The sequence below is a fragment of the Phocoena sinus genome, chromosome 7 (genome assembly GCF_008692025.1).
Source record: "Phocoena sinus isolate mPhoSin1 chromosome 7, mPhoSin1.pri, whole genome shotgun sequence".
NCBI lineage: Eukaryota > Metazoa > Chordata > Mammalia > Artiodactyla > Phocoenidae > Phocoena > Phocoena sinus.
In genome coordinates this window covers 82,775,863-83,059,986 of record NC_045769.1, presented here as the reverse complement: position 1 = coordinate 83,059,986, position 284,124 = coordinate 82,775,863, and the positions used below count along the sequence as shown (strand labels likewise).

Sequence of the window (284,124 nt, the reverse complement as noted above, 5' to 3'; positions counted from 1 at the left end):
AATAAATCTTTTCCTGTTTGCCTGCTCAGCTTCGGGGTCAATTCTTGGGCTGTTTTATAATGTTGGAAGGGAGGAGAATTGAAAGAAGCTGAGAAAGCTTGATTGATTTACACTAGGAAGTTAGAAGGAGAAAATAATCAATCCAGAAGACTGGAGGAGGGTATATATTGGAGGAAAATGTCATATTGGGTGGAGCTTGGAGAGATAGTTTGAGGAATATCTGCGGGTATGAGATGAGATTCTGGGGCAGCCGCGCTGCTCTGGACAAAAGAGAATTTTAAGATCTTTTACTATGCATTAGCAATGAAATCCTACATTAGTGGTTGTTCATGAGAGTTCAGTAAAGATTTAAAATCTCTTTCCGCTTTTCAGTGCTTTTTGGATATAGGCTGCTGTTTTGTTTGTTTTTATCTGAACATGGCATTATGAGTCTGGCCAAAAGGTAGGTTGGCTTTATATAGGTTACTTCTAATTTCTCTCCCAGAACTCCAGCAGCTTCACAATTTCTACTGAACATCTTACATGACAGTTTTAGAAGTACATACTTTTCCATTGTATAGATGTATCATAATTTATTCAAAAATCACATACCTTTGAACACTTAGGTTGTTTACAGTTTTTTAATCATAAACAACGCTTTAATAAATGTTTTTCATTAGATTCGATTACTTTAGGAAAAATGCTAGAAATACACTTACTTGGTCAAAAGGTATCACATTTTAAAGACTTCCGGTTGTTATCTTCAAATTACTTTTCAGAAAAATTATCTCAATGTACGCATATAAATGTGTGTTCATTTTTCCCCAAAGTCCCAATATGGATATTTCAAGCTTTTTGTCTTTGCTAATCTGATTGATGAAAAGTAGGATTTTTTTTTTCAGTTTAACATATTTTTGAGCCCCTGCTGTATAGATTTGACACAGGCCTAATTTCTGGGAAGAAACAAGTTCCTTATTCTTGTGGAGGTTACATTTTAGAGCGTGTGTGAGGTGGTAGGCTGAGGGTAAGAAAAATGGTTTGGGAAAGAGAAAAAATAAATACTTAAATATATTTGACAAAAAGGGAGGATTAGAGGATAATCCAGTTGGTGGCTTGGACTAGGGTGTAGGAGGAAAGAAGGGTTTCAAGAAAAGCGAGAAAGCTTTTCTCTTTGATTTTAATATCAGAATCAGGCAAAGACAAATCGGAAAAGTTATAAACCAGTCTCACATGAATACTATGATGCAAAAATCCTAAATAAAATATTGGTAAACTGAGGTGAGTAATGTTTTATGTGAGCGTTAGTATCTCTGGACCATTAGGCTTTATGGGAGAAATTCAAGAATGGCTCAGTTTTTTTAAAAAAATCTATCAGTGTAATCTATTACATCGAACAAATTAAAGCAGAAAATTATATGATCATCGCAACAGATGTGTAAAAAGCATTCAATAAAATTCAACAATAATTGTAAGAAAAACTTAGCAAATTAGGAATAGAAGGAAAATTCCTTAACCTGATAAATGTTATCTACAGAAATTAAATAAGTAAAACCAAAAACAGCAAGCATGCCATTTGAAAGTCTGAATAAAAGAAAATGTTGCCTATTATTCCAACTTCTCAACATATTAGAAGTTCTACCCAATAAAAAAAGGAAAGAGAGATATACGGATCAGCTAGCAAAACACAATGTCATTATTTGCAGATGGTACTGTTATCTATGTTGAATTAAAAGAACATAGCAGCAAGTTTGCTGGATAAAAAATAAACTCACAAAAATCAGTAACTCTCTTATCTACTAATAATCAGTCTTTTAAAAGAATCCTGATGTCACTTAGCTGTCTTTGGAGCTTGTTATATATTATGTGTGATGAATAAATAACCTTAATATTGAAACAAAAAAAAAGATTAAAAGGGTATCAGTAATAACAAAAATTATACCAAGAATAAACATAAAAGGAATGTCCTGAACAGTTTATCTGAAGAAACTTATAAAATTATAAAGCTTTGTTGAGACATTTAAAAACATATTAACAAATAGATATATGTTGGTTTGACTAAATACAAAAAAGGTGCGATTTTCCTCCACATTAGTCTGTAAATATAATGTGAATCTAGTTTGTCAGGGTGGGTTTTTTGTTTTTTTTTTTTAGGGAAAATGAATGAATTTACTGAACAGATGATTATTCAGGGACTACCCTGTATCAAAATCTGTGGACGCTATTGGGATACAGGAAAAAACAAAACAGGGAAATCCCTGTATTCGTGGAGCTGACATAAATAGTTCCAAGCTTCACAGCTCTTCTAACATTTACTTTGAATGCTGTGAGGAACAGTAAAGGAAGTACAAGGCTAATGCTGATTTGAGAGAGGAGGAAGGGTTGTGAAGAGAGGGAGGAGTAATGCAGGCTAGGCTGTCTGTGTATTTTCAACTTGATTATAAAATTCTTTTTTAATTGAGGTGTAATTGATATAACACATTATGTTAGTTTCAGGTATACAACATAATGATTTGATATTTGTGTGTATTACAGAATGATCACCACAGAAGTCTAGTTAACATCTGTCACCATACACAGTTACAGAATTTTTTTCTTCTTGTGATGAGAACTTTTAAGATTTACTCTCTTAACAACTTTGAAATATGCAATACAGTATTAACTTTAGTCACCATGCTTTACATTACATCCCCATGACATTTATTTTATAACTGGAAGTTTGTACCTTTTGACTCCTTTACCAGTTTTGCCCATCTCCACACCCCCTGCCTCTGGCAAACACCTATGCATTCTCTGTATCTATAAGCTTGGGGGTTTTTTGTTTTTTGTGTTTTCTTTTGTTTTTTAGATTCCATGTATAAGTGAGACCATATGGTATTTGTCTTTGTCTAATTTATTTCACTTAGCATTATGCCCTTGAGGTCCATCATGTTGTCACAAATGGCAAGATCTCATTCTTTTTTATGGCTGGATAATAGTCCATTATATATTCTTTATCCATTCATTTGTCAGTGGACACTTAGGTTGTTTCAATATCTTGGCTTTTTAAAGTAATGCTGAAATGAACATAAAGGTTTTAATAACTAAAATGCAATTCTACTGAATAGCAGAATAGACAAATAAAAAAGAAAGACAGAAATAGGCCCAAGTGTAAAAAATTTACAACATGATACAGGTGGCATTTCAAATTAAAATGGGAAAATTATGGATTATTCAATAAATAGTGTTGTGGCAATTTGGAATGAAATTAATACACTAGCCTCATAACTTACACCAAAATAAAGATCAGATGGGTTAAAAATGTTGCAATTTTTCTCACCTTATTTTTTGCTATGAAATATTTCAAATATACTGAAAACTACAGGATAATTAAGTAACTCAAATCAAATTACATTTAATTCTGATTTCTCTCTCACTTAAAAAAAAAAATAATAGTATGTTACTGACAAAGCTAAAGCCCACTTTCCATCCCTTCTCCAGTCCTCCCTTTACAGAGGTAACCACTATTCTGAAATTAATATATTCAAATGCATGGATGTTTTTATGTACTTTTAAAATATATGTTGATAAACAATAGTATTCATTAATTTTTTTAAATCTTATGTTTAAGTCTGCAGTTCATGTGTAGGGCTTAAATCCACCTGGAATTTGCCTTACATATGATTTAAGGTAGGGATCTAATTTTTTGTGTGTGTGTGTGTGTGTGTGGTACGCGAGCCTCTCACTGTTGTGGCCTCTCCCATTGCGGAGCACAGGCTCCGGACACGCGGGCTCAGCGGCCATGGCTCACGGGCCCAGCCACTCCGCGGTATGTGGGATCTTCCCGGACCGGGGCACGAACCCATGTCCCTTGCATCGGCAGGCGGGCTCTCAACCACTGCGCCACCGGGGAAGCCCGGGATCTAATTTTTCAATATAAATAACCTATTGTCCAGAAGAGCCCATCCTATTCCTACTGATTTTAATAGTATAGTTTCTATGAGGTTTATTACCATTACCAAGTGTGTATGCTTTTTTGTTTCTATTGTATTCTTCCTTGATACTCATCTTTCCTTCAGTCTCTCCATTTTTTTCCATTTGCTAGAGTATATTTTAGTCTGACACTTAAACATCTGAGTGTCTAATCAACTCTCCTGAGTGGGATCTGCCATTTCTTACACTCCCTAGTTTTCCTCTTTCTTGATTCCCTCCCTATTGCTAGATGCTCAAGCTCAAATAATCATCCAAGAAAGGATAATAGGAAATTCTTCTATGCCTGATAGTCTTTTTATTCGACTTTTCATATTTGAAAACTGAGTTTGTGGTCCAGTGGTTGGGAATCTCACTTCCAATGCTGGGAGCCTGGGTTCAGTCCCCAGTCGGGGAACTAATATCCTATAAGCTATGTGGCACAGCCAAAAAGAAAAAAAGAAGAGATCGAAAACTGCGTTTGTTAGATATCTGATTTCAAAATCATCTTCTCACAAATTTAAGATATTGCTCCATTTCTTTCAGTGTTGCTGATCAGATGATTGATCCGTGACTTGTTTCTTCCTTCTGGAAGCCTGTAAGAGCTCTTTATCTGGTGGTCCAAATTTTCATAAAGATATGTCTAATTATAGGTACTTTTTAAATCTATTGAACTTGACATACAGGTCTCCTTAAATCTGAGGTCTTATATCCTTTTTGTCTGTGGCATTCTACCTTCTGTTATTTCTATGATTATTTTTTTCATTTCTATGTCTTTATTTTTTCTCATTCTGGGACTTAGTTGAATGTTAACCCTTTAGAATCAGTCCTCTATAACTCTTAACTTACTATATCCTTCCTTGTGCTTGTAATTGTACTTTTTAAAGATTTTTCTCAACTTTACTTTCTAAGCTCTGCTTTATCACTTACCACTCCTTCTACTTTCATTCTTCCCAAAGTTATTAAACTCTCTTTTCTACAGATAGATGGCCCTTCATTTTTTTTTCCTTATTGTATGCTTTTCCCTTTAAAAAAGTATTTCATTACTAGTATATTAATGAGATCTCAAGAGAGAGGAAATTGAAATATGTGTTCAACGTATAATCTCACAGCAGAAACACATCTTAAGAGCTTTTAACTGCCTTTACTGTTCTTTTTAAAGCATAGAATATGCAATTTATGTTTTTATTTCCTCTTTGGAGAATGATTTTTAGTCTCTAGATAGTATTATTTATACTCTTTATCTTTAGTCAGTAGTTTCCAGTTTTATTGCCCTGTGATTAGTGGCTGCCCTATAGATTTTTTTTCTATTTTTTTTTTTTACATCTTTATTGGAGTATAATTACTTTACAATGGTATGTTAGTTTCTGCTTTATAACAAAGTGAATCAGCTATACATATACATATGTTCCCATATCTCTCCCCTCTTGCATCTCCCTCCCTCCCACCCTCCCTATCCCACCCCTCCAGGAGGTCACAAAGCACCAAGCTGATCTCCCTGTGCTATGCGGCTGCTTCCCACTAGCTATCTACCTTACGTTTGGTAGTGTATATATGTCCTTGCCCCTCTCTCGCTTTGTCACAGCTTACCCTTCCCCCTCCCCATATCCTCAAGTCCATTCTCTAGTAGGTCTGTGTCTTTATTCCTGTCTTACCCCTAGGTTCTTCATGACATTTTTTTTTCTTAAATTCCATATATATGTGTTAGCATACGGTATTTGTCTTTCTCCTTCTGACTTACTTCACTCTGTATGACAGACTCTAGATCTATCCACCTCATTACAAGTAGCTCAATTTTGTTTCTTTTTATGGCTAATATTCCATTGTATATATGTGCCACATCTTTATCCATTCATCTGATGATGGACACTTAGGTTGCTTCCATGTCCTGGCTATTGTAAATAGAGCTGCAATGAACATTGTGGTACATGACTCTTTTTGAATTATGGTTTTCTCAGGGTATATGCCCAGTAGTGGGATTGCTGTGTCATATGGTAGTTCTATTTGTAGTTTTTTAAGGAACCTCCATACTGTTCTCCACAGTGGCTGTATCAATTTACATTCCCACCAACAGTGCAAGAGGGTTCCCTATTTTTGGAGTTCAGTGAAGTTTTCTATGTAGTACAGAATATAATCAGTTTTGATAAACATTACATGGACGTTTGAAGAAAATGTGTTTCTGTTACATACAAAGTTATGTGCATCCATTCTGTTGGTTAATCCTTTAATTTACTTCTAAATGCTTGATTTGTAAATGACTGTGCTAGAGAAGCTGTTATCCCAAAACAATTATTTCCATCTTTTCATGTTTTCCTTGAATTTCAAATAGCTTTCTTTTGTTTCCTTTTTAAGTGCTATGTTATTTGTAGTATAAAACTTCATAAAATATATATATATATCCTTATTGTAGATCTACACTTCTGATCAGTTTTTTTAAATTCACTTTGTCGGTGAATGTGCATTTGCTTTGATTTCCCCAAATGTGCTGTTAACGTTGCCACTCTTCCTTTTTTTGTTTGTATTTGCTTGATATATCTTTATCTTTTCCATTAATTTTAACCTTTGCTTAGAAATTTTTAACATGTGAATCTTACAGCATATAATTTCTTATATAGCATAGAATTGCTTTCTTATAGCATAGAAAGGAGCATAGAAATCAATTTTGTTGTTTAGACTAGCCTAAGAGTCTTATTTTTCTAGACAAAGAACTGAATGATCTCACTGTTACTATGAGAAGAAATATGTTTGTTTCCATGTTCTCTATTTTTTACACTTATTTTTAGAAAACATCTCTCTTTTTTTCTTTTGTTATGTCTCATATATAACACTCTGGGAAGTGACAGTGCTTGTATTCGCCTGTGTCCCTTACGAATATAAGCAGTTCACTGTCATCACATATACTTATCAGTGTTGGACTGTTTTTTTCTTCCAGTTTTATTTAGATATAATTGACATACAACCCTGAATAAGTTTAATCTGTATAGCATAATGGTTTGACTTACATACATCATGAAATGATTATCACACTAAGTTAAGTGAACATCTGTCATCTCATATAGATACAAAATTAAAGAAATAGAAGAAAAAAATATTTTTCTTTGTGATGAGAACTCTTAGGATTTACTCTCTTAACAACTTTCATATATAACGTATAGCAGTGTTAATTATATGTTTATCATGTTGTACATTACAGCCCTGGTACTTAACAGGGAGGTTGTACCTTTTGGCTGCCTTCATCCAATTCACCCTACCCCTACCCCCGCCTCTAGTAAACACAAATCTGATTTCTTTTTCTATGAGTTTTTTTTTTTTTGATTTTTGAAGTGTCATTGACCTACAACACTGTTAGTTCCAGTTATGCAACATAGTGATTTGATACTCTATACATTACAAAATGATCACAATAAGTGTAAGTTACCATATGTCACCATACAAAGATATTTCATAGTTGTTGATTATATTTCCCACACTGTACACTTCATATCCATGACTGATTTATTTTGCAACTGGACGTTTGCTTAATCTCCCTCACCTATTTCTTCTGCACCACCCCCACCTCCCCTCTGGCAACCACCTGATTGTTCTCTGTATCTATAACTGTTTCTCTTTTGTTATGTTTGCTCATTTGTTTTTCAGATTTCACATATAAGTGTGCCCATCCATGTGGTTGCAAATGGCAAGATTTCATTCCTTTTATGGCTAAATAGTAGTCTATTATATATTCTTTATCCATTCATCTGTCAGTGGACACTTAGGTTGTTCCCATATCTTGGCTTTTGTAAATAATGCTGCAGGGAACATTGGGATGCATGTACTTTTTGGATTAGTGTTTTTGTTTTCTTTGCATATATAACCAAAAGTGGAATTGCTAGATCAATATGGTAGTTCCATTTTTAGTTTTTTTTGAGGAACCTCCATACTATTTTTCATAGTGGCTGCACCAATTTACATTCCCACCAACAGAACATGAGAGTTCCCTTGTCTCCACATTCTCGACGATTCTTATTTGCTGTCTTTTTGAAAATAGCCATTCTAACAGGTGTGAGATGATGTCTCATTGTGCTTTTGATTTTCATTTCCCTAATGATTAGTGATGGTGAGCATCTTTTCCTGTGCCTGTTGGCCATCTGTATGTCTTCTTTGGAAAGATGTCTATTCAGGTCCTCTGCCCATTTTATAATTGGGTGGTTTGTTTTTCTGATGTTGACTGGTATGAGTTTTTTGTATATTTTGGATAGTAACTCTTCATCAGATACATTGTTTGCAAATATATTCTTCTATTTACTAGGTGGCCTTTTCATTTTGTAGATAGTTTCCTTCACTGTGCAAAAGCATTTTAGTTTGATGTATTCCTGCTTGTTTATTTTTGCTTTTATTTCCCTTGCCTGAGAAGACATATCCAAAAAATATTACTAAGACTGATGTCAAAGAGCTCACTGCCTATAATTTTTTAGAGAGGCTGTCTTTTCCCTAATGTATATTCTTGCTCCCTCTGGCATAGATTCATTGACCATAAGTGTGTGGGTTTATTTCTGGGCTCTCTATTCTGTTCCATTTATCTCTGTGTCTGTTTTTGTGACAGTACCATACTGTTTTGATGTCTGTAGCTTTGTAGTGTAGTTGAAATCAGGGAACATGATACATGCAGCTTTGTTCTTCTTTCTGAAGATTCTTTTGGCTATTCGGGGTCTTTTGTGTTTTCATACAAAGTTTAAAATTATTTCTTCTGTGAAAAATGCCATTGGTATTTTTAAAGAAATTGCATTGAATCTGTAGATTGCCTTGGGTAGTTATGGACACTTTAACAATATTAATTCTTCCAATCTATGAACACAGTATATCTTCCCATCTGTTTTTGTCATCTTCAATTTCTTTCATCAGTGTCTTACAGTTTTCCAAGTACAGGTCTTCTACCTCTTTGGTCAGATTTATCCCTAGGTATTTTATTCTTTTTGATGCAATTGTAAATGGAATTTTTCCCTTAATTTCTCTTTCCAATAGTTCATCGTTAGTGTATAGAAATGCAACAGGTTTCTGCATATTAATTTTGTATTCTGCAACTTTACCAAATCCATTGATTAGCTCTAGTAGATTTTTGGTAGTATCTTTAGGATTTTCTATGTATAGTATCATGTCATCTGCAAACAGTGACAGTTTTACTTCTTCCTTTCCATTTTGGATTATTTCTATTTCTTATCTGATTGCTGTGACTAGGACTTCCAATACTATTGGGATGTTGAATAACGTGTCTAGGGTGAGTATCCTTGTCTTGTTCCTGCTTTTGGAGGAAATACTTTCAGCTTTTGACCATTGAGTATGGAGTTAGCTGTGGGCTGTCATATATGACCTTTACTATGTTGAGGTAGATTTCCCTCAACACCCACTTAGTTTTTATCATAAACGGATATTGAATTTTGTCAGAAGTTTTTTCTACATCTATTGAGATGATCATATGATTTTTATTCTTCAGCTTGTTATTGTGGTGTATCACATTGATTGACTTGGGGATATTGAACCATCCTTGCATTCCTAGGATAAATTCCACTTGATCATGGTATATTACCCTTTTAATGTATTATTGAATTTGGTTTGCTGATATTTTGTTGAGGATTTTTGCATCTCTTTTTGGATTTTTTTTTTTTTTAGTTTGCTCTTTTCTTTTTCTCTTCCTATATTTTGCTATATCTGCTGCATTTTTCTTGATCTTTCTTTATTCTAGTTCCCACTTGGAAGTTTTACATTATATTTTTACTCTACTAGTGCTTTATTCTTCTTTCAAGGTCATGAATAAAATTATGTAATAGTTCCCCTCATGTACAATGAGAGATTTAACATTTTACTTCCTCCCATTCTTATCCTTGCCACAAACACACACACAAGTGCATGTGCGCATGCACGCATACCACTTTTTTGTCATGATAATCTTGACTTTTAGCTTTAGATCAACGTTATCTTTTTTACATTACTTAAATTTTGTTAAATGATTATTTTAACATGTTCTTTGGCTTAGACCCATGTTAACTTGGGCATATAATCCAAAGCTTTAATAGTTTTTTGGTGATACTTCTTCATTATTATTTTGCATTTCTTAAATTCATTTGTTTTTTGTTTTTGTTTTTTTGTTTGTTTTTGTTTTTTTGCGATACGCGGGCCTCTCACTGTTGTGGCCTCTCCTGCTGTGGAGCACAGGCTCCAGACACACAGGCTCAGCGGCCATGGCCCACGGGCCCAGCCACTCCGTGGCGTGTGAGATCCTCCTGGACCAAGGCACGAGCCCATGTCCCCTGCGTCAGCAGGCAGACTCTCAACCACTGCGCCACCAGAGAAGCCCCAAATTCATTTGTTTTTATGATGGATGGTAAGTTTCTGAGTCCTTGCATGACTGTGAAATACTTTTGTGTCTTTGAAAGTGAACAATAGAGCTAGGCTAGTTTTAGATTCTTGGGCAGAAATCTTTTACTTTTAAAAATTAATTGATTATGGTCCACTGCCTTCATACATATGGTATGAGAGAAGTCTAGTGTCAATCTGATGTATTTCATTTTAGATGACATGTTTTTTCTCCTTGAAACCCATATAGGGTTTTGTCTTTCCTTTACTATTTAAATTCTTTAGATTTAAATGTATCACCAGGGTTTTTTATGAGTAAGACTTCTTTGTGTAAGTTTGAGTAAGCCCTTTTATTGTGAAAATTCATATTTCCTTTATCTCAGGAAAATTTCTAGTATTATTTATTTGATTGCTCCCCTCCCATCTACTATCTTTTCTCCCACTCAAATTCTTATTATATTGGACCTCCTGGATTTGTCCTCTGTATGTGGGTTCTCCAGAGAACCAATGGGATATATGTATGTGTATACATACCATATGTATGAATGTATACATATTTGTATATATAAAGAGATTATTTTATGTATATAAAGAGATTTATTTTAAGGAATTGGTTTGTGCAGTTGTGGCAGCTGGCAGGGAAGTCTGAAATCTGTAGGCAGATTTCAGTCTGAAAATTCCAGCAGGAGTTGATGTTGCAGTTTTGCATCCCAAGGCAGTCTGTAGACAGAATTCATTTCTACTTGGAGGACCTCAGTCTTTCCTCTAAATGCCTTCAAGTGATTCGATGAGACCCACCCACATTACCAGTTAACTGCTTTACTCAACATCTATTGATTTTTTTCATTAATTAGTTAACTAATTTGGCTATGTCGGGTCTTAGTTGTGGCACATGGGATCCTTCATTGCGGCACATGGGCTTCTCTTTAGTTGTGGCGCATGGGGTCCAGAGTGTGCAGGCTCAGTAGTTGCAGCACAGGGGCTCTCTAGTTGTGGCATGCAGGCTCTAGAGTGCGTGAGCCCTGTAGTTGTGATGCATGGGTTAGTTGCCCCATGGCATGTGGGATCTTAGTTCCCCCACCAGAGGCCAAACACATGTCCCCAGCATTAGAAGGCGGATTCTTAACCACTGGACCACCAGGGAAGTCCAGCATCTATTGATTTTACATGTTGATTACATCCAAAAATTACCTTCACAGGAATATCTAGACTGGTGTTTGATCAGACCATTGTGCACTAGAGTGCAAGTTGACATAAAATTAACCATCATATCCTCGGAATCACTTTCTCTTTGCTTTTTATTTCTTTTGCCTTTTAGTTTGAATTCTAGGAGAATAGTCTTCTAAAACAGTCTTCTAAATTCACCCATTTGCTGCTTGCAGCATTTATTGCTTTTTATAAATTTGGTGATCATGTTTTTATTTAAAAGCAATATTTACTGATTTCATATTTTTCATAGTTATAAACTTTCTATTTTAATTTGAAATATTTTTTGGATAATTATATATTTGTTTTTAAACAAATTTAATTTTTTTTAATTTTTAAAAAATTGTTATTTTTTAACTATTTGAGGATTTTTTTAAATTTTATTTTGAAAAATCTCAAAGCTACAGAAAATTTGGAAGAATAGTTTAATTAATATCATTATACTCTTCACCTAGATCAATGTTTTTCACATTTGCCATATTTGGTTTATGTCTTGTCATATCCATGAATCACTTATCAATATTTGGCTAAACCATTTGAGATTAAATTACAGACCTTGACTGCTGTCTAAATAGTTAATTCAGTAATATCTCCTGAAGTAGGGACATTCTTTTACGTGACTTAAAATAGTTATTGAAATCAGAAAATTTAAATTTAACATTGATGCAGTACTGTTATCTAAATATACAGTCTATATTCAAATTTTGCCAGTTATTTCAATACTGTCTTATTATAGTAATTTTTTTCTCCAGTCCAGTTTCCAGTCAAGAATTATGCATTGACTTTAGTTACCATCTAGGAGATTTTTTTTGAAATGATATGCTCTTTCTTGACATAAATCTGTTTTATAGGGAAATATTTAGTGTGCCTCTTCAGAACAAACACCTTCTTTTCATATATTTGATGTTTTTTGTTTGTTTTCTTATCATAAAGAGCAGTTGTATATGTATCCAGTATCAGGAGTTCAGAATTTGATAAGTTTGTATTAGTCCTTTCAAAAACTTCAAACCCAGGGAAGAGGAAAGGGAAAGTTTGTCTTTTTCTAGTTTTAATATACTCAGTTGATTTACTCTTGACTCTATAACTTCAGAAAACAATTGTGTCTTCCTTTCTTCAACATCATTCTTCAGGAACAATTTTCAGTTGTTATTCACAGTATTTAGAGAACATTTTGTTAAGCCCATCTGAGAATACAAAGTAAGTGTAAAGTCTGGTTGAATGGGCAGTAATCATGTAGAGAAGGCAATTAGAGAGCAGCTATGAGAAATGGGAAGAACTTATGGAAAGTTCAGAGCTTTGGGACTGAAAAGATGCATAAGATTTGCGTAATAGGGTAAAGATTCCTAGTGAGACCTCAGGAGGAATAGATCGTTAAAGTTTGATTTTAGTATGCCACTATGAAGCGTTTTGTAAAACCTACCCCTTTACTTGAATTCTATCAGATTACAAAAACAGGCAAACAGGCATAAATTGTTCAATTCCTCCACACTAGCAAATATGTCCTCAAGTTTTTAATATTTTATTATTTTTCTACCTTATCTGTGATAGTGTCCCCTTCTCATTCATAATGTCTTTTGTTTGCTCTATTCATCAGTCTGGCTAGAGATTGGTTTACATTGTTATCTTTATCATTTCCCTCCTTCTTTCCTTTTTTTTTTAAGGCCGCACCATGCGGCATGCAGAACCTTAGTTCCCTGACCATGGATCAAACCCGTGCCCCCTACATTGGAAGCGCAGAGTCTTAACCACTGGACATCCAGGGAAGTCCCCTTCTTACTTATATTTACTCTTTTTTTCACACTTCTTTGATTGAAACATTTTATTGATTTTTAAGCCTTTTCTAATTTAATAAATGCATCTGAAGTGATACCTTTATTACTGTTTTAATTAATTAAGCAGGGTTTCAAAATCAGGTTAATTAGGGTATAAGTTGTACAAAGTAAAATTACCTTTTTACTGTACAGTTCTGAGCTTTGGTAAATGTACATATTCATTTACCCACCACCATAGTGAGGTTATAGAACCTCCATCACCCACAAGAATTTCTTTGTGCCCTTTTGTCGTCTGTGCCTCTCCTCAACTCCAGTCCTTGGAAATCAATGGTTTGTTTTATGTCCCTATAGTTGTGTCTCTTCCAGATTGTCATATAAATATAATCATACCATGTGTAGCCTTTTGATTTTGTCTTCTTTCATTTAATGTAATACACTTGAAATTTATCTGTATTTTTACATGGCTCAGTAGTTCATTATGATCAGACTACTGGCCTGTATTATTCTGAATCTTTTATACTTATTGAGGCTTATTTTGAAGTTTCTTATGTCCTCATTTTTCATCAATGGTCTCATATGTACTGGAAAGGAATTCTCTATTTTTTGGTGCTGTGTTCTATATACAGCTGCTAGAAAAACTTATTAATTCTGTTGTTCAAATCTTCTACATTCTTACCTCTTAGCCAAAAGAAGTACTAGTACTGCTTGGAATATCTTTTCCATTTTTCTTTGTTTTTATACCACTGAATCATTTGGTTCTAGGTGTGTCTCATCTGAGCATCATAAAGCTGGATTCATTTCCCTAATTCCATTCTCATATTTTTTAAGAAGTTAGTTTAACGCATTTGTATTTATTGTAGACATAGACACATTTGATTCATTTTTACCATTTTATTTTGGTTTTGTTTAATTTTTCTTTCCTTTTTTCCTCCTTTCATACTATCTGTTAAACTTATATTCTTTTCTGCTTTTGTTTTCTCCTCTGCTGGTTTGGAAGCTGTAACTTTATATTCTGATCATTTTAATCATTAGCCATAAATTTTAATATACATAAGTACTATCATATTTTCTCATAAATTTTAAAATCATTTATTCTATCCTCTACCTAAGCAATCTTTGCATGGTTTATCTCCACCTTTCTTTTTTTTTTTTCCCACCTTTCTTAATAATTTTTTCTAGAATTGTAATAACATCTTTGTGTTTTGTTGGTTTGATTTTTAAAAAGATTAATTTGATTTCTGTGCTCAGAGTTATGTCTTATGTCCCATGCTTTCCCTCAATGTTCAGTTTTTTCCTTGCTTTAAGAAGTAGCTATTTCAACAAACATGTCTAGCAGGTAAACTAGATCTTATAGGCCTAAAAATACCTTTATTTTGGCCTTACTACTTAATGGTAGGTAGTTTTAAATGTTTAGATTGCAGTTGTTTTTCCCTCAGTACTTTGAAGATATTCCTCTATATGTTCCAGCATCTTTGGATACAATAAGAAGTCTGCTATTTAATTATTATTTCTTTACAGCTAATCTTTTTTTCTCTCTAACAGTATTAAGATTTTCTTATCCACTTTGATTTTTACATTTGCTCTACGTGGGGGTTGAGGTGTGGATTTATTTTCATGTGTCTTTCTGTAGATTTAATGGTGATGATGCTTTCGATCTTAGACATCACATTGATCTTTAGTACCAGAAATATCTCAGGCACATGTCTAAACATTGCTTATCTGCCATACCTTTTATATTCTATTTCTGAAATATCTGTTTTGATAGATGTTAGAGCCTGTTTCCTCCATGACTGTTAGTAGCTGTTTCACAATTTTCACCTCTCTGTATCTCACTCTTTGTGAATTCCTTAATCCTGTTTTCTAGTTTACTGTCTTTTCTACTATATCCAGTCTAGAATTTCTACTGTATGCTACGATTTTCTTTTTCAACTAACATATTTTCATCTCCAAGAATTTTTGTTGTATTTTTACGTATACATCTACTCTTGTCTTTTCTTTTGATTTTGTTTTGTATTTTCTTTTTATTTTTATAGGTGTTTATTCAGTATTTCTTTGTGAATTTTAAACTCTTATTTTTAAGATGTTTTCTGATTCTTCCAAGTATATATTTGTTCTTACATACTTTTTTCTTTTTTTAACTTTACATACTCTTTTTAAATTTTTATTTTGTATTGGACCATAGTTGATTTACACTGTTGTGTTAGTTTCAGGTGTACAGCAAAGTGATTCAGTTATACATATACATATATTATTCTTTTTCAAATTCTTTTCCCATTTAGGTTATTCCAAAATATTAAGTAGAGTTCCCTGTGCTATACAGTAGGTCCTTGTTGGTTATCTATTTTACATATAGCAGTGTGTATATGTCAATCCCAAACTCCCAATTTATCCCTCCCCACCCCACCTTTCCCCTTTTGTAACCATAAGTTTGTCTTCGAAGTCTCTGAGTCTGTTTCTGTTTTCTAAATAAGTTCATTTGTATCATTTTTTTAGACTCCACATATAAACGATATCATATGATATTTGTCTTTCTCTGTCTGACTTAATTCACTTAGTATGATAATCTCCAGGTCCGTCCATGTTGCTGCAAATGGCATTATTTCATTCTTTTTAATGGGTGAGTAATATTCCATTGTGTATATGTAACATCTTCTTTATCCATTCATCTGTCAATGGACATTTTGGTTGCTTCTGTGTCTTGGCTGTTGTAAACAGCTCTGCAATGAACACTGAGGTGCATGTGTTTTGTCCAGATATATGCCCAGGAGTGGGATTGCTGGATCATATGGTAGCTCTATTTTGTTATTTAAGGAATCTCCATACTGTTCTCCATAGTGGCTGTACCAATTTACATTCCCACCAACAGTGTAGGATGGTTCCCTTTTCTACACACCCTCTCCAGCATTTATTGTTTGTAGACTTTTTGATGATGGCCATTCTGACTGGTGTGAGGTGATATTTCATTGTAGTTTTGATTTGCATTTCTCTAATAATTAACAGTGTTGAGCATCTTTTCATGTGCCTGTCAGCCATCTGTGTCTTCTTTGGAGAAATATCTATGGAGCTGGAGGAATCGAGCTCCCTGACTTAAGACTGTACTACAAAACTACAGTAATCAAAACAGTGTGATACTGGCACAAAAACAGAAATATAGAACAATGGAACAGAATAGAAAGCCCAGAAATAAACCCACACACCTATGGTCAATTAATATATGACAAAGGAAACACATACAATGGAGAAAAGATGGTCTCTTGAGTAAGTGGTGCTGGGAAAACTGGACAGCTACATGTAAAAGAATGAAATTAGGTGGTCCAGTGGTAAGGAATCTGCCTTCCAAGGCCAGGGACACGGGTTCAATCCCTGGTTGGGGAACTAAGGTCCCACATGCTGCAGGGTAACTAAGCCCACGCACCACAACCATTGAGCTCACGCACCTCAACAAGAGAGCTCACATGCTGCAAACTATAGAACCCATGCACTCTAGAGCCTGCACGCCACAACTACAGAGCCCACATACCCTGGAGCCCTGTGTGCCACAACTCGAGAGAGAAAACACACACACCACAACTTGAGAGAAGCCCAAGCACTACACCTAGAGAGAAACCCAAGCAGACCACACACCGTAATGAAAAGATCTCCCGTGCCTCAACAAAGATCCTGTGTGCCGCAACTAAGACCCAGTGTAGCCAAAAAAAAAAAAAAAAAAAATTAAAAAAATAAGGAAAATAAAGGAATAAAATAATTTTTTTTAAAAAAAGAATGAAATTAGAACACGCCCTAACACCATACACAAAAATAAACTCAAAATGGGTTAAAGACCTAAATGTAAGGCCAGACACTATAAAACTCTTAGAGGAAAACATAGGCAGAACACTCTTTGACATAAATCACAGCAAGATCTTTTTTGATCCACCTCCTAGAGTAATGAAAATAAAAACAAAAATAAACAAATGGGACCTAATTAAACTCAAAAGCTTTTGCACAGCAAAGGAAACCATAAACAAAGCAAAAAGACAATCCACAGAATGGGAGAAAATATTTGCAAATGATGCGACTGACAAGGGATTAATCTCCAAAATTTACAAACAGCTCATTCAGCTCAATATGAAAAATACAAGCAACCCAATCAAAAAATGGGCAGAAGACCTAAACAGACATTCTTCTTCTTCCAAAGAAGACATACATACTCTCCTAATTGTTGCAGTTGTTGACTTTTTTTCTTGGCTTTAATTTGCCTCATGTACTTGGGAAATTATTTTGCAGGTTCATATTGAAGGGAAACTTTTTTCTCTATCTCTGTCTTTTTCTGCTTTATCACTGAGTCAGTATGTGACTTGGCCTGTGTTTTAGGAGGTAGACTTAGTGTCCTCTGGACTCCTGCGTTTTTATAACCTTTAATTCTAAGAACTTTTTTCAGCCTCTTTTCATAGTTTGGGGAGTCATTCCTCAGTATAGGTATCATGCACTGAGACTGACTCAAGTCTTTTGCCGGGTAGCTATTTTTATCCCCACCCCCACGCAGTATCCAACCCCTGGTGCCTCTGACTGCTACCAAACCTGGAACCAAACAAGTCTATGCTGTCATCCTTGCTTACTACTTTGTGTTCTGTTGCATGTCAATTTTTATTTTTATACAATTATATTTTTTACTATTTTCTCTTATCTGTTATTACTAAGTATCTGAAACAGAGAAGTCTCTAAAGTGTGTACTCCCACTGCCATCTTGACCAGAAGAAGTCCTATCAATATAGTTTTTATGTAAGAATTTGGAAGTTAGGATATGAATCTTTGTCAAACCCTTCATCTTTGATATATATATAAGATTCATTCTGCCACCTTATTTAATGCCATAGATTTGGTGCACCAGAACAAGAAAATGAACACCAATTCATATTCTACGGGCATAATTTCTAGACTCAAAGTGAATAGGTTCAAATCATGGCAATTGGTATTCGCTCTCTGTGTGACTCAACCTTTCGAAGACATTTGTTTCTTCATCTGTATTTATGAGTTTGTATCTACCTCATAGACATGTAAAGGATTAAATATGGTAATATATAAAACATTAGTATAATATATAATTATACTAATTAGTATAATATAGTAGTAAGCCCTCAATGAATGTTAGCTATTATTTTTACGGTGAAGTTCATGATATGCACATTAAATTGTATAAATTCACCTAGAGCCATTCTCTTTTGTGAAATATATGTAAATAACACATGTATAAAATTATATTTAGGTATATACCCTAGTAAATGTGATATATTGATTTGTACTTTGAAATTAAGTATTACCAAGATTGTTAACCCCCCATATTATGTTTATACCTTATGGGTGATTTAAATTATCTTCAAAGGCAATTTTGACTACTGGATATTTTTCCCTTACAGACCGACTTTAAGACTTAATCGTCTCATCAGGTATAACTATCACTAGTTATATCTAAACTAATCAGGTGTGTATTAATGACAGGCATTGATAATCATATATAACTGTGCGATAATAGACAATCATTTGAGCTCAGAATCAGAAGATCTGGGTACACATCTGGACTCTGCCAGTCCCTGGAGGTGGGATTTTATCCAACAACATCACCTCTCTGAACCTCAGTTTCTTAATTTCTTAAACAGAGATAATAATACTCACATACCAGTGTGTTTGTAAAGGTTAAATAAATTATGAGAATGCAATCTGTAAACTGTAAATCACTGTAGAAATATAAGCTGTGATTGCTTGCCTTCATTACAGTGGCTTTATGGAGCTCATATGGAAAGCAGGTTACCCTGAGCCTGTAAAGTTTGTTTCATTTGCAGTCCATCCTGTACTTTTGTAATAAGGATAAACTCTCAGAGAGTAGTCTATGAAGAATGATTGTTAGGGAATGGCAGTGATATACATTATCTAGTGTTTATGTTTGACAGTTTAACTGCTGAGACCAAAGTTTTAGAATCCTTTGCTCTTTCAAACACAGCATACAATATTTAGTTCTTAGTAATTTGGAAAAGCAATAAAGGAATCCTAATTTTAGTTCTGGAGTCAGCTGAGCAGGCATTTCCTTCCCTATTCAAATAAAATTACTGCATACCTTTAGTGGACTATGCCGAGCTCTAAGATGTGAGCTGTTTATCCGTAGTTGATGTCTCTCTCTTTTTTTTTTTTTTTTGGCTGCATTGGGTCTTCGTTGTTGTGTGTGGGCTTCCTCTAGTTGAGGTGAGCAGGGGCTACTCTTCGTTGCAGTGCATGGGCTTCTCATTGCGGTGGCTTCTCTTGTTGCAGAACACGGGCTCTAGGCGCGTGGGCTTCAGTAGTTGTGGCACACGGGCTCAGTAGTTGTGACTCATGGGCTCTAGAGTGCAGGCTCAGTAGCTGTGGTGCACAGGCTTAGTTGCTCTGCAGCACATGGGATCTTCCCAGACCAGGGCTCGAACCCGTGTCCCCTGCATTGGCAGGCAGATTCTTAACCACTGCACCACCAGGGATGTCCCAGTGGCTCTATTTTAAGTCACAAGAAATGTGTTCCCCACCTAAGTCTCCAATACAGTTTTTCCCTTCTTTCTCCAGACTCAAATGTAACAGAAACTACTCTAAGTGGAATGCTTTGTCGTTACCAGAGCAGGATAAACATTAAACTAAAATTTTAGTTCCTGGAAGCCCAGTAAAAGGTTAGCACGTAAACTTGTAATTCCACTCAGCTCCTTTTAACCCCTTCCTTAACTGTCTTCTTAACTTTCCACGTATGGTTCAAAAAACAAAGCAGTATGAAAAAGTATTCACTGAGCATCTTACTTTCAATCCTGTTCCCATCTGCTGCCACCATCACCCCCTTCTGGTCAAAGCTATTACTGGTTTCTTATGTATCCTTCTGGTATCTGTTTATACACACAAACACAACAAGATAGACAGAAAGATTCAATCCAAAGTAGGATTTACGGGGTGAAAGAATAAGTGCATTCTTTTAAAAATAAGTTTATTGTTTCAACCACCGCAAAACAACAGATAGTAGAGGCATCGGGGATGGAGCCTGTTGGAGTTGTGCCGACAGCCTGGATTTGGTCCAGGCTGCTTTATTCCCTGGCCACGTGGGTTTGGGCAAGTCATTTCCCCTCTCACTGAGCCTTGGTGTACTCCTCTGCAAAAATTGGAGACCAGGCTCTGTCTTAATTGGTTGATTATGAAATTAGATGAGATAACGGATGAGAATTGTCAGCATTGCCCACCTTTAAGGTACTATGATTATCAACCTGAAAATGTCTACAACCCTGTGCCCACGTGCTACACTCACTTGCTTTGTTTTCTTATTATCATACAGTGAAACTGACTTTTTTCTTTTTGATGTCCCGTACTATAAATTTTAACACATATGTAGATTTGTGTCACAACCACCATAATCAGGATACAAAATAGTAAGTACATTTTTATTTTAATAAATAAAATAAAATGGCTAGTTGCTCTCCACGATGAAGCTTTTACACCTTCACTGGACTCCCCCCAACAATATATGAATGAGTTTTTCTCATAGCTTTGACAAAAGATAGAATTGATTGTTTGCTCTGATTGTTTGTTGTTATAGCATTCTCCGGGCAGAGACACAAGCAGTGGACTAAGGCTGCAGCAGCTGTCTGGTCCTTCTTCTCTTGATTAAAGTTGCTTAAGCCTAAAATCTGAAGCTTAAACAGAAAAATAAATACTAAATGGAGGCCTCACATTTTAATCACATTTGAGAGTAGCTAATTTTCCCATCTGCTCTTGAAACAAATAGACAGCTCAGTTTTCAGCACTCTGTCTTTCTGAATAACTAAGAGAAACCTAAAGGAGAGCAGAAAAAGTAGTCTCGATTGCAGTTGTGTATCTTTGACATAATAACGGTTCTTCACTAAATATTGCCAAGTTCAGATGCACATATATTTTCTCTTCTGTCTCCTACACAGTGTCAAAACATTTAGAAATGGATAAAACGATATTACAATTTTATATTTTCATTTGTAAATTTACTTTAAAAAAAGAATGGTATTAATAGGATTGACATGAGAAAATTGGACTAAAGTGTTTGAAACATTTTCTTTCTGCACTAAAAATGTAAATCAGCCATAGATAACCAAAATAGCATTCCTTTGTACTTGGTTTGCAAACGACTGTCCTACAGGCCGGATTCAGCGAGCAGGCTTGTATCATCTGTATCACATAATCTTTCAAAATGGGGAGATTTTGCATTGAAATCGAAATCTCTGGTTTGTCTTGAATAATCAGACTATCTGGCCACAGTTACACATATTATTGCACTGCCACTGTTGATTGGGGCATGGACTCTAATTCACTACATTTCTGTATATGACTACTTCCCTTATTTTTTTCCTACATCCTCTTCAGAATACTACATAATTTAGTTAAAGTTTTAACAAGTTTTAATATCAGCAAACACTTGTTTTTATTACCAGTATTTTTAGGTTTCCATAGAGTATTTAGCAGTAATATTTCAGCAAAAAAATATAGTTATCATTATTAAACTATTTGTTTTTACAAACATGAAATCTGGCATTTGATTTAATGGTTGGACTACTTACCATAGAAATTTCTTTCCTTCCTAATAAATGAACATATTTTCTTAGAATCTTGGAAAACTTTCATTGATTTTTATCACTTTGCAAATGAATCTTGCCTTTTTTCCACCTGATACATTATTCCATATCCATGTCATTTGACTTCTAAAGATACATATTGTATCTTTAAAATACTTTAGTTGCTGAGAAATGATACAGCAAAGTTACGATCAGAATTACAATCGTATTTCTTCTGCATTTTGATCCCTGAGCTGATGAGCTGACTTACTGTATAACTTCTCATTGATTTTAATCTTCCAGACCCTGCACACTTCTTTTCTATTTCGTTGAGCTTTAATCACTTGCTCACCTAACACCCTACACTCTTATTTTATCTTTTATTTTTTTTACATCTTTATTGGAGTGTAATTGCTTTACAATAGTGTGTTAGTTTCTGCTTTATAAGAAAGTGAATCAGTTATACAATACACATATATCCCCATATCACTTCCTTCTTGTGTCTCCCTCCTCCTACCCTCCATATCCCACCCATCTAGGTGGTCACAAAGCACTGAGCTGATCTCCCTGTGCTATGCGGCTGCTTCCCACTAGCTATCAGTTTTACATTTGGTAGTGTATATATGTCGATGCCACTCTCTCAGTTTGTCCCAGCTTACCCTTACCCCTTCCTGTGTCCTCAAGTCCATTCACTAGTAGGTCTGCATCTTTGTTCCCATCTTGCCCCTAGGTTCTTCATGACCATTTTTTTTTAATATTAGAATCCATATATATATGTTAGCGTACGGTATTTGTTTTTCTCTTTCTGACTTACTTCACTCTGTATGACAGACTCTAGTTCCACCCACCTCACTACAAATAGTTCAATTTTGTTTCTTTCTACGGCTGGGTAATATTCCATTTGTATATATGTGTCACATCTTTATCCATTCATGTTTCGATGGACACTTAGGCTGCTTCCATGTCCTGGCTATTGTAAAAAGAGCTGCAGTGAACATCGTGGTACATGACTCTTTTTGAATTATGGTTTTCTCAGGGTATATGCCCAGTAGTGGGATTGCTGGATCGTATGGCAGTTCTGTTTTTAGCTTTTTCAGGAACCTCCATACTGTTCTCCATAGTGGCTGTATCAATTTACATTCCCACCAACAGTGCAAGAGGGTTCCCTTTTCTCCACACCCTCTCCAGCATTGATTGTTTGTAGATTTTTTGATGCTGGCCATTCTGACAGGTGTGAGATGATATCTTATTGTAGTTTTGATTTGCATTTCTCTAATAATTAGTGGTGTTGAGCCTTTTCATGTGCCTCTAGGCCTTCTGTATGTCTTCTTTGGAGAAATGTCTATTTAGGTCTTTTGTCCATTTTTGCATTGGGTTGTTTGTTTTTTTGATATTGAGCTGCATGAGCTGTTTGTAAATTTTGGAGATTAATCCTTTGTCAGTTGCTTCATTTGCAAATATTTTCTCCCATTCTGAGGGTTGTCTTTTCGTCTTGTTTATGGTTTCCTTTGCTGTGCAGAAGCTTTTAAGTTTCATTAGGTCCTATTTGTTTATTTTTGTTTTTATTTCCATTTCTCTAGGAGGTGGGTCAAAAAGGATCTTGCTGGGATTTATGTCATAGAGTGTTCTGCCTATATTTTCCTAACTATTTTATAGTGTCTGGCCTTACATTTAGGTCATTAACCCATTTTGAGTTTGTTTTTGTGTATGGTGTTAGGGATTGTTCTAATTTCATTCTTTTACATGTAGCTGTCCAGTTTTCCCAGCGCCACTTATTGAAGAGGCTGTCTTTTCTCCACTGTATATTCTTGCTTCCTTTATCAAAGATAAGGTGACCATATGTGCGTGGGTTTATCTCTGGGCTTTCTATCCTATTCCATTGATCTGTATTCCTGTTTTTGTGCCAGTACCATACTGTCTTGATTACTGTAGCTTTGTTGTATAGTCTGAAGTCCAGGAGCCTGATTCCTCAAGCTCTGTTTTTCTTTCTCAAGACTGCTTTGGCTATTTGGAGTCTTTTGTGTTTCCATACAAATTGTGAAATTTTTTGTTCTAGTTCTGTGAAAACTGCCATTGGTAATTTGATAGGGATTGCATTGAATCTGTAGATTGCTTTGGGTAGTATAGTCATTTTCATAGTGTTGATTCTTCCAATCCAAGAACATGGTATATCTCTCCATCTATTTGTATCATTTTTAATTTCTTTCATCAGTATCTTATAATTTACTGCATACAGGTCTTTTGACTCCTTAGTTAAGTTTATTCCTAGGTATTTTATTCTTTTTGTTGCAATGGTAAATGGGAGTGTTTTCTTAATTACACTTTCAGATTTTTCATCATTAGTATATAGGAATGCAAGGGATTTTTGTGCATTAATTTTGTATCCTGCTACTTTAACATATTCATTGTTTAGCTCTAGTTGTTTTCTGGTAGCATCTTTAGGATTCTCTATGTATAGTATCATATCATCTACAAACAGTGACAGCTTTACTTCTTCTTTTCTGATTTGGATTCCTTTTATTTCTTTTTCTTCTCTGATTGCTGTGGCTAAGACTTCCAAAACTATGTTGAATAATAGTGGTGAGAGTGGGCAACCTTGTCTTTTTCCTGCTCTTACTGGAAATGGTATCAGTTTTTCACCGTTGAGGATGATGTTGACCGTGGGTTTATCATATATGGCCTTTATTATGTTGGGGTAAGTTCCCTCTATGCCTACTTTCTGGATGGTTTTTATCATAAATGGTGTTGAATTTTGTTGAAAGCTTTCTCTGCATCTGTTGAGATGATCATATGTTTTTTCTCCTTCAGTTTGTTAATATGGTGTATCACATTGACTGATTTGCTTATACTGAAGAATCCTTGCATTCCTGGGATAAACTCCACTTGATCATGGTGTATGATCCTTTTAATGTGCTGTTGGATTCTGTTTGCTACTGTTCTTTTGTTTTTTTTTTTTTTTTTTTTTTTGCGGTACGCAGGCCTCTCACTGTTGTGGCCTCTCCCATTACAGAGCACAGGCTCTGGACCCACAGGCTCAGCGGCCATGGCTCACGGGCCCAGCCGCTCCGCGGCATGTGGGATCTTCCCGGACCAAGGCACTAACCTGTGTCCCCTGCATCGGCAGGCAGACTCTCAACCACTGCGCCACCAGGGAAGCCCTGTTTGCTACTGTTTTGTTGAGGATTTTTGCATCTGTGTTCATCAGTGTTATTGGCCAGTAGTTTTCTTTCTTTGTGACACCTTTGTCTGGTTTTAGTATCAGGGTGATGGTGGCCTCGTAGAATGAGTTTGGGAGTGTTCCTCCTCTGCTATATTTTGGAAGAGTTTTAGAAGGATAGGTGTTAGCTCTTCACTAAATGTTTGATAGAATTCACCTGTGAAGCCATCTGGTCCTGGGCTTTGTTTAGTGGAAGATTTTTAATCTCAGTTTCAATTTCAGTGCTTGTGATTGGTCTGTTCATATTTTCTGTTTCTTCCTGGTTCAGTCTCAGAATGTTGTGCATTTCTAAGAATTTGTCCATTTCTTCCAGGTTTTCCATTTTATTGGCATATAGTTGCTTATATTAGTCTCTTAGGATGCTTTGTATTTCTGTGGTGTCAGTTGTAACTTCTCATTTTTCATTTCTAATTTTATTGATTTGAGTCCTCTCCCTTTTTTTGCTGATGAGTCTACCGTAAGGGTTATCAATTTTGTTTATCTTCTCAAAGAACCAGCTTTTAGTTTTATTGATCTTTGATTGTTTTCTTAATTTCTTTTTCATTTATTTCTGATCTGATATTTATAATTTCTTTCCTTCTGCTAATTTTGGCTTTTGTTTGTTCTTCTTCCTCTAATTGCTTTAGGTGTAAGGTTAGGTTGTTTATTTGAGATTTTTCTTGTTTCTTAAGGTAGGATTGTATTGCTATAAACTTCCCTTTTAGAACTGCTTTTGCTGCATCCCATAGGTTTTGGGTCGTTGTGTTTTCATTGTCATTTATTTCTAGGTAGTTTTTAGTTTCCTCTTTGATTTCTTCAGTGATCTCTTGGTTATTAAGCAGTGTATTTTTTTTTTTTGTTTTTTTTTACTTGCGGTACACGAGCCTCTCACTGTTGTGGCCTCTCCCATTGCAGAGCACAGGCTCCAGATGCGCAGGGTCAGCGGCTATGGCTCACAGGCCCAGCCGCTCCGCGGCATGTGGGATCTTCCCGGACCAAGGCACTAACCTGTGTCCCCTGCATCGGCAGGTGGACGCTCAACCACTGCGCCACCAGGGAAGCCCTAGAGTATTTTTAATTTCATTTATTGTGTTGTTCATCACTGTTTGCTTGCTCCTTAGTTCTTCTAGGTCCTTGTTGAACATTTCTTGCATTTTCTCCATTCTATTTCCAAGATTTTGGATCATCTTTACTATCATTATTCTGAATTCTTTTTCAGGTAGACTGCCTATTTCCTCTTCATTTTGTAGGTCTGGTGAGTTTTTACCTTGCTTCTTCATCTGCTGTGTGTTTCTCTGTCTTCTCATTTTGCTTAACTTACTGTTTTGGGGGGTCTTTTCGCAGGCCGCAGGTTTGTGGTTCCCGTTGTTTCTGGTGTCTGCCCCCTGTGGCTAAGGTTGGTTTAGTGGGTTGTGTAGGCTTCCTTATGGAGGGGACTAGTGCCTGTGTTCTGGTGGATGGGGCTGGATCTTGTCTTTCTGGTGGCAGGTCCCACGTCTGGTGGTGTGTTTTGGGCTGTCTGTGACCTTATTATGCTTTTAGGCAGCCTCTCTGCTAATGGGTGTGGCTGTGTTCCTGTCTTTCTAGTTGTTTGGCATAGGATGCCCACCACTGTAGCTTGCTGGTCGTTAAGTGGAGCTGGGTCTTGGCGTTGAGATGGAGATCTCTGGGAGGTTTTTGCCGTTTGATATTACGTGGAGTTGGGAGGTCTCTTACGGACCAGTGTCCTGAACTTGGCTCTCCCACCTCAGAGGCATAGCCCTTACACCTGGCTGGAGCACCAAGAGCCTGTCATCCCCACAGCTCAGAATACAAGGGAGAAAAAAAGAAAGAAAGAAGATAAAAGAAAAAAGAAAAGAAGATAAAATAGTTATTAAAGTAAAAAATAATTGTTAAAAAACATTATAAAGTAATAAGTAAAAAGATAGAAAGAAAGAAGAGATCAACCAAACCGAAATACAAATCCACCAATGATAACAAGTGCTAAAAACTGTACTAACAAAAACCAAAAAAACCAAAAACGGACAGACAGACTGTAGGACAAATGGTATAAGCAAAGCTATACAGACAAAATCACACACAGAAGCATATGCATACACACTCACAAAAAGAGAAAAAGGTAAAAATATATGTATATTGTTGCTCCCAAAGTCCACCTCCTCAATTTCAGATGATTCGTTGTCTATTCAGGTATTCCACAGATGCAGGGTACATCAAGTTGATTGTGGACATTTAATCCACTGCTCCTGATGCTGCTGGGAGAGATTTCCCTTTCTCTTCTTTGTTCACACAGCTCCCGGGGTTCAGCTTTGGATTTGGCCCCACCTCTGCGTGTAGGTCACCTGAGGGTGTCTGTTCCCCGCTCAGACAGGACGGGGTTAAAGGAGCAGCTGATTCGGGGGCTCTGGCTCACTCAGGCTGGGGGGAGGGAGGGGTATGGATGTGGGGCGAGCCTGCGGCAGCAGAGGCCAGCATGACGTTGCACCAGCGTGAGGCGCACCATGCGTTCTCCCAGGGAAGTTGTCCCTGGATCCCGGGACCCTGGCAGTGGCGGGCTGCACAGGCTTCCAGGAGGGGAGGTGTGGATAGTGACCTTTGCTTGCACACAGACTTGGTGGCGGCAGCAGCAGCCTTAGCTTCTCATACCTGTTTCTAGGGTCCACACTGATACCTGCGGCTCACGCCCGTCTCTGGAGCTCCTTTAAGCAGTGCTCTTAATCCCCTCTCCTCGGGAAACAAAGAGGCAATAAAAAGTGTCTTGCCTCTTCAGCAGCTCCAGACTTTTTCCTAGACTCCCTCCCAGCTAGCTGTGGTCCACTAGCCCCCTTCAGGCTGTGTTCACACAGTCAACCCCAGTCCTCTCCCTGGGATGTGACCTTCAAAGCCTGAGCCTCAGCTCCCAGCCCACACCCGCCCCGGCGGGTGAGCAGACAAGCCTCTTGGGCTGGTGAGTGCTGGTCGGCACCGATCCTCTGTGCAGGAATCTCTCCGCTTTGCCCTCCACACCCCTGTTGCTGTGCTCTCCTCCGCAGCTCCAAAGCTTTCCCCCTCCGCCACCCGCAGTCTACGCCCGCAAAGGGGCTTCCTAGTGTGTGGGAACCTTTCCTCCTTCACAGCTCCCTCCCACTGGTGCAGGTCCCACCCCTATTCTTTTGTCTCTGTTTATTCTTTTTTCCTTTGCTCTACCCAGGTACGTGGAGAGTTTCTTGCCTCTTGGGAGGTCTGAGGTCTTCTGCCAGCTTTCAGTAGGTGTTCTGTAGGAGTTGTTCCACATGTAGATGTATTTCTGATGTATTTGTGGGGAGGAAGGTGATCTCCATGCCCTACTCTTCTGCCATCTTAAGCTCCTCCTCCCTGCACTCTAAAGATGGCTCATTTTTAAATGGTATAAGCGAAGATTGAAGATGATGGACATTGCTTTCTTTGCACTTTACCAGAACTGTGGAATGCTTTGTTTATGAGCACACTTAATTAAGGTTCACATCTCTGTTAAAAAAAAATTCATTTAAATCTGGTTTTATTCATTTTTAAAAATCAAAATTCTTTTCATGACTTGTCCTGTATTATTATTGTTATCTAAGAATAATTGGTACCAGGATGAGAAATTTAAATGAAATAGGAACTAAAGATTTATGGTAAATAGTAGGGACATAAGAGTGAAGAGGGAAAGTTTAGTAAGACTTTATTATGAAAAGTATTAAACCAAAGGCTATTTAAAGACAGGTTATAATTTTAACTGTGGGAATAACAAAAATCAACAAAGAGTGAATAACATTTTTTTTCTTTTTTCTGATGTCTAACGCAGTTGATAACACAATATGACATTCTGTCCTTAATGTTTAACTTCCTAGCATGCTTTTTAAAAGATTCCTTTCTTACAAAAATATTCAGAGCGTTTTTTCAATTTTCCCAGTGCCCTCTCCAATCCTTTGATATTCAAATTATTCTCCTTTGTAACACCCATTGAATCATCATCCATTTTCTCTATTTCATTTTAACTGGTATAACTGGCTTTATGTATGATTTGAGTAGTATTCAAATATCACTTTCATTAACCTCATGAAATTCTGCATTTTTCCCAGTATTGACTTTGAGTCAATTTGCATTACATTATTTCTAGCCATAAATAGCATCCCAAAAAACATATACATTTACATCATCCAGTGATTAAGGGAAGATTGACCAGCAGAACTTTCATCATGATGGGTAAGGACAGGCTCTTTAGTGTTGAGCTGGGAAGAATATTTGAGTAGGGAACAGTTAGTGAGTGATGCATGCATTAGTCAGTATTTTATGGTGTGAGAACTTTTGCTTGGGTGATGAATATTCAGATAATGGGAACTCTTTTGGGTCTTTAGTCTTCTGGATATGGAACTGTGCCTTTCTGGGTGGCAGATTCTGAAGTTTTTTGAGTTTAATGTGAAAGCTTCCTATCTGACATATAGTCATCAAGTATATATTTCTTTAAGTACCATAAAAATGTGTGTGTGTGTGTGTGTGTGTGTGTGTAACCTTTAGACTTTGAAAAAAGTGAATTGATTTCTTCAAAATAATAAGATGGAAATTCATTTGTAGCATTGGTTAAACGAGGCTGCCAGTGTTGATACTGATATTCATTTAGCATGAATAATATTCTACCAGCCAAGAAAGATATTTTTCTATGTAATAGAGATTAGACAAAAGAGCATAACACCAGGTGACTCACTACTACATTACAGTAGATGCTCCAAGGACAAATCCATACCAAGGAAAAGAAAGCCCTGATGACAGAACTAGATGAACCACACGTGCAGTTTAACCACTCACTGCAAGGATGAATTTAGTTAATCTGTCACAACCTAATTTGTTAGAAGTGAGTCTTAAAGTAGAAATTTAAAAAATGAAAGAACAGTAATCTAGAAATGGGGGATATAATGGCCAAATGTTATAAAACACTAATTAAACAAAACTTTAAAATTCTGACATTTATTGTTCAAAGACTTTTGAATAATGTTAAGACAAAGACTTTTTTAGGTTTCCTATATATGTAGTAAGTTCTTTGATTAGCAAATCTCATTCTAACCTTAAGTGATTTCTCTTTCCTGTGAACTTCTAGAAGTTTCGTTCTCCATATTGCTCCTTTGACAGATAATTTTATGTCAACCATGAACAACTCTTCTGCTATTTTCTGAAACTTACTTAAATCTTACATTGTTACTGAACTACTTTTGTGCTTATACCTTTCCAACCAAACTCTAAGCTTCTTATAATCCATCATACTTTCCAATTTCTATTATTACACCTTATTAATGGTAGACACGGCCAAAATATTTATTTGATTTGGCTGATACAAACCCATTCTTTTCCAGAATAAGAAAAATTAACTTGATTCCTTTTTAATGTATGGGTACAATACTTTCGTGAAACTACAAAAAGCCTTTGTAGCAAATTTTAACCAATACCCCATTACTAAACTTACAATGAATTCTTCTAATATGCATTGTGAGTACAATTGCAGATTCATGCTCTAAAGACTTTCTAAGAGGATAGCATTTATGAGGGTGAGATGATGTATTTGTGAAGGTGTTCAGAAACAAGTATTTTCTGACACTGCTGGTGGATGTAAATTGGTACAACTCTTGGAAAGCAATTAAGATATATATGTCTACCAGAAGCCTAAAGATATTATTATCCTTTGACCCAGTTTCTAAAAATCTATTCTAAAGAAGTATAGAAAAAGCATTATTCTAAGGAAACTGCAATATTATTTATAATAATTAACTTTGGAAAAAACCTAAATAATTAATAAGAGTGAATGGTAATAGGCACATTACAGTACAATAATATGATGTTATTTTAAATAATGTTTGCAAGGAATTTGAAACATTGACTTTTTTGTTAAGAAATGTATAAAATTTAGGTATACTATTATCACTGCTTTACAAAAGAAATACGTAGGGGAAAATGTCTGGAAGAAGCTATGCAAAAAAAACCTAACAATCTAACAGTGATTTGTCTTTGAGTGGTAGAATTGTTTCTTTCTTACACTTATTTGTATTCTCTAATAATCCTATAAAAATCATGTATTATTTTTAGAATGCAAAAACAAGCTGCCGTATTTTTTTTAATCTATGAAGCAAAACTTAAATCATATCTCTTTGGGGAAAGACATACTTTTAAAAAATGAGAACACGGGCTTCCCTGGTGGCGCAGTGGTTGAGAGTCCGCCTGCTGATGCAGGGGACATGGGTTCATGCCCCAGTCCGGGAAGATCCCACATGCCGCAGAGCGGCTAGGCCCGTGAGCCATGGCCACTGAGCCTGCGCGTCCGGAGCCTGTGCTCTGCAACGGGAGAGGCCACAACAGTGAGAGGCCCAAGTATCGCAAAAAAAAAAAAAAAAAAAAAAATGAGAACCTTGCCTTTTAATAGTTTTTAAGGAACTTCAAAATAAAAAAGGAAAACTAGAACTACTTTAAAACACTGAGGACCTGATCAAATTCACAGTCATTCTGCCACGATGCTTCCTCCTTCCAAATGAAAGAGGCCTCAATGCAAATCATCAGACTCCTTTTCTCATCTGGCCTTCTCTCTCATATATATATATATATATACATGCATTTATATATATCTTATATGTATATATATAAATTTTTATTGGAGTATAGTTGATTTACAATGTTGTGTTAGTTTCTGCTGTACAGCAAAGTGAATCATTTATACATATAGATCATTACAGAGTATTGAGTAGAGTTCCCTGTGCTATACAGTGGGTACTTACAGGCCTTCTTTTGACTTACCAGAGACTAAGCCAAATGCCTGCCCATTTCAGTGTGGCAACTTCCAGACTCCTGCCTTTACTACCCATTATTTACTCTTCATTTCCTTCTTATGAAACCAGATAGAATTGCCCCTTGTAGCTTTCACCTAATTATGTGTGCTGAGTCCAACCTCATGTTTTAAGAAACAGACTAGTGAACTGCGGAAGGAAAGCTTTACCTCTATTTGAGATGGACTATTCTTAATCTTTCTCATGTATTGTTTAATGTCACTGACATGGGTGGTTCAAATTGCAGACACAAAACTTCATTTTCTGAAACTCAACTCACAGTTCTAGTTCAGGCATTGTTGTTTATAATTTGCACATACTAGTATAGTTGGGCCATTAACTTTTTAAAATATATGTAACAGCTTTATTGACCTGTAATTCATATATCATACAATCCACCCAATTAAATTATGTAGTTCAGTGTTTCAGTATGTTATAGCTTTATTGACATATAATTCATATCTAATACAATCAACCCAATTAAATTATATAATTCAATGTTTTTTAGTATATTCACACAGTTGTGCAACCTTCACTACAATGAATTTTAGAACATTTTCCTCACTCCAAGAAGAAATCTGTACCCACTAGCAATAACTCCTCATTTCCCCCAAGTTGTGTTCCCCCCTTTGGCCCTCCCTAGGCAACCAGTAATCTGCTTTTTGTCTCCATAGATTTTCCTATTCTGGAATTTCTTAAAAATGGAATCATATAAAATGTGGTCTTTTGTGACTGATTTCTTTCGCTAGGCACAATATTTTTAATGTTCATTTTGTAGCATATATCATTAATTTGTTCCTTTTCATTACTGAGTAATATTCCATTTATGGATATACCCATTTTTATTTATCCAGTTATCAGTTGATGAATATTTAGGTAGTTTCTACTTTTTAGCTATTATGAATAATGCTGCTTTGAGCCTTTATGTACAAGTGTTTGTGTGACCATATGTTCTTATTGCTCTTCAGTATATAACTAGGTGTGGAATTACTAAGTCATATGGTATCTCTATTTTTAACATTTGAGGAACTATGAGGCTGTTTTCCGAAGTGGCTGCACCATTTTTTCGCCTACCAAGGATGTATGAGGGTTTCACTTCCTTCATATCTTTGTCAGTGCTTGCTAGTATCTTTTTTATTTTGTTATTACCATCCTAATGGATGTAAAGTGGTACCTGATTGTGGTGTTGTGTATTTCCCTAATGTCAGATGATGTTGAGAATCTTTTCTTGTGCTTATTGACCATTTGTATATTTCTTAAAGAAATGTCTATTCAGATGCTTTACCTGCTTTCAAGTTGTCTTTATTATTGTTTTAAGAGTTCTTTATATATTCTAAATATAAATTCATTCTTGTGAAGCACAGAAGTTTTAATTTTGATCATGTACAACTTATTCTTTCTTTATCACTTGTGATTTTGGTATCATATCTAAGAAGACTGCCTAACCAAAGATCACAAAAATTTATTCCTATATTTATTTCTAAGAGTTTTAGCTTGTACATTTAGTTCTAAGATCTATTTTGAGTTAATTTTTTTGTGTATGGTATAAGAAACATACCCAACTTCATTTATTTTTTTAATGTGAGTATCCAGTTGTCATAGCACCATTTCTTTTTTTAAATACTATAGTTTTGTGATGTTTGAAATAAGAAAGTAAGAGTCCTCCAACTTTGTTCTTGTTTTTCTTTACTCTAGCTATTCTGGTTCCCTTGAATTTCCATATGAATTTTAACTTCAGCTTGTGAATTTCTTTAAAGAAGCCAGCTGTAATTTTGATAGAGATTAATCTAGAGATCAATTTGGGGAATATTGGCATCCTAAAAATATTAAGGCTCATGTTCATCCATGAACATGAGATGTCTTTCCATTTGTTTGTCTTCTTTAATTTTTTCAACAATGTTTTATACTTTTGAGAATGTAGGTTTACACTTCTTTTAATAAATATATTTCTAAATATTTTATTCTTTTGATATGTAAATGGAAATTTTTCTTCCTTTCATTTCATATTGTTCATGGCTAGTATAGGGAAATATGGCTGATTTTTGTATATTTATCTTGCATCCTGTAACCTTGCTGAACTTGTTTATTAATTTCTATAGTTTCTTGGGGGATTTATTTCGATTTTCTTCATATGAGATCATATCATCTGAAACACAAATAGTTTTACTTTTTACCAATCCAGATGTCTTTTATTACATTTACTTGCCTAGTTTCCTTGGCTAGAACCTCTAGTACAATGTTGAGTAAAAGTAGTGAGAGTGGACATCCTTTGTCTTCTTCTTGATTTAAGGGGAAAACATTCATTCTTACTTCATTAGGTATGATATAAGCTGTGGGTTTTTCATAGATGCCTTTTATTAGTTAAAGAAGTTCCCTTCTTATTCTAATTTATTGGATACTTTTATTATGAAGAGGTGTTAGATTTTTGTCAAATTCTTATTCTGCATCTATTGAGATGATCACTTGATTTTTGTCTTTATTCTATTGATATGATGGATTACACTAATTAATTTTTGGATGTTAAAAGAGCCCTACATTCCTGAGATAAATTCCACATTGTCTTGGTGTATGATCCTTTTCATATGTTGCTGAATTTGGTTTAGTACTATTTAGTTGAGGATGTCTGTGTCTATTCATAAGAGATATTGTTCTATAGTTTTCTTTACTTGTGATGTCTTTGTCTAATTTTTGTATCAGGGTAATAATGGCTTCAGAATTCAGGAGAAGTGTTCTCTTCTCCTGTTTTTTGGAACAATTTGTGAAGAATTGGTATTGATTGTTCTTTAAATGTTTGAAAGAATTCACCAGCGAATCCATCTGGGCCTGGGCTTTTATATATGGGAAGGTTTTTTTTTAAGACTTTTTTAGAGCAGTTTTAGTTTCACAGAAAAATTGAGGGGAAGATACAGTGATTTCCCGTAAAGCCTCCTGTCCCTATACGTGTGTGAATCTTTCATTATCAACATCCCCCACCAGAGTGGTACACTTGTTATATTGATGAATCTACATTAACACATTGTGGGAAATTTTTAAATTACTGATTCAAGCAGTTTACTTGTTACAGGTCTATTCAGATTTTATATTTCTTCTTGAGTCAGTTGTAGTAGTTTGTATCTCAGGAATTTGCCTATTTCACCTAAGTTATCTAATTTTTTGATTTTGTATTCCCTTATATTCTTTTCTTTCTACAAGTCAGTAATATCCTCTCTTTCATTTCTGATATTAGCAATTTGTGCCTTCTCTGTCTTTTTTTTTTTTTCTTGATTTATCTAGCTAAAGGTTTGTCAATTTGGTTGATCTTTCCAAAGAACCAAATTTTGGTTTTATTTGTTCTTCTCTACTTTTTCTACTCTCCATTTTATTTATTTCCACTATAATTTTTATTATTTCCTTCCTTCTACTTTCTTTCAGTTTAATTTCTCTTATTGGTGTCTTAAGGTGGAAAGTTAGGTTACTGATTTGAGATCTTTCTTCTTTTTTTTTTTTTTTACCCCCCGGTACGCAGGCCTCTCACTGCTGTGGCCTCTCCCGTTGCGGAGCACAGGCTCCGGACGCGCATGCCCAGCGGCCATGGCTCACAGGCCCAGCAACTCCGCGGCATGTGGGATCCTCCCGGACCGGGGCACGAACCCGCGTCCCCTACATCGGCAGGCGGACTCCCAACCACTGTGCCACCAGGGAAGCCCCTTTCTTCTTTTTTAATATAGGTGCTTATAATTTTCCTCTAAGCACTGCTTTAGCTTCATCCCATATATTTTGGTATATTATATCTTGTTTTCATTCATCTTAAAATATTTTCTAATATTTCTTTTATTTCTTTCTTGATCCACTGATTATTGAAAAATGTGTTGTTTAATATCTACATATTTTTTAATTTCCCAAATTTCTTTCTGGTACTGATTTTTTATTTCATTCTGTTGTGATTGGAGAACATACTTTGTATGATTCAATCCTTTTAAATTTATTGAGGATTTTTTTTTTTTATTCACAAGATATGATCTAGCCAGGAGAATGTTCTGTGTCCAATTAGAAGAGTGTGTATTCTGATATTCTTGAGTAGAATATTTTATGAATGTCTACTGAATCTAACTGGTTGGTTGATAGTGTTATTCAAGTCTTTTGTTTCCTTGCTGACCTTCTGTCTAGTTGTTCCTTCCATTAATGAAAGTGGAATATTGAAGACTCCAACTATTGTTGAATTGTATATTTCTCCCTTCAGTTCTGTCAGTTTTGCCTCATGTAATTTGAGGCTCTGTTGTTAGATACATATGTGTTTATAATTATTATATCTTCCAATGGTTCTACTTTTTATCATTATAAAATGTCCTTTATCTTTCATAATAATTTTGTTTTAAAACCTATTTTATCCAGCTTCCTTTGGTTGCCATTTGCATGAGCTGTGTTTTTCCATTTTAAAAATTTCAACCTATTTGTGTCTTTGACTCTAAACTGTCTCACCTATAGCATATAGTTAGATTTTGTTTTTTTAATCCAATTTGACAGTCTCTGCTTTTTGATAGATTGTTTAATCCATTTGCATTTAATGTTATTAATACATTTAGATTTATGTCTGAAATTTCATTCTTTGTTTTCAGTATGTCTCATATCTTTTTTTGTTCCTCTATTCCTCCTTTACTGCTTTCTTTTCAATTAAGTGAATATTTTCTCATGTAATATTTTAGTTCCCTTAATGATTTTTCATTATATTTTAAAGTTATTTTCTGACTGATTTCTCCTGGACTTACCATGTACACCTTAACTTATCAGGTTCTACTTCAGATTTTACTAACTTAATTCCAGTGAGATAATTTTATTTCTATATAGCCCATTTCCTCTTCTGCCTTTTTGTGCTGTATAAGTGTTATGCACTTACATGTATATGTGTTACAAACATAACAACACTTTGTATAATTTTATGTCTTTTAAGAAGCTAAGAGAAGAAAGGAAAGCAAGTGTGTATTTATAGTTTTTTACATTAACCTTCTTATTTACCATTTCTGGTTCCCTTTGTTTGTTCTTGTGGATTTGAGTTACAATCTGGTGTCATTTCCTTACTGCAATACAGCTTTGCTCCCTCCCTCCTCCTTACTGAGCTGGTGGGCACAGATGAGTGAGTGAGTGGGTCATGATTCAAGTGCCAATGACTCTCAGTGTTCTTACCAAGAGTTAGTAAATTGTCTTGCTTAATGTTTCTTCATTTACTTTGTACCCTTAGGACAATTTCCAGAAATTTTCAGTGACTTTGTTTTTATAATTTTTACCAGTTATGATTGTTTTACTGGTGAGCTCTTCATCCATTTCACAAGTGGATCTTGGTCATTAACTTTTGGATGGTATCCTATCAACCTCTCTGTTCTTCACAGAGGACCTTTATTACTGTGTGATTTATAATTTATTAATATGTTGGTATAGCTCTAGAAATCAACATCATCATGCCATAATTCACTTTATACATTACATGTCAATGAATTACAGCATCTCCAAATATCAATAATACATGTGTAGACTTATGGCCAACAGTGTGAATATATATTCAACCTAAGATCACCTGTTTATATAGATGACACTTTGTAAGTCATATACAAGGAAAGGAAATAAGCAATTCTGGGTCACAGCCAATCTTAGTTTTTGTCATGTTATTGCCTTCAACCATATGCAATGTAACAAAGCCAAAGGGGAAACTTTCCGCTTTCTCTGAGAGATGATTCCCTAGTTAACCCAGGCTATGCCAGCCAGGATGGGACAGGCCCTCCTTCTTCTCCAGCAGCCATTCTCTTCCCAGAGCCTCCCTGGCAAAAGGTGATCTTGCTCTGTACTCTGTTTAAAGAACTTTGTCTCAAGTTCTTTAGAATTTTAAGAGTTCTGAAGTTAAATTTTAAGAGTTTGACTCTAAGGAGTTAAAGAATTTGAAGAGTTCTCACTTCTCCCCACCCAGTCTGCTTTGGCTACTAATCCTCCACTCTAATTCACCCAAGAAGACCAGAGTAAAAGATCTTCTGGATCTATTGCTTGATTAAGCTTTCGGCACTGCATACAATATGTTAAAAAGGCTCAGTTTTATTCCATTTTCTTGGTAATAATTTTTCTGTTTTGTTTAATCATTGATATCTAGTCATTTCCTATTGTTCACTGAAGTGTTAGTATTTCACCCACATGCAGGTTAACAGGTTTCTCTGTTGTGTTATTCCAATTTTCAAAAATGTCTGGTGGCCTGTAGAATAAACTTAAAACTGCTCAGGAAGTCTTTTATAACGTTTCCTATTTGGCCATAGTTTACTGGTCTTGCCTCATCTCTGATCTTCTGCCTGTGCTTTACTTATACTGGGCCAGCAACTTACTACTTTCTCCGAACGTATCATTTACTTCACATGTTCATGCCTTTCCTTTCAGAGATGCTAAACCAAGTGATTGCAAAAATATCCTGAAGATAATGTGAGGTGGTAGGGCCCCAGTCCACATCTACTGAATCAGATTCTTTACAGATGATGAGTTTTTTAAAAGCTCCTTAGTTGATCATAAAGCTACTTAGGAACCATTGCTGCTCTCATTTCTCTCTTTGCAGCATCTTCCCTTTCACTTGCTTTCACATTTCCTGACAAAATCTTGTTCAACAGAAACAAGAGACAAAGACCCACTAAAATATTACCTTTTCTGAAAAATTTTTGTCAATTCTGTCTCCATTCTTAGTCTAATGGATATATGTTGTTGCTCTTGGCTAATTAGTAGTAGGATCCTCTTTCTGTGCTCAGAGAGTTCCCTACATTCTGAATTAGAGATAGTTCCTACCTAAAAGACTTAAAATGCCAGCTCTTGACTTTCTCAGCCTTCCTTACATATTGAGTGTGACTCCACAAACAAGACTCTTAATCAAGCATACACACATCTTTGAAGCAAAACCTAGAGACATTTAAAGACAGACCACAGACTCCTTTTACAGAGAAGGTAGTACTGGCAGTGGCAGCTACTTCCAGTGTCCAGTATAACAGAAAAGTCATTCTAGTGGCAGCATCCAGCTTGCAGCTCCCAAGCAGGAGCATTGTACACTGCTGCCTCTTTTCTGGCTGGGTCGCCTCCAAAGCTGATTCTACGACTCCCTGGAGATTCTGTGAGATGCTTCCTACCTTTTAATAAATTTTTCTGCTGAAATTACACTGAGTTGGTTTCTATTGCTAGTAACTAAGATACAGGGACACCTAATAGAATAACCACCCCATTACACTTCATTCACAGGCCAATATAATAATGAATTATATTGTCTTATAGTTAATTGCCAGTAGAATATGGGTTAACTATGTTAAGAGGGAAGGAAAGAACATTTTAGGCAGAAGGCATAGCAGGAAGCCATATATGGCTGGAAGGAACATAGAGAATACCAGCCACTGAAGGGACAATGTGTCCAGAAGATAAAGTGAACTAATTGGTGAAAGATGTCAATGGATAGAAAGTTGTTAGAGGAATTAAGTAACTGGATCATAGTAGCTCTACAAGACCATCTGAAGACACTTTTATTTTAAGTTCATGAACAATGTAAAGCTATTGAAGGTTTTTAACTGGCAGATGTTATGCTCAGATTTATATTTTGGAAAAAAATTACTCTATCACATAAAGAATAAATTGGAGGTGGGGAAATGCTGCTTGGAATTCGCTTGGATTTGAGCTTTGCTCATAGTATTATGAGGTTCTACATTGTTCCAAGTTAATCTCTGCTTTCTAGCTATGTCTTGCTACTAACTCTAAAATTTTCCTTTTGGAGTAATCCAGGGTGAAGTCCTCCCTCTCCCGTCAGAGAGCCCTTTAACCTTTAAAGCTAACTAAACATGCAGAGCAGTCTGGGACAATATTTTCTCCAAGTTTCTTGCTGTTTATAAATAGCTATTGCTAATAAAGACACTTAAATTTTTATCAAGTCCATTTAACTTCATATAGATGTATAACTTAGATTGGATTCTTTTGATATCCAGGAATTAAAGCAGTTTTAGTTTGTTTTTTGTTTGTCTGGTTTTTAAGAGCTGGGGTACATTTCATCTTACTCTTTTAAAACTAAAAATGAAAGTATCACACTAAAACATATGCTAATAATGTGTCTTTATATTATTTTATGTATTGTTATGAATACTATGGCTGTATTACAAGAGCTATTCAAAACTAAAATTAAGTCTGAAGATACTATTTATACTTTTAGTTGGTCTCAGAGAATGAAACAATGATTGCACATGGCCAGATTGCAGATGGCCAGCCAAATAATTAGAGCTGCTACTGATTTTAATAAGTATGACCTTCTGAATTTTAGCATATCCCCCAAAACATTACAAAAGGCATTCAGTGGAAAGTCAACAATTTGGTTTTTCATTCATTAGTATAGTCAAAAACCTTTCAGTTTCTGAAGAATAATGTTACCATTCTAGAAAATCTTTCCAAGCAATATCCCATGAGTTTGTTTCTAAGTCTATGAGTCTGTTTCTCTTTTGTATATAGATTCATTTGTATTTTTTTTAGATTCCACATATAAGTGATATCATACCAAAGGGGAAGGGGGGGATAAATTAGGAGCATGGAACTAACAGATACACACTACTCTATGTAAAATAGATAAGCAACAGTGATTTACTGTATAACACAGGGAACTATATTCAATATCTTGTAATGATCTATAATGGAAAATAATCTGAAAAATATGTGTGTGTGTGTATATATATGTATATATATATATATATATATATATATATAACTGAATCACTTTGCTGTACACCTAAAACTAACACAATATTGTAAATCAACTATACTTCAATAATAATTTTTTAAAAAGCAATATTAAGAACAAAGGCAAGGCATTTGGTGACTAATACATGCAAAGTTGGTAGGGAGATATCTCTAAGGCCAGCCTGCTCACAACAGCACTGCAGAAACTAGGGGAGGAATCAGAGGTTAAAGGTCAAGACAGAGGAGTTTTGCAAGTTCCAGACTGGTATCTCACATAAGATTGATTTTGTTCAAATCATTCTGTGTTTTTTTGTTTTGTTTTGTTTTGTTTTTGGCTGTGTTGGGTCTTCATTGCTGCATGTGGGCTTTCTCTAGTTGCTGCAAGGGGGAGCTACTCCTGTTGCGGTGCATGGGCTTCTCATTGCAGTGGCTTCTCTTGTTGCAGAGCACAGGCTCTAGGCGCCTGGACTTCAGTAGTTGTGGCACGCAGGCTTAGTAGTTGTGGCTCGTGGGCTCTAGAGCGCAGGCTTAGTAGTTGTGGCACACGGGCTTAGTTGCTCCGTGGCATGTGGGATCTTCCCAGACCAGGGCTCGAACCCATGGCCCTGCACTGGCAGGCGGATTCTTAACCACTGCACCACCAGGGAAGTCCCATTTCATGCTTATTTTAACAAACAAAGAAAAGTGTAGAATTTGCTTAAGAAAAATAAAAGTATATATTATTTGTCCAAAGTACGTTTAAGGTAATATGAAGCTGAACCATATGAAAATGTCATTTTTGTAAGTCAAAAATGATTAAATATGACAATTTTATGTGGCCCAACCTAATAAAACCTACTAGTGCACTATAACATACCATAACATATAGCAAATCATGGAGTTTGCCCATTCTGAGAAGACAGATATACATTTTTCTCCATTTTTTAGTATCAACAATTATCTTCTATCAAATAAATTTAGTCTTACTAGATGCCAAAAACACTTGCTGTGGACATTTTTAAAATACGTTATCAAATTTATAAGAGAATTTGATGGTAATATTTTTAATGGTAACGAAGGGGCAACAGGGTATAAAATGTACTGATGAACTGGCTCAACCTATAATGTTTTTAAAGCCCTCATTGATCTGTGGGCTGATATTCTAGGACTCAGGGATTTTTCCACAGCCATCACAGAATTAGAGAAGATATACTCACACTGTAGATCTCCCTAGTTCCTTGGAACTTAAAATCTCAGGAAAGATGAGGGTTAATATAGATAGTTTTTTTTTAAAGTAATTGTGGCAGCTAACACTTAAATAGTGTTTACTGTGCCAGGCACTGTTCTAGGTGCTTTACATATATTAACTTATTTAGTCCTCACAGCAATACAGTGAAGTAGGTAGTACTGTCATTAGTCCCATTACACAGATGAGGAAGTAGAGATACAGAACAGTTTGTACAAAACTTATACAGCATGTAAGTGCCTGAGCTGAAATTTAACCCTAAGAATTCTGGCACCAGAGTTGGTACTTAACCAACAGTAAACTGCCTCTCAATATAAAGAAGGTCTAGTATCATTCAGTCAATTCTAATATACTGCAAAGTTGCTATATTAGTTGAAATACTAAGTTCCTTAATAGAGCTTGTCAAGTTTCTTTCCATTCTAATAGCTGCTATTCTGGACTGTTGCAATAGTTCTTTAGCTAGGATACAGATTTCTAATCTTCTCCCCCATTTCTAGGCCAGCCTGCATCCTGCTGCTAGATTAATACAAGTAAATCATCACTTCAGTCCTGTTACTACCTTGCTCAAATTGCTTTAATGACTATATTTCCACTGCCAGGAAAGGATGTAAATGAGAGCACCCACTAGGATCTGGTAGCATAGCTCACCACAAGCTCAGTATTTCTTGGAAGTTTCCTGTTTTATCTGAAAAATTTGCACAAATTTTACATCCCACTCCATAGTACATCTGTTTGTTTTAATATAAAAATAATGTATTAAACTTAAAATAAATGTTTTAAAATAGTGATTTAAATTAAAATTTAAATTACTTAATTCTGCAAATTTTCAAATAAAATTGATGAGCCAGAAAGATGCTTTATATTTATTCTGGGCCTTCTAATGTCACATGAGGTTTGCATTCTCCTATTTGAAGAGCCTGGGTATTCAGGATAGATTTTAGGTGCCTTTGCTTCTTATTTATTTATGGCTGCGTTGGGTCTTTGTTGCTGTGCACGGGCTTTCTCTAGTTGTGGAGAGCGGGGGGCTACTCTTCGTTGTGGTGCGTGGGCTTCTCATTGCGGTGGCTTCTCTTGTTGCGGAGCATGGGCTCTAGGCACACAGGCTTATGTAATTGTGGCTCACGGGCTCTAGAACTCGGGTTCAGTAGTTGTGGCGCACTGGCTTAGTTGCTCCACAGCATGTGGGATCTTCCCAGACCAGGGATGGAACCCATGTCCCCTGCATTGGCAGGCAGATTCTTAACCACTGAGCCATCAGGGAAGCCCTGCTTCATATTTTAGAGTCTAAGTTATCTGGCCATATTCCAACCTTCCCATCTTATAACTTGCTGTTTCCCTGTATTAATCCTCTGATAAATCCATCTACCCATCCATAAGTATTTACCACATACCCTCCTAAAGATGTCATGTACTGTATACCACCTATATATCTTGGCTTTTGTCCTTTCTCCCCGCTTTGTAATATAGGCATACCTCATTTTATTGGACTTTGCTTTATTGCACTTCACAGATATTACATTTTTTACATATTGAACGTTTGTGGCAACCCTGCGTTAAGCAAGTCTTTTAGCGCCATTTTTCCAACAGCATTTGCTCACTTCATGTCTCTGTGTCGAGTTTCGGTAGTAATTCTTGCAATATTTCAAACTTTTTAATTATTATTGTATTTGTTATGGTGATCTGTAATCAGTGATCTTTGATGTTACTGGTGTAATTGTTTTGGGGCACCAGGAACCACACCCATATAAGATATGGAACTCAATCAGTATTGTGTGTGTTCTGACTGCTTCACTAACTGGCTGTTCCCCCATCTCTCTCCCTCTCCTTGGGTCTCCCTGTTCCCTGAGACAAAACAATATTGAAATTAGCCCAACTAATAACCCTACAGTGGCCCCTAAGTGTTCAAGTGAAAGGAAGAGTTGCACATCTCTCCCTTTAAATCAAAAGCTAGAAATTATTAAGCTCAGTGAGCAAGGCATGTAGAAAGTTAAAACAGGTTGAAAGCTAGGCCTCTTGTGCCAGACAGTTAGCCAAGTTGCGAATGCAAAGGAAGAGTTCTTAAAGGAAATTAAAAGTGTGAGTCCAGTGAACATATGAATGACAAGAAAGCAAAACAGCCTTATTGCTGATATGAAGAAAGTTTTAGTGATCTTGGATAGAAGATCAAACCAGCCACAACATTCTCTTAAGCCAAAGCCTAATCCAGAGTAAGGCCTTAATGCTCTTCATTTCTGTGAAGGCTGAGAGAGTTGAGGACGCTGCAAAAAAAAAAAATTTTAAGTTAGCAGAGGTTGGTTCATGAGGTTTAAGAAAAGAAGCCATCTCCATAGCATCAAAGTGCAAGGTAAAGCAGCAAGTGCTGATGTAGAAGCAGCAGCAAGTTACCCAGAAGATCTAGCTAAGATAATGAAGGTTAAGAAAGAGAAGAACAAATACTGTATGCTAACACATATATATGGAATCTAAAAAAAAAAAAATGGTTATGAAAAACCTAGGGGCAGGACAGGAATAAAGATGCAGACGTTGAGAATGGACTTGAGGACACGGGGAGGGGGAATGGTGAGCTGGGATGAAGTGAGAGAGTGGCATGGATTTATATACACTACCAAATGTAAAATAGATAGCTAGTGGGAAGCAGCTGCACAGCACAGGGAGATCAGCTTGGCACTTTGTGACCACCTAGAAGGGTGGGATAGGGAGGATGGGAGGGAGATGCAAGAGGGAGGAGCTATGGGGATATATGTATATGTATATGTATAGCTGATTCACTTTGTTATACAGCAGAAACTAACAGACCATTGTAAAGCAATTATATTCCAATAAAGATGTTAAAAAAAAAAGATATTGAAGATTGGTACACTATACAACAGATTTTCAGTATAGCCCTATGTTGGAAGAAGATGCCGTCTAGGACTTTCATAGGTAGAGAGGAGAATTCAGTGCCTGGCTTCAAAGCATCAAAGGATAGGCTGTCTCTCTTGTTGGGGCTAATGCAGCTGATGAAGTTGAAGCCAGTGATCATTTAGCATTCTGAAAATCCTAGGGCCCTTAAGAATTATGCTAAATCTACTCTGCCTGTGCTCTATAAATGGAACAACAAAGCCTGGGAGACAGCACATCTGTTGACAACATAGTTTACTGAATATTTTAAGCCCACTGATGAGACCTACTGCTCAGAAAAGAGATTCCTTTTGAAATATTACTGCTCATTAACAATGTACCTGTCACCCAAGAGCTTTGATGGAGATGTACAATGAGATTCATGTTGTTTTCATGCCTGCTAACACAACATCCATTCTGCAGTCCATGGATCAAGGAGTAATTTCAACTTTCAAGCCCTATTCTTTAAGAAATACGTTTAATAAGGCTATAGCTGCCATAGACAGTGATTCCTCTGATGGATCTGGGCAAAGTAAATTGCAAACCTTCTGGAAAGGATTCACCATTCCAAATGCCATTAAGAATATTTGTGATTCATGGCAAGAGGTCAAAATATCAACATAAATAGGAGTTTACAAAAAATCGATTGCAACCCTCATGGATGACTTTGAGGGGTTCAAGATTTCAGTGGAGAAAGTAACTGTGGATGTGGTGGAAACAGCAAAAAACTAAAATTAGAAGTGGAGGCTGAAGATGTGGCTGAATTGCTACAATCTCATGATAAAACTTGAATAGGTGAGGAGTTGCTTCTTAAGGATAAGCAAAGAAAGTGGTTTCTTGAGGTGGAATCTACTCTTAATGAAGATGCTGTGAAGGTTGTTGAAATGACAGTAACTTAGCTGATAAAGCAGCAGCAGGGTTTGAGAAGATTGAGTCCAGTTTTGAAAGAAGTCCCGCTGTGGGTATGGGTAAAATGCTATCAAACAACATTGCATGCTACAGAGAAATTGTGAGAGCAAGAGTCAATCAATGCACCAAACGTCACTGTTGTCTTATTTTAAGAAATTCCCACAGCCACCCCAGCCTTCAGCACCCACCACCCTGATCAGTCAGCAGCCATCAACATCGAGGCAGGACCTTCCACCAGGGAAAAGATTATGACTCACTGAAGGCTCAGATGTTTGTTAGCATTTTTTAGCAATAAAGTTTTTAAATTAAGGTATGTACACCGTTTTTTAGACATAATGCTATTGCACAATTAATAGACAACAGTAGAGGGTAAACATAACTTTTATATGCACTGGGAAACCAAAAAATTTGTGTGAGTTGCTTTTTGAGAATAATATTTGCTTTATTGCAGTGGTCTGGAACTGAACCTACAGTATCTCCGAGGTATGCCTGTACCCTCTCTCCTCACTTCTGTTAAAGTGCTAATCTTTCAAGACCTAATTCATTTACTAGCTTTTCCTGACTACTCCAGTCAGGACTTTGAATTCCTGTAATACTTACTCAATGCTTATTATACAACAGGTTGCATTTTTAATATTTTGTTTGACTAAGTCTTACACATAAACTTTTTAAGAGTTCAACATGCAGAGAAGCAAAAAAAAAAGGACATTTCGGGCAGTGGACACGGTGTGTACAAAGGCACAGAATTATGAAGTAGCACAGAGTATCCCAGTAAATGCTAGGTTGTTTACTATAGCTGGAATGTAGAGTATATACTGGGAATGTGAGAAAAGTAGGAATCAAACCATGAAAGAATATATAACTCATGCTACAAAATGTACATCTCACCTGCCCCAGCCCCTACCATAATTAATGGGAATTCATCAAAGAAATCAAATAGGAAAGATTTATTGTATTAGTTTTAATCAACTTTGATGTAATTTCTCTAGGTTTTAATATTCTTCATTTTCTTAGATCTTATTTTTATTTTATATACCAGTAAAATTATTATCATATTTTTATGCAGTCTTTTTTCTTAATCTATATATATCCTCCATATACTCAATGTGTACACACATATATATATATAGACACATATAGAGAGAGGAATTGTTCATTGCTTTAAAGGATGGGATTACACACACACACACACACCTGCACCTTGCATTTCTCACTCTACGGTGCTTTGTAGAAATAGCTCTAATTTAGTTTTTTAATGACTGCAATATTGTGTAGTATGGAGGTACCAAATTTTTTTTAACTATTCCCCTATTTGAAGACATTCATCTTGTTTCCAGTTTCTTTATATTTTTCAAGGAGATATAGCTAAATCAAACCTTATGTTTATCTGACTAAATTTCACTGTAGGCTATGATTAATTCACCATAAACTATTAAATAATCCATGTAGGTTTGGGTATATAAGATGAAGTAAATTTATATTGATAATTTCTTATTATGATACTGTCTCATACCCTCTGTTTGCTACCAAATTGGTGGATATTTAGGAGTTGTTCCCAGTAGTACTATAACATCATAATGCATGAAATAGACCCATTTGATGACTCAAATTTTAAGTTAAAGTATAGTGATACCTTATATATTAAAAATAGGGAAATTACAATAATATTTTCTAAACTGAGATGTTAACAGGAATTTTATGACAGAAATGTTCCATGGTCAAATTATTTGGGAAAATATACTGAATTGAACTGGGTTCTGCAAATGTTCGCATTTCTCTAAGAGTGCATTATTCCATGAAATGCCATTTGGTAAGGAGTGCTCTACATTATTCTAAAATAATATAGACATCTGAATTGTGTTCAGACATAAGAGTAGATTTTCAAAGGCCATTTTTTGTGGCACCATTTTGATAGACGTGTACTGTTGGTCCCCCGGTAGTACAGGTCTGGGAAAGATGACCCACTCAGATTGCTGCTAATTTGTCTAAGTGTTATTCCCAGTACCCCTCCTATAGTTAATACATCTATTAATCAATCACAAAAGCTTGGAATTCCAGTGATACTGGATTATGAATATTGTAAAGCATACCCAGTACCTTCCTTACCTTCATAGTTTTGCAAACTCTTCCTGTTCCATCTGCCCATAATCCTCTCTTGTTATGTTTCTGTATATTAAGATCTCAGTTTTCTTTAAATGCTCCCTTGTTTTTGAAGCTTTCTCCAGTGGGAATTAAAACCATTCCTTTTCTGATTTTCTCATACCGCTTCGCCTTTCTTTCAGTAATTTAACTTCCTGCCTTAGGATTCACACAGTTGTTGTTCATGTACATTACAGTAGATGTTGTGCCATGACCTCTAGTTCATGTGGAGGAGCTCATAGACCAGCTGAGGATAAATAAATTTATACAATGTGATGTGATATGTATTTATAATGGTACACAATGCTAGTGGTAAAAGGAATGACATGAGAAACTATGGACTAAAACGTTTGAATGTAAATTAGCTTATATAACTAAGATTTTAGCTTTATTTAGAATGTTTAAGTCTAGAACTGAAGTAGAATGTTGTACTGGTTATTGTACGTAACTTTCTCTTCCACTTAGCTTATAATTGCTCTGAACACCTGGCCTGTATATTACTTATTTTGCTGTTTTCTATTGTACCTATAGCACTCCTATAGATAAATAGAATACATTCAATAAATGTTTGTTAGATTGAATTAATTTTTAGAAGCTGCAATTTAAAAAAAATTTATGCTTACAATCTGAAATTTGATAGTTTATGTCTGCATATTCAGACTGCTATTTTATTCTTAATTTAAGACATAGTTATAGGGAAGGCAACAACATTTTAAAATCTTTATTGTTTTTTGACTCTCAGAAGCACTTTTGGAAACTGTAGACTTACTCCATGGATACTGCCTTTGCACAAAATATTTATGGAATTGCTTTTGTTCCTTAACATACTATTTTGCATGCACATTACTAGTTTCATCTGAATTCTTAAGCCAACTAAATGTCATGTCAAACTAAGCTTAGTGGGTCAAAAGTTATGTATGCCTTTTGGGGTCAGAAACAACAAGGGATCTTGTGTCATACAAAAGTTAACTGTAGAGGCAATTACAAAAGAGAAATTCCAGAAATATTTTCACAATTCTGGCATTTCTGGGCTTGTTTACAGCCTCCGAAGATAACCATTTTGAAGGACAAAAGTGACTTAAAGTATATTTATTAAAATACCACATTCTTCATAGTCCAGTTTATTAAGAAGAGTTGTTGGTTTTGTTGGACTGGAATTTAAGCATTTTATTATGTTTCCTGACTAATTATCTGTCTAATACTATTTTTAATTGGTATTAAACTTTTACCAGTGACCCTGATATTATAACTTGTTTTTAATTAAAGAATAGCATTCTTATCTCATCATTTTCTTTCTTTAAAAAAATGCCATTACAGCCCAGTTTTTTTATTTTCATTTTGTATTGGATATTTTCCATCATGAAAAAAAATGTATACATTCATGCTCATGATTTTCTCATTATTATATTCATTGTTATCATTAGGTATTGATAATGGAAGATGAGACCAAAGTCATCCTTATTACCTGATTATCTGATCCTTTACCTAAAGGAGCGTAATCTAGAGATAAGACCTCGGAGATATCAGATGAAGCAAATACTGTAAAGCAGCATTTATTTCAATTGCACTTATTTCGTTTCTGAGAAATTAAATAGGAGTTGAGCTAAAGTTAATTTTGCTTTAGCCAGAAAGAAAAGAATTGTCAGTCATATTAATCCTGTAGACATGAAGAGATGGATCTATTTAAGAAAACAAATGCCTTTTTATACCCTTTGAGGTCACTTGGGATATCATTTATTTCTAATTTTTATTCTGAATTCAGAGTATTTTATTTTATACATTTATAAAATCAGCTTTTATAGGGACTAGGTACCATTTTTCAATTTCTCTTTAATTTGTGTTTTACTTATAAATAATAAAATAATTGTACTACTCTAGACTTTACTAATTAAGTCTGATAAGATTCACTTGTAAGTAATTAGTACAGAATACATATTTTCAAAAGGATTCAAACAGGTTTATGGAGCATACAACTTTAAATATCAAAGGGTAAAATAGAGATTTGGGGTGTACTAGCCTAACCTTTTAAATCTGGTAGATAAGGAAGCCGTCTGAGCTGCTGTCACATGCATGACCTGGAATAATTTGGACAATTGGGCATTCTTATATTTTTTATGCAAAATATATATTCACAAATACTATCCATCATGTCCAGATTTTTAATAAGGTACTTTGATTTTTGTGAAAATAAGTTATAACTATTACAAGGATAGTATACTTTGTGAAGAAATTGGGCTTGTGTTATTACAGTTTTTAACAATTAACATTTGCATACTCTTTTACGTTTATCCAAGATTTTTATATTTATTATCCCAGTTCATCTTAGAAACAATAGAGATAATACTTACATGGTTGATAGGAGTTAAGACTCATTTAGCTGAAGAACACTTGCCCTTTCTGCCCTCCCCTCCCCCTCCCCCTCCCCTCCCTCCCTCCCCACTCCACACACACAAGCTTAGGCTAAAAGGAGATATTGTGGTTTATAGGATAGAATGGTCTCCAGAAAGACTAATCTGAGGCTCGCAGTTCTTATCCCCTGAATTGGCTTCATTGTCAGCTCCACACTTGGTGTCACTGACAGTTTTGAGTGTCAGTGGTCCTGATCTGATTAAGTATCCATCCTTGGAAACCTCACTGTGGACAGAGGGATAGGGGGCTATGCAGACTGGCTTTGGCAGTTAGGCCCACCTCTAAAGCTGTCTAACGGGTGAGTTGTCAAAAGGAAAATTGGTATACAGTTAGCAGAAATAGCAGGAAAGCATGGTGGAGAGACAAACTTCAAGTATCCACTCCAGCAGGTATTATCATCTCTTAACAGATGAGAAAATGGATAGTCAGAGAGGCTAAATGATCTGCCCAAACTTAGGTCCTCTGCTTACAAATTCTGCTCCAGGCTGCCTTAAAGGAAAAGGAAAGTAAGAATGGATAAGACAAAAGAGGTGGTTCCAGGTATTTATTTCTAGTTTGTGTTTTGAAGTGAACCAGGCAATATTGATTTTAGGGTGATGATTAGGGTTAGAGTTGTTGAACAAGACATTTGTGGGAAATAAAATGTCGTGAGGTCTGTGCAAGGGAGTAGTAGGAGGTACAGTAGACATGATCCTTAACATCCAGAGTTAGGATTTGGGGATAAAAATTAAAATAGCTAGCATTTATTAACCATTCCTTATGCTTCAGGCACCGTGCTAAACACTCTTCCTATAATATATGTTAACATTCACAACATTCCTATGAAATGAGGATTTTACAGATAAGGAAGCATAAACAAAAAGAGATTTAATATCTTGTCCAAGACTATATAACTAGAAAGGGTTAGAGTCAAGATTTGAGCCCAGGAGGTCTAGAACCCACCACAGTGCCTGTTTTTGTTTTTCATTGTTACCAGTTAAAGTAGCAATGTTTAGTTACCTGCCATGTGCTGGCTGCCATAGCAGATATTTGTCTGGTGTAACACCTGTTTTCTAGAAACTTACCCTTTAAGGTTGGACAGTACAGCAGTTCATACGCAGCCACATTTAAGAATTTAAATTTGAATTGCTAAGTTCCTACAGATCATTGTTAATGTTAATTTTATACTGTTCTATATTTATCAAAGTTACACATGCACATAGTTTAAAAAATCAAGTAGTCCTACAAGACTTATTTTTAAAAGAAATTAGCAGTTTCCTGTTCTACACCTCTTTTCACCATTTTTCCAATTACCAGAAGCAATCACTTTCGGTTCTTTCTAGGTGTTTCTTTTGGTGTTTATGAAGAAGAATATCTAAATAAATGATTATATTTCTACTTCTTGATTTTTTTTCAGCTTCACATTTAATCCATTAATTTCCCACTGCTCATGTTTAAAGAAAGGGGGATATCTGGATAATACATAATTGGGGCTTGATGACTGTGCATTCCATAGATCTGACTATGCTGTTTTGTTCAGGAACTCCCAGTGTCAATTTATTGAGAACTTTAATCCAGTTTTTAATCCAGTTAGATTCTCTTTAATCCAGTTAGATTCTCCAAAGAAGAATCTTTCACTCTCCTACCTAGAGGTTATAAGATGCGCTACTAGCATTTTACAAACTAAGTAGAAGAGGACTTGGGATGTCATATTCAAAGTATAAAATTTCATTCAGTTCTGTTTTCAGTAGAGTACTCTGCTGACCAGAATTCTCCAAATTTCCCAGTTTGGGAACCTTCTGTTTTACCACTCCAAAGAATAAACATTGTCTTTGGCTAGGATGATAGAGGGAGGGGTACTTGTCCAGTTGCAGATGGTAGAGAGGGAATGCAAGAGACTAATTCTTAAACAGACTTCCAACCAGCCTTGCTCTTATTTCTACCTTTAAACTACTTCCATAAGTCTGGGTGCTACCAATTACTAAGTTTCTTGGAAACTGTAATGCAAATAAAACTTTTTCCTGGCTTTATCTCCTACTAGTTTAAGATTTAGTTTGTTTGGATTTGCTAAGTCAGTTAGCTGTAGTCCTTCTGCTGTCTAGTTTCCAAATTTTGGTACTGTCATTCATCCCTCATTCTCTTTTTCTTTCTTGTTTCATGCTTTTTAATGAAATATTTAATATTATATTGTATTTTAATGTGGTTTTGAAAGGGGATGGAATTAAGTATATGTTCAATCTACCATCTTTAACCAGAAATCAACATTATTATCTACTGAGTAGTTTTTCTTTCTAACATGTGTTAGATTTGACATAAATACCTTTTTTTTAAATATCTTTTTCAAAAAGATAATTTCTATTTTAAGAAAATGGGAAATTACCATATCCAATTCCTATACTCAGTCTCAGAGTAAGACTTGAAGAGATTGCTGGTTATGTATCATATATTTTATATTGAATGCTTTTATTATGACACAGGCCTGCTTTCTTCACAGTGTGTGGGGATGTTTAGTACTCCATTGCCCTGGGAACAATAACTAAGAGCCATATATTACAGAGCTCAATATATTAGAGTCAGGACATGGACAAGATTATCAAAATTTCCAAATCAAAAACTGGGCAACATTGTTTAACCTTTAGAGGAAGTAATTGTTTGTTTCATTATCTTACTTAATATATGTATACAGTGATTTTTGGTTATTAAAGACAGTGTCGTGTGTACATTTCATTATTTCACTTAATACAGTATAACATAATTTTTGATTGTCACACTATGTTTTATGAATAAAGATTCAGAGACTCAGAGAAGTTAAGTTACTTCCCCAGATTCTTATAGCTAGTGGGTGACAGAGGTAGAATTTGAACTGAGGATTCACTTACTTCAAAGCTAATACTCTTTGGAAGTGGCCGTGTATAATAAAATTTGGAAATATAGGACCACCGTAAACTTCCCCAGAACTTGGGGGGAAGTCACAGAAAGGTTGCTATCAAAAACTGTAACCAGCAGAAACTAATGCAACATTGTAAAGCAATTATACTCCAATAAAGATATAAAAAAAAATTGTAACCAGAAAATCACACCATTTATTCTTTGTACATTTTCACACAACCATTTCATTGAATCCTTGTAACAGCCTTATGAGCTATGTAGGTGTAAAATACCGTTTGCCTATGTGTGAACAGGATTAACTCACAAACCTCTTCTCCTGGTCCCCCCACCCCATCACTTCCATAGATAAAGGAAAACTTAATCTTACCAGCTGGTAGTAACTTGGTCACTTCTGAGTTAAAATCGAGTCAATTTAGGCTTTAAACTAAGATTCTTCTTATCCTCTCCTTCCCTTCTGCTCTTCCCCAAGTTCCTGGGGAGACTCATATCGTCCTGATATTAGCGGATAAGCATGGGCTTCCACATTCTTCTCTCTGCTTGCTGGTCTCTGCTGAGTTACTCAGGGCCCTTGGCATTTGGGCACCATGTGCCGTCATCCGCTGAGATGTGTTTCCTCTTGCTGGGCCTCTGGACGTCATATACTTAGACTACTGCTGCGGTTCTTGCTGTGGTCTCCAGTTGTGAGGACCAGGTACTCTTCACCCTGTTTCCTCAAACCCCAGTCTCCTTAATATCTGCCAGATCAGTCTTAGCCAATTTTGCACCCCTCTCATGGCAAAGGCTTCAGTAACTTTTCAGATGTTCTGCCACAATGCACTGGTACTCTCTGAATCCAAAGATGTCTTCAGACAAATCCTCCCAGCTACCTTTCTCAGTCGTCATCTTCAGTACTCTACCCTCAGATACCTCGACGCTCTTTTTTGTCTGGTGGACAGTATTTTTTTTCCTTTCCATGGGAAAACACCTGTTGTATCGTCTTGCGTTCTTCTCTACTCTGTAGTTTTTACAGTATAAGCTTTATGAAAATAATATATAATAATGCAGCTCTCTATGTACTGAAGTGATCAATTGACAAAACATATTACATAAAGAAAGGAAGGTATAGAACAGAGTGTATAACCTGCTCCATTTCTGTAAATACATGTATAGATATGGCAATGCATTAAACATTTCTGGAAGAATACATGAGCGGTAGCAGGGATTGCCTCTGGGGAGGGAAAATAGATGTCTGGGGGACAAGACTGGATGGGAAATTTTTCACTGCCTTTTTATATCTCTCAAATTCTATATCATGCAAATAACCTATTCAAAAATAAATAAAAGATAATTATAAAACATTTATAATTTGGCTTCTTCAGTCCTGCCAAGCTCCAGATCATCTGATTCTCATCCACAGACAGAAAGTAGCTCTTTTGGCAAAGCTATCTTTTTTTCCCTTCTCTGCTTCCTGATGTGCCACTCTTTCTTGTAGAACTTTATTGAAGGCTGCATGAAGCAGCAGCCTGCTCCAACATTCTGAATTTTTCCCCTTCATTAGAAGGGAAAACACTTCAGTAGGAAGATGGCCTGAGTCCCAAATATATCAGATGGTGGTTTAGCCACTTTGCTAACTTGCCAGACTAAGATAGAGGGGTCCGCACTACCCTTCACCTGACCTCTTTGGCCAGGCTAAGACTGTATTTTAAGGTCTGTTACTTGTAAGAATTTTTATTATCTGCAGGCCTATCACACTGAATAGATGTTTAATTAATTATGATGCATATAAATGCATGAATGAATAATTTTTATTTACAGGAATAATCCACCTAATTTTAAATGTATTAACTAATAGGGATTTTTAAAGTCTGTTTTTAAAGTCTGTCCCAACTGTTCAGTAATTATAGCTGTCTTTTTTCCCCCTGATTCCAAGATCCAGTCAAGGATCATGCATTGTATTCAGTTGTCATATCCATTTAATCTCCTTTAAACTTAAAAAAAGAAAAATTCCCAGCCTTCCTGTGTCATGTTGTTGACATGTTTTAAAAGTCTGGGCAAATTGTTTGCAAGATGTCCCTTAATTTAGATTTTTCTGATTTTTTTTTTTGATTATTAGATTGAGATTAAACATTCTTGGCAAGAATATTCCACTGGTGATGTTGTGCTTTCTCAAGGTATCATATCAAGTGTAAGAGGAGATTAGTAACACAGTAGAAAAGTACACTATTATGGTTTGATGGAAGATCCAGTTTGAGTTTTTCAATTCTACTTGCTTTAACTTTACACTAAACAGGTAGTTTCTAAGTGGTTTCTACTTAAATAGACCAGGTAGCAGGAAATAGTATTATATCCAGTCCATTTGCTATCATTTTGGAACAACAAAAAGTTGCCTTTTTAAATTTATCAGTTCTTGTGAGTTTGTAACAGTTTGGGGAGCTCTGATAAAAATCTGATTTGCAAAGCGGAGGGCCAGGTGGTAATAATATCCATTCATAGCACTGAAGTGAGAATTACTTGAGATGTTAACAGAAGTAAAATATCACTGAAAGTAATATGCTCTGTGAAGAGTCTCTATTAATATAATCAACCCCACTCAGGTATTTATCTTTAAAAACCACATATATGGCATACACTATTGTTATTGTATCTGACACTGTTGTACTTTATGAATATTAATCTTTATAATAACCCTTCTACTTGGGTACTGTTATTATCCCTATTTACAGATGAGGAAACTAAGGCACAGAGAGGATGAGTAATGTTCCCAAGGTCATATAACAAATAAGTGGTAATGGGGGACTTCCCTGGTGGTCCACTGGTTAAGACTCCACGCTTCCAATGCAGAGGGCGTGGATGCAGTCCCTGGTCGGGGAACTAGATCCCGCATGCATGCCGCAACTAAGAAGCCCACATGGCACAACAAAGGTCCCTCATGCCACAACTAAGACCCAATACAGTCAAAAGTAAATAAACAAAATGGTTAAAATGGTAAATTAAAAAAAAAAATAGGACTTCCCTGGTGGCACAGAGGTTAAGAATCCGCCTGCCAATTCAGGGGACACGGCTTTGATCCCTGGTCCGTGAAGATCCCACATGCTGCAGAGCAGCTAAGCCCATCCTCCACAACTACTGAGCCTGTGCTCTAGAGCCCACGAACCACAACTACTGAGCCCGCTTGCCACAACTACCGAAGCCTACGCGCCTAGAGCCCATGATCTGCAAAAAGAGAAGCCACCACAATGAGAAGCCCACGTACCGCAATGAAGGGTAGCCCCCGTGCACCGCAACTAGAGAAAGCTTGCACACAGCAACAAAGACCCAATGCAGCCAAAAATAAATAAATAAATTTATTTTTTTTAAAAAGTGGTAATATTTCCAACTGTTTTTCTGTGAGACCCCACTTGAAAACAGGCAGCAGCCTATATAGCTCCAGTGTGTACTTAAGGATAATTTACATTCCTTTAAATAAATGTGTGTGTCTATGTTATTTCTGTTACAGAGAGAAGAGGTACTCCTTTATAGGGACTCGTAAAGGCATAGAGCATCTAGAGATTTACTGCCTCCATTACGCTGCTGGGTCTCACAGCACATGTTATGTTTTTATCAGTTTCTCTGCAGAAGGTAGGAGTTGTTTTCTCTGCATGAATTCTTCATATAATTATAGTTTTCTTGTCTGTGAACTTAATATTTATTGAATATGAAAAACATCTGACATCTATAGATTAAAATGCCAATTGGGAGATTGGGATTGACATATATACACTAATATGTATAAAATGGATAACTAATAAGAACCTGCTGTATAAAAAAATAAATAAAATTCTAAAATTCAAAAAATAAATAAAATGCTGGACTTCTCGAAATAGTTGACATACAAACACCTCTAAAGAATATTTCTATTATAAAATTAATACATGTTTATTGTAAAAAAAAGAAAAGACAATATGGAAAAGTAATCTTACCACCTTGAGATAAGTACTTTTTATATGTTGTCATGTCTTTCTGAATTTATTGATATATGTCTATATGATGCATAATAATACATATATAATTATGCATTATGTATTATTATATACATATGTACATATATTATGACTAGAAATAATAGAATATAAATGCTCCTTGGCTAGAATGCTTCTTTTTTAATTTTTTTAAATTTAATTTAATTTTATATTAGAGTGTAGTTGATTTACAAGGTTGTGTTCATTTCAGGTGTACAGCAAAGTGATTCAGTTATACATATACCTATATCCATTCTTTTTCAGATTCTTTTCCCATATAGGTTATCACAGAATATTGAGTAGACTTCCTTGTGCTATACAGTAGATCCTTGTTGATTGTCTGCTTTATTTATAGTACTGTATATATATCAATCCCAGTCTCCCAATTAATTCCTCCCTACCACTTTCCCCCTTGGTAACCGTAAGTTTGTTTTCTACATCTGTAACTCTGTTTCTATTTTGTAAATAAGTTCATTTGTATCATTTTTTTAGATTCCATATATAAGCGATATTATACGATACTTGTCCTTCTCTGTCTGACTTACTTCACTCAGTATGACAATCTCTGGGTCCATCCATGTTGCTGCAAATGGCATTATTTTGTTCTTTTGGCTGAATTATATTCCATTGTATATATGCACCACATCTTCTTTATTCATTCCTCTGTCGATGGACATTTAGGCTGCTTCCATGTCTTGGCTATTGTAAATAGAGCGGCAGTGAACATTGGGGTGCATGTATCTTTTCAAATTATGGTTTTGTCCAGATATATGCCCAGGAGTGGGATTGCTGGATCGCATGGTACTTCTATTTTTAGTTTTTTAAGGAACCTCCATACTGTTCTCCATAGTGGCTGTAGCAATTTACATTCCCACCAACAGTGCAGGAGGGTTCCCTTTTCTCCACACCCTCTCCAGCATTTATTGTTTGTAGACTTTTTGATGATGGCCATTCTGACTGGTGTGAGGTGATAACTCATTGTAGTTTTGATTTGCTTTTCTCTAATAATTAGTGATGTTGAGCATCTTTTCATGTGTTTGTTGGCCATCTGTATGCCTTCTTTGGAGAAATGTCTGTTTAGGTCTTCTGCTCATTTTTTGATTGGGTTGTCTGTTTTGTTGTTATTGAGCTGCATGAACTGTTTATATATATTGGAGATGAATCCCTCCCTGGTCACTTCATTTGCAAATCTTTTCTCCCATTTTGTGGGTTGTCTTTTCATTTTGTTTATGGTTTCCTTTGCTGTGCAAAAGCTTTTAAGTTTCATTAGGTCCCATTTGTTTATTTTTGTTTTTGTTTTCATTACTCTAGGAGGCGGGCCAAAAAAGATCTTCCTGCAATTTATGTCAGAGAATGTTCTGCCTATGTTTTCCTCTAAGAGTTTTATACTTTGCCACCTTACATTTAGGTCTTTAATCCATTTTGAGTTTATTTTGTGTATGATGTTAGGGAGTGTTCTAATTTTATTCTTTTACATGTAACTGTCCAGTTTTCCCCACACTACTTATTGAAGGGACCATCTTTTCTCCATTGTATATTCTTGCCTCCTTTGTCATAGATTAGTTGACAATAGCTGTGTGGGTTTATCTCTGGACTTTCTATCCTGTTTTATTGATCTATATTTCTGTTTTTGTGCCATTACCATATGGTTTTGATTACTGTAGCTTTGTAGAATAGTCTGAAGTCAGGGAGCCTGATTCCTCCAGCTCTGTTTTTCTTTCTCAGGATGCTTTGGCTCTTCAGGGTCTTTTGTGTTGTAAAATTGTAAAAAAAATTTTTCTAGTTCTGTGAAAAATGCCATTGTTAATTTGATAGATTCCATTGAATCTGTAGATTGCCTTGGATAGTATAGTCATTTTGATAATATTGATTCTTCCAATCCAAGAACATGGTATATCTCTCCATTTCTTTGTGTCATCTTTGATTTCTTTCATCAGTATCTTATAGTTTTCAGAGTACAGGTCTTTTGCCTCCTTAAGTAGGTTTATTCCTAGGTATTTTATTCTTTTTGATGCGATGGTAAATGGGATTGTTTCCTTAATTTCTCTTTCTGAACTTCCGTTGTTAGTGTGTAGGAATGTAAGAGATTTCTGTGTATTAATTATGTATCCTGCAACTTTACCAAACTCATTGATGAGCTCTAGTAGTTTTCTGGTAGCATCTTTAGGATTTTCTATGTATAGTATCATGTCATCTGCAAACAGTTTCAGTTTTACTTCTTCTTTTCCAATTTGGATTTCTTTCTTTTTCTTCTCTGATTGCTGTGGCTAGGACTTACAAAACTATGTTGAACCAGAGTGGCTAGAGTGGACATCTTTGTCTTGTTCTTGATCTTTGAGAAAATGCTTTCAGTTTTTCACCATTGAGAATAATGTTTGCTGTGGGTGTGTTGTATATGGCCTTCATTATGTTGAGGTATGTTACCTCCATGTCCACTGTCTGGAGAGTTTTTATCATAAATAGGTGTTGAGTTTTGTGAAAAGCTTTTTCTGCATCTATTGAGATGATCATATGGTTTTTTTCTTCAGTTTGTTAATGTGGTGTATAAATTGATTGGTTTGTGTATGTTGAAGAATCCTTGTGTCCCTGGGATATATTCCACGTGATCATGGTGTGTGATCTTTTTAATGTGTTGTTGGATTCGGTTTGCTAGTCTTTTGTTGAGGATTTTTGTGTCTACGTTCATCAGTAATATTGGCCTGTAATTTTCTTTGTTTATGATATCTTTGTCTGGTTTTGGTATCAGGATGATGGTGGCCTCATAGAATGAGTTTGAGAGTGTTTGTTCCTCTGCAATTTTTTGGAAGAGTTTGAGAAGGATTGGTGTTAACGCTTCTCTAAATATTTGATAGAATTCACCTGTGAAGCCATCTAGTCCTGGACTTTTTGTGTGTTTGAAGTTTTTAATCACAGTTTCAATCTCATTACTTGTAATTGGTCTGTTCATATTGTCTATTTCTTCCTGGTTCAGGCTTGGAAAGTTGTACCTTTCTCAGAGTTTGTCCAGTTCTTCTAAGTTGTCCATGTTATTGGCATATAGTTGCTTATAGTAGTCTCTTTTGATGCTTTGTATTTGTGGTGTCAGTTGTAACTTCTCCTTTTTCATTTCTAATTTTATTGATTTGAGTCCTGTCCCTTTTTTTGCTGATGAGTCTGGCATAAGATTTATCAATTTTGTTTATCTTCTCAAAGAAACAGCTTTTAGTTTTATTGATCTTTGCCATTGTTTTCTTCATCTGTATTTCATTTATTTCTGGTCTGATCTTTATGATTTCTTTCATTCTACTAACTTTGGGTTTTGTTTGTTCTTCTTTCTCTAGTTGCTTTAGTTGTGTTTTTAGGTTGTTTATTTGAGATCTTTCTTGTTTCCTGAGGTAAGATTGCATTGTTATAAACCTCCCTTTCAGAACTGCTTTTGCTGCGTCCCATAGGTTTTGGATCATTGTGTCTTCATTGTTGTTTGCCTCTAGGTATTTTTTTATTTCTTCTTTAATTTCTTCAGTTATCCATTGGTTGTTTAGTAACATTGTTTAGCCTCCATGTGTTTGTGTTTTTTACAGTTTTTTTCCTATAATTGATTTCTAATCTCATTGAGTTGTGGTCAGAAAAGATGCTTGATATGATTTCAATTTTCTTAAATTTACCAAAGCTTGATTTGTGGACCAGGATGTGAACTCTCCTGGAGAATGTTCCATGCGCACTTGAGAAGAAAGTGTATTCTGCTGCTTTTGGATGGAATGTCCTATCAATATCAATTAAGTCTCTCTCGTCTAATGTGTCATTTAAGGCTTGTGTTTCCTTATTGGTCTTCTGTGTGGATGATTTGTCCATTGGGGTAATTGGGGTGTTAAAATCCCCCACTATTATTGTGTTACTGTCAGTTTCTCGTTTTATGGCTGTTAGCATTTGCCTTATATATTGAGGTGCTCCTATGTTGGGTGCATATATATTTACAATTGTTATGTCTTCTTCTTGAATTGGTCCCTTCATCATTATGTAGTGTCCTTCCTTGTGTCTTATAACAGTCTTTATTTTAAAGTTTATTTTTAGTTTATCTGATTAAACTTTATTTAAAGTTTATCTGATTAAAAAGCTGCTACTCCAGCTTTCTTTTGGTTTCTATTTGTATGGAATACCTTTTTCTATCCCCTCATTTTCAGTCTGTATGTGTCCCTAGAGCTGAAGTGGGTCTCTTTTAGACAGCATATACATGGGTCTTGTTTTCGTATCCATTCAGCCAGTCTTTTTCTTTTGGTTGGAGCATTTAATCCATTTACATTTAAGGTAATTATTGATATGTATGTTCCTATTGACGTTTTCTTAATTGTTTTGGATTTGTTTTTGTAGGTCTTTCTTCTTCCCTTTCTCTTTTGTTCTCTTCTCTTGTGATTTGATAACTATCTTTGGTGTTGTGTTTGGGTTGCTTTTTGTATTGTAATTTTTTGTTGCTTTTTGTATTGTAATTTTTTGTATTTTTTGTATTGTAAGCTTTTTGTATTGTAATTTTTTGGTTTGCTGTTCCCATGAGGTTTTGATATAGCAGTCTATATGTATACAAGGTTGTTTTATGTTGCTGGTCTCTTTCCCACCTAGGGAAGTTCCTTTAACATTTGTTGTAAAGCTGGTTGTTTTTTTTTTATGTACTTACTTTTTGCCATATAAAGTTAGCATTTCTATGAGGTTAAATCTATCATCTTCCTCATGGGTTCTGGTTTTGGTGTCTGCTGGTACATTGGCTTTTTTTTTTTTTTTTTTTGAACTATGTATATTACGGACGGTTTTAAACACAGAGTATTTGGCAGAATAGTATAATGAACCTCCATGTACCTCAGTCTGGCTTCAGTAATTAAGAACTCACAGCTAATCTTGTTTCACTTATATCGTCTATATTATTTTGAAGCAAATTCAGATATTAAATCATTAAGTACTTCAGTATGCACACTGACTTTAAAGGTATTTTTAACTAACCTGTATTTTACATCTGCCATAGTTTGTCTTGCTGGAATCACTGACTTTCACTACAAGATACTTATAATGTTAAACCAAACGTCAGCATTAGTTAAGATTATTGTTACATAATTTAGGATTTTAAAATAGCCTCTATGAGAATTTAATTATACTAAATACTTATGTTACTCCTGTCTCATTGATTAAATACACATATCTGTATGATATCCGTATAACTTTTTTGTTACTAAAGTTATATCTTTTTTTTTAACCAAATCCTGTTCTTTTAATCATTTTTTTTTTTTTAGATGTTGAGGGTAGCAGTTTATTAATTATTTATTTTTGCTGTGTTGGGTCTTCATTTCTATGCGAGGGCTTTCTCTAGTTGTGGCAAGCGGGGGCCACTCTTCATCACGGTGCGAGGGCCTCTCACTATCGCGGCCTCTCTTGTTGTGGAGCACAAGCTCCAGACGCGCAGGCTCAGTAGTTGTGGCTCACGGGCCTAGCTGCTGTGCAGCATGTGGGATCCTTCCAGACCAGGGCTTGAACCTGTGTCCCCTGCATTAGCAGGCAGATTCTCAACCACTGCGCCACCAGGGAAGCCCCTAAAGTTATATCTTAATAAAAAGCTTCAGCTTCCTTTTTTACTAAAGTTATGCCTTATTAGAATCTATAACTCTTCTTATACCATGATATGAATTTTATTTTCCTGTCCTCAGAAGGCACTATCCTAAATTGTGAATTATGTTACTATATTAAAAAGACTTTCCAAGCCTTTTGAGTAAAACTTTGTATACGCCTCTCCAGAAACATAACAGGGTTTGTTTTGGGTTTTTTTTAATCCGTGGATTAGATAGAATTTCATTTGTTATATGTGGTTAATATCTGATTAGTTTTTGAGCTATCAGTTCAGAAGAAAGCAATACCATCTTAAGGCCTTCTTTGGGGTTTGATACTGAATGTAAAAGTTCATCATGAGAAGTTAAGAACGGATCTCATGATTACTAATGCCAGAAAGAGTACAGAATATCATTAGACATGATCCTTATTCAAAGAAGAAGGATAAAAAAACCAGAGTTAGTCTCAACTGGAAATAAGATTGTCAATACATATCAAATGCAGAGAAGGAAAATAAATCTGTACCTTCGTCACAGCTAAGTAATATCATGTAAGTTTTTATAGTTAAGAGACTCCTTTAGGTTAATATTGCCAGATTATTTCATTTTATAAATGAGAAAACAGAAGAGCAGAGAGCTTAGCTGAAGCTTATCCAAAGTCACAAGAATGTTTCTTTATCCAGTTTTCTCAGAAGATATTTAAGAAGTATTATAAATAAAAGGTTCTAAAAAGTTATCATTATTAGCAATAATAGCAGTTATTCAGTGCTTACTATGTAGCAGTCAATCTACTAAATACTTTGAATTATTTATTTCATTTAATCCTTACAGTGTGCTTTGAGGTAAAATCTTTTATTATCCCCTTTTACAGAGGTAAGGAATCTGACTCTAACCCAGGCAGCCCGAGACACATAGCCCTCACTCTTAATTGCTGTTATTCAGAGAAGAGACTCCTAAATGTTATAATCAGTAAGAAATTGTATTTCTCTATCAACTAAAGTAGACAGAGTTACTGGAAGAACAGAGAGAGGATTCCAGCAGTCAATCCTAGAGATAAAGCAGGAATGGAAAGTTTTGGCAAGATAGATGGCAAGAAATTACATCCTAAGGAAAAATAATGTGAAAGGTCTAATTAAAGAAATTTGTGGCATGATTTGACTCTAGATTGTTCCCTTATTTTCAGGGAATGCTGCATCCCTCAATTCATTTTTGCATTTATAAATTTTATTTTGGTTTTCAAATAAAGGATGGCTTATCTTTTTCATAAATTAATGAAGAAAGCAACACTCAAAACATGTTGACTGTTGCTCTAGGTTTTAATATTTGCTGCAGTTCGTGTCTAAAGGTGCACATGAATTAAGCAAAAATATGAAATCATGAAAGAAGAAAGAATTTTTTTAATGAATTTGCAAGTTTAGTTCTAAGTAGCAATCACAGTTTTAGCTTGAGGCTTTTCTGGGTGATTGTGAATAGTGATTAGGTGAGATTACAGACCCCAGACAAAGCCCGAGGACATTAATCCTCCTAGACAGTCATTTATCCTCAAAATAAATTGTCCTTAGTTTGTGGAGTATTGTTTGAAATACCAGAAGGAATCGAGACTTGAGTCTGTCATTTTATCCCAAGGGTCATCTCAGGAGTCTGAAGCTTAAATGTTAAGATAAATGTTTACCAAAATGAAAACCGTTGGCAGGCTTTTCATTTACTGTTGCTTTATTTTATTTTTACTGCTTTGGGGGTATGTATTTTTATTTACCCTCAGATGGAATTATGTATTAAAAAATTGTAACCCCAAGAAAGTAATATCACTATTGAAAATTGTGTTCAACTGTGTAGAGCATCTATTCAGGGGAAATGGGTAAGATATTTTTAAGAAGATAATAAATTCCACCTCTCATTTTTATTAGATTTTCATGGAAATTTATGTTTGAGAGAATTCTGATTTACTACTCTTTGCTAAAAACATTCTTCTAGCCCGATCTTATCATGTAAAATTATGAACTGGTTAGTGTAGCTATTTTGAAAGCCCTGAAGTTTTGAATTCGTGGATAATTATGTATTTTCAATTACCAAAATCTCCATTTCCTTCGATCCTTATAGCTCTTTGCTCTAACTTTTCTCTAAAAACTTCGTGACTTAAGTTCTTAAAATGACTCCACCCTCTTTTAAAACATATTTACATAATAGATAGTAAGAGGGAGAAAATTAACAAACTAAAACATTTACTTAACTCACCCAATGTATGGAATAATAATGATGATAATACTAATAAAAAGGGTAGTGTTCTCATAATCATCTAATAACATGAAGAAGGGTAACGAGGCTTTATATAGGGTTTACTATATGCTGGTCACTATTCTAATTCACATTCTAACTCAAAACTCCATTATTATCCCCAATTTTAAATGAGGAAACTGAATCAATAAGAGATTAAATAGTAAGTAGTAAATTTGGGATCAGAAACCTGAACCAGGGCTTGAGGGAGCCACAGTAGAAAATTCTCAGTTCTACATGGCCTCACGTCAATACATATAAGGCTTTGTACTGGGAACATAGTGGTAAATGAGGTAGGCACAGTTTCTGATTTCATTAAACAGAAAATTACACAATTTATTTCATTTCCACATTATAAGGTAATGCAAGAACATATGTAGGGACCTCATATAGTCTAGGAAAATCAGGCAAAGGATCTCCGAAGAAGGGGCTTTTTGGCTGAGATCTGAGGGATGAGTAGGATCCACAAGGTCAGGTGGAAATGGGGAGTAGGATAGGCAGGGGCCACACTGTGACTTTTATAGGCCCTAGACACTTTTGCCTTCATGGGCCCCTTCCTCCATAAGAATATTAAAAATTGTATTTTGTGATTATACTGGTGTGAAGACAAATATGTTAGTATTATATACTAAAACATTTTCTTTCAACGAAAAGTGGGTTTTTTTCCTTATTTTAATAGAAAGTAAAACATTTTCATGGACTCCTAAAAGTATTTTGGGCCTTAGGCACTTGTGCCCGCTGTACCTAATGGATAGGTCAGCCTGGAGGTGAATATTGGGCCAAACATTTCAGATGGAAGGAACAGCATAGGGACTTGCTTGCTCAGGAAACTGAAAGGGGGCCGGTGTGGTCAGAGCAGAGAGTGCAGGTGAGGGAGGCATGAAGTGAGGCTGGTGAGGCAGGCAGGGCCCTGTAGGCAGTGTTATTTATCCTAAGAGCTTGCAAAGGGTGTGTGTGTGTGTGTGTGTGTGTGTGTGTGTGTGTAGGTGGGTGTGCTTAAGTCAAATTAATATATGCACATGGTTAAAATCAATAGTTCTTTGGTTCCCCTTTTCCCACTGACGCCTCACTTCTCTTTCCACGTTTCCTTCTGATATTTATCTTCATTTATCCAGGTAAAAGTAATTTGCTTCCACCTCAAATTTTTTAATTTATCACTTTTAGGCATCATATAGTAACGCGCGCACACATACACACACACACAAATAAAGGAGGCATTATAAATTCACTCACTTAACCCTACCCCACCTCTACCTTTTCTCTATCATTCTTCATTTGGTTTTATCTCTGTTTTGGGTTTCTCTGTTGTAACTGTGGATACAGCAGTATACCTTTATAATACCTTTATTTCTTATCCCATTAACTGTAGGTGCTGCTTTGGGATTGTCCCCTCTAGCAGATGAGGATAAATGTGTCCACATTCTCCATGGTTCTGTTCTCAGTTCTTTCATTTTTGTATTTCCAAAATTGATGCCATTTACATCTATTCTATAACCATAATTAAGCATTTATATATTATTGTGTGAAAAGTGCCTTTGCATTTTCTGTTCCCACCACCTGGAACATCCATTCACCCACAGGACCACATTGACTGTTCCTGCCCTTCCTTAAGTTCTTGACCCAAGTGACAGCTGCTCAGTAGGGCTGTCCCTGACCATCTTATCGGAAATAGCAACTCCCCTACCTAGGCTTCTTGTTTTACTGTCTGTTGTATTTTTCGCTGTCGCACTTATTGTTAATACAAATCGTATATTGTATTTCACTTAATTTTTAAAATTATTGTCACTCTCCCTGTCCTCGACTACAGCTTCAAGGAGACAAGGATTATCTACTTTAATTTCTTTGATTTTTTTGGTTTACTATTTTTCCCCTCACTTTTATAATCTCAGTGGCTAAAATAGTGCCAGATACAGAATCATTTGAATTAATGATTAACTATAGTCCCAAGTAGTTTTCTTTGGTTATATTCCCTTACTTAGGCCATTTTTCAGTTTTCTTAAAATTTCTAATTGCCTATTTTTGTTTTTCTTGCATTGTTTTTCTTTGTCATATTCCCAATTCTTTCCAACTCTTCATTATGTGAAACATTCTGGGCATCTCTTTTCGTTTTTGTTCTTTTCCCTGGGAGCTGCTCTTCTAGATCCTTACATCCTTTGGCTGCACAACTGTCATCCTAAGGCTTCCCTTTCCTCCTCAACCCACAATTTTTCTCTTTATCGTTGTACATCCTCCTTTAATGAAGCATATCCCTTAGCAACTTTCTAAGAAAGAACATATGGATGATAAACTTTTTGAACTTTCACATGTTTGAATGTTCTTTATTTTATTCTCACTAGAAGTGTATCCAGGTTCTAACATCAGAAGGTGCAAGCGTGGGGGCAGGGCCTGACTGGGGGAAAGGGGAGAAGTGGGGTTTGTGCATCAGTATTGGAGAGGGAGAAAAAGCATTAAAAGGTGCCACGTTCGACTACTTGCTCTACATGAGACACAGTCTAAAAACTGACATTTTGTGCCACTTCTACAACTGACTGTTTTTATAATAGTCTTAACAATCATTGTGTTAAAAATTGTAGAAAGAGTACCGCCTTTGAAGAATGTGCTGAGGATAAGCAGTTGCTGCCTATCTAACTGCCTGCCGTCTGAATTGTAGGTTGTCTGGGATTCTAGGGTACAAATCATGTTCCCACTGAACTTGGATGGTGATGCTCCACAATCTTTTAAAATTTATTTACACCAACCTGAGTTGGTCCTTTGTAGCTCACCTGTTCTTTCCTTCTGGTAACTTTTGGGGTCCATTCTTGTTTTTCTTGGTGTTTTCAGTTCCCAGTGATGTGCATTTTATAGGCTTTTTTCTGTTCATGTTGTATTCAGTGAGCACTTTCATCTGAGGAGTTTAATCCCTAGAAAATCATCTTGTACTATTTCTTTAGTAATGTCCTTCCTTTTTTTTCTTCTTGTTCTTTTCTTCTGTAACTGTTGTTATTCTGTGAAGGACCACAAGAGCTGAACATCTAATGTCTCTTCTTTATAATAATATTTTCTATTTCTTTTTAAATCTATTTCCAGGCAATGCTCTCAATTCCTAAAACCAAACCAAAAAAAGAGATTCATAGGAGGGTTGAAATATAAAATTATGTTTTCATTTTCCAAGAGTCTTTCATATTCTCTGGGAGTTTTGTTTGTTTAAAGATGAAGAGGGTAGTGATTAAGAGCACAGATTTTGGAGCCAGACTGAGCTTGAATCCCTATCTCCCACGTAGTAACTCTGTGACCTTGAGCAATTTTAAATTATCTGTCTCTGTCCTAATCTGAAATGGGGATAATAATAGTGTACTTATCTCAGAGTTCTAAGGATTAAATGAGTTTGTAAACATAAAACGTTAAGAATAAAATCTGGAATGTAGTAAGCCTTATATGTATTTGCTATTATCGTTACTATTATAATCATCACTAATATTATTTTGTGTATGATGTCTGCTCACTGTCCCTGAGGATGCTAGCTAGAGTTCTTTTTAAAATTCATCTTTTTTCCCTAAGTTACCCATTGCCTCCAATTCAGCTTCATTTTTCTGTTTGCTTTTTTTTTTTTTCCTCTTTTTTATGCAGGAAGCTTTCTTTAAATATCTGGTAATTCTTGGATACAGGTTCATATATAAGTGAGGAAATAAACAGCTGATTGGGAGCTTTGCATACAAAGGCAGCTTTTCCTGATTTCAGGTGTTTAGGGTGGCTAGGACAGGACCCATTCATTACAATCGAGGGTCCCTAAATGCCAGAGATAAAAGCTATTCATAGGATTGATTTTCCCCAAGAGGAGCCCTTTGATTATTTCTTTAGGAATGCCTTGCTTCAGTGGATGTGGGTGCCAGCTGTTCCTTATACAAACCTTAAATTAATCCCCCCGTTTTCAGCCCAACCTCTCACTGCTGCTCTCATTGCTGCCCTCTCACTGGGCATCCGCGAGCCTTTGAACCTCTCTGTAGTTCTGCAGATTGATGGGTCCGATCTTAGCTTTTGCCACTCCATGTCTACTGTAGGCTGAGGTTTCCTGTGCGCCACCGCAGCATTTTCCTCTCTATATTTTCCTGTTCACATTAATTTTTTGAAATCTCTTATCTATTGATGGTCTATCCCCCATACATCGTGGTGTCACTTATTTTTTATTACTTTACTATCATTTTAGTAGGTCTTAAAAGAAGTAAAGACATGTATGGTCTACCTTCCATCTTTAACTAGAAGTCATTGAATGTTCGTAAGTAGAAAAATGACCAGATCAAATGTCATTTGAAGTATAGCAGCATAAACTAACAGACTTAAGTTTTCCTGGATATAATTATGTGATGCTTATAGCACCTAGCACATGATAAATAAAACTAGTTATTAAAATAATGGCATAAATATATGTTCTTAGACATAAATAGATCAATATTTAATGAAATAAATATTAAGCAAAGTATATTTATTATCATATAACATAAAATATTAATATGTTATATAATATATTATTCCCCAGGCTAAAACAGAAGTAAATTTCTTCAGAAATCATCTAATCTCTACCTACTCTAGCAGTGCTTTCCATCTGTTGCTGAATACCAACCTATCTCTTTTATCATTGAATATAAACGTGATTTTGCATAGAATAGCAGTAAATTAGTCTTAAACCAGCCTTTGACTTCTAGAAGCTTATAATCCCTTATTTGCAGTAAGATGACAGCTATGAGGATCAAAATACTATCTCATAGGGTGGCAATGATGATTAAATGAGATAAAATATATAATTTCATTTTCCCCTTCTTCATACTGTGGACCCATTTTTAAACCACCCCTAGAATATTTCCATAACTAGAGTAAATTCGCTAATCCAAATCCCCTAACCTGTATCTATATGAAAATTTTGGTACTTTAAAGAGGATTGTTGCCAGCTCATGGAATGTTAAATCTAAAAAGTGTTTTTCCTGCTCTCTTGTTGTCTTAAGCAGCTCCGTTGGGTACTTGATTAAAAGATACTTGTAAGCTTTAGCGCTGTTAGAGAAATATACATTGATTATAGCCAAGTCTTTATACTATGAATCATTTCTTTATCAAAGTTCTATCTTTATAAATTCTCTAGTCACTTAAATGCAGTTTTTTAGTATTTCCCATCTAATTTGTTGTGCTGTCATGTGTGATTTCTCTTTAATGTTATTGAATAGATTAAGAAAAATGCACTTAGACAAGTTGCTTTCATTTGAATCTCCCTTAAAAAGAAATATACATACATAAAAATTATAAGTGGTAGCAGAGTTTTATTACAGATTATTAGGGTCTCTCATTTACTTCCTGTCTTTCTCATAACCTGGGGAAGGGGAAAGGAGAAATTTTAAATCCAAAACCTAACAAATTCAGTAGATTTCAAGGAAATAATAAAAATTACAGTAAAGAAGATTCCAGACTCCAGATATCTACAACTATGTGATTGTGGCTTAAAGGAATTAGGAAACCACTATGCATTTTTCATAATTAAAATATACTGTCCGCCCCTTGAGTTTCCTTATATAAATAAAAAGATTGTAATTTCAGATATCATTATTGTCATACCTATTTGCCTTTATTGTAACTGGAAATTTTCAGTATCTTCTTCTTGTCTCTTTCTGACTGTTCAGTGCTCACACACACATACAGTGTGTGCACGTACACACACACACACACATCTGAGGGAGTAGTAAAAACAAAAGGCATTTTATTAAGTAAATAACGCTCCTCAACGGTTTTATTCATTTTAAATAATAGATCAGAAGTTCATTTTTAGGGCACTAGCTTCTATTTTTACATAGGAATTATTTTTAAAACCATACTATGCTATTTTCTTTCATAATTTGAATGTTGTTATGATTTCTTGGTAGCACTACAGAAATCTTCCTGCTTGTTTCTTTTTTCTATTCACAGTATTCAAAGTGAGTCATGTGACCTAGATATTGAAAATTGAGGTAGAGTGTGCTGCATTGCCGATATTTACTGTGAAACCTCAGAAACTGCTTCCACAGGCTAGAATTACAGGGTGCACACCATTTAATATTGCTGCACAATCATTTTTAAATCTGGCATTAAAATATTGTTTTAAAATATTCAATTAATAGAACATAATGCTTTTATATTCCAGTTTAAAATGCACAAATAATGATTGTTCATTTTCAAGTTTTAGATCATGCTAGATAAGACTCATTATGGATTTTTCCCCATTATTTACCTTGTGTTTAGAATTACAGTAATCTACTTATTTTGAAATCTAACCCCAATAAGGTGCAATTAGTCTGTTGCTATTTCCTAATTTGGGGTGAACTCTGTTAAATTATTAAAAATAAAATAGTATCTAGAGTCTGCAGTATAAAATTGTGATCATCAAGAGAAGTTATTTTATCATCTGTCAGATTGGTGTAGAGCATCTCTTACAAGAAGTCAGCTTTCACATTCAGGAAGCCATATTCTCCCAGTATGGAAAGCTCTTTCACCATTTAATACTTTTGTGTAAAAAATAAAACCCAGAAAGGAAAGCACTGAATGAATTAAAGCATCTGAACAGGTGACTGACTTTCAAGTCATGTATGTACTGAAAGAATCTGATTTGTTTTCTCTTTACTCACTGCAAAAATATTATAAAATAGAAGAAATAACAGATTACATAACAACTTTCAGCTAAGAAAATTAAAGCACAAATGTGCTAAGGATCAGCTCTGTAGTTTTGTTTGTCCACTTTTTTTTTTTTTTACGGTACGCGGGCCTCTCACTATTGTGGCCTCTCCCGTTGCGGAGCACAGGCTCCGGACACGCAGGTTCAGTAGCCATGGCTCACGGGCTCAGCCGCTCCGCAGCATGTGGGATCTTCCCGGACCGGGGCACGAACCCATGTCCCCTGCATCGGCAGGCGGACTCTCAACCACTGCACCACCAGGGAAGCCCTGTTTGTCCTCTTGATGACAGAGAGATTAGCTTACCAAACTAATTCATAGGTTTCTTTATATAGCCAGGGAAAACTACAGAGTACCAGGGCAGATGACCAGAATCCGTATTGAGAAGTCTAAGACCATAAGCTGGAAACTCAATGCCTAGAATCCAATCTGAAGTACAAGGAGAGGCAGAAATAAGTAAGGAATACAACCAGGTTTGGCCAAAGCTGGGTAGAATGAGATGCAGTAAGCAAATAAACAATAAGCAAATACAAGAGAGTGGCCCGGAACCAGGACTCTAACAGAAAGTGTGGGTGCAACATATTAATACCTTTTGGGGGAGTGGGAATGGGAGGCATATCAGGACTAGAAACTTATTATAATTGAACAGTACACCGAGCTCTGATTTGTCTCTAGCTCCTGGATGAATTTGCTCGTCCTTTTTCCCAAATCAGTATTTCCCAAACTGGTGTTTCATGAAACGGTCTTCTAAAAGCTGTATCATGAAGGCTGGGAGAAAATATCACTTGTCAAGTAAATCTGGAAAGTGAAAATACACACACACACACACACACACACACACACACACACACACACATATATTCTTCATATTTTTCTTTCTTGAAAATGCATAATGCCCTTATCATATAAAAGTTTCTTAGTAGTCCTGGAAAAAAGAAATCTGTAAACCCAACCATTCCCAAACATGTTTGACCTGGAACACTATTTTGCATCATGTCAAGTTCCATCTTTTAGAGCTGTGTTCTCCAGGACATCAGTTTGGGAAACTAACTGTCTTGTTTTATAAGTATTTCAATAAGCTGTTGCAAAGCCATTTTAAAAAGGTAGGATATATGCTGAATAAATGAATGAATTTGTCCAATATTTACTAATATAGTTGTTTCAACTTCGCACAAGATCCAGTCTTTGATACAAGAAGGGCTCACATTATTATCTGTATAGTCAGAGAAATAGGAAATCACTATAGCAACTTATTTTTAAAGGTCACTTACTGTGTTGAGTTATATAAGCTAGGCTCTACAACACAGAACCACTGATCCCATATTTGGGGCAGCAATCACTATTCATTAATAAGAGCATCAAAGCATGTTTCACAACAATTATATTGTGCTCTTAGTAATTCTTGGTAAAGAGGACTCCAACTAAAAGGGTCCTGAAGTGGTCTTGTGTTAACAAGACACACAGAACTGCCAGTAGCCAGGAGATTTGTACTTTCTGTTCTGGATCTGCCATCAGCTGTCTATGAGACATTATAAAAGATATTTCTCTTCTGAAAAATGAAGAGATTACCACTTCCCAGCTAGATATTAAGAATGAACTTCTAAAAAATTCTAAGTTCTATGCTCATTCTGTACCCAATATTAATGTGAATTTCCAAAAGATGGATGTAGTATTAAAAGTTTCTGTTACCCTATATTTTAAGTGATCTTCCAAACGTAGTTTGGGAAATACAGGACTAAATATATTCCAAAATTCCTTGTAATTCTGAAATGTTATATTCAATTATTCTAAATTATATATTTACATTTTTCTCCTTACAAGAAAGAGGATGGTATAAGTTCTTTATAAGCAAAGAACTTTACCATGTGCTTGTGAGGGACCAGAGCTATTTGAATAATGTCCTAGGTTACAGCATTATCTTATAACAGCTCAACATTTAATTAGATCTTTTTAATTTTTAATTAATTAAAAATAATATATGCATGATTTTAGAGTGTTAAAGATTTTTAAAGTTGTTATATAGTATTGGTCTTTACGATTTCTAGGTAAAATACTCTAAAATCATGAACATATTATTTTTTACTTTAAATAATTGCATGTTACAACTCTAAGGAAATAATAGCTAAAGAAGAAATAGTTTTTCCAAAATAGAAACCGTGTTGGGTTTTGTCACTTAATTTAGTAGTTCATCAGTGTCATGTGTCATCGCATATTCTTCTAAAACATTTTTGAATATGACATAGTAACTTTCTGCTATTAAAAAAAAAAAAATAGGGCTTCCCTGGTGGCGCAGTGGTTGAGAGTCCGCCTGCTGATGCAGGGGACACGGGTTCGTGCCCCGTTCCGGGAAGATCCCATATGCCGTGGAGCGGCTAGGCCTGTGAGCCATGGCCGCTGAGCCTGCGCGTCCGCAGCCTGTGCTCCGCAACGGGAGAAGCCACAACAGTGAGAGGCCCGCGTACCGCAAAAAAAAAAATAAATAAAGGAAAAATATTTTATTTCTTTGGCAGTAGAGTGGAACGTAGAATGGTTGGGATTTTCTTAAGGAAAATTTAGTTGCAAAAAATATTTGGGACAGGAGACCATTTGAAAAGATTCTCACTGGCCAAATTTGAGACAGTTTGAGCATCAAAATAAATAATGATGATAATGAATTATAATACACTGAATAAAATAAGAATCCAACCATTAAATGAATAAATAAATAAATGAGAGAGAAGAGAAAGCTCTTTCTTAAATTAGAATGACAACTAATACAAGAGATGAGATCATGGAGTTAGAAAACCATCAATGGGATGCTAAAATTAGTGGGTAAAATTTTGCATAAAATACTTCCAAAATATTTCCCCACGAATAACTTTTTAACTATAAAGGAAACAATAATTTGACAGTGGAGAAACCGGTGGACATCACATTAACAAACTGATGAAATTTAACACCATCAATATTGTATTAAACTGACATTTCATGTACCTCCTGATATGATGCACTTGAAAAGCACACAGCATTACCTCTGTAGTATTCCCGCCAAAATGCATAACGCAAAGCTAATCATGAGGAAACATCAGACAGACTCAGAATGAGGGACATTTAACAAAATACCTGGCCTGCATTCTTCAAAAATGTCAAAATCAAGAAAGACAAAGAGAGGCCAAGTAAAAGTTCCATTTTAAAGGAAACTAAAGAATCTTTAACAACTAAAGGTAATGTGTGATAATGGAACCTGGCCCAGGGGATTTTTTAAAAAGTATAAAATGCTAAAAGGGCATTATTTAATAGTTATCAAAAATTTAATATGAACTGTGAGTTACATATATTAAATTTCTTGATTTCAAAAATTATATTGTGGTTATATAAGAGAATGCCCATGTTCTAAGGAAATGCTTACTGAAGTTTTCAGAGGTAAATTGGCACATTGCTCCAATTTACTCTCAAAATAAGAAATTAGATAAGATACTTAGATGACAAAACAAATGGGGCAAAATGTAAACAATTGAGGAATCTGGATGATGTTTCTGGAGAGTTCCTCATCCTATTCTTGCAACATTTCTCTAAGTTTGAATTTATACCAAAATAAAAAGTTTTAATGCTTCTTTGAACTCGAGTATGCCACTGAGAGTTAAAGCCAGTTTCATTATCATGGGTCAAATTGTTCCAAGTATTTAAGAAAAAAGTCCAAACCTTAGAAATGTATTCCTTGCTCTTTGTCCAAATTGATAAAATTATAAACCTAAATTAATATGGTGATTAATCCCCCTCCCTCAAGAAAAGGTAATTGATAGTGTATTTGTGAGCCATGTTAAATTCTTTTTTTTTTAAGATTTATTTATTATTTATTTATTTTATTTACTTTTGGCTGCATCGGGTCTCAGTTGTGGCCCGCGGGATCTTCATTGAGGCACGCAGGATCTTTCCTTGCAGAGCGCGGGCTTCTCTCTAGTTGTGGTGGGCGAGTTTTCTCTTCTCTAGTTGTGGCGTGCGGGTTCCAGAGCTCGTGGGCTCTGTAGTTTGTGGCACACAGGCTCTCTAGTTGAGGCACGCGAGCTCAGTAATTGTGGCATGCGGACTTAGTTGCCCTGCGGCATGTGGGATCCTAGTTCCCTGTCCAGGGATCAAACCCATGTCCCCTGCATTGTAAGGTGGGCTCTTTACCCCTGGACCACCAGGGAAGTCCCTCGTGTTAAATTCTTTATGTTAAATGTACCATATGAATTCAGGGTATTAATATTTTAAGTGAATGCACTTGGAGAATGTACAATGGACAGCTATTTCAAGACACACATAAAACTTAGACTACATCCATTCTTCCCAACCTCCACCCCACCTGCCACACTCTTGTTTATTCCTCATCCTCCACTTTATGTGGCTAATTCAAGTGTAACAAGAGCTTTGTCTGGTAATCTTTTTTGCCTTCTATATTTTGTAATCATTGTCACCGCTCTATAAAGGTGATAGTTTATGTATTAAATTAAGAAAGGTTTTTTAAAAAAGACTTTCTACTAAAAAAGTTACCTAGTTTTTGATATTTTCTTTGTGTCATATATTACTATGTTTTATTTTTTAAGTCGGATAATCATTAAATTATCCTTTTAAATATTTTGTGTGCATTGCCATTTTTTAAAACCTGGCACAATATGTATATTTACGTTATGTATGTTATTTACATGTATTATATGTATATTTACATAAAGGAAGTAAAAATATGTTTTACTTCTTTTATCCTTCTCAAAGTATAAATCTTGCCTTCTTTGGACACATAAGCTATATAGTCTTTATACACTAATATTTGTTTTCTTTTCAGAAGTTACATTTGTGAGTTGGTTGACATTGCAAGTTGGCAAGTCAGAGTAAAATCCAGAGGACTAAATTGTTCTGTGGTTTAATTTTTTTAAGATATTTTCCGTTTAATAGATAATCAGGAGACAAAGACTGTAATAGATTCAGATATCAGCTGGTATAATTTTTGAATCCAAGAGTCTAGACCAAAAATAAATGTGTAAGAGGGGTAAACTAAGAGGGACAAAGTATGTGTGAATATGTGAGTATGTTTGAAGCAGGATTTTTAAATTGTTTTGATGTTTCTGTGTAAGAAAGAATATTATTATTATTATTATTATTAGGCCATACCGCACGGCATGTGGGATCTTAGTTCCCTGACCAGGGATTGAACCCGTGCCCCCTGCAGCAGAAGCTCAGAGTCTTAACCACTGGACCACCAGGGAAGTCCCAAAAAGGCATATTCTTATTCTTAACATTATAAATATTGAGAGAGATGAAGGATTGTTTTCTCACAGAACATTTAATGACTTTCTAAGTAAAGGTAAACATATAAGCATTTCAGCAAATGATTTTTTTTCTGTTGAATCTTACTTTTTTTAATTCCACCAAGAATTTTATAGTCTACATTCAAAATGTATTGAATAAAACATGTCAGTAATATTCTTGCCTTTTTAACAACCATATAATTTCTCTGAGAAAATGGTCCTGTGTCATCATGTAAAATTATTTTATAGAATTAAATCTTGGCGCTCTTATCTACATAAGAAAGGATTCAGCATCAATGTTGACCTACTTTTTTTCTCATTCAGATTTTTTTAGCAAGAGAATAACTGTCTCACACCAAGATTTGAAACCAGAATTTTATCGTAACATATTTAAAAAGAGAAACTCATTCTTCTTGTGTTTCTGTAATCTGAATATCAGGTTATACCATATCAACAGCCAGCAGATGGAGAAAAAAAAAAAATGCTCTGGGAAGCTAGGCTATAAATACTAGGTTAATTCCAGAACTTCAAGATTTTCAAAATTTTGCTAAAGCTTCTCTAAACTCTCTGATCTTTTAGTAAGAAATTCATAGTTTAGAGTGGGAAAGAAAGGCACAGAATCTCAAGTTGAGGTCTGTATACTTCAGGTGGTTTCATCATCCTCTTATACTTTCTGTGAAAGCCATTTTTGGTTCTCTAATCTCACTGGTGTCGGTTCAAAAAAATCATTCAATTGGGAATAGAAAAGTGATTTTTTTTCCCCATGATAGCAGCGTTGTGACTCTCTTATACATCTAGTGATCTTCCTATTAAAAAAAATCAATGTATTAAATTTACCCTTAGTAATTGAATGCCCAGTTGGAAAAGCTGCTTTGGCTTTCATTCATTAAGTATAATTCATGCACATGTGTGCCAGGTTCTGTAATTGGATTAATGTTGCAGACATAGAAGATATAGTTCCCATTCTCAAGTTGCTTAAGACAAGCCGACTGAACCATAACAATGCAATATAATAAATATAAGTAAGCACAATGTGCTATGGAGGTATGTAGTCATAGCTCCTAACCCAAAGTGGATAGTTGTAGAAGTCAGTGATTTTGACCACCAAAGATGGGGTTAGTAAAATATGAGGTGAATTTTGTGATCCAAATCAGCTTTTTTCAATACAAACATTAGTCTTATTAACATTACCAATGTATTGAATGTCTATGATATGTTAAATGTTACAACAAATGCAGTCTTATCATCTATATTAGATATCTTAATAATAATGAGAATTTTTTTTCCCTAAAAAATATTTGTCTTATTTCTTCTGATTGTTGGGCTCTTTATGGTTACTGGTATATGCCAGTTCAGGGCACACAACTCTCACGTACTGTTAGCTTTCAGAGATACCTAAGGAAAACTATGGATTCATTAGTAAAAACTCATCCTTTACTACTATAAACCCAACTCAAACTCATGTCATACTAATGATTGTTGGATCATTCCCTTCATCCTTGTGTGTGAAGGACAGTAAATCATGATTACATTGTGAGCCCTCAGTGATAGGAAAAGCATTGTGATCTAGTGTTTCTGGAAAGTAGTAGTAATGAATTTGGAGAAACAGCCTTGAACAGAGAGGGAGATTTCCAAACACAAGAAAAAGGGATACAGAAATTAAGATGAAAGATAAGAAGGTGGGAAAGGTTAGCAAAGAGAACATGAGTTTAAGTGAAGTAAGGTAAGTGGAAGAAAATGTAGTAGGCTCAAGAAGTTTGAGGACATTAATAGTTAAATATCATGCAAAAAACAATGGAAACTCACTTGTACTTGAAGTTGGGATGTTGGGCAGTCTTTGTTATTTTCTACAATTCTGTCTCTGATTTTTACCAACTCTGCTACCACGGTAACTGTGGAAAACTACTTTAGCCTTTGATCAGTTCTAATTAGCTCTCTATAGTGTAGTGAAGACCTGTATCTTATCTTTAGTTGCGTACTGCAGTAAACACATAGTTTAATCGTATATAGTCATCTAATTTTTAAAAGAATTATGTGTTGATATGGCTACAGAATTAATTTTTAACTTTGGTAGGAACAGACTTCAGTGGTAAATGAAAATTTTGTTCTGTAATATCACAGGAAAGCAAGCAGGCCCAATTTTTAAATAAGCTGAACCATTCAACATTTTCAGGAAGCAGAGGGAGAGAATATCTTTGAGAAAGTTTTGTTTACTTATGTTTTATTTCCACTCATGATTTTAGTAGATCTCAGTCAATTGGGGGAATAATACCTCTTGTTTGGTGATACCATTTCATTACAGTGAGAAGTACACAGTGAATAACTGGATAATGACCTAACACAGTAATGATTCTTGTTGATTTATATCTCATATGGGGAAAAATAAAATCATGTTCATCTGTATTTGCTGTTGAAAGGAGAGGTTTTACAAGTACCATTTTTGCTTTCACTTATGCATTACATCAATTATCTTTTCAATAATTGATAAATCATAAGACTTTTTGGACCAAAGTATGTTGGAATCTTTAGGATTTTGAAAATTTCAAACTGATGGTATTCATATGACATAAATGTTGATGATGGCTTAAATTTTAAAATGGACAAGCTTCTGTCTACCTGCAAGTCACCTTTTTAGGAGATTCTGAAACCAGTTACATTTACTGAAAAATCCCCAATTAAAATATGAAGCAAGTAAAATACTCTCAATAGTCATTAGGTGACTATAATCCTTTTCTTTGTATTTACCAATTAGAATTATTCTTAATACTGTAATTGGCTTTCCACACCCTCCTTTTTCAGCACAGTCCTTTTAAGTGTTGAATATAGCCTTACCTGATGACATTACTGGTATATTGAGATACTTCATTGGGTTGGAGTGACTTACTAGATGCCAATTTGCCACACCCAGAATGTTGCAAAGCTTAGAACATGGCGCACAGGCCTATTTACTTGTTCCAGACTAAATAAGTATCTTTGTGTATGTGTGTGTATATACACATATGCCCATGTATTCCTTTATTTCAATGATCTTTATTACAGCGATAGAGGGCAGAACAATTCTGAATGTATACGTAGGTGTTTAACCATCCTCAGTCATCATATTATCTTTTACAGTGTAAAACACCCTTGAGCAACATTAAGCAATATAAGACTATATTCTGTATTTCTTGTTGTGGGTCTAAGATATCCTGTTTTCTTTTTTCTTTTTTAACCTCGATAAATTAGTTAACAGGTGCTTGTTGAACACTTTTTAAGTGTAACCTAAAGTTTAAAGTAATATTAAGGAAAAGAAAGTGAAACCCTGGCCTCTGTTGACCTTCCATTTAAGTGTTTCCCCATAGTAGGAGAATCTGCAGGTGACCAGTCTGCTCCCTTGCACTGGGGTTGAGGTGTGGAGGACAGAGTACATCTTCTCAGGACCCTGGGATACTGAAGAAGATGATCTTTCAGACAGATGTGCAAATTGGTGCTTCAGATACAAAGTAATAATAATACAGATTGTACTGTCCTCCTGAATTGTCATATCTAGTCTCCTTTCTGCCACACATACATATGACTATACTTATATTTTAGAGCATTTCTTTTTTTTACTCCTAAGTGTGCTTTTTTCTTAACATTAGAAAACAATACTATTTTAAATACTCGATCACTATTCCAGTATAATGATTTTATTTTGGATTCAAGTTAACTTCTTCGCTAACATTATTTAATACCTGTTGTATACAAATATTATGTTAAACATTGATCCTGAATGCCACAGCCCTGGACTTTTATTTTAACATCCTTTCCAAAGTATAATACATGTAATTAATGGAAATTCTATAAGCACCAGCTCCAAAACACCATGGTTTAATAGTATATCTTAGGTCTACTGCTGAATCTTTACTTTATTAGTAAAAAGAGAGTTTAGGGAAGAAATATTTTTAAATCATATATTTTTGTATTGGTAAAGATTCTTTATTACAAATAACATAATCCTCTTTGACCAGTTTAACATCGAAGGAAACACATTAAAAGGTATTAAGTAGCTAACAGACTCCAGCAGGACCAGAGAGCTGGCTCTGAAGTTAATAACATTTTCCAAGCATCATTCAGGAGCTCCTCTAGCAAAAAACACTCTTTTCACTGGCACCCAGCACTTATGATGCATCCGTCTGAACATCACTGCTGTCCCAGAAGAATATCCCAAAGAAATACCTGATATTTCTACCAACAAATCAAGTTCTCCAAGAAGAGTTGTATCCTCAGGTTGTTTGCTTCCAATGTCAAATCATGCTCTGTGAATTTGATTCCTGGAACCAAAGGTACTTGCCTAGCTGCAAGACAGTCTCAGAATGCTAGTTTTCTGATCTCTGCCATGAGAAGACTGGTATCGTATTGTAGAAAGTTAACAAAATATAAAGGAAGTGTTCAAAGCGTTGTGGCAGCCAGGGTGACCAATGCCACAGACAACAGTGAACTAGATTAATTTTCATGTTAAATCTTCTTTGCAGCATTTTATATTTTTAGGGGTCAGATATAGGTCATTATCTTTCTCTGGGAAATTTATCCCAATCTTTGCCTTCAGTAAGCATCCAAATTATTTTCTTAGTAAATCACCCACCATATATTAACTTCTCTAACCACCATTCATTGTTGAACTGAACGAGAGGAGCACATCTGTGGTGTAAGGCAAGATTTCTTGCCCTTACCACTATTGACATTTCAGATGGATAATTCTTTGTTGCTGGGGACTATCCTGTGCATTATGGGATGTTTAGCAGCATCTCTAGCCTCTACTCATTAGGTGCCAGTAGCATACACACACACACACACACACACACACACACACACACACAAACACACACACACACAATGATAATTAAAATTGTCTTCAGAAATTGACAAATGTCCCCTGGGGTGCAAAATCACTGCCAGCACTGAGCTCTGCCTACCAGAGCAACAGGCAGCTCTACCCACCACCAATACCACCCATCAGGAAACTTTCACAAGCCTCTTAGATAGCCTCATCAACCAGAAGGCAGACAGCAGAAGCAGGAACTACAATCCTGCAGCCGGTGGAACAAAAACCACATTCACAGAAAGATACACAAGACAAAAAGGCAGAGGACTATATACCAGATGAAAGAACAAGATAAAACCCGGGAAAAACAACTAAATGAAGTGGAGATAGGCAACCTTCCAGAAAAAAAAAGTGTAGAATAATGATAGTCAAGATGATCCAGGACCTCAGAAAAACAATGGAGGCAAAGATTGAGAAGTTGCAAGACATGTTTAACAAAGACCTAGAAGAATTAAAGAACAAACAAACAGAGATGAACAACACAATAACTGAAATGAAAACTGCATTAGAAGGAATCAATAGCAGAATAACTGAGGCAGAAGATAAGTGACCTGGAGGACAGAATGGTGGAATTCACTGCTGCAGAACAGAATAAAGAAAAAAGAATGAAAAGAAATGAGGACAGCCTAAGAGACCTCTGGGACAACATTAAACACAACAACATTCGCATACTAGGGGTCGCCGAAGGAAAAGAAAGAGAGAAAGGACCCGAGAAAATATTTCAAGAGATTATAGTCGAAAACTTCCCTAACATGGGAAAGGAAATAGCCACGCAAGTCCAGGAAGCACAGAGAGTCCCATACAGGATAAACCCAAGGAGAAACACGCCAAGACACATAATCATCAAGTTGGCAGAAATTAAAGACAAAGAAAAATTATTGAAAGCAACAAGGGAAAAACGACAAATAACATACAAGGGAACTCCCATAAGGTTAACAGCTGATTTCTCAGCAGAAACTCTACAAGCCAGAAGGGAGTGGCATGATATACTTAAAGTGATGAAAGGGAAGAACCTACAATCAAGATTACTCTAGCCAGCAACAATCTCATTCAGAGTCAATGGAGAAATCAAAAGCTTTACAGACAAGCAAAAGCTAAGAGAATTCAGCACCACCAAACCAGCTCTACAACAAATGCTAAAGGAACTTCTCTAAGTGGGAAACACAAGAGAAGAAAAGGACGTACAAAAACAAACCCAAAACAATTAAGAAAATGGTCAAAGGAACATACATATCAATAATTACCTTAAATGTGAATGGATTAAATGCTCCAACCAAAATACACAGGCTTGCTGAATGGATACAAAAACAAAACTCATCTATATACAGTCTACAAGAGACCCACTTCAGACCTAGGGACACATACAGACTGAAAGTGAGGGGTTGGAAAAAGATAGTCAATGCAAATGGAAATCAAAAGAATGCTGGAGTAGCAATACTCAGATCAGATAATAGACTTTAAAACAAAGATCAGGGCTTCCCTGGTGGCGCAGTGGTTGAGAGTCTGCCTGCCAATGCAGGGGACACAGGTTCGTGCCCCGGTCTGGGAGGATCCCACATGCCGCGGAGTGGCTGGGCCCATGAGCTATGGCCGCTGAGCCTGCGCCTCCAGAGCCTGTGCTCCGCAGCGGGAGAGGCCACAACAGGGAGAGACCCACGTACCGCAAAAAAAAAAAACAAAAAAAAAAAAAAACAAAGATCATTACAAGAGACAAGGAAGGGCACTACATCATGATCAAGGAATCGATCCAAGAAGAAGATACAATTATAAATATATATGGACCCAACATAGGAGCACCTCAATACATAAGGCAACTGCTAACAGCTATAAAAGCGGAAATTGACAGTAACACAATATTAGTGGGGGACTTTAGCACCTCACTTACACCAAGGGACAGATCATCCAGACAGAAAATTAATAAGGAAACACAGCTTTAAATGGCACAATAGACCACATAGATTTAATAGATATTTATAGGACATTCCATCCAAAAACGGCAGATTACACTTTCTTCTCAAGTGTGCACGGAACATTCTCCAGGATACATCACATCTTGGGTCACAAATCAAGCCTCAGTAAATTTAAGAAAATTGAAATCATATCAAGCATCTTTTCTGACCACAATGCTATGAGATTAGAAATCAGTTACAGGGATAAAAAACACAAACACATGGAGGCTAAACAATACTTTATTAAGTAACTAAGAGATCACTGAAGAAATCAAAGAGGAAATCAAAAAATACCTAGAGACAAATGACAATCAAAACAATGATCCAAAACCTATGGGATGCAGCAAAAGCAGTTCTAAGAGGGAAGTTTATAGCTATACAAGCCTACCTCAAGAAACAAGAAAAGTCTCAAACAATCTAACCTTACACCTAAAGGAATTAGAGAAAGAAGAGCAAACAAAACCCAAAGTAGCAGAAGGAAAGAAATCATAAAGATCAGAGCAGAATTAAATGAAATAGAAACAAGGAAAACAGTAGCAAAGATCAATAAAACTAAAAGCTGGTTCTTTGAGAAGATAAACAAAATTGAATAACCATTAGCCAGACTCATCTAGAAAAAGGGGGGGGGGGGTTCCCTGGTGGCACAGTGGTTAAGGGTCTGCCTGCCAGTGCAGAGGACATGGGTTCAAGCCCTGGTCTGGGAGGATCCCACATGCCGCGGAGCAACTGGGCCCTTGAGCCATAGCTGCTGAGCCTGCGCCTCTGGAGCTTGTGCTCCACAACAAGAGAGGCCACAGCGGTGAGAGGCCCGCAAACCACAACGAGGGGTGACCCCCGCTCGCCGCAGCTGGAGAAAGCCCTCACACAGAAACGAACACCAAACACAGCCAAAAATAGATAAGTAAATAAATTTTAAAAATTAAAAAAAAAGAAAAAGAGGGAGAAGACTCAAATCAATAAAATTAGAAATGAAAAATAAGTTACAGCAGCCAACGCAGAAACACAAAGCATCCAAGAGACTACTACAAACAACTCTATGCCTATAAAATGACAACCTTGAAGAAATGGTATACCTTCTTAGAAAGGTATAACCTTCCAAGACTGAACCAGGAAGAAATAGAAAATATGAACAGACCGGTCACAAGTAATGAAATTGAAACTGTGATTAAAAACTTCCAACAAACAAAAGTCCAGGACCAGAAGGCTTCACAGTGAATCCTATCGAGCATTTAGAGAAGAGCTAACACCCATCCTTTTCAAACTCTTCCAAAAAATTGCAGAGGAAGGAAAACTCCCAAACTCATTCTATGAGGCCACCATCACCCTGATACCAAAACCAGACAAAGATACTACATAAAAAAGAAAATTACAAATATCACTGATGAATGTACATGCAAAAATCCTCAACAAAATACTAGCAAACAGAATCCAACAACACATTAAAAGGATCATACACCATGATCAAGTGGGATTTATCCCAGAGATGCAAGGATTCTTCAATATACACAAATTAATCAATGTGATACACCATATTAACAAACTGAAGAATAAAAACCATATGATCATCTCAACAGATGCAGAAAAAGCTTTTGACAAAACTCAACACTGATTTGTGATCAAAACTCTCCAGAAAGTGGGCATAGAGGAAACCTACCTCAACATAATAAAGGCCATATATGACAAACCCACAGCAAACATCATTCTCAATGGTGAAAAACTGAAAGCGTTTCGTCTAAGATCAGGAAAAAGAGAAGGATATCCACTCTCACCACTATTATTCAACATAGTTTTGGAAGTCCTAGCCGCGGCAATCAGAGAAGAAAAACAAATAAAAGAAAAACAAACTGGAAAAGAAGAAGTAAAACTGTCACTGTTTGCAGATGACATACTATACATAGAGAATCCTAAACATGCCATCAGAAAACTACTAGACCTAATCATGAATTTGGTAAAGTTGCAGGATACAGAATTAATGCACAGAAATCTCTTGCATTCCTATACACTAATGATTAAAAATCGAAAGAGAAATTAAGGAAACACTCCCATTTACCATTGCAACAAAAAGAATAAAATACCTAGGAGTAAACCTACCTAGGGAGACAAAAGACCTGTATGCAGAAAACTATAAGACACTGATGAAAGAAATTAAAGATGATACAGGGGCTTCCCTGGTGGCGCAGTGGTTGAGAGTCTGCCTGCCAATGCAGGGGACGTGGGTTCGTGCCCCGGTCCAGGAGGATCCCACATGCCACAGAGCGGCTGGGCCCGTGAGCCATGGCCACTTGGCCTGTGCGTCCGGAGCCTGTGCTCTGCGACGGGAGAGGCCACAGCAGTGAGAGTCCCGCGTACCGCAAAAAAAAACAAAAAAGATGTTACAAACAGATGAAGAGATATACCATGTTCTTGGATTGGAAGAATCAATATTGTGAAAATGACTATACTACCCAAAGCAATGCAATCTATGCTACCCAGATCCAATGCAATCCCTGTCAAATTACCAATGGCATTTTTTAAAGAACTAGAACAAAAAATCTTAAAATGGGGATACAAAAGACCTTGAATAGCCAAGCAGTCTTGAGGGAAAAAAACGGAGCTGGAGGAATCAGACTCCCTGACTTCAGACTATATTACAGAGCTATAGTAATCAAGATAATATCGTACTGGCACAAAAACAGGAATATAGCTCAATGGAACAAGATAGAAAGCCCATACATAAACCCACGTACCTATGGTCAACTAATCTATGACAAAAGAGGGAAGGATATACAATGGAGGAAAGACAGTGTCTTCAACAAGTGGTGCTGGGAAAACTGGACAGCTACATATAAAAGAATGAAATTAGAACACTCCCTAACACCATACACAAAACTAAACTCAAAATAGATTAAAGACCTAAGTGTAAGTCTAGACACTATAAAACTCTTAGAGGAAAACACAGGCAGAGCACACTATGACATAAATCACAGCAAGATCCCTTTTGACCCACCTACAGAAATGGAAATAAAAACAAAAATAAACAAATGGGACCTAATGAAACTTCAAAGCTTTTGTACAGCAAAGGAAACCATAAACAAGATGAAAAGACAGTCCTCAGAATGGGAGAAAATACTTGCAAATGAAGCAACTGACAAAGGATTAATCTCCAAAATTTACAAGCAGCTCATGCAGCTCAATAGCAAAAAAACAAACAACCCAAACCAAAAGTGGGCAGAAGACCTAAATAGACATTTCTCCAAGGAAGACATACAGATTGCCAAGAAGCACATGAAAAGCTGCTCAACATCACTAATTATTAGAGAAATACAAATCAAAACTACAATGAGGTATCACCTCACAGCAGTTAGAATGGGCATCATCAGAAAATCTACAAACAACAAATGCTGGAGAGGGTGTGGAGAAAAGGCAACCCTCTTGAGCTATTGGTGGGAATGTAAATTGATACAGCTACTATGGAGAACAGTATGGAGGTTCTTTAAAGAACTAAAAATAGAACTACCATACGACCCAGGAATCCCACTACTGGGCATATACCCTGAGAAAACCATAATTCAAAAAGACACATGCACCCCAGTTTTCATTGCAGCACTATTTACAGTAACCAGGTCATGGAAGCAACCTAAATTCCCATCGACAGACGAATGGATAAAGAAGATGTGGTACATGTATACAATGGAATGTTACTCAGCCATAAAAAGGAACGAAACTGGGTCATTTGTAGAGACGTGGATGGATCATACAGAGTGAAGTAAGTCAGAAAGAGAAAAACAAATATCATATATTAACGCATATATGTGGAACCTAGAAAATGGTACAGATGAACCAGTTTGCAGAGCAGAAACTGAGAAACAGAAGTAGAGAAGAAACGTATGGACACCAGAGGGGGAAAGCAGTGGGGGCCTGGGGTGTGATGAATTGGGAGATTGGGATTGACATGTATACACTGATGTGTATAAAATGGATGACTAATAAGAAAAATAATTAATTAAAGAAAGAAAAGACAGGCAAGGCTCCTGATCTCATGTAGCTCATATTCTACAACAGTGGAGGATGGGGAGGAGGCAGACAATATACAAGTAAATAATAAATGAACAGAATATTAAAAAATGAAAAAAATCACTGCCAGTTAGAGCCACTAAGTTACAACTGTGTTTTTGCCTAGTGGACAGCTTACACAAATAAATGGAAGCCACCTTTGACTACTTTATCTGTGTTTCTCACCATTGATGTTGTAGTTATATGTCTCTCACTGCTTCCCCTAAATTCTTTTCATCAAAATATAAGAAATTGTATAAGTCTAAAAAGTAGGTTGAAAAATTATCTCTTCTGTGTAGCTTCCTCCAGTACTTCCCTTTTGCTTTGTCTTCTGTCCCTTTTGCACAGTGTAACTATTCTACATCCTCTCCCTTCTTCAAGGGTAGTCTTGACATTGGATACCTATAAGAAGGAAGGGAGAAGGAAAGTTAGTTCATATTTTCAATTTAAACTTTGTGCCCCAGAAATTTGGTTAATTGAGTAAGTACATATTTCTTAAGCTTATCATTGGAACAAATGAAATACAAGTTTCCATTTTGTCATTACATTAAATTTACTTGAAAAGATGTTCCCAGGATACAGAAATTAGCTGTTATGTAGTCAAGATTTGGGATAGAGCGTGGAAAGCCTCTTTAAAAAATCTTCCGATATTTCCTTTTGTAATTCAGAGCATGCACAGGGAAATATAGATAAGCCACATAAATTGCCTTTTTCTTTTCATGCTTATTACAGTACTGATTAATTTATATATATTTTCACTCCTTAAAAAATAGTTTATATGAGTAAGATGGTTTTATATATTAATACTTAACTATCCTAAGCAAAGATATAATAGTAAAAGGAAAGAAACTCAGTTTAATGACATTTGGTTTCCTGATAAATTTCAAAGTTGACATGAATCATATTGCTACTTTTTCAAATTAACTTCCAAAATTGCTAACCTGTTTTAATAGTTTAGGAGCATGCTTTTCCAAAATTGAAAAGTAACATCTAATTTCCTTATTTTAAGCATTTCTTTTACTGCTTAATAAGTTGTAGCTTTGCAAGTATAAGAACATGATTAAATTTCTTTTTGTATTGCTTTTAAATAGAATGAATAATTCAGCTTTTTAGAAGAATAGTTTCAGTTTTTATACTGTATCATAAATAGCTCATCAGCCGTGTTAAAGAGATTTTTTTCTCCTTGCCAGAAATACTTAAGGTTTTTCTATTATTAAAAAAGAGAGAAAGAGAAATGTTGATGTTATTCTGTCTTGAAATAATTCACTTGAAATAATTCACTAATTCTAAACAATACGTTTTTATTTATTAATTTTGGCTAACTTTATCTTAATGTATCTCCAGAGTGTTTATTATTCTAATTAAACTCATTTAGAATTTGGTATAGCTCAGATATGTTTTAATAGTATATATAGGAAAAATACTTATTTACAAATGTGTGATAGGTAATCACAAACATATAATTTTTTGCTATCCGTTGACCTATTTGGAAAGTAACAAATATTTTGTGGCTTACATCTTCCTATTTTTAATATTAGCGAGGTTAGAATTTTACGTAATGCATCAAATGAAAAGAATTTGGAGAGTCTGAGGTACACTGTAAAATATAATTAAACATAAGAAATTGATATTCATGTTTTATTATTTATGGTTAAAATTAAAGAAAATATTTAATTGGAAAGAGAAGAGTAATACATTCTTGCTCGTCTGAATTATCATTAAATTTTTTAGAAACTATTATTTTTATTATAAAATAATACTATTTTGAAAACAGTGGAATAAGTAGAATGAAGACCTCCATTTCTAGCAGTGTAACAGATTACTCTCAAGGGCTGTCTTAATTGTAAACAACCAAATCTTGCATAAAACTTAATATTTCATTGTTATGTTCCACAGGTTGAAGTAAAACCTCAGCAAGCAAGGAAAAAAAAAACTTGGGCTGAAACTAAAGCATGAGCAGTAAACATACAAGACAGGGGGGGTTGTCTTAATGGCAAATGAAAGTAAAAACACTTAATCCAGAAAGAAACCTATAGGCCAACAACAAGATAAAGAAGCTAGAAGAAATTCTCACTTAAAGCCCCCAGGTGGGGTTTTTTTCCTTTTGTTTTTTTTTTTTTTGTTTGTTTGTTTTTAAAGATGGCTCTTTTTTTTTTTTTTTTTTAATTTTTGGCTGCATTGGGTCTTCGTTGCTGTGCGCAGGCTTTCTCTAGTTATGGTGAGTGGGGGCTACTCTTCGTTGCTGCATGGGCTTCTCATTGCAGTGGCTTCTCTTGTTGAGGAGCATGGGCTCTAGGCGCGTGGGCTTCAGTAGTTGTGGCACATGGGCTCAGTAGTTATGGCTCAAGGGCTCTAGAGCGCAGGCTCAGTAGTTGAGGCACACGGGCTTACCTGCTCCGAGGCATGTGGGATCTTCCCGGACCAGGGCTCGAACCCGTGTCCCCTGTCTTGGCAGGCGAATTCTTAACCACTGCACCACCAGGGAAGCCCTCCTCCTGTTTTATTTACAGATTATGTCAACCATATATGTGTTCATAATCAAAGTCCAGCAAACACATAAGGAAATAACCCATTGTGAGTGAGATTTAGCAGTATTGACCTAAAACAAATAGGCTGCCAGTTATTTCTCCAGGGGAAAAAAAGGAGGTCAATTTGGGATCAGCAGAGAAGTGAAATTTGGAGTCTGCATCCATGGTGAGCCACATGCAAGTCTCCACAAGGCAAGGAAAGGAGAACTGCTTTATAGAAGAGAGAAAGAAGTTGGAAGGGCTATAGTAAAATAAGAGTTTATGATTGGCAGAATTGTTGCCAGGAAAGAAGAGAAGTCTTTCTTCTTCCTCTAGGCTCTGCCGTCATCTCAGAGCATGAGAGCTCCCTCTTCTGGTATCACGACTCTGTTTAATTGAGGTTTCTGTTTATTAATTTTTACAGTAGAAACGACAAATTACAAATTTAGACCCCAAGGACTGTAGATACTGAAATTATCTGATGTAGAATATGTAAAAACAAACCTGAAATACTTTTAAAAATAAGCCAACAGAATTTAACTTACAAGTGGAAAATTTAATTACCAAAATGAAAAAGAAATCCTCAATGGATAGGTGTATTAGTCAGTGTCTAGTCAGAAAAACAAAAACCATTCTAATTATTTTATACAGAGACAATTTAATACAGGGAATTGGTTACCCAGGTTATTAGAAAGGACCAGGAAAGCAAAGAGAGGATGACTGGCAGAGCAAATAAAAAGTAAAAAACGAGTAATAGCCAGAACTCAGAAGCTGCTAACATTTCTTGGTTGGAGCCTGTGATCCTAGACTCACTGAGATGCTGTTGCAGTCACTTTTGGATCCACCAAAGTGGTGTCATCTCAGCCAGAATTACCAAAAAGTCACACTGCCTCTTCTCAAAATGCTGGGTTCCAGAATCACCTCTTTCCTGTTGCCCAAATAGCAACTCTTTCTTTATAATCTGCAACTGGTGTCTTTTATTGGAAGAATTCAATAGGAAACTTGTCAGGGGAACCAGGCATTTTCAAACTCCTCACCTCATACAATACTAAGCAGAGTATAAAACAGTGGAAACAATGAGGACTTTAAGAGTCAACAGACAGATAGTTGGCAGAATGGATTATGTGTCAGTTTGAACACAGCTGAAGGGAGAATTGGTGGGTTAGATGGGATGTTTTAAAATGGCAAAATATATGAGAAAAACAAATACATTGAAAACATGAAACAAAGGTAGAGATTTGTAGCTTAAATGGGAAATTCTGAGACTAATCAAAGCTCCCCACAGAAAAAATAGAGGAAATGAAGGATAGACAGTATTTAAAGAGCTAATAACTGATAATTTTCCAGAAATGGTGAAGAATAGAATCTACAAATAGCAGAAGCACAAGATGTAACAAGCAAGAAAAATAAAAATAAATCCATATCTTGAGCTTGTATGGTAAAACTGTAGGATATCAGGCAAGAAAAGGTTGTAAAAGCAGCCTGAGGGGGTAAAAACACATAAGTTGAAAAGAAACAATGAAATGGACAACAGACCCCTCAAAAGCAACAATGGAAGCTAAAAATCAATGGAATATCTTTAAAATGCAGAGACAAAATACTTGTAAACCTAAAATTGTGTGCCTAGTGAAACTTTTTTTCAAGCCAAAGTTCTAAAAAATGTAGACAACCAAAAACAGAGTTTACCACCAACAGACATAAACTAAAGGAACTTCTAAAAGGAAATGATTAATTAAGAAAAATATCATTAAAATGACAGGAAAAAGGAAATAATTTCAAAGTCAAATATATGAAGGTAGAAGTAATGATGAGTGAAAAAAATTGGCAGATAAAATAAGTCCAATAAAATCTATATAAAATACCATTACTACTAGTAGTAATAATAGATATTATTTAAAGTTTCGGGGGTTGAAGAAAATGGAAAGAATGTAATGTCAGACATCAACAGCATGAAAGCCTGGGGAGGGATGCAGCAGGGATTATCAGTACTCATAGTAAAATTTCCAAGGAAATTAAAAGAGTATAAAAGGAGTGTATGAGGGCAATTCCATGGCAGTCCAGTGGTTAGGACTCAGCTTTTTCACTGCTGGGCCTGGAGTTTGATCCCTGGTTGGGGAATTATGATCCCACAAGCCACACAGTGCAGGAAAAAAAAAAAAAAAAGAGGGTATGATATCCAGTCCAATAGAAGGGAGAAAATGGAATAAGTTCCAAACAAATAAAAACTATGCCAATCAATTTTTAAGGCAAGAAGAGAGTTTTTTTTTTAAGCATAGAAAAATGGGACCAATAGAAAGCAAAAGATGTAAAGTAATTGAAACAAGTCTAAAAACATTAGCAATTACAATCAATGACACTCTGAAAATATAAAGACATGAAAAAGTTAAAAATAAAAGGTAGTAGAAACTTATACTGGGCAAACACCAAACAAACAAAAGCTGGGGCGTCAATCTTTTTTTTTTTTTTTTTTTTTTTTGCGGTACACGGGCCTGTCACTATTGTGGCCTCTCCCATTGCAGAGCACAGGCTCTGGACGTGCAGGCTCAGCGGCCATGGCTCACAGGCCCAGCTGCTCTGTGGCATGTGGGATCTTCCCGGACCGGGGCACAAACCTGTGTTCCCTGCATCGGGAGGCGGACTCTCAACCACTGCACCACCAGGGAAGCCCTGGGGCATCAATCTTAATGTGACAAACATGACTAGAGATAAAAAGAGTCACCACATAATAATGAAAAGTTCAGTTCACTAGAAAGATGTAATATATAACATGCTCCCTGGTTTCAAACTATATTACAAAGCTATAGTAATTAAAACAATATGGTATTAGCATAAAAACAGGCATGTAGATCAATGGAACAGAATAGAGATCCCAGAAATAAACCCATACATGTATGGTCAATTAAGTTACAACAAAGGAGCCAGGAATATGAAATGGATAAAGGATAGTCTCTTCGATAAATGTTGTTTGGAAAATTAGCCAGTCTCATTCATGAAGAAGAATGAAACTGAACTGCTTACATCATACACAAAAATTAAAATAGGTTAAAGAACACAAGACTTGACACTAAAAATTCCTGGAAGAAAACATAGACAGTAAGCTACTTGACATAAGTCTTGGCAATAATTTGTTGAATTTGACACCAAAAACAAACCAACAAAAGCAAAAATAAACAAGGGTGACTACATAAAACTAAAAAGCTTCTGTACAGCAAAAGAAACTATCAACAAAGTGAAAACACAACCTACTGAATGGGAGAAAATAATTGCAAATCTTACATCTGATAAGGGACAAATATCCAAAATGTACAAAAAATAAAATTTAAAAATAAAAATTGGGCAGAAGATCTCAATAGATATTTTTCCCAGGAAGACATACAGATGGCCAACAGGTACATGAAAAGATGCTCAACATCATTAATATATAAGGAAATGCAAATCGGACCACAATGAGATATCACCTTACACCTGTTAGAATGGCTGTCATCAAAGAGTAAAAAAATAAGTGTTGGTGAGCATGGAGAAAATGGAACCCTTGTGCACTGTTGGTAGGAATGTAAATTGATGCAGCCACTATGGAAAACAGTATGGAAGTTCCTCAAAAAAATTAGAAACAGAATTACCATATGATCCAGCAGTTCCACTTCTGAATATTTATCTGAAGAAAGTGAAAACATTAATTTGAAAAGATATATGCAGCCCCATGTTCATTGCAGCATTATTTACAATAGCCAAGAGATGGAAACAACCTAAGTGTTCCTCAGTGGATGAATGGATAAAGAAAATGTGGCGTATATGTACAATGGAATATTATTCAGCCATAAAAAAGAATGAAATCTTGGCATTAGAGACAATTTGGATGGAACTCAAGGGCATAATGCTAAGTGAAATAAGTCAGAGAAAGACAAATACTGTATGATTTCACTTATATATGGAATCAAAAAAAACAAATCAAGCTCATAGATACAGAGAACAGATTGGTGCTTGCAAGAGGTAGGGTTTGGGGGTGAGAGAAATGGGTGAAATTTAAACAAAACAAAAACAAGTGTTAGAGAACTGACATACCTAAACTTCCCAACAATCAAGCCAAACTAAAGAGATAAAAGGATAAAAATATATATAATGATATTAAGCCTCTATACCCATAAAAACATGGCTTCAAAATATATTAAAATTCAATAAAATTAAAGGAAGAAAGTGATAAACTCAATACCATAATAAATTTTAACATACATTTGTCTGATTGAACTATGTACCCAACAATTAGACAGTATGCATTCTTCTCAAGTGATTACTCATTTACAAAAATACACCATATTTTTTAACCACAAAATGTCAATAAATTTCAGAGAATTATCTTACAGACCACATCTTCTGACATATAAATAAAAGTCAATAGCTAAAAGATAAATTTTTAAATGACTATACATTTGGAAATTTAAAGAAAAAAGACTTTTGAATAACTCATGAACCAGAAAGGAAATACTTCTAACTGGACAAAAACTAAACATTTCAAATGTATAGGATACATAACCTTAACTGCTTACATTAGAAAAGGAGGGAGGCTGAAAGTCAATGACCTAGGGTTCCAATTTAATGAGTTAGACCTAGGGTTCCAATTTAATGAGTTAGAAAATGAACAATAGCTTTAAAAACAAAAAGTAAGAAAGAGATAACAAAGAGCAGAAATGAATGAATAGAAAACATTTAGCAGGTGGGATCAACAAAGCCTGAAATTCCTTCTTTTAAAACACCTATGAAATAGATAAACCTCTGGAAGTTTAATCAGTTAAAAAATAAAGGGAAAAAGCAGAAATAAATGATATTATCAGGTTTTTTTTAAAGGTACACACCTACAAATCAAGTAGGGATTAAAGGATAAGAGGATACACTTAACAACTTGATACCAATAAATTTTGAAAACTTAGGTAAAATATACAAACTCCTAAGAATTATCACTTACCAGAAGTGACTCAAGAACCAGATGAAAACCAAAATAACTCTGTAATCATTAAAGAATTAAATACTTTGTTAAAACCTCATTTAAAAAAAAAAACACTTCTGGCAGAGTTACAACTGACCTCTGACATTTCAAATAAAAATTATTTCAAACTTACATACTCTTCCAGAGAAAAGAAAAAGAATAAATATCCCCAAATTCAGCAAATACATCTATATCAAAACCTTAATATCCAAACCAGACAAAGACAGCAAGAGAAAATAAAAGTATCATTCATTCTCACTCACGAATGTTAATATCAAATCCTAAACAAAACATTAGCAAACTGAATACAACAATGAATAAAAGGAGAAAATACATCAGGACTAAGAAGGGCATCAAAAGAATGCAAATGTGTTTTAACATTGGGGGGGAAAATCTGTATGTGTCATTTAGCATATTTACAGGAGAAAAAATGTGGTCATCTCGATAGATTTTTGAATAATTTAGTTGACTCATTCAACTAAATTGAAGGAGGAATAAAACCTCTTAGCAAAAGTGGGAAAAAAGGGAAGATTCCCTAACTTCATAAAGGGTATCTATCAAGAATATGCAGCAAATATTATTCTTACCAATGTAATACAGACATTTTCTTTAAAATTGGGACAAGACAATTTAACATTGTAGTGGAGGTCAGAGTCCCCACAGCAAGAACAGAAAAGAAATATCAAGTATAAGCATTTGAAAGGAAGAAATAAAACTGCCTTCATTTGTAGATGACATGATTGTCTACATGGAAAACTCAAAATAATGAACAGGTAAACTGTTAGAAATAATATGAGAGTTTAGCAAGTTGACTGACTATAAAATCAATAGACAAAGATAAGTTGAATTTCTAATGTTAAAAAAGTTAGAAAACATGCTGTTTACTACAGCCACAAAGACTTAAAGTACATAGAAATAAAATGAACAAAAGTACGCAAGATGTCTATGGAAAAACTATAAACTTTATTGAGCAACGGTAAAGATCTAAATGGAGAGTTGCACTAATATATTAGATTCAGTATACTCGGGTTTTTCCAAATTGATTCATAGATCAATGTGATGCTAGTGAAAAATTGTAACAGGATTTTTAAGGAATTCTACTTCGGAATATCTACTTGATATTAACCTCTCTTGGAATTCCTTTTTATATTTCTATAAGAAAAGCAAGAAAAGGGTCCTGAATAGGAAACAGACATAGTCATAAATCACATAAGTCTGTAAAGTCTGCATTTCAAGCCAGTAAATTGAAACTCCCAGGACTCTTTAAAAACCTAATAATGGAAGAGACCAAAGAAAACATTCTGAGGTTTCCGAATATTTAATCTTAGATAGTTGCAAGTTATATTTCAAGGTATTTTTTATCTTCTATAAATGACTTGGAGAAATGTTGATTATTTTTTAGATGTTTAAGAAAACAATGTTAAAGAACAATACTTACTAGGAAGAACATCTGTATCTAAAAACAGTTTTATCACATGAGTTTATATTTCAGCACACAAACAAAAAAAAATTTACAGGTTTAATTTGCAGCCAGCTATATTTTTGACATATTCTTGCTTTACTAGACTGAATGACTCAATGACTTAATATTTCTCCCTGCACTGAATGCAAGGAATTTTACCAACTACCCAATAATTTAATGTAATTTATACTGTTTAAATCTCTTTTTCCTGCCTGAAAGTAAATTTTGACTCTAGAATGCTTTTCTTTTGACATCACATATTTCACAAGTAATGTACTTTGGGGGTCACCTAAAACAAAAAATGGGTTTCTTACCAGCAGATACCATTCCCATCTAATATGTTCAGTCTGCCTGACTTTTAGTAAGCATGTAAGAATTAATGGAAGTGCCCAGATATTTTTACAATAGGCTTATTTCTTCAATTATTCTGTATTTTTTCAAAGCTTAATAGCCTGAAACCTAATAGATATATTGATAAAGTTGTGGGATAAAAACAAATATTTACAAATCATTATTCTGAAAACAGATGATATTCATTTGTTTCAGGTTTTGCATTTCTTCCTCAAGGGATATAGATATATAACATGTATTCTCTAAGGGAATGTTCCTGTTGCCTTTATATGTATCTGTTTTTTTCAGTTCTCTCTGAAGTATTGAACTGTTGAAAAACAAATAGAACATTTAATAATTTTTTCCTGTAGCATCCCTCAATCTGGTGTACTATGTTATATAAATTTCTGTTTTACTTTTTTCTCACAAAGTAGAAATTACTTCATTGGTTTTTTTTTTCTGAATATAAAAGTGGTGCTACTTATTGCAGATGTCTGTTTTTCTAATAATGTAGACAAAAGTTTATATTAGAACGGGTTTTCTGGAAGATGTGATATCACATTTTATTATTGCCATAGATATTTCTGTAATAAGAGCAATGTAGACAACACACAGTAACATAATTCCAAATTCCAAATCTTTGTCATGGGATTTGATTGGTTTTTATTAACAAAATCAACTGGGGAACTGCCAAATACTCTATTTCTTTTTTATATTTTAGACCAGTGTTCTTCAATATGTGGCATTTAGACTTCCACTTCTACCAAAATTACCTGGAAATGCTTGTTAAAAAGTACAGGTGCCTAAACGCTACCCTGTAGTTTCTCAGTTAGAATACTGTCAGTCTGGCCTGCACATATGCATTTTAACAAGCAGCACTGGTGATTCTTAAGCACTCTACAGTTCCAGAACCACTAATATACCCTATTGCCTGAAAACTGAAGAAACTTTATTCTCTGCCTTTTTTGGTATACTTCATCTTCCAAGTTACTACTTTTTTATTGAGGTATAATTGATATAATATTAGTTTCAGGTATACAACATAATGATTCAATATTTCTATATATTACAAAATGATCATCACAATAAGTCACATTAACTTCTATTACCATACATAGTTACAAAAAAATTTTTTTTCCTTGTGATGAGGATTTTTGAGATCTACTCTTATAGCACCTTTCAAATATGTAACACAGTATTACCAACTGTAGTCAGCATGTTGTACATTACATCCCCACGACTTATTTATCTTATAACTGGAAGATTGTACCTTTTGACTCTCTTCATCCATTTCACCCACTACTGACTCCCCATCTCTGGCAACCAGCAATCTGTTCTCTGTATCTATAAGCTTGATTTTTGTTTTGCTTTGTTTCATTTTGTTTAAATTCCACATGTAGGGAATTCCCTGGCAGTCCAGTGGTTAGGACTCTGCACTCCCACTGCAGGGGGCACGGGTTCGATCCCTGGTGGGGGAACTAAGATCCCACAAGCCGAGTGGCATGGCAAAAAAAAAAAAAAAAAAAACCCACATGTAAGTGAGGTCATATGGTATTAGCCTTTGTCTGACTTATTTCATATAACATAATGCCCTCACATTCCATCCATGTTGCCTCAAATGGCAAGAATTTTTTTTTTTTTTTTACAGCTGAATAATATCCCATTGTATCTGTATACCACATCTTCTTTATCCATTCATTATCCATTGATGGACGCTTGGGTTGTTTCTATCTCTTGTCTATTGTAAATAATGCTGCAATGAACATGAGAGTGCATATGTCTTTTCAAATTAGTGTTTTCACTTTCTTCAGATAAATACTCAGAAGTAGAACTGCTGGATTATATGGTAATTCTATTTTAAAATTTAAATTCTATTTTAAAATTTTTGAGGAACCTGCATGCTGTTTTCCATAGTGTCTGCACCAATTTATATTCCCACCAACAGTGCCCAAGGGTTCCCTTTTCTCCACATCCTTGGCAATACCTGTTTTTTGGTGTGTGTGTGTGTGTGTGTGTGTGTGTGTGTGTAGTTTTGGGGGGTTTTTTTGTCTTTTTGATGATAGCCATTCTGACAGGTGTGAGAAGATATCTCATTGTGCTTTATATTTGCATTTCTTTGATGATAGTGATGTTGAACACCTTTCCAAGTTACTTCTTCTTTTTTTTTCTAACTTCTTTTTTTTTTTCTATGTGCTTTTTTTTTTTTTTAAACATCTTTATTGGGGTATAATTGCTTTACAATGGTGTGTTAGTTTCTGCTTTATAGCAAAGTGAATCAGTTATACATATACATATGTTCCCATATCTCTTCCCTCTTGCGTCTCCCTCCCTCTCACCCTCCCTACCAAGTTACTTCTTAATGCTATTATATCTGCATTACAGCCCTTAAGCAGCAACTCAAACCAAGGCGAAGCAGCCTCAGCTCCCACTCTGAGCTAAATGGTCTTCCGTATACTAGTTTACCTGAGGAACTTCTCTTCATCCTTTACAGCCTATGGTTGCCCAGTGTTTGTCTGTCAGGTCTGGAGTACAGATAGCATTTGTAAAAATCTGTCCCATTCTTTCTTGTTACAAAGAGTTTAGGAATTATTATCTCTTGATTTATTTAAAGAAATATTTTAGTCCAGTATTAACTTAGGGGATAATGTTTACAGTGAAAGGTTTGCTTTCATTCTTTAATTCAGTGTAACTACAAATTCGAGCAGCTTTTAACTAAGTTAAAAAAAAAATTCACTGCCCTTCAGCCTCTTAAATACAGCTTGTAATTCTCTACCAGGGGTTATGATATATTTCTAAATTTTAGCTCTACATTACTAGGATTTAGTTAGTTCCAGAAACCTTATAGGCTACAGGCCTTTTTTGTTATGTAGAGACCAAGGGAGGTAAAGATAAAGACCTTCCAGCAAATTATTCGGCTCTCACTCCTGTAAGAGTTTCTGGATAAAAGAAATAAACTGTCAGCATGTTTTAGAGAATTGAGAAGTTTGACAATCCTGTGGGGAAGTATTCCTGTCTAATCTTTTAAATGTATGTCCATCTATGTTTTCCATAGTTTTCGGAATCTCCTCTTTAATTCCTGTGATACTACAATAAAGAAATAAATCACCTCCAGAGTCAAAAATCTGAAATTAAGGAAAGTAAACAGTACACTACTCAAGCTTTTCTCTTCCCCTACCCAGTTAAAATAACAAAACAGAAAAGCAACATGGTCTGTAATTAACATCTCCCTTTTCCAAAGGCATTGCTAGCCTTATGTCATCCTCACAGGTTAGCAGGGAGTATACGTTGAAGCCATGAGAAACAGATTGTGTACCCCCAGCAGTCAAAACAGCGAACTGCTAATTTCATTGGTTCCTATGCATTATAAACCAGTGCTTCTAAGTTATCCTAACAGGTTAACCAGATATACCAGATTTGGGGGACCAATGATAGACATCTCCTTGTCCAGGACTCCGTTCTCTTCTCACTTTTATCCTGATTTGGGAAGTCTGATTTTCCTAGCCTGAGAAGTTCACCAACTTTGAAAGAAAAAGTTCAGCCTCCTCTGAGATGAACTGGAGATAGAGCAGATGTTCTTAAGTTTATGTTCAACCCTAACACACCTGAGGGATTAGTAGCAGTGACAAAGTACAGTGGCGGAGAAGGGGAGGTTGGCAGATTTGGAGTAAGAAAAGGAGTTGTTGAGACCACTGAGGATTCACGGTAGTTTTGAATTGCAAGGAAAAGGTCATGCTTATAACATTAAGGTAGATATTAAGGCAATATTAACTTATTACTGTCTAGTATATTATTTACACTTTTTACTGCTTTATGTCAGAAATCTTCTGACTTAAGATTTTACAAATAGCAAATGCATTTTTGCATTAACAAACATATGAGGTCATATTTTTGCTTTTCTTCTATACTAAATTCACCATGGAGCTGGTTTGTTTTTTGCAGTGCTATTTCTATCTGACTAGCTAAAATTATATTAGCTTCATAAATAACTCGGGTAGCCTTTATTCTTTTTGTATTTTTCTGGATCAAATTACATGAAATAAGAGTTCTATATGTCGTAAAATTTGTTCAAACCTACCAGCATAGCCATCTGGTCCTGAGGTTTCTTCACAGGTGTGGTCTTTGACTGTTACTTCAATTTCTATATTACTTATTCAAGTTCTTTATTTCTTCTTTTAATAGTTGTGATATTTTACATTTTCCTGGGAATTTATTTATTTATAAATTTATTTATTTCATCTCTATTTTCAAATATTTTAATATATAATTGTTCATAATATCCATTCTCCTTTTTTAATCTTTTGATGTCTATAGTTATTTTCTTTTTTTAATTCTGTATTTTGTTTATTTGCACATTGTCTCGTCTTTTTTCAGTCTTGCCCAAAGTCTACTTATTTTATTAATCTTTTCAGATAATCAGCTTTTGGGTTGCTATTCTTCTTTGTTACTATTGTGGAGGTTGTTGATGTTGTTCTCTACATCACCTGCCCCTATATTTATATTTCCTTCCTTCTTGTTTCTTTGGGCTTGCTCTGTGACTCTTTTCCAACTTCTTTAGCTGGATGCTTAACTTCATTTAGTTTTAATCTTTTTTGTTTTTTGCTTTCTTTTGATAAATGTTTGAGCTATGGACTTCCTTCCAGCTCCTGCATCAACACATGTTCTTTCTTTCTTAGGATCACTGAGTATTAGATTTTCAGTTTTGTTCAAAGCAACCCTTTTCACTTGACTTTTCCTTTCCTGACTCCTCCGCGGCTTTGCTTTTAGTCCTTGTCTTAGTGTTGGAGTTTGGGATTCGAGGAACAGAAACTCATTCACATTAAGAGAAAAGATGAGTTAATGTAAGGATACCAGTGAACCATAACTGGAAAGTTATCAGATACCAAAGCAGTTCTCTGTGTCACTCCTTTAGAGGGACATGGCCTCTCTTGAAGCCTCCACCTCTCCCCCCTGCACATCTCTGTTCTCTTCTGTTTCTCTAAGATCTAACTTCCTTATGCTCTACCTAACAGATGATTCCATCATCCACTCATGGTTTTTATTTTGTCTGACTTCAGCTTTAACATTGCTCATCACTGCTGTGCTGTGCCTTCTTTTTTTTAATCATTACTCTTTCCTCTGAGTTTCCACTGCTAATCAGCCAATTATTTCCATATTTCTTAGTTCATACTCCTAACAAAGAGACTCCATTTGGCTCAATTCATCTTTTCTTAATAGGTCATTAACCAATTTATATGCCTACTATAGTCAATCACCTGTACTGAGGGGTGTGGGCAAGACACTTTCCCTTAGGGAACAGGCTCCAGCCATCTCTAATAGTTCTCTCGTTCTTATTTATTCAGTTTCACTCCATTAGCTCTTTCTCCTCATACTTTAATTTTGTTTTGTCACTCTAAAAAAATACTCTTTTGACCCTGTTTTTGTCTGGCTACCATCAACTCATTCTTTTTTTCACCTCATCCATTGTATTCAAAAGAACAATATTTGAAGTGTTCACATCCTTGTCTCTCATTAACTTCTCATCCCACTGAAATTGGGCTTCCTCTTTTATTATATTCCTGAAACTGGTCTCATCAAGGGCACCAGTAATCTTCTAATTGTCGTTTCCAGTGGAAATTTTTCAGTCCGTATTTCACGGCTGTTCTTCAACATTTGACATTCACGGCAACTTTCTTCTCCAAATATTCTACTCCCTTGGTTTCTGTGAATCTACATTCCATGGTGCTGCTTGTAACCTTCTGACTATTCTTGCTCTTTTTCTTTTTGCAGGTTTTTTCTATGCCCTCCACTTATGATGTTGATATTCCCCAGTATTCATACTTACCCATGACTCTTTTTCTCTGTGTTCTCTCTATTCTTATGTTTTCAACTATCATGTATAAACTGTTGATTCCAAAACTCCCATTTCCAGGCTGGACTTCCCCACTGAACTTCAGATTCATATATCCAGGGATGATCTTTGGGCGTCTCCAAGTCAATATAACCTAAACTGAATTTATCATCCCTGCTCCCTAATATGTTCCTCTTGTATTTTTTGTTTCATTTGTTGGTATAGCTACTTATCATTCAGACAAACTAGAAGTATGAAAGTCTTCATACTCCAGGGTTGGGAAACAGAAGACACACATGCTTATTACAGGCATAGGATTCATGAGCACATGCTAACACTGCCTCACCCCATTCTCATAATAGGTATATGGCTCTCATGGTTGTTTATCCTAATGAGGTTGGATGACATCACAGAATCCTTTTCTACATGGTGTTGTAGGCAACTACTGTCAATCGATTAGGCTTAGTATCCGTCTTATTCTTCACCCACCTCTTTGTGCAGTCACCTTTAGGACTACATCAAGAGCTTTCTTGTCCTGTGTCTTCTGGGTGGGTTTGCTGGGAGGCATCCACAGAAGATCAAAAAGTGGAAGAAGAGTGATATTGAGATATTTATTTTTACAGGTGTCATCACAGTGAAGGACACAACTCCTGTCAATACCCTCTTCAATTCTAGAAACTGCTCTTTTCTGACTTAGGGGTGTAATGGGTCTTTGGTATTGCCAGCCCTGGGGCCATATACTATCCCTTGCCAGTTCCCCTAAATCTACTCCACATCTTTGCAGGTAAAGTTTTTCACAAATTACCCAATTTGAGTGTACTGCTGTCTTATTTTCTGCTGAAATCCATGCTATATCAGATAGCATGTGAATTAAAGCTTATTTGCCATCCCTTTCCTAGACTCCTTACATCATCCTCAGGCCCCACACATCCATATAATAACTAAGATTTGCTTATTTCAGAACCCAAATATTGCTCAATTGTATTCCTTCTCTCTAGTCTCATTCTCAGAATCCTAGTTCAGGCCCTCAGTATCTCTCTATGAGATAAAAATGTATGAAATGGAAAAGGATTGATATTGAGGCGAACTATTTAACAAAGGTTGCCAGTCCCTGGCAAACTGATTACATGGCCTACTTGATTATATTTGGTTTTATTATTCTCTGGTTAATTCACTAGCGTGTATTCTGTGGCCCTTATACTTTTGCCTTCTGCTCCTTATATTTTAAAAGGTCATTGTTTGGGGGTGGGGGGTTGTTTTATTTATAATATAGGAATCTTTGATCTAATGGAATCCTCTTATGTAAAATAAAAGTGGAGCTGGTTCTTGTTAAAGTAAGGTTAGCACTTCAGACACAATAGGAAAATTACTGCTCAGCATCTATTACCAGTGCTTAATAATTATTTTTCTCCTATTGCCTCCAGCTCTAACTCTACTGCCATCCTGGCCCTGTGCCAAATTAGCATGTATAAATATTCTCACCTGACCTTAGCCATGATACATTAATAAATAGGCTGTTCCGTTTTGCTAACAGAGAGTTTGTTCTACCTATATTCACCAGGGTAATCAGAAACTGGTTAAAATGAGATCCTGGCTCTCATTCTATCTGGGGAAGATGATTTTTCAAGAAAGATTCTCATTTCAAAGGCATTTGGAAAGTGTATCATAAGAATTTACTTATTCTCATTTTTCTATGAATTAAAGAAATTTGAAAAAAAAAAAAAAGAAATTTGATGAGTGAAATATGGAAAATTTTACAGTTTGTCAGAATTCCCCATTCTTTTTCTTTATAACCTTTTTTTTTTTTTAATTTTTGGCTGCATTGGGTCTTCGTTGCTGTGTGTGGGCTTTCTCTAGTTGCGGCGAGCGGGGGCTACTCTTTGTTGCGGTGCGTGGGCTTCTCACTGCAATGGCTTCTCCTGCTGCGGAACATGGGCTCTAGGCAAGTTGGCTTCAGTAGTTGTGGCGTGCGGGCCTAGAGCGCAGGCTCAGTAGTTGTGGCGCACGGGCTTAGTTGCTCCGCGGCATGTGGGATCTTCCCGGACCAGAGATCAAACACAAGTCCCCTGCATTGGCAGGAGGATTCTCAACCACTGCACCACCAGGGAAGTCCACAGTATTCCCCATTCTAATGTAGGCTGAATATCACTCTCTGGTAACTATGATCCCGTTGGCCCTTCTACCAACTATATTGTATAGCAAGATTTTATATCATATACTATAAATTATATCTCCTCCATCTTCCACTTGATCTTATTTTTTAAAGTGTTTTTTTTTAAAATCCCTTTAAGGATATTAAGATCCTAATTCTATTCTGCAACCATCAACCATTCTTCCATCTCAGAGTTTCTTCATCCTTGTTAATGGAAAATGGTTATTTGGATAGGATTGCAGAGAAGAAGCCTTTCGATCTGCCAATAGAGAATTCTAATAGATTGAACTTGGACATTGAGTCATAAATCTGTAGTCATTCAGTCAATAATGAATATATACGACTTCTGAAATGTCATCTAGCTCTTATTTTACCATCTGGTCCACAAGCTTTCTAACGACTTTGCCAAATACCTTCTTAAAATCAAATTTACTAGGGCTAGAGTATTTTTCCGATCTGCCAAGCAAGCGATACTTTCAGGAAATGACTGAGGTTAGTCTAACATGACTTCTTCTTGGTAAAGATGAACTAGCTCATAGTTATCACTGTCTTCCTTTCTAAACACATGTAAAGCTATCTGTTCATTAGTTCCTTCCAGAAATCTTGCAGAGCTTAAAAAGCACGATTTAAAGCCTGACTGGTTTATAACTTGAGATCTCCACATTCTTTTCCTTTTCAAAAAAATTAGAGTTTCATTATCTAGTCTCTTATCATCTCTTCTAGTCTCTGTAGTTCTTCAAAGATTACCATCATCCAGGGCTTCTCTCGTAGTGCAGTGGTTAAGAATCTGCCTGCCAATGCAGGGGACACGGGTTCGAGCCCCGGTCCGGGAAGATCCCACATGCCACAGAGCAGCTAAGCCCGTGCCCCGCAACTACTGAAGCCCACACGCCTAGAGCCCGTGCTCTGCAACAAGACAAGCCACCGCAATGAGAAGCCCGCACGCCACAACGAAGACTAGCCCCCAACACGCTGCAACTAGAGAAAGACCGCGTGCAGCAACGAAGACCCAACGCAGCCAAAAATAAAATAAATTAATTTTAACAACGTATTTTTTAAAAAAGGATTACCGTCATCCATCCAGTCATTTCATCTCCAGGTTCTCTCATTCATTTCTTTCAGGCAATCATGTAGGGCAAACCCGTGCCCCCTGCAGTGGAAGCACAGAGCCTTAAGCACTGGACCACCAGGGAAATCCCTGTGATTTATTCTGTAAAAAAATTTTTTTTTGTTTTGAAATAATTTTAGACTAAAAAGAGAGTTATAAAAATTGTGCAGAGCATTTCCATGTAGGCTTTACCCATAGTGTTAACATCTTGCATAGGGCATAATCAAGTGGTCAAAACTAAGAAATTAATATTGATGCATAATAATATTAACTGAACTATAAACTTTATTCTGATTTCACCAGTTTTTCCATTAATGTACTTTTTCTTTTCAAGATACAGTCCAGGATCCCACATTACACTTTATTTTCATGTCTCCTTAGTCTCCTCCAGTCTGTTAGAGTTCCTTAGTCTCCTTACCCTTCATGCCCTTGACCCTTTGAGTACCAACTACTCAGGCATTTTCTTTAATGTCCTTCAGTTTGGGTTCATCTGAAGTTTTGTTTGATTAGATTGCCATTATGCATTTGTGGGACAAATATTTGGAAGTGATGTCCCCTTCTCAGTGCATTCTAGCAGGTGGTGCATGATGTTGATATGTCTTTCTACTGATGGTGTTAACCTTGATCACTTGGCTTAGTGGGTGTCTGTCAGGTTTCTCCACTGTAAAGTTACTATTTTCCCCCTTTGTAATTAATAAATATTTGGCAGGAAATACTTTTATGCTATGCAAATATCCTGTTTCTTCTTATACTGTCGTCTACTATTTTTAGCATTCGTTGATCACACCTGCCACAGTTATTACTGTGGTGTTCAAATAGTGATTTTCTGTCTTCCTAATTTCTTCTGCATTTATTGACTTATTCTGTAAGGAAGAGTTGTTCCTTTTATTTATTTATTTTTATTTTATTTATATTTATTTTATTTATTTTATTTTTATTTATTTATTTATTTTTATTATTTATTTATTTTTATTTATTTTTAATGGTTTTATTGTGATATAGTTGACATACAATAAACATATTTAAGGAGTACAGTTTGATGTTTTAACATGTGAAACCATCCCCACAATTAAGATAACTAACATATCCATGTACACCAAAAGTTTTCTTATATTTCTTTATAATTCCTACCTCCCTTATCTCCGCACCCTCTTGATGTCCTCAAGCAATCACTGATGTGTTTTCTGTCACTGTAGATTAGTTTTCATCTTCTAGAATTTTATATAAATGGGAAAATGTAGTATATACTCTTTTTCATTAGGCACTTTTCGCTCAAGATGATGACTTTGAGTTTTATTCTTGCTGTTACATGAGTCAATAGTTTTTTGTTTGTTTTTCAGAGTTATATTCTACTATATGGATATACCATAGTTAGGTTATCTATCTGTTTACCTGTGATGGATATTTGGGTTTTTTCAGTTTGGGCTATCACAAATGCCCCTTCTACCTTTCTTTTGATTAGTGTTAATAGATTTATCATTGTCATTTCGTTGCTGTCTTTAAAGTATGATTTTTCTAAGCAGCATTACTTTTTATTTTTTACAAAGTCTGACAACCCCTGCCTCTTTTTTTTAACATCTTTATTAGAGTATAATTGCTTTACAATGGTGTGTTAGTTTCTACTTTATAACAAGGTGAATCAGCTATATACATGCATATGTCCCCATATCCACTCCCTCTTGCGTCTCCCTCCCACCCTTCCTATCCCACCCTTCTAGGTAGGCACAAAGCACCAAGCTGATCTCCCTGTGCCATGCAGCTGCTTCCCACTAGCTATCTATTTTACATTTGGTAGGGTATATATGTCTGTGCCACTCTCTCACTTCGTCCCAGCTTACCCTTCCTCCTCCCTGTGTCCTCAAGTCCATTCTTTATGTCTGTGTCTTTATTCCTATCCTGCCCCTAGGTTCTTCAGAACCTTTTTTTTTCTTTTTTAGATTCCATATATATGTGTTAGCTTACGATATTTTTCTCTTTCTGACTTACTTCACTCTGTATGACAGTCTCTAGGTCCATCAACCTCACTTCAAATAACTCAATTTCCTTTCTTTTTATGCCTGAGTAATATTCCACTGTATATATGTGCCACATCTTTATCCATTCATCTGTCAATGGACACTTAGGGTCCTTCCATGTCCTGGCTATTGTAAATAGTGCTGCAATGAACACTGTGGTACATGACTCTTTGAATTATGGTTTTCTCAGGGTATATGCCCAGTAGTGGGATTGCTGTGTCATATGGCAGTTCTAATTTTAGTTTTTTAAGGAACCTCCATACTGTTCTTCATAGTGAATGTATCAATTTACATTCCCACCAACAGTGCAAGAGGGTTCCCTTTTCTCCACACCCTCTACAGCATTTACTGTTTGTAGATTTTTTGATGATGGCCATTCTGACTGATGTGAGGTGATACCTCATTGTAGTTTTGATTTGCATTTCTCTAATGATTAGCGATGTTCAGCATCCTTTCATGTGTTTGTTGGCAATCTGTATATCTTCTTTGGAGAAATGTCTATTTAGGTCTTCTGCCCATTTTTGGATTGGGTTGTTTGTTTTCTTGATATTGAGCTACATGAGCTGCTTGTAAATTTTGGAGATTAATCCTTTGTCAGTTGCTTCATTTGCAAATATTTTCTCCCATTCTGAGGGTTGTCTTTTCATCTTGTTTATGGTTTCCTTAGCTATGCAAAAGCTTTTAAGTTTCATTAGGTCCCATTTGTTTATTTTTGTTTTTATTTCCATTTCTCTAGGAGGTGGGTCAAAAAGGATCTTGCTGTAATTTATGTCATAGTGTGTTCTGCCTATGTTTTCCTCTAAGAGTTTTATAGTGTCTAACCTTACATTTCAGGGCTTTAATCCATTTTGAGTTTATTTTTGTGTATGGTGTTAGGGAATGTTCTAATTTCATTCTTTTACATGTAGCTGTCCAGTTTCCACAGCACCACTTATTAAAGAGGCTGTCTTTTATCCATTGTATATTCTTCCCTCTTTATCAAAGATAGAGTAACTGTATGTGCGTGGATTTATCTCTGGGCTTTCTATCCTGTTCCATTGATCTATATTTCTGTTTTTGTGCTAGTACCATACTGTCTTGATTACTGTAGCTTTGTAATATAGTCTGAAATCAGGGAGCCTGATTCCTCCAGCTCCATTTTTCTTTCTTAAGATTGCTTTGGCTATTGAGAGTCTTATGTGTTTCCATACAAATTGTGAAGTTTTTTGTTCTAGTTCTGTAAAAAATGCCATTGTTAGTTTGATAGGGATTGCATTGAATCTGTAAATTGCTTTGGGTAGTATAGTCATTTTCACAATGTTGATTCTTCCAATCCAAAAGCATGGTATATCTCTCCATCTGTTTGTATCATCTTTTTCTTTTTTTTGAATTTTTGAATTTCATTTTATTTATTCTTTTTATACAGCAGGTGTTTATTAGTTATCCATTTTATACATATTAGTGTATATATGTCAATCTCAATCTCCCAATTCATCACAGCACCACCACCACCCCCTGCTGCTTCTCCCCTTGATGTCTATTTGTTTGTTCTCTACATCTGTGTCTCAAATTCTGCCATGCAAACCGGTTCATCTGGACCATTTTTCTAAGTTGCACATATATGCGTTAATATATCATATTTGCTTTTCTCTTTCTGACTTACTTCACCCTGTATGACAGTCTCTAGATTCATCCACGTCTCTACATATGACCCAGTTTCGTTCCTTTTTATGGCTGAGTAACATTCCATTGTATATATGTACCACATCTTTATCCATTTGTCTGTCGATAGGCATTTACGTTGTTCCCATGACCTGGCTATTGTAAATAGTGCTGAAGTGAACATTGGGGTGCATGTGTCTTTTTGAATTATGGTTTTCTCTGGGTATATGCCCAGTAGTGGGATTGCTAGGTCATATGGTAATTCTGTTTTTAGTTTCTTAAGGAACCTCCATACTGATCTCCATAGTGGCTGTATCAATTTACACTGCCACCAACAGTGCAAGAGGGTTCCCTTTTCTCCACACCCTCTCCAGCATTAGTTGTTTGTAGATTTTCCGATGATGCCCATTCTAACTGGTGTGAGGTGATACTTCATTGTAGTTTTGATTTGCATTCTCTAATAATTAGTGATATTAAGCAGCTTTTCATGTGCTTCTTGACCATCTGTATGTCTTCTTTAGAGAAATGTTTATTTAGGTCTGCCCATTTTTGGAGTGGGTTGTTTGTTTTTTTAATATTGAACTACATTAGCTGTTTATATATTTTGGAGATTAATCCTTTGTCAGTTACTTCATTTGCGAATATTTTCTCCCATTCTGACAGTTGTCTTTTCATCTTGTTTGTAGTTTGCTTTACAAAAGCTTTTAAGTTTCATTAGGTCCCATTTTTTAAAATATTTTTTTTATTTCCCTTGCTCTAGGAGGTGGATCAAAACAGATCTTGCTGTGATTTATGTCAAAGTGTATTCTTCCTATGTTTTCCTCTAAGAGTTTTATAGTGTCTATCCTTACATTTAGGTCTCTAATGCATTTTGAGTTTATTTTTGTGTATGCTGTTAGGGAGTGTTCTAATTTCATTCTTTTACATGTAGCTGGCCAGTTTTCCCCGTACCACTTATTAAAGAGACTGTCTTTTCTGCATTGTATATCCTTGCCTCCTTTGTCATAGATTAGTTGACCATAGGTACGTGGGTTTATCTCCAGGCTTTCTATCATGTTCCATGGATCTATATTTCCGTTTTTGTGCCAGTACCATATTGTCTTAATTACTGTAGCTTTGTAGTATAATCTGAAGTCAGGGAGGCTGATTCCTCCAGCTCCATTTTTTTCCCTGAAGACTGCTTTGGCTATTCTGGGTCTTTTGTGTCTCCATACAAATTTTAAGATTTTTTGTTCTAGTTCCTTAAAAAATGCCATTCATAATTTGATAGGGATTGCATTGGATCTGGGTGGTATACATTGCATTGCCTTGGGTAGTATAGTCATTTTCACAATATTGATTCTTCCAATCCAAGAACATGGTATATCTCTCCGTTTGTATCATCTTTTATTTCTTTCATCAGTGTCTTATAGTCTTCTGCATACAGGTCTTTTGTCTATAGGTAGGTTTATTCCTAGATATTTTATTCTTTTTGTTGCAGTGGTAAATGAGAGTGTTTCCTTCATTTCTCTTTCAGATTTTTCATCATTAGTGTATAGGAATGCAAGAGATTTCTGTGCATTAATTTTGTATCCTGTAACTTTACCAAATTCATTGATTAGGTCCAGTAGTATTCTGCTGGCATCTTTAGGATTCTCTATGTATAGTATCATGTCATCTGCCAACAGTGAGAGTTATACTTCTTCTTTTCCAGTTTGTATTTTATTTGTTATTCTTCTCTGATTGCCATGGCTAGGACTTCCAAAACTATGCTGAATAATAGTGGTAAGAGTGGACACCCTTGTCTTTTCCTGATCTTAGAGGAAATGCTTTCAGTTTTTCAACACTGAGAATGATGTTTGCTGTGGGTTTGTCGTATATGGCCTTTATTATGTTGAGGTAGGTTCCCTCTATGCCCGCTTTCTAGAGAGTTTTTATCATTAATGGTGTTGAATTTTGTCAAAAGATTTTTCTGCATCTATTGAGGTGATCATATGGTTTTTATTCTTCAATTTGTTAATATGGTGTATCACATTGATTGATTTGCGTATATTGAAGAATCCTTGCATCCCTGGGATAAATCCCACTTGATCATCGTGTATGATCCTTTTAATGTGTTGTTGGATTCTGTTTGCTAGTATTTTGTTGAGGATTTTTGCATCTACATTCATCAATGATATTGGTCTGTAATTTTTTTTTTGTAGTATCTTTGTCTGGTTTTGGTATCAGGGTGATGGTGGCCTCATAGAATGAGTTTGGGAATGTTCCTTCCTCTGCAATTTTTCGGAGGAGTTTGGAAGGATGGGTGTTAGCTCTTCTCTAAATGTTTGATAGAATTCACCTGTGAAGCCATCTGGTCCTGGACTTTTGTTTGTTGGAAGATTTTTAATCACAGTTTCAATTTCATTACTTGTGATTGGTCTGTTCATATTTTCTATTTCTTCCTGGTTCAGTCTTGGAAGCTTATACCTTTCTAAGAATTTGACCATTTCTTACAGGTTGTCCATTTTATTGGCATAGAGTTGCTTATAGTAGTCTCTAAGGATGCTTTGTATTTCTGCGGTGTCTGTTGTAACTTCTCCTTTCCCATTTCTAATTTTATTGATCTCAGTCCTCTCCCTCTTTTTTCTGATGAGTCTGGCTAATGGTTTATCAATTTTGTTTATCTTCTCAAAGAACCAGCTTTTAGTTTTATTGTTCTTTGCTATTGTTTTCTTTGTTTCTGTTTTACTTATTTCTGCTCTGATCTTTATGATTTCTTTCCTTGTGCTAACTATGGGTTTTGTTTGTTCTTCTTTCTTGAGGCATAAGGTTAAATTGTCTATTTGAGACTTTTTTTGTATCTTTAGGTAGCCTTGTAGTGCTATAAGCTTCCATCTTAGAACTACTTTTGCTGCATCTCATAGGTTTTGGATCATCGTGTTTTCATGTCATTTGTCTCTAGGTATTTTTTGATTTCCTTTTTGATTTCTTCAGTGATCTCTTGGTTATTTAGTAACATAGTTTTGAGCCTCCATGTGTTTGTGTTTTTTACATTTTTTTCCGTGTAATTCATTTCTAATCTCAAAGTGTTGTGGTCAGAAAAGATGATATGATTTCAATTTTCTTAACTTTACTGAGGCTTGATTTGTGACCCAAGATGTGATCTATCCTGGAGAATGTTCTGTGCGCACTTGAGAAGAAAGTGTAATCTACTGGTTTTGGATGGAATGTCCTATAAATTTCAATTAAATCTGTCTGGTCTATTGTGTCATTTAAAGCTTCTGTTTCCTTATTTATTTTCATTTTAGGTGATCTGTCCATTGGTGTAAGTGAGGTGTTAAAGTCCCCCACTATTATTTTGTTACTGTTGATTTCCTCTTTTACAGCTGTTAGCAGTTGCCTTATATATTGAAGTGCTCCTATGTTGCGTGCATATATATTTATAATTGTTATATCTTCTTCTTGGATTGATCCTGTGATCATTATGTAGTGTCCTTTCTTGTCTCTTGTAACATTCTGTATTTTAAAGTCTATTTTATCTGATATGAGTGTAGCTACTCCAGCTTTCTTGTGATTTCCATTTGCATGGAATATCTTTTTCCATCCCCTCACTCTCAGTCTGTATGTGTCCCTAGGTCTGAAGTGGGTCTCTTGTAGACAGCATATATATGGGTCTTGTTTTTGTATCCATTCAGCAAGCCTGTGTCTTTTGGTTGGAGCATTTAATCCATTCACATTTAAGGTAATTATATGTATGTTCCTATGACCATTTTCTTAATTGTTTTGGGTTTGTTTTTGTGGGTCTTTCTCTTCTCTTGTGTTTCCCACTTAGAGAAGTTCCTTTAGCATTTGTCTGGTTTGGTGGTGCAGATTTCTCTTAGCTTTTGCTTGTCTGTAAAGCTTTTGCTTTCTCCCTGTAATCTGAATGAGATCCTTGCCAGTAGAGTAATCTTGATTGTAGGTTCTTCCCTTTCATCACTTTAAGTATATCATGCCACTCCCTTCTGGCTGGCAGAGTTTCTGCTGAGAAATCAGCTGTTAAGTTTATGGGAGTTCCCTTGTATGGTATTTGTCATTTTTCCCTTGCTGCTTTCAGTAATTTTTCTTTGTCTTTAATTTTTGCCAATTTGATTACTATGTGTCTCAGCGTGTTTCTCCTCGGGTTTATCCTGTATGGGAGTCTCTGCGCTTCCTGGACTTGGGTGACTATTTCCTTTCCCATGTTAGGGAAGTTTTCTACTATAATCTCTTGAAATATTTTCTCAGGTCCTTTCTCTCTCTCTTCTCCTTCTGGGACCCCTATAATGCGAATGTTGTTGTGTTTAATGTTGTCCCAGATGTCTCTTAGGCTGTCTTCGTTTCTTTTCATTCTTTTTTCTTTATTCTGTTCCAAAGCAGTGAATTCCACCATTCTGTCTTCCAAGTCACTTATCTGTTCTTCTGCTGCAGTTATTCTGCTATTGATTCATTCTAGTGTAGTTTTCATTTCAGTTATTGTGTTTTTCATTTCTGTTTGTTTGTTCTTTAATTCTTCTAGGTCTTTCTTAAACATTTCTTGCATCTTCTCAATCTTTGCTTCCATTCTTTTTCTGAGGCCCTAGATCATCCTCACTCTCTTTATTCTGAATTCTTTTTCTGGAAGGTTGCCTATCTCCACTTCATTTCGTTGTTTTTCTGGGGTTTTATCTTGTTCCTTCTTCTGGTGCATAGCTATCTGCTTTTTCATCTTGTGTATCTTTTTGTGAATGTGGTTTTTGTTCCACAGGCTGCAGGATTGTAGTTCTTCTTGCTTCTGCTGTCTGCCCTCTGGTGGATGAGGCTATGTAAGAGGCTTGTGGAAGTTTCCTGATAGGAGGAACTGGTGGTAGGTAGAGCTGGCTGTTGCTCTGGTAGGCAGAGCCCAGTGAAACTTTAATCTGCTTGTCTTCTGGTGGGTGGGGCTAGGTTCCCTCCCTGTTGGTTGTTTAGCCTGAGGCCACCCAGCACTGGAACCTACACAGGCTCTTTGGTGGGGCTGTTGGCATACTCTGGGAGGGCTCATGCCAAGGAATACTTTCCAGAACTTCTGCTGCCAGTGTCCTTGTCCTCATGGTGAGACACAGCCACACCCTGCCTCTGAAGGAGACCCTCCAACACTAGAAGGTAGGTCTGGTTCAGTCTCCTGTGGGGTCACTGCTCCTTCCGTTGTGTCCCGATACGCACACTACTTTGTGTGTGCCCTCCAAGAGTGGAGTCTGTTTCCCCCAGTCCTGTTGAAGTCCTGCAATCAAATCCCGCTAGCTTTCAAAGTCTGATTCTCTACGAATTCCTCATCCCATTGCCGGACCCCCAAGTTTGGAAGCCTGATATGGGCTTCCAAAGCTCAGAACCTTCACTCCAGTGGGTGGACTTCTGTGGTATCAGTGTTCTCCAGTTTGTGAGTCACCCACCCAGCCATTATGGGATTTGGTTTGATTTTATTGTGATTACGCCCCTCCTACCATCTCACTGTGGCTTCTCCTTTGTCTTTGGATGTGCAGTATCTTTTTTGGTGAGTTCCAGTGTCTTCCTGTCGATGATTGTTCAGCAGTTATTTGTGATTCCAGTGCTGTCACAAGAGGGAGTCTCCATCTGTTTGTATCATCTTTAATTTCTTTCATAAGTGTCTTGTAGTTTTCTGCATACAGGTCTTTTGTCTCCTTGGGTAGGTTTATTCCTAGATATTTTATTCTTTTTGTTGCAATGGTAAAGGGAGTGTTTCCTTCATTTCTCTTTCAGATTTTTTATTATTAGTATAGAAATGCAAGAGATTTTTGTGCATTAATTTTGTATCCTGCTACTTTACCAGATGCATTGATTAGCTCTAGTAGTTTTCTGGTGGCATCTTTAGGATCTTCTATGTATAGTATCATGTTCTCTGCGAAAACAGTGACCGTTTTACTTCTTCTTTTCCAATGTGGATTCCTTTTATTTCTTTTTCTTCTCTGATTGCTGTGGCTAAAACTTCCAAAACTATGTCTAATAATAGTGGTGAGAGTGCAACCTCTGCCTTTTAATTGGGGTATTTAGGCCATTTATGTTTGATACAGTAATTGATTTGGTTAGGTTTGTCTATCATTTTGCTGTTTGTCCCATGTTTTTATTTTGTATTTGTCCCATTTGATCTTTGTTCTTTTCCCCTTCTCCATCTATTTTCCTTTTTTGTGTAGTATAAACCTCATGTTACATTTTTTAAAAGTTAAATTGTTAATTATCTTTAAAGATATTTAAATGCAAGAAAAAGATTTGATATGTTTAGCCAAATAATTTCTATTTCTGGTGCTCTACTTCCCTTTGTCTTAGATCCAGATTTCAATCTGGTATTATTTTGCTTCTTCCTGACGATCTTTCTTTATCATTACTTAAATTCTTTCAGCTTTGTATATCTGAAAAAGTCTTTATATCATCCTCATTATTTTTTTTTTTTTTTTTTTTGCCGTATGCGGGCCTCTCACTGTTGTGGCCTCTCCCATTGCGGAGCACAGGCTCCAGACGCACAGGCTCAGCGGCCTTGGCTCATGGGCCTAGCCGCTCCGCGGCATGTGGGATCTTCCCGGACCGGGGCATGAACCCGCATCTCCTGCTTCCGCAGGCGGACTCCCAACCACTGTGCCACCAGGGAAGCCCTCACCTTCATTTTTGAAAGATACTTTTGCTGTCTGTAGAACTCTAGGTTGACAGATTTGGGGGTATTTTTTAGTACTTTAAAGATGAGAGCTCACAGTCTTCTCACATGCATTCTTTTTAGTGAGGAATCTGCTGTCATCCTTAACTTTGGTCTTCTGTACATAACACATTCCCCCATCCCTCAGCTGCTTTTCAGACTCTTATTTCAATCAATTTGATTATGATGTGCCTTAGGGTAGTTTTCTTCATACTTTTTTTGTTTGGGATTTATTTTGTTTCTTAGGTCTCTGGGCTTATAATTATCACTAAATCCAAGAAAATTTTAGTCATTGTTTCTTTAAATTTTTTTGTTCCTGCTTTCTTCTTTCCTTCAGGAATTCCAGTTACACACTTGTATTACACTTGAATCATCCCACACGTCACTGACACTGTCCGTTTTTTTTCAGTTTCTTTTCTTTCTCCATTTCATTTTGGATAGTTTCTATTCTTATGCCTTCACATTTACTAATCTTTTCTGCAGTGTCTAATCCACTGTTAATCCCATTCAGTGTATTTTTCACCTCATAGTTTTTGCCTCTAGAAGTTCAATTTGGGTTGTTTTTTTGTTTTGTTTTACTATCTTGCATATTTTTTTATATTTTACTATCTTGCATATCTCTTTTATAGTTACAGGAACGCTGCCAATGTTACAGTTACAGTAACTCTGCCAATGTTCTTATCTGCTAATTCTAAAATCTGTGAGTCTGGATAAGTTTCAATTGATTGATCTTTTTAATTGAAATTTTTATTCATTTAATTGTAGGTTCACATGCAATTATAATAAATAATACAGAGAAATCCCATGTACTCTTTACCCATTTTCTGCCAATGGTAACATCTTGTAAAACCAGTGTAATATCATAACCAGAATACACTGATACAAAGCACTGATCTTGTTCACATTTCCTTGATTTTACTGGTACTCATTCATGTGCATGTATGTGTATTTAGTTCTGTACAGTTCTATCCCATGTGTACAATTCTGTCCCATGTGTAAGTTCTGTTTTCTGTTTCTAAAATTTTGTCACTTCAAAAATGTTAAATAATGGAATTATATAGTATATAACCTTTGGGGATTGGCTTTTTTCACTCAGCATAATTCCCTGGAATTTCATTCAAGATTGACTGGTTTTATGCCTCACCACATGTTTTATTTTCCTGCTTTTTCCATGTCTGATCATTTTTACTTCATGTTATACACTGTGAATTTTTCCTTCTTGAGTCCTGGGTATTTTTGTATGCCTTTAAATATTCTTCAGCTTTGCTCTGGAGTGCACTTAAGCTACTTGGAAATAACAATTTGATCCTTTTAAGTCTTGCTTTTAAAACTCATTAGGTGGGACCAGAACAATGTTTAGTCTAAGTCTACGTATTCCCCACTATTAGGCAAGACACTTCTGAGTATGCTACTCTATATCTACTGAATTATGAGGTATTCTAGTTCCCAGCCCAGTGTGAATGCCAAGTGCTATTCTCTCTATCCTTTCAGGGAATTCTTTCCTCAGCCTCAGGTATTTTCTTCACATGCATGCATTTATCAGTACTCTGAGGGATGCTCAAAGGGAGCCTTCCACAGATATCTGCATTTCTCTCCCTGCAGCTCTCTCTTCTCTGGCATTCTGTCCTGCAAATTCACACTGCCTTGATCTCCCCTGACTCTTCAGCTACATCTCCTCAACTTAGTCTGCTGAGCTCCAACTGGGTTCACCCTCTTTGCACACAGAATAGAAACTCACTCAAGGCAATAAGCTAGGGCATTTCTAGGGCTCATCTCCTTTGTTTCCTATTTCTGAAAGATCACTGACCTTGATTGACTGATGTCTAATTTCTTAAAAACCATTGTTTCATATATTTTGTCTGGGTTTTTTTTTTTTGTTAATTTCAAGCAATTGGGCAAATATGACCCCTGTTATTCCATCTTGGCTGGAAGCCAGAGTCCTCTATGATTTATTCTTAATCAAATTTATTTTTTCATTTTGACATAAGATTTATTCTCTTTGATCAAGAAGACAGAAACAAAATTGAAATTTAATTGTCTTTTAATTTCATTTTATTATTTCAGTGTTTATCCAAATAAAAGTCTTTCCCTGAATCTTCTTCTTGTTCCAATCATAACTTTAAAAGTTCCTTTTATATCTTTAGGATTTTTCTAAAGCCCAATTCATTCTGTACTTGATAAAAGTTTTTATATTTTTCTTGCATGCCTTTTCATTTTTCCCTTCTTTTCTTTCTACTTTTCCTCCTTCTTTCCATTCAGTATTTATTGAAGGCCTATAATGTGCCAGATGCTGTGTTAAGCACTGAGAATAACTTATGGAAAGGATAGACAAAGTCCTTACTCTGTTGCGTAAATTCTAGTGATGAGAGAAAGGCAATAAACATAAACAGATTATTTTATTCAGGAATATGTGCTATGAAGAAAATAAACAAGATGGCATTTTGAGGTGATGTTTGAGCTCAGATATTAGAAGAGTTTAGGAGAGGGAACAGCAACTGCAAAAGCCCAAAGTCAAGAATAAGCGTGACATATTCAATAAACTGAAAAAGGACACAACTGGAGAGTCATTTACAAAGAAGAAACTGGTACAAAATGTAGTCAGGTAAATATCAAGAAGTCAAATGACATAAAGTCTTAAAGGCTGAATCTTCAGTTTATGTGACTTTTCTTTTGCTTTTGAAACATACCTCTTTATACCTAACCCACATGGAAAGCTCCCTGTTCAACCCCTTGAGCCTCTACATAACTCTCTGGTTTCTTCATCTTTGGGCTTAGGCTGGTTGTATGGTCATGGTCAGAGTGTCCTTTTTTTTTTTTTTTTTTTAATTTAAAACTTTCTTTGAGTTCCTTATAATAGATGCTGACAATGCACTTTTGTCTGTCTTTGAATACTTTGAAATACACTTTCCCAAAGTGTAAGATACCTTTGTGACCACACCTAGTGTGCACTTCCTAGGCTATTACAACCTCCAAGAGAACATGACCGATTTTTCCAATTATATTCCAACTATACCTGTTATTATTATTCACAGTTAAACACAAAGAAGTACTTTAAAGAGACAGTTGTGAACAGGCATCCAAAATTTTGTCAGGCTCTCAGCCTTTATCACAAAAACTTCTATCAGATTGCTTCTCCCAATCCATTCTTTTTTTTTTTAACTTTTAAATTTTTTTTTTTTTTTTTTTGCGGTACACGGGCCTCTCACTGTTGTGGCCTCTCCCGTTGCGGAGCTCAGGCTCAGCGGCCATGGCTCACGGGCCCAGCTGCTCCGCGGCATGTGGGATCCTCCTGGACCGGGGCACGAACCCGTGTCCCCTGCATCGGCAGGCGGACTCTCATCCACTGCGCCACCAGGGAGGGCCCTAAAATTAATTTTTATTGGAGTGTAGTTGATTTACAATGTGTGTTACTTTCTGCTGTACAGCAAAATGAATGCGTTATACATACACATATATCCACTCTTTTTTAGATTCTATTCCCATATAGGTCATTACAGAGTATTGAGTAGAGTTACCTGTGCTATACACTAGGTTCTTATTAGTTATCTATTTTATATATAGTATTGTGTATATGTCAATCCCAGTCTCCCCATTTATCTCTCCCTGCCCCTTCCCCCTTGGTAACCATAAGTTTGTTTTCTACATCTGTGGCTCTATTTCTGTTTTGTTAATAGGTTCATTTGTACTATTTTTTTGGATTCCACATATAAGCGGTATCATATTTGTCTTTCTCTGTCTGACTTAACTTCACTCAGTATGACAAACTCTGGGTGCATCCATGTTGCTGCAAATGGCATTATTTTGTTCTTTTTTGTGGCTGAGTAATATTCCATTGTATATATGTACCACATCTTCTTTATCCATTCCTCCATCGATGGACATTTAGGTTGCTTCCATGTCCTGGCTACTGTAAATAGTGCTGCAATGAACATTGGGGTTCATGTATCTTTTCAAATTATGGTTTTCTCCAGGTATATGCCCAGGAGTGGGATTGCTAGATCATATGGCCCAATCCATTCTTTTTTTTTTTTTTTAATATTTATTTATTTGGTTGCACCGGATCTTAGTTGCAGCAGGCGGGCTCCTTAGTTGCAGCATGCATGTGGGATCTAGTTCCCAGGCCCCCTGCATTGGGAGCATGGAGTCTTAACCATGCACCAGGGAAGTCCCCTGGTCCAATCCATTCTTAACACAGCAAAAAAGAAATACCTTCCTAAAGTGCAATTAAACTCTTGTCAATGCTATGCTTATACTCTTGAAAGCTTCCCGTTGCAATGAAAAAAAAAACCTCACAACATGATTATGAATAATGAGGCCCTACATGATTCCCTCCCTGCCTATTTCTCCAGCCTCATCTCATGCCACTCCCCACTTCCCTCATTACATTTCAGCAACATGGATCTTCCTTCAGTTTCTGGATCACACCCAACCCTTTTCCAGCTCTGGAATTTTGCACATGCTGTTTCCTTTGCCTAGAATACTCTTGCCCAGATTCCCTTCTCATGGCCAGTTTCTCTCTCATATTTCAGGTCTCACTTAAATTTCATCTCCTCAGGGAGGACTTCCCATCTCTCTAAGGGAGATCTTTCCTACCCCTCACCCTTGTTCTCCCTTAGGTCCTTATTTATTTCTTTCATAGCACTTAACATGACTGCCAGTTATTTTATTTATATATTCATTTCTTGATTTTTGGTCTTTCTCCACCACTGCATTGTAAGCCTTCCAATTGTAGGATCCCCACTGCCTACAACTATGTCTGATATGTAGTAGGCCATAATGGATTTAAATAATTTCATTTGATTTTATACCTAGTTCATATACGTTTGAATGAATGAATGAATAACCATGTTATAAACAAATCATAAAACTTAGAATAAAACTGACTTTTCAACAAAGATTTTCTTTAATACTGAAGTATTAAAAAGTCCAGTGAGGGAAAGGACATATAGGTATTGTAAAATTCTCATTATCTGAATTACTGGTTCAGTGTGACCCAATTACTCTAAACACATCTATAGCTGAACAAATGAAAAAGATTAAGAACAGTATCATCTCACAAAATGCATTTTACTAAATATAATTTCATTTTTAATGTTAATGACAAGTCTTCTTTTTGTATTTTATAAGATTAATCAAGATTTGGTATATGAAATTTCCCTGTGGCTTTCTGGTATTTTATATATATGTATGTGTGTATGAATATTTATATATTTATATGTACAGTCATATATATATGAAGTAGATTGAGGCTACCAAAAATTTTCCTAGAAAAATAGAATTTATACAGTGGTGAGCTGTTTGTGATGTCTGATATAACACCAAAGTTGAAAATATGAAATAGTGTGGGATTTTATCTCTTTATCATTCAGCATTATTCACATAATACAGTTAAATCAAAGCACTTGTATTGTAATATCCTGGTGTTTTTTTCAAACAGAATATTTTTGTCTGTTGAAAAAAAAGGGGGTGGGGGGGGCGTGGAATTCCCTGGCAGTCCAGTGGTTAGGACTCGGAGCTTTCACAGCCGTGGCCTGAGTTTGATCCCTGGTCAGGGAACTAAGATCCCACAAGCCACACAATGTGGCCACAAAAGAAAAAGATATTGTCTGTTGAAGTGTTCATACTTAAAATATATACAAATTATTGCTGCAGTTGTCTTTTGAAGTGTTCATGCCTGAAACATTAAAACTATCCCTGCAGTCTCATCTTTGGATTTGTGTATTGTTTATTACTAGTAAGAAATGACCTGGTAATATAAATTTGAAATTTACTTGAGGGTTTCAGGATTATTTTCTTATAAATTTGGTAAATTCCTTTTACTTCTCCCTCTTGTTTTCAGTGTAAAAATTCATAGCTATGTTTTGTTGTTACCTGCTGTGTTTAATAGATGACTTATATGTCAGCATCTGTTTTGGGGGGGGTTTTTTGCGGTACGCGGGCCTCTCACTGTTGTGGCCTCTCCCATTGCAGAGCACAGGCTCCGGACGCACAGGCTCAGTGGCCATGGCTCACGGGCCTAGCTGCTCCGCGGCATGTGGGATCTTCCCGGACTGGGTGGGGCACAAACCCATGTCCCCTGCATCGGCAGGCGGACTCTCAACCACTGCGCCACCAGGGAAGCCCCCAGCATCTGTTTTCTGATTCTAATTTGGATATCTTTCTGACAAAAATAATGAATCAATAAATAGTATTACTGCTTAGCTATGAACTAGAATTAATAAATGCTCCTAAAAGTTACATAGCATTCCAGATACTTTGACTCTCTAGATCAATAGAGACTAGTTTATTAGCTTACAGGTTAATCTGAGTCATCAATATACTTCTTGAAAACTATAAAAATAAAAATATTAAAACATAGCCCTGTTGAAGGTTAGAAACAAAAAGCTTCAATAAAGAGTAAAGTTTTCAAACAGTACCTATAGTTAGAACTAAAAAAATCTTTATCTTTTTATTCTGCACCTTTGCTTCTGTATCAGGTTGCCATGGAAATTTTTTCATTAACATTAGATTGATTTTTCCTGAGATGAAATTGCTTGCATCATCTCATCTCCTAATATTCCTAAAGCCTCCTAAGCCAACTTTAGTGGTTTAACCTCCAAGTTCCAGATTCCCAAGAATTTCTGCCATGCTGAGTATTCTTGAAACTCAAATGTAACACACTGATGTGTTCAATGTTAATATCAAGGTTACTGCCATGTTTTCATTCTTGGTCCAAAAAAAGTGTTTTAAACATTTTTAGGCATCAAGGAAAAACTTTGAATTGTAAGCTGAAGAATTCCAAGGACATTTACCTAATAAAAATAAAGAAACAAAATCAGATGCTTTTATAAAGGCTTATACATAGTATTCTAGGCTTTTTTGCTATTAAAGTTCAAGTTAATGAACAAAGAAAACAGTATTTGATTTGAGTAATTGGACCTTATACACCTCTACGTAATATGTTAAAATTCGTACCTGAGTCAGTTCTTAAAAGTAGAATTTCACCTTGTGTAGACTGCCAAAAATAAACATAGTTTTGTCCTAAGTACTTGATTGCTTCACGCCTCTTGAGTGAACATCCCAAGTGGTTTCCAAAAGTTATTCCTTGGGTTTTGAGGGAACATACCTTGTGTTACTTGTTTTTGAGCACCTAGATTTTTAGTAGATACTCAGTACATGTTTCTTACTACCATGTTTCTTACTGACATGTAATTTTAGTCTAAGATAAGATACAAAAGGCACCCAAGGAAGAAAAGTTTGAAAATTCATGGCATTTGATGTGAAAAGGAACCCAATTTCACCATCAATAGATACAAAAAATACTATTATACATCCTTATGTATGATATTTTAATGTAGCTTAAATGTTTCTACTTTTTTTTTAGGAAGTAACTTTTTATTTTTCTTTATACAAATACAATTTTTAAAAATTCTGCATCTTTTTTTTTCAAGCCCAAATTTTATTATAAGATTCAGTGAACATAACTGTTAAATTGCTAGCACAGTTTCTCACTCTTTCACACACTGTTCTTACAGACTAACAGTGCTCTCCACACCTCACTTTGAATAGCACTTAGTAGTTAAGTGATCATTTAAAGTTAGGAACGGTACCTAACTTTTGAGCCTTACTTTCTTTATTTGTCCAATGGAACCAATAATACTTACCCTGGCATTGTCAGAATTAAATGAAATCATTGAGGTGTCTGTCATTGCCTGGCAGAAGCTGTATGTCTATTAAATAGTAGTTCATTAATCACCCTCCAATGCCTAGGGAAATTCATAGGAATTCAATTTCTTTTCTTTCCTGCCTTTAGCAAGTCTGTGCATCCCAGGCAACTGGAGATCCGGTTTCTTTCAGTCCAACCATGGTGTTTAGAGTCCTTAGGCTTAGCCTGGGAATGTTCATTGTTACTGGCTGACCTTTGCTTCGATGCCTTTTCAGTAAACAGCATTCTATCCTGATGATCTTTCCATAGCAGTACATTAGTGATCATCTCCATTCTAAATGTTTTTATTTTTAGAACATGTTCTTCAATTCATTTTTCCTCACTTGACAATATGTCTTAGAAATTTTTCCATATCACTGTAGAACTACCTCTTTTTTTTTTTTTTGCGGTACGCGGGCCTCTCACTGCCGTGACCTCTCCCGTTGCGAAGCACAGGCTCTGGACGCGCAGGCTCAGCGGCCATGGCTCACGGGCCCAGCCGCTCCGCGGCATGTGGGATCTTTCCGGACCGGGGCACGAACCCGTGTCCCCTGCATCGGCAGGCGGACTCCCAACCACTGCGCCACCAGGGAAGCCCAGAACTACCTCTTTTAACTGTTGTATTATCTTCCATATTATGAACGTTTTATTATTTACCCATTCCCTAGTTAATAGGCATTTAGGTTGTTTTGTATTTTTCATTCTAATGATCAGTGCTAGTGAATATCATTTTACATAATTCTTTGTGCACATATTTTATTATTTTTCCAAGCATGATAAAGAAGAGGAGCTACTGTTTCAAAGAATATGCATATCTTAAGTTAATACTGGTGCTGATATATATACCTCCTAAAAGGAGGTAAATGGTCCTTCTACCAGTAGTTTGACACTAGCTGTTACCCCATACTCTTGACCGAACTTGCTATTACCAGTCTTTTAAAAATGTTTACACATCTTAGGAGTGAAAAGTGATACTTTGTTATTGCTTTATTTTGCATTTTCTGATTACTACGAAGATCGAACATCTTTTCTTAAGCTTACAGGCCTTTTGGCATTTCCTCTTCTCAGCCTATCCATATTTATGGTCCATTTCTCTTTTGGGCTTTATATCTTTTTTTAATTGACTTTTGGAAGTTACTTATACATTCCAGATACTAATGCTTTAGACTGTTATATATGTTGCAAATATTTCCCCCCTATCAGTTGTCTTTTAAGTATTTTGGTGATTCTTTTGCTGAACAGAAGTTTTAAATTTTGATGTAGTCAAATTTAACAGTCTTTTTCATAATTGCATTTGCTTTTTGTATCTCCTTTAGAAGACTTTCGTAAATATAGTTCAAATAAACATTCTTTTATATTGTCTTACTGCATTTATGTTTTAGCTTGATTTAGTTTTTGTTTTTGACTTATGTCTTGAATCATCTGGAATGCATTTTTGTAAATTACATGAGTTATCAAAGTAACTCATTTTTTTCCCCAAGTGAGTATACAGTTGTCCCAATGCCATATATTGAATTGGCCATCCCTTTCCTACTGATTTAAAATACCACCTCATAAAAAAAAAATAAAATGCCACCTCTATCATCAACTAAATTTGCATATCTATGGGTTTATTTGTGGCCAGTCTCTTCTGTTATACTACTTGCCTATTCTTGTATCAATACTACAACTTTTTAATATGTTTTACTATTTGATAGGGCAATTATCCCTTTCTTGTTTTTGTATGTTAGTTTTATACTTAGCTACCTTCTAAATTACCTTTGTCCTTGGTTCTAATAATTTTCCAGTTTGGGTTCTTTAGGAAAATGATCATGTTGACTTCAAGCACTGACAGTTTTATTTCTTTATTTCTATTAATCATACCTCATTTAATAGTTATATGTCTTACTAAATATTCAAGGCCAAGCCAATTCCACATAAACACCTAAGAAGGGACACATTTTTATCAGCTTCTCCAGAAGGTTTTATCCTTCTCTACCTATCCCTCTCCCAAATTTTGTCCTCCATTCACACAAGATGGATTGGAGTTTTCTTTCTTCCTTCCTTCCTTCCTTTTTTTTCTTCCTTTATTTTCTTTTCTTTTTTTTTTTAATGAACAGTTCTTTAAGCTTGAGTTACTCCAACCAATATATGGGGCTAGGGGAATTAACAAGGTAGAGAAGCGATTCAAAAGTAGAATAGCCCATTATATTAATCTTTTCTGACCTGAAGTCAAATTTTTCTTTCTCCTTTATGTATTTGGGCATTTAATCACTTTGCCTTATAATCTTCAAAAGTCTATGTTTTGTCTCCCCAACATTTTAACTCCTTCCGATTAGGCTATTTCTCCTGCCTCATATACTCACAGTTCCTTTCCTCCTCCCGATACCTGTACTGCATGTCCTTTAACTTCATATAAACCTGTATTCCAGCTTAGATTCTGTGTTCCATATTTCAGTCACACAAGTGCCATATCTCAGACTTCATTGCCCCTATGTCTTTTGCCCACCTCTCTTCAAAACCATGGTCCTATTTTATTTTTGTTTGATTTTCTTACATTTTCTGAAATAATTTCAAACTTACTGAGACGTTGCAATAGTGCAAAGAACTCTATTCGCACAAATTCAGCAATTAACATTTTGTCGTATTTCCTTTATCATTCTCTCTTGCCCCACTCTATGTGAGTGTTTGTGTATATTTTTTAGAATACTTTGATATTAAATTGCAAAAATCATATAATCTGTTTTGTTTTTGTTTTTTCTGTGCCTATACTCAATAAGCCAGAGGTCCAGCTCTGTCCATACTGCTGTCTTGTCTGATAAGTCATGTTCTAGTGAATAAGTTCACCTTTTGGATTCTGCCATAAATTCATGATCATTGACCTCAAATTGGCTTTCATATTGGCTACCTATATACGAGTGACTGTTTTTAAATTTACAAATAGAGGGATGTTTGGGGATATCATTTTGTTATGACGTCCTGTATGGAAATTTGATGAGATGATACATTGTGTGTGATTTCATTTGTCTAGAATCACTGAGATTTCCTTTATGGCCAGCTATTTTTATTTATTTACCAAATATTTACATAACGCTTACTATGGGCCAGGAGCTAAGTACTTTATAAATCTTCACTTATTCAATTTGCTCAACACTGTGTGGTAGATATTAGTATTATCTTCAATTTGCAGATGAGAAAATTGAAGAAGAGAGATATAACTTACCCTAAGTCACACACCAAGAGGTAGAGTTGAAATTTTATTTTCAGCAGTCTGGGTCCAGAATTTGTGCTCTTAACCACAATTTTTAGGGTTTTCCCCCCAAGATTCTGCTCTTTTCCATCTTATTCAACCTCACTTTTTAAGAGGCAAGTATTAAAAGTTATGCTTTCAACTTAATTTTTTTTTTTTTTTTTTTTTTTTTTTTTTTTTGCGGTATGCGGGCCTCCCACTATTGTGGCCTCTCCCATTGCGGAGCACAGGCTCCGGACGTGCAGGCTCAGCGGCCATGGCTCACGGGCCCAGCCGCTCCGCGGCATGTGGAATCTTCCCGGACTGGGGCACGAACCCGTGTCCCCTGCATCGGCAGGCAGACTCTCAACCACTGCACCACCAGGGAAGCCCTTTTCAACTTAATTTTCATGGAAACAGTCATCCTCTTTTTATATTTATATTTCATTTGTTTACAAAATATTTTATTAAATTCCTAAATGACACCAGCAAGTGTTATTGACTCAGACAGCTTTGGAAACGACACAACTGATATTCAAAAGCATATAATTCAGGTGGTAAGAGTAGAAGTAAGCTTTTGCCTGTTTTCAAATGGAAATGCTGTTTTGATTAATTCAGTGATTTGTTTATGTGGAGGTCCGTTAAGAGACTTTCCTCTGTAGTTCAAATGAGAATATGTTCTTCAAGTAAATAAAGGCAGAATCACTGAAAAGTTATTTTCCATCTGACAGATATCATTATCAGAAAATAAGTACATAGGAATGAAATTGCATTTGTAAATTAAGATACTTGTAGACCAGCAATGCTTATGTTAGAAATGTCATGGATCTATGATACCAAAGCTGTTTTTAGCTTTATGTGCATAGAGATTCATCCTATGCTAGGAAGACTGACATATTTTTTAAAGCTGTATTTCTGATACTCCCTAGCACAAGTTCTCCACTTCAGTCTGGTCAGGCTCTTCCCTCATCCCACGGGTATTGAATCTCAGTAAACATATATAAGATTGAGTTGAAAACATTGAAGTCATCTTTATAAAGTATTTCTTGCTTTTCTAGCTTATGTAGAAACGATAGCATTGGAATGACCAGGAGAACATCTAGCTCAGAGGAGGTTCTTCAGAGTTTTCCAAACGTTGGACACTAATTTACATTTTTTAATTATATTAAGTATTTTAACACAGTCATAAAAATAACATGCCCACTCACATGTGTTATACCAAATTGTAACACATGAACACATCATGAAACAAAAATAAACTGTGCTGCTAGTTTATATTTTTATGAACTGCTGACTAAAGCCTTGCCACCAATTTCCCTGTAGATATTTGAACTTCTTATGAGTATGCATTTTTATTTTTAGTTGGCCTTTTTTTAAAACTTGAGTCCATTGTTGTATCTCCAAATCAAATTATGGAAGCAAGAGGATAGCTGCAGCATATGTATGCTCCATTAAATAAATACAAATACGACATAGAGGAGTCTTCCTGCCATGTATCCTTATCACTCCTTTACAATTCTGCAATGGCAAATTAATGTGATAAGATTGTATTAACGAAAGTCTTCTTGCTTAATTTAAGTTTTTGGTAGTTCTTACCCATATTTTGTATTCATGACCAAAGACATGAGTAATGATTAGATATAGTCATTCAATTTTGGAAACAGGATTTTCTTTACTTCCCTTCAAGCTTCTAGACCATTTTGATTGCAGCAATTTCAATATTGCCAAAGCCAAATTTGCTATTTTTCAAAAAAGTTGACATTTACAATAGCTTTTATGTGGTAATCAGAATTGTCTCAATATTATAAAACCAAAACAAAGTACAGAAATAAATTTGTTGATGAAGATTACTTAAATTGCAACTGTCACCTATATCCCTTGGTTTCATACGTTTTATTAATCAAAATAGCCCATTATTCTTATTGATGGATTTTAATAAGTAATATTATAATTTGGTCTTCCAAAATGAATTATTACCAACAAATCTCTTTTTCTGCTTTTTATAATGGAAGTTCCATTTAGATTTTATTAGACAAAAGAGACCTACAACTAAAATAATTTGAAAACTACTGATCTAGTTCAGTCCATTAATCTTAACAAATTGAAAAATTAAAGCTCAGGTTACATATCTTGCTCAAAGTTATAAGCTGGAAAATTGTAGATACCAAACTTCCTGTTCGTTCACTGTTCTTTCTATTATGTGTTATCTCATCTCTGAGTTCCTATAGTACATTTAGTTTATGCCGTGCCATTTAGCATTTAATGCCATGGTTTGTATACAGGCATTCATTTATTTATTCAACAAGTAATTTTCTGTGTGCCAGATACTCTTTTTTTTTTTTTAATAAATTTATTTATTTATTTTTGGCTGCGTTGGGTCTTCACTGCTGCACACGGGCTTTCTCTAGCTGCGGTGAGTGGGGGCTACTCTTCGTTGTGGTGCGTAGGCTTCTCATTTGCGCAGGCTTCTCATTGCAGTGGCTTCTCTTGTTGCGGGGCACGGGCTCTAGGCACACGGGCTTCAGTAGTTGCGGCACGCGGACTTCAGTAGTTGTGGCTCGTGGGCTCTAGAGTGCAGGCTCAGTAGTTGTGGTGCATGGGCTTAGTCGCTCCGCGGCATGTGGGATCTTCCTGGACCAGGGCTCGAACCCGTGTCCCCTGCATTGGCAGGTGAATTCTTAACCACTGCACCACCAGGGAAACCCATGCCAGATACTCTTTTTTGGCACTGGAAATAGTCTCTGAATCCAAAAGTTGAGCTGAAAATAAAATAAGAAAAGTAGATTCTATTCAGCCTTCATTTGATTTTGGTTAAATAAATACACACCTACAATTAATCACCTTGTGTATCACTGATTGGTTTTAACATATCATTAAGAACTTTTATATTTGTGATTATATTTTAGGGGAGTAAAAAAAAGTTCTCTAGGTGAGAAAAACAAATAATTCAACTCAAAGCACACTGTTTTCATACCCAGTACCTGATAATGTAAGTACATAAAACAGAATATGGTAAGGGCTGTTACATGCATGTAAGCAGTACTGTAGAATGAGATAGTAACTCTAAGCAGGAGACTGGAAGAGGCTTCATGGAGGAGTTGACCCTGGAATTTAGTTAAAGGACAGAAGGTTGCTTTAAGAAAGTGAGAGGAAATCTTTCTGTGCCCAGGGAACAACACGTGCATAGGCATAGAGTTGTGAACAGTTGTGGCATTTCCAAGAAAGATTAATGCATTAGAATACTAGGATGTCTTGAGAGAAGTGGTGAATAAGCATTTTTAGGCATCATTATATGATTGAACAACGGAAGTAATGAAATGTGAGGACTTTTTATATTGTACACCAGGTATTCCTCATGCATCTACCTGTTTCTATTCCTAAGTTCTTGAAGAACACTGATGGTATTTTGTACTTGCCCATTTATGGTGACAAGTGCAGTGCCATACATGGCAAGGGCTTTGTATATCCTTACTGATTAATTACACTCATCATTCACTCAACAAATATTTTTGGCTCCAGCATGTGTAAGATTCTATACTTTGTGCTATGAGAAGTAAAAATAGTTGCGATACAAAGCCAGCCTTCAAGAAACTATTGAGCCCAAAGCACAAATTAGTCTGGGATAAACCATAATGGGAAAGAATACTAAAAAATAATGTCTATATGTGTAAAACTGAGTCACTCTGCTGTACAGCAGAGATTGGCACTACACTGTAAATCAACTATACTTCAATTTTAAAAAGTTTTTTTTAATTAGCAAGGGTTTTTGTCTGTTATGGTGACTAAAACATCCATATGTTCACAGAGCTTATGTTCTTATCAGAGGAGACAGACAATAATAGGATAAATAGTAAAATACAGTATGTTAGATAGTGATGAATACTAAGAAGAAAAGTAAAATAGGAAAAGAGGGAAATTGATTATCAGACAGGAAAAGGAAAGGTAAAATTATTTAATTTCTCTTGCCTCAGTTTCCTCAACGCTAGAAAAGAAGAAGTAGTAGTACTTACTTACAGGGCTGTGACAAGGCTAAGTGAGTTAATATGTGTATGTATAAAGTCCCAGAAGATGGTAGGATGTCAGCCAGTATTATTTATACATTTGGCCAGAATAACTTTAGCACAACAGTCATCTTATTTTCATCACTTATGGACTTCTTTTATTTTAAGACATACTTTTATTAAAGGATATACTTCCAAACAGTTTTGAACTACTTTATCTATGGAGGAAGGCTCCCTCATCCATATCTTGTTTGTTTTAGCTTCTGCTTCCAGTGCAGTCACATCTAAATCACTTTCTTACTGAAGTGAATCATCATCCTTTCATAGTATTTCTTATACAGAACAATATTTGCTTATCTGGTTGTCAGGGCATCATTTTCTATTTCAGGCATCGGGCAGGCATCCAGATCTTCCTGTGGAAAATATTCATTAATGCCTCGTCATTTATCACATCTCAAGGTTAACAGATCTAACAAAATGAGTCCTTTATGCTTGCTTACCAGCTAAAAATGAGTACCATATTGGGATTATTATTGCCAGATAAATATAAAATCTTCAATATTAATCTTTTGGAACTAAGATCTTTGCATGGATTAGGTAAGGTTTCAGGTCTCCTACTAACCTTTCTTTGCCTGTGTAACCTCTGCACATCCTTAGATGTATCCTGCTTCCCCCTTTCTCTGATCCCTGAAAACTGGACTGGCTCTTTCTTTGTGTTCATTTAGCGCTCCATACTTAGCCCTAGCACAGCTGGTGTCACTCAGTGTTCTAATTAATTACCTGTTTACCTGACTGCCCACCTCCCTACCCTCCACCGCTCAGACAGTAAGCTCCTTGAGCTAGGGGAACAGTGTTCTCTTTATGTCTGGGCCCCGAGTATCTGTTACAGTGCCTCACATGTAGTTGACTCCCAATAAACTTAAAACATTAAATATAATGCCAGGAGTACCTTTAATATATCAGGAATATAGAAACGTAGTTATTTCACCTTGGTCCCACATCCCTTAGTTGTTTCTTTGTCTCTCTTGGCTGCTTTCTGAGGAATAGTGTTGCTCAAGCATGCTGCTACACCCTGTCCTACACAGTCCCCTGTCCTGCTTTGGCCTAAAATCAAAAAGAAAAAGAAAAAGTAGGCCAGATAGCTGGAAAGACCTCAAAGGTAGAGGAGCACCCTGTGGAGTACTGTGGTCCAGGATGTGATCCCTACTTTTCCAATTTTAAAACATTGTCTTCGCCATTCCTCTCAAGGGTGATGGGCCTCCTAGGTTCTGACAAAGACCATCTATATATATATTTTTTAACATCTTTATTGGAGTATGATTGCTTTACAATGGTGTGTTAGTTTCTGCCGTATAACAAAGTGAATCAGCTATACATATACATATATCCCCATATCTCCTCCCTCTTGCGTCTCCCCCCCACCCTCCCTATCCCACACCTCTAGGTGGTCACAAGGCACGGAGGTGATCTCCCTGTGCTATGCAACTGCTTCCCACTAGCTATCTGTTTTACATTTGGTAGTGTATATATGTCCATGCCACTCTCTCACTTCATCCCAGCTTACCCTTCCCCCTCCCCGTGTCCTCAAGTCCATTCTCTATGTCTGCGTCTTTATTCCTGTCCTGCCCCTAGGTTCTTCAGAACTTTTTTTTTTTAGATTCCATATATATGTGTTAGCATACGGTATTTGTTTTTCTCTTTCTGACTTACTCCACTCTGTATGACAGTCTCTAGGTCCATCCACCTCACTCAATTTCATTTCTTTTTATGGCTGAGTAATAGTCCATTGCATATAAGTGCTACATCTTTATCCATTCATCTGTCAATGGACACTTAGGTTGCTTTCATGTCCTGGCTATTGTAAATAGTGCTGCAGTGAACATTGTGGTACATGACTCTTTCTGAATTATGGTTTTCTCAGGGTATATGCCCAGTAGTAGGATTGCTGGGTCGTATGACAGTTCTGTTTTTAGTTTTTTAAGGAACCTCCATACTGTTCTCCATAGTGGCTGTATCAATTTACATTCCTACCAACAGTGCAAGAGGGTTCCCTTTTCTCCACACCCTCTACAGCATTTATTGTTTGTAGATTTTTTGATGATGGCCATTCTGACTGGTGTGAGGTGATACCTCATTGTAGTTTTGATTTGCATTTCTCTAATGATTAGTGATGTTGAGCATCCTTTCATGTGTTTGTTGGCAATCTGTATATATCTTCTTTGGAGAAATGTCTGTTTAGGTCTTCTGCCCATTTTTGGATTGGGTTGTTTGTTTTTTTGATATTGAGCTGCATGAGCTGCTTGTAAATTTTGGGGGTTAATCCTTTGTTAATTGCTTCATTTGCAAATATTTTCTCCCATTCTGAGGGTTGTCTTTTCATCTTGTTTATGGTTTCCTTTGCTGTGCAAAAGCTTTGAAGTTTCATTAGGCCCCATTTGTTTTTGTTTTTGTTTTTTTTACAGTACGTGGGCCTCTCATTGCTGTGACCTCTCCTGTTGCGGAGCATAGGCTCCAGATGCGCCGGCTCGGCAGCCATGGCTCACAGGCCTAGCCGCTCCGCGGCATGTGGGATCTTCCCAGACTGGGGCACAAACCCGTGTCCCCTGTATTGGCAGGCGGACTCTCAACCACTGCGCCACCGGGGAAGCCCCCCATTTGTTTATTTTTGTTTTTATTTCCATTTCTCTAGGAGGTGGATCAGAAGGGATCTTGCTGTGATTTATGTCATGGAGAGTTCTGCCTATGCTTTCCTCTGAGAGTTTTATAGTGTCCGGCCTTACATTTAGGTGTTTAATCCATTTTGAGTTTATTTTTGTGTATGGTGCTAGGGAGTGTTCTAATTTCACTCTTTTACATGTAGCTGTCCAGTTTTCCCAGCACCACTTATTGAAGAGACTGTCTTTTCTCCATTGTATATTCTTGCCTCCTTTGTCATAGATTAGTTGACCATATGTGTGTAGGTTTATCTCTGGGCTTTCTATCCTGTTCCATTGATCTATATTTCTGTTTTTGTGCCAGTACCATACTGTCTTGATTACTGTAGCTTTGTAATATAGTCTGAAATCAGGGAGCCTGATTCCTCCAGCTCCGTTTTTCTTTCTCAAGATTGTTTTGGCTATTCAGGGTCTTTCTTGTTTCCATACAAATTGAAATTTTTTGTTCTAGTTCTGTGAAAAATGCCATTGTTAGTTTGATAGGGACTGCATTGAATCTATAGATTACTTTGGGTAGTATAGTCATTTTCACAATGTTGATTCGATATTTGCAGGAATTTAATTTATAAACCAGGTGACCTGTTTGTTGGTTGGTTTGTTTTCATTGATTGAAATACCTGTAACTGATATCTAAGTCACTAACTTAATGATATCAAAGCTCCTATGAAATCCATCAAATAATTAGAGGGTTGTTCAATGCCTGTGGAAACAGAACAAAATGAGTTAAACTGCACCAAGGATTATTTTACCCACGCTGAGGAGCAACCTTGTCCTTGTCTCCCTGATGGCTAGGAGAAAATTAAGTAAGGGGTAATAAGGTCTCAAGTATACTTTTGAAAGTCCTTATAATGTTTTTCCTTATTTGCTAAAAGGAAGCCGTTTTAAAAGTCAGGGGAAAATGTCTTTTTGTAACTCAATAATGATAATGTACAATTTGGTTCCATAATTCTTTGATCCCAACATTAAGTTCCTGAAATAATGATAATGTGGTATTGCTGACAATGGTGCTAAGAAAGAAGGAAAGATAGAGAATTAAAGTTGGATGAGCATTCTCTGTCCCCTCTGACTCCTCTAATTCAACGATCACCATAGTCACAGGGTTAAATCAATTTCATTAAGAAGGTTGACTGTGTGCTTGTGGTTTTAGCTGGCTTACCGGCTGGTATTCCTTCACATACTAACAATGCATGAAGATCCACTACAGAGTAGAGAGTTCATCCTCTACCCTTGTGAAGAAACAATGAAGTGTAGGTTAAATGGTCATTAAAAGAAATAAGTTGTACCTCTTGTCAAGGTCTACAGTTTGTCCTTCAAGCCTTACCTCAAGGTCCTTTCTATTCCAGAAGGTTGGAAACCCAAGTGCCTACGGAGGCCAGGCTGGTGGGAATGAAGCAGGAAGCCACTGCAGTGTACTGGAGAGCCAAGTCCTTTCTGAAGGAGCAGCCACTGCTCCGTTCCAGATAATTGTTGCAAGGCAGGAATGCTGACCTAGTGTTACCACATTGTCCAGTTTCTCAGGTAAAGCAGGAAATGCAAATTTTCATGTGGCATCTTTTGATTTAAGTATTGTCAATTAATTCACTTGTATTATTATTCTCAAACTGTGTGCGTGCCAGATACTTCCACAGGTGGGATTTGGCCCAGAGCCCTCGTGTTTGTAACTTGGTTTTGTATTTTGCTTACCTATTTGTTAAATTGCAGACTTTATTTTCTACAGGTTTTGCTTTGCTTCAGCATGTTCTCTAAAATATTCTATGCCTCGTTTTGTGCTATTGAAACTACCTTTCTCTCCAACCTGAACATTTTGTGCATAAGTTTTCTTTGGCTGCTACATTTTCTCTGCCACCATCAGCATTCCACTGAGCAGTCAAATGCTAGATGGAGTCTCATTGAGACACGTTTCTTATGTCACCACTAAACATCTACAGGTATTACTACTTCCTCATTTCCTTCCTGATGTGTAGGCTAAATAAACACAGTAAAAGATCATGGGATTTAGAGATTGTATGCTTTGGGCTCCCCCTTCTAGAATTTACACAGAGACTGTCTTCTTTCTCTTGCATCTTAAGAACCTTATCAGATAATTAATTAGACTATGGTTATCCTTTACATTTAATTATGTTTGCTGGAGATGTTGATTAGACTTAAGTGTTCCTAGATATTTATACATATAAAGAGACAGTGTATTTGTTTCTTCAATGGCTGAGGAATCTTCCTATTTTCACTTTGAGTAACTTGATTGTCAGTGTTACAGGGGGGCTGTGGGGACCATTACCTCTATGTGGAACTAATTACTCCAGGTAGGAACTTGGCATCCATTGCCAGGTGAATTGAAGAATGCTAAAACATTTTTTAAGTAAAAGAGTATATAAACGTTAGTTGTTTCAATATGTTGTACAACCCCCAGATGGACAAAAATCACAATTGTTTCATTCTTAGTACAGTTTTGATTTTTAAAAATTGATATACATTCTTTTTTTTAACAATGACTTGACCTATTGAGCTACCTTGAGTAGCCAAAATACTAGTAATTCACAGATAAAATGTGAAAATAACCCCTTAAACTTGCTTAATGCACTCTTAAAAAGATTATGTAAATGTAAGCAAGTATTTTTTATAAATAATCTTCATGAGAAATTTTACTATACCATAGAAAAGCAAAAATAGCCAACTATGTTGATGCCAAATATGCAGAAATATATCATAAATAAATTTTCCCTCAGAGTTATAGTGAGTTTGTTAATTAGTTTACAAATGTTCTGTTGTGACCTGTTACTACACTTTAAAACAGTTCTCTGAATTTTTTTTAAAGAATATGTATTTGGGAGCTGTGATTGTTCACTTTTTGGCTTCTAAGAAAGTCAACTGCATCATAATCATTTTCTACATATGCATACGAACCCTCACTTTCCTTCTATATTTTTAAAGGCACAAGGGAAGCTGTAACTGGAAGTTAGCTGCCTCAGTTGCTTTTTCTTTGTAGTCATGTAGAATGGTGAGCGCAAAGAAAAAGCTCAGTTATGTGTAGTAATGCATGTGAATTCCTGAATATCATAAGGGAGAGTTATAAAGAGAACTAAATTTAGACCTGGAAAGCCAAATAATGACTGGAGAAAACAGGGAAGGCCTCTCTGAGGAAGTGACATGTAAAAACTGAGATAAACAGAAGTTGGTTTAATGAAAAACATGGGGATGGCAGATGACATTGCAAGCAGAAAAGTAAGGGTGACAGCCTGAGGCATTTTAGAACCAATCAAAGGGATAGCCTTAGTTTTTCTTTCTACTGTTTAGGTCAGTCAGGTTAATGTGGTATTCTTTCTGACTCTCCCTATCTTTTTCTCCACTTAGCTAAAACAGAAAGAGAAATAATAGCATAATACTAGACACAAAGCTTGTGACTGTTTCCAATAAAAATCTTCCCTAATGCTTTTAAGTATTGGGGAAACATTAATTAGCTGTTCTATGGATATAACATTTAATTTTTTTGGAAATAATAGTTTTCCTAATTACAGATCCAACACATGTTTTTTATAAAAATTTTTTGAAAATATAGAAAAACAATGAAGAAAATAAAAGTCACTCATGTTCCTGCTATCCAGGGATAAGCTCGGGGAAGATACTGCTGTTCTATTACTATATCTACATAATTAGTAGCATTTTTGTAAATGAAGATTTATAACTATACATGCAACTTTGTCATGTGTTTTTTCACCTGACAATGTCATGGACCTTTTCAATAACATGATTTTAATAGCTATGTATAAATAATAACAACTTAGATATTTATTATGTGCTAGGTACTAGTTTACGACTTTTAACTTATTGTATCCCCAGAACAAAACAGTTCTATAAAATCTCCATTTTATAAGGAAAGAAAAATTTTTAAACTTTTCCAAGGTCACGAGCTATTAAAATGTACAGCTACCTAGCATCTCAATACTGTACTTAATTTAAATAAAACCCTATTTTAGACTTCTAGATCATCTCCAGTATAGTGTTTGGCTATTTGAAATAATACTCATGATTCTGTGGGTTGGAAGTCTAGGCTGGGCTTAACTGGGACAGCTCATCCCTGTTCCACATGGTGCTGGCTGGGCTCAGTTACATGTCTGGGGCTTCAGCTGGACTAGCTGGACCAGCTGGACTTTTCTCTCTTCACAGAGTAATAAGTCCCAATTCCTGATGGAAGGAGCTACAAAATATTTGTGGCCAATTGCAATCTACTACATTCAGCACTTAATCCTCCAAAGTCTTCTATGTGCCGAGAATGTGTAAGTTGCTGAACGTTGGTAACATGAAATGGCCTGTGTAAGTAATCCTCCTGACCATAGAAGGGCATAGGTCAGGATCCTTGTTACCTTGACTCTGAAGACTGGCCTCATTCTCAGGAGCCTATCCCTGTACCTTCCGAGTTTGTGAAAAAATGTAACCTTCCACGTGAATGTGATCCTCATGCACAGTTTTTGAATGTTTACACTCTTCTGCACTGAAAGGGCAAGGACATTTGAAACTAGAGAGTTTTAGTGATCAGAGCAGGAAAGATGTGCTTGTGGTATCCTGATACAACTGTATAAAACAGGTGTAAATGTACTGGGGTACTTTGGGGTGAGTAAGTAGAGCCTGGCAGAGGCATTAGGTCTCTTAGAAAAGATGTATCTGAGAGGTATGTTTTGGAAGAGATGGCTGCACAGTGAATATAAGAACCAAATGAAAATAATAACCAGAGTTAAAATGAGGCTACTTTTTGGAAGGTTTTTTTTTTCAAATGAAAGAAGATATAACTGTAAGATAAGTGTGCTCATAAATAAAAATGCATAGCTTGAGTAAATAGGTGAAAGGTGAAACAGATGGGAAAGTTGAATGGGGAGGCTGGCTAAGTACATTTAAGGAACTGTTTAAATAATAGATATGAGGGTAAAAGATCACTGAAAAGGGAAATGTCATTCAGGGTTACCCTAAGAAGCATAATTTAACTTAATAATGATGGAAAGATGATGAGTATATCCATTCATTACCCAATCAAATGATAACATTGTAGCCACTCAGACATTGCTCTTCAAAATGCTAATGCTTATGTTATTTCTTAATCCAATTATACCTGTTGTTGCATGTACATATTGTTTTGGAATTTAAGTATAGAGGTAGGTTTTATGTGAGCTTTTTTTCTCAATTGGAGAACATGAGGCATTCACCCTTGCAAATGTCAGAATGGAGGAGACTTCTTTTTTCTATTTTAAAAAATTTTTTTATTGAAGTATATAGTTGATTTACTGGAGGAGACTTCTTAACTTTGAATATTTCCTGAGTTAAGTTTATAATCATTGTATAAAAAGTACAAATGATAACTTATACTTATATAACATTAAATATTGGTGTTTTACCTAGTTTATATCATCTCACCTTGGTAATAGCTCATTCAGGATTCATTCTGTCCTACTGTGTATCCAAGTAATGGCCCTGAGCACAAGATTAATGCGTGATGTCATTATAAACATTTTAATAGAATTTACTCATAATATCACATGACTTAAAAATCAATTCATTATTTTTACATTAATCAAGGTTGTGTGACATTATTCAGAAGAATGTATGATGTTTGATGTTATTCAGAAAGATTTGTGAAGATTACCTACTTATTTTCATGATGTCATATTCTCTGATATTTAGTCTGCATGGTGTTTTGGGTGTAACTTTTAAAATATACTCTTATCACTGCATAACATAGTGAATTTATTCTTAGGTTGACAAGCATGTCAGTAAAGCAGATAGAGAAAAAAGGTCTATTGCATTAATTATCATCCTGTTGAAATACAAGTTTCATTTTTATATGGTTGCATTCATCTATTTTAGTGGTTCCATTATTAATCCAATTACAGTGTGTATATAAACCATTTAAATAAAACTCTGATGCACTTTACAAATAAAGTTAGCATATTGTTTTTTTTAGAAGCCCTATCATACTTTTGCTACACAGAAGTTATTACTCAGAGATTTTGAGATCATTAGGGACAAATCTAGAGCAAAAAATATCCTTTGTATTTTTTGTCAACATGCATAGTCACCGGCTTCTGTTGACTTCTTTTAAAAACTTTTCTTTCACTTTAGACGCCTGTGTTGCTAAAACTTTACAGGCCTACGTGGTAAAAATCGAAATATAAAACTGTATTGGCTAACTAGAATGTAGTCATTGTAGTAACTTGTAACTAGTCTTCATCAAGTATTTAAGCACCTCCTGTAGGCCACGGGTACTACACCAGGAAGTGGGACTACTGGAGGAACGTAGAGAAACAAGTCCCTGCTGTGAGGAGTTTACATTCCTGTGGGGAGAGATAGGCAATAAACAAACAAAAAATGATAAGAAAAAAATCGGGTAATAAGAGGTATCAGTGAATTAACAAAGTTTCAGAGAATACCTAGGATTTACAGTGTGGTCTCCTTGAGGAGGTGACATCTAATTTGAATTCTGAATGAAGCCAATTCAAAGAAGTGAATCAGGTCACTTAAATTCAGTTCACCAAAAGTCGACTCTCATATACTAATTTGCATATTGAAAGGTGGTTGGAAAATGAAATTGTTGGTAGAATGGTGGCAGATATTCTCAGAACATATACACACACACACACACACACACACACACACACCCCTTTGTGAATTTTGTTATTGCTACCAGAAATGTTTGTGAAATAAATTTAAATTATGTTCTAAGTATAAGATCTATCCCTGATCCTTAGTATTAATGAGATGGAGGTGCCTTTCATATTACACTATCTTTTCTGTTTTAACCTGTGTCTGCTGGGCTTGAACCAAGCCATATAAACAGGGTGGGTCATAATGGAATCTTTGGGGAAGGAGTGAAGGGAAAATGTTGTGGATATGTAGTTTTTATGTTAAATTTGGAAAAGAGGAGAAACTGGTGTTTTCATCATAAAACTATAAAAATAAAACTTGACAAATCTTGAATGATTGGTCTGTATAGAAGATAAACTTATCAGAATCTCAGAGGCAAATAGAATAGATTTTAATATTCAGCAAAAGAAGGCATGCATGGATTTCAAAAGTTTGAGAAGCATGTCCTGAAATGTTTTCCTAAAACTACCCTCTTGGCGCTTTAGGAAATTTATCAAAGGCCCTAAAATGATGCAATTCTATTTTAGCAAATACTTCTAAGTGAATTATCAAAATGGCCATATATTTATGTACAGAGATATTTACCTCAGATTTATTAGTAATTGAAAATTTAGGAGAAAATCTATGTCCACAAAAGGGAAGTAAGTAAATAAATTATAAACCTCTGTCCAAGAAAATTCTAAGCAATTAAAAGTCATATTTTGGAAAAATATTTAATGCCATAGTAAAATGCTCAAGGTGAAAATAAAGTATAAAGTGGTAATAATTCAATATTTAAAGGAAAGAAGGCACTATTATACATAGAAAAACATGGAATTAGTGTAGCTACTTTAGAGAGCAATTTGGCAGTGCCTCTAAAGTTTAAATGTGCAGACCCTACAACCCAACATTAATATGATTGATATACCAATAGATGAGTAATTGTAAAGTCATATGTTAGAATACCATTCAAATGTTTAAAGTTAACAAATTGGATCTATATATCTGCAACAGAGATAGATCTATGTATATCAACAGAGATAGCACTCAAAGCGATGTTGAATTTTAAAAAGCAAGTTGCAGAATGATATATATGTATAATAGTATTTATGTTAAAACTTTAAAATACATATAACAAAACCAAATATTGTTTACATATATACATAAGGAATAAACATATAAAAACATAGCCTCGGGCTTCCCTGGTGGCACAGTTGTTAAGAATCCGCCTGTCAATGTAGGGGACACGGGTTCGAGCCCTGGTCCAGGAAGATCCCACATGCCACGGAGCAACTAAGCCCATGCGCCACAACTACTGAGCCTGCACTCTAGAGCCCGCGAGCCACAGCTACTGAGCCCGCATGCTGCAACTACTAAAGCCCGCATGCCTAGAGCCCGTGCTCCACAACAAGAGAAGCCACCACAATGAGAAGCGCACACACCGCAAGGAAGAGTAGCCCCCACTCGCCGCAACTAGAGAAAGCCAGCACGTGGCACCGGAGACCCAACGCAGCCAAAAATAAATAAATAAATAAATTTATTAAAAAAAAAAAACATAGCCTGGAAAGATACAGACCAAAAAAAGGATGTTAGTTGCCTTTAAGCCAGAGGGGAGGTGAATGGGATGAAAAAGAGAAATTGGATGGGAGTGAGGGGTAGTATTTAACTTCATCTGTAATATTTTTATAGTGTTTTGTTTTTTTAAATAAGCAAAAGTGACAAAATGCTTACATTGTGAATTTGGAGTAGTGGTTCATTGTTTATTAGATTAAATTCTTTTTTTTAATGTGTGCTTTTAGAAATTTCCAAAAACAATGACTGAAAGAAAGTCATCCATGTTTGCAGTGGTTATGATTCAACAGTGAGATTACAGTTCAATTTTAGTTTTCATCTCAAACATCTCTGAATTTTCCAAATTTACAGAATGAATGTTGAGGAAATCAATGCCTCTTAGAGATAAATACATGATAACTATATAGTTACTGGACCTCAGCTGCGTGAGGGGTTCCTAAGGCCCTTACAACTGAGCTGCCTCTAGAATGGTGAAGTATCAGCCACAAAAAGGATGACCCTCCCAGAAACAAAAGGAAGTAGCAGGCTGGCTGCCTGCATGGTATAGAAATGTAAAACCGGTCATGTCCGGGGATGGAAAGCAGGGGCATTAGTCTAAGCCAGTGGGTCTCAAGCTTGAGCATGCATTAGAATCACCTAGAGGGCTTGTTAAAAAACAGACTGCCCCCAGAGTTTCTAATTTAGAAAGTATGGGGTCAGTCCTGTGAATTGTATTTCTGACATGTTCCCAGATGTTAGTAACAATAGTGATGCTTGTCGCAGGACCATGCTTTGAGAACCGCTGGTCTAAGCAAAACCCAGCAGTCGGATATTTGTATTTTTGATTATTGAAATATGAGGGAGACATTTGGCAGAAATGAATCCAATGTTATTATCTGGCAGATATACAAATTACTTAATGGAGTGAGCCAGTCAGTCTTGGGGAAGTTGGAGTCACACGCAAGAGCAGGCAGACAAAAAAAAAGAAAGAAAGAAATAGGCATCAAAAAGAAAGCTTGAAAGTGAGGAAGATGAGAGGTGGTCCAATCTAAAGACCACGGAAGAGATTTCTTTAGGAAAAAGAAAGGTAGTAAAATGAGCATGAAAAAGGACTGTAAAAAAAAAGTTTCACTCATCGGGGTCTGTTGCTATTTGGCCAAACTGGGAGTCCAGAATCACACAAAATTCTTATCTCTGTCACATCTTTCACTAGCACCAGGAACTCCACAAGGCTGGAAACTTCTTGAGGACAGGAACTGTCCCTTCCTTGCTCTCTCCATCCTTTCTCGTCCCACTCCCTGCCTCTTTCCTTTCTATTCTACCCCACTCAGCAGCTTTTTTTTTTTTTGCCACACCACCTGCAGGATCTTACTTCCCTGACCAGGGATCAAACTCTCATCCCCTGCAGTGGAAGTGCAGAGTCTTAACCACTGGACTGCTGGGGAAGTCCCTCAGCACCTCTTTAGTGCCAAACACAGATATTTCCTGGGGCTTTGGATAAACTGGTGTCTTACCGTCTTTGTAATCCAGCACATAGCATAGTGCCTCGTACATTATAGCCACTCATTAACTGTTAAATGAAACATGAATAAAACACATATGTGATCAGCAGGGGTCAGTGAATGGGAGACAGAAATAGGAAGCTGTGCCTGCAAGCAGGTCATTTCTTTGAGAGGCATAGACCCAGTGGAGTGGGCCCAGAAATGCAAATTAGCACCTTGAGTCACCATTGAGAATGTACTACTTGGCACTATCCTTTACACCCCACATTTTTCCCCAATAAATTTTTGCTGGTTTTCCCATTGCCTGCCAGTATTTCCCACACCCATCCCCATGGTTCCTGACTTTCAGCTATATTAGTATTTGCTTCATTACAACACCTTTAATCTGCCTCAGAGCCAAGGCTGCAATAAGGTGTATGCCTGAATCATGATGCCTTTTACTATAAAGCATTCTCCTGCTTTCCCAATGAAGAGATCTAAAAATAGATTTGGGACCAACTTAAATATGTAGACTTTTAAGAATGCAGATTGAGTAGTTTTGTGTATACTTACACTATGTGTTGATTGAGTTATACATGCACGTGTATTTAAAACAATCTAAACTATTAATTTTTATTTAAATTTTTTAAAGTTTTACTATTATGATATGAATCTTAAGTCATTTAACAAAGTTTTTGAGGAACTTCCCTGGCAGTCCAGTGGTTAAGACTTCTTGCTCCCAATGCAGGGGATGTGGGTTCAATCCCTGGTCGGGGAACTAAGATCCTACATGCCACATGGCCAAAAAAAAATTAAAAAAAGAAAAAGTGATTAGATTAACACACAACTTTCTAGTTGTCAGGTTATAAGAGGTGATAAATATGTTTTTATTGTCAGTTAGAAGGAGGTTCTGTGTGTATATGTGTAATGCCATAATTATGGGTCTGTCTCTATCTTGCAATTAGAAAGTTGCAAGAGCAAGCAAATTGTTTTAACTGGAGTAAGTGGATCAAGTTGGAAGAAGAAAACACGTTGAGTTTGACATGTGATTTTGACAGCAGAGGACATAAGAGTGATTTAGTACACTTACCAGTTTATTCTATTTTTAAAAGTGTACAGCTTAGAACAGTATGGAGGTTCCTTAAAAAACCAAAAATGGAACTACCATATGATCCAGCAATCCCATCACTGGGCATATACCCTGAGAAAACCATAATTCAAGAAGAGACATGTACCACAATGTTCATTGCAGCACTATTTACAATAACCAAGACATAGAAGCAACCTAAGTGTCCATCAACAGATGAATGGGTAAAGAAGATGTGGCACATATATACAATGGAATATTACTCAGCCATAAAAAGAAACAAAATTGAACTATTTGTAGTGAGGTGGATGGACCTAGAGTCTGTCATACAGAGTGAACTAAGACAGAAAGAAAAAAACAAATACCGTATGCTAACACATATATATGGAATCTAAAAACAAACAAACAAAAATGGTTCTTACGAACCTAGGGACAGGACAGAAATAAAGATGCAGACATAGAGAATGGACTTGAGGACACGGGGAGGGGAAGGGAAAGCTGGGATGAAGTGAGAGAGTAGCATTGACATATATACACTACCAAATGTAAAATAGCTAGCTAGTGGGAAGAAGCCACATAGCACAGGGAGATCAGCTCAGTGCTTTGTGACCACCTAGAGGGGTGAGATAGGGAGAGTGGGAGGGAGACGCAAGAGGGAGGGGATGTGGGAATATATGTATACTTATAGCTGGTTCACTTTGTTATACAGCAGAAACTAACACAACATTGTAAAGCAATTATATTCCAATAAAGATGTTAAAAAACAGAAAAACAGTGTGCAGCTTCTCAGTTTTTCATTATTAAATGTAGTGTTTACATATTTACATATGTTTCAGGCTACATTATTGGAATTTTGAAGACATGAAAACATCAGATGAACCAACCTGCAACATCTTGGATTCAGATTGGAAGATGAAGAGAAAGTTTAAAGAATGTGGTCTATAAAGGCGGGTAGTACCTGGAAATATTAACTGACTCACACTGTAAAAATGAGAACAGTTTCTAAACAATAGAGGTTATTTTAGTCCAACATCAAGGTTCAAGACAAAATGTTGAACTAAAAACTTACACTCCTCCCCTCCCCCACTTCAGACAGGTACCAGCATTGGTGAATATGATTTTCCTTAGTCAGAAGCACTCGTTTTTACCCATGTAGACCATCCTTAGGAATTAAATATTGATTATTTAATGTAGATTATAATGGGAAACTGATTTTTTCTACAATGGCAGATTTCAAGGACTTGGTTCCAAACTGAGCCGAAGCTTCCCAATGCATTTTGTACAGTCTGGGGAAAACTGTGCTGCGTTGGCCATTTTTGAAGGCCATGATGCCCTGTAATATAAGGATATCATCTTATTGCTGATATCTTTGGAGAGTCCCAAGCAGACACAGAAAATGAATGGAGGCAAGGAGTGTGACGGAGGGGACAAGGATGGAGGTCTTCCAGCTATACAAGTTCCTGTGGGTTGGCAGCGACGTGTGGATCAAAATGGAGTGCTTTATGTCAGGTGAGCCCTTATTACCTGTGCTACCTCCAAGTTTGTGGTCCCCAGCTGAAGGAGGTACAGTCTGTTCCTCTGAGAGTGTAAATATTGTAACTGACAGCACCTGAACTTAATTTGAATAAATGATCTTCGTGCTGGAAATATTTAAGTGTTTTTATTCTGTACTGTTTTGTGATGTAAATTGCCTTAGGTTACAAGAGAGGATTTTTATGCATTATTTGTGTTTATATAAAATGTCATCCTGCTTATCTCTCTAACAAGGATAAAGAAAAATAGGAAGATTTCTAAAAGAAACTCATGAGCATCATTACTACATTCACAGGAGAATGTAAAATACTGAAAACAGACCCGATGTCTCCTCACAATATTATTGTGTCCTTCATAGTGCTTCAGCTGGCTATTCTGATGTAAGGTTAAGTGTTTTTATCTATAGGCAGTTTCAATTATTAGTTTCTTAATGCCTGATATTAACTAAAAATAATTTCCCTATTTTTTCTGTGCAGTTTTTAATCTATTCCCTGCATATACTAGTAAAAGAAAAAGTCATGATGGAGTCATCTCACAAGTAAAAATCATACAAATTACATATAAATGCCTGCTCTTTTAAATTTTGACAGCCTTTATTATGTTGAACAACTTGAATGAAGTAACTGAACTGTTGGCAAGAAGTTTTAGTCTTATTATTAAACAATTGGCACCTAAGTTCCTTACTTTGTAGTTTATCAGTAAGTATATGATTAGAATACCATAAATCTTTCTTTGTGATGTAGTAAGAAAACCTATTACAAAGAGAACTTTTTAAAAAATATCACATTGCATCATTACATTAATGTTGTTACTTTCATTGTGGTTATTTGTATCTCAGCTTCAACGGAATTCTCATTTGTGCAAAGATGTATTTATATAAATGAAAAATTTTCCAGTATATAAACCCAAATGATTTCATACTATAACAACTCTACTGTCAGTTCAGATTCTGTCCTGGGTTGGTTGGTTGGCTGGTTGGTTGTTTGTTTTGTTTTGTGGAAGGTATTTCTTGAGGTAAACTTAATGACCAATTGAAATTCTTTTGCACACGTGTTTTTTGTTTCTGTAATATTCAAGCTATGCTCTATATTAATTGAGGTGAAGGGATAAGAAAGCAGGGAATGTGGAGCTCACCCCATGGTAGCTTAGATGGATGAGGACACACGGAATAACTTTCTCAAAGTGTTTCTATTGTCAGTGCTGTTAACAAACTGCCAGAAATACTTTGTTATCAATGTATCAATAATATAGCAAGATATCAGTGTTATGTTCATAGTTACGGTTTTCCTAGTCTGTAAGGAGCAAATATATATTCAGCTTAGAGCAAATAACTCCAAAAATCTTGATAATTTAGTTTGGGGGGGATTTTGTTTGTTTTGTTTTTATTTTACTTCATCTTTATCCCTATGAAAGATAAATCAGCTTTTCAGGTTGCTGAGAGTTAGGTTAAAGCAAATTAAGTCTGGGAATCTGTCAGTTATCTTGCTCCTGACTTTTCCAAGTCTGAGTAGACTTTACTATCTGTTAGTATGAGTTTGAATTCTCCCAATCCAAATCTGTACACTAAAGATTATTTTGGAAACTAACTTTGCCAGATAAAGTAAGACACCTTCAAATAAATTCAGCCAGCATGGGTTTGATTTCTTTGTATATAACTGGTTAAATTACTACTTGAACATGTAGAAGAGGCTAGCCCTCCTTCTATAGCTTCCTTTGCAATGTGCAGTTTGCTTATAAGTTTTAGGTTAGTCTCCAGCTGCTCCTGCCTCAGGGTGGCATTGAGGCTGCACATTAAATTTCCCACCTGCTTCCAATCTTTTAAGCTTTATCTATGCCATAAGACTTGTAACTATTTTTATGTTAATTATTACTCCCAAAAGTTAATTAAAGAGCTGCACCTAAAGGAAAGAACCCAACTGACTGATTGAGAGGAAGTGTTTTTAAAGTGTCTAGAGTAGAGTACTCATAGAATTCAGGAATTCTTGTCTTCAAGTTTAATTTTACAATTAGCTGCCTCTAGGATTCATTCATACACTTTTTTAACTGTAACACATTAGGCAGTTTCTTTTCATAAAATTCATGAATTCTTCACATAACTAGTGATTTTGTTTTATCAAAATTACCAGACCTCCAAAAACATCTTGCTGCCCCTACCACTAGGGTGGAACTCCAGTCTGTAATATGGGAATTATTATTCTTTGCATATCATCTGAAAAAAATTGTTAGCCCAAATAAATGAGAGAGTTAACAAAGTTGAGGATTTTAATTGTGATTTTCTACATGTGTTAAGTCACTTATATGATTGTCCATAAGTAAAATACGAATTGCATTTTAAAGCTGGTTTATTTATAGACACCAAACTACTACCTGTGTTTTTGTAGAAGCAGAATAGTCTACCCGTGGTAATGTAAAGCTTTGTTTATGAAATGGAGATATCGTTTCTGGTTAAACTTTATCAGATGGCTTAAGTGAACGTTTTGGTAAATAGTCATAAATAAAAGATATTCTTGAATAAAAAGTATATAATAGTTTTCAAGACATAATATGCATGCAAGCTGTAAAATCAGTACATTAATAATAGAAGTCCTAAAATGCAAATTGCCCATTTTAAACTAATCCTCATTGTAAACAAACATTAGAGACTTATCCTGTCATCAGGATTAGTACCTAATATGTAGACTTAAATTTGATCAGTATTCATATATCATACTAACTTCTGTGACCCAAAGAGTAGTAACGTTGAGAGCACTATCCAATCACCAGCCGCAAGGCCTGCAAGGCACCTTTCTGCCCCCTAAAACCCTATCTCCTCAAGAGTTCCCCATCCTTATAAGTACGGCTTGGATCTTCAGTAGAATTTGAGCTGGGTCACATTGATCTATCTTCAAAGAAACACATGAATGAGGGAGGAAAAAGAGAAGCCTGTTTTTACACAGGGGCAGCTTGGTTCTAGACTCCAAGATTAAAGGGAAGAACTTGTTAGCTCGAATTTTTGTAAATTTAGTGACTTTCTGGTTTGACCTCCAACGTGTTCCTAAATTTCAGTTTTTCCTCAAACAGCTTTAGAAGTAGATCTTCTAGTTTAAAATGATAATGATTACTTTCATGTAGTTTTCTTGTTCCTTTCTTATCTGCTCTTTCTTAAGAATACATTTTTCCCATCCTTAGTCCACTCTTGGTTGTCAAAATACTTTTATTTATTTTTCTATGAAGATCTGTATTTTTCTGAGAAATATTTTGGTCAGAAGAAAGGGTGATAGTGTTAAAGGCTATAATTTAGTAGCTAACATAATACTGACAAAGAAAATGCTTTTCCTTAGTAGGAAAATATTTCATAGGAAAAAACCCTGTGAAGGACAGTAAGACTATAAATTATGCCGTTTTTCATATAATATGTGCAGTCAGAATTATTTCCTGATGTTTTTTTAAACTATTTTCACAGTCCCAGTGGGTCTTTGTTATCTTGCTTGGAGCAGGTTAAAACATACCTGCTTACTGACGGAACATGCAAGTGTGGCTTGGAATGTCCTCTTATTCTTCCCAAGGTAACCATTTCGCAATAGATGTATCAGCAATTTTTCATTTTTTAGGTGTTTCATATATTTGCTTTTCTCATTTGGCATTTCATTTTTATATTACTTCTCCAATCATTTATATATTTTAAAGTCTTAAATTATATATCTTTTGCATGCATTTTGGAATGCTTAAAGATTGAAGAAAATAGTTCAAGTCCAAGAGTCATTTTCAAAGGTGACAAACCTATATTCATATTAAATATTTCATCAAAACCCCTTTTGCACCGTTTTATTAGAGCTATACCCATGCTCACTATTTAATAGTGCAGTATTTTTTTCCCTCCTCAGTCTGCAATGTTATTTTTAGCACTGGTGTTGATAGATTTGCCACAAATATTTCTTAAATTACAAAGCTGAACCCTCATAGCCAAAAGTGAAACTGTTTTACTCCTTTGCAAGGTAAAAAGTAAAATCATTTTAAATGATAAAATATTTACTATAGAAACATGTCATTGTTTTCTGGGTATCTATAGTAGTCCCAATCATAGAACTAACAATTAATAGACAAGTTTTTCTTTTTTATTTGTGTCACCTCATTCACAAAAAAGCACTTGAAACAGCTTATAAGTATATACACAATAAATATTTTTTAAAATAGATTGGTAGATTTTTTAAATCAGTGAAAAGGTCATATTAATATAGCAATAAAGTAAAGCCAAAGGAAAAGTTAGCATATAGCAATGTCAGATTTTTAGGGTTTCTTAATTGTACTTCATCTGTTTTTGTACTGTTATAACATCAGGAAGTATCTAAAATTGGGAACATTATCAGATACTATTCCTTTCCATATATTTATCTTGGCTATCTCAAAATTAGGATAATTCTCATTATTTACCCTGCCACTAAAAACCATGAGTTCAGCAGAAGTATTTATTCCATTATATATAAAGTTGCTTTTCTTAAATTTAAAAACTTGAGAAAGTTGTATATAGATTTATGGGTTAATCTATGCAAAACTTTTTTTTTAACAAGGGGATCTTTTTACTTAATATTTTTACAGACATATTTTAAACAAAGGCTGTGCTTTTTCCAGGTGTTTAATTTTGATCCTGGAGCTGCTGTGAAACAGAGAACTGCAGAAGATGTTAAAGCAGATGAAGATGTCACAAAGCTATGCATACATAAAAGAAAAATCATTGCAGTGGCCACACTTCATAAAAGCATGGAAGCCCCACATCCTTCTCTGGTGCTCCCCAGTCCCGGAGGAGGAACAAGTATGTAATATGGTGAAGGTTTTAGGGATTTTTCCTCCCCCACTCCTCTCCTGGAGGAGTCACTAGAAATCACTTTGCCAAGCATTTTCTGAGTCCACTTTTCAAACATGCACAATGCATTTGTTTAAAATGATGTATGTTTTATCATTTTATTACAAATAGCAAATTAGTTCTGAAAAATTCCCATGAAGTTGTCACCCAAAGTTTCCTATCCAAATCATTTAGTTAAATGAGGAAAATAAACACTGACTAGCACATACAAATGCTATGGAGGTACATAGAGCTGAGCTAACAAAAGAGAAAGTGCCATTGGTTTTTAGGAAACAAATGTAGCCTTTTTCCTAGGGCTGTATTGGAATGTGTAGTATCAAGTCCTTAAATGCAACTAGCAATGTTATCAAGAACTGGCAGTGTTATTCTTTCAGTCATTTAATAGCTACATATTGAACACCTACTAACAAATCACCTTGCCGGGAATTTTTTATACCTCCATCCAACACATACATGCACACACGCTTGTATGCACACACGAATTTTTTAAAAATTTCAAAGCTGCAGAAAAATTACATGAACAGTTCGAGTACCCTAGATTTACCAGTTAACGTTTTGTTTCAGGAGTTGCAGATATCGTGACAATTCACCCCTAAGTATTTCAACACACATGGATGTTCTCTTATATAAACCACGGTCTAATTATCACATTCAGGAAATTTAAAACTGTTATGATAGTGTTATCTAATATGCAGTCTATATTCAGATTTCTCCAGTTGTCCTAATAATATTCTTACAGTTTTTTCAATCCAATCTTTTTTAAAATCCAGGATGCAAAGATTGTGCAACTGCAAAGAGACGTTACTTTTCTTTAATCTACATCAATTCCCCAGTCTTTTTTTTTCTTTTTTTTTTTTTTTTTTTTTTTTGCGGTACGCGGTCCCCTCACTGCTGTGGCCTCTCCCGTTGCAGAGCACAGGCTCAGGACGTGCAGGCTCAGCGGCCATGGCTCACGGGCCCCAGTCTTTTTAAATCTTTCATGATGTTGATACTTTTGAAGAGTCTAGGCCAGTTTTATAGATGTTCCTCAATTTGGATTTGCCTGATTGCTTCCTCATATTTATATTCAGGTTAAACATAGTTTGATAGGAATACTGCATAGGTGATGTTATATCCTCATTAGGAAGCACATAATGGCAGTTTATCCCGTATTGATGACATTAAGTTTGATTTCTTGGTTAAAGTTATGTCCATTATTGAGGTACATTTTCCCTTTATGATTTATATGTAATTTGTGGAATTGTACTTTGAGGCTGAGGAACTTCTTTTTGTAAGGGCTAGAATACGAACTCTCCAAAATACTACAATTAACACTTGAATAGTAATTCTGGATAAAATACAGCTGAACACCAAAGCATTTGTTTATGAAAGATAAGTAGCATTGTTCTGCAGAGTTCTGAAAAATAAGGATGAGGAATATAACTTGTAGTGATGAGAGAAAGCTTTATGGTAGAACTCAGATTTGAACCAGCCCTGGAAAATGGTAGGATTTAGACACATAAGGGAAATAAGAAAATTCTTGTCTAGGATAAGAATAGCATAATTAAGAAATGATGTGGAAACTAATGTGACTTGAGTGGAAAATTAAACCTGCATAGGTAAATTGAGGCCAAATTATTGATAGTTTTAGATACAAAGAGAAGCAGTTGTGATACCAAACAGGTCATTAAAGAGTCACACTTAGAACTCATGTGAAGAGGGTAGGGAAAGACAAACTTGGCAGTTATTAGCAGAGAGCTCCTCTCCAATAACCCTCTAACCTTTAAACTTTAACAGGAATGATCAGAAAAATTTGCTCCACTAAGGTATGTAAGAAAAAAATATATTTTAGTGAATTTTTCTTTTTCTTTAATGAGCTATGTTTTTTAAATTAAAAGATATTGCAACAACTTAAAGACATTTAACAGTAATAAATTATTTAAAATTTATCATTAGCCTGCCACCTTGATGTCAGTATGTTTTCATTTTTGCATCTTACCTTGCACATGTGTTTGCACATGCTCATATCTGCTGCCATTCTCACTTCACATCACATCAAACCATTTCAGCTCTGTCTACAGAGTCTGCCTTGTTTCCTTTTTAATGATTGGAGCAGAATCTTGGTCTAGGTCCTTTGTCCTCCTCTATGCATACAAGTTTCATTATTGAAATTAAAGGTAAATATTTAACTAGTATAGTTATATCTAGTTAAACTAGATATAACTAGATGGAGGTATATCTCCATCTCCTTTTAAAATGATATACTTTATTGGATTAATTTCTACTCTTTTACCAACTTCAGACATAGCATTTATTTCAATTTTCTAATTTTAAATTATATTAAAAGGTTGTGATTTAAATAAAGATTAAGAAGACTCATGTAGTAGTTTTCACCTCTCTTTATTTTACATGCATAAACATACAACACCTCTTTCGAAAGGTCTATTTAATATACACAAAAGCACTTGATGAGTACCTAGCATTTACATTTGCCAACTCTTGTAATACTTTAGTTCCTAACTGCAGCATAAGAGCAGCATGACTTCTGTTTGTTTATCTGTTTAGTATCCCTTTTATTTTAAAGATGGTAACTATTTTTCCCCAGTATGGAAGAAATTCTTTCTAAACGACAGCTACTTTCTAAATTCTGTTGAATGTAAAAATGCCAATGTCTATATTTTTTAATCATTGAATTGTAGACAGCTATATAAATGAACAAGAAAAGACACAACTTGGTGGCTTTATTACTAAAGAGGACACAGTCAGTCCCGTAATAATGTTAGTGATGTTAATACAGATGACTATGTTCTCACTATATGCCAAGCTCAGTGCCCCAAATATTTTTCATATGTTATTTCCTTGATTACAAACTGTAAAAATCTTTCTTTAACAAGAAAATGAATTCAGTTGAGTTTATCTGCTGCGATTTTCTTTTATGATTGGTTCTCAACTTTTCATATACTGTATTATGTACAGAAATCACTCTATCAAAGAATCTCTACCATGCCAGAAACAGAAAGCCCACATTTCCCAAGAAAAATATACGTTCACTACATTCTCTTACTTCTTGATTGTACACTACCAAGACTTCTGTTTATCCCAGGTTGAGAACCACTGACTTAGAAATTGTTATGTTATGATTTGACCTGTATACTACTCAGCAGGTAGGAGAAGTTTATTTATCTTAAATGTGTAATTATCCGTTTAAGTAAATATACCTCTGATTGCAAATGAATCCGAGTATACTTGCTGATATGCTGTAAGTCTAAGAATTGGGATGGCCAATGTATAGTATGAATAGTACCACTCTTATCTCCTGTGCCTCTAATAGACTCATTGGCATTTTCTCATGGAGTCCAGCTAGAGCTCAGCACCCTTTTCAGCATAGCTCTCTAAGCAGCCACCACCAGTTGATGGGAATTGGTATATGAAACTAATTTTATTTGCCATCCCTGTTTTAGAAGTCACAACCTTATAAAATAGTTAAACTTCCTTTGGGGCTAAAAAAACTTAAACCTAGAATTCTGACAGCAAATGAAAATTCTGTATGATGAACCAGGTTGCTTTTGTTGCCTGTATTCTGTCTGATCTCTGAAAGAACTGAAGGGATTCCAAAAAGCCAGCGAGGGAGCAATGCACTCTGTAAAAAGAGAATACTCAATTGGAGCCCAGTACTGAAGATTTTTGCACTCTGACTAAATTTTGCATAAGAATTCTATCCTAATAAAAGAATTGCAGTCTTTTACCTAATTTGGTTGACTGAGGCTGGTTTTACAACAATGACTAATTAATGGCAAAGAAATTGAAGTGTTAAAGTATTGCAAACTTGATATGAAGTTTAGCATGATTGTTTAACTTCACTGTATTTACCGTTGTTATCACTCCCTTTGTAAAAGATTCAGAATCTTATTTACTTAATTCACAAAAATTAAGACTCTGTTACTCTCACAGTGAAAATATTGGGTTGAGGAAGAGTTTTTGTAGCTGTCCCGAGGAGGTTTCAGTAAGGTTATACAAACCTTTATAGGGCAACAGATTTTCTGGTGAAAATGGCAATTCATTTAAATCACTCAAGAAAATATTATGCCACACAGATTACAATTTTCTATTGTAACTGTGTTCTTAATTCAAATCCAAAAAATAAAATCATCATCATTTCCATCTGGGCTGTCATTCTTGATTTTGCATATTATAAATATTATTAGAATGGCTAATGTCAGTATGTACGGATTCAGATCCCCATCCTTTCTCAACAGACATGAGGGAAACAAGCATAATGAGCAGTTATTGAGAACCTTTGTTCAACTAAGAGAGAACAGTGTGCATCTTTTACAATCAAAATTTGTTGTAGAGTACAGAACTTTTTTTTTAATTTCCAAGAGTCACAGCTTCTGTTTGCAGATTTCTTTTTTCAGATGCCCTCCCTTCCCCATTTCCTTCCCTCCCTCCATCCTAACACAAAAGAATTGAGACTACTAACAGATTTTTTTTTTTTTCTCTTTCACATCAGATGCAACTCCAGTAGTACCTTCACGGGCAGCAACTCCAAGATCTGTAAGAAATAAGTCTCACGAAGGAATTACAAATTCTGTAATGCCTGAATGTAAGAATCCTTTCAAATTAATGATTGGATCATCAAATGCCATGGGAAGGCTGTATGTACAAGAACTGCCTGGAAGCCAGCAACAAGAACTCCACCCTGTCTACCCCCGGCAGAGATTGGGCAGCAGTGAACACGGACAGAAATCTCCATTCCGTGGCAGCCATGGAGGCCTGCCCAGCCCAGCGTCGTCAGGTTCCCAGATATATGGAGATGGCTCAATCTCTCCAAGGACTGACCCACTTGGAAGCCCTGATGTTTTCACAAGAAATAATCCTGGTTTTCATGGAGCTCCCAATTCTAGTCCTATTCACCTGAATAGGACTCCTCTTTCTCCCCCTTCAGTAATGCTACACGGTTCTCCTGGACAGTCATCCTGTGCAATGGCTGGAAGGACTAATATACCTCTTTCCCCAACCTTGACTACAAAGAGTCCAGTAATGAAAAAACCAATGTGTAATTTTTCAACTAATATGGAAATACCACGAGCAATGTTCCATCACAAACTACCCCAAGGCCCACCTCCCCCTCCTCCACCTTCTTGTGCTCTTCAGAAAAAGCCATTAACATCTGAGAAAGATCCACTTGGCATTCTTGACCCTATTCCTAGTAAACCAGTGAATCAGAACCCTGTTATCATTAATCCAACTAGTTTCCATTCAAATGTCCACTCTCAGGTACCTGTGATGAATGTAAGCATGCCTCCTGCTGTTGTTCCTTTGCCAAGTAATCTCCCTTTGCCAACCGTAAAACCTGGCCACATGAATCATGGGAGTCATGTACAAAGAGTTCAGCATTCAGCTTCAACCTCCCTGTCCCCTTCTCCAGTGACATCCCCAGTGCACATGATGGGGACTGGAATTGGAAGGATTGAGGCATCGCCCCAAAGATCACGCTCATCTTCCACATCATCAGATCACGGAAATTTCATGATGCCACCTCTAGGACCCCAGGCCACTTGTAGTGGTATTAAGGTTCCACCCAGGTCACCAAGGTCAACAATAGGGTCCCCAAGGCCATCAATGCCATCAAGCCCTTCTACCAAGTCCGATGGACATCATCAGTACAAGGATATCCCTAACCCATTAATTGCTGGAATGAGTAATGTACTAAATACCCCAAGCAGTGCAGCTTTTCCTACTGCATCTGCCGGAAGCGGTTCTGTAAAGAGTCAGCCTGGTTTGCTGGGAATGCCTTTAAATCAGATCTTGAACCAGCACAATGCTGCCTCCTTTCCAGCAAGTAGTTTACTCTCAGCAGCAGCCAAAGCACAGCTAGCAAATCAAAACAAACTTGCTGGTAACAACAGTAGCAGCAGTAGCAATTCTGGAGCTGTTGCTGGCAGTGGCAACACTGAAGGACATAGCACTTTAAACACCATGTTCCCTCCTGCTGCCAACATGCTTCTCCCAACAGGTGAAGGGCAAAGTGGTCGAGCAGCACTAAGAGATAAGCTGATGTCTCAGCAAAAGGACTCACTGCGGAAAAGAAAACAGCCACCTACCACAGTGCTGAGTTTGCTCAGACAGTCTCAAATGGATAGTTCTGCAGTTCCTAAACCTGGACCCGACTTGCTAAGGAAGCAGGGTCAGGGGTCGTTTCCCATCAGTTCAATGTCTCAGTTACTACAGTCTATGAGTTGTCAAAGCTCTCACTTGAGTAGCAATAGTAGCCCGGGTTGTGGGCGCTCAAATACTGCTTTGCCTTGCTCTGCTAACCAGCTGCATTTTACAGACCCCAGTGTGAACTCCAGTGGTCTTCAGAATCCACTGACACAGGACGTACCTTTAAGAGGGGAAGCCGTGCACTGCCACAATGCAAACACTAACTTTGTTCACAGTAACAGTCCAGTCCCAAACCACCATCTCGCAGGTTTAATAAATCAGATTCAGGCTAGCGGGAACTGTGGGATGCTCAGTCAGTCGGGCATGGCCTTAGGAAATTCATTACATCCCAATCCACCTCAGTCAAGAATTTCAACGTCCTCCACTCCAGTGATACCAAACAGCATTGTTAGCAGCTATAATCAAACAAGTTCTGAAGCAGGTATGGTTTTATTAGAAAAAAGTACCCAAAGGTACTAAACTTTTATACGTTTTTTTAAAATTTATACCAAAATATTTATTATGATAAAAAATGATCCTTTCCCCATTGTGAAATTCTCATCATTTCTTTAGTATTTATAATTTTATTTACAGAATGCTAGGGATTTGCCTCAGAAAAAAATAACAGCCAAGAGAATTCCATGTGTTTCCGTTATGTGTCAACCTGTGTCATTTTGAATTTTGTTCGACTTTCAGTTGGTTCTACAACCATTGGACTCGAAACTACAAAAGAAGCCATAGAAGGCAGGATTTCCTGGTTCATGAGACATGTACTTGGTCTATGCCAATATAAAAGCTGTTTCCCCTAGCTCTTGTTTGTATTCAGGTAAATGAAGCTCATTTGGAAAACCCCCCAAAAAAGGCAGAAATACATGGATTTTTTGTTCTTGCTGCTGACCAGAAATAGGTGAATGGATAGGAAGAGGTAACTAGAAGTTGTATGAAGTAGAAAGCTATCTTCTAATGTGTTTTCTTATCCTAGTTTGCTATCCTTTATTATTATTTGTTTGAAAAAATTCATAAATGGATATTGGCTACTCCCTTTTTTAAAAAGGTAATAATTCAAGTTTTCCAATAAAAAAGGCTTGAAAACCTGATTTCCAGAATTTTTGATCTTGAAATTATTTTACAGTTTTCTTGGAGAACTAAACCATTGTTTTTACCATTGACATTATGGTATCTCTTTATCCACTATTAATGAAGGAGACAAATTTATTTAAAAGTAGACACATTAGAAAGAACTATATTTTATTTCAGTAGAGTCCTCAGAAATTGTTACAAAAAAACGTAAAGAAGCACTATAGAGATAAATTCATTGAGACATCAGAAAATTTGACCATAAGAATAATAGAATACCCATAACCCAACAATAACGATTTGAGAGATTGGTGGGAAATGACAGGGAGGAAATAAAAGATGAATTATTCAGCTATGAAAACAGTGGGCTTTTAAAACCAGATTGCTACTGGAAGTGGGAAAACTGCTGAGGCTTTTAATAATCTATTGTGTAGATATATATAGACTGTGTTATACCACCATGCTGGAAAGGCATTATGACCTACATGTCTTTGTTGCTGATAGTAAAATCAAGTGTTTTCCTTCCTGGTGTCACTACTTTTACCTGCCATTCTCCACAACTTGTGTTATGTGTTATGTTTTGATGTCAGTATTTAATGAAGAACTGTTCATTGACCTCTTCTGTTAAAAAGAATATAAGGTGAAGATGATAATTGAAATGATTAGTGCCTTCTTGATATTCTTAGTCTAAGGAATCTCATGAAACTATTTTTTACGTGTTTAACAGGATTCTTATTCCGAAGGGGCTTCCAGCTTTTCAGTGACTCATATTCCTTTTTAGATAATCCCAAGCAAATGAAAATTTAATCTTATGCATTTATCAGATTAAGATTACATAAAATCAGTAACTATTTAAAAATACACTATATTTATTAAGCATACCTTCAATCATTCAGATGAGGCATTGTTAGTCTCATTGTATTATATCTTTCAGTTTTGATACCCCTTACCTCAACTTACTTTGTTTCAGGTCTAAGTTCATATTGCAAAGTGTACGTATTTTATTAATGATGTATTTTAATTTATCTATAATGGAAAAGACCAACATTTATTTATATTCTTGTTTCTTCTGACTGTCAAGTTTTGACTTATTTTATATAGTCTTAGGCATGTATTTTCTTGTTCCATGCATCTCTGTAAAACATCAGATCTGGATTGCCAGTGCTGGGAGTGTCAAAACACACATGTTGAAAATTTACTAATATAAGTAAAGTGTTAGCATATAAATAGCTAAAAGGGATGAGAATAAATGTCTAGTAATGATATGGATGTGACCAATCATGTGTAAGCTAACAGAAAGCATATCCCTGATAAAAATCTAGGTCAATAAGAACGTTTTAAAATAGTAACCTAATAAAATTAAATACTGCTTAATGTACATAGCTCTGATGTGCAGCTGGTAATAAAAATGGGTAGATTTACTAATTAATATAATTCTTTTGATGAGCTGAATATTAAAGAGGTCTCTAATATCATGTTTCTTTTAGATACACAGTGAACTGTGTCAACTGAATGTACTGTTATTATAACTGCTTAGCCTGAATGTTTATTTTCACTGACATTTATTCATCCATCAAATAAACACCAAAGCTGGGCTTTCAGAGTGAGACAGCTGATGACGGTTACAACTATCCCTTTAAGTTTTGCTGAGTATTCCTAGCATACTTGTAAGACATTAGAAGAAAACCACATTTTATTCTTAAAATGTTGCTTTTAGCTGTCATTGAGTACCTATGATGTGCCAGGTGATTTGCCTGTATTATTTCTAATTTGTGCAGTTTTCCAAAGTATAAGGTACTCTTGTCCTCATTTTACAGATGAGTACATTGGGCCTCAGAGAACTTGAATAACTGTCCAAGGTCATACATAATTGAATTAGGATTTGAACTCAGGTTCATCTGATTCTAAAATCCATTTTCTTCCCAGCTGCATAAGTTTTCATTTGAAACATCTAGTTGTGAAAAATACTGTTTTCACTTTCAGATCTTTAAAACTACCCAACAGATAGTGAATCAAAGCATATCAATGCATGTTAGGAACTATGTTTGTAAACTTTTGATGCACTTTTAGACAAAAGTCAGTAATTTTGCCTTCTCTATTTGGACTCTAATATCCTAGTGTACAATAATTAGGATGTTTGTGCCAATGCAGATGAAATGTCCACAGTATCAAAAGAACTACCCCTCATTTGTGAATCACATTTGGTAACCTTTATTTGAATGAATTTGTATCACCTCACTCAGATAAAAATGGGTTTCCTCGTGGGTGATGTGTCAATAGGCCTTTGAAGAAGGCAACTCTGCAGACGCTAGCCCTGCCATTCCAGGTGTGATAGCACAGTGAGGGTGAAAGAGACCCACAGGTAACATGGCCCAACTCTTCCCTGTGGTGAGTTGTGGAACTCAAGTGACCTCCTGCTCAATCCAGTGCCTTTTTTCCCCACTCTCCTAAGCAGCAGCTCAAAAGTGTTACATTAAGACCTTATTTAAGACCAGAAATCACTCTGAAAACGTTTAATTCGATTGGCTATTTGTTTTCAAAAACTTCTTTTAAAGAAAGTTTTTCTATCATAAACAGCCCAAATATTCATTTTTTAGGCCTATATGTGAATACCAGTCCATATTTTAAATGTATTAAAACTCATATATGAGAATCGGAGGCAAAGTAGTTAAAAAAAAAAAATTAGATTAAAGGTACGAAATGCTTAGAAAACATTTCAAAAACTTAAGAATATACAAGGTTTTATTAATTCTATTTGGTGTTTTGAAATTGCCTTTCCACTAAAGCTCTCTAAACACTTTGCATTGTAAAGTTTACAGGTTTCTATTAGCTTTTTGGATATGAAATTACAAGTGAAGTTTAATATTTCCATGTAACAGATTTAGAAAATGACCAGTAGGATACTTGGTGACATTCCTCAAGTTGTAAAGCAAAGCTCTGGTGGATCTGGCAACCAAACCCCAATCAGTTCCTGATTCTCAGTCCAAATACTCAAACTGCTGAATGCAGGTATGTTCTGAAATCCATCACTCGTGTACATTTAAAGCAACTTTCAGTTTATGAAGTGAGATAAGTTTCAACACTTAAGTGGTTCCAGCACGTGTCCTGTGGTGTTTTGGTTTAGGGAGGAATTCAAAATCAAGTACCCCTGACTGACAAATTTCATCAAGTCCATGCCTCTTTGGGCCTCTGACTGCTGCCCATCTGTTTACCATAGAACAAAAACACACATGCCAGTAACCTGGGCCTCTGCAGAGGACCCAGCCCTGTCAGTGTCCACATGACAACCCATCCTTCCATGGCCCTGTGGGTTTTCACAATTTTCAAAGAAGCAAAAAGATTTAGATTATTCTGCTAACCAACTTAATAACTGAACCTTACCTCCCTCCAATATGATAAAGTCATTAAATATAACTTTTTCACTTTAAAATGCCTTTTATATTCTTATTTTTTTTTGTAATAAAAAACATTTAATCAACTCTTCTAAAACACATGAAAATGTATTCCTGTGAAAGGGCAGAGTATGAGTTTGTACCAAAAGAGAAAAATAATTCAATCATTTATTTGCCTTAACTCTTAAAGATATACATTGACTAACAAGAATATAAATAAACCTATGAATAAATATTTGCTCATGAATATTTATATATATATATATATTTTTTTTTTTTTAACTCTGGAAAAGAAAGTGTTTTTTTTTTCAGCACAAAATACATTTGATTGAAACTCAGTGCAGCCACTAATATGGTAGGTATAAGAAAATTAGAGATCACAAAAGAATGCTTTGGATAAAATACTGCAAAGTGCAAGCTTGGTTTTTTGTTCTATGTATGTATTTATTCTCAGAGCATGCCAGTAAAGAAAATAAAGGGAAATTGTCCTTCCCTTCATTTGAGGTTATAGTTGCAAAAAGATTATGGGATAAAAATACTCCAGAATGGATTGTTCTGTGTTAGCTGTCTCAGGATATGGGACGTTTGTGTGGAAATAAGCCTCTAGTCTTTTATAGACTTATGTAGAATGAAAAAAGGCAGAGACTCCTTTAAGGTTGTGACTGAATTAATAATAATTGCTATTGAAAGTATTTCCACCCAAGTTTTTAAATGCCTAGATTTTACGCCTCACCTGATTGATGCATAGGCTTCTAGGTTGAAACTTGCCCTCTGCTCTTGTTTTTTAACCAAATACCAAAACTATATTAAAATCTTGATTATGTGATAAAAATCTATGTCTATTCTTTTAGTTAAATTTTTGCAAAATGAGCCATTTCTTCTTTGCTGTAAGTTATTTTTACAACAGGCAGTGTCTTGCTGTTTAAGAAGGTTTCCTAATATCAGGGTTACACCACTTGCTTTGTTTACATATTCCAGGTTTAATGTTTCCTTGTGTACAAAAAGAGGAGTTAAAATATGTTTGAATTTAGACACTGAGTCTATGTAATCAAAGGTGATAACAGCTCAGAGTGGTGTGATATGTTTGCTGATTCAATGATCTATTTTGTACCTTTCAAGAAATAAATTGTCCCAGTGTGCAAATTGGGGGAATTTTATTCTATTGCAACACACTAAACTCACTTATAAAATCACTAGAAATCCTTCAATTCTCAAGGGGATGCCTAAGCTATTATTTACTAAAATCAAGTGGTCTAAGGACATTGAAGCAGCGTCTAAAAGTACCTAAATTCTAGGCAGTAATGTTAACTCTACAAAGACTTGACTCATTAAAAATAATGCTTAAACATTTTCCTAATGTCATCAAAATAGATTTCATTTCCACGTGCATGGAGTACTAAATAAATCAAATCATAAACTTCCTACCTTCAAGGAACTTATATCAAACAACATTAATGCTAACAAAGCAGAGTAGAGTAAAAATTATTTTCTAAGAATTATACCTCTTGCAAAGTCAAAGTAACAACTCACCTTTTTACAGATTAGGAATGGAACTAGACAAACAGAAGTCTGAAGGAGTTGCTGAGATACTCCTGGGGTAGGACCTAGTACAGGGAAATTCTAAATATCTATCCAAGACTCATGGGTACAGGTATAAGGAAGAGTAGTATTTATCACAAATGCCCCAGAGCGGAGCTCCTGTGCTGCAGGACTCCACAGGGATACCTCTCACTTTAGAGTCTGATAAACATGCTTCCTGGAACGCAACTCCATAGACCATCCCCCACGGAGTTGAGCAACTGAGAGGCCTGATCCTAAAGCAGTGTTTTTCAAACTTATTTTTACTTTTAACCACGGCAAGAAATTAACTTGCATTCCATTTAACTAGAGATATGTTTTGAATGTACAACAAAAGTTTCCTGAAAAAAACACTCTGTGTGATGCACTCTGACATTTTAGATCCCATTCTATCTTATCCTATCTTATTCTATTTCTTTTTTTTACAACAATCATGATCTACCGAAATGATTTCATCACCCACCAGCAGAACATGACCCAGCACTCACATGTATAAGTTAACAGAAACAGTTTCCACAAAATAATATCCCAGTTATGCAATGTACTCTTTTTTTTTTTTTTTTTCCTATTTCATTTATCAAAATATACTGGTTTGGGGGCATACTAAATCGATTTTACAGTCTTAAATAGGTCTAAGCACTGTCTTAGAATATTCATGAGGTAATTAACTCAGCAAATATTTATTGAATACCTAATATGTGCTCTGCACTGTTTAACACTGAAAATAAAATAGTACACAATGGAAAGATACAAAGTTAGCTATTCATAATCTAGAATCTCTACTTGCTCTGCTCATTAAACAACATGAGATAAACTTCCAGTTGGTATATTGATGGATGGAGCATTTTAACTGTTATTCTAGCATTTTGAGAGAACAGAAATCCTACCAAGCAAGAGACTTAACCTCTTCTCTCAGCATTTGCTTCCTTACAGTAACTATTAAGAAAAATGTGATAAAAAGCATTTGTAAAAAAAAAAAAAAAAAACCAAAAATCTTTGTTACTTGAGAAGCAGTGAAAAATCTCAAGCAATTTTTTTCATTTCAACAGTTTTCAGAGTAATTCTATGTGTTAATAAAGGAAGCAGAAGTGATCAGTAGTAAAACACCCTTTTTTTTGTCTGACCCCATTACCACCCGAAGACTGGCCTCACCTCCTCAACACGGTCATAATCACTCAGACCTCATATTCCAAGATTCAAGCTACAGTCCTTCCACTGTTCTTTCCTCTTCCCTAAGAGGTTGGTCCTGTTGAGGGTGGAGAGTATTTCCTCAGATACTGCCACTGATCCCTTTCCCCTCTTCCTTTTCTCCTAAGTTGTGTTGGTTTTGGGTCCCTCCCTCCCTTCCTTATGGAGAACAAATAGACACTAGTCCCTAGCGCTTCCTGCCTACTTCTGGTAAAGGAATGCTAGGAATTTACATCAGGATCCAAAGCACAAAGATAGAGTTTGGTATATTTTTGTAAATACATATTACCATGTCATTACTAAGGCTTGGGAAAATAATATCTTGTTGGAAGATCTAGACCTCATAAAAGTTATCTTTCAATTTTTTTAATCCTTTAAATATAGAAGAGAAAATTTTACTATTTCCATGGGATTGAAAAGTGAATTATATTTATTAGACTCACTAGGGCATGATATTTTCTCTTGTCTCTAGAAGCATTCGTTTTTATTAAGGATTATCATTGACCCTGTTTGCAATTAAAGTACACTTGCCAAAGCAAATGATAAAGGTCAAATAGTGAAGGAGTATGTTCCATATGATGTATTTGTTAGGTTCTTGAATTTATGGATAAAAACCAGTATTTGGGCATATCAATTAAGAAAAAGTTTTCTAGCATTAAGTAGTATTTATTCAAAATTGAAGCTATAGATCAAAGTGGTAAAATGACATTTTAAAAGCACCTATTGGTCCATTTGGAACGAGCTTTATGCCCTCTCTTGTACACATACAAAGACATGTACAACAATATTATGAATACTTAAGGGCTAACCATGAGAGTTTAGCATGATATGAACAATGACTCTTCTCAAAGAATATTGGTGACGAAGAAGAGAAATAACTCTAAAGAAGTAGACATTACCTTTGTTTTGAAAAGCAGTGTTTAAAAAATGAGGCAAATAAAACACCTCAAGAATGAAATTGTTAGTAATAGGAAAACATCCTTTAAAAAATCCTTAAAAAAATTACTGATGCTATTTCTGTATACACACACATATACAGACACACACACACACACACATCATAAATTATATGTGTGTGCAAAGAATACTGTTTATATCTGGAAATCTACCCCACTGGAAAAAGCTACCACTGTTGTTTCCTAATTGTACTGGACTATCTCAGTGTCTGATTGGGTGTCTAGGCATGTGATCTCACACCAGGAAAGTTTATTTGGATGGCTTTCCAGTCTTATTTCCTACTTCTTTAAAAGTAACAGAAACAATGAGAAAAAGAAGTTATGCCAGTTCATGGTGCTGCTGGCTGGTGTGAAATAATAATTTTTTCTAATTAAAGGACTTCTCCAACTTACTAACTTGTTCGAGGCTCCCAGCTGCCTTTTAGTCATTTAACTGCTAAATGTTTAGTGAATAGTTTGCTATTTTAAAAACTCTTTTAAAAAAACTCTCTCCCTCATTAGATTAAGCTCAAAACATCTTAGCTGCCAAAAGAAAACTCAGCTTTAAGAAAACTTTTTCCCCACATGCTTCAACAGACCATAGGTTTTTATGCAGAACTATGAAGTAAGTTCACCAGAGAATGCCTGTTCAAGATTAAGTGGTTCAGAAATAAGCAATTTCCAATTTCCCTCCTGCTATAAAAATTCAAGATCTTCTTTCAATGACCCCAAGCATTAATGAGTTGACTTTAAGAATTCAGAGTACTTTGGGATGGACATCTTCCTCCATAAGATTATTTTAACTCCCCAGCACACTTGGGAGTCTTCTAAAGTAACTTGACATCTTTCAGCCATCTCCTTTCCAGCATCCCTTATCTCCTGGCATTGGACCAATCATGCCCTACAGAGTCAGTTTTCACTTTTCTCCACAAATGGGTGGTATTCTCTCCTCCACATACACACTTGCCACACACACACAGCATCAAGTGATCTGATTCCTAGAAGTTGAATGCAAGTTTTACGATCTTAATAGATTGATTCAACCAACACTTTTGGAATGCCAACCACGTGTCAGAGACTCTTAGGTTTTGGAAATACAGAGGGAAATAAGAAGTGATCCTTGCCTTTAATGGTTTAGAAAGATGATTTTAAATTTCTTCACTGCTTATCTAAGGCAGCAGGTTTAACCATGGGTGGGAGGGCTTGGGTGTGTAGGAAAGCAGCATACAATATTTTCAGTCATATTTCTTTGTTCTGAGGATACATAGGACTCTATTACCCTCCATACACTTTATTATCTCCTTGCCTTTTTTAAAAATTACTTTGCTTCTACTTAGAAGCCTTTTCTATCTCCTTTTCTACTCTCAAATCCCAGATCAAATGTTGCCACTTGCTTAGTTTTTCCTGACACCTTCAGTTTTACAATTGTCCCCTTGTTATATACCTGCTATTGTTCCTGGCATATTGCCTTGTACTTATACTAGATACGTGAAAAGAGCTTTAAAATTGCCTGGTTTGTAATAAGCTCTCAAAAAATGTATATTTGAGAGAGACAGAGAGATCTGTGTGTTTATCACATTGCCTAAACTCTGAGTTCCTTAAAGAAAGGGCAGGGTGTTGTGTTGTTGTTGTTTATTTGTTTGTATCACCATTTCTACCCTTTTGTTCAGTAGAGTGTACTTGATCGTTGAATTGGTGTGTTGAAAATTAGAGAAAATAAAAAATATGCCTGATCCGCCTATTAGCCTTAAGAAGCTTGGGGTATTCACCCTCTTCTTGTTTGTAATGCAAAAATATACCCAGAGTAGCTATATTTTCTTTATTGTAATTCCTCAAGAGTATTTAGATGGAGAATTTTTAGAATAATGTCCCCAGATGACTACTTTCATGAATCCTCAATGTGGATGTTTCTCTCTTACAAAATAAAGATAAAAGAATAATAACCTCTACAGAAATCCTTCATCTACAAAGCCTTGTCATATACACACTAGAGTATTTTGAAAATGTACTCTGACTGTGATTAAAGGAATGGGTGATCTGTACATTTAAATATGCCGTTATTATTTAACAGGTAGGGGGAAAAGCCATAGATAGTGATTACTAGTAAATAAGAGTTTTTATTAGCTTGTTTAAAAAGATGGATTCCAAACGCAAATAAGGCACATACCTGTTTAACGGAAATAGCAGAAAGATTTAAGAAGCAATGAAATGTTTAAGGTGTTGATTGTAAATCTGAATTAATATTTAAAGAATTGTATACCATATGCCTACTTCAGCATTTTGTCTCCTTTAAATGAAACAGAGCTTAAAAAAAAAAAAAAGACCACAACAGCTAGGAAAAATTGCAAAGTCGTGCTATAGAGATATATATGTTGGATATGCTGATTTATACTTACTACTATTACCATGTCATCACAACTAACTGCCGCTACTAATGTCAATAATAATGATGACAATGATAACTCCTTTTATTTGTATACTTTTACACATTGCAAGCCTTTCACTTACCTATTTTTGAGTCTCAGAACGATCATGCCAATGAGTTTCCTTAGGAAAAATTCAAAGGTAGGAAAGTTTCATATGCAGGAGGATGTCCATTCGTGTGTTATATATAATGATGAAAAAATCAAAATATAAATGCCAAACTTTATTGGATCAATAAATATGATCAATCCATATGCTACATGGTTAAAAATATTAGTATGGAGTTTTTATGTCAGAAAGGAAAAGTTATTGTGTTAGTCTGTTAGGAGGAAACAAGAATAATATATAGTTATATTTGTACTACTATTACAACTATGGAATCATTTCTGTGTATTTGAACAAGGCCTCAATGGTAACGTGGTCAAATATAAAGTTTGTTATCATGACATATAGCACAGCAGTAAAGTGTTTGAATTATTTTAGATTTTCAGTAACACTGGTATTGTTCATAATAACATATACATGTTTAATATTTTAATAAATTAAGTGTATGTGCTTATAATATTTGCCAAATGCATGTATTAAATGAAACAATGCATTTCTTTAGGGTAAGACATTTTTCAGAAAAATGATTGTAGGTTCCTTCAACAGAATGTGATTCTCACCCTCCCCACCCCACCCCTTGTGCATCTGGATCACCAGGGGTGATTTCAAAGAATACTACTGCCCAGGCTGTGCCCCAAGAGACGAGTTTTCAGCTGGTCTTGGATAGGGTCCAGACATTGGTTTGTTTGTTTGTTTTTAAGTTCTCTAGGTAATTATTTTGTGTAGCTTGGATCGATAACAACTAAAACAATTATAATACACAACTGAAATTTTATTATTAAGTTCCCTGAATTTAATATACATTACTTTAGTATACTTTAAAATATACATCTTTAGCATACATAAGACTTTCAAGGTTAAGAATGCTATTTGGAAAAAAAAAAGAATGCTATTTGGGTGAAGACTGGTCTGATTTAAGGAATCACAAGTATAAAGTATCTTTATGCTATTAGAATGACAAAGATTTTAAAATAATGATAAAACACAGTGTTGGTGAGAAAAATGAGCGCTGCCTACATTGTTTACAGAAATATCAATTGAATATATATTGATCAGCTTCACTGGAGGCAGTCTGACAATGTCTATCCAGGGCTTTAAAAATTTGTAAATGCTTTGTCCCTGGAATTCCACTTTTAAGAATTTTCCCTTAGAAAATAATTGAGCACATTGGCAAAGATGAGTTAATAAGAATGTTTATCATAGTGTTGCTTGAAATAGTAAAAGATTGTAAACAATCAAAATATCCACAACAATGGATTGAATAAATTATGTATATCCATACATGATACTAGTAAAATGGATCTATAGTTAACATGGAAGGATATTCACAATATATTGATAAATGAAAAAAAGTTACAAAACAATACGATTCCATTTTTGTTAAAAAATATATGTAACATGTATATATATGTCTGCATATGTATATACATCTAGGTGGGAAAAGCCCAGAAAACTATACACTAAAATATTAATAGTTATCTACATAGGTACTTTTTATTTTCTGTTTTGTATTCTCATGCATATTCTATTTGGGGGGGCTTTTTCCACTAAAAGAAAGTACTGGTATTATAAATATAGAACAAAAACTTTTTTTAATGTGAAAATATATTTTGAAAAATAAAGCATTGTTACTTTTATCTACCCAATTGAATGGACTACAACACAACTTCCTCCATTTTCACCTTGTCTGGTTGTGAAAAACAAAATATTTGATAGTTAGAAACAGGTATTGCTTAAAGTACTAAGCTTCTTCAATATATTCATGTTCAAAGTAAGTCAAGAAGTATGAAGTCAAACTAGTTTCATTAACATGTCAAATCATCTCTAATTACAGTTTATCTGGCTAGAATCTACAGAGGACATGTAAAATATTATTTGAAATGTATCTTGATGTATTTTTATAGAGTTGTCTTCCTTAACATCCATAATTAATAAGTGGGTTTTTTTCCCTTTATTTTAGGCGGTTCAGGACCATCATCCTCCATAGCCATAGCTGGCACCAACCACCCTGCCATCACAAAGACAACATCTGTCCTTCAAGACGGGGTCATAGTCACCACCGCAGCTGGAAACCCACTGCAGAGTCAGCTGCCCATTGGGAGTGATTTTCCTTTTGTTGGCCAGGAGCACGCACTTCATTTTCCATCCAACAGCACTTCAAACAACCATCTTCCACACCCCTTGAACCCCAGCCTCCTCAGTTCTCTACCTATCTCTTTGCCAGTGAATCAACAGCATCTCCTAAACCAGAATCTATTAAATATCCTCCAGCCTTCAGCAGGAGAAGGCAAGTCTGAGATCAACCTCCACCCTTTAGGTTTTCTCAACCCGAATGTAAACGCTGCTTTAGCTTTTCTCTCCAGTGACATGGATGGGCAGGTATTGCAGCCTGTTCACTTTCAACTCTTAGCAGCCCTGCTTCAGAACCAAGCCCACGCAGCTGCCATGCTTCCCCTGCCATCTTTCAATCTGACCATCTCAGATCTTTTGCAACAGCAAAATACCCCTTTACCCTCATTAACACAGATGACAGCCCCACCAGACCATTTGCCAAGCAATCAGTCAGAGAACAGCCGAGCTGAGACCCTTTTAACCAGCCCCCTGGGGAACCCTTTACCAAGCTTTGCAGGCAGTGACACTACTTTTAACCCCCTGTTCCTCCCAGCTGTCACTGGGGCCTCAGGATTAATGGCCTTGAATCCCCAGCTGTTGGGAGGTGTCCTGAACTCGGCATCGGCCAACACCGCTAATCATCCAGAGGTTTCCATAGCAACTTCTTCCCAGGCAACCACTACCACAACCACTACATCATCAGCAGTGGCAGCACTGACTGTCTCAACACTTGGTGGGACAGCAGTGGTGTCAATGGCAGAAACATTGCTGAATATATCTAATAATGCTGGGAATACACCTGGTCCAGCTAAACTGAACAGTAACTCTGTGGTGCCACAGCTACTTAACCCTCTACTGGGGACAGGTCTGCTTGGTAAGTTAAATTTTTTCACAAATTTTTACAAAAGAAACGTTTTTCTAATTCATTTTCTCCTTTTTAAAAAAAACTCCATTTTGTCACACTATTTTTAAAAATGTTTTTGTTATGTCACAGCTTGCTTAAGGAACTAAATATAATAACACCCACACACAACCATAGTTATACAAACATGAAAATGACTTCTTCCTTTTCCCCTATTCTAGCAGTACTAAATATCATTTTAATCTGCTTTCTCTTCTAATTCTGATGCCACCTAAACCTAACCTACCCATCATTCTCTTAAGCCAAGTGGAGTCTTATTTTTCAAATAATTAAAGCACAGGTGCACCTTAAAAATAACATTTATTTGAATTTTAGTTGGTGTGGCATCACAGGGCTAGTGTGAGCAGCTGCACTGTGGATGAAAACGGTTTGAGGAAGTGTTTTTCCATGGGATCCCTAAATAAACAAAACTAAATGCTTATCCAGCAAAAGAAGAAGCAAGGCATAATAACATTCAAAGTTAAAGTTTGCCCAAGTTCAAGGAAACAGAAGGCCCCAATAGCTACTGCTAGGTTTTCTCAAACAGTATTATTCTTTAGAACTCTGTGGCTTAAAAACAAAATCCTTTATGTAGATTATCTTATCTCAAAAAATTTAGAAAATAATGTCAAGTATGTTCAGCTGTTTGATGTGAGTAGTTGTAATATAAAGTATAGAGATGATGTCCATAAAGTCTGGAAACGTAGGCAAATATACATGATGTTGTCAAGGGTATCTTCAGTATCTTAAAAAAATATGTTTCCAGATTTCATGGACACCTTTACAAAAAAGTTTAATTAGTTCTATTTGGCAGTCAAATCAATGTAGTTAAGTAACCTACAAAGCATTACAGATTTACAGATTTCAAGCTGTAGGGCAATTTCTATGACATTATCCTCAAAATAATTTCAGTGTAATTTCAAAACAAGTTAATTTTGAATTTTGAATAGAAATGTAGTTATTAACTAATCCTATCTGATTATATAATATTTATTTTTAATGACTGTGACAATGAATCCTTTTGTATTATTAGCTTTCTTTACAATTTTAGTTTTAGGTAACCAAAATACAAAATACATATTTTGTATAAAAAATACACATTAAAACAAAACAAAATACATATTTCTAGACCAAATCTGATTTTATTTGATGGTATTTATTGATGACTGTGGCTTGAGAACTAAATTTTGTAAACAGGCCTGATCAGACCCACTTGTTTTAACTATCTTGTCAAATACTTATGCTTGCTAAAGCAGTTAAGACTAATTTTAACTTTTAATTGTAGTTGCTCTAACAAAAATGGTTTCAAGGAATTCTATAACACTGAAAATCAATATATAAGGATTGGCTAGTGGATGGACCAAAGACTTAACTTGTCTCTCCATGATACAAAATCAAAACACTAATTGTGAAAGATGAAATTAAATAATAAAACTACTCTTTCCTTACGACTTAGTAAGACTTTGAGGAGAAAAAGAAAAAAGAATTACCATGTAAGTCTAGTTTTTAGTTTTTGTTTTAGGAATCCTCAACAAAGATAGGCATAGGACCTCCAAAGAATCACATTGACTTATATTTTATGTTTTTCAAACTATAGGTGACATGTCCTCAATAAACAGTACTTTGAATAACCATCAACTGACTCATCTACAGTCGCTGTTAAACAACAATCAGATGTTTCCTCCAAATCAGCAACAGCAGCAGATTCTTCAGGGGTACCAGAATCTCCAGGCTTTTCAAGGACAGTCCACAATTCCTTGCCCAGCTAACAATAACCCCATGGCTTGTCTGTTTCAGAACTTTCAGGTACTCTCCTTCCCTGGGTTACTTTAGTAGAAAACAATATTTACTATTTGTTTTACTTAACTGGGGGGAAGAGACGAAAGAAGGTAGTTATGTACCTTTTCACCTTTACTTACTATTATTTCTCAATAATGAATATTGTTAAACATTCCAGTTTTTTGTGTGAAGCATTTTATTTTGTCTGAAGCATATCACTGGTCTTTTTGGAGCTGTTAGTAAAAACTGATCATGTTACCCTGTTAAACCCGTTTGTGGTTTCCCGTCGCTCCCATGATTAAAATCCACATCCTTAACATGCTTACCCTGCCTCACTCTCCAGCCCCAGCTCTCACCACTCTCTCCCTGGCTTCAGCCACATGGTCTTCTTTTAGTTCTACAAACTGAATAAATTCATGGTTAGATTGAGGAGCTGGATGGAAAGAGTAACACTAAATAAACACATGAAAAAAATATAGAAGATTTTAAAATAATCTTGGGGTAGAGAAGCCTCTTTCAGCAAGACACAAAACCAAGAAGTCAAAAAGGAAAGAGGTAACAGAATTGAATACATAAAACTTTAAAATCTGTATGACCAAAGGTATTCTAAACAAAGTTCAAGACAGGTGGCAACCTGGCAGAAAATACTTGCATAATAATAGCAAATAATTGCCATTCATAATATTTTTAAAGCCCCTACAAATTAGGAAGAAAAAAGATAATTGATTTGAAAAATGAGCAATAGAAATGAACAGACAATTCAGAGAAAATTGAATAATAATTAGTAATAAACATGAAAAGAATAATCAGAGTTATATAAATTACAACATTACTATGTTCATCAGATTGATGATATCCCTTGCTGACAGAGGCGTGGGAAAATGAATTCTTTCAGATATATGTTTGTCTGATTGTATGCTGATATAGTCCTTTTGGAGGGTAATTTGATAGTTCAGCAGTTTAAAAAAAAAAAAATATATATATATATACATATACATATACATATACATATACATATACATATATACACACACCTCCTTTGACCCAGAAGTTCAACTTTTATGTATCTATTTTAGAGAAATCTTCAAATGTGAACAAAAGGGCACAGTCTAGAATGTTCATTACAACTTGATCTGTGGCGTCAAAAATTAGAAACCACTTAAGCAACCATCAGGAGGAAAATAGTAAAATATGTTATGCTATATCCATCTATCTAGTAGTTTACAAGGTTAGATAGATTTATATAATCTGATATAGAAGATCCACAAGATTACAGAGCTCCAATACTGTAGTATTATAGAACAATACTAAAATACAATACCATTTATGTGAAAGAAAGAAAGAAGGCAGGAAGAAAGGAAGGAATGGAAGAAAGAAGGGAGACTAGATATACACCTACACACCTTAAGGTATTAAAAACAAGTCTGCAAGGATGCACTAGAACATTGATTACTTCTGAGAAAGAAATGGCATCAGAGTGGCATGCAAAAGTACAGGTTTGGGTGGGGAAGTGATGAAAGCTTTTCTCTTTTCTGACAATGAGAAAATGTTCATATATATCTTATATAATAAAAGAACTTAGAAGGAAAGAGGACGTGCTCAACCATGTCACTGAGTAAATAGGTAGATAAAGCCTGAAGGGACTCCATTAGATTTAGCAGTAAGAGCATCACCAGTGACTTGGTGGAATGCAGTTTTGCTGGAGTTGTGGGAGCAGGAACCAGACTGCAATGAATGTAAGGATGAGAAAAGAAAGAGTATGGATTACTCTTTCAAAAACTTTCAAAAACTTAGCTATGAAGAACATACGAGAAACAAGGTAGTGCCCCAAGGCGGGTGTAGGTTGAATGCAAACTTGTAAAATATGGAAGCCACGCACATAGGTGAATGCTAAAGGAAAGAGGCCAAAAAAAGTGGAAGAGATTGAACATAAAGAAGAAAAGGGGTAACATAAGGCAAGATCCCTGAGGAAAGGCTTGGGATCCAGAACATGAATGGAGGACGACTCTCAGAGAGTAGAAGGGACTCCTCTTCCACTGGGAAGCAGGACAGGATCAGGGACACATATACTGCAGAGAAGTGTGTGCTGCCAGATGGCAGGGAATAGCAGAGTATAAGAATTATGAGAATTCTTAACCTGTGAACTTCATTATCTCTAAGTAAGGTCATTTCCTAAGAATACTGTGGGATATGGTATAGCAGCTGGCTTGAGGAAGTGGATAAATACCTGAATAGTTGTGAGAGGGAGTGATACCTAACCAGAGAATCATAGGATTGATGGGAACGTAAGCCCCCAGCTGTGGTTGGAAGCCATAAGTTCCTGTGGATAGATACTCAGCATCCTCACTGTACATATAGATATATAAGGTAGGGAGTTAAATTGATCCAAGATTGGGATTTTATCTGATAGGTGTAGACAAGGGGAGAATGGCATGAGAGTAGTTATGTGCTGATAGATCCCAGGTTCTGGTTTAATAGGAAAGGATATAAAGACAGGAAGGGAGTGATCACTGTGGGGGAAAAATCCAAAGTATCAAGGGTCTATAGCAGCAATTCTTAGCTGAGGTTGGTGAAATTAGAATAACCTGTGGACTTTTTCAAGTTGCACTCATCATTCCTGTCCTGAGTATTGATATTCTTCCCTGGCGGGCATTCCCTCCCTTCACCTCTTCCCAATTAAGCATCACCTCTGTAGCGAGCCATTGTCACTGTTGGCAGCATGGGGGTATCCCTCAGGCAGTGGCCTGGTAAGGTTCAAGAGTAGGCATTACTACCCTATTTAAAGACTTCAAAAATTTAGTGTCATATCAGAAATAGTTTATTGTTAAGATAGGGGTATATGTATTTTGTTTTGTTTTATCTTATATTGTATTTCACTTAGATAAGTAGAAATATCAGTGAGTTAGAAATCATTTTTAAATCTGCTTTCCTTTTTAATTTGAGCAGTGCTGGTGACAGATTTGTTTCTCTCTTTGAATTCCAAGTTGCAAAACCTGTAATGACACTGAAAACATGGAGTCATCACCTGGAAACATTTTGGTTTTGTTTTTTTTTTTTTTGCGGTACGCGGGCCTCTCACTGTTGTGGCCTCTCCCGTTGCGGAGCACAGGCTCCGGACGCGCAGGCCCAGCGGCCATGGCTCACGGGCCCAGCCTCTCCGCGGCATGTGGGATCCTCCCGGACCGGGGCACGAACCCATATCCCCTGCTTCGGCAGGCGGACTCTCAACCACTGTGCCACCAGGGAAGCCCACCTGGAAACATTTTGTATCCAACCACCTCAACTTTAGTTTTCCTAGAGAGTGTTTAGTAATGATGATTTTTTTTAAAAACCTGTTACATGTTTTAATCAAAGAAACAGTACCCAAATATAATCAAGACATAAGCCTTTCTATACAGAGTGACTTTTAATTTCATTTTTGAGTCTTGTTCTTTCTTTATATTGCCTTCCTTGTTATATTTGTTTGTCTTCTGGTAAATCTTAAAATTATGGTCTTTCTCTTTAAGGACTTGAATATTTTTTTCTCTCTCTCTCACTGCTTCCTGTCTATTTCTTTAAGGTGAGAATGCAGGAAGATGCAGCTCTCCTAAACAAAAGAATAAGCACTCAGCCGGGGCTCACAGCACTTCCCGAAAATCCAAACACTACACTTCCACCTTTCCAAGATACATCTTGTGAGTTGCAATCGCGGATTGACCCATCTCTTGGTCAACAGGTGAAGGATGGCCTCATTGTGGGTGGCCAAGGTGATGCTTCCATAGATGCTATTTACAAAGCAGTTGTTGATGCAGCCAGCAAAGGAATGCAGGTTGTCATCACTACTGCAGTCAACAGTACAACTCAGATCAGCCCCATTCCAGCTCTGAGTGCCATGAGTGCCTTCACTGCTTCAATTGGTGACCCATTAAGTCTCCCCAGTGCTGTCAGTGCGGTCATTCATGGACGAAACATGGGCAGTGTTGATCATGATGGTAGGCTGAGAAGTGTAAGAGGGGCTCGGCTGCCCAGCAATCTGGACCATGGGAAAAACTCAAATGAAGGAGATGGGTTTGAATATTTCAAGTCGGCAAGTTGCCACACATCTAAAAAACAGTGGGATGGGGAGCAAAGCCCTGGAGGGGAGCGAAACAGGTGGAAGTGTGAGGAATTTTTAGATCATCCAGGCCATGTCCACAATAGTCCTTGTCACGAAAGACTCAACAATGTCTCTACACTGCCATTTCTGCCTGGGGAACAGCACCCAATACTGTTACCATCAAGAAACTGTCAAGGGGATAAAATTCTGGAGGAAAATTTCAGGTATAATAACTACAAAAGAACTATGATGAGTTTTAAGGAGAGACTAGAGAACACTGTGGAAAGATGTACACACATCAATGGGAACAGACCTCGACAGAGTCGGGGCTTTGGAGAGCTGCTGAGCACCACAAAGCAAGACCTGGTCCTAGAGGAGCAATCTCCGAGCTCCTCAAATAGTTTGGAAAGTTCTCTGGTCAAAGACTACATCCATTACAATGGAGACTTTAATGCCAAAAGCATTAACGGGTGTGTACCTAGCCCTTCAGACGCTAAAAGCATTAGTAGTGAAGATGACCTAAGGAATCCAGACTCCCCCTCTTCAAATGAATTGATACATTATAGGCCAAGGACGTTCAACGTTGGCGACTTGGTCTGGGGCCAAATCAAAGGACTGACTTCCTGGCCTGGAAAATTAGTAAGAGAAGACGACGTTCACAGTTCTTGTCAACAAAGCCCCGAGGAAGGGAAGGTATACCAATCTTTATCCATTGTCAAATACTAACCTTTGTTCAGATATCAATTATTATTTTTTGTTATCATCACTTTGGATTCTTCATGACTCATTGAGGTCTCACAAACTTCTGGAGCATAAAATGAAGAGGGGATGGTTGTAGTCACCAAAATGTCGTATCGTCAAGGGGTGAGTTGTGAAGCATTTGTAGATCCCACTAGGGCTCAGGGTGGCTCTAACCCAGGAACCAGATTTCCAGAATTTTGTTAACTTTGCCTTCCTTCCTTGCATGTACCTAATTCTTCATTCATACACAGAGAATGAAGGCAAGTGGCAATGATGGGAGAAAAAAAAATATGGTGGTTGCTGGAAACCAGCAGTGTGGCAGAGGTAGGGGTCCTCCCAGGCAGCAGGAAGTGCCAGGGGACTGCATCTCTCCCGTATGCTGACATGTGACACATAGAGCTGGCAAGAGGGTAAAATTGGGGTGCATTGCAGCCATTTCTGGAAGCAGCAGGTAACATCTGAGTTCAGAATGGAGTCTCCTTTCAGGAAACGGTTCTGGGTCTTTATAACATATGGAAGTGTTTAACCCCATAGTCTGGTTCTACTTAACACAATCTGATCACATAAATTCAATGAAAACTTCTCCATGAAACTACCATTCAATTTAGAAGAAATTAGTAGGGGTCTTCTGAGCTTCTTTTTCCCCCTCACAATTGGTAGAATTGACTCACTAGGCAAGAAATATGCAGAATGTTTAAAGTAGGTAGAAAAATTTATATCCGAGCAGGAGGAGATAATAATGTACATTCCCCACATATGATGAAGAAACATGTAATTTTTCATCTCCTTAGGAAATAAAAATTCCTCTTACAGGTATATATTATTCTCTTAAAGAGTATATTGTATAAAGCTCTTTCAACTCTGCTCAAACTTCCACTGGCATTTAGGTTTCATGGCAAAGGAAACCAAAAGCATTCTTGCCAGCACAATAAAAGGATTGTCTTTCTCCAAATGACCAGGAGGTCCTTTAACCCGCTCCTTATAATGCCTAATGTATACTTGTCAGGATACACTCTGGGCATAATGTTTCTACCTTTGATAAGAAAATGAATTCCATACTCCTATTCACAAAACATTTTATTCTCTAATCTCTCTGAGACCAATCATTCTTTAGGTTGATAAACCTAAATATTTTTGACAGTTTATTCAAAATATAATTAGAAACAGCAAAACTGGGCTTTTATGATATAAACGGACCTGCTACACATACAAGATGTAGACATTAAACTGTTTTATAATCTCTGTGCAAATGAAACCAAGTCTTTTTTGCGTGCCATTTTACCAAAAAAAAGCTTAACTAAGGAAAAGATTATGGCCTCACTTTCCTGGAAACATTCTTCCTGTCCTAAATGACTTGTCTAAATATCTTTTTATGTCCTCAGGAGAATAAAGGCATGTACTTTCAACACATTTCACATTAAACAGTGGTCCTAATCTTCTGCTTAGTCTGTGTTAGCAAATCCCTGAGATTTGAGTTCCTCACTGATGTTTAAGGAGGTGCACTTAAAAAAAAAGAAATCATTATCTAAGAGTCCAAGAAACATTTATTTTACTTTATTTAAATACTCAACTGATTTTCAGTCACTATAAAAGTGGTTCAAAAATCCAGATTCTTCTTCTTTATTATAGACAATAGGTGGATTCCTAATAGAGAGCATAAAATTGTTTCTGTAAATTCAAATATCCCCCCTCCCATTGGCTGACATTGTAATTTTGCATTCTCAAAGCTTTGATATCAAAATCTTGATATCAAGATACACTAAAAATACTTCCAATAAATCAGAAAAAGTAATTGAAAGCAAACATTTAGAGGTGAAAAACTGAAAATTTATAATAAAATATTAATGATAACACATGAAATATTTATCTGTCATTAAAAATCAAGGTATAACAGCCTTAAAAGCTCTAGGGCACTTAACATTTAAAAAAAACCTCTGGTCTTTTCAGGACCTACCTCACTTTTGCACATAAAAAAACGAAGTGCTATTTCACAAACCCTTTTTCCTCCTATAGTTCACCAAACAAAGGAAAGGCTTCCTCATACCTTATTTAATGATGCCCAGCTAGCCAAACCCTGTTCTCAGTTGATAATACCAAGAAAGGTGAAATTTCAAACACAGATCTCTCTGACTTCAAGCCAGATGTCCTCTGCCTCATGTCTTGGTGATCCTGGTCTACCTAGAAAGGATTAAACTATGGTTAATATCTGTGTAAGACAAAGCATGATCTATTTGAAAAGATCTCCTATAAAACATGTTTTACAGTAAAATTGGTTTAAAATTGTGAACCAATTATGATGTACATTTTATTTACATAGAACTCCTTAGTCCTCACAATATTGGATAAAGTCTTCCACGTTTATAACTAGACTTCTGCTTTTAGAAAGGTAAGCAGTGTATTAGGTTTCCTTCCATATACTGCCTGACATTTTAATGAAGTCAAGAGAGGAAGACAGAGACTGACTTCATAAACTATTTGTTTATTATAGTAAAATCTTATTAATTCTGTCTTGCTGATGTGGAATGTGGGACCATTTTCCCCAGTATGTGTCTCTGTAGTATCTCAGAAGAAAAGGTTCGCTAAACAGTTTGCTTACACATGATTATTTAAAACCTTCTTAGCCTCTCAGATTTTCATACTAGTATTTCTGTGTCCACCCAAGTATGTAACTTAATCCAAGATCCTGTCAGACCCCACCAGATAAAATCTGTGTTAACTCAAGTTTTAGAATAGATTTATTATCTTACCTCCTCCCATCCCTCACATCTCACAAACTTATCATTTGTTTTCTGTTACAATCTTTGTTCTCAGCAAGTCACTTCAAATCCTTTTTGGAAGCAGGCAAAGTAGAAAAAATAATAATAATTAATGAACACGATTGCAGGTTACTAGTTCAGAGCAAGCCGGGCCCCTCTCATGTTTTCAGGTTGCATGAGTGGTCTCTGGACTGAGAGGTCAGGGCTGTGATTGGAGCAGGCGCTGAGATCTTCAAGTTGTCCATAACCTGATACTTTAGCCAACTGTTTGTCATGATAGTAAATGACTTGGTCAGCTTAGAAAGACATTTTTAATCTTCCGTGGGGTGTTAAATGTAGCAGAATTACTAATAATGCATTAGAAATGTCCTGCAATTTCTGAGATTCCTTTCTAGGAGGTATGATTTCTAAATATCAAATACTGTGTGAACACAGTCCTCAGAGAACTAGAGAGAAAGCCAGGTGTGGCAAAAAGAGGCCTGGGCTTCGGGCATTCTTGTGTGGGCTTAAACTCACCTCTGCCAGTTACCTAAATGGTCCTGAATAGGTATATTAATCTCCAGAGCTGAAATCTCCTCACTGCTCAAGTGGGAATATTAATTCCTACTCAGAATGATGTTTAAGAATTAAATGCATTACTGTAAATAGATGGTACACAAAAGAGGCTCAGTAAAAGTTAGCCTCCTCCTCTCTGTTGTCTATATTAAACAACCTTATGTATATGTGCTGCCGAAGCAAGTACTGTATTAAACAGCCTTAGGGATTTGGATTCCACCATTATAGAATTGTGGTCATTTGACCTTCATTATTGTTTACCTATGCATAATCTGTGTAAAAAGGACTTACTAACCAGGCTGGGGGTGAAAGGATAATAATAACATATTTAATGAATGAAATAGTTTATAACTATTTTTTCCGAACCTCAGGACGTTGCATACAAATTGGCATATCTGATTATAAATTACTATTAGCTGTTCATGTTAAGCAGGAGTTCTACTTGGAAGCATTTTAAAGCACTTAGTTTGTTGAGTGAATTTGAAAGCCCCCCTCTCCTCAATGTTTCTAAACACTATAAACTCAGACTTTCTTCCTCTACCTTCCTACCCCACAAAACACTCAACAATAATTAGTAGAGATTTTTAAGTCTGTGTAAAGTTGCACTGAATCACCCCTATATAATACTGTCCCAATATTGAAGCTATGTGACAGCACCGAAGGACGTTATGTGCCTTATATAATACCATTCAGGAAGTGGTATCTCCTTACTAATTCATTTTTTCCTTTGACTATCAGTTTGTAACGAAGTACATTCTAGAAGATATTTATACTTTTTCTAAAGAAGTGGTACAAGCTTCTATCTGAGCCATGAACCCTTTATAGTTTCAGATTTAGTGGCCAAGAATAAGACCTCAGTGCTTAGTCATGGCTGGAGAAATGTACTGCCAGATCTTGGCACAGTATTAAGGAATTCTTGGAAAGGAAAATGGCTTCCACTGGGATTATACCTATACACTATGATGTACAAACATTTTAAGCCTGTGCAACTATGGGGGGTTATGGTTATCTTTATGTATTTATTTCAATAACTATTTTAAAACAGGAAAAAAATGCTCTTTTTTTCCAAGATATATTTTGTAATTATCACCACCATCTTTGATCTTACATTAACTAGCCTAAAAGGATTGACTATCAAGTAATAATCAAAAAATAAAATTCTTATTTTTTTCTGAGTAGATTATTTTTACTCTTTTTGCACACTGTCCCATTGGTCTTCATATTTCATTGTTACATTCGATGTGTGTTCTGACTCAAGCCAAATTTAGGAAAGAATTTATTTCTATATTGGCACCGAAATGTTCCCTTTCAGTGAAATGTTTGTTGCTGTTGGACAGGTAGAGACATCTCCTGATTACCCAGAAAAGTTCTCCATGTTGGTTCAACACCACTTGGTTAAATGAAGACATTTTTAAAAGCAATGGGTAGGGTGCTCATCCTCTAGACTCACACTTTGACTTTTTTGCACATGGTTATATTTGACAGGTAGAGATTAAAGTAGCTCTCTGAATGGTTGTTTAAAACAGAAAGAACTCATCATTATTAAAACTCATGCTAAACTTTTTTTGACACAATCACTTTCTGTATGTCAGTTCAGTATCACATGCACTCACGTTTTGATGTTATGGAGCAAAACCAGAGATAGCTTACAGTGGCATTCTGGGGATGTGTAACTTGAGAAATTGAGCCTGGGAACTAAATTTGGGAGGTATGCCCTCCTGTGAGGTTTAAACACTGTTACTTTGAAGAACATTCTTTCTGGGCTTGATTATCAGGGTTAACTATTTATATTCTTTGGTACTATCATTCTCTGTTGAAAGTGTTCTTTGTGTATTCCCTTTGCCTTATGTATTTTCTTAACCACTTCTGGAAATGAATTATTTTCTCTATACCCAGTCAATATCCACAATATTTTGGCTGCATTTTGGCTGGTGGGGCGGCTGGGGCAATCAATGCTCTGTAGCAACAGAATCTTTTTGAGAAAGGAGCAAAATCATTTTTGCAAAGGAATAAGCAAGATAAAATCCAGGCAAACAAAGTCAGTGCCTGATCAAAATTTGAAAGGTAATAAACATGAAAAACTAGGTAACATCAAAAATATGAATATTAGGGAAAAGACTAAACTGAGTACAAAGCTTAGGTAAACTTTAGTAAATTGTGGAATACCATGAATTATTTTTTTTTCTGAGAAAGATTAAAGAGGGAAAGGAGGACTGTCTCCATTCATAGATAACTGAGACCAAGCACAGAGTTCTTGAACTTGTTGATACAGTTGTCATATGGTTAGTAGCAAATGAAATCTCAGGTATGAGGCAAATACATGCTTCTGTTATATGGACTTTTAAACAGTGTATCCTTAGAAGTACAAGTTTATTCAAAACATTTAATTCTATATGTCATATAGATCTATATGAAATGTATTGTCATATTTAGAATAGATTTACTCTAGTCCTATAGTATAGTTCTCTAGTACTTAAAAACGCTGCTATCTGAACTGAAGAGGAAAGGAAACCAAGAAAAAGCCTCAGATAATGCCACCGACTAAAACTGTAATAATATGGATTTGCTTAGTCCCTTTGAAAAAAGTTGTGATTCACTTTATGGATTTTTCCTTAAGTGCTATTGTTGGAAAATTAGATTCATCCTTTCTGTCACAGGTGAGTCAACTCTTTACCCCCAAATTATTTGTTTATCATTAATTCCCATACTTGCAAAACTGTTGAAATATTGCACTTAAGTTAGCAAGACATTTTCAGCTTGAAGATTAAAATAGTTACTATTAAAATAGTTACTATTTAATAAATATTTGATAACAACAAACCTAATAAATGCCTCCTATTTGCTTATTGCTTCAGAACTGCATTTCCCAGACTTCAGCTCAAGTCACATGGCACCTGTACTATTAGTTAAAAATTTTCTTTAAATTCATTTACTCATTTATATATTCATGCAACAAATATTTTGGGCACGTATTATGTAGGCACTATTCAAGCCACTTTAAAAATAACTTCTAGTCTTATTCTAAGATATATGTGAAATCATAGGTATAATGTTTTCATGTTTTTCTAATATAAATTTATATGGGTATATAACTATTAAAAATGATTAAAGGTCTGTCCATGTTCCACCTAAAACAATTTCACATGCCACCGGTGGCACTTTGGGAAAGACTGCTTTGGTGTTTATAAAGCACCTTCCTATTTATAATCTTTTTAGATCCTCTCCATAAAGATGTGCACAATTACTTCCATTTGGAGCTCAGGGAAGTGGCATTCCTAAGGGCACAAGTCACAAGCAGTTAAACCAGGCCCCAACCCTGGTCTCCTAACTCTAAGCTTAGTACTCTTTGCATGATACCATTCCCCCAACAACAGGAGCTGATGACACTGTAGAAATGGGATGGGAAGTGAAGAATGAAAAGGGGCGATTGAGGTCAGCTGTTTTATCTCTGTTATGAAATCTGTGACTTGGCTCTGCTCTATCCTTTGACCTTTGTGTGACAGCTTTGCCCCAGCACTAAGTACCAGCAAAGTAATCACCAAGAGATTTAATCCTGTTATCAGGGATTAAAACCTGTGGGGAGTTTTGACATCTCCTCTAGTTAACTGGCTCTATTCAAAAGTGATCTAGAATCTTTGGTCCAGGTTCTTCTAATACTTACTATACCTCGCTTTCAGAGGGTCACTTTGGCTCTCTGAAATGTTTGTGTCTCCTTTTGTCATAGACTTACTTCTGAGATACACTACATGCTACTGTGCTGACCCCAGATCAAACTTAATTAAATTACCAAATGTTTAATACGTGCCTTTTGAACAGAATAAGCAACCAGAGCTTCAGACTTGTTCAGAAAACTCAAACTTCCACCATATAATATTGTCTGGCTCTATGGGTATGTTTCTAACCCTACAGACAGACTACAGGACTATTTATGTCAAATAAAGAATCTGAATGAATGAAAGAAGGGATTTAGTATTCAACATATGTGTATATTGATACGTGAGGTAATATATGTACTATAAATACCTATAAGTTCTGGATATCTTTTTTCTAATTCTAGAATGACATATGTGCAGAGTTATACCATGATAGCCATTACTGTTAGCATCATCACTGTTAGAATGAGAATATGTTGGCAGATTATTGGTAAAGATACATTATAAAGTTCTCCCCCAATTTCTCACCAAGATAGGAATCAACTTATGGAGCTTCTGCCTTTTGGGTAGACAGGAATATAAGATTATGAAATTACAGATTAAAATAGTGTCTTAAATTACTTGCTCCTTCAGTGTAAGTTTTATTTTAAAATATGTATGTGTTTAATCTTTTTAATGTTATATTTATGTATTTGATTCCCAGTACTTTCTTCATTTACCAGTTAGCTAAGTACTTTATGAGGGAGTATTCATTAAATCATTAAATATGATTTCTATTTGACTAGAGATGGAATTTATTTTGTTGTTCCCTGATACCTTTGGTGGGGGGGGGCAGGTATCTTTAAAGACTTTCTTGAATATTGTGGAAGTAGATGAATATTTCCCCAGAACAAACACACCCACTTCATGTATTATATTTCATAATACAGAAGAGTACTAAACTTGTGAAACCAAATAAACTAAACATTTACTTGTGGATATGTATGATCTTGTCATCTCAGAAATACAGAGTGATGTGTGTCTTACTTATATTTAGTTTCAGGAAGCACCGTCATTGCTTTCTCTTTCAAGGTCATTGAATCCTTTATAAATAATGTAATTTATTATGAGATACCATAGAACCTTAGAGGCATATTTAAATGAAGAAATCATGGTAGAGAATTAGTTCAAAAAAATCACCAGGAAATTATCCAAGTATAAAAAAATTTTTGAAGATAAGTTTGAGCAAGTATCATCTAAATATCTATAAAACTATAATTGGATTTAAAATAATTGGACCTAATTTTTTGAGTATTGTGTATATACATATATACCTACATGTGTATATATGTGTGTGTATATGTTTATATATATACCTATATATATTATGTATATTTCAATGTATATTAGAGTTGGTGTGGTGGAGAGAGGCTGCTTTGGAGTCAGGTCTGAGTTTCAGTGCTGGCCATGTTGCTTAAACTCACTTAGTCCCATCTGTAAAGTGACAAAATACTAGTGTGCAGTATTACCACATTAAATAATAAAAGAGAACCTTCTACATAATAACTGCACAAGAAATGCTTTTACTGCCCCTTATTTCTTAATTAAATACAAAAATAGATGATTTTTTAAAAGTAGTTCAACCTAACTTAGTTTTTAAAATTAAGACCAATTGGGTGAGTTTTCATTGTGATGTGTTGCTTTGTTTCACTGTGAACCTGCTTTCTGTTGCCTGCGTCAATCCCTGCTGAGATCTCTCACTACACCAGTTTGTGTCTAATAGAAGTTTATGTTACAGGAGAGCTTTCTCCTGGCTGCCAAGAAAATAATTTAAATATAAGCAGAATTAGCTATAAATTACATAAATGTAAGGTGTGAAATATCTGTCATACTTTCTTTGTGTGAGTGAATGCAAGATAGAACCTCATTTCTAATGTGAAAAGGTATCCAGGCACCTTTTTTTAAAAAACAACACATGGGTATATTCATTTTACTTAAGCTTTTCCAGTCATCCCAATAAGACACTTCATCCCTCCTGTAGAATTGTTACTGGAACAAAGTTCTCGTTCTGGCACAATACATTAGGTATCCCCAATGAACGTGTGTATGTAAGACATTTGGATCCTTTGGGACAAAATACAGAAGTCATGAAAAGGAAAATGTTTCCATTATTTGACTGTTTTTCTCATTGAATAATTAGAAATGCTTGTTTTCAGACTTGATAATGGAGACACTTTGTTAATCATTACTGTGTACTAGATTTGAAGGGGTCAAAGAAAAATTATTTATGAATGGTGTTCATGAGTCAGGAAGATTTAAAGACAAAAGTTAATCATTTCCTTGCTTATTAGTGTAAATTTTCTTACCCACTAGGCGTTTTGGCAACCTCTGAATTTTTATACAAAAGTAGTGTAGGGGTGAGGGAAAGACTGGATTAAGGGATGGTGGGGGACTTACTTTGAAGCTATATTTACACAGCAAGCAGTACTGTTTCTACTTAGATTGTGTTCAAGATCAATAAAAGTAGCAGTGTTTTTCTAAATGCGTTTTTATTCACATACAACATTTCCTATTTATTAATTGCTTTTCTTAGGAGAAGTGACTTCAAGAACCATAATAGAGTTTATAAGGGGCGGGTGGCAAAGGCTGCACCTCCCCTTCCCCACTAATCCCCCAGCCACCATTTAGTGGCACACTGCGATGAGATAGCAGACGTCACATAACCTAGGCTGGCGGGGGGGGGGGGGGGGGGGGGGGGGGATGCAGGACAGGGGAGAGGACACGCCCATCAGGTGTAGCAACACCCTCTTCCCACATCATTAAGGAGTACATGCAGCTTAGTGCCCCACTCGTTCTCTGGCCTCTGCAGAGCCTAACGCATACTGGGTAACACTAGCTGCTCTCTGCTTAGCTAAGTGTTCAGCGTGACTTGTTGCATTTTAATTCTCGCAGCGATTCTAGCAGGAAGGTAGGTATTATTGTCCTCATTTTAAAGAGGAGGAAACTGAGGCTCAGGAAATTTAAGTGTTTTATTCATGCTAGAAAGTGAGGAGGTGGGATTCAGACTTGCATCTGCTGGCTCCAAAGTCCACCCCCTTCACTAACCACCGCTCTTGTTCAAAGCAAACCAGGATCTCCTGTTTATATGATTTTGTGAAATGAAGGTTATTTAAATTCCAAGTTTTGTTCTTAAAACATTATTTTGAAAATGTTGACACTTTTGAAAGCCAGTCTTTCATTTCCCCTGATGTTGCAGCCTGGGAGCCGCAGAATCAACCTCTGCTGGAGTGAGGACAGAGCATTTGACAGGGCAGTGAGGGTTAAGCCTCCCTTCCCCCAGTGCAGCACCTGCTTGTACAGCAGGAAAATAAACACACTGTTAACAATTGCAGGTCTGGGTAATGTGGTTTGGTCTTCATGCCTTCACTCAGGTGGAGCCCGAGAAGTTGAAGACACTAACAGAAGGTTTAGAAGCTTACAGCCGAGCCCGGAAAAGGAACAGAAAGTAAGCACTATTTTTTTTCTGTTTTGTTTTTCAAGGATATAATTTACTGGTTTTCCTTCAAAGGGACAATGAAATCTCACTGATTTTGTCCATCTTGGTTCTTGCCTAAGTACTGCTTAATAGTTATCATCCAAGAGGACCATTATAGATAAATTAGCTACACAGAAAATATTTTCTTAACAATTCATACTGTGTGTGGGGTTTCCCACTTCATCAGCTCTTTCCTTACTTCTTCCGTCTCCATCCCTCCCATTTAATGGGAAAGAAAATATGATTAATATCCTCAACATGTAGCAATTAGTCTCTGAAAGTGTAGCAAAAGTATATCCCTTTGTAATTCAAATACTTTGGGAGGGGGAATACCCCCTCAGCCCTAGTTGTACACATGTGAATAACTTTGGCAGATTAACTGTTAGTCAAAGTGATGGTAAATCATTATTTTTTCTTGGGGCAGGGGCAATAGGCTTTCTTTGGAATTATAATAATAAGTTGAACTTTGGGACATTATTATTATTCAATTTTTTCTAGATCTTTGTAGTCTGAGTAAATGTAGTATGGACAAGTAGATAATGTTTGATACACAATTTGACTGTAATGCAATGTAGTTTTATATATCATAACTATTTCATTTTAAGGTAGAGAACTATAAATGTGCTTCTGTATATGTACATGGAAAGTTATTTTAAATATGTATATAATCAATACACCTGTTCAGTTACTATAATTTTCATATTATCCAACATCTAAGAATTATGAAAACATAATGATTAGTAGTGTATCTTGTATAAAAGACTTATATATTGATAATAATATCTATTAAAGGGCACTCATTCTCTTAGTGGTGTCTTCAGTAATTCTTGCCAGAGCTAAAATTTTAGAATTCAGCAAATCTTGGGGAGACTCTCTTCACCTCACTAGAATGTCTCAAAAAGATGCCAGCTGCAAGGAGTAAACTCCTGTGCTCCTACGTTCGGGACTCCTTTGGAAGGTAGCAAGTTGGCACTGGTTGTGGTGAGGGCCAAGTGAATTGCCAGATTCACTATAGATAAGGCACACAGTGAGGCAAGTCCCCTCCCCTCTATTCTGACTGCAGTGACACAATGCAGAGCTTAGTAGTAGAATAAAGCCTATAAAATTCATACAAGGTCTGGATGAAAGGAGGGAAATTGCAAACTACCTACGTCACAAATTTTCAGTGGGCCATTTGCTTTAGAATATTCAATAGTACTTGTTTTTTATTTTTATTTTTTATAAATTTATTTATTTATTTTTGGCTGTGTTGGGTCTTTGTTGCTGTGCGTGGGCTTTCTCTAGTTGCGGTGAGCGGGGGCAGGCTTCTCATTGTCGTGACTTCTCTTGTTGCGGAGCACAGGCTCTAGTCGCGCAGGCTTCAGTAGTTGTGGCTTGCGGGCTCTAGAGCTCAGGCTCAGTAGTTATGGCACACGGGCTTAGTTGTTCCGCGGCATGTGGGATCTTCCCGGGCTAGGGCTCGAACCCGTGTCCCTTGCATTGGCAGGCAGATTCTTAACCACTGCACCACCAAGGAAGCCCGATAGTACTTGTTTATTGGATGTAAAATATCCGTGAAATCTTTTCTTCGGTGAGGTATGCCAGTTAGCTGGATTATGTGCAGTGTATCCAAAACTGTTGATAACACAGAAATAAAATAACTCCTCCAAATATTTAGATATACTGCCTTGAAATGAGCTGTATTTTCCCCATAAATTTGCTATTAAGCAATTTCTGAAAGGTAATGAGTAACAAACAACAGTTTAAGCATTTTTCCTCAAAGCCAGTTTACTATTTCTGGTGAATTTATATGAGTCCTAAGTGGCATTATCTAAAGGAACTCTCATGAAACCATAAACTTAAGAGTATGGATTGGAGAGGTAAAAGACAAAAATATGAAGCAAAACAGTTTTGTTTATCAGACTGTTGTCTAAGTAAACTGACTTGCCTTATAAATGCCTAGTAGAATACTCTACATTTTGCATATATGATTTAAAATCCATTTTTCTATTCTCCCAATCAGAAGATGGGCCAGAATTACTGAACCCATTTATAGATGAGGACACTCAGACCAAAATAGCTTAAATAATTAGTTGAAGGTTACATAATGATAAATGATATGTTGAACCCAATCACTTATTTATTTATTTAATCATTTATTTATTCTCCAATTTAAGGAGATTAATTTAGCAAAAAATCTGTGCCAACCAGGCACAATGCTATAGTCCCTGGACATCACTGTTTAGTGAAGGAGGCAGATGTAGAAACAAATAATTAAGATGCTAAAGTTGCAATGACAGGAATATGTATAGTATATTTTGGGATCACAGAGAAGTGGCATTAAACTCAGGTAATGGAAGACGTCCTAGAGGAGCTAATAGCTGAGCCAAACCTTACACACTGCATAGGTATTAGCCAGACAAAGGAAACGAGGATGATGGGGTGGGGGTGGGAGATAGCATTTAGATAAGATCAGCAGTTGGATTTAGGGGACAGGAAACTGTAAAAGATGAAGCCAAAGATATAATCAGGAGCCAGACCATAAAGGGCCTAGTAAGGCCTCGTGGGTCTTTATGTTATTGGAAGTGCCTGAAGGGGACAGGTGGTTGGATTTTCACTTTAGATATAGCTATATGGAGGATAAATTTTAGGAGAACAGTATTGGAGACAAGGGCATCCATTTAGGAGGCCTTGTCAGAGGACAGGGGAGGATGAGGACTCAAACCAGGAGGGGAGCCATGAGAATGGAGGAAAAGGAATATGATCAAGATATATTTAGGAGGTAAAACTGACAGAACATCATGGTGATTTGGTTGGAATGTGAAGGAGAGCAAGCAATCAAGGACAACTCTCAGGGTTTTAGCTTGGGTGACTTCATGGGTAGTGGAAACTGAAATGGGGAACACAGGAGAAAACTGTTGAGTGCAGTGTGAGGTACCTGTGATCGCACAGGTACAAGTCTGAAACTGGGAAGAAGTGGTATTTGATTATGTAAAACTGACTGCAGTCACATATTACCAATTTGAATAGTGGGCTAAGGATTGAACGCTGGGGCACTTGAACATTTACTAGAGATAATGAAGGAGATGGGGGTAGTGATCAGAAAGGAGGAGGAGAACCAGGGGGTAGGGGAGTTGGTTTTTGACCCGAGTTGAAATCCTGTTTCCATCACTACATAGCTGTGTGTACCCTTGGGTACGTTATTTAACCTCTCTGAGCCTAAATTCTTCATTTCTAAAATGAGGATATTAATTCCAACCTCTTAGAATTGTTATAAAGAGAACCTTAACATATTACTTGGCACGTGGTATTTAGTAAACAGTTATTTTTATTGTAAAGATACAGTTGAAACAAACAAAATCATCACCTATTTTTGCCAGTTGAAACATTCTATCACCATATTAGATGTTTAGAGCATTATGTAATCATTTTAATTCTCAATATCCTATAAATATCTTTAAAGTGATGTGCTTATTACAGCCTAATCACAAAAGAAATATTAATGTATTTATTGAAGAATCACTCAGGGTCATTTTCTACTTAAAAGAGGAAATAGCTTCATTAAAGAAAAAGATTACATAGCTTTTAGATATGATTTTAAGTAAGGATCAAATCTTCTGCCTATATGTACATATATATTTGTTCAGTAACCTTATTTTTATGAATCTGGAGAGTGATAAAGTAATAACATAAATCACACTTTTACTTTAAAACCAAGAAATGATACTTATTGTATTAAGTTGTCTTTATCTTTTAAAATTGAAATATAGTTGGTTTACAGTATTACTTTCAGGTATACAACATAGTGATGCAATATTTTTATAGATTAAACTCTGTTTAAAGTTATTATAAAATACTGGCTATATTCCCTGTGCTGTATGTTATATCCTTGTATCTTATTTTATACCTGGTAGCTTATACATCTTAATCCCCTTCCCCTATCTTGCCCTTCACCCCACCTCCTCCCTACTGGTAACCACTAGTTTGTTCTATATATCTGTGAGTCTGTTTCTGTTTTGTTACATTCATTTTTTTTGTTTTTTTTTTTTAGATTCCACATGTAAGTGAAAACATACAGTATTTGTATTTCTCTGACTTATTTCACTAAGCATAATACCTTCCAGGTCCATCCATATTGTTAAAAATGGCAAAAGTTCATTCTTTTTTATGGCTGAGTAGTATTCTCATTATATATATATACTACTTCTTTATCCATTCATCTGTTGATGGACACACTTAGGTTGCTTCCATATCTTGGCTATTGTAAATAATCCTGCCATGAACATTAGGGTACATGTATCTTTTTAAAGTAGTGTCTTCACTTGATATATCGAGCTAGTTCTCCTCCCTCCAGATGTGGTCAGGGATACGTGCACTGGCAGTGGCTGCCTCTGCCCTAGTCAGAGGGTCTGTGCGGGCTCCCTTCCCTCTAAATGTGTGAACCCTCACTGGCAATGGCAGCCCCTGCTCTAGTGGAGAGCAGTGCCCGAGCGAGAGGGGCTGGAGCAGGAACCCAGTGAAGGCTAGGGAGTGTGCTGACAAGCCAGCCAAAGCACCAGGCTGTTTCCAATATGCTGTCTCTCTGCTGTGTGTGTGTGTGTGTGTGTGTGTGTGTGTGTGTGTGTGTGTGTGTGGCGGGGGGGTAAGCAAGTCTGTGCATGCACTCTTCAAGAGCAGAGTCTTGGTTTCTTACAGCCCTCCAGTAAGCCCCACTTGTTTTCAAACCAGCTCAGGGGCTCATCTTCCCAGTGTTGGACCCCAGGGCTGGGGTGCCTGAATGTGGCTTGAACCCCATACTCCCCAGGGAGGATCTCCAAGCTGGTGATACCCCCTCCTCTTCTGTGTGCGACTCCCGACCAGATATCTTCTCCTCCCTTCCTACCAGACTCCATGTGGACCTTTCTCTACAGTCTTTGTTGTAGAGGAGTCATTATTGCTAGTCTCCAGGTCGTTTTCAGCGAGAGTTGCTCAACAAATAGTTGTATTTTTGATATATTCATTGGGGCAGGGGGTGGGGTGTGCAGGTAGGTTCAGTGTCCTCGCACTCCACCACCTTGATCTCTCATGTGTTGAATTTTCTTAAATCTGCATACTTTCCCTATGGATTTGGTTTTAGAATCGAAGTTTCTTGACATTTATGTCTTATGCAAGTTTGTTCTGTTCTACATGAAGTGAGTTGCTTAAATTCTGAACTGACAGTCCAGAGCAACGTGCACTTCTCATTTCCCTCTTATTTCTCATACCATTCACAGATGTGTACTTGGCTTTTTTTTTTAAACTAGTGAGGATAAGGGTAATGTGTGACAATGTAGGCAGTGAAGGTAAGTGGCAATTATCTCCATTAATAACTAGAAATGTGATTATATGAACATCTATTGCTTAATCAAGTAGCTTTTCGAGTGTCCATCAGTAAAAATGTTTATTATTAAATGTCAGTGGGGAAGAGAAAATAGTAGAAGAGACTCCATAAGGAGGCCCTCTGGACTAGAAGGCTGAATTTTGACTAATTTTTCATTTCATGGACTCATGGAACTTTCTCTTCCTCTTTTAAGCTCATTTTTTCCTGACTTGACCGGCTAGTGTAAAAATTAGTATGCAGGTTTGACATCTGGGAAACTCTCTTTACCTCTTGATTCCAATGATGTATTCATGTAATTTCCTGCGCCACATCTCCATATTTATTCTCTCTTCCAAAAGTAGTCATTTCACCCTCTAATAACTACTTAAGTTTGTTAAAGGAAAAACATACTAATTACCTTAAATTGATACAAGGTGTTTTTTATAAACATTTTAAATATCTTGTTGATGAAATCACAAACTCCTAAAATTTTGTCTATTTATTCAACAAATAATGTTGAATTATTTTTATTCTTCAATGGTGATGTCACTGTAATTTTTCATAGTTAGGGAAAACATTTTTATGACTCTATTACTTTTGAAAACTATTTGTAGTTAAATATCCATCTTCTTCGCTATAAAATTGCAGTTGGTTTCACCAATTTTCCCTAAAAAGTCATGAAGTATTGCGTACAAACAGTTGTCATAATACCGACTTCATCAGATTGTTATAAGGATTAAATGAAATAATGTATATAAAGATTTAATACAATTCTTGGCACATATAAACTTTTCAATAAATACTAGCTATTTTTGTTATTAAAGGTGAGAGAACCAAGATTCTCTGATGGTTTTTCACTGAAACATTTTACCTCTTTTTAGATATTTAGAACTTTTACATAGTCAATTTTAAACCCATAAGATAGTAAATAAAAATGCATAACAAATATCTTTTAAACTTACGTTCATACTTTTATACAAAAGAAATAGTAAGGATAAAGCTATTTAACACATTACACAAGGTGTAACATTGTCAGGCAATTGGGCAGTTTGTGATACTGTCAAGACGTTTGCTAAACAGTCCACAAAAGGGGCCGTAGCCCAACCCCAGCTCAGCTTAAATTGCCCTACAGAGTCCTGGGATTGGATTCCTATCCAGTCACCCAGAATCATGCTTAGCAAACTCCTCATTGGGAAAACAACTCAGACTGACTCCACAAGATGCCCAGGGCCCCTTAAAACTGGAAAAGGTAGGTAAGTAAAAGACAGTATGTGAATAGATTACATCAACTTGGACAGTACTCAAAAATAGCAATAAAAGGGAAAGAGAAGTTGCAGAATGGTAGGTATATCAGGACACCATTTGTATGATATATATATATATAAAAAACACGTAAAAGACAATACTAGGTACTGTTCATGGATATATAAAATATTAAAACACACTGTAAGAATACACAACACAGCTAGTTGCCTTTGGGGAGGAGGGTGGGAGAGTATGGGACTAGGAATTGATAACATGGGAACTTCAGCTTAATTTTTTTATAAAAAAGAATGAAAGGAAATATGTAATTTATTAACAGTTTATTTTTGGAAATGGGTTTGATAGGGATTGCTAATTTATTCTATGGACTTTTCTGCATTGTTTACATTTCTAAAAGTAAATGGGAAGAATATAAAAGCTAGAGGCTAGCTTACAGGCCAATAAAAGGTGGGGGAAGAGGTTGGTGCTGCATTGCCCTTATAATTTAGTTACAACCACTACATTAATCTTTCCTTTCAGTTAAACTGAGTTAAGTGCATATATATTTCCCAAAATATGGAGCCGTTGTTTCAGCTTTAGACAAATATTTTTATTTAGTAAGTACATGGAGCATCCACAAGGTACCTAGCAGTATACTACTCAGGATTACATACAGAAACTAAATGTATGAATTTTTCAGTCCTGGTATATGAGGGTAAAACTTGGTGAGGGCTGTGGTAAACCAAAAGGCCTCATCTGAAAGCATTCCACTAGGGCTTCTCTGGTGGTGCAGTGGTCGAGAATCCACTTGCCAATGCAGGGGACACGGGTTCAAGCCCTGGTCTGGGAAGATCCCACATGCCACGGAGCAACTAAGCCCGTGCACCACAACTACTGAAGCCTGCGCACCTAGAGCCTGTGCTCCACAGCAAGAGAAGCCACCACAATGAGAAGCCCACACACTGCAACAAAGGGCTAACTGCAACTAGAGAAAGCCTGCGTGCAGCAATGAAGACCCAACACAGCCAAAAATAAATAAGTAAATAAATGTATAAAAACAAAATAAATAAATAAATATTTTAAATAAATAAATAATAAAAGCATTCCACTAAAGCTCAAATATGTTTCTAAACATGATGTGAGCCAAACCAAATGGGTCTGTGAGCCAAAGTCTTCTACAACTGCAAATTTCCAGTCTCCATGTAGATGCTGGGATAGGACTTAATTCTTGGAAAGCTATGCTAACAGCCTATTTTGAAAAGGTTTACCTCTGCAGCTTTTCTGGTAATTGTCGTGACAAGATAAATGAAATGAATCACCTTAGTACTCACAATAATTGGGTAATTCTTTATATGCATCAAGAAGGAAAAATTAGAGTGTACCTAACTATAGACATGGATAGTGTAGATTTGCCTGATTTTAGTAATTAGTTCAACAGCTTCCTAGATAAAACTTTCAATCCTGGCAGATGTTCCACGTGTTATAGTACATGTGATGGTATGCTGAGTGCAGAGAAAAGGTCAGACGAGTGATAGACACTCTGAGCCCATCATTTTTTATTTGCTCAAATAGTTATGTCATTTTGGTTTGTGGGGGGGAAAAAAATGTGGCAGAGCCTCAGGTGTAGCGAGTTGAACTGTTTCCCACCTGGAACAAATGTGTACCAGGATTTCAGCCTTCACTAGTTCAACTCCTGAAGCCAGGAGCTCCAGAGAGGGTAGAGGGAGCTCCCTAGTGGCCAGAGCCTGAAGTTCAGAGCCCTTCCTCTGGCCACACAGCCGGACCGCCTGCAAAAGAGACAAGCCAGAACAAAAGGCAATGCAAAGCAGGCTGGACTCTAAGAGGACAAGCTACATCTGTGGGAAAAGAGACCTGTGGCCCAGCTTTCTTGCAAAATCATCAGACTATAGAAGAAACATGTGGAAGGGGAAAGGATCCATTTTCCCCAATCATGTGTTCAATTTTTCTTCTGTAGTTATGTGACTCTATCATTAGTATTCAGTTGTGAGAATCCCAGAGTGTTTTGTCATCTGAATTGTCAAATGTAAATATAAATTGACTTTCTCTTGTGGAATGGGTACTTCTGTTCTCTGATTAGGGAATTACATTGAGATTTTTTTTCTTTAATTTATTAATCTGGTGTGTTGTTTTCATTAATTCCAGAAGTGGAAAGCTAAATAACCATTTAGAAGCTGCTATTCATGAGGCCATGAGTGAACTGGACAAAATGTCTGGGACTGTAAGTTAATTTATTTTTCCATTATATTGTGTTTCTTTGGAAATAAGTTGTATTATACTTTTTGGTAAAGTCCCTTAAGTACTGTCAAGCAACTCACATAGCAATACTAAATTACTAGGCTCAGAAAAAGACTGATATCAGAAAAGATTAAAAATAACTTAAGAAAAAATAACCTAGTGGTATTAACTATGTTTTTTTCCTGAGATAACATTTTTCCCCACATAACATTCTTTTAAAATGTGAGCAGCAAAATATTGAAGTTCAAATCACGGCTTTTACATTTGACTCTCAGAATAGCAGTGATCATTAGTGTTGCCTAAGTATTCAGTAATATAAATTTCACTCTGCCCATAAAACAAAAAGGGAAACTGAACATAGGGTCAAGATCAAGAGTATATAGACCTCTCACTTCCTTTCTACTATTACGTAAAAACATAAAATATTTGGCCCAAAATTCTGTTGTTAAATTATTTAACACTTTAACCACTGGTTTTAAAGAAGTAGAGTCTACTTTTTCTTTACATTTTTTTTGGATGGTGCATATAATAGTGTTGAATGTGAGAAGTTTACTCGTCATTCTCTAATTTATATATTGGCTAATGTAAATGCTCAAAATATAATTTTGATAATCTCTAATAAATGTGAATTATCAAAAGCTACTCAGCAATGAAAGGTAATTTACTTTTACTTGACACTGTGTTAAGAAGGTTATCTGAATCCTAACAAGTCGTCTAGTGACTATTGAATGACAGAGATAAGTTATACGTTCATAGAGTGTTGGGATTGGTATGGACTTTAGGGATCTTGTGATCCGACACATCATTTCAAAAGTGGGTAAACTGAGGCCCTGAGATGTTAACTTTCCTGGTAGAATTATAGGAAAATTCTGGAGCGGAGATTATAAACTCAAACGCCTTCTAGGGCCAGGCAAATAATATCATTAAGTAAAAGGGGTCAGGTATGAGTAAAAGAGCAATTTCAGTGGATTAAGAAATGCCAACCAAGATGCACTGGTCAAGGTAAGCTGTGTACCAACTCTCAGTCTTAGAGGCTCAGCGCCATAAAGATGGTTCCTCACTTGGGTCTCCTGGTTGAGGAAGGGCTTGCTCCACACCATCATTCAGGGGCTCAGATTCTTTCTATTTCTAGTGTCCACCCTTCCCTAGGGCCTCAGAGTGCTCCATTACATCCTTTGCATCCAGCCCAGCAGGGGAGAGAAGACTGTGTACACAGAGGACACCAGGATGGGTTTTATGGGCCAGATCTGAAAGCTCATCACTTGTGCTAACTTTCCACTGGCCTCACCCAAAGGCCATCGTGTGGCCTTTTTAATTCAAGGGGACTACTAAATGTACTATACACCGTGCCTGCTCAGGAAGAAGAGAAATGGGTTTGGCAATATCTCGCTAGTCTCTGTCTCAGGACATTTGGCCTTTGTGGCCAGCAGGCAGTCAGCAGTGCTGGGGACCCTGGCAACTTGGGGGCTGTGCTCTGTCCAGAAGGAGCTCCTGCTTCCATGCTGCAGCACATCTGAGCCATGTGAGGAATTGTGTCCGTGTTGCAAGATCTTCCCATTTTTCATGAGATGCTACAAGTCTAGAAGTAAGATTTCTCATTTTTTAGTGTTGCCAACTATTTTTGAAATATTAAAACACCATATAGCTAAATAAAATCCCTTTCCAGGCCACATTTGATCCACAGGTTACTAGTTTGCAGTCTTGAATAAAGGCTTCTTTCCTCAATTTTAAAAAGGTTTCAGTTGGCTCTTTATCAGAGACTAGTGGTTTTAAAGAATGTATGTGGAGGGGTCAGGAGGATGAAGCAGTGTGAGAAGCTCATAGGTGTTATTTTTGAAATATAATATTTTTTAAAGTTTTCTGTATTTGACTCTGAATAGCATTGGCCTTTGCTTTTATCTAAACATTACCTTTAAAACATGCATTTGAGCCAACTTGTAGTGGATCTTGAGAGCTGATTCTGCACATCCCTTCCTAAGTCTGAGTTCTGTGGCATCCCATTGGTAGCCTGAAATTGGCTGTGGTGAAAACATGTAGTATACCACAGAGATTGGCATAGGCTACAGTGGGCTTGTGTCCCTCCACAGGGAGCTGATTGTTAAGCATTTACTACACCATTGCCTTGGGCGCATCCTGCCTTTCCTGGGTCCTGACCTTGCCTCCTCCTATCTGTATCACAACAGCCACAATACAACGTGGGGCACCTGATCACCTCCCTTGCGCTTGTCCTCTGCCCCTCAAAACCATACATGCTGTCTGATACCTGGGAACCAAGTGCTGCTGCTGCTCTACCACATTCGATCTGATGCACAGCCCTAAATACGGCTAGTTTCCGCATTTGTATATAAAGATGAGTTGTGTGAATTGCTCTTCCCAGGCTACGCAAGCTTGGATTTGCCAACAGATGGTAGTGGTATTCTGTTTTCCATCCGATTCTTCTCCTAAGTAAACCTCCTTGGGCTGAGTTGTGAGCATGTTTGTGTTATCTTTGACCCTTCTTAGCAGTTATAAAATAAGTACAGTGATGAAATAAAGAAAAAATATGTTTAGTATATATTTATCCACTTTTCCAGACTTCAGTGAAATTAGGGAATTCAGGGAATCTCTGATGGGAAACGTCTTATTTTTGTCTTAAATGGACAACGGGGGTAGCAACTGCAAGTCCCATTTCCCACATTGATTTTTTTTTTCCAGTTCCTCCTCTGTATTCCACTAGTTGGGGGGGGGTCCACAGAGTGTTGCTCTGCTTGTTAGTTTCCAAGATTTCTCATCCTCTGTAGTGACTGTGGGCACGTTGTGATCTGGGCCTTGGTAAAAACTTTAAATGCCTCAGGATAGCAATGATAGAAAATGAGGGCCAGAGTCTGTTCCCTACCCTGTTTCTTTGTCGGAAATCGTATGGTGTTTGTGATTTCAATCTCTGTTGTTGTTGTTTTTTTCCCTATCTCTTTTATTTCCAGGTTCACCAAATCCCACAGGGAGACAGACAAATGAGACCCCCCAAACCCAAGAGGAGGAAGATCTCCAGATAACAGGGACTACTCCACCAATGCGCAGTGTTTATTAAAGGAATGTGCACAGATATAGCTGTATATAAGTATTGATATAGCCACTGTTATATCAATATTTATACTATGGCAGATAGTTAACACCGCCACAGGGTGCTAAAAGAAACAGTGATACAATATTTTTTTTTTTTTTGATCAGGAAGGATAATGAATGCTGGAAAACCAATCAGAATCCCTGAATGATGAGAGTGATAGTCAAGAGATTACTGAGAAACTCTTTTTCTATAATACTAAAATTGTGATTATAAGAAATAGTCCAAATGTTTCTGAAGAATTTTCCATGTTGTATATAGAAAATGCAGAATTTCATGGTGATATCAAAAATGTAAATATTGTACAATATTGTCATGTACAAGCATACCTAATGCACACTTTATCTTTTATTGTACAAAGAAATAGTGTACAAAATTCTTTGGTTTCTATGGAGTACACCTACCAGAGACTACAAGTGTAAAGTGATAAATAAAAATACAACCTAAATGCTTTTCTATGATAATGTAAAAGATGCTGTTTTTGTATTTAACAGCAGAGAAAAGGCATGATAATGTATTAACTGAATTATGACATACACTGCACACCACTGAGTGTCCATTTATATTGTCTGTTTGGAATGAACCTTGCCTGGAAGCACTGGACTTGATTTCGGGTGTCTAGGAAATCGAAACCTTGCAGATTTCTAAAGGGACAAGGGCTCACAGGTCTAAATTAAGAATTCAGAAACTGCAACCATTTGTTGCATATTTTTTTTACCTAAGTTTTAAAGTAGAATAGGTTTTATAAAAAAAAATCTTAGATGGGATATTTTACTCAATCATTTCTGTAGTTAACATTTGATAGCCACCTCTTGAACTAGAAAGCTTATGCTGCACCACCACTGACGCTCAGAGTTGAGGTTTTTTTGCAAACAATACCTGACAAGATAAAACTTTCTGTTTCCGTACATGGAGGCAAAGCCCCACTTTGAAACCATTATCAGAGGTAAGGTTGATTATAATTCAGTTTTTCTATAGCAGCAAAAATAAGTACAAATCATCAAAGCAAGTTTCACATCCATTCATCAGTATTACTTACACCAGAAGTTAAGGTGGCTTATGAAATTATTAGCAATGGTAATTTTTTATCAGTATTATGTAACATATCAGATTTATTTTATTTAAAGAATTATTTATACCATTAATAGATTCTTATATATATTAATGTGGCTGAAATGTGCAGGTTGAATCTATTAACCAAATTATTTATATTATATTAAGTAAAAAAATGTGAAACAAATGTAGAGAGAAAATACTACACTGCAAGTATACAAACCTAAAACTGTGAGCCATTGTAAAGTACAAGGTTATTAATAAGAAATGTAGCACAACATAAATATCTCTTTTTCACAGTTTTTGTGGTGGTGGTATAACCCTATCTCCCAGGCAATTGAGCCAAGTTTCAGGCCTTCAGCCTGAAATTGATTGGATTGGATTCAATTGATGGATTGTCAAAGGAAGGGATCCCTTATCTCTTTATTCTTAGAGCCACCAACCCCACCTCCAAACCCTTAACCCTCGGGACAGCACTGCCTCTTCCCCTCGCCTGGGATTCCCTCCACAGCCTACTGCTAAGGCTTCTGGGAGGCCCTCCAATGGCAGGCTCTGAACCCGTTAAATGCCCACCACGTGGCTTCCCTTCTCTCAGCCACCCCTCCAGCTCCTCAGTCCCATGATGTAGCAGAGTTCCAGTCACTCAGGAAAAAGGAGACCAAGGTCATTCCTCTGTTTGGTTTCTCGGGGCCACAGCACAGAGCGCTGCACCTGGGCTCACTTTTGATATCAACAACTCTTAGTTCTTCTCCCAGGTCTCCTGTGTCTCTCTGTCCTTTCCATTCCCACTCTCACCCCTACCCCCAAGCCTGATGGAGTGCAACTGGCTACACTGGGCTTCATGGCCTGGAGGCAGGAACCCTTCCTTCTGGGGGTAGGTTGAGTTTGTCTTTCCTGTCATGGCCGGATTGCCTGCCTGGTCCTTCCTGCAGTCACCTGAAGTAAACTTGTGTACTTTAGTTGACTATTTTTGTTATAAGTTGATGTATTTGGTATGTTTAAACCATTAATGTTGTCCTTTTTTTTGGTACCAGTCTGCTTTTCTACTGTTTTGTCTACACGGTTGTCTTTATTTACAGATTCACAGCATATGTGTGTTTGTGTATTGGGTGTGTCTGCGTGTATGTGGGTTTTTGTGTGTGTTGATATGTAGAAGCTTTTCTAGCCTTTGCTTTTTTGTCTTCAGACTGAGTTTATGTCTGCCAAGCCTTCTTTTTGATATTTTAAACTAATTAGGTTTCTGCATCCCTGACCCGTGTATACTTTACATCAGTAGACCATGTAAAGTATGTTTGTGTCCATGATTTCACTGGTTGCTTATGGCTTCATGTGGGTGCTAGGTATTGTTTCAGTCCACACAGGTTTGGTTTTTTTTCTTTTTCTTTTTCTGTTTTTTCTTTTTGCGGTACGCGGGCCTCTCACTGTTGTGGCCTCTCCCGTTGCGGAGCACAGACTCCGGACGCGCAGGCTCAGCGGCCATGGCTCATGGGCCCAGCCGCTCCGTGGCACGTGAGATCTTCCCGGACCGGGGCACGAACCCGTGTCCCCTGCATCGGCAGGCGGACTCTCAACCACTGCGCGACCAGGGAAACCCAGGTTTTTTGCTTTTTTTCTCTCTTCTACAGTTCTATGGTTTCATGTAAGCAGTTAATGTAAATATGGTTAGCATTACATGCAGTGCTGTAACATTTTTTTAAATGTTACGCCTACTTTACAATTTAAAAAATTGGTCATTCGTACTTGAATTTTGCCCACAGAGCCATTTCGTTCTCTTTGTATTAAAGCCAATTCATTTTTTTAAAATGAAGGCTAGCCCTTCTACATTAGTACATTTTTTTATTCCCTAAAATAAACTTTTTATTTCAACAAATCTGAGAATGGAAGCAGAATGAAAAAATTTTGCTCCTTTAAAGAACTGCATAGTCCCTAATTTTATTTTGTGCCCTTTGAAAGTCTTAGGAAGCACAAGGAGAATAAATTATACCTTTAAGTGTTTTTTTAAGATTATTTCAAATGAGTGAAATCTAACTGAGCAGCACTTATTTAATGTCTTGTTTGTAGCGTTAAAAGCAATCAGGGTTTTTATTTATTTAAGGAACATTTTTGGTTTGTACTTTTTAGTCCTATGGTGCATGTAAATTCTTTGAGAAGAATATTCATCCCGTGTGATATCGTGGGCCACTTTTAGTCTTTTATTTGAACCCTGACTTTGAGTTATTTGCTATGTCTGTTTTTTAAGTAAACACAAGCTTCTTTTTTGAATGTTAACACTGCAGAATTTTGGGAGGAGTGGAGGCTGATTGTTCTACTTCCTGTAAGTTTTATGAAGATTTTCAGCTGACTTATCCCATGAGGTGATTCTTTTTTTCATTTCAGACCATGATAACATATTGTAGTTAACTTTGGTAATCTTCCATGCAGTTTGCAAAGTTCCCTTGTAAGTCACAAGTGGTTTCGCATTGAGATTTTAAAATCTAAGATGCTGGTGACATTGCTCTTTCTGAAAAGAAAGCCAAGATTCTAGACCTTACTGAAAATCTGATATCTTGTTTACTTTGCCCATTTATGCCCAAATGATGTAATGCAAGACTCAAGACTTTTCCATGTAGTGTATAAAATGAGTTATGTATTACTTGACTCATTTGGGGACTATGAACAAATACTATCAACCAACCAGAACTGTAATACTGAATTATTGTTTATCTTTTTCTTTCATTCACTCTATCACATTTGCATTAGCCAAAGAGATAAGAACATTAGTAATTCGTATGTGTAAACAACCCAGAAGTGAATATTAAATCAGTGAGCCAAAAAGCAATAAACAACTCAAGCATGGGAAATCCTGCTAACAGTGGGCAGTCTGATATAGAAAAAATATATTAAAAACATTATCTTCAAATATGAAAGATTAATTTGTATCTACTGTAAATATGTATTATCAGCCTTATCTGCTTTTATACACACTGTGTGTGTACCTCAGTGACCTTTTATAAACCGGAAAAATGGTTGATTTAATAATGTTATGTAAATACAAAGTTGTCTATAAATTGGAAAATTTGATGCCAGATGGCTTCACAATATACAAATGTGTTTTGTAACATCATGCCTTTATGGATTAAGTATAAATACACTGGATTGTCTGTGTAGAAGAGTAGCAATTTACATTTCACCTGCATATCAAATGGATATTTTTGTCCAAATGGTTATACTCTTAGAAAAAGAAAATGACCTGAACGGTTTCAATGTGAAAAACAAATATGGTTTTGAATTCACCAAAACTCCTTTTCACACTCAAGAGTCTATTCAAGTCCACACGAAATGCCTTGTATTATGATATTTCCATAGGAGATTCATTGATTCAAGACTGGGATCTACCTAGGAAGCCTCCCCAAACTGAATAATTCTACTTTAGAGACAGGCTGTGCATCTTAATTTCTAAATCACAGGCAGGGGAGGAACCACAGCCTTCTTATTGCTTTTTAATGTATTCTTTTCTGCTTTGTTTTCATACATCATGGAGAGCACCACACAGACAAAGAGGGCCTAGTTCTGTGCACCAAGGTATCTACGGAGTGTCATCTCCACTCAGAGCTCCTCGGCCTCAGCACTGTTGACATTTTGGGTGAGCTCATTCTTTGCTGTGGGGCCTGTCCTGTGTATTCTAGGATGTTTGGCAGCCTCCTTGGCCTCTACCCACCAGATACTAGTAGCATCCCTTCCAAATTGCGACAATCAAAGATGACTCCAGACATTGCCAAATATCTCCGGGCGTGGGAGTCGGGGGCGCAGGTGGGAGACAAAATGAGATTCAAAAACCACTGCGTTAACGGAATCAGTTCTGGAACATACGTCTGTATAAAATATGGGCATGTTTTGCATGCTGTAATCAACAGGAAACTGATTCCTAGATCAAAATCCAAAACAAAATCCATGCCAAAGGAATGCTTCTCAGTCCATGTTTAAGAAAGTGAATATACTAGCTTCAGTTTCATTTTGAATGCACTTGACACTTTTGATCATAAGATTGACCCAGGACAATCCTGTTTTGTTTTTTGTTTCTGTTTGTTTATTTATTTATTTATTTTTGGCTGCGTTGGGTCTTCGTTGCTGCGCGCGGGCTTTCTCTAGTTGCGGTGAGTGGGAGCTAATCTTCGTTGAGGTGCACAGGCTTCTCATTGCGGTGGCTTCCCTTGTTGCGGAGCACAGGCCCTAGGCACACGGGCTTCAGTGATTGTAGCACGTGAGCTCAGTAGTTGTGGCTTGCGGGCTCTAGAGCGCAGCCTCAGTAGTTGTGGCGCGTGGGCTTAGTTGCTCTGCTGCACGCGGGATCTTCCCGGACCAGGGCATGAACCCGTGTCCCCTGCATCGGCAGGTGGACTCTCAACCACTGCGCCACCAGGGAAACCCTCGATCTATTTTAATAGCTCTCTACATCAGCCTGGTTCAGGTATCTGTAGTTTTTGTGTGATCCTCTTTGAAGTTCTGACAGAAACAGTTCAATAGATCTTGGAGATGTCATTGACACATTTATTAATTCAGTAAACATTTGTTGAGTCCCACTCTATGCCACAACCTATATGCAGCAATGTGAGTAAGGCAGACCCATTTCCTGCCCTCACAGAGCTGCTAAGGAGGAGACCACTTAAACATGTAAGTACGATAAAGGGTGATAAGGGCTGGGATAGGGTACACATCACAGGCCCCTGACCTAGTTTAAGGGGAATGGGGGCTTGAGTGAGGGTCAGGGAAAGATGCATCAGAATTAGACAAATGAGAACTGTGTGCCTTGTGGGAGGGTAAAGGAGAGCTTTTTACGGGCAGAGAGAAGGGCTTGTATGAGGCCTGGAGGTTAGAGGAAGCAGGAAAGAAGAGCGGCTAAAGTGCATAGTGCTAGGGGGAGTATGGAGAGAAGTGGGGCAAAGAACAGAGCGGGGGTCGGGGCATGTCCTGTCAAGACCGCACTGTAGGGAATTCCCTGGCGGTCCAGTGGTCAGGACTCCATGCTCTCACTGCTGAGGGCCCAGGTTCAATCCCTGGTCGGGGAACTAAAATCCCATAAGCTGAACCACATGGCAAATAAATATATACATAAATAAAAATATTAAGATAAAAGAGACTGCACTGTCACGTGACAGTAATGGGGACCACGGCAGGGTTTTAAGGATGGGTGTGATATGACCAGGTTTGTGTTTTAGAAAGATTATTCTGACTGCAGGTGAAATACAGGAAGTTGGAAGGGGACAACATCAAGTGCAGCATTTTATTTTATTTATTTATTTACAAATTTTTATTTATTTTTGGCTGCGTTGGGTCTTTGCTGCTGCACGCAGGCTTTCTCTAGTTGCAGCGAGTGGAGGCTACTCTTTGTTGCGGCGCGTGGGCTTCTCATTGCGGTGGCTTCTCTTGTTGTGGAGCACGGGCTCTAGGTTGCTTGGGCTTCAGTAGTTGTGGCTCACGGGCTCTAGAGCGAAGGCTCAGTAGCTGTGGCACACGGGCTTAGGCGCTCCGGGGCATGTGGGATCTTCCTGGACCAGGGCTCGAGCTTGTGTCCCTTGAATTGGCAGGCGGATTCTTAACCACTGCACCACCAGGGAAGTCTCCGCAGCATTTTATCATTTTGAGGTATAGCTGATTACAAGATTACGTTCGTTTCAGGTATACAACATAGTGATTAGTGATTTGAAGATTTTCGTAGAATATACTCCATTTAAAGTTGTTATAAAATATTGGCTATATTCCAGGTGCAGCATTTTTTAAAAGGAAAATTTTTAAAAGATCTGAGCCCACCATAATTCTTCATATTACATTTATTGAGCAAGTTCCATCCCAGTCTTGAGGTATGTACATAACTATGTTTGTGTAAATTCATACTAATAGTCATGAAGAAATGCTATTCAGTACACTTACAGTTACTGCCAACAACATGATTCCCTATGTCTCTCACACAAATTAGTGCTCTATTGGTAGAGCAATAATGTTTCTACTTTGATGATCAGAAGTTGGGAAAGTTTGAAGTCCCAAAGCATTCTGTTAGATTGTTAGGAAGCAAGGCCTGCTTCCCAGAATGCACGGGTAAGTATAGGTCAGGTCCAGGCCCTCGGCACCATCCCTTCATCCTACACACCTCACCAGAAAACAGGAAGCTGCAGAGGAGCATGCGAGATGTCAGAGGTACCAGGTGAGCACCAAGGGTTATGAAGGCACAGGAAAGCGGGACCACAGGGAGTCAGGGCCCAGAACAAGGCCATCTGGCTACAAGGACTTCTGCCCCACAGCAGGGGGGACCACAATGGCCTTTCATCATCCATTCCAGCCAGTGTTTATGTACATGCCCTTCAAAATATCCCCAACCACAATTAGTCACCTCCTACATTCAATGAACATTGAACTCGAGGGCTTTTTAAAGCTAATTATCTGTTTAAAAAAAGGGGGTGGGGGCAGAAGCAATTCTATGATCCAAATGCCAGCAAATAGCCCTTCTCTCTAGCACAGGGTCCTGTACACAGGAAACGGAGCCTCAACAGAGAGCCCATTATAACGTTGACAAGCTGGTCCTTGGAGGGGGATTGTCTACATTGAAATCTAGGCTGTACCACTAAATAGTTGTTTGACTTTGGGCAAGTTACTTTTTCTGTGCTTAGCCTCCAGGTCTAAGAAGGAGGGATAATAACAGCACTTCCCTCATGGGGTTGATGAGGGATAGAATGAGATAATGCAGATAAACTCTTAGTGCTTGGCACATAGCAGGCACTCAGGGACTGTTTATTGTTAAGCTGCAGTTTGAAAGGTTTAAATTAGAAAAGGGAAATTATTGCCAGGGTAAGTTGTCAGACATAAGGAGCAGTTGTGTGTAGAGTTGCTGTCTCCCCAGGAAGCCTTTTAAAGGTAGAATGGTTCCCCTGTCCAGGGCAAACTGCAACACAGAAGCCCTCTCTGGTGCACCCTGTCCAGCCCAGTTTCTGAATCTCCTTCCCGGGGTGTTTCTCAGATGAATTCCGTTGTCTATAATGCCACATGCGGAAATGGACCAGCAAAATGATGCCCCAAGAAACTAGTCTGGAAAATGATTTCTCCAAGAAGTGCATTGGCTGTGGTAACCAGAACAGAAACGGAACTTCAGCCACAGAGTGAAGTTAGAACCGGCTCTTCAAATAAGTAGTTCAAGATGTGAAAAGTTTAAACAATTTATAATCAGTCAAGTCAGAGAATGCAGCGTTTAGAACAGGGAAAGGTGTATTTGACTTGAGAGACTGAAATTTGGTGTCCTTATTCTTGCCCCTGACTGGCTCCGTGAATTAGGACAAACCCCTGAAAAGATTCTGGGGCCAGACTCCTAGGGTGTGAGGCCAGTCATTCAGTGGCGGTGTGACCTCAAGCAAATTGCCCTCTAAGTGCTTTAGTTTCATCATCTGAAAGTGGGGCTACTAGGATCATAACACTGCTTGAGGATTAAATAGATTAATCGACATGAAGCCCTTAGAAGAGTGTAGGCTTGGAGTAAATGCTATACAAGTCTAGCTATTGTACTGTTATTACTGTTAATAATAGAAGTGGAGCCTCACTCAGTTCCTTCATCCACAGATGGGAACGACGAAGCCCTCACTTATCTTGAACCAGTCTTCTGGGGGTAATCATTTGAGGGGGTCATGCTCTTCACATGGAGCCATTTATTTCTCTTCCCTGATTTCAACATAGGTGCCTTTGAACCAAGCAAGTGTCAGGAAGTTCCCCAAACATTTGAGAATATGGAGGGTTGGAAGAAGATGTTCATAACTCTCGTAGGATGAGCCTGTCCTCAGACATGCATGAAAATGAAAAGAGAGAAATACACGGGGGCATGCTTTTAAAGAGGAGAGGAAAGAACTAATAATCTGGTAGTATTTTTCAGCACTATTAAGGATTACTATTTGTTTCTTACTTGGAAGTTTATATCTAAATACTATACCTAGACTTTTTTGTCTAGGTACAAAAAAGTCTAGGTATAGTATTGAAGTATATGAAAAATACTTCTAAGACTGTGAAGCCTTAGGCACATCTTGCTAAAAGAGGGGGCAGAATTTGTCAAACACTGGTGAAAGGAGTAGGTTTAGCTGAACACTTAGTTGCCAGGGGCAGGGCCTCTCCAGGGTTTACTGTCTTCCGCTCCATGGGCCTCTGCAGAACACTGATTATGGGGAACGTGGCCAGGATGACTTGCCCCCCGGGGCTTTGGTCCCTGGACTGTGACTGAATCCCCCCAGAACATAGCTCTCCCCGCCAAGTTAATCTTAAATAGCTTTCATGGTCAGGGAGGATATCCTTAGGAAATCTGAGATCTGTTACAGTCTCTGTCCCCCTTTTCTAATCAAATAGGGATCATCTAGAATCGGTAGGTTCCTTCAAATTTCAAAACAAGCATGGAGGTTAGGAGCCTTTGATTTCAGGCTGAGTCTCATTGTTCCGGTTTATTTGGCACAGAATGGGAAGCAAAAATTCACAGGAGCCAGGAAAGAAAGCATGCAAGGACTGGTGTGGAGTAATATACTGGCTCTCTCTGGACAAGCCATCTGTCTGAACAAGAGCAGGCAAAGCTGAAGAGAGATTGTTCCCCCACCCCACCTTTCTCTTGGCTTCCCAGCTCTTCCCAAATGTCCAAGGTGATTACGGAGCAGGTGAGGCATCCTGGGAGGAGGAGAAAGTGTGTGCACTGTGTTTCTGTGCTTCGTAAGGCAACCAGGTTAGCCAGGGGATCAGGCCATATAGCAATGGCCATTCTGAGGAGCTCATAGCTTTCTGAGCAGAGAACAAAATAAAGAAGAGATGTGGTTCCTGCCTCAAAGAATAACTTTCCTTGTTCTGAAGCAGTGGTTTCCAAACTTTATTATCAGAAATTCCTATCAGTAAAATAAAAATAAAGTTAGGGACATACTATATATAAGTATACACGTGTGTGTGTGTGTGTGTGTGTGTGTGTGTGTGTGTGTGTACTATGTGTACTACTGAATTAATACATTATGCGTGTTACAAAACACCCAAAATAAAAATTAGGAAAGACTGAGATGAACCAAACAGAAATAGAAATTTTTATTTTTTCCCTCTTTCTCACCCCAGCAGATTATCTTGCACTGTGCCTGGGGTGCGTGCACTCAACTTTGGAGCTCACTCTAAGTGATGAAATTCTGGGAGGTCATGGCATATTGCTCCAATACCAAAGGCAGCGATGGAACCAGACCATCAATGGGAGCTCCTTGAGGAGGGACCCAGTTTTTCTTATTCAACTTTCTATGCTCAGTTCTAATTAAATGGTAGGTAAAGAAAGAAGAAAGGAAGGAAAGTGTCCTGAAAACCTGATAACTGACGTGGAATCCATGTTTTATATTAGGTTATATGACTAACCTTGATCTTTCTATAAGCTCAAAGCATCTATCAAATCTGTTTCTCTGGCTGTGAGACAGGGTCGCCTTCTCAGGAGAGTTGCTGATCCATGTGCAAGGGCCAGACTGTAGGCCCTGCACTGCTGCTCCCACCCTTGTAGAAGTGAGAGGACACGCCAACGCCACGCTCACATACCTGGGCCAGGCACCCTGAGTGTGTGCATGCATGTGTATTCTATACACTCCCAGCCCCAGGAAAGTTCTGGAGCTTTCTTGAAAGAAACCCAATGTGTGTGGTTCTAAGCAGCTCATTCATAAGGTCATAGTATTGTAGAAAAGGAGCTGAACCAAGCTGTAGTCTCAGCTCTGCTGTGTGACCTTGGGCAAGTGCCTTAACATCTCTCAACCTGAGTTTTCTCATCTGTCCTGAGGGGAACTGGTGTCACCCTACCTGACCCACAGGGTTATCATGAAGTTCACATGAACATGCTTATGAAGGTATTTTGCAAAGAATGCAAAACATAGTACCTTGATGTCATAAGGTGTTTAGACTTATGTGTTAAGGTCTTTTCAAGGCACAAAGACAAACTTTTCCTAGAAATCTTGGAGTTACCTATCCTGGGAAACTATCTCTTGAGGAGACCAGCTCAGAGGGATACTGGCTCATAGTAGATTTCTAATCTGAACCCAGAGTTCTGGAGGCTTCATAAGCCTAAAGAAGAAATCAAATGGACAATGGTGACTCTCATAAAGCAATTTGGGTAGATTTCCATTTTTCTAGATAATGCCAAGATTTCCAAGGGAGGAGATTTGTCTGTTCATTTCTTCAATAAATATTTATAGAGCATTTTATCTCTGAGATAAAGGCCCCTTCCTCAAGGGCTCTTGTTCCTGAAAATGAGAAAAATGTGTGAACAATCATTGCAATACACTGACAAGAGCCACAAGCCAGGTGTGACTTACAAGCAGCTTTGGATACTACTGGGAGGCTTAAATATTGCAGAATCAGGTAAGTGACTTATGGAAGTCCAGGAATTCAGGCATTGCCAGGAGAGGTAAAGGACATTCAAGGGAGAGGGAAAGAAATACAAAGGCCAGGGGCTGGGTGGGGGATGGAAAGAGGTAGAGAATAGCGTGGTTTTCGGGAACTCTGAGGGATCCAGTAAGTCTTGAATGTGATGTCCAGGAAGGAGAGAGGTAGATCATAAACCCAGAAAGTAAGCAGAAGCCAGCTCATGGTAAAAGTGGGGTGCCAGCAGGTCTTTTAGGCCAGCAGAACTTGGAAAGCCATTCGAAACATCTTAAACCAGATGAACGACGGCCATCCATCTATACACATACCAACAAATATTGGTTGTGCACTTAGCATGTGCCAGCACTATTCTAGGATACAGTGGTAACTATGGCTGCCATGTGCCTACTCTCACAGGATGGATAGTCTAGTGTCAAAGATAAGAAATTATTGAAGTGTAATGAGTATTATGATGGCCATAGGAGTCTATGGCACCATATAATGTTGTTTTACAAAGGCCACTTGTCAATATGCCTAAAAATGAGGCCACATAGATGATATACAACTCATATGTTGTTCTGCAACTATGACATTCACCCATGAAAACAGCTAGGAAATAATAAAGAATATAAGTGGCAACTCTGGTCAAGATTCACCACTGCTATATCCACATCACCTGGGTGTGCCTACCCCAGGCTCAGCTAGGTGGCTATCATCTGAGGTGTTGGTTGCAGTCAGATGGTGCCTGCAGAGTCATGATGAAGGCTTCCTCCCCACATGTCCAGTGGCTGATTGATGCTGGCTGTCAACTGGGACCTCAGATGGCACTGTTAGCCAGAACACATGGCTTCTCCATGTGCTCTGGGCATCATCACAGCATTGCGTCTGGGTTCTCAGAGCAAGTGTCCCAAGACACATTGGAAAGAGCCAGCGGGAAGCTGCACTGCCTTACTAACCTAGCCTCCTAAGTCACATGTTTTTGCTTCTGCCCAATTCGTTTGGTTGGAAGCAAGGCCCTAAAGCCAACCCATATTCTGGAAGAGGAGAATTTGACTGCCTCTCCTGATGCAGTGACAAAAATTTGCAGACACATTTAAAGCCACTACATAGGTTTTCAACAAAATATGTGATTGGAATGTATTCTCTTTGCTGGTATAAATATTGCTAAGATAAAAATAATTGCTAATATTTGGGGAAAACTTATGTGCGAGAAACAATGCTAAGCACTCTACGTGTTGTGAAAATTAAATGACATACCATTCCCCATCCCATGGGGCAAGTACTATTATTTCCCCATTTCATAGATCTGGAATCTAAAACTGAAAGATTTCAGGTAATTTGTCTGTTTTTTTTTTTATTTTTTATTTTTGGTTGTGTTGGGTCTTTGTTGCTGCACGCGGGCTTTCTCTAGTTGTGGCGAGTGCAGGCTACTCTTCGTTGCGGTGCTCGGGCTTCTCATTGCGGTGGCTTCTCTTGTTACAAGCCCGGGCTCTAGGTGTGCGGGCTTCAGTAGTTGTGACATGTGGGCTCAGTAGCTGTGGCTCACAGGCTCTAGAGCTCAAGCTCAATAGTTATGGCACATGGGCTTAGTTGCTCCGTGGCATGTGGGATCTTCCCGGACCCGGGCTTGAACCCGTGTCCCCTGGATTGGCAGGTGGATTCTTAACCACTGCGCCACCAGGGAAGCCCCTAATTTGTCTGTTTTACCCAGATAGAAAGTGGTAGCCCCAAGAGAGGAGCCCAGGTGGGCTCAGGGTCCAAGCACTTATCCACTAAGCCAAACTGTCCTGTTTCCTCAAGGCTCATATATAAGATGAAGTTCAGGTACTTGAAATAGATTTCTCCAAGTTAATGAGTGAATGTATAACCATATCCAACCACACACGAAAAACATATTTGTACAGTTCATAACAAAATGGAGAAAATGTCTTCCTGGTAGCTCTTATGCGAAGGTTCCTGGAGGAAGGAGGTTGGCTTTAAAAGAAAGATGCTGTGATAATCCTTTTGTGGAGTAGAAGGGAGATACCCCAGCCACGTTGCAGGGCAGGAGAGAGCATCTTGGAAGAGGAGGTGCTGACGGTTGTGGGGGAAGGATGAAGAAAGAGGAAGGTCTCCCACCCTTCAATCTACCCCATTTCCCACAGGCAAATCAGGGGGAGATTTTAGGAGAAGAAACTTATCTAAAAGATATTTCCTTGTTGTAAAGAGGTTTACAGGAAAGATGCTACGTGCTGTGCAACATGAACTCCCTCCTTGCCTCTGAAAATTTTCAGTGAAATTGCAGAAAATCTTGATAAGTTTTGGTGTAGTTGGATTTATTGTTATAGCTAGTTTAGGGGCTGAGTTTTGTATCACGAATGGCTCAGAATCAGCCAGTGCTCAAAGGGGGGGCATTAACTTCCAGGGACTTAAATCTTACCCTCTAACAAGTAGTTCATGTCCCTGACAGAGCGATGGAATTCACTAACTAGTTGCAGTCCCACTAAGGCCCTCTTCATCCTTGCCAGGAATTGGCATCAGACTCAGTCTGTTCCAGAAAGAATGAATCTCCTCCACTGAGCATAAGCTTACTGACTGCCTACAACACTGATCATACCCAGATACTAACAAACCTGGGTGACATTAAATTCTGGATTAAGGGGCTGTTCACCTTGTTTTGCCTACTCTAGATACCAGGAATCTACCAGGAAGGTAGGTCCCACTTGGTCCAGACACATAACAATTCTTCAATGAGTCTGTGAAACCAATTCCAAGTACTCACTGAGACTGACCCAATGCTCTGTGGTGAGAACCAGGTAAATTAGATGGTTGTTATTCCTTTGGTCTCAATCCCAGAAAAAGGATGAGATTTGGAGACTGGAGCTGAGCAGAGATGAGCAGAGCTGGAGCTGACCTGCAAGAGTCATGAAACGTGAGCAAGAAATAAACCTTTGTGGTTTTAAGCCACTAGGATTTGGGGATTGTTATAAAACACTCATAATGTATATTACACACTTGCTGTGTGGAAGGCTTTGTGGAATATGGAGTTGTACAAGATGCAGTCTCTGACTTCTAGAAGCTTACAATCTAAGAAGGTTAGACACCCAAGTATCTTGTAAAGTAGCAGAAGTGGCCAAGATGATGAGTGAGGCAAGAGGACCATAAGGACGGTTAGCAGCATGGAAAGTCAGGGGAGATTTCATACAGGAGGGATGATTGGGAGGCTCAATGATGCAGGGAATGCAAAGAGAAAAAGGACTGAGGAGATGTCTGTAGATTTTGTTTCTAGAAGACAAACAGGGGCTTTGAAGAAATATTTCCAGGTGAGGGGGTAGATGGGGCAGTTAAGGGGTAAAGGAGGTGGAGAGGAAGCAAACCCATCAACAAAAGATTACTCTTTCAACATGTGCAGTGAGAGAAACCATAGGGATGGGGGAAGTCAAAGGACTGTCGTTTTGCAGAATGAGACAGCAACCATACTTGGGATCTCCACCCTCCCTACTCTCCCTCCTCATAGAGTCTACCCCGCCCACTGTGCCTGCTGAGAGGAGAGGGAATTGGCCAACTCCAGGCTCCCAGACTCAGATGACTGGACCGAGGGGGGCACCTGATTTGAGGAGGACAACCCAAGTTGTGAATGACATACCGCTTCAGTGACCGGGCTCAAAAAGATGACTGGGAAAAAAAAAAAAAAAAAGATGACTGGGGAGGAAACTTGCACAAGCCTCTTAGATAGCCTCATCCACCAGAGGGCAGACAGCAGAAGCAAGAAGAACTACAATCCTGCAGCCTATGGAACAAAAACCACATTCACAGAAAGACTGACAAGATGAAAAGGCAGAGGGCTACGTACCAGATGAAGGAACAAGATATAACCCCAGAAAAACAACTAAATGAAGTGGAGATAGGCAACCTTCCAGAAAAAGAATTCAGAATAATGATAGTCAAGATGATCCAGGACCTCAGAAAAAGAATGGAGGCAAAGATTGAGAAGACGCAAGACATGTTTAACAAAGATCTAGAAGAATTAAAGAACAAACAAACCAAGATGAACAATACAATAACTGAAATGAAAACTACACTAGAAGGAATCAATAGCAGAATAACTGAGGCAGAAGAACGGATAAGTGACCTGGAAGACAGAATGGTGGAATTCACTGCTGCGGAACAGAATAAAGAAAACAGAATGAAAAGAAATGAAGACAGCCTAAGAGACCTCTGGGACAACATTAAATGCAAACAACATTCGCATTATAGGGGTCCCAGAAGGAGAAGAGAGAGAGAAAGGACCAGAGAAAATACTTGAAGAGATTGTAGTTGAAAACTTCCCTAACATGGGAAAGGAAATAGCCACGCAAGTCCAGGAAGCGCAGAGATTCCCATACAGGATAAACCCAAGGAGAAACATGCCAAGGCACATAGTAATCAAATTGGCAAAAATTAAAGACAAAGAAAAATTATTGAAAGCAGCAAGGGAAAAACAACAAATAATATACAAGGGAGCTCCCATAAGGTTAACAGCTGATTTCTCAGCAGAAACTCTACAAGCCAAAAGGGAGTGATATGATGTACTTAAAGTGCTGAAAGGGAAGAACCTACAATCAAGATTACTCTAGCCGGCAAGGATCTCATTCAGATTTGATGGAGAAATCAAAAGTTTTACAGACAAGCAAAAGCTAAGAGAATTCAGCACCACCAAAGCAGCTCTACAACAAATGCTAAAGGAACTTCTCTAAGTGAGAAACACAAGAGAAGACAAGGACCTACAAAAACAAACCCAAAACAATTAAGAAAATGGTCATAGGAACATACATATCAATAATTACCTTAAATGTGAATGGATTAAATGCTCCAACCAAAAGACACAGGCTTGCTTAATGGATACAAAAACAAGACCCACATATATGCTGTCTAGGAGAGACCCACTTCAGACCTAGGGACACATACAGACTGAAAGTGAGGGGATGGAAAAAGATATTCCATGCAAATGGAAATCACAAGAAAGCTGGAGTAGCAATACTCATATCAGATAAAATAGACTTTAAAATAAAGAATGTTACAAGAGACAAGGAAGGACACTATGTAATGATCAAGGGATCAATCCAGGAAGAAGATATAACAATTATAAATATATATGCACCCAACATAGGAGCACCTCAATATATAAGGCAACTGCTAACAGCTATAAAAGAGGAAGTCAACAGTAACACAATAATAGTGGGGGACTTTAACACCTCACTTACACCAACGGACAGGTCATCCAAAATGAAAATAAATAAGGAAACAGAAGCTTTAAATGACACAATAGACCAGATAGATTTAATTGATATTTATAGGACATTCCATCCAAAACCAGCAGATTACACTTTCTTCTCAAGTGTGCATGGAACATTCTTCTAGATCACATCTTGGGTCACAAATCAAGCCTCAGTAAATTTAAGAAAATTGAAATCATATCAAGCATCTTTTCTGACCACAACGCTATGAGATTAGAAATGAATTACAGGAAAAAAAAGGAAAAACCACAAACACATGGAGGCTAAACAATACGTTACTAAATAACCAAGAGATCACTGAAGAAATCAAAGAGGAAATCAAAAAATACCTAGAGACAAATGACAATGAAAACACAATGATCCAAAACCTATGGGATGCAGTAAAAGCAGTTCTAAGAGGGAAGTTTATAGCTATACAAGCCTACCTCAAGAAACAAGAAAAATCTCAACTAAACAATCGAACCTTACACCTAAAGGAACTAGAGAAAGAAGAACAAACAAGACCCAAAGTTAGCAGAAGGAAAGAAATCATAAAGATCAGAGCAGAAATCAGTGAAATAGAAATGAAGAAAACAATAGCAAAGATCAATAAAACTAAAAGCTGGTTGTTTGAGAAGATAAACAAAATTGATAAACCATTAGCCAGATTCATCAAGAGGGAGAGGACTCAAATCAATAAAATTAGAAATGAAAATGGAGAAGTTACAACAGACACTGCAGAAATACAAAGCATCCTAAGAGACTACTACAAGCAATTTTATGCCAATAAAATGGACAACCTGGAAGGCATGGACAAATTCTTAGAAAGGTATAACCTTCCAAGACTGAACCAGGAAGAAATAGAAAATATGAACAGATGAATCACAAGTAATGAAATTGAAACTGTGATTTAAAATTTTCCAACAAACAAAAGTCCAGGACCAGATGGCTTCACAGGTGAATTCTATCAAACATTTAGAGAAGAGCTAACACCCATCCTTCTCAAACTCTTCCAAAAAATTGCAGAAGAAGGAACACTCCCAAACTCATTCTATGAGGCTACCCTCACCCTGATACCAAAACCAGACAAAGATACTACAAAAAAAGAATATTACAGACCAATATCACTGATGAATATAGATGCAAAAATCCTCAACAAAATACTAGCAAACAGAATCCAACAACACATTAAAAGGATCATACACGATGATCAAGTGGGATTTATCCCAGATATGCAAGGATTCTTCAATATACGCCAATCATTCAATGTGATACACCATATTAACAAATTGAAGAATAAAACCATATGATCATTTCAATAGATGCAGAAAAAGCTTTTGACGAAATTCAACACCCATTTATGATAAAAACTCTCCAGAAAGTGGGCAAAGAGGGAACCTACCTCAACAAAATAAAGGCCATATACAACAAACCCACAGCAAACATCATTCTCAATGGAGAAAAACTGAAATCATTTCCTAGAAGATCAGGAACAAGACAAGGATGTCCACTCTCACCACTATTATTCAACATAGTTTTGGAAGTTTTAGCCACTGCAATCAGAGAAGAAAAAGAAATAAAAGGAATCCAAATTGGAAAAGAAGAAGTAAAACTATCATTGTTTGCAGATGACATGATACTATACATAGAGAGTCCTAAAGATGCCACCAGAAAACTACTAGAGCTAATCAATGAATTTGGTAATGTTGCAGGATACAAAATTAATGCATTGAAATCTCTCGCATTCCTATACACTAATGATGAAAAATCTGAAAAAGAAATTAAGGAAACACTCCCATTTACCATTGCAACAAAAAGAATAAAGTACCTAGGAATAAACCTACCTAGGGAGACAAAGTCTTTCTATGAGGCCACCATCACCCTGATACCAAAAACAGACAAAGATACTACAAAAAAAGAAAATTACAGAACAATATCACTGATATGTATGCAGAAAACTATAAGACACTGATGAAAGAAATTAAAGATGATACAACAGGTGGAGAGATATACCATGTACTTGGATTGGAAGAATCAACATTGTGAAAATGACTGTACTACCCAAAGCAATCTACAGATTCAATGCAATCCCTATCAAATTACCACTGGCATTTTTTACAGAACTAGAACAAAAAATCTTAAAATTTGTATGGAGACACAAATGACCCCGAATAGCCAAAGCAGTCTTGAGGGAAAAAAATGGAACTGGAGGAATCAGACTCCCTGACTTCAGACTCTACTACAAAGCTACAGTAATCAAGACAATATTGTACTGGCACAGAAACAGAAACACAGATCAATGGAACAAGATAGGAAGTCCAGAGATAAACCCACGCACCTATGGTCAACTAATCTATGACAAAGGAGGCAAGGATATACAATGGAGAAAAGACAGTCCCTTCAATAAATGGTGCTGGGAAAACTGAACAGCTACGTGTAAAAAATGAAATTAGAACACTCCCTAACACCATACAAAAAAGTAAACCCAAAACGGATTAGAGACCTAAATGTAAGACCGGACACTATAAAACTCTTAGAGGAAAACATAGGAAGAACACTCTTTGACATAAATCACAGCGAGATCTTTTTTGATCCACCTCCTAGAGTAATGGAAATAAAAACATATTTTAAAAAATGGGACCTAATGAAACTTCAAAGGTTTTGCACAGCAAAGGAAACCATAAACAAGACAAAAAGACAACCCTCAGAATGGGAGGAAATAGTTGCAAATGAATCAACAGACAAAGGATTAATCTCCAAAATATATAAACAGCTCATGCAGCTCAATATTAAAAGAACAAACAACCCAATCCAAAAATGGGCAGAAGACCTAAATAGACATTTCTCCAAAGAAGACATACAGATGGCCAAGAAGCACATAAAAGGCTGCTCAACATCACTAATTATTAGAGAAATGCAAATCAAAACTACAATGAGGTACCACCTCACACCAGTTAGAATGGGCATCATCAGAAAATCTACAAACAACAAATGCTGGAGAGGGTGTGGAGAAAAGGGAACCCTCTTGCACTGCTGGTGGGAATGTGAATTGATACAGCCACTATGGAGAACAGTATGGATGTTCCTTAAAAAACTACAAATGGAACTACCATATGACCCAGGAATCCCACTACTGGGCATATACCCTAAGAAAACCATAATTCAAAAAGACACATGCACCCCAATGTTCATTGCAGCACTATTTACAATAGCCAGGTCACAGAAGCGACCTAAATGCCCATTGACAGATGAATGGATAAAGAAGATGTGGTATGTGTATACAATGGAATATTACTCAGCCATAAAAAGGAACAAAATTGGGTCATTTGTTGAGACATGGATGGATCTAGAGACTGTCATACAGAATGAAGTGAGTCAGAAAGAGAAAAACAAATATCGCATATTAACGCATATATGTGGAACCAGAAAAATGGTACAGATGAACCGGTTTGCAGGAAAGAAATTGAGACACAGATATAGAGAACAAATGTATGGACACCAGCGGAGGAAAGTGGCAGGGTGGTGGGGGTGGTGTTGGGATGAATTGGGTGATTGGGATTGACAGGTATACACTGATGTGTATAAAATTGATGACTAATAAGGACCTGCTGTATAAAAAAAAAAAATGTGCCTTCTTGATAAAATGTTTAAAATAAGTCAAAAAAAAAAAAAGATGACTGGGGACAATCGTGTACCTTCTCATAGGAGTCCTGAGCAAAGAGAGACAGATAAAAGATACTCTTTGGGAATGGTTCCTTGAGCTGAAAATCAGGTACAGAAGAACCAAGTGGCCATTATCCATTCGTGTGCATACCGAAGTCATGAGGACCCACAGGAAGTGGCTGGGAAAGGAGAACAAGAGAACAACAGATACAAGGAGAGAAGTGGAGAAGCCACAAGTAAGGGATAACAGTAATGAACCTATGGTGCCTCATGATGTAAGTCTTTACATTAATATTACCTCATTTATTTCCTATAACTGTCCTATGAGATGGGTGCTATGATTGTCCTCATTTTACAGATAAGGAACCCAAGACACAAAGAAGTTGTACCCAAGCCACAAAGAAGTTTTGCCCAAGATGACTTGCAGGAAAGCCATGATATAAACTAAATAGGCTGGCTTTTAGCCACCTTGATCACTGCCTCTCAAAAGGGAGATGAGAGGTGCTCCCTGAAGCCCCTGGGAGTCGACCCTTCCTAAGGTCAGGTACTTGAGTTTCATTGGATTTCCTGAGATCATCTGAGCCATCCAGAGTGGCTTCAGTTCCTGGCAACCGAAAGAACTCAAACCAAATCAGATGGGAGACTTGAGCTTTCTGGGTGAGAGAGACTGCAAATATTAGAGAGAAAAAGGGATTGTTGATGGAACAGACCTGCAAGGAAGCACAAAGGGGTGGGATTAGGGTGAGAGAGAGATTTTTCTTGTCCCATAGCCAGGACCACATGGCTTAGTTTTACCATCAGGCGCCCACAGTGCCAAATGGCAAGTTAGACAAATAACCAAACCAAGAGGAGTTACACATAACCCAGGGGCTGTGCCTTTCTGGCTGACCCAGCCACTAATGGACCCGGTGAGACTGGGCCTACGTGACTCCTCCTTTCCGAGCCCTAGTTGCTCTGTCAATAAAATTGGGATGATGATAAAACATGGAGAGCATGTGACTTTCCAGGACTCTGGGGAAACTGCAGAGGTACAGAGCACCACGGTAGGGCTGCCCCCTGTGGCAACCAGACCCGGGGTCTCGAGCCAGGTTTTCCAGAGGCTGTCTCGGAGGTGGAAGTCTGAGTGCAAGCGGTTTATCAGGGAATGCTCTCAGGATCAACACCTGTGAGGGGTGAGGGCAGCCAGACTGAGCAGAGGGAGAAGTTGCAGCAAAGGTAGCAGCCGATTCCGTGGGGAACTTGAGCTAGGATGACCCCTCAGACTTGTCCCAAACCGAGGCAAAGAGCTGTGCCTTTGAACCCCACACCCTTCGAGAAGTCACTGGGCCCGGGATGCCCTGTTAGGTGAGGCAGCTCCCTTGAGTCAAGGGCAGGTCCTGGGGAGAGACTCAGCTGTGAGAACTTCAGCAGGCAACATCCTGTGCAGATGCGAGTGGGGAGTGAATGCCTCAGCCTTGAAAGGGGGGATCTGGGCAGCATACCACAGCACTTGCTGCACCAAGAACTGAACACCACTTGTCGGAGGCCAAATCAGGCAGGGAGCCTGGGCTTTGGGAGAGTGGGGACTGAAAGGGGCCAGGAGGAGACTGCAGAAGGTTGTCTTGTACTGATATGATCTCGCTCTGTCCCCACCTGAAATCGTCAGGAAAGTACATGACCTGTGAAAATGCTGCATGTGTCTGGATGTGTGTGGAAACTAAAGAAGGGACTCCTGTATCTAGTCTGAGGCCAAGAAGCCCAAGGAACTTAACAAAAATTCAGAGAGAAACTGGAGATAATGAGGCAAAGGAACTTTAGGGAGGCCACAGAATTACAGTTTGGGCCAAGTTTAACCTAAATCTCCAAAGGGCAGGGAAGTCTCAGGTGTGTCATATTAGGCAAGGGCACTTTTCCTGGCATTCAGCAGGGTTTTAAGGATTTCAGAGCTTCCAGAGCAAAATAGAAACTGCTCTCTGCAGCATGTGTGTTCGCAGCCCACTTCTGGGCTGTTAAGTTACTGAGAATTGTACCAGTCCTGATTCTGGGGACACACTATGAAATGAGTGCAAGGATAAGCCCCTGCCCAAAGCATCCTTACTTCAGGGGAGCACGCACAGAGAAAGACCATGTGAGGACACAGCAAGAGGCATTTGCAAGCCAAGGAGAGAGGCCTCAGGAGAAATCAAACCTGCCAGCACCTTGATCATGGACTTCCAGCCTCCAGAATGGTGAGAAATACATTTCTGTTGCTTAAGCCACTAAGCCTGTGGTGTTTTGTTACGGCAACCCCAGCTGACTGAGACAGGGAGACAGGCAACCAGGAAGCAGGGGGCTGAGAAGGATGGTGCAGGAAGATAAACCCACCCACGGGTCCCCCATTTTCTCTCTCTTCTCTTTCCTGCCTCACACCATCTGACCCTGGAGGGGTCAGTGGCCAGGGGACACCTGGCAGAGACGTGTTTCCAAGGCTGCATGTAACTCTGGACGGAAAAATGTATAACACTGGAGACCAGAGCCTCCCAGACTCCTTTGCCAATCGGCTTTCAGGCCAGAGGTCACCGGCTGCAGGCACTTGAGGAGGTAAAGGGAAGAGAAGCAGCTTCATACCCATGCCTCCTTTGCTTCCTGCCACTTGTTTGCTTCTTGTTGGCTATTGCCAAGGTCACTGACCTGAATTCAGCTTTCAAGGTAAATTTGTTTCACTATAATACTTTTGGTTCCAGTTTGGAACTTGGGTAAAAAGTATCACCCAGTTTAAGAAAATGTTCAACGCCCAAATCAGAACTGAAAACTGAGAACAAGGAAGGTGAGAGTTTACTCTCTGGACCTCCTTATCTGAAAAATGAGGCAGTTGTACTAGATTTGTGGTTTAAAACAAAGTTTTGTTTTTTTAACCACAAGAAGGCTTTCTTCAGAGGAAATCTTACCAGGAAGTAGAAACAAGGGAGGTACATGTGAGCTGAGTTGCTCATGACCGCTGAGCCATGGCCACTGGGCCTGCGCGTCTGGAGCCTGTGCTCTGCAACGGGAGAGGCCACAACAGTGAGAGGCCCGCATACCGTAAAAAAAAAAAAAAAAAATACAGAAAAGAAAATTTAAAAAGTGAATGCAAAGGAAGGAGTGGAGATGCCAATCGTAGGCACTTTTCTAAAGCATAATGAACAGGGAGGAGAAGAGGGAACAAGGGCCTTTTTGCTCAGGGTTTTTTTTTGATCTCTGATGAAGAGAAGCCGGCAGAGAAGGAGAGGCTGAAGGTGCCTGGGAGAGGCACCCGGGGAGCCAGGAGGGGCCGGTGCAGATGCGGACTGGTCTTAGACAAAGGGAGCAAGGGTTTTCCTGCAGCAAGAAGTCAGGAGGAAAGGACAGCAACATATATGGCACAGGAGAGTTTTGTCCTGGGAGATGAGTGGGCTTCCCCCACCCTGGGTCACAGGATGTATCATTTGGGGCCACTCCTCCTGGTTTTCTGTGGAGGAGCTTCAGCTAGATGGCCTCACCTGGCCTCTCTCCCCGCCCAGCCCTCCCTCCCCCATGGGGAGTGAACGGATGGATGGTGAGTTTAGGAGAAGTAGGTGAGGACCCTCCCCTGGGCCCCAGCTCCACTCTCCCCACAGTGTGGCAAGGATGTGACCGGCTCAGACCACTAAGTCCTCAGAGATCACAGACTAGAGGCTGGAAGAGGATTTCAGAGATGATAGTAAAATGATTTCAGACCCTGCTCTGCAGAGCCTCACCTCGGTGGGCAGGATTCTGGAATTCACCCTTCCCCCGCCCTTTTTTTTTTTTTTTTTTTTTTTGCAGTACGCAGGCCTCTCACTGTTGTGGCCTCTCCCGTTGTGGAGCACAGGCTCCGGACACGCAGGCTCAGCGGCCATGGCCCACAGGCCCAGCCACTCCGTGGCATGTGGGATCTTCCCGGACCGGGGCACGAACCCACGTCCCCTGCATCAGCAGGTGGACTCTCAACCACTGCGCCACCAGGGAAGCCCTCTTTTCTGTATTTACATGTCTTGATTCCTTGCTCTTTTCTTGGTTTGCATTGTCAGTCTGTTGTGTCCTTTATCCTTGTGGTTGGGTCACCAGCTGAGAGCAGAGGTCTTGAACTTGCTATTTTGTTGCCAGGAGGGGTGAGTAGTGGGTAGCAGGGCAGCCTCAGGCTTGCCCTCTCCCCCGCCCCGCTTTAAGGCTCGCATGGAGCCTTCCAGTGAAACCAGTGCACCAAGCTTGCCACCAGCCTTCTTGTTATTTGAGATAAGTCCGTTAGGGTTTATCTCAATCTCCCTCTGTCCCACCAGCACCTCAGCTCTGGGGCACTCACCAGCTGCCCTTTAAACAGGCTCTTCACCGGCCTTTTTTCCTCTCAGCAAAGAGTAGCCCCCTCCACCAGAATGTTCCCTATGCCCCCAAACTGAATCTCCATTCCCCCTGCCACTGCCTTAGTTCAGACCACCATCAGCCCATCCTGCATACCTGGGACCGCTTCCTAACTGGGCCCTCTGCCCCAGCTCAGCCCTCTCTAATTGAGAACTCACATTGCTGCCAGGGTGGACTTTTTTTTTTCTTACTTTTTATTGGAGTGTAGTTGATTTACAATATTGTATTACTTTCTGCTGTACAGCAAAGTGAATCTGTTATACATAAACATATGTCCAATCTTTTTTAGATTTAAAAAATCTAAGAATTTTTTAGATCCTTTTAGAATCTTTTAGATTCTTTTCATATAGGTCATTACAGAGTATCAAGTAGAGTTTCCTGTGCTATACAGTTGATCCTTATTACTTATCTATTTTATATATAGTAATGTGTATGTGTCAATCCCGATCTCCCAATTTATCCCTCCTCCCCTTTCCCCTCTGGTAACCAGGGGGTTGTTTTCTACAACTGTAACTCTATTTCTGTTTTGTAAACAAGTTTGTAGCATTTTTTTAGATTCCACATATAAGTGATATCATAATGATATTCGTCCTTCTCTGTCTGACCTACTTCACTCATTATGACAGTTTCTAGGTCCATCCATGTTGCAGCAAATGGCATTATTTTGTTCTTTTTTATGGCTGAGTAATATTCCATTGTATATATGTACCACATCTTCTTTATCCATTCCTCTGTCGATGGACACTTAGGTTGCTTCCATGTCCTGGCTATTGTAAAAAGAGCTGCAATGAACATTGGGGTGCATGTATCTTTTCGAATTATGGTTTTCTCTGGGTATATGCCCAGGAGTGGGATTGCTGGATTATATGGTAGCTCTATGTTTAGTTTTTTAATAAACCTCCATACTGTTCTCCATAGTGGCTGTAGCAATTTACATTCCCACCAACAGTGTAGGAGGGTTCCCTTTTCTCCACACCCTCTCCAGCATTTATTGTTTGTAGACTTTTTGATGATGGTCATTCTGACTGGTGTGAGGTGATACCTGATTGTAGTTTTGATTTGCATTTCTCTAATAATTAGTGATGTTGAGCATCTTTTCATGTGCCTTTTGGCCATCTGTATATCTTCTTTGGAGAAATGTCTCTTTAGATCTTCTGCCCATTTTTTGATTTGGTTGTTTGTTCTTTTGTTATTGAGCTGCATGAGCTGTTTGTATATTTTGGAGGTCAATCCCTTGTCAGTCACTTCATTTGCAAATATTTTCTCCCATTCTGTGGGTTGTCTATGGGTTGTTGTTTATGGTTTCCTTTGCTATGCAAAAGCTTTTAAGTTTAATTAGGCCCCATTTGTTTATTTTTGTTTTTATTTTCATTATTCTAGGAGGTGGGTGAGATCTTGCTGCAATTTATGTCACTGTTCTGCGTATGTTTTGCTCTAAGAGTTTTATAGTATCCGACCTTGCATTTAGGTCTTTAATCCATTTTGAGTTTATTTTTGTGTATGGTGTTAGGGAGTGTTCTAATTTCATTCTTTTACATGTAGTTGTCCAGTTTTCACAGCACCACTTACTGAAGAGACTGTCTTTTCTCCATTGTATATTCTTGCCTCCTTTGTCATAGATTAGTTGATGGTAGGTGTATGGGTTTATCTCTGGACTTTCTATCTTGTTCCATTGATCTATAAGTCTGCTTTTGTGCCACTACCATACTGTCTTGATTACTGTAGCTTTGTAGAACAGTCTGAAGTCAGGGTGCTGATTCCTCCAGCTCCGTTTTTCTTTCTCAAGATTGCTTTGACTATTCAGGGTCTTTTGTGTTTCCATACAAATTGTAAGCTTTTTTGTTCTGTGGAAAATGCCATTGGTGATTTGATAGGGATTGTGTTGAATCTGTAGATTGCTTTGGGTAATATAGTCATTTTGATAATATTGACTATTCCAGTCCAAGAACATGGTGTATCTCTCCATCTGTTTGTGTGTCATCTTTGATTTCTTTCATCAGTATTGTATAGTTTTCTGAGTACAGGTCTTTTGCCTTTTCTGCACTCTTTCTGAGTACAGTACAGGTCTTTTGTCTCCTTAGGTAGGTTGATTCCTAGGTATTGGTAAATACCTAGGATGGTAAATGGGATTATTTCCTTATTTTCTCTTTCTGATCTTTCATTGTTAGTAGTTTTCTAACAAAAAACTACAGGGTGGACTTTTAAAGACACAGATCTAACATGTCACTGCTGGGTAAAATCATGAGATAAAGGCTTAACCCCTGAATGTAGCTTTGGAGGCTGTTATGGACTGAATTGTGTCCCCTCCACCCCAAAATGTATACATTGAAGCCCTAACACCCCCAGTGTGACTGTATATGAGATAGGGCCTTTAAGAAATTATTAAGGTTAAATGAGGTCATAAGGATGGGGCCCTAATCTAATAGGACTGATGTCCATATAAGAAGAAGGGACACCAGAGATGTAGGCAAACAGGGAGAAGGTCATGTGAGGAAACAGTGAGAAGGCAGCCATCTACAAGCCAGGGAGAGATGCCTCAGGGGAAACCAATCATGTCAGCACCTTGATTTTGAAATTGTAGCCTCCAAAACTGTTCGAAAATCAATTTCTGTGGTTGAAGCCACCCAGTCTGGGGTGTTTTGTCATGGCAGCCTGAGCAGACTAACACAGAGGCCCTTTACATGCTCTGCCCCACCCACGTCTCCTCCTTTCACAACAGTGCTCCAGCCAGCCGGACTGCCTGTACATCCTCGAATGCACCACACTCTCATCTCGGGTGGTCACCATTTCCTCTGCATGGAATGTCCTCCCACTTCATCACCATCTCTACCACTTGGATGAATTCCGTACACATGTTGGTCACAATCTCCATCCAGTTTTCATAGAATTGTCCACAAAAATGTTCTTTTATGTGAACTAATAATTCCATGTTTCTTTTCTTAATTTTTTATTGATGTTTCTTTATATTTTTATTATTTATTCTTGGGTATCCTCTGTGCTTTGTATCCCTCCTCTTCAAACTCGTATTAAAACTTATCTACCTACCTCACACCATCTGCAACAATGAACTCAAAATGGATCAAAGACCTAAATTTAAGCACTAAAACTATAAAACACTTAGAGGAAAATATAGTTGCAAATCTTCATGACCCTGGATTAGGCAGTTTTTTTTTTAATGTGATAACAAAAACATGAGCAACAAAAGAGAAAAAGAGATAAGCTGGACATGATCAAACTAAAAACTTTTGTGTTTCAAAGGACACTATCAAGAAGGTGAAAAGGCAGCCTACAGAATGGAAGAAAACTTTTTCAAATCATATATCTAATAAGGACATTCATCTAGAATTTATAAAGAACTATTACAACTCAGTAGTTAAAAAAAATAAAAATAAAAATGGGCAAAGCATTCTGAATAGGCACAGAAGATATTCAAATGGCCAATAAGCACATAAAAAGATGTTCAACATTATTAGCTGTCAGGGAAAAGGAAATCAAAATCACACTGAGATACCACTTCATACTCATTAGGTTGGCTGTAACCAAAAAGTTGGTTAATAAGAAGTAAGGGGCTTCCCTGATGGCGCAGTGGTTAAGAATCTGCCTGCCAATGCAGGAGACACGGGTTCAAGCCCTGGTCCAGGAAGATCCCACATGCCACGGAGCAACTAAGCCCGTGCACCACAACTACTGAGCCTGCGCTCTAGATCCCACAAGCCGCAACTACTGAGCCTGCGTGCCACAACTACTGAAGCCTGCGCGCCTAGAGCCCATGCCCCCAACAAGAGAAGCCACTGCAATGAGAAGCCCGTGTGCCACAACGAAGAGTAGCCCCTGCTCGCTGCAACTAGAGAAAGCCTGTGCACAGCAACGAAGACCCAAAGCAGCCAAAAATAAATAAATAAAATTAATTTAAAAAAAAAAAAAGAAGTAATGGTATGGAGAAACCAGAGCCCTTATACATTACTGTTAAGAATGTAAAATGGTGCAGCTACCTTGGGAAACGGTCTGACAGTTATTCAAATGTTTAAGCATAGAGTTACCATATGATTTAGCAATTCCACATCTAGATATATACCCAAGAGAAGTGAAGATATATGTCCACACAAAGACTTGTACACAAGTGTTCACAGCAGCATTATTCATAATAGCCAAAATGTGGAAACAACCCAAACATTCATCAGGTGATGAATGGATGAACAAAATGTGCTATAGCCAGACAATGGCATATTATTTGGCAGTAAAAAGAAATGAGGTACTGATACATGAAACAATGTGAGTAAACCTTGAAAGCATTATTGTAAATGAAAGAAACCACAGAAGACTTCACACGTATGGTGGCATTTATATACAATGTCCAGATTAGGTAAATAAATCTATAGAAGCAGAAAGTGGCTGCTTAGGGCTGAGGGAAGAGAGGTTGAAGAGTGATGGCTAAGGGGTGCAGGGTTTCTTTTAGGGTAACAAAAATGTTCTAAAGTTGATTGCGGTGATGAACGTACAACTCTGTGAGTATATCAAAAGCCATTAAGTTGTTTATTTTAAATGGGTGAATTGTATGGTATATGAAATATATTTCAATAGAGCTGTTTTTTTAAAATCCTGCCTACCATATGACCCCTAGAATAGAGGCCTAGATTATCCTTTTGTTATCTGGGGAAAAGTATGGTAACTGATTCATTCAAAAGTGTTACTGACTAGGCATATCCCAATAGGCCTTCCTCTCAAGTTTTATTTGAAGTTAGTAGAAGAACATTCCTTCACTAAAAGGAATTCTTTTTCAACTTTAAACTCATGGTTAAGAATGTTTTTTTAAATAAATATTTTGACTTATTTTAAAATTTTTCAAAAATTTAACTCTTTAATTTTTGGTGTTATCATCTGTTCAGTGACTGACTTTACCTGCCAGAGCTAAATAATCTTTAGCAGAACAGGGACCAGGTTTGTCTTGTTCTTCATTGTATCACTAGCAGTTAACACAGTGCCTGGCTCAGAATAATCCCTTCATAAATATTTGTTAAATAATGTCTTATGAGTGAATGAGCAAGTGAGTGAGTAAGAGGGAGAATCGCCTCTAGTGTCCCTAAAATACCTCCCACAGGCAGGCATCAATATGCCCCCGAGGAAGTCTGGCCCTGGAGAGAAGTTGAGGGGACAAGCAGTGTCTTTGGCATGGGTAATGCAGCCCCCGGTGCGCTCTGAATTGGCCTCTTAGGACATTCCTGCATATTCCAATGATTCTGTCCTTGGTCTAAACATCTCTGGAAGAGCCTGCATAGCCATGAGGTGAGGGTAGGATATCTTTTAGCCTCATAGTCACCTCTTATGTTTGACTCCAAATGCTTTCACCCAGCTAAATTACCCACTCTATCCACCAGACTTGCCCGAAATGACTTTCTGTAGTTCTTAAAACTAAATTTACCTCCTGAATGATAAAGACTTGCTGTCATCAAAGTTACTCCAAAGACAGTGGCTGAGGCAAATCTAAAGTGGGCTTCAAGGGGCATCTGAGCAGTGGCTATGAACGAACACCTCGAGAGGGAAAAACTCCCTCCGAGGTACAGAACCTCCAAATGTGTACATGAGAGAATGTGACCTCAGGGCGACATGATGCAAGTGTCTAAACAGGTGCAGTCAGATCGAAAGCGACCGTGTGATTCAAACTGGGGGCGCCAGAGATGCTGAGAAAGGCAAGACAGAGGCAGAGAAAGCCTCCTCATAAAACGTAAGAAGAATTCGTTTAGATAAAAGAATCCTTTAAAGAAATGTAGTCAGTTCTGGGTCTTAAAAAGGCTTAAATCAAAGGGGGTGAAACAGGGCAATCATTTGCAATTATGAAATGCTTGTAAAATATTAACTGTGTTATATTTAATTTTTTAAAGTGTACACTTCCATGTTTCGTTTTTGGTTTGGTTTTCATCTTTTTTAATTGAAGTATAGTTGATTTATAATGTTTTGTTAGTTTCAGGTGTACAGCACAGTGATCCAGTTATACGTATGTATTTTTTCAGATTCTTTTCCCTTGTAGATTATTACAAAAAATTGGGTATAGCTCCCTGTGCTATACAGTAGGCCCTGTTGGTTATCTATTTTATAATAGTAGTGTGTATCCGTTAATCCCAAACTCCTAATTTATCTATCCCCCCCCCTTCCCCTTTGGTAACCGTAAGTTTGTTTTCTCTGTCTGTGGGTCTATTTCTATTTTGTAAATAAGTTCATTTGTATCTTTTTTTTTTTTTTTTTTTTGGATTCTATATATAAGTGATATCAGTCTTTCTCTCTCTGGCTTATTTCACTTAATATGATAATCACGGGGTCCATCCATGTTGCTGCAAATGGCATTATTTTGTTCTATTTTATGGCGGAGTAATATTCCATTGTATATATGTACCACATCTTCTTTATCCATTCCTCTGTCAACGGACATTTAGGTTGCTTCCAAGTCTTGGCTATTGTAAATAGTGCTGCAATGAACATTGGGGTGCATGTGTCTTTTTGAAGTATGGCTTTCTCCAGATATATGCCCAGAGGTGGGATTGCTGGATCACATGGTAGCTCTGTTTTTAGTTTGAGTTTTTTGTTGTTGGTGTTTTTTTTTTTTTTTGTATTATCGTTATTTTAATTCTTTTAATTTTTAAAATTTTTTATTGGAATATAGTTGATTTACAATGTTGTGTTAGTTTCTGCTGCACAGCAAAGTGAGCCAGTTATACATATATCTACTCTTTTTTAGATTCTATTCCCATATAGGTCATTACAGAGTATTGAATAGAGTTTTCTGTGCTATATATTAGGTTCTTATTAGTTATCTATTTTGTATAGAGTAGTGTCTATATGTCAATCCCAATCTCCCAATTTATTCCTCCCCCTCCCTTTGCCCCCTTGGTAATCATAAGTTTTGTTTTCTACATCTGTGACTCTATTTGTTTTATAAATAGTTTCATTAGTACCATTTTTTAGATTCCACATATAAACGATATCATATGATATTTGCCTTTCTCTGTCTGACTTCACTCAGTATGACAATCTCTAGGTCCATCCATGTCGCTGCAAATGGCATTATTTCATTCTTTTTTATGGCTGAGTAATATTCCATTATATATATATACTGCATCTTCTTTATCCACTCCTCTGTCAATGGACATGTAGGTTGTTTCCATGTCCTGGCTATTGTAAATAGTGCTGCAATGAACATTGGGGTTCATGCGCCTTTCTGAAGTATGGTTTTCTCTGGGTGTATGCCCAGGAGTGGGATTGCTGGATCATATGGTAATTCCATTTTTCGTTTTTTTAAGGACCCTCCATACTGTTCTCCATAGTGGCTGCACCAATTTAAATTCCCACCAACAGTGTTGGACGGTACCCTTTTCTCCACACCCTCGCCAGCATTTATTGTAAACCAACTTATTTTCTTAAAAAAGCAGAAGAAACTGGATTAACTAGCTGTTTGATCTTGGGCAAGTCATTTTAACATCTCAGTGCTGCAGTTTCTCCATTTTTCATATAAGGGAGTTGGACTCCAGACTCTCTAAGCCCCTTCCAACCTGGGGTTCATTCTCCACAACATCCCTGAGATTCCTCTGAGAGAAGTCCTTTTCCCAGGCACTAGGAGGACATACAGCCTGCCGGGTGAGGAGCCACACAGCCACTCCGCTGGGAGGTCGAGCTCCCCCGGGCGTTGCCAGGAGAAGGCAGAGATTGGGGACCTGCAGAGCCTTCAGACCTACTCTCCTCCTGCCAGGTCAAATGGAACAAATTACTTTTCCCTGTGGCCCGATTTCCTGTGAGGCACCGTTCTCTCCTTCCCCCGCTCCTCGTCTTCACCCCCTCAAAGGGCTTGGACTTTCCAAAAACAAGGGATTGGCCACCTGCCTGGGAAGAAAAGAGAGAGAGAGCAGTACACATGGAAGGATCAGGAAAGCCAGTCTTTGCATCCTTCATAAGTCAGCCAGAAACCTGCCCGAGGGGTGTCCTTATATCTCCCGCCTTTTCTCGCCAGCTATGACTACAACCAACAAAGAGAAGCAGAGAGAGAGATAGAGAGGGCAGGGGAGGAGGGAGAGAGGGAGGGAAGGAAGGAAAGAAGGAAGGTCCGCTCACAGGTGCTCTACCACTGAAGCATGGGCAGCCCAAAGTAGGGGGCTGGAGTGCAGACACTGGGCTGGGCACGAACACCTGGTTCTTAATCTAGGCTAAGAGTCTCCTAACATTTCTGAAAGTACCAACCCCTAGTGAAAACTTTTTCTGAAGGTACCTGCAGTATGTGTTTGTTTATTGACACGTCCTGCGTTCTAAACTATAACTATTAAAAATAGTTTAGAACATACACTAAAATGATACAATTAAGCTTTTGCACAGCAAAGGAAACCATAAACAGAATGAAAAGACAACCTAAAAAATGGGGGAAAATATTTGCAAATGATGCAACCATCAAGGGCTTAATTTCTAAAGTATACAAACAGCTCATACAACTCAACAACGACAACAAAACAACCCACTCAAAAAATGGGCAGAAGACCTAAACAGACATACAGATGTCCAATAGGCACAAGAAAAGATGTTCAATATCGCTAATTATTAGAAAAATGCAATTCAAAACTTCAGTGAGGTACCGCCTCACATCTGTCAGAATGGACATCACTAAACCATCTTATAAATAACAAATGCTGGAGAGGATGTGGAGAAAAGGGAACCCTCAAACACTGTTGGTGGGAGCCACTATGGAGAACGGTATGGAGGTTCCTCAGAAAACTAAAAATAGAATTACCATACGATCCAGCAATCCCACTCCTGTGCATATATCCAGACGAAACTATAATTCAAAAAGATACATGCACCCCTATGTTCATAGCAGCACTATTCATAATAGCCAATACATGGAAACAACATAAATGTCCATCAACAAATGAATGGATAAAGAAGATGTGGTACCTTGAGGACATGGTGAGGGGAAAGGGTAAGCTGGGATGAAGTGAGAGAGCAGCATTGACATATATACACTACCAAATGTAAAATAGATAGCGAGTGGGAAGCAGCCACATAGCACAGGGAGATCAGCTCGGTGCTTTGTGACCACCTAGAGGGATAGGGAGGGTGGGAGGGAGACGCAAGAGGGAGGGGATATGGGGATATATGTGTACATATAGCTGATTCACTTTGTTATACAGCAGAAACTAGCACACCATTGTAAAGCAATTATACTCCAATAAAGATGTTAAAAAATCATACCTATGAGTAGGAGTTCTAATATATTCTCTGCATCCTGGCTTAAGCCTTAGGGCTGATCACTTAGGGTATGTAGACCCCCTGGACATACACAGTGATATGCTGGAGGCACTGGAAGCCACCATAGACGTGACACATCTTCAGAGAGCATCCATTCCACTCAGATGTGAGTAACTCAAAATATAGATGTGAACCCAGCTATGTTATAGAATAGGATGTACAATCCACGTGAATTTTTCAAGTCAAAGAGGAGGCTTGGGAGATAGTTATGTTGCTGTGGGAAACCCCGGGATCTGGGTCAGATCACCAAGGTTCTGGCTTTTTCTGAGGCTGGGGGCACTTGGCAAAAATGTTTCCAAAGCAGTGTTCCAAGTGGGAGCAATTAGGCCCAAGGATGAGATGGTGCTGGGGGTTAGGGTGTCAACATACGAATTTTGGGAGAGGAAACAATTCAGCCCATAACATAACTATTTTCTCAGCTTGGTTAAAATGAAGCAATAGGAGAAAAGAGAACCAACCAGCTCACTGTGTGAAATGTCATAAAGGCTTCACTGGGGCCTGATGTGAATGAGAGAAGACTGGCCCAACTTGACCACTTTTGGGCAGGACCCAGGGGTGACGAGCCTCTACTAAGGGCCTTCTCTATAGCAGGATACTGATATGGGCTGAATGTTTGTGTCCCTTCAGGTTCACTTGTCAAAATCCTAACCCACAGTGTGATGGTATTAAGAGGTGGGACCTTTGGAAGGTGATTAGGTCATGAAGGTAGAGCCCTCGTGATGGGATTAGTGTCCTTATAAGAAGAGACTAGAGAACTTTCTCTCTCTCTCTGCTCTCTAGCATGTGAGGATGAGAAGAAAGCCATCTGCAAACCAGGAAGAGGGCTCTCACCCAAACAGAAAAGAAACCACCAGCACATTGATCTTGGACTTTCTAGCTTCTAGAACTGTTAAAAATGTTAGTGATTTAAGCCACCCAGTCTGTGGTCATTTGTTAACAGCAGACAAGCTAAGGCAGACTGTGAGAATTATAGGGGTGTGATGACCCAACCACACATATGCAAAGGAAGAACCTCCTTGATCACAGTTTTGGCCCCATTGCCCAGTGAGTAGAGCCGTCTGAAGGCAGCAGCTGTGCAGGGCCTGCAGGGCAGGTTTTCCAGGGGGCAACTTCCCCAAGAACGTGCCCCCAAATTCTTGCTGCCCCCCTGACCCCAGGGCAAGTCCCCTTCCTCAAGATGTGGTATTGCTTGGACGCTGTGCAGTCCAGTTTTGAGGTCTCTGTCACTGTGGTGGCCCGAGTCTCTGAGGGTCGATGGCGAGGAATCGCTTGCTGATCCGGCAGTGGAGGTTTCCCTGGGTGCTGACACCAGCAGCCATTTGTAATGCTGGTAGCAGCTTTGCGCAGCCCTAATCTGGTTTATGCAAACCCTGTCGTTTTGCAGCCCATAAGGAAGGCTAGGAGGAGGGATTTGCTTTGATCTATTATCCAAGAAGATTTTGCACCTATGTGAGAATGGCTAATGCTAAAAATATTGCTGTTTGGGAGAAACATGAGCCCATCTATGCCCTAAATTCAGATATTTTAAATGATATTGTGGCATCCTGGAAAACTCAGCATTAAACAAACAAACGTGAAACTCCCTGTTTCATTCTTCAAATGAAGACCAAATGAGGGGAGAGCAAAGCATCCAAGTGCTTGTGCAAGTTTCCTGCCCCTTTCCCTGTGCGTAGTCCTCCACGACACTGTGCTCCAGCGTGGCCGGAGCTGCCAGAAAGCACGACAGTGCTGTCCTGCTCAAGGTCCCGCCACACAGGGCTCGCACACGAGGGCTGGGGTTTGCAAACTTGGCTTCAGAAAGAAGTTTCTTCCACATTCTGCTCCAGCCCACGGGACTGGGATTCAAGTCAGGAGTCAGGGTCTGAATCGAAGCACTGCCTCCTACAGCTGTAAGGGATTAGCTGGGGTGAGCTTTTAACCTCTGAGTCTGGATTTCCCTGTTGGTAGGGTGGGAATCACAGTATTTGACCTTCCCCCTCGTGGGGCTTTTGTGAGAATCAAATGAAGTGGTGCAGGTGAAATTACCTGTAAACCATAAAGCATCATATACCTTTCGGGGGACATTTTGGGGGTCTTGTCACCCAGCATCTTTTACCTCTCCTTCTAGTAACAGTATAATGGTTATGCTACAACCTAATTTCCTCTGGACAACCAACCTCATCCCACTGTTAGTCCCCAGGCTGCAGGTGGACTTGACCCTTCCCCCAGTCCCAGAAGCTAGGGGTGTGGCTCAAGGCATGGCTGAGGAAAGCCTTGAGCCCTCTAGCCTCCTCCTGCGGTGTACTGGCCCTCATAATCGTTTCCAGTGCCCTCCAGTGTGCTGTCCTGTGTTGCAGAAGCTGTACAGCTAAAAACTACCCTTTCCCAACTCTTCTAGAGGCAGAGATCTGAACTCAAATTATAATCCAAAATTTTCCACTGAAACTAGATTTGGAAGGCAGAATTGCAGAAGAGATGGTGTCCCTATGACTTTCACGTTTTCTGCAGGCGTACATGCTCACAGAGATACTTTCTCCTGCAGCAGTGGTCCAGCACCTGGTCAGTCGTGTCTTGAGTTTGAGAAGCAGGTTGGTAGTAGTGGCAGTGGTGCCATCAGCCTCCTGGTCTCCCGATCCCTGATTCACAAATATGACAGGTGGTCTTGAACTCACCTGTTCTCATGGCTGCCTCTGGATCCCCCCATCTCTCCTGAGAAGGTCAGTTCTGCTGTATTCTGAGAGTCACTTCTAAAGATTCAACCTAGAACATTTCTTCAGACGATCCAACGATTTTGTAAGCTCCTGGTACTAAAGTTAAATCCCTCTCTGCTCTAAATATCTAGAGTGGCTTCTGTATTCTACCAGTGAATACCTGTACTTGGTACAGATGAGATGGGTACTTCAAACCCCATTTAGACCAAGGAGAAGATCAGATCACAGAATTTCATTCAAACAGTTGAGAAATACAGGTTAACCTTCTGATGGACTTGGAGGTTTCGAGGACAGAGCAGCTGGCCGCAACTTGCCTCCACAAGAGGTCTGAGAAAAACACCAGCACGAGGGGGCCAAGCCAAGAGATGAGAGAATCCTCATCATGACACCATTGGAGCAGCTGAATCAAGGCAACTACTTGTTCTTATGCCAAACCTATCCTTGGGCTTTTGAGTTACATGAGCCAACAAATTTCTCCTTCTGTCTAGGACAGTTGGAGTTGGGCTAGTCTGTCATTTGACCAAAACATAACTCATCAGGCATAATGATGATCGCAGGAGAGAAACCACAGAGCAGCAGTGGTCAGAAGGATATAGATCACACATTCTCAACGAGGGGTCAGCTTCAGCATCACCTGGGAGCATTTTACAAGATACAAATGGACAGGTCTGGGCCTGGGCCTTCCAGATCCCAGGAGAGGATTTCTGTCAGGTGAGGTGGTCCTGTGCACCATCGGAGAACTTGGCTGTTGTGGATCAACCCACAGGATCCACGGCTGTGGATTAAAAAAAACCCTTAGCATTAAATCACTCAGGAATGTAACCACCAGATGAGAATCCTATCAAGTGAAACGTTGCAGCCCAGCTTGTATGAGCCAAAGCAGCTGGGCCATTTTTTAAAAATTGTAATAAATAAGTGAATACATAATCAATCCCTTGAGTGCCAAATCTCTGTTCTGTGTGCTCCCAGAGCTGTGCTTTTTCATCTTGATTCTATGCCCCTGAAAAGAAAACCAGTGTAGGGGAAAATGTTGACAGACTGTTGTCTGTGACGTCAACCAACAGAAAAAGCCAAACGATTGATGCTCCTTCCAGAAAGTGTTTCTACTGTGGGTTTTGGGAGGTGCAAATTTAAATGACCCTTCCTTTTCTGGAATAAATATTAACTATTTGATACCAAAAGCCACCTGAGGAAAGAAAGCAAATGTTTTGATGCCTGCAATATGTATAAGACATGACAGTGTTGGAAACAGCCCTATGGAGTGAACAACCTCACAACTAAATACCGATCAAGCATTTCTGAAGTGCCTGGACAGGGCTTGGGTGGCCAAAGATAGACCAGACATGCTCTCTTGGGTCAAGAAATTTACCATCTCCAGAGAAACAGGCTTGGTGAAAGAGCATAATCATTTAATAGAGAATTTTATCTTTGGAATCAAACAAAAATTGCTTAAAGGCAAATCTGAAGAATAAGCTGGGTGATCAAACCAGCTGACTCTAAAGTATGACTCACAGGATGGTTCTGAAATCAGCTCCCAAAAATAATTTCTGCAAATATCGTGAGCCTCTTGGGATGTGTGTGTAACCTCCTGAGGTACCACTTTATTTTTATTTTTTTATTGTGCTATAGTTGGTGTACTATATTATATAAGTTTCAGGTGTATAACATAGTGATTCATGATTTTGAAAGGTTATACTCTATTTATAGTTATTATAAAACATCGGCTCTATTCCTTGTGCTATACAGTGTATCCTTGTAGCTTATTTATTTTATACATAATAGTTTGTGCTTCTTAATCCCCTACCCCTATCTCACTCCTCCCCACTCCTCTCTCCCCACTGGTGACCTCTAGTTTGTTCTCTAGATCTGTGAGTCTGTTTCTTTTTTGTTATATTCTCTAGTTTGTTGTATTTTTTAGATTCCACATATAAGTGATATCATACAATATTTGTCTTTATCTGAGTTATTTTACTGAGCATAATACCCTCCATAATACCCTTGTTGTCTGAGGTACCATTTTAAAGGGGCAAATTCATTCAATGTATAAATTCCAGTTTGGTTTTTTTTTTTTTTTTTTGGTTTTGTTTCCAGGAACTCATATAGGCAAAAACGATCATGTAATTAAACGCTTCGTTGATGGAAATTTTCTCTAAACAGGATTTCTCCAAGCCTTCCCTGGATGTGAATGTTTATTAGGGCACATAAACATTAAGAGTAAATTATCCTGGCCCATTGCCTCTGACCAGGCATCCCCTTTAAGCCTCCCTCTGGCTACTGCTGGAGTCTTGTCTGTGTTAAAGAGCAATCTCGTCTCTCTCTCTGGCCCCTCACTGCTGCCCGCTGCCCATGAAGCTGCTCATGACCATTTGGGCCTGACCTCTGGGAGCACTGCCTTCCTTTTGAGCCTCTATATTCCCCACAGACCTGGGCAACCCTGTGTTGTATTTCATCCTCTGGATCTGGTTCTCCAAAGTCCCTGCTGCAAGCAGCTCACTGACAGTCTGCAGCTTCCTTCTCATCCCATCCTCTCCTCCACAGGGCAGGGGGACAGATGCCGCAATACCCAGCTCCATCCTGCCTCCCCTCCAGGCTCTGAATCGAAGTCCACATCAACTCCTCTCTTTATGCCAACAGATCCCTGAGCTGCCTGCTAGCTCATGAGTCTATTGGACGATGACTCCCCAACAGGCTCAGCTACATCTAAAATCAAGATGAGGCGAGGGCCTCTAGAAGCTAGATTCCCCTCTATCACCTCTCTTGGTTTCTGACAGAGCTGACTTCGGGCCAAAGCTTACATTTAATTAACAGAATGGGGTATGGGCAGGCGGCCACTGCTCTCAATTAAGAGGCTGAGAACCGTGTCTGCAAGTGACTGTACGATCAAGACACACCGCATAGACTCCAGGGGCAGGGATGGTGGTCAACGACATGGCAAGGCCGGTGGACATGATGGTGTCACGGATGCTGTTTACCAGGGTTTCTTTTAGCGACTCCTATTGTGGGGGATGCTCACATCCTGCTCTATAAAGCCTGTAATGTTTTAATTCTTTTACAGAAAAGAAAAAGGCTTTACCTCATACGGTTATGGGGAAAATTAAAAGGAATTCCAGATGTGAGGCGTTAAACTCTCACATCTCTTCCTCACCACCCAGCCGCCTTCTCCCAGCAACTTCGTAGAGCTGTACGCTTTATCTGAATATTTGAAGAAAATGATATATTTCTATTAAAACCAGCATGAATATATTATGGAGTCAGACAGAAAAATTCATGAATTTTTAAGATAGAACAGGAGACTTGAAAGAAATTTCATCTCTGCTGCTCCAGGGCATGCGTTACTCTTGTTAGGGATACTTCAGCAGAAAAGTTGCAGAAGATCTGACGTGGGTCCCCGGAAGGCACCGAAAGCTTCCTTGCTGATGACTGACAGGGTTGGCTTATGTGTTAGAGAAACCTCTCTGAGGGCAGCGTGGTGAGGTGGGAGAAATGGAGGCGAGGTTCCTGAGCTTGGCCCTGGGTAGTAATTGTACGCGTTGGCTCCTGGATCCAGAGCCTCCTGGGTGCTAGGGAATCCACGTGCGTTTCTCTGCAGGTCCACGACAAGCCCATGTTACCAGAGGAGAGTGAGCCTCAGGGAGCTAAAGAGCTCTCAGCCACATGGCCTGCTGAATCTCGCCACCCTGCCCCTTCTGACAAACCGTCCCCATGCTTGCACCTTCTGGCCTTCCCCAGCTCCAACATGACAGGCTCCCAGGGGCCCTGTGGCCTGGTCACCTGAAAGAGGCCATGCTGCCTGAGCCGCCCGGCAGGGTCCAGGGACCCGGCCCTGGGCTCCCTTGGCCCTCGCCTGCCCCGACCCGAGCCCGCACTCCCAATGCACCCCATCGGTGACCCACCCCTGACAGCACAGTGTCAACCACTCCATGTCTGACTCCAGAGACGGCGACCTCATGGTGTTTCCAGAGGGACGCACAGCAATGAGTTTCTAGTGGTCGTGGCTGACCCTGAAGAGAAGGGGGTGTTCTCAAACCCAGAGTGAAGATGAGGCTCATGGGACCCTGAAAAGCCTGGCCCGACAGCCTTGTGTGGCGGGGGAAGCGTGTGACCCCGGGTCACATTTCCTTTCAGGAAGCTGAGCTGCTCCAGAGGCCTCAGAGAGAGAGAGACCAGTGGCTCCCCCACACAGCCCTTCAGCTGCCCCCACCTTGGGCATCGTAGCTGTGGCTTCTCCCGCCAGATGTCTGCCTGCAGCCCAGGAGCGAGCACTGATGTGGGGACTTGAAACGCCCCTACTTATCGCCGAGGAAGCAGGAGGAGGACGAGGACCCTCTCCCCACGCAGGCTGTGGGTGAACAGGAAATGGCTCCAGCCTTTCTTCCTCTCCGCCTTTGCTTTCTGTTTCAAGTCTGCTTACGAGGGGAAGGTCCTGAATTCTAATAAAGCATTTTCTCTCCGTAAGGCAATAGCATTGCTTCCAGGTTCCAGACTGGATCTGGATCCATCTACTTCTGTTTCTTTCCATGCTCTGTCCCCTCGAGCGGGAACTTGGTAGATGTGAAGCTCTGTGGATGCTTAAGAGGCCAAATAGGGTCTTGAGGGGTCAGCGGGGCCACACGTTTGGAGGCCTCAACGACAGCTACACCGGCAGGCAGCCAACCAGTGTTCATTGCCTAATCGTTGATTATGTGCCAGGCATTGTGATAGGTGCTTGGGATGGAGCGTGAAGCAATGTGGACAAAATCTCTACCCTCCTTAAGCTTAAATCTAATTGGCAAGAAAGATATTAAGTAAAAGTTTCCTGTAACTCTGGCAGCGTAATAACTGTGCTGCTTATTACGAAGGAGAAGGACATGGTATTGCAGGCACAGGTAAAGAGGATGGAACTTGGCTGGGGGTGGGAGATAGAGTAAGAAACCTTCTCCCCAAGGAAGTAACAATGAAGATAAGACTGCAAGGAGTGGGCTATGCCCAAATGAGGGGGTGGGGGGATGGAGAGCAGACAGCTCCAAACTGAGGGATCAGATTACGGGGAAAGCCCTGAGGTGAGAGAATGGGTGTGTATAAGGAATTCAAGATGTCCAGGATACTAGAGCTGAGGGGGCAAGGGAGGTACGGAGGGAGGTCGGCAGAAGCAGGGAGGATGTGGTTGGTAGTGGGAAGAAATTCACAGCTTCTGGGCAAGGAAAAGGCACTGTCAAATTTGCATTTTTTGTTCCTTTGTTTGGTTTTGTTTTGGTCACACCCTGTGACTTGTGAGATCTTAGTTCCCTGACCAGGAATTGAACCTGCACCCTCAGCAGTGAAAGAGCGGAGTCCTAACCACTGGACCACCAGGGATTTCCCAGATTTGCATTTTTTAAAAAATTTATTTATTTTATTTTTATTTTTGGCTGTGTTGGGTCTTCGTTGTTGCGCACGGGCTCTCTCTAGTTGCGGTGAGCGGGGGCTACTCTTTGTTGCGGTGCTCGGGCTTCTCACTGCAGTGACTTCTCTTGTTGCGGAGCACTGGCTCTAGGCGCCCGGGCTTCAGTAGTTGTGGCTTGCGGGCTCTAGAGTGCGGGCTCAGTAGTTGTGACGCACGGGCTTAGTTGCTCTGTGACATGTGGGATCTTCCTGGACGAGGGCTCAAACGCATGTCCCCTGCATTGGCAGGCAGATTCTTAACCACTGCACCACCAGGGAAGCCCCCAGATTTGCATTTTTTTTTTTTTTTTTTTTTTTTTTTTTTTTTTTTATGCGTTACGCGGGCCTCTCACTGTTGTGGCCTCTCCCGTTGCGGAGGACAGGCTCCGGACGCGCAGGCTCAGCGGCCATGGCTCACGGGCCCAGCCGCTCCGCGGCATGTGGGATCCTCCCAGACCGGGGCACGAACCCGTGTCCCCTGCATCGGCAGGCGGACTCTCAACCACTGCGCCACCAGGGAAGCCCCAGATTTGCATTTTTAAAGGAGCACCCAGGCTGCTGTGGAAAGAATGGAGTTGGAAAGGGTGGAAATTGATTCAAAGAATCCGTTGGGCTATTGAAATCATCTGGGTGAGAGACAGTGATGATTTGCAAAGGGGTGGTGGCAGAGAAACTAGAAAAGGGAGGATGAATCAACGAGAGGCTGAGGAGTAATTGGGTGAAAAGTTGGGGCTTGGCTGCATGCGTTGGGTGTGGGCAAGAGGCAAGAGGAGAGTCCTGGATGACCCCTACTCTGAGGATTTCCGCAGTTAAGTATTCATTGCTTCCTGAATGTTCAGCACCAGCTCCCATAAAAGCAGAGATGCTCCATTCAAGGGTGCCATCTTGGATTTCAAGTCCACTTAAGAAGGATGAGAAGTGTGGGACACATAGATGGGGGAAGAGCCCAGCAATTCCATCTCTAATGTGTGGGGAAAGCCAGAGCCTTCTGAAGGCTGCAGACCCTACCCGGCCACCTGTTCCTGTGAATGGCCTTTCTCAACACCCCTTAATTATAAAAATGGATTAGTATAATCTCTGTGATGAATATTTTGCCATGGAATGGGTGCCATTGTATTTCAAAGACGATCCACAGCAGCAAGGGCTGGGCATAACTTTCCTGCTGGTAGCACTGGTCTTGTGTCTGGAGCTTCATGTTAGTGGCATTCAAAGCAGGATGGTCTGACATTAGGAAGAATTGTCTCTCTAGGCTCAAAATAGTTCAGAGCATTCCAATGCCTCCTCCTTCTGATAGACCTACTCCTACCACTGCCCTTCCTTTTTCTCCTGCACTGTCTGCTTCCTGCCTCAAACAATGGTGGTCACTGGGGGACAGAGGGCTCCCTCCCTTTAGCATAGCCCTCATTTCACAGTAGTCAGGGCGAGTGTTCACTGAGCACTGCATCTGTTAGGATACTCTTGGTTATATATGTTCTTGGCTGAAAAAATCAAATTTGCACAAACAAGAAAAGATATTATATCATGTGATTGGGAGTCCAGAGGGAGAGGGTGGACTTCAGGGTTGTTTGATCCAGAAGCTCAGCACTCATAGCAAGGATTCAGGTCCATGTCTCTGCTCTGCTGTTCAGCACGTCGGCTTCATCCTGAGCTGACTTTCCTCTAGGATGTAGCATGGCTGCTGATGGCATTTGGGACCACCTCCTTCCTTCTGGCAGGAGAGAAGTGCTGCTTCCAGCAGCCCCCTAGGAGAGTACAGAGGAACCTTCTCAGAAGCCCCAGCAAACCTCTCCTGCATCCCGTGTCCTTCCAGAACCAATGATTAGTGAGAAGGTTGGGCTCGCTCTGATTGGCTGAGACAAATAGGACTGGAGGTGGAGATGGGGTCACCTTGCCTTGATCACAGGGGCTGTGTGTGGAAGAGTGGACAGCTGGATGGAATCAGGGATTCTTTCAGGAAAGAGCCAGGGAGTAAGGGTTGTTGGGTAAGCAGCTATCAGGCTCTGACTGGGATGGGTACTTCAGGGGCTGCAGGAAAAGAATTGTGATTTTTAAAAACATTTTATTATGGAAATTTTCAAACGTATAAAAAGTAGACAAAACACTGTAACAAATTGCCATGTATGTATTGCCAAGCCTTAACAATGATGAACTCGAGGCCCTTTTCACCGATTTTCCTGCCTGTTTTCCTTTCCAATTCATTATGAAGTAAATCTTGAACATCATGTTTCTTCAACCAAAAGTATTTAAGCATGTATCTTTAAAAGACAAAGGCACTTTTTAAAACCAAACCACATCATCATTATCTCACCTAAAATAAGTAACAGTAATTCTTTAACATCATCAAATTATCCAGTCAGGGTTCAAATTTCCAATTGTCTCGTATGTGACCAAAATTGTTTTTGCAGGACTTCCCTGGTGGCGCAGTGGTTAAGAATCCACCTGCCAACGCTGGGGGCACAGGTTGGAGCCCTGGTCCGGGAAGATCCCACATGCTGTAGAGCAACTAAGCCCGTGCGCCACAACTACTGAGCCTGCGCTCTAGAGCCTACGTGCCACTACTACTGAAGCCCGCGCGCCTAGACCCCGTGCTCCGCAACAAGAGAAGCCACTGCAACGAGAAGCCCGTGCACCGCAGCGAAGAGTAGCCCCCGCAACTAGAGAAAGCCAGTGTGCAGCAACGAAGACCCAACGCAGCCATTAATTAATTAATTAATTAAAAAAATTTTTTTTGCAGTTTGTTTAAAGGTAAATTCTCAGAGATCAGCCTCATCCCACCTTTTATCTTACAAGAGAAAGACAGAGATCTGGAGAGATTAAATCACTTACCCCAGGGCCCTCAGGTTTTATTTGATTGATTGATAATTCTATCCTGCCTCTTTTCATGAGGTGTTTGAGGCAGGTGATTACATAGTGGAAGACCTATAATTCATTTATTCACTTAGCAAATATTAGTTGACATCAGCTATGTGCAAGGCACTTAATGAGGCCATTGCAGTCAACAGCACTTGGATCTATAATCAGAGAAACTGAGCATTGATTCTAGGCCTTCTGCCTATGACATTAGGCAAGTCTCCCCATCCACCTGCCATGGTGCCTGAAGTCCCCAGGAGAGGCAGCTTTCGGCTTAGAGTTGTCCTGGGGACCCTCATGAATATACATACATATTATTCTAGCAGACATTTGTTCTTGTGGGCTGCCCACACTGAACACTTCCTATTTGGGAGGAATTCTAAAATAAGAGGGATCCTAAAATAGGAAAACAGGCTCCACTTTCTACTATAGAAACAAAATTTATGGATGGTCTTTTCCCCACCTCCAGACAGCTGGAGAGAGACACGGGACCTGGTGCTCCAATCCGTTGCTGCAGAACTTGACCGTCAATCCTGGAGAAGTGGCCCAGGCCAGCTGGAGATTATCCACAGGTGCCGTGATCACATCGAGTCCAAAGGAATGGTGCCAAGCGTCCAGAGTCACCAGGGGCAGGAACCAAGAAGATGGTTCCCAAGAGTCACCTCTGCTTGGCCTTGTTTCCCACTGAAGCCCGGTTCATGCCCTCTGCCCACACTGTGAACGACGCCTAGCCGTTCAAGTAAGTGACTTTTCTGCTTAGGGGCCTAGAGTCACTTCCTTCCCTGGGCAACCGAAACCTCTAACTCAGTTGAGAATAATCATCTATTAACAACTTAGTTCTTTTATGTTGTTCTGACTTGCCAGCTATTAGGAAACAAAATGAAACACAGGGTAGAGACATTTTGATGGACACTGCCAGGGACATGAGAGGTTCAGAACTCACTTCTGTCTAGAAGTCAAGAGTGTTAGCCCAGGACGCTGGGTGACTAGAGGTTGTAGAGAAACCATCACCTCCTTTCCAAATCTGCTGAGGGATGACCCTGAAAAGTAGGTGTTTCACAACGATCTGTGCTAATTACAGCACTGTGTCTGGGAGGAGGCGATACATGATTCCCTAGAACCCCAGATGGAGACATCTGCTCCACCAACCCCAGCTGTTTCATTCTTGGCTGGAACTATGGCTAAAGCACTCGGAGCAGAGACGGGCAGGGTGGCACTGGGGAGTCTAGCTGCTGTGAGTTCCTGTCTGCCTCAGAGGGAGCGGGGAGGACCCGGGCTGTGCCTGCTCCCCACCGTGGGGTGGGGTGGGCAGTGTCTGTCTAGGCCCTGGGCTCAGCTCCCCCAGGAAGCAGCTCTGCTCCTCCAGGCAGTTCTGCCAGACCCCGAGCTGTGGTATCTGTCAGCCTGGTCTCCGGTCCACAGCTCAGGGGACCTGGCTCAAAATGCCACAGCCCTGGGCTCCTCCCATGTGCTCTTCCACGTTCTAAACCAACATGAAGCAAGACCATCAGCCTGCTGGTCAGAACACCCACTGTCCTTCTAGCCTCACGCAGGAAGTTGCTTCATGAACTCGAAAATGATTACTTGCAGAGATGAGATTTCCTACACTGAGTCTGTAGTTTCCTGTCCTTCAGAGCCTGCCTCCCACCCTCCTTTCCCATGCCTCTCACCACCCGTGTATCTTCCTGGGCTCAGACACCCACTTTCCCTCTCCACCACCTCAATCCTTATTCTTGCCTTACTTTCTCTTCCCTTCCCATTCCTCTGCAAGACTTATTTTCTTCCAAACCCATACTCTTGTGCCCAGTATTATTTGTTGCTTTCCAAAACTATTTCCACTTCAAGAGCAGTTTATGACCACCCCTGGCTCTCTCTCATGCTGAACTATACTGAGGCCCTCACTCCATTTCTTCCCAGTCTGATACTGTTATCGTTGATTGTGTCCCCCTAAAAAAAGATATGTTGATGTCTTAATCCATCCACAGTACCTCAAAATGGATGTTATTTGGAAATAGGGTCATTGCAGATATAATTAGTTAAGATGAGGTTGTAGTGAAGTAGGATGGGCCCCTACTTATAACGACCCAATCCAATCTGACTAGTGTCCTTATAAGACAACCATGTGAAGACACAGAGACACAGGGAGAATGCCATGTGACAGCAAAGGCAGGTATTGGAGTGATGTGGGTATAAGCCAAGTAATACCAAGGGTTGCCAGCAGTCACCTGAAATTAGGAAGGGGCAAGGAATTTTTCTCCTACAGTTTTCAGAGGGAGTGTGGTCCTGCTGACGCCTTGATTTTGGACTTCTGGGTTCCAGAACTGTGAGACAATATGGATCTGTTGTTCTAAGGCATCCCGTTTGTGGCACTCTGTTGTGGTAGCCCTAGGAAACTAATACAAACGCCATCAGGAAGATCCCAGGAACTTCCTTCTAGAGCCTCTTCTGCTACCAACCCTGAGCTTTACCAGGCTCCCAGTTCTTACCTGAAAATCTCCTCGGAGCAAATAAGAGTGATGTTTCCATAAGTGAAAGAGCTGTCTAGAGGTTTGGATTCTGTGACCCGTAATATCCGAGGGGGTTCGTTGACCCTCACTGCCCAACTATGTTTCCCCACCCTACTCCAGCTGCTTTTTTCCTTGGCCTTCAATCACTTCCTAGCATCCTCAATAAGGCTACTATGGATTATGTGCATGGTTTGCTGCCTGCCTTCCCCCTGCTAGCTTGTAAGCTCCGTGAGGGCAGGGGTCTGATTTGTTCACTGGCACAAAGTAGGCATTCAGTAAACCTTTGCTGAATAAACAAATAACTGAGCGAGGACCTTTCCACCTCTGACCACATGGAAGGGCTACAACTCCTCTGCAGGAGATAGGGGTGGGGGGTGGAGCGGGGGAAGGTGGCAGGGCTAGGAACAGCGAATACCGTGTTCGGGTGACTGGGAATGAAAAGGTCATTTTTCACCTGTCTGAGGAATTCAAGAGAGAGATACAGCAAATGCAGGGCCTACCTCGGATCTTTTCCATCTTGCTATCTCAAGTTCCTTACTACTTGAGGGACTTAACAACCCCTGACTCTCAGTGTGATCCCACCTGGAGTGACAGAGGCCACCCAGGTGGTTGCCATCCAGCACTCCAGCCTGGGGTTCCCAAGGGCCACCTTGGCCGGCACAACCAAAGGTTCTGATGGCTCCACAATGGAACGGGGAGGCTGTGCAAGAACCCTGGCAGAGCCATGAAGCCCACAAGCTGCATGTTTGGAGGCTGGAGTGTTCTCCCTCAAGTTCTGGACCTGACGCTGCACATGCAATTCAGCCCCTACTCTCTCGAGGTACTGTGCCAGATGTGGTGGTAAGGGGGGTGACGGAGGACATCAAGATAGATAAACCTGAGCTGAAATGATGACTCTCTCGAGGTACTGTGCCAGATGTGGTGGTAAGGGGGGTGACGGAGGACATCAAGATAGATAAACCTGAGCTGAAATGATGACTCTCTCGAGGTACTGTGCCAGATGTGGTGGTAAGGGGGGTGACGGAGGACATCGAGATAAATAAACCCGAGCTGAAATGATACAAATGAACTTATTTACAAAACAGAAACAGACTCACAGATTTAGTGAACAGAATTTATGGTTACTGAAGGCTGGGGGCGGCGGTGGGGGGAAGGGTGGGGGGAAGGGATAGTGAGGGAGTTTGGGATTGACATGTACACACGGCTATATTTAAAACTAATAACCAACAAGGACTTTCTGTATAGCACAGGGAGCTCTGCTCCCTGTTATGTGGCAGCCTGGACGGGAGGGGAGTTTTGGGGAGAATAGATACATGTTTATGTATGGCTGAGTCTCTTTGCTGTGCACCTGAAACTATCACAGCATTGTTAATCAGCTATACTCCAATACGAAATAACAAGGATTTTTAAAATAAATAAATAAAAAATAAACCAGAGCCTGCACTCTGAAGACGGTGAAGGCCTGTCTGGTTGGGAAGCTAAGACTTGTCCATAGAAACACATTAACAACTCCAGGTGCCATAGAATCAGGCAGCTTGGGAGGCTATTGGAGCTCAGAGCAGGAAGACGTCAATATGGGTGAAGGGAGAGGATGATTGTTGGATGTCATGGGACCTTGAAGGAAGAGGAGGAGTGGAAAGGCATCTCACAGGGCTGCGGTGTGAGCAGAATTGTGAGCTGGGGCTTGAGCATGAGTTTAAAAGACAGTCAGCCCCTGAGCAGAGAGTGTATGAGCCAGCTAATAATTCCAGGCAGACAGCACCAGGGGGACGTCAACAAACAGGTCCTGATGTCCAGAGAGATGCAGAAGGGGTGGGTTCTGAGTTAAAGAGGGAAACACCAGCCTTTTAGCTACTGGGATAAATAACATCGTGATAGTTTGGTAATGGGTGCTTCAAATAAAATACAGTGACAGAGGTAGTACAGTATCAGTCAAGTTATCATTAAAAATACCAGAAGGCCATCACTGGCAGCGTTGGACCAGAAATACGATTCCCTTGAGGAGCTGACGTCACCCACTGCTGGCCTCTTGTTCTCAGGCTGGTTTGTGCTTGTTTATTCTCTGGAGTCTGCAGGGTGAGATGGGCTATTTAGGTAGTAGCTCCAGGGGGACTCCTCTGAGAGCTCGCCTGAGCACACCTTCCCCAGTGGCCTTTTGGGAAATGGACAGTGTAAGTTTAATGAAGGGGATGTGATGGGAGAAGAAAATTAGCAGTGAGGAAATGATCTTGTGACAGTTAAGATGGAACCAATTTCCAAGAAGAGATGAACGTGTACCACCAAGGTGGACAGGATAGAATAAATGGATACAAGTCGTAAAAGCTGTTAAATCAACCACCTTCACAGTAGGCAATTTCTTTTCTTTAAAATAACAATTATAGGCAAATTGATAACATACTAGAAAAGTTAATTGACGTTTTAGATGTCACCCCAAGGCAAAAAATGAGAGAAAATACATTGCTGGCTTAAGCTTCTTCCACTGAAGTTTGTCAAGATGGCATTCCTCTTGGCAAATGAAGTGCCTTCATTTTTCCAGACTCAACTCGTCCGTCTTCAATTTCAACTCAATTTGTTCAGCTGCTGTGTCTCTGGGTTCCTTTCGCCTCCCCCCCCCCCCGACCCCCCCCCCCCCCCCCCCCCCCCCCCCCCAGGACAGACTCCATCTAGACGCTCATTTGATCGTTAGGTGTTGAATGGCTGCCACTTTCGCCACTTCCCGGCAGTCTCAGGGATCCCGTGTGTGAAAAAGTGGGCCAAATGTGTAGATCTCCTTTGTCACCCGTATCTCTCATGACTCTGCAAGTAGACAGAGGTGGAGTTTTTAGACGGGGAGTGGGGTGAGAATGCGGGGCTTATGTGCTAACCCCTGTCTGAAAGGTCTGTGCAGATTGCGTAGTGCAGTGCTTGGCACATAGTAGCAACCCATACATACCCGCTAGCTTCCTGAAATGACCAGAAGTAGTGGGGGAGCGACGGAATACAGCAGAGACATTTCATACACAGACGCAGACTCACAAAATTCAGCGATAAATTGCGGGGCCAAGAAAGAGGGGCGGGGGGATTTTTAAATGGCCGTTTAAGTCCTTTCAGTGCCTCTGCCCGTGCGTCCCGCACTGATGTGAGGGAGGCGAGAGAGATGGGGCTCTGCTCCGCCCTCAGGGTCTCAGCTTCTGCCAGCACCTCCCGGTGTGAGCTCCCACTGCTAAGTATGATCCTCGAATTTAAAGAAATATACTTTTTATACAGTATAGTGCTTAGACGTAAGCCAGCCCCACATCTAGTGTTTGACCAAAGAAACACCAATTCATCCTTACTTGGCCAGAAGAAAAATGTGGTTTTTCCCACTGGATGTTTTCAGAGATGGTGCGTTGGTTTCCAACGTGGCACCAAAATACCACCCCATAAGCAGTACCCAGAGGCCAATTTCAGAGACTTTAAAGAGAAATGTTGACCACGTGCAATTTTCATCGTGTGAGCGATCCGCAAGTCAGCTACGACACCACCGTGTGGAGGACACTCTGATCAGCCCCGACTTAGCCTACTGTCCACTGGGTCAGCCCCTCTCAGCCCCGTTCCCCGTCTTGTAGTGAACTGTGCTTCTCCAAATCCATCTCCATTCTCTCTTCCATCTGAAGTAACTAGACAGAGAGGGGAGGAGGGGGCGACGGTGAGGAGGGGAGTGTTAGAGCTGAGTCAACTGGTCGGAAGGAACTAAGTCTTGTCCTGCTGATTCTTCCTAAGCCCTGCGTTTGGTCCTTTCCACCCGGCACAGGCTTAAAAATTCCAGAGAAGAGAAGCAAGCCTCTGTGGAAGAAACCCCAGGCATAGTTCTACCTTAGTGACAACCTTGGAGAGCAGGCCAGAGGCCTATGGCAGGGATGCTGACAGGGCCGCCGTGTCTCAGTTTGAGGGGCACCAGGGAACTGTCCTCATCTTTACTCCTTGGCAGGTTTCAATGGAAACTTCCACAGCAGTAGCAGCGGCAACAACAGGCACCTGGGTGTTGAGCAGCTGTCTTCCAATCTTCCAATGGCAGCTGTCTTCAAATCCAGGTTCAAGTACACCTGAGATTCTACAGACTTTTCAAGGGGGTAAAAGTTCACAAATGATCTAAAGAGAATCCACTTCCAGAGTCTTAACTTCCAAGTATAGATTTCTAAAATTATTTCATAAAATTTCCCATGTTCCCCTCACCCATCGTACTCTTACATGTAGTTTGCTCTGGAGTGTAAAAACCTCCTTGAGCCAGAAAAGGGGGAGATTGACATATTGGTTTCTGGGGCGCTTCTTTAATGATTCATCAAAGGATCTTTGCCCCTTACGGCTTTCTGTCCTTCCCTGTCTTCTACGTATTTCTGTGGCCCCCATTGAGATGCTCTAAATTTAGAACAACTAAAGCAGGATAGGTTAGTGGTGCTAAATTTGTTACGTGATTTCTTTCAGATTCAGTCTGCGTTATTCAGTAATTAAACCTATCTTATCAAACCATCTCATGAAATATTTATTCTAATTATAGTTCATTCTCATCTTATGAAATGTTTAATCTTTTATAACTCCTAACAAAGATAAACTTTCAAACTAAGGATGAAGTATTTAAACATCAACTTTAATTTTTGCAAGGGGGTATGTATTTCTTTAAAGTTGTTTTAGGAAGTACATGTGTAAAGCTACAGGGAGACCATCGACCCAAGGATTCTCATGTTCCCCACACTCATCCCATTCATGTAAGCGCCTCCCATGTTCTAGAGCTGTGTTGTCCAAGATATAGCCACCAGCCACATGTGGTTATTTAGGACTTGAAATGTGGCTGGTATGATTAAGGACTTAAATTTTAACTTAGTTTAATTTTAACTGTAATAGCCACCTGTGGCTAATGGCTACTATATTGGACAGTGCAGAGGTATTTCTATCATCTTAGAAAATTCTATTGGACAACAGTGGTCTAGAGTGTCCTAGAAACTGACATGGCCTCTAGGGGTAAGTGTAGCTCCAGGCAAAGCTGCAACATGGTTAAAAATATTTAATATTTTGAAAAGGTAATTCAAGCACATGATGCAAAATTATGAAAGATACAAAATGGCTTATAGGGCAAAGTTAGTCTCTTTCCTACTTCTATCCCCAGTTTCTCCCCTTACCAGTTTCTTGTGATTCCCTCCAAAGACATTCCACTCAAATGCAAGTATATGCAAATGCAATGACAGTTGAAAAACATAGCCACAAACATTCTTTGACGTTCCTCTCATTGAGAGATGAGGTTTATGCCCCCTCTCCTTGGGTCTGGATAAGCTTTGGACTACTTCAGCCGTTACAATTTGGTGGCATTGTGTTACTTTCCATCTAAAAGGTCCTAAAAGGCCAAACGGCTTCCACCTTGCTTGCTTGAACACTCTCTCTTGGAGCCCTGAGCTGCAATGTCCAGCTATTCTATAACCACCATGCTGGAGAGACCACATTCAAGAACACGGGTCACCACTTCCAGCTAAGTCATACTTTAGCCACAAAAGCCAAGGCACCGGACTCAAGTGTGATGAAGCCATCTTGATTCATTACCTGTGACTCATCAGAGGGGCTTTACAATTTGAAAAGTTTGGTAAAAACTTGGTACTAGCTACTTTTAAAACTAAGCAATGAAAAAATGAGGTAATTAGTAATCCCAAGAAAAACAAAGTTGACCCATAAAAGAATAGCATCCTATATGGTTCGGCTGTGAGTACTTAAGTCATGGTAATGCAAACACTGAACACTGATTTAGCCAAAAATGGTGATATGACTGACTACACTGGGAGGATGGAAGGGGGGAAATGTGCATGAGGACGGTGAAGGAAAGCAATCGAAAGTGTCTAAAATTGAAGAAGCTAAAAATAGCTGTATTGTTTTGAAGTACAGATATAAATTACAGAAGAGACAGATGGGAGATACTAAAGCACGGGTATATGCCAGTGGGCATAATCCACTAGAGAGGGAGATGCTGATGGAGGGTGATTGAACAAATGAGGGGAGGCCACTCAGCACCAGTGGACTGACGGGCCTTTGACAGGGGACGGACACACTAACCAGAGAGAAGGAGAAGAGGCCAACAAATGCAGATGTGTAGATTTAAGGTGGAAAAGTGAGGGAGTTCACATCTGATAGTTTCTCTTTGCTCATGAAATTATGAGCAGAGTTCATCAGCTGGAGGAAGAAGCAGGAAGGGTTGTGGGAGTTTTAAAGATAAAAAAGGTATAGAAAAATTGCTTCAAAAAAATATGAATGCTAGTTTACCAGAAAAAACACAGTAAAATTGCCTAGCTGTTGTGAGTATCCCTTTGAGGTCTGTGATCTTGAACTTAAAGTGAAAACGGTCTGCTGACATGGCTTTTCCATAGTAACATTAAATTACTTGAGGGCAGGGCTTCCCTGGTGGCGCAGTGGTTGAGAGTCCGCCTGCCGATGCAGGGGACACGGGTTCGTGCCCCGGTCCGGGAAGATCCCACATGCCGCGCAGTGGCTGGGCCCGTGAGCCATGGCCGCTGAGCCTGCGCGTCCGGAGCCTGTGCTCCGCAACGGGAGAGGCCACAACAGTGAGAGGCGCGCGTATCGCAAAAAAAAAAAAAATTACTTGAGGGCAGGTATGGAGAAATGGTTTTGTAGGGTGCTATAATAGAAGGGGAGGGAATTATTAGCATGAGGGTTTTTGAAGGGAGTATGTACAGTGATGGACCAGGAACCCTAAGCTGGACAAGAAGAGTGAACACAGGTGGTAGCTGATGGATAGTAAAAAGTGGTGGAGCCAATGGAAGGGCGATCCCAGCAGAGTTGAAGAATTGTTACAATGGAGACTCGAACAAGTGCCTTGTAGGAGCAGAGGCTGTGGAAGACAGTGGGCATTTGAGCTTGCAGAGGCCTGACAGGCTCTGAAGGTGACAAGGTTCAGACTATGACCTTGAGGTGGAATGGAGGAAGAAAAGGTCATTAGAGATGAGAAGGTTGAGGAAACTGAGAAGCCAGTGTGCTGGATGGAGTATTGGTGTGGTTAACTTCACTGTTGACAGGAGTCGCGCAGAGAGGAAGATGGAGAACCGGGGGTGTAGCCCTCAGTGAACAGGAACATGTGGTCTAGTCTTAGAGTCAGACAGCAGGACCCTCTAATGGGCAGGGCCTTCGTGAGAGGCAATAAGACTTACACTCTGGGAGCAACAATGGAGAAGAAGCAGGCACCAGCACTACCTCCTGGCCTTGAAGTTTGTGGACTCTAAGAGATCAGACAGGCTCTGCCAGAAAGAACTGCAGGAACAGTATCCTCAGGACCAGCCAGGCTCTAAGCAGGGCAAGGAGGGGCAGCGAGGCCGTGACAGGCTGAGATCAGGAAGCTGGGGAGCAGGGTTGTCCAGAAGACACAATGGGAATGTTTGGGAGGAAATGGAAAGGAAGGGTGGGAAATTGGGACAAATCAGGTGATGAGCAAAGCAGGAAAGGGATGCAACTCCGGGTGGCAATGGATGACTGGAAAGGTCTGCTCTTCTGGTGGTGACAGAGGAAAAGAAAGTCAGATCTTGTCACTCCCCTGCTTAGAATCCTCCAATGGCATCCCACCAAACAGAATATAACTGAACTCCCAACAAGGCCCCACAAGGCTCTACATCAGTGGTTGTTGAAGTGTGGTCCCTGGACCAGAGGCATCAGTATCACCTGGACCTTGTTAGAAATGTCAATTATGGGGTGCGGCCCAAGAGTGGCTAAATCTGAAATTCTTGGGGTGGGACCCAGCAATCTGTGTTTTAACAAGCCCTTCTCCAGGTGATTCTGATGTATGTGAAGGTTTTGAGAATCACAGATGCACAGTAATCTGGCCCTTCCCTACCTCTGACCTCTCTGACCTCTGAGTTTCCTAATTGACTAGGTCTTAGCCACACTGGCTTGCTTGCTTTCTTTCTGTTCTCCGGGCCTTTGCTCTAGCTGTGCCATCTACCTGGAGTGTGCCTGCCCCAGCCTGTCTCATGTCCCCTCTCTCTCGTCGTGCAGGTCTTTATTCAGAGAGACCCTTCCTGAACAATGTTTCTCACCCCCAATTGTTTTCTAATCCATGGTGCTCTTATTTCTTCCAGCATTTACCACTTTCTGAAATCTTTTGTTTTAAACTTGTTTATGTCTATCTCCCCCACTAGAATGTAAAGTGCATGAGAACTGGGAACTTCTCTGCCTTTTTACCACTGTGTCCTCAATATGTAGGACAGAGCTGTTGTATAGTGGGGTGCTCAGTAATTACTTTTGAAAAAGGATGGGATGAATCCTGGTACTTCTTCGACTTTGAGGTACAAGGGAGACAGATCACTTGGGGATCTGTTCAAATGCAGATTCCTCTTTGAGGGGTCTGGGGTGGGACCCCAGATTTTGCATTTCTAACAAGTTCTCAGTGTCTGGTTCAGAGAGCTCACTTGGTCTCAAATACTTGGTAGTTTGGCAGCTTCCAGGCAACATCCTGGACATCCAGTCACATTTGTACTGATTCTATTTTAACTATTCTCTGGCCAGGAACAATGGTAGTTTTCCTGAACCAGCTCTCCTTGGGGAGGAGAGATGTTTGGGCTCTTTCCAAAGATTACAGAATAATGAAAAGATGCTTACTAAGGAGGCTACTGCTTTTAAAGGAGCAAAGTTTTGCTGAGAATAAGTCCAGTTTTTCCAAAGTAATAAAGAAATAAGAGTCTAGATAATTGCAATCTGTAGCTAATCAGCTAACTATACAGTGAGGAATTATTTAAATCTGTTCCCGACTAAATTGTTTGCTAGGAAAGCCGACAAGAAACAGCAGAGGGTTCGGTATGCATTTGGCCTCTTCTCTTTCCTGCTCACGTGCTCTGGGGTGGCATCAACAAGGGAAAACAGCAAAAGAAGGAAGTCTGGGCTGTATTATCTGAAAACTCAGATAGCAAACACTGCAACTGGAGACCACGAGCATCAGATAAGCGTTTCTCAGAATCCATCCTTAAGACATGATAATTCACATGCACTAAAAAGTTATTTCATCAAAAAAAAAAGTTTGGAAAATGCTGGGTTAGATAAACACAAATTAGGATTCCCAGCTGCTGTACTTCTCAGAAGCGTCAATGTGCCAACCTACTTGTAGACTCCCCAAGGACTTTCAATACACAGCATCTTCTAAGAGTATCTTGTAGAACCAGTGTCCCATGGAGTGAACCCTGGGAAAGTTCATTGGATGAGGTTGGCTTCTATTTACGCATTTCTCAAAAGAGGAAGGCTAAGCAGAGATGAGAAATAGGACCAAGGAGAGAGGCACAAGTAAGTGGTTTGTCACCAGGCCCCTCACTCAGCCTTCTGCTTCCCAGGGATTTCCAATTTGAACGAGCCACCTGTGCTAGCATTCCCTTAATATCTCCCCTTAACCCCCCCCTTCTTCATCCCCTGTGTCCCACTCTCTCCCTTAATCTCCCCTTCTTCATCTCCTGTGTCCCATTCTCTCAGAGCTCTGTTCAAAAACTAAAAGAATCACCCACTGTTGTGAATTAATTTGAATATCCCTCCCAAGGGTATCAGTATCTTAAAGAGGATTTACGCAGTGGTCCTGCTCGACCCAAAGGCATGGTTGTCTGTTGAACTATCAGGCTGGTGGGAGTGGTTTCTGACTGAGGAATGCATCTATACTTACTGAAGGATGTCTGCTTCCAGGTCCTGGAATTGAGGGGCGGGGTTCTTGGCTGGTGAAGAAACCGCTCTATCTCCATCTGCCTTGTTCTGTGAAGTTTGGGGGGTAAGCCCAGCACGCTATCATGGTGTACCCCATCCCCACCCCACCACCCCAAGCTTTAATCACTTCTCTTCAAACTGGGACCCTGGGGGATACTTGCTGCAGTTCCAAGTAATACTTTACAAGCACAACATAGTTTTTAGCATTTTGGGGTAAAGACCAGCTTTGCTCCCATACTCTGTTTATGTGATCTTTTTGAATCAAATTCTTTTCTAAATATTTTTCTGCCTCTGAATTGTGCTCATTTTGACCTTAACAATACGTTTCTCACCGAGTATACAATCAACAGCAGCACAGCAAGTGAAGAGTACAAGCGTTGCTGGATGAACAGTTTCGCATTTATTCTTCCATGATTTGGATAAAATATAACCTGGGAAAAAAAGATTTTTTAAAAAAACAATCTATGAGCTCCTCAAGGAAAATGACCAATGTCTCATTCCCATCTGATACCCCAGTGCTAAGTGCCTAGCATATAGCAGGTTTAATAGTTATTTGCTGAACTGAATATCCAGTTATGTTACAAAGAATTGCTTGTTTCACCTTTTTGCTGTTATTTCAGGCCCTCTCCCTGTTTAATGAGGTGGTTGACTATAATTCTCTACCCATTTTGCTTTCCTACTATTTGCCAACCAAGTGTGAGCACATAGAATATGTCATGAACATTTTTTTACCAAGATTTTTCAAATTTTGAAAGTTTTTTTTTTTTTTTTTTAGGCGCTAGGATATTTAAAGCCAATTTGACCATCTCTGCCTTAAGGCAACATAGAACCAATCTAATTCTCCATCAATTAGTAGGCTTCCGGCCAGTAACAACATAACCCCAACTCAAACTGAAATAAGCCATATAGAAATGTATTATTTCACATGACAGGAAGAGTGGGACCACCTTCAGGGCTGGTAAATTGATTCATTGGCTCACTAGTTGACTCACATTGGTGTCAAGAGTGATGCTGCAGTTTCAGGCATCATGCCCAGACATGCCCAAGTCTGGAAGAAGCAGAGGGACGGAAGAACCATCTCTTCCTGTGGCTCCCTCACAGGAGCAATGAACTGTCCCAGAAGGCCACTGGTTTCCCTCTGACTTAGCCAGAGTTAGGAGACTGCTTGGATGAACCAGGATCCACCCCAGATATCATGTGAGACAGGCAGGAAATGGGTGGCTCACAAAAACTGGGTAATGTGAGTTGAGTTTAAGAGCAGGACTGTTGGGACTTCCCTGATGGTCCAGCGGCTAAGACTCCACACTCCCAATGCAGCGAGCCTGGGTTCGATCCCTGGTCAGGGAACTAGATCCCACATGCCACAACTAAAAAACGATCCGGCATGCCACGACTAAGACCCTACACAACCAAGTAAATAAATATTTTTTAAAAAGAGTGGGACTATTTACCAAAGTGTGGGGAAATCATAGAGAGACCACAAAAATACCATGGCACCCCATTCCCACCAGGGCAGGTAACAATGGGGACACCATTACTGCCTGCTTTAGTTTCCTGCAGTTACTGTAACAAACGACTACAAACAGGTGGTTTAAAGCAACAGAAATTTATTGCCTCACGGTTCTGGGGGCTAGAAGTTGGGAACTCCCTCTGGAGGCTCTAGGGGAGAATCCATTCTTTGCCTCTTTCAGCCTCTGGTGACTGTGGCATTCCTTGACTTGTGGCCGTATCACTCCAGTTCTGCCTCTGTGGTCACACTGCCTCCTCTCCTACTCGTCAAATCTCCCTCTGCCTCTCTCTTATGAGGACACTTGGCATTAGATTTAGGGTCCACCTGGATAATCCAGAATTATCTCCTCTTCTCAAGATCCTTAATTACATCTGCAGAGACCTTTTTTTTCCAAATGAGGTCACATTTTCAATCCAGGGATGAAGATGTGGATGTCTTTTGGCGGCCACCATTCTGCCCACTGCACCACCCCAAGGCCTGCAGGGGTAGGGCAGGGAACCCAAAGCCAGAGCTGTGTGGAGTGAGCCTTTTGAAGGAGTCAAGACCTCCTAAAGAGAGACACAGCCAGCCCACTGGGAGGAAGCCAGGGGAATCAATACCACAGCTGCATGCTCCTGTCTCTCTTTGATCTCCTGCTGGTGTCCCCAAGAGCCAAACCCAACCAGAGCTTTTGATGTTCTCCATAAAGGTCAGCCTCCCAGGGCTCAAAGCGAGGAAGAGAGAAGTGGGTCTGGAAGGGCAAAGGGAAGATATGGAGCACGATGCAGAGAGCACCGAGGCTTCTGTAGGAAGGAAGAGGGGGGAATAGGTGCTCTGGGGCAACAAGCCGTGCCCACCAAGCCCCCAACTCACTGGCCCACAGCCCATGGGCTCTTTGACACACCACACAGTTTACAGGAAACCTGTGCTACATTTACGTAAACAGTTACTGTTCTCCCTGTTTACAAAAGCAAGGCACACTGGTTATAGAAAATATGGAATGTATAGAAAGATGTGAAGACAATAAACATTATCCACAAATGCTACTACGCAGAGCTAACCACTGTGGACGCTTTGGCGACTTCCAGTTACCACATTTCCACGTGTGTCTGTGTGTGCATTCAACAAAATAAGGGGAATCTGTATGTAGTATTTGTAATGCAAGCTTTTTTCACTTACAGATACATCATGAGCATTTCCCATCTACTTAAATAGTCTTAAAGAGCAGCATGGTTTAGTGGCTAGGTAGTATTCCACGATACGGCCATACTATCCTTGTCCAGCGTTTCAGGTTTTGAAATCAGGTACCTGGGCTGGGGCTGGGCTGACCACTCAGCTTTGAGCTTCATTGTTTTCCTTTCCCTCCTCTGCCCCCCACCTTCCCCGGAACTGCTTCCCAAGAGACTCTCCTGCACCCACATGACCTCCTGATTGAGGAGCACCCCTCCTGTTGGACCCCTTAACCAGGTGCATAACAATGAACTTGGGGCCTCCTTGTTTACCTTCATACCTCTTCCCACCCTTGCCAACTTCTCTGTTAGCTGTACCTTGCAGAAGGCTTCCTATAGTAAAACATTCTCAGCTTAATATTACCCCCTCCCTGGGTTTCTGCAGCTGTCAGTAACAGTTTCTTAATATCCCAGAAGAGTCAGTTTTGGGAATTTGGGGGAGAGGCAAGAAACCCATGTCCCTCTGCTCTGGTGAAGTCCTAGGCTTTTTAGGCTGAGACCTGTTCCAAAGACGATTCCTTGAATTTAGGGACAGATCTCATGCCTGAGGCCTGGCCAGCAGGCCTGGGAGACCAAGAGGTAAAGGTGGCTTCCCAGGTCTCCCTGCAAGCAACCTCAGCCTCTGTCTCCCTCCCTTTATGGATATGGCCCAGGCCATGGTGCAGCCTCCACCAGGACCAGCAGCCCTTGCTGTGTCCCCAGAGGCGTCCACAGGCACCCTGTAAAGAGCTCAGGTTTCACAGCCTTTTCTTACCAGAAAGTTTGAACAAACTCAGGACCCCGGCACAGCTGGGAGTCATTAACCAGGAATCAAAGGGCAGCATCAAGGGGAGGCGGGGCCTTAACACACTCAGCCCCCAGGAGCTGACGAATCATCCTCCAGGCAGAGTTAAGGGGCCCCAGCTGGAGGTCAACATGCCCTGAGCAGTGGTGGCAGGGCTGAGGGGTGTCCCAGCTGCTTCATCTTCAGGACGGGTGGCTGAGGGGGCCCTGCAGGGATGGAGTGGCTTCCCCTTATCCCTTGGTCACTGGTCCGTCTGCTAGAGTCCATTCCATTGCCTTGGCTTAGAAACCTCACTGGGCCTCTCAAGAGGTCAAGAGAAAGCCAGGACAGACTCCTAGCAAAATCAGGGCTGGTCAGGTGGTCCCAGGCAGAATCAACGCTTCAGGCCGCCAGCCAAGCTGCACCGTCTGTCTCCCAGGACTTGTAGGGGGGCCTGTAAAGAATTCAGCAGACACATAAGGCTTCAGTTCTACCTATCTGGATTCTTAAGAAGACTAGGTGATTCTTTTTATTTTTTTTGCGGTACGCGGGCCTCTCACTGTTGTGGCCTCTCCCGTTGCGGAGCACAGGCTCCGGACACGCAGGCTCAGCGGCCATGGCTCACGGGCCCAGCCGCTCCGCGGCATGTGGGATCTTCCCAGACCGGGGCACGAACCCGTGTGCCCTGCATCGGCAGACGGACTCTCAACCACTGCGTCACCAGGGAAGCCCGACTAGGTGATTCTCGACTCAACTGAAGTTACCTCGCTGCTGGACTGGAGGGCTTTTATGGTTCAAACTCTTCTTGGGAACAGCCCCACCAGAAGCCTCCTTGGGCAGACAGGCCTCCCCTCTGCCACCCTCCCCAGCAACCCCCCGTCACTCCCCAAGTCTGCCCTGTCCCAGCGTCTTTCCAGACAATGCTCTCAACAGCCCTCTCCCTCCGGGCTACGCTTAGAGTCACGTGCTCTCCACAGAGCCCGGCCTGGGACGAGCCGCCAGCCTCCCACTTCCTCCATCCCGGGGGCCTGTGAAGCCTGGAGCTCTGGAAGGGCTCACAGCAGCGGCCTCTGTGCGCCTCAGGAGAGAGAAGCTGGAAGGACCAAGAATGTGCTGTTACAGACCAGACTTCCTGCCCCAGGTGCCCTCTGACCTTGGGTAATTACAGCTTCCGGGAGTGGTTGGCTCCCCATCTAGAAAATGGAGATAATGAGGCCCTTCATCTCGGGGCTATTGAAGGTTTAATTGATTCATGGTGGCGACACGGTTGGGAATCCTGGCCTGCAATTCAGTGGAGGCTGCTCATCAACAAGGTCAACAAGGTAAGGGGGTCTGAAGCAGGCCAGGAGTGGGAGAGCTGGCTGGTGGCCGGACTCTCTCAGCCCCAAGTTCTTCTCTGCCCCAGATTCTTCAAACTGTTCCTAAGTGTTCTACCAGAACTCTCTGTCTGGCCAGGGTGGTCTGTTCCCGACCCCCTCACCTTGCCCCTCCCCCCGCCTAGAGTACCTGCCCCATGTTGCCCAGTCTAGTTGATTCAAATCATACCCTGCTGAAATCCCACCTTGCTTTTAGGCCTTACTGTTCCTACCATAAGCCCTATTTGATTTCATTTCTGTGCTGTCCCATAGATCAAGTGCTTCTCAAACTCTAAGGTGCACGAGATCTTGTTGAAATGCAGGCCCCGATCCAGAAGGTCCGTGGTGGGGCCTGAGATTCTGCAATTGTACCAAGCACTTAGGTGATGCTGATGCTGCTAGTCTGAGCGACACACTTGGAGGGCCAAGCCACATCTTATGCCCTGTACCAGTGGTTTTCAAAGGTCTTTTTCGTAGCACAGGCCTTTCTTTTCCAAATGAGATCAGTATTTCTTTAATTCAAATGTATAAGTTCAAACTTAATGACGTTTACTTCTAAAGTCAATCATTTAGGCTGTTTGATAAATACAAAAATATGAAACCGTGATATGGATGACAGTTTGTAGTCTGTGTCAGCCTCAGCTTCCAAATGTGTTTCTGTATTTTGTTGAGAAAAACCTTGATACACACAAATAGTTAGAAATGGCTAAATTGTTTTAAAATAATGACTTACCTAGAAATTTTAGGATATTCTTCATTGTGAGTAATCTTGTTAAGAAATTGTTCTCCTTTACAATCACTGCGCTAGGAAGATTTAGTCCAAGTTCACAAAAGTATTTAAATTGGCAGCACAAGTTAATCCTTTGGTGAGCACAGTGTGTAAAAATTTAGTATGTAATAATTTTCAGCACATCTGTTGTTTTATTACTATTTTAAAATAAAGTGTAGGGTTTCCCTGCTGGCACAGTGGTTAAGAATCCACCTGCCAATGCAGGGAACACGGGTTTGATCCCTGGTCCGGGAAGATCCCACATGCCGCGGAGCAACTAAGCCCGTGCGCCACAACTACTGAACTTGTGCTCTAGAGCCCACAAGCCACAACTACTGAGCCTATGTGCCACAACTGCTGAAGCCCACGCACCTAGAGCCCGTGGTCCACAACAAGAGAAGCCACCGCAATGAAAAGCCCACACACCACAACGAAGAGTAGCCCCCGCTCGCCGCAACTAGAGAAAGCCCGTGTGCGGCAATGAAGACCTAACGCAGCCAAAAGTAAAAAACAAATTAAATTAAATTAAAAAGTGTAAATTTAAAAATGAAATTCAAATCAAGGTAATTGTATTACCCTGGAGCAGGTTTCTCAACCTTGGCACCACTGTTGTTCTGGGCTGGAGAATTCTCTGCTGTGAGGGCTGTCCTGTGCCTTGTGGGATGACTGTTAGCTCCCCTGCCCTCTACCCACCAGATGTCAGCGCCCTCCTCCTCCAAAGTTGCGAGAACCAAACCCATCTCCACTCTGTGCCAAATGTCCGCCCTTTTGCCAAAAGGCAAAATCATTCCACTCCTTGAGAACCACTGTCCTAGAGGAACTAGGACACAGTTTGAAAACTAATGGTTTGTAGCCTCCATTTGGTGCTTTGCCCGTCTGCCTTATGTTTTTATATGGCCCCCCTGTAGCAACTGTCAACCCCTTGTGAGCAGGACCATGAAGGAAACTTCAGCAAACACCCTGTGAGCAGTGATTCGCTCGGTGGGGATACTTGGCCAATGTTTGTTCATTGATGGATAGAGTTACAAGTATCAGCCCTGGCAGCCTCATGTAGATATTTTGTGAGAAATCTGAGATAAGGAATGTGAACATGTTTTTTTTTTTTCCGAACACGCAGGCTCAGCGGCCATGGCTCACGGGCCCAGCCGCTCTGCGGCATGTGGGATCTTCCCGGACCGGGGCACGAACCTGTGTCCCCTGCATTGGCAGGCGGACTCTCAACCACTGCGCCACCAGGGAAGCCCTGAACATGTTTTGAAAGCGTGAACATAAAATAAGTGTAAGTGTCAAAGTGCATTTGTTCACCCAAATATCTCATCAGCCTATCCCTCCTCCCACCAAATATGAACAATGAAAAATTCTTCTTACTTCTTTACTGAAATTTTCTTTATTCTCATGGAGTGGTTTCAGCTCTACCATTTATTAACTGTGAGGCTTTTAGCACATTACTTAATCCTTTTGAATCTCACTTTGTTCATCTGTAAACTAGGAATGATGATATTCATTTCAAAAGACTCCTTTGAGGATCAGATGAGGTAATATAGGTAAAGTACTTAACCACCGGAAAAAGTCACAAAGGAAACACCTAGTAAATGTGAGTTGTTGGTTCTTCCTTTGGTGTGTCTTTAAATATTCCCTGTCTAAAGAGGAGAGGTGGCAAAGACAGTGTAAAACAGCAGATAAGCTAAATATCTTGTCCATTTAGCTTTGGAAAGTGTCTTTCACTCAGTCCACTTCTTCTACTCATATACACACACATCCCCCTACCCACCCAGCCCCTCCTCTCCATCCTGCATCCAAAAAGGAAGTTATCTTCCCCACTTGTACACCCTCGGTCTCTTGAATCACATTATCCCCTCAGTCACCCAAACCAGAACCAGGGAGTCTCTCTTCTCTTATGGATAAGCTCTGCAAGTTCTACTGATTTCACTTTCAGAAGGTGAATTGCCGTCCCCTGGAGTCCTGATTTAGCTCAGGCCTTCATCAGTCTTACTCGAACTATTGCTGGGGGTCTCATAATTTTCCCACTGTCCAGTCGTGGTCCCTTCGAAACCCTTCTCCACTGTGTTTCTAAGCCAACATTCCCCTGCTCAACACCATTCAGTGATTTATCACAGCTTAGAAAGATCGGGTTCAAGTGCCCAGACAAGATACACAGCGTCCTAGCCTAGCCCCAGCTCTCAGCCTCATCTTCCTCTCCTTGCCCTTTACCCTACTGCTGGTGCATTCTGCACAAACCATGCTGTTCTGCATCTTTAGACTTTGGACACATTCTTCCCCTTGCTTGGTACATCTGTCTCCTTCCTACTTGTCTACTTGGAAACTCCTCTTCCTCCCTTGGTGGAACCCACATCAAGGCATTTTTCTAACACACATTTGCCAGGTACTCAATGACGTGAAATATACTCAAATGACATGAAGCTCCCTGCCCTTTCCCCCACCGTTCTTGAATATATGAAGTAGTGGATTAATACTCTTGTTTCATATTTACGTCAAGAAATTTAATCAATAGAAAATTCTGCACATAATGTAACAACATGTATGACAACAAATGTTAAGTGTGTGGACTGATGTCCTTTAGGGCACAATCACGGCTCCCTCACCGTTGATGCTGCATTATTTCCTGGGTTGACGTGAAACTGTGGGGTGTGTATTCAGTCGTGGCCTCTCAGCTTCTCAGTTTTCTCAGAAATCCTGTAAATGTTCTCATTCTGGTTCCTGTGAGACCCTGGGCAATTCACTTTCTTTGGAATATATAACTCACTCCTTCCCCAGGGGAGAAGCCTCTCTCTTGGCCCACAGAGGCAAGTGGGGGACCCCACCACCCACCCCAGGGATTTGCCTCCTACTTCTTCTTTTTCCTCTTCCTGTCCCATCTTTTTTCCTCTCCTCTTCCCTCCCCATCTCCCGGGGTTTGTTTTTCCTCTACTTTTATATCTACCTGGCAAGATGGGAAGATTCCCGTCACAGGAAGGATAAAAGCAGATGTTCTAAAATTGTCTACCAGCTAATGCGTATTGAACACCTAAGAGCTTCACACGTGTTAACTCATTCAGTCCTCACAATAAGCCTGCGAGACAGGAACTTTCGTTTCCCCCAGTTTTATAGATAAGGAATCCCTGACACAGAGAGGTTAAGTCACTTCCCCAAGGCCCCACAGCCGACAGGGAGCAGAGGCAGAGTTGGACCTCGATGTGTGACTCCAGGGCTCACACTGCCATGATCCTTTCAGTGAGTCCTGCAACAACAGTTTTATGAGCTGTATTTTAATATCCCACCCACCTGTCTACTCTATGAGTCTTCGTGATCACCACTTCTTCAAAGGAAAAACAAACGAAAAACCCAAAAAGAATAGAGAAAAAAAGAAAAAGGATAATTTGGTTCTTGCCATGCAGTTTCTGTATGTGCTTTCATCATCACGTGTGCCACGCCTCAATAGCAGGACTTTAGAACGGTGCTTTCTCAGCCATCTTTCTATCCTAAGCACGTAGAAGTTTTTCAGGGTGGAGAGATTTTTCTAGAAGCAGCCTGATCACAAAGTGATATTCATCAGCTCATTCCACCACAGCAGTGTTCTTGTTTCGTCTCTTCCGTGGACCAGCTGACTGAAGCCAGAGGACTGAACAAGATCGCTGGACCCTCCGACGGTAGAAAGGTGAAAGGACATGGCTAACGAGGTAAAGGTTCAGAAAAGTGTTCAATAAAAATATCTGTGCCATGACAAGAGCACAGTCCTCTGTCCTTCTCTTGAACCAGAAGGCTTCCTAAGCCTGAGGGTGGGCATGTTTGCTGGACTGCAGCCATCTTCATGGAGTAAAACCATTTCTAAATGAAAATGAACTAAGAGCTTTCTGGGCTGCCATCGAAAATGTCCCCTTTGGGGCTAATGTTGCCCAGACCTGGGTGTGAGCTGGCGAAAACAGCGTGGGTGTGTGTGAACTCATTGCCTGGGCTGCGCCACCAGGCACACCTCGAGAGTGTGTGGCAGAGCTTCTCAGCATCACCACATCCTGGCTCTGCTAATAGGGGCAGAGTGGCTCTGTTGTTGGGCCAGCTTGATAAAGCCTTCTGAAAACATCCCCATCCCGGTGCTCAGGAAAGGAGTCAGAGAATGATGCCAGGAAGAGAAGAAAGGAGGGTCAGGGCTAGGGACCCCACAGAGGGCTGAGCAGGGCTCCGCTGGGCTAGCGCTTATTCCTCTAACTGCCTGTTCCTGCCCTGAGATGCAAAGCTGTCTGCTGGAGAAAAAGCACATTTGATAGCTCAGCCTTTGTAAGAGAGGAAAGGAGAGTCAGTTTATTAGGAAATTGATTGTGAGACCAACGAGATGCTGCATTGCTGCATCTTATGGTAAACTGGCCCTTTAGTGACCTGAGGATTCTCAGGTGGCACAGAGAGCATCCATCCTACAGACCAGTCCTTCCCTGTGTGACAGGAAGCCAGGGACAGGCTGAAGTAAAGACCTCCAGTCATCTCCTTCCACGCAGCAGTTGGCACTCACAACGCCCTACTTTCTGCCTGAGAGGAGAAAATTATGATACAAACCAAGTGGCAATCTCCTGCCACTGTTTCTGGGGCCTGCACAGTGAACACTGAGTGGGGAGGGGATTGATCAGGCTGACGGCAGGTGTCTTTGAACCTACCTGTACTCCCCAGTTCCCTCTGTATGATTGCCTGGTGGCAGGGAAGCAACAGCAGCGATCCTTCATTTAACCATTTTTTTTTCATTCTTCGACTTGCCATTTGTCCCTACTCCAGTGTTGACCTTAAAACACGGAGACTTCTACGTTTGGGACTGCCGAAAATCTGGCTAAAACGTCCACAGCCACTTTCTCTTTGTGCTGGGCCCCCAAACCACAAGGGTTATCTTCTGGTTCATTCATTGTCTCTGACTTTGTTTCTGGTCTGCTCTAAATGTCTTTTTGGTGACTAATAAAGTCACATTTACAAAGTTGAAGAGAGTTGAAATATGAAGAAATGGTTTTGAGGTTGATAAAGCTTCCTTTTAGATAAGGCTACCTTTTACTGTAGACTGCTAAAAATATATTTTAAAAGAAAGATGTTAAGCCATATCCTGCTTAGGAAATATCCCTTAGTTTCTCTTTGAGGAGACATTTAGGAGCAGGTGGAAGGAGCACGTTTAGTTTCATTCCTGGCTGTAGTTAGCGCTTTCGCTGATTGCTTAACAGGAGACCTCTCAAGGATGCCACAAAAGGCAGAATAATCAGCCCGAAAGAGTGTTGAGTAGGACCCTCGGGCTTCAGGCTCTATGAGAAAAGTTGAGAGAGATGGAAAATGTCTGGGCCTGTAGAACGCCTGGCTTCAGTCCTGCTGCTGTTGCCCTAAAGAGCCAACCATCAGCAAGGATGCAAGGGGGTATTTCTGAGATTTCTCTGAGCACTGTCTTTCAGCACTCCCTGCCCTCAGCTTCTCTTGGCCTCTCAAGGATGCAGTGGTTGGTATCCACAAAAAAGCTGGTGGAGCCAGCTTCTAAAGTGTGCAATCACCAGGACTGTAAGTTGGGTTTCCTAGGCGACAGACTGGGTGATGAGGTTTTGTGTGCCGGTGATTGTTGGGGTGTGCTCTCACAAACAGCACCGTGACAGAGTAAGGGAAACAGGAGGACGGAGGGAGTTGTTCAACTGTGATGTGGAGGCCTGAACTCTGAAGCTGGGAAGACCCTCCAGAGATGTCTCCAACTGAGGCAGGGAGGCCGGGCCTCTGGACCCTCACGTCAGCTAGATCCTGGCTGACCAGCAAGGGGTGTAACTTTGGGTGAGGTAGCTTCCTTCAGCCAAGGACAGTTCTTGGGAAGAGACTCTACTGAAAGACAAGCCACCAGCAAACAACGCTTCGCCAGCAGCTGGAGAAATGAGTGCCTGAGTCCTGAAGAGCGACGCCAGGGCAAGCACCACAGCATCCAGGACAGTCTACCTCTTGTGAGTTCAGTATACCTTTTAGAATAATACATTTGTCTCATTGCAAACATGTCCTCCACTTTCCTCAGTTCCCTGGGAAACTTAAAGTAAGGTTAGTGACACAAACCATAGCCCCCACTGCTATAGCTGATCTTGATACAGCTGATGCTCGTCACCTACTAGCCATTCTCCACTTTCCTCAACCTCAGCGAGCATCTCTGCTAGTCTATGTGGCTATCCTGTTGGGGGAAATCAGGAATTCGTCCCTGAGGTTTCTGAGTCCCTGGACAGAGCTGCTGCCCTTTTTGATTTACCATCACAATTGGGCAGAGGACTACGAAACAGAGACAGACTCACAGACATAGAGAACAGCCCTGTGGTCCCCAAGGGGGGAGGCGAGGTGGGGGAAGGAAGTATTGGTTTGGGATTAGCAGATGCAAACTATTATATATAGGATGGATGAACAACAAGTTCCTACTGTATAGCACAGGGAACTATATTCAATATCTTATGAAAAAGCATAATAGAAAAGAATATAAAAAAGAATTTTATATATATATATATGTATAACTGAATCACTCTGCTGTATAGCAGAAATTAACCCAACATTGTATATCAACTATACTTCAATAAAATTTTTTAAAAATCAGGCAGAGGACCATTCAGAGATACCCAGTGGATTACATGGGTGCCAAACATAATCTACCTTGTCCATTGTATAAAAGTAGTCTACCTACTCCTGCTGATTGGGACCAATTACCCCTGCCAAGAGAGTAACCCGTCTGCTTCTCTGCTGGTCTCTTTGCTCAAGGAGCCCTAGTGAACAAGTAGCAGTCATAGCTTAAAGCTGAATGGGGGACTTCCCTGGTGGCGCAGTGGTTAAGAATCCAGCTGCCAGTGCAGGGGACACAGGTTCGAGCCCTGGTCCGGGAAGATCCCACATGCCGCGGAGCAACTAAGCCCGTGTGCCACAACTACGGAGCCTGCGTGCCACAACTACTGAAGCCCACGTGCCTAAAGCCCATGCTCTGCAATAAGAGAAGCCACTCAGTGAGAAGCCCGCGAACCCCAACGAAGAGCAGCCCCCGCTCACTGCAACTAGAGAATGCCCGCGCCCAGTAACAAAGACCTAAGGCAGCCAAAAATAAAAATAACTAAATTAAAAAAAAAAAAAAAAAAAGCTGAATGGGACTTTTTCTGTTACTCCTGATGGAAGAGTTTCTCCCTCTGGGAACCAGGAACTCCAAACCTGCAGGCAGAGATTTGCAGGAGCTATAAGCATGCATTTCCCAAGCGGATCGCTGGGAGTGATGGTAAGCACAGCCATCCTCTCCCACCCCTCCCCCTGCCCCTTGACTCCTGGACTCATGAATTCTACCTACTGGAGATACAGCCCTTCATAATGGTCATTATTTAGGGTGCATACTGCATCCTAGAAGATGGTATCCTTTCTAAGCTGGCACCTTGGCTTTGTCATCCTATTATTCAATCAGGTTGGCAAATTCTGGGTGGAATGGTATATAATAGAATCAGTGGATCCCATGGTCATGTGTCCACAGCATGCCTCCCTGGCTGTAAAGTGAGTTCCCTCGTCTTTTGTGTTACTATGCAGGATTCTGTGTTGGTGTATGAAACATTCTGGAAGCCCTTGGACAGCGATGTTGGAAAGGCAAAAGAAAACCTGTGACATGTCCATACCAGTCAAGAGGAAGCACTGACCCTTGCAGAAGGGGAGGAGTCCAGTGTAAGTAGCTTACCACCAATTGGTTGGTTGGTCCCCACTTTATGGGGAACTCAGCCCTGTTCCTGTTGCCAGTTGGTTGGACATTCAGCAGTGGCAGTAGCTAGACCAGCCCTGGTGAGTAAGAATATAGATTACCTATTGTATTTTTTATTGTTAACTAATAAGCTTTGGGGGTTGTTTATATTAGTTTTTACTGTTTTCAGTTCATTAATTTCTCCTTATATTTTTATTAATTCCTTTTTCTTTGCTTTATTGAGTATTTTGTTATTTTGTTACGGCGGTTCTTTTTCGGATCTCCCTGGCCACTCTTCTGTTTCAATCGGCATATCTCTTGAACAGCTTGTCACAGAAAGCTCCTGGGTCAGGTATCAGCCCGAAACTGCAGTCTGCTGCTGCAAAGGCTCAGAATGACTTCCCTTCTTCCCTTTCCCTCCTAAGTGGATAGTCATTCCCGGCTGGATGTCTTCATCTTGCTCTAATTCAGGAGGCTAAACTGTTGTCAGAAAGGCATCAAGTTTCCTTGCTAGGACAAGAGACCTGTTGTCCTTTTGTGATTTGTGTGTGTGTGTTTGCTTGGCATCCTTGACTCTTCCCTTGACTTAAAAGGAAAGTAATAGAGAACACAATTTTGGATCTTAGGGCCCAAGGCGTAGCTTCCTATGGATAGCAACAAATGGACAGGGGGCAGGTCTGGATTGTCCCAAGTGCACTACAAGTGCCTGCAGTCCAGCTGGGGAGGGCTTTCCTTTAACCTGCCTAAGCTTCAGTTCCCTGTACTGTGAAACGTCCTTGCTGGGTCACTGTGTGGCTTGGATGAAATACCTTCCAATTGCACTTGGCACTTAGTACTTGCTCAATAAATGTTTGTTGTAAGGACATTATTGTAGTAATGGCTCTCTACATGGCTCTTAAGCCTTCCTGAGGGCAGTTAGTCATCTTAGTTACCTCATCATCCACCGGAACATTGAATATACTCAATAAATGCTTGTGCAGGCTAACTGACTAATTTCTATTGGAGGAATCTGGTATCCCTGAAAGTGCCCAGACCTGAATTTTATAATGCAGCCCTGGGCATGGGTGTAGTTAGCAAACACATATACAGTAGCACTTAGTATACATTAGCACTTAATTGGGAATTGCTGCTTATTGGGAATCCCACCACAGTCTCATTTGGCCTGGCCAGCCCAGGTAGGTTTGTTTACAAGGCCAAAAGTGTGCACGGTGCAGTTTTTTGTTTTGTTAATTTTTATTTATTTATTTATTTTTGGCTGCATTGGGTCTTTGTTGCTGTGCGTGGGCTTTCTCTAGTTGTGGCGAGCGGGGGCTACTCTTCGTTGCGGTGCGCGGGCTTCTCATTGCGGTGGCTTCTCTTGTTGCAGAGCACAGGCTCTAGGTGCTTGGGCTTCAGTAGTTGTGGCACGAGGGCTCAGTAGTTGTGGCTCGTGGACTCTAGAGCGAAGGCTCAGTAGTTGTGGCGCACAGGCTTAGTTGCTCTGTGGCATGTGGGAATCTTCCCGCACCAGGGATCGAACCCGTGTCCTCTGCGTTGGCAGGCGGATTCTTAACCACTGCGCCACCAGGGAAGTCCCAAGATGCAGTTTTATTCTTAACTGCCAAAACTTTGAAGCAACCAAGTGGTCTTTCAGTAGGTAAATGAATAAATAAACTGTACCTTCAGAATGGAATATTATTCAGCACTAAAGCTATCAAGCCATGAGTAGACATGGAGGAACTTTAAATGTATATTTCTTAGTAAAGAAGCCAAATCGAAAAGGCTACGTATTGTATGATTCCAAATATATTGACATTCTGGAAAAGACAAAAGTATAGAGACAGTAAAAAGATCAGTGGCTGGCAGGGTTTAGTTGGGAGGGAGAAATGTATAGGCAGATCACAGAGGATTTTAGGGCAGGGAATCTATCCTATATGTTACTACAATGGTGGATACACGTCATTACACATTTGTCCAATCCACAGAATGTACAACACCAAGAGTGAACCCTAATGTAAACTATTGATTACATTGTGTCAATGTAGGTTCATCTACTGTAGCACATCCCATGTGAAGTGGGATGTTAATAGTGGGGGAGATTATGCAAGTATGAAGGCAGGGTATATATGGGAACTTTCTATACTTTCTGTCCAGTTTTTCTGTGAACCTAAAATTGTGCTTAAAAATAAAGTCTATTTAGAAAAAAAAGTCAGCTGGATGAATGAGTGATGGATTTATGTGACGGGGATGCTGTGTGGTACCTGTGATAGGCAGTGCATCCAGGGAGTTAACAGGGAAAATGAAAAACTTTTATGATGGGCCTATCTTCCCCAATCTTTTCTTGCAAAGGATCAATTCAGAAAAAATAAAAATGATTACAGTCGTGTCTTTTTTTAATCATTCAAAATGAAAATAGCTCCTTTTGACGCTGATAAATACGAAGCCTATTTTTACAACCAAGGTGACCTATTTTATTGAAAAGAAAAAATGTCAATAAGAAAATTGGCGCTAACTTTACTTTTAAGTTTCATTATCTGATCATGTTTAGAAAGTAGCAACATGAAGCCAGGTATCTAATTTTTCATCCTGAAGTCAGAGAATTGGCTGCTGAAGCTCAGCTGATCACTGTTAGCTCCGTTGGCCTATCCTGTGCTAGCCGTCCTTGCATTTTCACACAACTTGGAAGGCCAAATCACAGGTTCAGTAGGGAGCTATGTCAGGTTGTGAGGAGGTACTGGGAGGCTGTGTGGTTAAAGTGGTATTTTGTGAAGATTAGTATGTCAGCTGTGACAAGAATAGATTCCACCAGGGGAGAAACAGAGGCAGAGAAACCTATTGCATGATGTTATCACAACAGATGGGAGGTGTCGACTGAAAAAAATGCACAACCTAAAAGTTGATAATTATGTTTTACTCGGCTGACAAAACTGAGGACTTAAGCCTGGGAGGCAGCGTCTCAGATAGCTCTGAGGGACTGCTCCAAACAGGCAAGGGAAGAGCCAGGATACTAGGAACAAAGACCAGGCTTTTTGGCAAACAAAGACCAGGTAGTCAGAACATCAAAAGATTACTGTTCATTAAAGAAAACCAGACATCTCAAGTTAACAAATTCAGCACTTTTCTGTGTATGGGGAAGATGCAAAAGTAATGAGTTCATTGAAATCATTCCTTTGATATGTGGCCTCAGTTATCCGGGGCCAGTATCCTGTGGTTCCTCACCCTGAGTCTCCTCAGGGTGCAGAGTCGGGGGTGGCTGTAATGCGAGGGCTTAATGCAAACATCCTTTGTTTACTGATGAGACAGGCAACATTTTTTCACTGACAGAGTGATAAGGACCCAAACTCTGGTGAGAGCCACGGGACCATAAGAAAGGAGTATGAGGTGCGAGAATACATGAAGAGTCAAGACAATTGAGGAGAGGAACAGAGTTGGACACTGGGGTGTAGATACGCGGGCATCTCTCTTGGGAGGTATAGTGTAAGGCCTGAAAATGAAGGCTCAAAATTGTGTGCTACCTTGACAACTGGTAAAATCGGGAGAGCCTCAAATGGCCTAAATGCAAGCCCCCCTCCCCATTCAGCTTCCACGGAGGCAATCCTCTAGCCAGACAACCCTCCTTATCAAAGGGACCAGGCACAGCTCCCGCTTATCCCTGAGAAGTGGGTTCCCGTTTCCCAGCCAGCCCACGGAACATTTCAAACAACCAATCACATCTCTCCATGGGAAGCAGGGCTCACCCCTACCCTCTTGGTACTACAAAACCTGCCTCCCACAGCCCCTGGTTGTTCACTTTGTTTCCTGTGGCTTCACATGGCATGAGTGTCTTCCTTCCCTGGGCTGTGAGCATGTGTGAGTATACATGGCTGTGAGTATTCCACACATAGAGACAGAGAAATTCAAAGCTGGATAAACCTGTCTCACCCTCTAAATAAGGAAACAGACCTAGAGGCCAGGGTTTCTGACTGTCCATGCCTTTTCCACATCTCAGCAAGAGGATCTGAAAGGCAAGGGGAGAGGAGCTGTATAAAGGTAAATATTGAATAATTGTATGAAGAAGTATAGACGTTCTGGATGGTGTCATCTTCCTCCAGAGTAGATTTGCTTCTGGAAAGCAGTTAGAATGGGGCTGTTTGCCTTAATCCAGCCTTGGATTGATCTGATCTGAGGCTGGATATCAATCTTGCTGCTGACAGAGCTATTTCTGGTTCTTCTTTTCTCCTTGGTGCAGCCCTTCAGGTATCACAGCTGTGAGCCTGAGGTCCCTTCTCCCTGGTGAACCCTCAGCTCCAGTTTTTATTTTCTCAACCCTGTGAGACTTTGCTCAGCTTCTCTGTCTCTTAATCATCCCTTTCTTTTTTCCCTAAAGCTCTATGAGCATTTGTTTTGATTTTTTCCCCCAGCTTTATTGAAATACAATTGATTAGCAATCACTTTGTATCCTCAGCCTCTCACCCCATTCCTCCTATGAATCAGCAACTCCCTGGAGGGGAGAAATGGCCCAACCTTGGTCTCACCTCAATGCCTTTCCTCTCTCTCCAGGACCCTGCCCCTAATTTCTGCTGCTGTGGTAACCCCTCTAATGGCTTTAAACAGGTAGCTCTTTTTAAAAATCCAGATATTTTAGTTGGGTTCAATGGAGAGCTGGTCCCACGTAAATTGACTGTTATAGCCCCAGTGAAAATCCAGTTAATAAAGCATTCACTGAACATCTACTCTCTGCTTAGCATTGAGGAGCTTCAGTACATGAAAGAGAAGTAACAGACTTGTCCTCTGCCTTCATTCACATGGAGAGACAAGACAGCACGTGTAGTTACTGCGTACCTACAAAAGAGTACACTGTTAGGGAGAAGGGACTCTCCTTCGTTCCTCACCTTCTGAGCCAGCACAATACTGAAGTCTCCTTGTCAATCGGTAAACATGTGTGTGCAGGTGGATGTGTTTCTGTGCCTGGGAAACCCGCATGCTTTTAGGAAGAGACTAGGTCCGGATTGGGGAGCGGGTGGCCAGAGAGTGCCTGTGGTCTCAACCTTGCTTTGGCCAATCCTACGCCTCTTAGTAAGTGGTGCCCTGTTGTCAAGTTCCATGCAGAGAGATGCTTCAGTATTAAGTAACTACTTTCCTTTTCTCACTTTGATTGTTTCTAATTTCCTTTCCTACCTTTGAATCAAAACTATATTGAGATACTTCTATTGAAATGGGCAGGAGAATTTGCCTACAAATGACCCGTCATTTGCCATTTCTGCATCATCTCACTTAATATTCACCCTTGAGGCAGGAATTATTTTCCTCATCTGGAAAGTTTAAAAGCAAACATTGAGGTTCAAAAAGGTTAAGTCACAGAGTTGGTAAGAGGTAATATGTTTGCCTTTTCCACCACACCCATGTTAATGCCCTTTGCAAAAATCTTCTGGAACAAAAGGTGCTTTTCTTTTCATTTTTTCCTAGTCTCTCAACTCTCCTAGTAATCACCTTTCTAGAAAGTCTAATACCCAGATGTATTAGGAGATGATTTTCAATAAGCTTTCCTGGTCTCTGTAGGAACTCAAGTTAGCCTTACAAGTTTCCCTGAGGCAAAAGTACCTTTTATTTTGGCTGATGTCAGAGGATCAGAAGAACACAAAGGTTGTAAATGGTTAGTTGAGAACAAAGTACTGGCTTTTCCAATGGAAAACAAAGACAAAAACAAAACACAGAGCCACTTAAACCACCGCATAGCTTTGCAGCTTTGTTCCCTTAGGCCTGAGAGGCAGTTAAGGGGTATGTTCTGTCCTGTAACGAGGAGGTCTAGAAACATGCGCGGGTTGGAAAAACGAACCAAAATTTCAAGCAGAGCTCCTCCATTTACTTTCTATCTCATTCAACTCATTTCCTTGCCCTCTACCCCCCCGCAGACGTGGCATTTTCAGCTCGTCCCATTGACCCCTTAACTCACAGATAAGACTTTTCCTGATCTCCGGACTTAGAGGGACAAAGGGTTCGCTGCAGGAGGGCTCAGCATATCTGTTATTTGAGAAAGACACCTCAGTAAGCTGCTTCCTTGGCTTTCTGCAAAGCAGCAGGTAGTGATATTAAGGCCAGAGTAACTTCTGACGAGGGTCAGAAGAAAATGTTAGATGGGGTTATAGCTTGGGAGAAGAGGTGGGGAGTGGGGAGGGGTGAGGGGTGGGTAGGAAACAAGGGTGAGTAGAGTTGGGAGGGCTTTTGTTCTCCCATAGGGATGATGGGCAGGTCCTTTGAAACCCGGTCCACTATTTTAACTCTCTCCAGTAATGACTATTCCTTTGAAATGATACCAAGTGAGTCCACTGTCATGTGGGCAAAAGGCAGAAAGAAACTGAGAGGATCTGCCCAATGTGTGGTCCAGTCTGCTGTTGAGGAAGAAAGACATAGCCAGTCCAGCCATGCACAGCTCAGAAAAGGAATCCCCTGTTAAAGGTTGAATTGCGCCCCCACAAAATTTGAAGTCTTAACCCCGCCAAAACTCAGAATGTACCTTATTTAGTGATAGGGTTTTTACAGAGGTAGTCAGGTTAAAATGAGGTCATTAAAAAGGGCTCTAATCCAATATGACTGGTGTCCTTATAAAAAGGGGACATTTGGAGACAGAAACACACACACAGGGAGAATGCTGTGTGAAAATGAAGGCAGAGTTTGGGGTGATGCTTCTACAAGCCAAGGGACACAAAAGACTGCCAGGAAAGAACCAGAAACTGAAGAAAAGCATGAAACAGATTCTTCTTTACAGCACTTAGAAGGAACCAATCCTGCTGACACCTTGATCTCAGACTTCTAGCCTCCAGATCTGTGAAACAATAAATTTCTGTTGTTTAAGCCACCTAGTTTGTGGTACTTTGTTACAGCAACTCTAGCAAACTATTATATCCCCTCTAGCGTCCAACTCTAATTCTTAGATACATTTCCCTAGATGATTGCAATAATTTCCTCTCAGTAAAGAAGCTGAGAACTGAAGAAATGTGAAAGGAAAGAAAGATCAAGCTATGGACAAAGTAGTCAATCTTTTATAAACAAAATCCCAGAAAAGATTTGAGTCAGGAAAATGAAGACAATATAGCTGGCAACCTCATATGATTTTCTTTTTCATAACTATTCCCTGGCAGTTAAATATCAGTGGGGAGTGGAAGGGAAAGAGTTGGTATGATAAATGGGTGTTGTGTTTGAACACTTGAAGATGCTGGAATGGTAAGAAGCTATTGCAAAATTACAGAAGAAGGTGTAAAAAAAGATGATAGAAGTTGATAAAGAGGCAATTTGCAGGTGAGGATGGGATGAACTATAATAACAGGAATTAAACTTCAAAGAAAGAATGAGATGTTTGGATCTCTGTATTTTTATATGTTATATAATATAGATGTGTACTTATATCTTATCTCCTCATTCTAGAAATCAGGTGCATTTCAAAATGCAAATCAAGAACACAAAGTGAAGGTTTGGGGTAAGAGCATTAGTGAGAGATGGACCCAGTGAGGAGACAAGAGCTGGAAAAAAGCTGTTTAATTGGTTCACAGATCCTTCTCCCACAATTATGCCATCATATGGAAGTGAACCCTCCTGGTTTCCAGGTGGCATCATGGAACAGATCTGTGTGTTGTCAGGGCTTCCGGAATTGAGGAACTTCCTGCTGCCTTTGTGTATATTCCTAGTGTTTGCTCTTTGTGTGTCTGCCTGAGAAACAGTGGATGCTTCCGTTAGAGCTAATATCTTCTCAGGTGAAACGCTTCAGAGCTCTAACTGCATTTGCAGTGGCTAATGCTGCAGCATGTGACCTCATCCTAGAATATCCTACATAGAGCCTCACACACCAGCTATATAGATTAATGTCAAATAGTGGAGAGTTCTCTATCGTACTGGTATTTGGTGAAGAGACTAGCATCCACCAAAGAGGCTGACAATATTAGAACATTTATTTTAGGCTTTGTGAAATAATTTGACCCCCAGTCTATCCAAATCTCTGTTATAAAATGTTGTAATGTAACTTTTTACCAACATAAAGCTAATTAATCTTCAAGGTCCAGTGACTCCAACACAATTATCTTATTACTTACTTAAAAGCCATATATTGATAAATACCTTAGTAGGATCTGTTTTGTGTTTAGAAATATGTATGATTGTATGTTTTCTCCCCCCACCACTCTTTTGGTGGGATGCTCGTACGGTAAGAACACAACGTGATACATCTTGTATACTGTGTACCAGACAGCAAGATATGCTACCTAGGTTCTAGCATCACAAATTGTTCAAAGGAACTCCATTACAGAAGGTGACATTTGAATACAACTTGTAGACACACGTAAACATGCACAATATCCCTTGATCTTATGAATCTCATTCAATGCCTGAGAACTCAGTTCCACCATAGTCAGTCATTCAAAAAGGGAAGAATTTGTAAAAGGGCAAAGGTTTGACTCCAAGTAAGTAAATAAAGGAGATATTCTCACAGCAGAATTCAGTCATTGGCTACCAATGTTCATGGAATTCTTTTTTCTCCTATGGTGCCAGTGTTGTATCTCATCCCCCGACTGAAGACACTCCCTGATCTCCCCTTCTGATCACAACTTGACCCTGGCAAGGAGGAGCCTCAGATGAAGGAAGGGAGGGTCCAAGGACCTCTACAGCTGGCTCAGAGATGGGCTCAGGGCTCTCTGGTTCATCTGTGGCAAAGACTCATGCTACTCATTTGCTGCTGAGGAGATGGTAGTAAAGTTCCACAGAGCCAGGAACAGTGGAGCTAGCAGAGTTTCTATGTCTTCTTTTTCCAAGGAAGTAATATGGTACTATGCCACTCCATCATCACTTTTTTTTCATTTAATAAACATATATTTGATTGAGATGGGCCAGGCCGTATGAATATGACTTCAAGAAGCTTCCCAGTCATCATCATTAAGATCTTCAACACACGTTTATCGATCGTACATTGTGATAGGTACCGGAAATAAAAGACTTGGCCCTTGTTCTCAAGAATCATAAAGATGTTCTATCTATTATGTACACTGAGATCTCAAGAAATTTATCACTCAGACTTACAGATGGATGATATTAATATAATGCTATAATACACATGCTTCAGAGCAGTGGTTCTCAACTTTGGCCCACAGGCAGATCACCTAGGGAGTTTCAGAAAACTCTGATGTCCCCAGCCCCACCTCAACCAATTGAATCAGAATTTCTGGGAATGGGGTCCAAGCATTAGTACATATTTTGAAAGATTCCAGGTGATTCTGCTGTACAGCCACTACTGAGAACCATTGCGTTAGAATTTCTGCCTTAGACGCTTAGAGTCCAAAACGATACCTGCCACATAGTAGGTCACCTACGATATCCTTTATTCTAGTATTTTGTCCACTTTTATTTCTCACCAACCTCCCAGCAGACTGCCTGGGACGGAATAGGGGCACAGTCATTGGCAGTTCCTTCCCACTTTTCCTCCTTGCTAGAAATACCTGGAGAAAACTAAAGCACAGTAACATTCAGGGTTTGAGATGCGCTCGTCAAAATGTCCTTATTGAGGAACACTTAAACTCAAATCAATGACTTTACTCTTATTCACATGGATATATCGAAGTCCATTATTACATATCATGACAAGATAATGTTCTGACAATAACATCTTATTATTCCTCACAGCAAACGTTAAGAGGCTAGTTAAGAAAATTTTTGAATATGTTGATGAAATAAGACACAGAAAGAAAATGGTGGCAGTGTTGGAGCCTGGTATATTTTGAGTTCGGAACAGAAATCTAGGGATAAGGAATTTGAATATGCAAAAATAAAACCTTTTTCTCTTATATCTAAAGATCAGAGTGTGGCTCACTTCAGAAGACAGAAGCTCCATGATTATGTGCAGCCACTGGCTGTTTGTTTGTTTTCTGGTTGGCTCATTTCATTTGGCCTTTTAAATAACCAATTTCTACTTAGTCACTGGCAATATTTTAAATGCTTTTGATTTATTCTGTTGATAGGATGGCAGAAACCGTTCTATCAAATGGCTTTTGGAAAGAATCCAGAGTTTCCAGAGGGGCTGAGAGGAGAAGGAGGCTTTGTAGGCTATTGCCCATGAAGGGAAATGATTCATTCATTCATTCAATTAATACAGGTTGGGTATTGACTGAATGGATGAATAAAGGAAGGGACAGCGGTCTTGAGTTCAGTAAAGGAGTCCTCTGGGCTAATGCTTTCAGGGGAAATGTTTTCTCATAGAAATGTTCATGCCTTTTCCACATAAAAGATGACAGTTTCTTTTCCATGTGAATATATTCACCCACAAATATTTTCCTTTATATGAATCTTTATCACGTTACATGTTCAAGCTGAAGCTTGCAGTTTTACAATGGAGGACAGATGTGTTTCTGAGCCAGTGGGTCCAGGGGTAGTAAGATGGTAGAGATGGTCGGAAGAAGGAAGAAAACAAGTATTATTTTAATATGATTCTTAGACTCATTCAGCTGTTGGACCACGAGTTATGGCTTGGGGGTTTTGACTTTAGTTTAAATTGATGTTTATTTTTTCCCCCTAAATAAAATACACCTTCCTAATTCTTCTGTTTAATGTGACATCCCTCAAAGACAGTGGAGGGGAAACACACGAATTTGATGTATTTAATCTATCAGGGACCTCTGGTCTCCTTGCTACCTGGCCTGGGCTATGTCCTTGAAGGACCACTTAATGTGCATATGAATCACACTTAATGTGCATATGAATCACCTGGGATCAGGAAAAAAAGGAGATTCAATTCAGCAGGGCTGCAGTTAGGACCTGAGAACCTGCATTTCTAACAAGCTCCCTGGCCATGACGATGTTCACCAAATATACTTCGAATTGCAAGGCTTAGGGGACCTCTGGCTGGTCATAATAAAGGGAAGAGTTTGTGTGATTTCTAAAATCTTTTCTCCTCTAAGAGGCTTTCCCAGACTACTCAAAACGAATCTGTTCCCTTACCTCTCAAACAAAATCCCCAACACCCACCAAAATATTTAAGACAAAGATTAAATCTGAAATCCTTCATGTGTGTTTCCAAGTATCAAGAGATCTGGTGCTTTTTACCAACATAAAGCTAATTAATCTTCAAGGTCCAGTGACTCCAACACAATTATCTTATTACTTACTTAAAAGCCATATATTGATAAATACTTAGTAGGATCTATTTTTGTGTTTAGAAATATGTATGATTGTATGTTTTCTCCCCCCACCACTCTTTTTTAATATGACAAAGAGTAATTGTCCTACAGAGAATTCCCTGTTCATGTCTGCCATGACCCTTAGATTGTAAACTTTGGTGGACAGACTGTGCCCCTCTTAGAACCATAGAAACGCCAAACATAGGAGCCAGGAAGACACCTAGGTATCAGCTAGTTCAGTGTTGTCCAAGGATGGCACAGCTACCACTGGGGGACAAGAGAGATGTTTTTTGGTGGAATGTGAGCAACATTTTATAATTTTTAATAGTTAGGTATATATTTTAATATGTTTTAAAGAAAGCTATAACTAGCATATCTTGCCCAGGATTCCAAGGATATTATTATGAGGAGAAAGCTAGATTTACTTAAATCTTAAAAGTGAGTTACTGTAAAGACAAATATAATATGAATGTCATTACTGTAGAATGTGCATAGATCAAAAATTATAAGAGTTGTATGCAAATGACTGAGGTTTGGAAATAGTATTTAACCCACCAATGGGGCTCACGATTGAGGAAACTTGAGCTCAGAAGTATCATCATGTTTCAAAGAATTTAAGATGCTGTGGATCATAGGCGGTATCCTAATTTCAAAGGGCTAAAGTGTAAGGAAACTTGATGAATAAATGAAATATGGAAGTGGCTTACCTCAAAGTTAAACATCTATGATTGAGAGTGTTTCAAAGGTCATTTTCTTCTCTGAGAGCATTTCTGCCTGAATAGTCATTAAGTGTCAACCCGAAGGAATCACATTCTCATGGTGGAATTTCAGGTCTTCCTTGTGGCAGGTAGGTAGGTGAAACAGTTTCAGGTAGGAGCCCTTCTGTGGTTCCCTGAAGTAACCCTTACAGAAGATGACCTACTCCCCCCATCAATGTCCTTCATCCAAAGACCAGTAGAAGAAACATATCTGTAGATGAACAGGTTGTGTGCGTCACTTGTTTCAGCAAGAGATGTTGGAAAGGACTTATGATGCGATTTGAGTTTGAGTTCTGTGATTTTGAGGAGGGTCAGACAAGCAGGTCTTTGCTCTGGATTGGATGCTATCAGAAAGGACAGGCGATTCTAGGATTTGATATCTTAATACCTCTTATCTAGAAGGTGAGAGAAATGAAGGTAAGCTAATGCTAGGGTTGGTAAGGAAGCAGCACCCACTTCTATTACCCAGGACAGGAGGATGTTTGGTCATTTTTGTGGTTTGGAAATATTCATGTGAGTCCCTATTCAGACGTAATAACAGAGTGGTCTGGTCTTTGTCTTGGTCCATCGTGGTCACAGCACGGCCTTGCCGTATGTTAGCGTACAATTGTTTATGTTCAAAAGGAGAACAAGACTTAGCTGTGAGTGCCAGACCAACTCCTGGGTGTTGGGCTGCTTTTCTTTCTTACATCTTCCCATGTAGCTCTTTCCTGAACCACCTTGCTCCATTCCCAGACAAAATGCCAGACACAAATTGTCAGCAAGAGTTTTGTATTACATTAATGAATTCAAGACCCAGTCTTGGACTCGGTGATGGCAAATGCCTTTGCTTAACTCTGAAAGAAATTGCCCTGCTACCTTATCTCTTCAGGAGGATGTGATCTGCAGCCATCCATGACAATCAATACTATACTTTAACAAAGGCAATAATCTATGTGCTCATCAGTTAATCTTTCCCCAGCCAACACCCCCCCGCCCCACCCCCCACAACTCTTTTTTAATATGACAAAGAGTAATTGCCTTACAGAGAATTCCCTGTGATTTCTGTGCTCGGTCAGTAGCATTTGCTGATGGTGGCAGAAAAAGAAAAGCATCCTTGGAAACAGAACTCTCTCAAGGCCTGTGATACTAATGGCCACCACCTCCCCAAGGCTAGAGGCACTACTATCTAGAGGTAACTAAAAGGAAATGAATCTCAGGGCCCTGGACAGTAGGGGATTCCTTTTTGGGGATGATGGAAGTGTTCTGGAATTAGATGGTGCTGATGAGGGAATATACTAAAAACTACTGAATTGTACACTCAGAAGGGTGAATTTTATGGTATGTGAATTATATCTCAATTTTTTAAGTCTTTTGAAGGAAGTGAAAAGCGAGAGGGCAGAGAGACTTCTCTTACTGGCAATTGTGAGACTTGCTTTTTATTTTTGTCCCCTAAATTATGAAGTTTAAAGGTCACTGGAAATGTAGCGTTTGATATTTACTTAGGAGCATATTTGCTATCTGTATTCAAAGCTTTCTTCTCTGGATGAAAGTAACTAGTAGAATTGATAACTGTTGTTAATCCAGTATCCGCAACGCTAGCAGAAGTGTAAATTTTCTCTTTTAAATAGTGTGAACTGAACCAGGCTAGGAGGTTATATTCTGCCCTTATCATAGGAAGGTTCATTTTTAAGAAGTCAGTCAGTTGTGTTTTCAGAGAGAATTTGTACTCGTCTTTTTAACTATTTTGTCACCAATTCCAGCAAAAGTAAATCAGACACACCTGTACCAGTAATTTCTAAAAGGATTTCTCTAAAGGCTAAAACCCAGTTAAGAGTGAGAAGGAGAAAGGTATTAGAAAGCATGTCACTCTGCAGAGGTTTACAGAGTGAACATGGACGCTCATAGCATTCGTTCATTGATTCATTCATTTGTGTCAGGTGTTCTGTCAGGCACTGGGGGATGCAAGGACAGAGGGGGCACATAGCCTGCCATCAAGGAACTTCAAGGGCAGTGGCACAGCTGAGTATGTCTTTTTATGTCACCTGGGTACATGGCTGAGCACTTTTTTTTTTAGGGTAATGTCTACTCATGCTGATTCCACAGTAATGGAAATTAAGACTCTGGAATTTGGAAACAAAAGAAACTCTTATTCCTTAATTAAGTAA

The 284,124-nt window shown here is 38.5% G+C and overlaps 1 protein-coding gene across 6 annotated transcripts; it reads left to right on the top strand.

Moving 5' to 3' along the window:
- The first annotated feature begins 45,959 nt into the window (after positions 1–45,959).
- On the top strand, positions 45,960–200,851 carry MBD5 (methyl-CpG binding domain protein 5). Of its 6 annotated transcripts, none has more exons than XM_032637477.1 (13): positions 45,960–45,992; positions 56,401–56,522; positions 135,113–135,284; positions 145,328–146,000; positions 149,467–149,569; positions 150,633–150,813; positions 155,354–157,489; positions 169,707–170,732; positions 172,357–172,565; positions 176,098–177,306; positions 187,729–187,802; positions 196,555–196,630; positions 199,608–200,851. In XM_032637477.1, exons 4-13 carry the CDS (start codon positions 145,888–145,890, stop codon positions 199,677–199,679), a joined length of 5,199 nt encoding a protein of 1,732 aa, XP_032493368.1. In that variant the 5' UTR covers positions 45,960–45,992; positions 56,401–56,522; positions 135,113–135,284; positions 145,328–145,887; the 3' UTR covers positions 199,680–200,851. The 6 variants fall into 6 exon arrangements, with proteins under 6 accessions (XP_032493368.1, XP_032493372.1, XP_032493366.1 ...); XM_032637481.1 differs by having other exon boundaries at positions 135,110–135,284; positions 169,707–170,033; XM_032637475.1 differs by having other exon boundaries at positions 135,110–135,284.
- The last annotated feature ends 83,273 nt before the right edge of the window (positions 200,852–284,124 follow it).

Bases quoted from the DNA above. Each gene is read 5' to 3' on its own strand.
- MBD5 (XM_032637477.1), top strand. From the start codon at position 145,888: ATGAATGGAGGCAAGGAGTGTGACGGAGGGGACAAGGATGGAGGTCTT. The intron at 157,490-169,706 runs GTATGGTTTTAT...CCTTTATTTTAG, and splicing joins TCAAACAAGTTCTGAAGCAG to GCGGTTCAGGACCATCATCC. The intron at 196,631-199,607 runs GTAAGTTAATTT...TTTTATTTCCAG, and splicing joins TGGACAAAATGTCTGGGACT to GTTCACCAAATCCCACAGGG.